Source organism: Budorcas taxicolor, chromosome 9 (genome assembly GCF_023091745.1).
Source record: "Budorcas taxicolor isolate Tak-1 chromosome 9, Takin1.1, whole genome shotgun sequence".
Taxonomy (NCBI): Eukaryota; Metazoa; Chordata; class Mammalia; order Artiodactyla; family Bovidae; genus Budorcas; species Budorcas taxicolor.
Window position 1 is genome coordinate 24,916,546 of NC_068918.1, and position 288,358 is coordinate 25,204,903.

The 288,358-nt window shown below is 40.6% G+C and overlaps 2 protein-coding genes and 1 long non-coding RNA gene across 5 annotated transcripts; 1 reads left to right on the plus strand and 2 right to left on the minus strand.

The window, feature by feature from the left end:
• The first annotated feature begins 36,769 nt into the window (after positions 1 to 36,769).
• Positions 36,770 to 160,839, plus strand: ROS1 (ROS proto-oncogene 1, receptor tyrosine kinase). Its single transcript, XM_052645576.1, has 44 exons — positions 36,770 to 36,892; positions 50,644 to 50,688; positions 53,099 to 53,158; positions 55,877 to 55,903; positions 60,735 to 60,795; positions 64,889 to 65,037; positions 65,988 to 66,126; positions 69,028 to 69,229; positions 69,895 to 69,971; positions 71,728 to 71,850; positions 72,008 to 72,192; positions 73,691 to 73,788; positions 75,387 to 75,883; positions 77,305 to 77,517; positions 78,218 to 78,328; positions 79,307 to 79,485; positions 81,611 to 81,802; positions 85,460 to 85,560; positions 96,728 to 96,945; positions 97,280 to 97,440; positions 97,812 to 97,956; positions 100,677 to 100,939; positions 103,084 to 103,147; positions 103,914 to 104,116; positions 105,883 to 106,088; positions 107,178 to 107,461; positions 114,660 to 114,839; positions 116,432 to 116,634; positions 118,170 to 118,314; positions 119,182 to 119,414; positions 119,503 to 119,679; positions 123,881 to 124,049; positions 124,742 to 124,859; positions 127,851 to 128,041; positions 129,972 to 130,055; positions 133,648 to 133,780; positions 135,059 to 135,221; positions 136,525 to 136,589; positions 137,520 to 137,649; positions 144,187 to 144,284; positions 144,500 to 144,703; positions 146,067 to 146,201; positions 153,944 to 154,107; positions 159,729 to 160,839. The coding sequence occupies exons 1-44, from the start codon at positions 36,770 to 36,772 to the stop codon at positions 160,064 to 160,066; spliced, it is 7,056 nt and encodes a 2,351-aa protein (XP_052501536.1). The 3' UTR covers positions 160,067 to 160,839.
• Positions 71,206 to 176,031, minus strand: LOC128053109 (uncharacterized). Of its 2 annotated transcripts, XR_008199903.1 has the most exons (5): positions 175,918 to 176,031; positions 173,051 to 173,127; positions 81,659 to 81,791; positions 80,021 to 80,214; positions 71,206 to 71,297 (listed from the first exon to the last, which is right to left on the minus strand). It is a non-coding gene; the product is annotated as an uncharacterized LOC128053109 (long non-coding RNA). The 2 variants fall into 2 exon arrangements; XR_008199904.1 differs by lacking the exons at positions 173,051 to 173,127; positions 175,918 to 176,031 and adding an exon at positions 137,622 to 137,737.
• A 2,001-nt stretch (positions 176,032 to 178,032) lies between these two features.
• On the minus strand, positions 178,033 to 186,575 carry VGLL2 (vestigial like family member 2). Of its 2 annotated transcripts, XM_052645633.1 has the most exons (4): positions 186,299 to 186,575; positions 183,418 to 183,730; positions 180,967 to 181,497; positions 178,033 to 179,723 (listed from the first exon to the last, which is right to left on the minus strand). In XM_052645633.1, the coding sequence occupies exons 1-4, from the start codon at positions 186,377 to 186,379 to the stop codon at positions 179,683 to 179,685; spliced, it is 966 nt and encodes a 321-aa protein (XP_052501593.1). In that variant the 5' UTR covers positions 186,380 to 186,575; the 3' UTR covers positions 178,033 to 179,682. The 2 variants fall into 2 exon arrangements, with proteins under 2 accessions (XP_052501593.1, XP_052501592.1); XM_052645632.1 differs by lacking the exon at positions 178,033 to 179,723 and having other exon boundaries at positions 179,904 to 181,497.
• Between the last annotated feature and the right edge of the window lie 101,783 nt (positions 186,576 to 288,358).

Sequence of the window (288,358 nt, forward strand, 5' to 3'; positions counted from 1 at the left end):
ATGTATAAGAAGTTCTAGCATACTTCCCCGGAGAAGGCAATGGCAACCCACTCCAGTATTCTTGCCTGGAAAATCCCATGGAAGGAGGAGCCTGGTAGGCTGCAGTCCATGGGGTCGCTAAGAGTCAGACACAACTGAGCGACTTCACTTTCACTTTTCACTTTCATGCATTGGAGAAGGAAATGGCAACCCACTCCAGTGTTCTTGCCTGGAGAAGCCCAGGGACGGGGGAGCCTGGTGGACTGCCTCTATGGGGTCGCACAGAGTTGGACACGACTAAAGCGACTTAGCAGCAGCAGCAGCATACTTCCCTGGTGGTCCAGTGGTTAAGAATCCACCTGCCAATGCAGGGGACATGAGTTGACTCCCTGGTCCGGGAAGATTCCACATGCCATGGGGCAACTAAGCCCGGGGGCCACAACTACAGAAGCCCTTGTGATGTGCTGTGCTTAGTCGCTCAGTCGTGTCCAACCCTTTGAGACCTGGTGGACTGTGGCCCGCCAGGCTCCTCTGTCCATGGGATTCTCCAGGCAAGAATCCTGGAGTGGGTGGCCATGCTCTCCTCCAGGGGATCTTCCCAACTCAGGGATCAAACCCAGGTCTTCCGCAATGAAGGCTGATTCTTTACCATCTGAGCCACCAGGGAAGCCCAGGAATACTTGAGTGGGTAGCCTACCCCTTCTCCAGGAGATCTTGCGGGACCCAGGAATCAAACTAGGGTCTCCTGCATTTCAGGCAGGTTCTTTACCAGCTGAGCTACCAGGGAAGCCCCACAGAAGCCCTTGGGCAGCCACAAATAAAGAAGTGAAAAGGGAGGTTTTTTTTTTTTTTAAGTTCTAGCATGTAAGTAATCAGTAAATAATAGGTTTAGCATATTTGTATTGAAAGCAAATTCACACCCATGAAAATATTATATATTCTTGCGCACAAAACACAAAAAGATACTTTGATACACTGAATCATTTTCTAACTCCATTTTTTTCCTTTTTTTTTTTTTTCTTTCATTCTTTCTAAGAAGGTGGGTATGGGCAACTTCTGGCTTCTACCAGGTGTGGCTCTGAGAGTAATGAATGAAGATAAACAATGGGAGCATTGTTCACCCTGAGGAATTCATAGGGTGGGGCAGGTGGGCTCCCTTGGGGATCTTTTCTGTCTAAGACAGTACCTTGATGGGAATCCAGTAGTTTATTTTACACTGGAATCCTGAGCCAGATCAGGAATTTGTTGATCAGGTAATGAGAAAACTAAAAGTCCAGGTGGATCCTAGTACTTTCACATGCCATTCTTTCCTTAAAAAAGTCTCTAGTCAAAAAAAAAAAAAAAGCATAGTGAAAGAAAAACATGAAAATGCAACAGATTATTGATCATACTTTTGTATATAATACAATAAATAAGCCTCCTTGAAACTGATATACTTCAGCCACACAGACTTTTATGTTAGGCATGTGCACCTGTTTTATTCTTGAGTTCATACCATTTTGATTTTTCTTTTATAATGCATCCCTGAAGTTCATGTAAAGTTCCAAGATGCTACTGAAGATTATAATTGTTAGAATCCATCTACAACATCTCACAAACTAAGATCTAAAAATTACTTGTCATGTGAAACATTTTTCAAAAGGGTCTCTCACAGGCTATCTAACCCCTACTCCTATGTACTATCTAATCTTTCTCTATTTTGCATATCTAACTATAATTTATGCTTATATTTGCTAGCCCTTCTGTGAAAATTGAGAACAGCTGGTCAGGGCTCCTTTGTTTTGTGTATAAAAAATGTATTCTGTATTGCTTAGATAAGACAGAATTTAAACAGAACTGCAAGCCTGTTTTATTCTAGTTTTATTCTAAAGTAGTTACAGTTCTTCAGATTGTCAGTTTGACGACCTAATCAGTTTTGTCCTTAATATTTAGTAACCCTGATTGTGACTCTCTGGAGTAGACCAAATGAGGTATTAGTCTGAAACCTTTACAGGCTACTGCTTCCTTCACACTCTTCCTTTTCTGATTCAACTCAATAAATAAATATATTTTGAATATTTTCTATATGTGAAACAATGTGACAGAGATTCAATTAAAACAAATACAGGTACCTCTCTCCCTCATTCACGATCTATTGATAGAAATTTGAGACAAGTAATTATATAGGTTGAGAAGTACAATAAAAGGAAGAGATCAGAGAGGAGAGAAAGGTTCATAACTTGGGAGGACACGAGAGGGGTGAAGATGGGAAACAGGAGAAATAATGTGTGTCAGATGAGAAGAACTTGTGAGAAAGCAGAAAAGTCTACTTGACAGGTGCTTACAGGAATGGAGTCTGATTCATGGGGGCTGGAAGAGTGAGCCTGAGACAGGAGTGGGTGCCTGAAGGCCAGGAACGAGACAGCAGCAGGCTCTGAGGCTCTGAGGGTTATGGGAAGTGGAAAAACTGGCAGAACTCGTTTAGATTTGCATTTTTGAAAGACCACACTGGCTGCGGCATGGGAAATGGATTGGAAAAAGAGGCAGGGAGACCAGTTAGGAGTTTATACCAATACTCTAGACCAGAGGCGATGACACCTCCCCTCTTATACTCTAAGTGCCCCAAACCAACAGCATCTGCAACACTTGGGAGCTTTCCAGAAACACAGACTCCTGTCTCCACCCCCACCAGGACCTCTGAACCAGATTCTGCATTATAATTATATTTCCAAGTCAGGATAGAGCCATGGGCAAATCTGAGCGATAAAGGGTGACAATACAAAATGTATATTGAGTCTTAGAATGTAAACAGTGTGGAAAAAAAATTAAATTTTGCATGCAATGGCCAAAATAATTTGTATTATCCACATTATTTCCTCATCTCTAACGGCCTATTGACTTTTCAAAAACTGGTTGCTGGTGTTCACTGGTAGCTCCAGCAGTAATTCTTAATGCTGTAGCTCACCGTGGCCAGGTCTCACCTTCTGGGCCTCTCTTTTGTGGGCCCAGAAACTTGTCTTCTGTCAGTGTGCTTGCCGTGGGTATACTGCTCCATGATTAAGTTAGTCACAGAAGTATACAAACCAGCACCAATGCCAGTATATTAAATATCAGTGAGAACTATAAGATGGTGAGGTACAGTCTCTTCAGCAGAAAACAACTTTGGGAGCCAAACTCCATCAGAGGTTGTTAGATAAACATAAAGAAAAGCAAAGTTGACTGAGGGATTCTGATGTTAGAAGCAACAAAGTAAAGATGCTTGTCCTTCCCACCTCTCAGTCCTATTAAAGTACAATCTTGTTCTGACTCTTATTAAAACTGTAAGGAAGACTTTGTTCAGGACTATTGCAATAGGGGTCAAGACTATGGCAACAGTGGAAAGAGATCAAGGTTCACCTCTGAATATGGCAAAGACAGCTGGGGATTTCCAGGCAAGGAGCAGAATGACAAGGAGTCGATGGGACAGTACTAGGAGGAGACATTAATGCAAGGGGGATGCTTGTTGAACCCACTTAACAGGATTCCTGCTGACGGCAGGTCAAGGATTTATACATCAAAGGTGGAGAATGAGGAACTTGATCAGATATCAGGGGTAATCAGATATTAAGGATGGGGGATTCTCTCTAAACTGACTTAGCAGAAATCTTCCTAAAACTGGACTAAGCAGGCGAGAGAGGACTCAAGGATGAGGCTTAATCAGGAAGGGGGCTTGGCGGAGTCTGACGTTAGTTTGATCAAGGAGAGAGTCTTTGTCATCACCGTCTGTGCAGTTCTGCCACCAGCGCTGAGTCAGTGAGTGAGTAAAAGTCACTCAGTTGTATCTGACTCTTTGCGACCCCATGGACTATACAGTCCACAGAATTCTCCAGGCCAGAATACTGAAGTGGGCAGCCTGTTCCTCCTCCAGGGGATCTTCCCAACCCAGGGATTGAACCCAAGTCTCCCACATTGCAGGCAGATTCTTTATCAGCTGAGCCACAAGGGCAGCCACCAGTGCCACACAGCTAGAATAAGCTGACCAAATCCTCTCCCAGCACAGAGCTTGACAGAGCACTGTCTAGCTTGCCTCCTAAGCTGGCCTTTCTCTAATTTCTATTTCTTCTTTGGATGTTAATGAGAGAGTCGGGCTTTCTCCTGCTGAGACTTTTTCCCATGTTCCCTTCATTATCTGTTGATTTACAGTGTTAACTTTCAAGGAATATCCCTGCTTTCAAGTTCTAGCTGCCTGCAATACATTTGTGTAGTTTAAAAAAATAGTTCTGGAAGAACATTCATATACTTGATCTGAATGGGTTCTTAGTTTACCTACTCTCAGAGAGCCCTTGAGGCTGGAAAAGTTGTGAAGCCAAGAAAATGGTTTATTGAAACTATTGTTTCCCAAATGGATTTGAAATTTCATTTCTGTTTCCTGCAGTGTGTTGGGAGAGATTTAGGGTAACTTCACAGTTTCTTTCTTTTTTTTTTTTTCCAAACACCTTCAGAAGAGGCACTGGGGGGCAGCTTCCCCCTCCAGGCTTAAAAGAGGCCATGACTAAGCAGCGGCCTGTTTCCACTCTCTTGGGGGAGATTGAGATGGAGGGGAAGATCAGTGTGGATTTCTGGAGGAGAGTTCTAGGTTCTGCTGTCATCACAGTTGCCACCTGCAGTCCAAAGACCTGAGCTGTTTGCCTGGCTGAGAGGCAGGGAGGGGAATTTTGAGGCTGGATCATTTCCGCAAACAGGTTGAGCCAGGGTCCTCTTACTTCTCCTGGAACCACATGTCTTTAACAGCTGCCATGCAGACACCCCACTCATAACAGTCACAAACCCTTAACTTGAGTGTTGAAATTTGTCCTGGGCGTTGAATGTCAGGCTTAGCTTATGGTGCTAAGATCATTAGGGCTCTACCCTCATGACCGGAGAAGGTAATGGCAACCCACTCCAGTACTCTTGCCTGGAAAACCCCATGGACAGAGGAGCCTTGTAGGCTGCAGTCCATGGGGTCGCAAGTATCAATATTTTGGTTTTTTGCATCACCAATAAAAAAGCACACATTTAAATATAAAAAAATAAAAAATATTGTAATTTCAAAAGTGAAATCATAGAAGGTAAGATGTAACCCAATGGAGAGATAAGAGTGTTCTCATAGAATGGGGGCCAATATCTGGGAAGAGTTAGTGTGGTCAGCAGACTAGTGCTAGTAACATATGCTCTAGTAGCCTGCATCCGAGCCACACCCATCCCAGCCCCTCACTAACCCTGACACAAGTGTGATATGGGCAGTTATGTTATAGAGCTTCCCTGGTGGCTCAGCCAGTAAAGAATCTGCCTGCAATGTGGGAGACTGCCTGAAATACACGAGACCTGGGTTCAATCCCTGGGTCAGGAAAATCCCCTGGAGCAGGAAATGGTAACCCACACCAATATTCTTGCCTGGGAAATCCCTCGTACAAGAGGAGCCTGGCAGTCTTGGGTTCACAAGAGTTGGACATGACTTAGCAACTAAACCACTTTATGTTTTAGAACTCTGAAATGGCTCAGTGTCAAATCAACTCATGCTGATTATCATGTGTCCCTGCTGCTAACTAGCTGTGTGACTCTGACTAAGTCACTTAACCTCTCTGGTACTAGTTCCTCTTTCAAAACTGGGAACATTGGAATGGATAATCACGCATTCGTTTCTAGAGCTAACTCTCTAGGGTTTCAAAGTGTACTTTCAAAATTTCCAAGGGCTCTCAGGATGACTGAGATCCCCAGAAGGATCACCAGCACGTGGTCTGCAGAGCCACCATCCCACACACCAGCTCTTCCTGCCCACTTCCATCTTCTCACCCCACATTCCACACCTCCTCTCTCCTCTGCCCATCCTTCCTCTCTCCCAGTCCTCCCCACACCCCACACTGGAATCAATCAGAAAAAAATTTTAGATATGTATTTTTCTTAACTCACAAACATTGACTGATTACTAACAGTGTTTGTCAAAACCAAGAAAAAGGCTCTATGCCCCTGAAAATGTGTTTGTGCTTCATTGAGGCACCTTATATATGACTTACCTTAGAACTGTATAACACTTTGGAGTTGCAAAGGTTCTTATGTATAGTATCATATTCCTGATGAGCTTGAAAGGTAGGTTTTATTATCTATCTGTTACAGATGAGGAATCCAGTAAAGAAAAATAAAACTATTTGAACAAGAGCTCACAGTTAGTAAATGACAGATCCAGACCTCCTAAATCAAGATCTTCTAGGGTGGGGCTTTGAAAGTATACATTTTTACCTCTAATTTTAGTTTCTTAGAAAATTCCCTTCAGATACATATAAATCAATATTATGATTTTTTAAAAGAGAAACACTACCCCCAAAAAATCCACTTCAAGAATTATATCCAGAGCATTGTTGTTTAGCCTCTGGGGATAACTTAGATGTTTTATGGGATGTTTTTGTTTGCTTTTTTATTCTCCTAGTGCCACCTCCAGATAAGGTGTTCCACAAAGTACTTTTTGAGAAGATAGATGGATAAAAAGAAAGATAGATGCATAGATGGCTGGGTATATTAACCAAACAACAAATGAGTGACTGAATTAATGAATGGTCTCAGACTATTTAGCTTTTCAATTATTAATGAGAAAATATTGACACATCTTTGTTAAAGCCATGTATTTAACCATTAATTTAAAAGCACATCTATCCACTTATTTAGTAAGCATTTGTCGCTTTAATTAAGCGTTATTAATTGGAAACATAAGATTGAGAATTACTCTCCTACTTTTATTCATCCACTTAATGTGCCAAGAATTTCCGTTGCAAATCAACAGAGATCAATTACCTACCTCTTTAATGGACTGGAAAGTATAAAATGACAAATTGCTAAGCTTTTTCATCTATCTAGAATACAAAGAGGGCTTCCCTGGAGACTCAGACAGTAAAGAATCCACCTGCAATGCGGGAGACCTGGGTCCAGTCCCTGGGTTGGGAAGACCCCCCTGGAGGAGGGCATGGCAACCCACTCCAGTATTCTTGCCTGGAGAATCCCATGGACAGAGGACTTGGTGGGCTGGAGTCCATAGGATTGCAAAGAGTCAGACACGACTGAGCGACTAAGCACGGCACAGGATACAAAGAACTTGGTATTGTCCCAGAAGCTTTTCTTGCTTTGGCAGAGGCTTTCATCAAAGTTTAAGCTGCTGGTACTTACACCAGCAGACTTTTTTCATACAAAGAAAAGAAGCAAAAAAAGCAATTTATCCAAGAACTATTAAAAGTAAAAATATATCAATAACGTGAAAGCAAGTTTTACTGGGTGTGTAACGATTTGAAGTAAAGTTGGATTGGGTCACAAAAAGACTGTGGGAACCAAGAGAAACAGGCCTAACCAGCTCTTCTTGTTCCAAAGAATAGAATCTAAAATGAGTCACGTCTAACACTGGGAAGTGATTCCTTAAAGTCCCTATGATAACTTTACAGATAATGAACCAAATTTCATCTGCTTTAAAAAATTTTATCTATGTGATGGGCAATATAATCACAAAATATTAGTTACACGTAAATAGTGATGTTCTTGAGGCAAAATCAAAACTCAATTTTGCAAATTCTTGAGGAATTCACACAAAAACCCAACAGTGTTTTTCTGGTGTGGGTGAGGAAAAGGAATGAAGAAGAAATAAATCCTAATTCTGTCCTATACTTCTGGAATGTTTTACCTTTTTACAACAATCACATACTATATTTTAAGCAGAAAAATAATTTAAAACATTATGTTCAGCTTCTGGAGTTTGCATGATCAATAAATAATTCCCACAAATTTCTACTCTGCATTATAAAGATGTTTTCTCATTCATATTGATTGCTTGTAATTCAGTGCACACAGAGATTTAAGCAACTGAGTGAATACGAGGGCTGCAAAAATCAAAGTACAGTCACTGCAAAATGTGTGTTTCTAGTCCTATTAGAGGGGCTTCCCAGGTGGCACAGTGGTGAAGAATCCGCCTACTGATGCAGGAGACATTAGTTTGATTCCTGGTCAGGGAGATCCCCTGGAGTAGCAAATGGCAACCCACTCCAGTATTCCATGGAATCATGGACAGCGAGGCCAGTTGGACTACAGTCCATGGGGTTGCAAAGAATTGGACATGACTAAGTGACTGGACATGTACACACAGTCCTACTAGAAACATTACTGCTGGCCCAGGTTTTCAAACACAGTTTCCTCAAACTTGAACTAAACTTGAACTAAAGAAATTAAAAGTTATTATCATTCTAAGTTGGACAAAAAATTTGCAAACCTAGCTACATATGTAATATAAATTTATTACAGGTTACCATTTAACTGTGTGTTTCTGATCAAAGTGTACAACTACATAACGCAAGCTATATATGTTGCAAATTCACAACATTCCCTAAAGCAATAGAAAACTTGAAATAAATAATGACAAACTACAGATACCTCTTTTGTTTAAAATTCTTACACGTTTCATTGGCTTTAGGAAAGGACTTGGAACTCATAATAATGAACTTGGATTTATTACTTTGACAACTGTGGAGAAGAATAAGACATACATTTTTAGAAAAGTACCAAGAGTAGACTCTGTAAATATAATAACTATTTTAAAATAGTACTATCAAGTCATAAGTCTTTAACAAACAAGTTTGGGAAATTAGATGTGGTACATGAGCAATTTTTAAGATAGCTGAAGTCAGCTGTATTAAATAGCCTCTTAGTTTTAATGGCAATCTGTTAAAGCTGTAGCAGACATTTTCTCGCCTAACTGAACAGAATATATGGAGAAACACTTCACCTTTGTGCTAAGGTTCAGGGACATCAGGGGCTGTGCTGCGGGAGGCACGCCACGATGACTAAGGGTTTTACACGCTGTCGGGCTCCCTTGTTGCCTCCTTCACTGCCTGTTTTTCCCAGCATGCCACAGCCCCCATCTCAGGTTTCCTCCTCGTATACCACACCCTAAGAACACAGTAATAATTGGAAGTAGCCAGCAAAAAGACTGATAAGCAAGCTCATGTAATTTTACTCACAAACCTGAGTCAACAAGCTCTGATATTGAGGTGGGAGATATCCAGGCCCCAGTCTGAGCAGCTGCACCTGGTCCCCTGCCAACGCTTTGAGATGGCTTACCAGCAGTGGACCCTGACTGGGTGCATTCCTGTGCATTTCCCTGACACACGCACAGAGAAGGCCCTCGGTCCAGGGGAAGGACAAAAGGAGGGAGAGGCTGGAATCCATCTGGACTGAGAGATCCATGCCCACCTGCCTGCCTGCTCAGTCACTTCAGTTGTGCAGGCGCATGGACTGTAGCCCACCAGGCTCCTCTGTCCATGGAGATTCTCTAGGCTGGAGTCCGTTGCCATGCCCTTCTCCAGGGGATCTTCCCGACCCAGGGATCGGACCCACGTCTCATATTTCCTGAACTGGCAGGCGGGCTCTTTACCACTAGCGCCATCTGGGAAGCCCCTCCATGCTCACACCAGGACCAAATTATAGAGGTGACTGGCCAGACACAACCCAGAAAACTGCTCCTATATTAGCAACCTAAGCCGCCCTTATTGTGGGCAACTCACTCTGAGCTCATCTGCATGCTCTTCCACGCACTTTGCTTCTTCCAGACGTACTTTGCTTCTAATACATGCTTTCGTCTTTTTCACAGTCTTGGCCGAATTCTTTCTTCAAAGAAGACAAGAACTGAGGTCCGTCTTTCGGTGCTTCACCACTGGAATCAATGTCAAGCTCTGTTAACGGCTTCATTCCTCTCCAGTGGTGAGATCATGACCTTTCCGACTCAACTCAGTACTCCACAGCTTTTTGCCAAGTCCATGCTGTATCTTGATCCAGGTTGGTAAGATGGTAGAAAAAATTAGTTGCCAAATAATAAAAGCAATGTAGTTCAGGTTAGTGAGAGCCTATGACAGTCAATCTCTGGGTCAGCTCCCAATAAATAGTAGCCCTCTTCCCTATCCCATTTTAAACAATTTTGGAGAAGGCAATGGCAACCCACTGCAGTACTCTTGCCTGGAGAATCCCATAGACGGAGGAGCCTGGTAGGCTGCAATCCATGGGGTCGCACAGAGTCGGACACGACTGAACGACTTCACTTTCACTTTTCACTTTTATGCATTGGAGAAGGAAATGGCAACTCACTCCAGTGTTCTTGCCTGGAGAATTGCAGGGGCGGTGGAGCCTGGTGGGCTGCTGTCTCTGGGGTTACGGAGAGTTGGACATGACTGAAATGACTTAGCAGCAGCAGCAGCAGCAGCCCCTGTCCCATTTTAAACAATTTAAGTAATAAATTAAAAATGGAAGCCATTACCAATAGTCCTTGGTTGCAAATGTGAGATCCAACTAGGCCTGCTGACTAAACTACAAAATTAGGAAAATTTTCCCACCCAATCCTAGACAGCCCAGGACGGAAGCAGGCTTACATGATGGAGGCCTCCCTCTCAAGAAAACAGGAAACAGCTGAGCTGTGAATGCCTAATGTGACTTTCTGATTTATCAACTCCACTTAGATGATGTTACATGAAATCATCTCAGCTTTCACTCTTCTATACAACCAGCCTTCCGTTACTCCTTCATCTTTTCTTCGTTAATTACCTTAGATTCAGAGGATTGAGCTAAGATACTCATTGCAAGTCACAGTGTCATCAAGAGTCTATACAAAGCCCCTTTATGCTTAGTTATTTATACACCACCCCTGTTTTCTTCCCCACTACAGGCAACAAAACTAATGTAGTTTATATGTTTTCTTGAATTCACATGCAGCTTTATAAAAAGCATTGTTGTTTGAATGTGTGTTTTAAAACTTTATACAAATTTGCACACACAAAGTCCTATTCTGGGTCTTTTCTGTTTTTAATATCTGTCTATGTTGTTATATGCATATCCAGTTTATTTATTCTAAATGTTGCATGGTGCTCCAAGGTGTACAAACACCACATTTCACTTTGCTCAATCCCTCGAGTGATGGACGTCCTGATTCCTCTACATCCTCATGCCTGTCCCATTTTGTTCCCAGCTGGGTCACAGAGTTGTGGGTACCTGACCTGATCTGATTGAGCACTGCCAAATTACTGTCCAGAATGGCTGTGCCTGTCTACACTCCTTTCAGCGGTGCACGAGGGTCCCTGTTATCCATTGTCCCCACCAAATTTTATATTATCTAACTTTCTATTTTTGCCATTCTCACAGAGTATAAGCTGGTGTTTCTCAGCATTTAAAATTCATTACTGAGGCAGACATAGAGAACAGACTTATGGACACAGGGAGATGGGATAGATAGGAGAGGGTGAGACTACTGGAGAGAGTAGCATGGAAACATATACACTAATATATGCAAAATAGATAGCCAGTGGGAATTTTTTGTATGACTCAAGGAACTCCAGCCGGGGCTCTGTGACAACCTAGAGGGGTGGAACGGGGTGGGAGGTGGGAGGAAGGCTTCAGAGGGAGGGAACATATGTATGCCTATCACTGATTCATGTTGATGTTTGGCCGGAACCAGTACAATATTGTAAAACAAACATCTTGCAATAAAAACTTTTTAAAAATTCATTATTAAGTTTGGACAGCTGTTGATACACATGGTAGGCATTTAGGTTTCTGTAAATGATATGTCATACAATTTGCCTGTTTTCTGAAACAACTCCTAGATTTTTCAGGGTGATATATATATATATATATATATATATATATATGAATGTATTCCAAATGTTGGTTCCTTGTCTGTGTGGGAGTCACAAATATCTTCCCCCAGTCTCATCTACCAGTATGTCCAGTATGTCCATCTACCAGATTTTGTCCAGTATGTCCTTTGCAAAACAGACATCCTATTTTTGCTTCAAACTCCTAAATCATTTTTGCTTTATGACTGTGCTTTAGTTCTTTCTGATGAGTCCATATTTGTTCTTATGACAGTTTAGTCTAGGCTACCTATCTGTGCTGTTCCTTACACAATCAAGGTGAAAAGATTTATATGACCTGTTTTAGCTATATAAAAATAGTAGCTTTTTGCTTTCAATAAAAAAGCTGTTTTGTTTTAGTATTGGGGTAGTGTGGGCAGACAGACTTGATAAATACAGAATATGAGTTGAATGAAATATCCCCCAAATCCTACAGTGAATACAAACCGAATTACTCCCGCCAGTAGATTAATAAGTGGGAAGAGAGAGAGGACTGTCTGGACCCGCCCAAAAACTTACAAATCAAGCCATTCCTAGCTAAACTCACCTTTGTGTTCTAGGAAGTTTTGGTAGATTCCTGGGGTCTTCCCTATGTGGACAAATCATGTTTTCAGCAAACCACTATAATATCATAAAGTAATTAGGCTCCAATTAAAATAAATTAACTAATTTTAAAAGAGAAGTTTTATTTATTTTTTTTTTCTGATCTTATGCCCTTTCTTTTCTTTTTTCTTTTTTGTCTTACTGAACTGACTAGAGCTTCTAATGGTGAGAACAGATATCCTTACCTTGTTCCCAATCTTCGTGGGAAGGCATAAGACTTTCACATTAAATATGATGTTAGCTGTAGGGGTTCTGATAGATTTTCTTTATGAAGTTGAGGGATTTCCTTTCTATTTCTATTTTTCTGAGTTTTTTGGTGAGTGAGTGAATACCGAATTAACAAATATTTTCCCAGCTTCAATTGATATGAGCATGTACGTTTTCTTTTTTAGCTTTCTAGTATGGTGATGACAGTGATTTATTTTCAAATATTAAATCAGCCTTGTAAATCTGGCATAAGCCTCACTTGGCTATGGAATATAATTCTTTTTATACATTGCTAATTCTATATTGTTAGGGATTTAGAATATGTACTATTGAGGAATATTGGTCTGTATGTTTCTGGGATGTTTTTTCTTTGTATGCTGTCCATTTTGGAGTCAGGGTAAAATTAGCTTTATAAAATAAATTGAAATTATTCTCTCCTTTTCTGTTTTCTGGGAAGTTTGTATATATTGATATTAATTTTTTAAATATTTGGTAGATATCTCCAGTGAAAGCATCTGGGCCTGCAGATTTGTTTTTTGGAGGATTTTTACTTATGAAATGAATTTCCTTAATAGTTACAGGGATCTACAAAGTATTTCATATGGAGTGAAATAGACAGTAGTCCACATCTTTCAAAAAAAGAGGTTTATTTCATCTAAGTTGTCAAATATATGTGTGTAGAGTTTTTTGTACTGTAAATGTTCCCTTGTGATTCTTTTGATGTCTGCAGAATCTGTGCTCCTATATTTATTTTCATTCCTAATATTGGTAATTTGTATCTTCTCTCTGTTTTATCAGTTTTGCCAGAGATTTGTCAAATTTTGTTTTTTTCCCCAAAGATCCAACTCTCTATTTTATTGATTTTCTGTAATTAAAAAAAAATTTTGCTATCATTGATTCCTGTTTTCACCTCTATTATTTCCTTGCTTCTTCTTGCTATGGGTTCAGTTTGTATTTACCTGTATTTTTGATTTCTGTGTTCTTCCTTCCCTCCTTATATTCCAGGGTTTGTCCCATTAAAGTTCCCTTTCTGTTTAAGGGATTCTTCAGCCATTCTTTAAGTACATCTACTGGAGATAAGTTCTTGTTTTTCCTTCCTTGGAGAATGCGTTGCTTTCATTTTCATTCTTAAAAGACGTTTTCTCTGGGTGCAAGATCCTGGTTGACTTCTTTCAGTACTTGAAAATAGTGTTCAACTTCCTTCTAGTCGCCATGATTTCTGATGAGAAATCTGCTGTCATTCTGATATTTTCCCCCATCATAGTAAAGTATTATTTTCTCTATTTTCTAAATTTTTTAATTTGTCTTTAGTTTTTAGAAGTTTAATTGTGACATGCCATTCTGTAGATTTCTTTGGATTTATAGTGTTTGAGATCCATTCACCTTCTTGAATCCTTTTTTTTGTTGTTTTGTTTTTAAAGATTTATTTATTTATTTTATGGCTGCTCTGGGTCTTCATTGCTGTGCACGGGCTTTCTACAGTTGTGGAGAGTGGGGGCTACTCCCTAGCTGCGGTGAACGGGAGCGTCTCATTGCAGTGATCTCTATTGTTTTGGAGCATGGGCTCCAGGGTGCCTGGGCTTCAGTAGTTGCAGGTCCTGGGCCCAGCTGTCCCACGGCATGTGGAATATTCCCAGACCAGGGATTGAACCTGCTTCTTTTTAAATAACACATTTTGGTAACACAGCACACAGTACATTCTAGAGCAGATTTTCTGCAGAGTAAATGAAGAGGCTTATAGAGTTTCTATAATATCTGAACGTAACATGCAAAAGAACAGGAAGAAATAAGCCTTACTGTCATCAAAGCCAGGCAGGTGAAAAAGAGACAGTCTTCTCCAGGGTAATAATCTGATCAAGCTTGTACACTAATAGAAGTGAGCCACTGACCCAGTATACTGTGCAGAAGCAAGCAGCTGAGACCTCAACAAAATCTTCAGTTCCTCAGCTTGTCATTTCTACTGTTATACTTCTATTCTTTGAGCATCAAAGCTGTTTTTCACATCTCAGTCAGATGGGCATGAACAGCATGATGAGAACTTTCTGTCCTTCATAAGTAGACCTTGTCCTCAAATCAGGTTGGTTTGTTGACTTGGCTCTGAGACCCTCATCCTGATAGTACTTCTGGCTTTAGTCTTGACTTTTTACTTTGTCTCAGTGATTCTAACATTGCTGTCTTTTGTCTTTGATACTTCCCTGTCATGTCTCCAGCTGGAAATCAGGTCTATTTGCTCCCTTCCAATGAAAAGTAAAAGCAACCTCACTTCCCATGGAAAATTTGGTGACTGCAAGCTGGTGCATTGAATCTCAAATACATTCAATAGAGGAGAAAACTTAAGAATATGGGTGTAAAGATGTGATCAGTCACCCGTCCCTAAATTTGATAAATAGTACATAATATCAAGTCCCACTGTTGAGTGTGTCCTAGTCCTCAAGAGATGCCTTAGGAATAAAGCCAACTGGCTTCACCTTCAAGCAGGGCCAGAAAACATTGGCCCAGGAAGTTGAATTTAATACCGTTGTTTTCAGTGGCTCCTATGCTATAGACTGAATTGCTGTGTCTTCCCCAGAATTCCTTTGTTGAAGCTCTAATCCCCAGTGTGATGTTATTAAAAGGTGGAACCTTTAGGAGGTAATCAGGTCGTGAGGGTGCTGCTGCTGCTGCTAAGTCACTTCATTCGTGTCCAACTCTGTGCAACCCGATAGACGGCAGCCCACCCCCATCCCTGGGATTCTCCAGGCAAGAACACTGGAGTGGGTTGCCATTTCCTTCTCCAAGGCATGAAAGTGAAAAGTGAAAGTGAAGTCACTCAGTCATGTCCGACTCCTAGGGACCCCATGGACTGCAGCCCACCAGGCTCCTCCGTCCATGGGATTTTCCAGGCAAGCGTACTGGAGTGGGGTGCCATTGCTTTCTCCAATGCGTGAAAGTGAAAAGTGAAAGTGAAGTCGCTCAGTTGTGTAATATTTACATAGAGGGCTATAGTGAGTACTGAAGGAGAAAAAAGTATGGGAAATAGTCTGTCATAAATAATAGGTCCTCAGTGCATACCACTTTCTTCATGGAATTTTATCATTTTATCATTTTGTCTCAGCAAATGGTCTTTAATTTTATGAGATAAGGTTCTAGTATATTTGAATTCTACCTCTCTAAGCAACTTGATTATAGATTTATGCAGAAGTGTAAATTGGCAGGAGAGCACAATGTTTATTTTTATTTATTTTAAATTAATAAATATATTTGTCTGCATAACAAATGAAATGGCTTTTCACTTGACAGTCTAGGACATGCCTTAGCTGATGATAGTTTTTCTAACAATGCTAATCTTACTTGAGTGGGTACAGAGAAGACAAGGGATGATGGAGAGGTATTTGGATCATAGTATGATCTCCTAGCCTCAGTTCCACACTGTTCAGAAAAATCTACAATTCAATTTTATCATTTCTCTCAGTACTCAGTAACACATATGCTATACTCAAAGTTATCAAATGCCTAAATAATGTTGGTTTTGGCCAACCTTTCTGCAACTTAAAAATGTATCTTCACTGCCTTAAAGATTATAGAAGTAACAGATGTATAAAAAATTCAGACAAACATAAATAAAGTGGAAAGAACCTTGAAATGGGGCAAGGTTAGGGAAAGATAAAAGTCAGAGACATACATAATAAAAAATAATGTTGCCACTATTTAAAAAAACAGCAAATAACAAGTTTTGGTGAGGATGTGGAAAAATTGGGACCCTTTTGCATTGTTAGTAGGAATGCAAAATGGTGCAGCTGCTACGAAAAGCAGTACAGAGTTTCTTCAAAAAATAAAAGAAAACCCAGAATTACCATATGTTCTGGCAATCCCACTTCTGGGTATATATCCAAAACTGCTGAAAATAGGATCTGGAAGAGTTATTTGAACATCCATGTTCATTACAGCGTTACTTACACTAGCTGAGAGATGGAAGCAACCCGTGTCCACCCACAGATAAATAAACTGTGGTATGATGCAGGTATTAATGCTACAGCGAAAGCCATATGCAACATATAAATGTGTCAGTCAAACCAACACGTTGTATACCTTAAGCTCACACACTGGTTTTTGTCAATTATATCTCTTTTTAAAAAAAGGGGAAATGTGGTCTATACATATAACAAAGCATTATTTAGCCCTTAAAAAGGAGGGGATTCTGTCATATGCTACAAAAGTGGATGAAACTTGAGTACATTGTGCTTAGTAGAGGAAGCCAGTCACAAAAAGACAAATACGGCATGATTTCGCTTACATGAGGGATCTAAAATAGTCAGACTCTGAGACGCACAGTGTGGAAGGCTTGTTGAAGGGATTGGGGGAAGCAAAAAAGGAGAGTTGTTGTTTTGTGGTGTTTGAGTTTTGTAAGATGAAAAAATTGTGAGCTCTGTTGCACAGCAATGTGCATATAGTTCAGTTCAGTTCAGTTCAGTAGCTCAGTCGTATCTGACTCTTTGCGACCCCATGAATCACAGCACGCCAGGCCTCCCTGTCCATCACCAACTCCCAGAGTTCACTCAGACTCACGTCCATCGAGTCTGTGATGCCATTCAGCCATCTCATCCTTGGTCGTCCCCTTCTCCTCCTGCCCCCAATCCCTCCCAGCATCAGAGTCTTTTCCAATGAGTCAACTCTTCGCATGAGGTGGCCAAAGTACTGGAGTTTCAGCTTTAGCATCAGTCCTTCCAAAGAAATCCCAGGGTTGATCTCCTTCAGAATGGACTGGTTGGATCTCTTTGCAGTCCAAGGGACTCTCAAGAGTCTTCTCCAACACCACAGTTCAAAAGCATCAATTCTTTGGCGCTCAGCCTTCTTCACAGTCCAACTCTCACATCCGTATATGACCACAGGAAAAACCATAGCCTTGACTAGACAGACCTTAGTCGGCAAAGTAATGTCTCTGCTTTTGCATATAGTTAGCACTAAGAAATGGTTAAGATGGTAAATTTTATGTTATGTGTTGTTTTTTTTCAAAGCACAATAAAAAAATAGAACCCACATGTTCCTCAAACAAACCCCAGTGATTCTATTTTGATGGAGGGCAAATGTTCTGTCTGAGTAGTTCTGGGGCTGGAGCTAGAGTTCTCCAGCTTTCTAATTTGTGAGATGGAACCTGTGTCCCTCTGCTATGTTGTCTCTTAGGCTAGAGATACAGATGTTTCCCAGGGAAGCCCTGTCATCCGTGGGGAAGGAGCCCCTGGACAGCAGAGTGCTGCTGGAGAATCAGCCCCAGCTTCAGAGTACTCTGCACTGAGTACATCTCTGCCTCTCTCAGCCTCAATTTCCTGGTCTGTACCTGTGGATACTATTTACTTTGCTCTGTTGTGAGGATTAGACCTTGAGCCTTCCCAAGTGGCTCGGTGGAAAAGAGCCTGCCTGCCAGTGCAGGAGATGAGGGTTCGATCCCTGGGTCTAGAAGATACCCCTGGAGGAAGAAATGGCAACCCACGCCGCTATCCTCATCTGGGAAATCCCATGAACAGAGGAGCCTGGTGGGCTACAGTCTGTGGGCTTGCAAGAGTTGGACAGGACTTAGTGACTAAACAACAAGAACTTGTCAGGAAAGCATTGTAGCTATTTTGATTGCTACCCCTAGGCTGTTCTAGTTTGATTTTCAGGGTCCCTCTGTCAGCAAATCACATTCTCAGTGATCCAAGCAGGCAATTCCAGGGGAAGCTCTTGGGCACAAACCTTAATGAGCTCGGAAGGGGGGCATTGCTTTCCAGAGCAACCAACAATAGGCAAGTTATCTGAATGGGTCTTTGAAATCTGTTATAAAGGTGAGCAACCATCCCTAAAAGAAACATCAAAGACACAGCTCTCAAAAGCATCATTCATAGCAAACCAGTGCTTATACTGCCTATTTTATCAAACAGGAAGTTGTTATGTCAACTTCAGGATCTATTGAGAAACTGTAAGTGGGAAGGGCCTGGCTTCCTGTGGAAGAGAGTGATGGAATTAACTAATTAGTGGCTGAGCCCCCTACACGGATCAGGCAATGCGATTTAGAGAAAGTATTATTAACTCAGGACTTCCCTGGTGGCTCAGGTGGTAAAGCGTCTGCCTACAATGCGGGAGACCCGGGCTCAGCAATACAATCCATTTTTGAGGAAAGTAGCTCTCACAGCCTAGATATGTACTTTAGGCCGCCAAGATCCTCTGCCACAGAGGATTGCCATCCTGGAGGGCACTTCTTAATAATAAAAACAAGATTGAAAACAAAAAATGACTCTATTCAATCTAATTATAGCTGTTCAGTGTCCATTTTTACATGAGCTGTTAAAGTGGGCATTGAGAATTTCCAAACAGAAGTTCATGGACAGAGTAGGACAAGCATTTAGACATTTGCTACCTTCTCTCTTAGAGAACTCGATAGAATTAGAGAAAATTAGACAGTCACTGTCTACCTGTTCAGATTTCAGCAATGTCGTGATAGATATCTGAGTCAAACATGGGCAAACAAGAGACAAGTAAAATTAGGACTGAAGACTCCTAGAAGAAAACAGATTGCATCACGGGGCGCCCTTAGAGATCAGATTGCTTTTTATGCCATGAACATTGGGACCTGACATTAAAAAGTGAGAGTATATGTCTCTAGATTCATGTTTAGTCTGTGGCTTTTTTTTTTTTTCCTCCTTTAGTTTTACTCAGTTGTTGAATCTATTAATGCTGCTTTATTAACAAGAGGTGAACGCTGGCCTGGTGCGTGACTTAGAAACTGTAACAGGGAAATGGCATTTCTCAGTAATTTCAGTGTTGTCTTTTCATCTTGTAAAACAGAGCCCATACCTTCCTTTACCCCTACCTTTAATGATGTGAACAAAGTTTCCAAACTCCAAGTCTGCTGTCATTTGCAGTAAAATGTATACATTTCCTTCTGGACTCCTTTTTTAAAAGTAAATACAAAAATTTGTGAATATCATGTCTGCACCATTGGATTTATGCTAATAGAGCCAATTCAAACTAAAGGTAATTGTTTTTGTGCTCATTTCCCAGATAACTTTGAGAATGTTCAAGAAAGGGTTTCAAGAATGTTCAAGAAAGGTTGGACTAGAATTATGTTTTCTCAGTTTAAGAATTTTAACACACCCATGTGTTGAGATTTGGTGTTAAGCACGTAAAAGTAATTTATTTCTAAGAAGCAAGTATTGAAGCTAGTGAATGAGTAAATTAAAAACCAAACAAGATTCAAGATTATCCTTATATCCCTGTCATTTACCTGAATTTCAAAATTCTTCCTTAAATTGAGGGAAAGGAGTGAAGTTATAATTCATGAAATGTCAGGGGCATGTGTAGTGTCTGAAAATGTGTTTTGTATTTTTTTGTGGTAAAAGGGTAGAAAACACTGAGTTTTTTGATTTTTAAGTCCCTAAGATTCTAAGATTTTGTCAAAAGAAATTTTTAAGAAAGCTTTAACAAAGGCGTGCAATGTTAGCCTTTGAACTGTTTAAGTTTGTATTTCTTCTGCCATATGACCCAGCAATCCCACCACTGGGCATACACACCAAGGAAACCAGAATTGAAAGAGACACGTGTACCCCAGTGTTCATCGCAGCACTGTTTATAATAGCCAGGACATGGAAGCAACCCAGATGTCTATCGGCAGATGAATGGATAAGAAAGCTGTGGTACATATACACAATGGAGTATTACTCAGCTGTTAAAAAGAATGCATTTGAATCAGTTCTAATGAGGTGGATGAAACTAGGGCCTATTATACAGTGTGAAGTAAGTCAGAAAGAAAAACACCAGTACATATTAATGTATATATTGCATATAGTATATTAATGCATATATATTGAATTTAGAAAGATGGTAACGATGACCCTATATGCAAGACAGCAAAAGAGACACAGATGTAAAGAACAGACTTTTGGACTCTGTGGGAGAAGATGAGGGTGGGATGATTTGAGAAAACAGCATTGAAACATGTATATTATCATATGTGAAATAGATCGCCAGTCCAGGTTCAATGCATGAGACAGGGTGCTCAGGGCTGATGCACTGGGATGACCCAGAGGGATGGGACGGGGTGGGGGAGAGGTGGGAAGGGGGTTCAGGATGGGGAACACATGTACACCATGGCTGATTCATGTCAATGTATGGCAAAACCCATCACAATATTGTAAAGTAATTAGCCTCCAATTAAAATTAATTTTTAAAAAAGTTTGTATTTCTTGTTAGGGCTCCAGGGTGGTTTGGAAACATCAATCCTTAACCATCTGGGTCCATTTACCAGCCACACACAAAAAAAAGCCACTGATCTCAGAAGGAGTTGATTGGCCTTTGCCATTTCCCTGTAAAGATAAAGATTAGGTTTTGTTAACACAGGTGCTGCTTAAATTCTGTTTGGGTTCATGGAGTGTTACACTGCCACCCTGTGGACATGAGGCTTTTCAGCTTTTGGGGTAGTGGTGCTCCGTCATGTCTGACTCTCAGTGACCCTTTGGACTGTAACTGGCCAGGCTCCTCTGTCTGTGGCATTTTCCAGGCAAGAATACTGGAACAGGTTGCCATTTCCTACTCCAGGGGATCTTCCCCACTTAGGGATTGAACTCATGTCTCTTGCATCTCATGCATTGGCAGGCGGTGGATTCTTTACCAATGTGTCTCCTGGGAAGCCTGTTTCAGCTTTTAGGGAGATCTTTTAATTACTAACTAGTACCCAGCCTAAAAATATTCAGGGCAAGCAATTGTAACAAACATACCACTTTACTGGGAGACTTTGATTATGGAGGAGGCAATGTATGTGTAGGAGCTGGGGGGTATATAGGAAATCTCTATACCTTCCACTTTATTTTACTGTGAACCTGCTCCCAAAGGTAAAGTCTTAAAAAATATCAAACAAGAAAAATAAAAATGCAGGGCAAATAGTATCTATCTACCCACCAGATAAATAGATAAGTAGATAAATATGTATAACTTTAAAATAGTATATGTGAAATTGTGAAAATTTGGGGCATTGTTCACCATGCAGAAATTAAAAGAATAATGGTTTTCTACTCCAATGAAATTATGTAAAACAATAATTACTCCATAAGCCAGTTAAAAAAATACAACTATAACATCACCAGAAATATGTAAAATGATAGGTACCGCAAAAGCCAGTTTAAAAAAAATTAACAATACTACCACCAGAAACCACAAAACTCATTCTGGGAAAGTGGGTTTCTTTTCTGAGCTAAGTGCCAGTTGAGATTGGCCAACCATTCTGGTTTGTCCGAAACAAAAAGTTTTCCTAGGATGCAGAAATTTCCATGTTAAAACTGGAGAAGTTCTGGGCAAACCAGACTTCCCTGGTAACACAGACAGTAAAGAATCTGCCTGCAATGCAGGAGACCTGGGTTCGATCCCTGGGTCGGGAAGATCCCCTGGAGAAGGGAATGGCAACCACTTTAGCATTCTTGCCTGGAGAATTCCAGGGTAGACCATGGAGTTGCAAAGAGTTGGACACGACTGATTGACTAACGCTTTCACTTCACTTTCTGGACAAACCAGAAAGACTTGATCACCCAGAGTGTAACCCACATATTGCTATCTTGCCCAGGAATTTTAGCCTTCTTTCTAGTAATCTGTCACAGACATAGGGGAGCTCATTGTAATCAGCATAGAGTAAAAGGGGAGTATGGTGAGCTGAAAGCAGATGGAACTAGCGTCATTAACAGCATTATTCATAATCATCCCAAAATGGAAGCAGTCCAAAAGTTTGTCATCTGTTGAACGGACAAATAAAATGTGGTTTATTCATACAATGGAATATTATTGAGCAATAAAAATAAATTAAATACTGATACATGCTACAACCCCAGATAACTCTTGAAGACACCATGCTGAGTAAAAGCAGTGGACCTAAAAGGCCACAATTGCGATTCCATTTATATGAAATGTCCAGAGTAGGCAAATCCATAGAGACAGAAGGTAAATTAGTGGTTGCCAGGGGGTGGAGGGAGGGGAATGAAGAATGTTAATGGGTGCGGGTTTCTTTTTTGGATGATGAAATGTTCTTAGATTAGATAGTGGTAATGATTTCACAACTCTGTAAATAGACTAAAAGCCATGGAATATCACACTTTAAATGGGCGAATTGTCTGGTATGTGAATTATATTTCAATAAAGTTGTTTACAAAAGAGAATAGATCCTCAGTGTCATGCTTCCACTGTAGCAGAGTGTCAGGAAACAGAATGATGAGTAATATGGAAAAACATGAAAAATTAACGTATATGTAAAAGTTTCCATGATTAACCCCTTTCAGATCTATAAGCTATGGAATCAATTAACTTGCAAATGACTTGAGAGAGTAAGGAAGCCATCAATTTCAGATGCAACTTTGTCTGAGAGATTCAGAGATATATGTATCTGGGTTTGACTCCTCACTGCTCAGGCCTCAGTTTCCTCACCTGTAAAATGGGTTTGATAACGTGTTCACTGAGTTGAGTTGCTGTAAGGCCTGAAGGCAGGTGGGTCTTGGGCAATCTGGTTGGCCTTTTGAGGCACAATTGTCGTGACCGTTGTTCATGCATATTCTATTTTCTTGTTGTCGTTGTCAGCCCAGAAACTGACCAAGTGCTGGGTTGGGTGAACTGTCATTCTGGGTAAACTATTCCGTATACTCAGTGTAAAAGTTAGGGGAGTTTTGGCAAGGCATCCCTGGAGAGGAGCTCCTGACTGAGAGAACCAGTCATGGTTTTAAACAATTAAATTCAGTTTAGGAAGGGAAAATGAAGAAGGGCGTCTGAAGCAGGTGTGTGGCAGTGCAAAATCTAGACCCGGTCCTGGTTCCTCCTTCCACAGGTAGGAGGGAAATCCTGCGGAATTCACCAGTAGGGGCTCCCGGGAGCTCCAGGTATGATTATTTCAGCCAAATCTACGGAAGAATGAAGAAAACTCACGTGAACAGAAAACTGGCCTAAGATCAAAGCAGTAGAGGGAAACTGCTGATGTATTTCAGGTAGGACCCGTTCTTCAGAATTCATTATTTTGTATTTTGTATAACTTTGAAAGAAGTTATACATTATGTATAACTTTGAAAAAAGTTGTACGTTATGTATAACTTTGAAAAAAATTTGTGTGAAACCCAATTAAAATTTTAAAATTAGCATAATTTGAGATTTTTAAAATAACATTTAACTCTTTTAATAAAAGTTAAAATTAGCATAATTTGAAATTCTTTTAATAACAGCTAACAATTGCTGAACACAAACACCCTCAGAAATCCTAAAACCATGGTGACTGTTTTTTAATGTGTTTGCTTAATAAGTATTTGTCGAACAGGTGTTAGGTTGAATCATGTGAAACTGATGTTTGGATATCAGCCCATTTCACATGCTTGAGCCTACTGGCTAAATTTTAGTTCAAGGAGTCAGCAGTGAGAACACTGCTACTCTCAACTGATGGATGATCTAGGAAGGAATACAGCCTTAATACAAATAACTGAAGAGTAATTAGTTGGCAAATAATTACAGGTGTGCCAGCTACGAGCAGAAAGAGGGGTCCAGGGGACCATGGACTGAGGGAGCCAACCTAGTCTCGGGAGGGCACCTGGGAACGTGGTGGGAGGGATGGGCGAGAGGAGTCAGAGGCAGAAGGGGGAGGGTCTTCTAGGTGCTGGAGAATGACCAGGGAAGGCCCGCTGGGGAAGAAAAGACCCAGAAAGCGCTCTGGCCAGTTGGAGGCTGATGTAAGGAGGGGATCAGAGGGAGAGGAGCCGAGCGGGTAGGCTGAGGAGGCCCTTGTAAACCATATTCGTTTTAGGGACTTCTAGATGTTGAACTGTTAAAAGGGTAAACTGCGGCACATTAATAATTTTAAGAGTTTATGTGAGCAAATATGGATTCTAATGGGGCAGCGCCAAATCAGAATTCGTTAGGAGGGAAGTGGGTAGAAGAGCTCTGTGGACAGGAGCTAGGGGAGAGACTCACACAGCTAAGTGAAGAGGCAAAGCAAGGAAATTATTTATCTGTTTTATTTGGACGTGCCGCTTGACGTGTGTGATCTTATTTCCCTGACCAGGAATGGAACCCCAACCCGGGCCCCGTGCATTGGCAGCCAGGGAAGTCCCAAGGAAATTATTTGATTAAGCAGTTGCCTCATTTGGGAAAATCCCAGTTGGCTGTTCGCGATGGATTATTTTCAGGTTTTAATTTCTCAACCTCGAGGCATTTACAGGTAGGCTTAAGTTTTGGTTTGCTTACCTCAACCACCAGAACATTAGAACCAACTCAGACTAATGGCCTCCCTGTTTAATTAATTAAACAGTCTAAAGGGAAATGGGAAGCCACAAAGTGCTTTAGATAGGGGAGCAGTTGATTTTTATTAATGCATTGTGTATTGGTATCGAATTAGTCTCAGAGACCGTCTAGTTGTCATTTCCAAGTCTGAACAGAATGAAGCATCCGAAGTCTGAATTGCTGCCCAGTCTGAGGAGTGCAGGCTGTGCATCTGTGCCTCTAGAAGGAGTGTCCATTCGTGATGAGGGCAGTGCTTATCCTGATGGGCAGGGAGGCAGTGATCACACCACAGCCCTCACAGCCGGGTCCCTTGAGATTCATTTACAGGCTCTCTTGTTCCTGTGAGAAACTGTGACTATTCCGTTTCCAGCAGGACAGATGGAAGTTGAGATTCAGAAAGGAGGTGGCATATGGAAGACATCATACTTCTCTTTTACACTTGAAATAAATGGCTTGGGGTGGATTAGCTGCTGAGAAGTCCCTTCAGAACAATTGAGCCAGGGTTTTAAAGTGGCTATTTCGGTGAAAATTCAAGGTAGGTATAAAAGCAACGGAAAGAATGCAACATTGGTTACAGAAGTTGATCTGCTTTATACAATCACACTACACATAATATTGAAACACACAGCCATGTTGACTGTAGGTAGTGCACCGAGTTGGTTGTTCTTTTTCAGGCACTAAGTCATGTCCGGCTCTTTGTAACCCCATGGGCTGTAGCATGTCAAGCTTCCTTGTCCTTCACTGTCTTCCAGAGTTTGCTCAAACTCATGTCCGTTGAATCAATGATGCCATCCAATCATCTCATTCTCTGTCACCCTCTTCTCCTCCTGCCTTCAATCTTTCCCAGTATCAGAGTGTTTTCCAACGAGTCAACTCTTCGCATCAGGTGGCCAAAGTATTGGAGTTTCAGCTTCAGCATCAGTCCTTCCAATGAATATTCAGGATTGATTTCCATTAGGATGGACTCGTTTAATCTCCTTGCAGTCTAAGGGACTCTCGAATCTTCTCCAGCACCACAGTTCAGAAGATCAATTCTTCGGTGCTCAGTCATCTTTATGGTCCAAGTCTCATATCTGTACATGAAATGTTAAAAAAAAAACTGTATGCTGAAAAAACAGCTTTGACTATAGGGACCTTTGTCAGCAAAGTAATGTCTCTGCTTTTTACTATGATGTCTGGGTTTGTCATAGCTTTTCTTCCAAGGAGCAAGCATCTTTTAATTTCATGGCTATAAGACTGTTTAATACCTGGAATAAACCTTACTAGTAAATAACAGCTCTGTGCTCCTGAAGCTTAATTAGGATCCATTCTTTCCATGTAATTAGGATAAGCTACCAGAAAAAGAAAAATAGAGTTATTGTGAATTTTTAACAGTAAATCTTTTCATGTTTGATACCAATATTATCACCCACAAACATTTTTGTATGACCTGCAAGATGTTAGGCTTCATTTTTATCTGTTATCATTTCATATTCTTTTTGTTTTTCTTATAGTGTATCACTTTCAGAGAAGGTAATGGCAACCCATTACAGTACTCTTGCCTGGAAAATCCTGTGGACGGAGGAGCCTGGTAGGCTGCAGTCCATGGGGTTGCTAAGAGTCAGACATGACTGAGTGACTTTACTTTCACTTTTCACTTTCATGCATTGAAGGAAATGGCAACCCGCTCCAGTGCTCTTGCCTGGAGAATACCAAGGATGGGGGAGCCTGGTGGGCTGCTGTCTGTGGGGTTGCACAGAGTTGGACACAACTGAAGGGACTTAGCAGCAGCACAGTGTATCACTTTAGAAACTCTTGAGTAAGAATCACAGTAACAAATTGAAAATATCTTAAACAACGTCTGAAAGTAGGTGGGCCCAGTGTTAATTCAATAACCTGCTAAATTTGTATGAATTTTAAAGTCAAAACTAGAGATAGAAAGAAAATTTGAGCTCATTAATGACTCAAAGCCCAAAACACAAACCCAAGTCCGGAGATGGCCATCATCCCCACTTAACTCATAAATTCTCCTTTGCTGTCAGAGTTCTCCGAGGGAGAGGAATCAAAAGCACAGAACATTATGATCTTGTGAACATAGTGGTGTTGGTGATTAGAACAGGCCAATGAAGTGTAGTTATCTCACACATGTCAGAGGGATTTAGTGGATCAGCTTTTCACAGTTCTAGAGATCAGGAAACAATCTGATTGACATATTCATAAGGACATTTTTAGTTCCCAGTAAGCCAGAATTTTGGCCTCTGTGGTGGCTCAGGCAGTAAAGAATCTGCCTGCAGTGCAGGAGACCTGGGTTTGATCTCTGAGTCGGGAAGATCGCTTTGAGAAGGGTATGGCTACCCTCTCCAGTATTCCTGCCTTGAGAATTCCATGGACAGAGGAGCCTGGTGAACTGTTACAGTTCATGGAGTCACAAAGAATTGAACATGACTGAGTGACTAATACTCACTTACTTAAGCCAAAATTTAGTCTCTTGTCCAAAGCCTATTTAGTCTTAGATCTTTGTCTTGGTAACTCTTTTGAGAAATAGGTAGTATATTTCATATATTCTGAGAAACATCTAGCATAATGTGAGTCTTGTATAAAGAATGTTACTATTACAAATGATAATAATATACCTAAAATGTTGCCATTCCTCCAAGAGCTTTATTCAAATCTAAAACTTGAGAAATGATGAGTTATAGCAACAATCAGAATGTAATATAATTCAGGGATTGTTTTTCTCCTGTTATGATTATCATTGTTTTAAATTTGGGAGTGAAGGTGGGGAGTGGAAACTATTCTAAACTTTAAATTGATAGTGCTAAATAAAATGCATTTCTATCTTAAAAGGAGCAGGACCATTCTATAAATTAGATAGTCCACTTCAGAAAGATGAAAAGATTGCTGATGAGCCACTGAAAACATTATCTGGCTAAAGAAAGTTTAATGTCAAGGTTAATGTTAAGATTAAGGTTATGGACTTTCAGTTCAGTTCAGTTGCTCAGTCGTGTCCAACTCTTTGCGACCCCATGAATTGCAGCAGGCCAGGCCTCCCTGTCCATCACCAACTCCCGGAGTTCACTCAGACTCGCGTCCATCGAGTCAGTGATGCCGTCCAGCCATCTCATCCTCTGTCATCCCCTTCTCCTCCTGCCCCCAATCCCTCCCAGCATCAGAGTCTTTTCCAATGAGTCAACTCTTCGCATGAGGTGGCCAAAGTACTGGAGTTTCAGCTTTAGCATCAGTCCTTCCAAAGAAATCCCAGGGCTGATCTCCTTCAGAATGGACTGGTTGGATCTCCTTGCAGTCCAAGGGAGTCTCAAGAGTCTTCTCCAACACCACAGTTCAAAAGCATCAATTCTTCGGTGCTCAGCCTTCTTCACAGTCCAACTTTCACATCCATACATGACTACTGGAAAAACCATAGCCTTGACCAAACAGACCTTAGTTGGCAAAGTAATATCTCTGCTTTAGAATATGCACTTTAGGGTTAGATAAATATGGGTTTCATTCACAAATTCTGCTACCTTTCATCTATCTGAACCTAAGAAAGTTTTTTAACCTTTCAGGCCTCAGTTTTCCCAACTGCAAAGTGGATATGCTAATAGTTATTTTTTTGAGTCTTAGACTATAACAAGATAACCCACATAAGCCCTTTCTCAGTGTGTAGTACACAGACATTGCTCATTCTGTGTGAATAATCACAACAACTGTCTTTGTGTGTTGATACCAAACTCATGATAGAAGAAAACCACAAGAACCACCCTGAATTATGTGTGTATATCCAAACAGGGAAATTAAACTCTGACACATAAACAAAAACATTCAAATAGCATATTTTCAAAACTCCAATTGCAGACTTTTCCCCTTAGCGATTGCCTTTTAAATGGGAACTCTGATTGAGGCCCACAAAGCAATTTACCGTGCTCTTGCCAGGCAGAAAATGGACACTCACGCCTCCTTGATGATATGGCAGCTTGGCTCTGATCGCCATATTAGGCTGTTGGCTATTAATGTCCAGATGCCTGTGGTTTGAACTAACCTCCTTCTCCAAGCCCAGTCTTTGAAATAAAAAAGTAAATATTATAGTATTTTAAGTTACATTGTTAAATATATTTTAGTAATATTAAACTACATTGTTTAATGATATTAATCATATTTTATTATAGCTAATAGTATATCATATAATTACTTATATTTAAAATATTTGATTAAATTTTAAAATTTAAAATATTTAATGGTACAAATCTGTTAATAAGACTTCAATAATAAAATAAATATTAATTATTTAAAACACAAAATTATATAATTATAAACAATTTTAGAGGGGCTTTGCAATCATTTTGTGTTGCAAAATTTCTTTCTAGTGAAAGACTCAATTGGAACGTTTGTCTGAGGTATATGTTGCAATATTTGCAAATGCAGATCCGGTGATGTGATAAACAAACAACTTGCTAAGTCTGAAGTCATGGTTTCCTAGTTCATCATCTCTGAATTTAAACAGTGTGTCTGTTGTCCACAATAGCAATAAGAGCTTTTGAAAGAAAGTACTTTGCTCTTGGCTCTAATCTTTGCTTGTAAGTGGTTGAAATATTTTTGTTGAAAAATATGTGAGGGGGATGGAGGCGTCTTTTTACTAAACACAAATAGCTAAAGAAAATAATGTTTGTGCAAATGTTTTTAATTTGTGAGCAGATAACCTTGTTACATGGAACTAGTTCATATAATGGAACTAGTTCACTGTTCCAGTTAAAATCACAATCTTATATATCTTTAAATAATAAACAAAATTATATAGAGTTTCAGTTCAGTTCAGCTCAGTTCAGTAGCTCAGTTGTGTCCGACTCTTTGCGACCCCATGAATTGCAGCATGCCAGGCCTCCCTGTCCATCACCAACTCCCGGAGTTTACCCAAACTCATGTCCATTAAGTCGGTGATGCCATCCAGCCATCTCATCCTCTATTGTCCCCTTCTCCTCCTGCCCCCAATCCCTTCCAGCATCAGGGTCTTTTCCAATAGAGTTTACTCAGTGCTATAATATCTAATATAGCAACCTGCAAACTCAGCCCTCTATCCCCCCAAATGTGTCCTTTTTCCTGTTTAGAACTTATTAGCATATAATAACTTAGTGTGTGTTTTACCTGTACCCGAGTGACAACGGGGATTTTGATCTGTTTGGTCCACTGGTGTTTTCATAGTTCTCTGCGTGGTGTTTGGCACATAATAGTGCCAAATAACTGTTCAAAGAGTCAATTCAGTGACTGTCAAAGAGTCAACGAAGAAGTCATTAGAGCTAATTTAACCTCAACTGGAACAACCTGGGTACCTAGAGGGACAAAATTCTTAAACGTGAAGAAATTGACCAAGATCATACCAAGTGGCAGGTACTAATACACTGTGATTGAATCTGTTATAATCTCCACCTACAGATGAGGAAGTTGAGTCAGACAGAACTGAAGTAACTCCAAAGCCCATAGGCGGAGCCAAGATCGGACACAGGCTAATATAGGAGTCCGTGTTCTAACTACTGTGCTATTTCCAGAACAGGAAAGGTGAGGGCTCTGACGTCAGAGACATGTTGGAGGTGGGGGACATAAGAGAAATAAAGTGCTTTGAAATCTAATACCATGTCTACCGTGATGGTAGTAATAGATCTTTCCATACACGCTAAGGGTGAAGAACTGTTTTCCGACATACCAAGAGCCTCTCTTTACCACTGCAGTGATTTCTGAAGCAAAGGAAAACCTGAAAGATTCCTTTTCTTCTCTTTCCTAGGTGAACTTCGGTGGTATTCTTGGAAAGACATTGGTATTTAAAGTTAATTGGTTTTGTGCTCAGACTAGGTCATAAATAGTAAACAGCAATAAATGGTGTAATAGAAATAGGAAGGAAGGGGGCAGGGCACAACCATTAAAAGACTGACACAGCTGTTGAGGACAGAAGGAAAACTGGTTAGAATCTACCAGGCGCAAGATGGTGGAAGATTGGACTCGCAGTAGACCCTGAGCCTCGTTACACAGTCACTGCAATGCATTAGCAGGCTGAATGCCACACGACCAGGCACCGTGGCGGTTCTGAGGCTGAGCAGAAGAGGCCAAAAAATGGGCAGTGCCCCTGTTCCTGGAAATCTCTGCCCATTCTCAGAGATAGAATATTCCTCCCGCTCAGTAGCCTAAGAAATTACCCAGCCCATAAAAACTATTAACAACCACTCCGGCACCCCGGGGCTGCTCTCCCTTTCTGAGATGGACCTTATCTGACTCGGGAATGTGTATTCTCTCTAAATAAGCTTGCTTTCACTTTTCTGTGGATCGCTCTTGAATTCTTTCCTGTATGAAGCCAGGGACCCTCACTTGGTGGCCCGTCCCAGGAACTCGCCTAAGACATGGGACAGGACCATCCTCTTGATCCCCATTTTCCTGCAACATAATTAGATATTGGGTAAGTTTTCCTGTTTTTCCCCCTCTTTTATTTGTTTCTCAATATCTGTATTAAGGACGATGTTGAAGTTTTTCCCACATCAGTTTAGTTCAGTACAGTCCAGTCGCTCAGTTGTGTCTGACTCTTTGTGACCCCATGAATTGCAGCATGCCAGGCCTCCCTGTCCATCACCAACTCCCGGAGTTCACTCAGACTCACGTCCATCGAGTCAGTGATGCCGTCCAGCCATCTCATCCTCTGTCGTCCCCTTCTCCTCCTGCCCCCAATCCCTCCCAGCATCAGAGTCTTTTCCAATGAGTCAACTCTTTGCATGAAGTGGCCAAAGTATTGGAGTTTCAGCTTTGGCATCATTCCTTCCAAAGAAATCCCAGGGCTGATCTCCTTGAGAATGGACTGGTTGGATCTCCCTGCAGTCCAAGGGACTCTCAAGAGTCTTCTCCAACACCACACTTCAAAAGCATCAATTCTTCAGTGCTCAGCTTTCTTCACAGTCCAACTCTCACATCCACACATGACCACAGGAAAAACCATAGCCTTGACTGGACGGACCTTAGTCGGCAAAGTAATGTCTTTGCTTTTCAATATGCTATCTAGGTTGGTCATAACTTTCCTTCCAACACTCACAGCTTAATAATTACAGTTATAATCCCACATTTCTTACAGCATGCAACTTCATTACAAGATAAAAGTCCTGGGGCTTGGTTCTCATGGGTCAGAGTCGCTGCCTCCCTTACCTGCTCCCGTGTCCCACCGAGGTTCCCTGGCTCAGTGAGCTGCATCTGTGCTTTCCTGTCCTGTGCCCAGCTTCTGTCCTTTAGCAGTTGCTTCCTTTGCTCTGTTCATGTATTTCATGCCTGGAGTAGGGTTTCAAACAGCAGCGGTTCTGTTCCAGTGGGGTGCTGGTGGTGTGCATGGCAGTCTGCAAGGTGGTGCTGTGTGACACTGAGGGGTTCCTGGGCCCCAGTGCCACGCTGGTTGGAGAAGCTTCATTAAGAACAAAGGTTGGGACTTCCCTGGCAGTCCAGTGGTTAAGACACTGCCCCTCCACTGCAGAGAGCACAGGTTCTATCCCTGGTAGAGGAACTGGGATCCTGCATGCTGTGGGGTGTGGTCAAAAAGCAGAAAAAAGAAAACAAGAGTTGGGGGCACTCTTGTTGGAGAGGAACCATGAGAACCCTGCTGTGGATTCTGACTCCTCTGATCTGGAGGCTGGGAGAGGAGGGCCTGATTTGGCATTGGAAAACCTCTCAACTTTATTACAAAAGCAGTTTTCACTTCGGGGCTGGCTGTGGGTAAAATATTAAGTGGTCATCCAGTGTCTGGATTCAATCTCTGAAAATATTTTCCATGAAAACACAAGGCCTTTTAGTCTCAATTAGATTGAAAAGGCTCGAAAAGTGCAAATACTTTCAAAATAAAACAAAAAAAAAAATTGGTAGAAATATATCAGAATATTTTTTCTCTGAGTGGTGAAGAAAGAAAGAAAGGAGAAAGGAGGGAGGGAGAGAGGGAGCGGGTTTTACTTTACATACTTGAGACCAGTCTCAGAATACATATATAATTTTCTACACTCCTTTCTACCTAATATTACGGCATTAATTTCCTCAAGCCATTAAGAACTCCTCCTGAGGCAGATTTTTAAGAACCATTAAGTACCTCATACAAAGAGCAACTGCTTAAAAACTAGCCTCCTAGAACTTTATGAATCTGAGAAAGCTCCAAACTTGGAAGCAGCAGGGAAACAGGCTCTGAACAACAACAACAATAATAAAATCCCCTGAGCACTCAGAGGTAAATAAACATACGAGAAGAGCCGGAAAAAAAAAAAAAATGATGCCTTTATATTGTGATTTTTATCTTTTGTTGTTCCGTGCAAAAGGTGTGGCATAACTGATCCCATCTCCACCTTCAAGTCTCAGGGAAGGAGTGTGGAGGACATGAGTGTCTAATAACTCCTCACTTGTGCATTTCAGCCACTGAGGTCCCAGGCTAAAATAGAACTTAAATTTGATAATAATGTAGCAAATCCAAATTGCAGACCAGAAACTGAAATGTGTGTTTCTGGCCTCTGTTCCTCCTGGCCAGGGTATTGGCTGTTGAACCTGAAAAGCTAATAATTTAATATTTTCCTCCTTGACATGCTGCAGCATCACCCCTTTCTTGAGGGATAGAGAGGAGATGCACTGGCTCTGATGAATGTCAGTGGGGGACCATACCCCCTCAATTGATAGCCACCATAGGAATAATTGTTGCCTTGGTGATGGCTAGTGTATCTGTCTTTTTAGCCAATTTCAAGGTTCAGCATATGTGCTATGGCAGAGCGTGATCAGGCTTCTAGTGGATCTGATAAAGTAGTAACGTAGGATGGCAAGGCCGTGTGCTGGAGTAAGAATTTGCTTGCATGGCAAACTCTTAGGCCATGAATGTTGACATGGCCCTTCTCAAGCCCGGTAGTGTAAAAGGTCCTTCTCTGAGGCTCCTTTTGATGATTGTACAATTTTATTTCCCTGTAAAATTTCATTCCCCATGTGGTACTGATAGACTGCAACTGAGTTAGAGGATGTCCATTGTATATTTTCAACATACATACTTTCAAAACTCAGATGTATTTGATCACATCAAATCTGTTGTTAACCATCTGTAAAGCTTATTCTAACAACATAGGATTAGAATAAAGGTACATTTTATCAATTTCTCCTTTCCTATTGATTCAGCTATGAACCAGGCCATTGTTTCAGAATGTGATCTGTTCATTGCAGAATTGACCCCATGGGAAAGTCTTATTCTAAGGGATTTGTGGGAGTCTAAGTCTTATTTGCTAGGATAACATTTTTAACGCATTTACAAAAATTTTGTTCAAAGCCATCTTGGAGGAACTTGTTTGGTGTGAACTCTAGTCACGTGTTTCAAGTACCCTATTCTAACTTTGAGATGAATTTGGAGGCTCAAGTAAGTCCTATGCTTTCAAATTCTCATTTAGAATATGTTAAAAAGTTATTATTTAAACATTAATTTTTTGAAGCTGTAATATGTACACATGGTACAAAACTCAGACATTACAAATAAATATTAACCTCTTGTCAGATATGTGATTTGCAAATATTTTCTCTCATTCTGTAGGTTGATTTTTCATTTTGTTGATGAGTTCCTTAGCTATGCAGAAGCTTCTTAGTTTGCTCTAAGTTCTCTTTGTTTATTTTTGCTTTTGTTGCCTTTGTTTTTGGTATCAAATCCTTCATTTACATTTGATTCAAATATCACTTCTAGTTTTATCCGTTTTTATTTCTCTGCTGCAATTTTATCTTTGTCAGCCAATTCCTTTTTTCAATTATCCATTTTTCTAAACATCATTTTGCAAAATGTCCTGTGGGTTTATCACTGGGAGGCAAGGAGGCAACACGCTGGCTTGCTTTGCTGTCTGTGTAAGAACGGAATAACAGATATGCAGTGAGTGGCCAATCACTGATAACTCTGAAAGAAGCGACATGACTGATATCTGATCTTAATGCGCATCTGTTGTATACATCTGATTTGTGGACTGCAGAGATAGCAGAGAAGTTTGTATTTAATGCACAATACTCACAGGTAATATTTTGTGCTAACTGAAGTTTGAACTGTATTATTAGTTGACTAAACTGTGGTAACTGAAACTCCTATATTCCAGTCATGACTGCCTACACGGTGGCAGATTTTATTCCAAAGATGGTGCAATAGTCTCTCCCATCCTACATGTTCTTCTAAGATTTTGCCTTTCCCATCTCAAAAGGTAGGGTCTAATTCCCCTTTCCTTGAATCAAGGCAGTTTTGTGCCTTTCTGGTAACCAATAAAATGGGGAAAATAGCCTCATTAAAAAAAAATAGCTGAATGATTTCTAAAGATGAATCATGAAAGTCAATACACTTAATACTGGCACACTTTTATCAAAGCTCTAAGTCACCATATAAGCTACCCAACTGCTTGGTGACTATTGTGCTGTGAAGAAGTCCAAAGAAGTCTATTTGGAGAAATCACCTGGACAAGTTGTGTGAATTCATGGTTAATCCACTATTAGATTATTGAAATTTTAGGTGAAGTCTTTTGCTAATATAATTAATTTTATAACAAGCATCTTGGAACTTACTTCATTTTTCACAAGTGCGAATCTATGTGCCAGTTAAATTCCTCAAATCAGAATAAGCACAAATCCTGATACTGAAAGGATACACCAAAGAATTAGATTAAGTGACAGTAAAGATTATATTTAGGTTTTCAAGGAAGTACTTAGTGGTCCACTTAGTGAAGTAACAGTTACAAATATTACTTGTGCAAATAAGACAGAAAGGACTAGTGGCACCAGGAAAAGATACATTTCTTTGGGAAGAGAAAATTCCATAGTTTATTCTCTGATTTAAACATACTTTTGTAGAAAAATGGCCATATCCTCTGACCAAGAAATTGCAGAGTTGCATATTCTTTGATCTATGTTCTTTCAAATGCAGACCATGAACAAAAAATAAGCAGAGGGTGGGGAATTTTTTTAAGTGACCAGGTTTTAGGGGTCAATATGGAGTCAATGCCATTCTTCTTCATGTTGTTCACCAGTTTGGTTAGGATTTACTAAAGGATGCTCAGCTCGAAACAAACCCTCAGGTGGGTGTTCCTCACAATGAGAACTTCACGTCATTAGCACAAGGGTAAGTTACAACAGTATAATTTATTTAAGAAGACAAGGAAGTTGATTTGAAACTATAGATTGTCATGAGAAAAAAATACCAACATGACAATATCTGGCCTTAAGGAGTTAATCCTCAGCAATCTAAAAAGTAACTATCCAGAATGACTCACTTCTGTACGTTGCAAACTTTTCAAATTCTTTGTTTCAGGCTTGAACTTTTATCTCCATGCTGAGCAGATTGAAATTTGTACAATATTTCCTTTTCAAGACAGTTGCCCTCAGACGTATCTTAGGTCTCTGTGGTGGCTAGTTTCAGTTCTCTGTCTCGATAGACTTGATGAGGCAGTGTTTTAGTTAATATGTAGTGAAGTTCTGACAGTGCCTAACAAACCTTCTTGTCTTTAGCTGACCCTCAGAGTACCTATTAATTTCAGGTTTGTTTGCTTTTTCATTTTAAAGTGTGTATGTTTGGTTTCAAAGGGTTAAGTTTTTTCCTCTCTGCTGCATCATCTGATTTGGGCCCTTTGATTTTTTTTTTTTTAATATTCTTTATTAGAATAGTGTTACTGTTTGCTAAACATGCTTAAAACCCAGTTTCCTGCATAGCTGAGCAAACCTCAAAGAAGTGAAGTGGTGGGGGGTCCACTGAGTCTGATCCCCTCTCAGACTGTGCGCCTGTCACGTGCTGGCTGAAATGTAATTTGCCTTCTCTGCTTTGTTTACTTTCCTTGTGAAGCGCTCTCCTAAGACCTAACCTTTACTCGGTGGGTGACTTTCTTTATGGGAGTAAAAGGAAGCCTCCTTATGAAATAGCTGTTATGGGAATGATACAAACTATCTAGGACTCAAAGTTCTAAATATTATTTAAAAGGCAAAGAGATCCCGACACATCAGAACAAGACCAAAAAGTCCACCCGCCACTCTTTCAACTGCAGTGATGAAACCCAAAGAATTCAGATAGTGAAATGGAGAAAATGAGAAGAAAGTTCATGTGAAAATCCGCCATTAGTGAAGTGATGAAGAACCTTTACTGGCTTAGTCTGAAACTTGTCAATTTTGCAACTCTTGGCTGCATATGGATTTCTGTGGGCCAGTGTACAGTTTTAAACAGCTGTTTAAAGTCATGTGTAACTAACCTGGTAAGTTTTCCTGGTCTAATATTTGTCTTTATAGGAAGCAGAACAGATAGAATTCAGCTTGTTATATTGGTTGAATTATTTTCTCTTTATGAGAAGTTTTCTCACGAGAAATGATGGCAAGGCAAGAGTCTTTTTCCAAAATAAGTTAGGAACGTTAGTGATTATAGTAAGTAGGGGAGAGCTGCTTCATTTCTTTCAAGTTGTCTGTTCATAGATTATTATTATTATTTTTGCAACAGGGGACATGGGATTCGGGCAAAGGAGGCATAAATGAAATCAATTTGCACACCTTAAAAAATATCAGTTAAACTCATTTATTACAAAATCATTTATATTTGTCTTGAAGCATGAAATAGGTTCGGCCACAGGGCAATGCCTTGTCATTGCAGGCAAAAGTACTGTTTATATTGTGGATAGATGATTATATCGGGAGGGGGATGATGAGGGAAGCAGATGTGGATGCCATGTATAACACTTCATCTCATTATTAATCATTATATATTTACATGTTATTTTATGTATTATATACTTATATATGATTATCATTATTAAATGACAGAATTGTTTGTAAATTCCTATCTGTGCATTTATAATATTTTTGGTGAGTTTTTCTGGACATTTATAATTTTCTTCTCCTTTCTGGTTGTCATTCCTCCTAAATAGTGTTTCACATCTTTAGAGTTATTGTGACTTATTTGTGCTTAAAACAGTTGCTGAGTCAACTTTAAAAGCCAAATACATTCTAGTCAGGGAAAGATGTACTCTCCTTATCTAAAGACAATGTGACAATACTTACAGTCATATTTTTAAAATAAAAAAATACCAAATACTATTCATTATTAGGCTAAAGTATTAGAGATAGAAGTCTGTGATAGAGTGAAAAAGGAAAGGCATTTGTGTTATACTCTCAGTTTAATTTAAACTATCATTTTAAACACTGCTTAAGCTTACTATTGTTTCAGCACTTTTTAAAAATATGGTTGAAAAAAATAATAAAAATATGGTTCGTATTTTATAAAATTCTTTGCTGAAGACGTCACTACCATGAATGTAGAAATATGTGCTTTAGGGTTTTTATAAACCTAAATATCCAAACTTAAAAATGGAAAACTGGGACTATTAAATATTTTCTTTTTTATTAAATTTTTTTCTCTGATTATAGAAACAATACATATTCATTGTAAAATGTTTATGATAGAGAAGAATAAAAGAAAAAATCCTGTAATTCCACAACTATTGACCTATAATTGTATTTTTCTTTCAATGATTTTTTTCCTCAAGTATGTATATAATTTTTCACACACTGTGCACCCAGCTCTTTCATTGAACATTACTTTGTGGATTTTCCTGTACACAGGAAAACAGTTTATTGCACTGTTTGAATGTTTGATGCTTTTATGGAAATACAGTCCTTAATATATTTTAAATATTCCATCATATGAATGTGCCACTATACTTTGTTTATTAATTTCCCAACTATCAAAACTGATGTTGGCTGTTTCTATTATTGGAGTCTCCATTTTAATTTTTAGCTAAACTTAGTCTTATCTTATTTTTGTGTGTGGGCTCCTTGATTTCAGGGTTTGGCAGAAGGAGTAGACAGTCTGTTCCTTTGCTGAGTTGCCTTCCGTTCACCTCCTACAGAGAAAGGCACAGCTGATACGGTGGCAACTGCAGAAGACACGGTCTGCCAGTTTGACTAGTGATTGTAATCATGTTCTCCATCTGTTCCTCCCACATCAGGGGCAGGGGAGACAAAAGCTAGGTGAAAGAACAATGAACAGAGCCACAGATCAGAGGAACGATATGAAAACTGCCAGAGTTTATTGCACTGTTTGAATTTTTTTTTCTATGCTACTGTTTTTAGCTTGGACTCTGCTATGCAGGTCATCTTTGATTTTATTGGGTAGTTCTTTGTGTTAATTAATTTTTTGTTATCATGCTTGGTAAATAACATATAACATACTTACTATAACTGCCAATTCATGTATCTCAACATTTTTAGAAAATTATTAGTCATTATTTCTCAAAAGGTTGCCTCTTCTATATCCTTTTTTTGCCTACTGATACTCTGTGCATGTTCAGTCACTCAGTTGCATCTGTCTCTTTGGGCCCACGGATTGTAACCTGCCAGGCTCCTCTGGAATTTCCCAGGCAAGGATACTAGAGTGGGTTGCCATCTCCTCCAGCGATCTTCCCTACCCAGGGATCAAAACTGTGTCCCTGCATCTTTTGTATTGGCGGGCAGATTATTTACCACTGAACCACCTCGGAAGCCCTGAGACTCAAATTAGATGTATATTATATTATCATTCTCACTGGGTGATTCTTGATATTGAGGCATCTTTGCCTTTTAAAAAGAAACAGAAGTGTCTTGGAGAAAGGAATGTTAAAACTGCTGTCCCCAAATGCACAAATCATAGTTCTCTATTTGAGCGTGGGCTTTACACTAATGGAGGAATCTGTATGTTTTAGTTGAGTGTATTAACTGACCTGATATTTTAAGGTTGCATATGCCATGTGCTGCAGAGAGCAAAAAAATAATTATTTTTCAGAACACTAGCACTGTGAGATCCTTTATGAAAAAAAAAAAACAAAAGAGATTCATGGCCAAATAATTTATGGAAATGCTTTTTGCCCATACCCTCTTATTGTAGATTCAACAGGATACAACTTCATATTGATGGCTTTGTTTATTCATGATTTTGTGATCTTTGGCAATAAAACTTTTTTTTTTTAAGTAACAGATCCCAACAGTTGAGGACCTAGTGCTTAGAAGTACTCTTTTAGAAGCCTCAAGTCAATTCAATAAGATTGTCAGAAATAATAAGTTTCAGAAGGTTGTCCTGTTTAAAAAAGTATATATATATATATGTGTGTGTATACAATACCTTTCTTATATATCAATATACAACTTTATAACACACATGCTAAGTTGCTTCAGTTGTGTCCAACTTTTTGTGATCCTATGGACTGTAGCCCTCCAGGCTGCCCTGTCCATGGGGATTCTCCAGGCAAGATGCTGGAGTGGGTTGCCATGTCCTCCTCCAGGGGATCTTCCCAACCCAGGGATCCAACCTGCATCTCTTATGTCTCCTGCATTGACAAGTGGGTTCTTTACCACCAGTGCCACCAAACCATAATTCCAAAATTCCATAAAATTTCCAGAAATTAGTACAATATGTACCAATACAGGAATAGGCAAGCCAGTAAAACAGAATATGCTCCAGAAATTATACTGTGTACATAAGGGAGTGTGGACTATGACAAAGATGAAAATTAAAGCCAAAGTGAGGCTATCCATTTAGAATGAAAAGTAATTCCTTCCCTCAGTAGGTGAAAGAATCAGTAAACTGACAGTTCAGGTAAGGAAATATTGTTCAAAGCTATGATAAAAAGAAATGAGCTATCAAGCCGCGAAAGACATGGAGGAAGCCGAAATGCCTGTTACTAAGTGGAAGAAGCAACCTGAAAAGGCTGTGTGACTCCAGCTGTATGATGTTCTGGAGAGGGCAGAGCTGCAGAGATACCGGAAAGGTCTGTGGTTCAGAGCGATGGCGTTGGGCTGTGGGGAGACGGATGGGCGGAACACAGAGGATTGTCACAGCAGTGAAAGTACTCTGTATGGCATTATATTATTATACTTTTGTCCAAATACCAAGACTGAACCCTAAGGTAAATTGTGGGCTTTGGGTGGTTGTGATTATCCCACTGTAGGCTCGTGCTTACTAAAAATGTGCTATTCTGGTGAATGGTGTTGATAATGGGAGAAGCTATGCATGTGTGGGAGCAGGGAGCTGATGGGAAATCTCTGTACCTTAAACTCAGTTCTGTCATACACCTTAAGCTAATCTAAACAAAATAAAGTAAAAAATAAAGTACTCCTTTCTTTGAAAAGAAAAGTGAAAAAAAAAGATTCAAAAAATTTCAACTCCTATTAACATATTACTACCAGATTAAAATAATATATATAATTTAAATACAAACAGACAACAAAAACAGAACAAGACCTCATCCTATAAAATATTTTGTTACGTTAGGGAAGACTATTTGTATAATCTTGGAGTGGGAAAGAAGTTGGTTTCAAAAACGTAGATTCACTAAAAGAAACTATTAATAAATTCAACTGCTTAGAAATTAAATATATGACAATAAACAATAAAAACAAAGCCAAAGAATGGAAAACGTTTTACATATGATAAACACAATTTTACCAACTCTTAGGAGAGTATTTAAATATTGTTCAGAACAAGAAGGCCTGCTTTTTTAATAAAGAAGCATTAATGACTAAAAAATGTGATAGATGTTCAACCTCACAGCAACATAGAATTGCATAGGAAAACCCGTGGTGGATTCATGTTGGTGTATGGCAAAACCAATACAATATTGTAAAGTTAAAAAAAAAAAAAAAGAATTGCATAGGAAAAGTGAATTATCAGTTTTTATTCTATCAGATTGGCAGAGATAAAGACATCTTATAATTGGCCAAGTTTGGATAAGCTGGAACTTCCATGTGCTTTTCATTAGGATGTAACTTGATAGCATTCTAGAAAATACTGGGTAAATAAATATCAAAATTAAAAGAGAATGCATACTTTTAACCCTGAACATCAAGAAATTTATCTGAAGAGATTATTTCATCACTACCAAGGGAACATTTCATGCAAAAATGGGCTCGATAAAGGACAGAAATGGTATGGACCTAATGGATGCAGAATATATTTAGAAGAGGTGGCAAGAATATACCGAAGAACTGTACAAAAAAGATCTTCATGACCCAGATAATCATGACAGTATGATCACTCACCTACAGCCAGACATCCTGGAATGTGAAGTCAAGTGGGCCTTAGAAAGCATCACTACGAACAAAGCTGGTGGAGGTGATGGAATTCCAGTAGGTCTATTTCAAATCCTGAAAGATGATGCTGTGAGAGTGCTGCACTCAATATGCCAGCAAATGTGGAAAACTCAGCAGTGGCCACAGGACTGGAAAAGGTCAGTTTTCATTCCAATCCCAAAAAAGGCAATGCCAAAGAATGCTCAAACTACCGCACAATTGCACTCATCTCACACGCTAGTAAAGTAATGCTCAAAATTCTCCAAGCCAGGCTTCGGCAATACATGAACCGTGAACTTCCAGATGTTCAAGCTGGTTTTAGAAAAGGCAGAGGAACCAGAGATTAAATTGCCAACATCTGCTGGATCATGGAAAAAGCAAGAGAGTTCCAGAAAAACATCTATTTCTGCTTTATTGACTATGCCAAAGTCTTTGACTGTATGGATCACAATAAACTGGGGAAAATTCTTCAAGAGATGGGAATACCAGACCACCTGAACTGCCTCTTTATATGCAGGTCAGGAAGCAACAGTTAGAACTGGACATGGAACAACAGACTGGTTCCAAATAAGAAAAGGAGTACGTCAAGGCTGTATATTGTCACCTTGTTTATTTAACTTATATGCAGAGTACATCATGAGAAACTCCGGGCTGGAAGAAGCACAAGCTTCAATGAAGATTGCCAGGAGAAATATCAATAACCTCAAATATGCAGATGACACTACCCTTAGGGCAGAAAGTGAAGAAATAAAGAGCCTCTTGATGAAAGTGAAAGTGGAGAGTGAAAAAGTTGGCTTAAAGCTCAACATTCAGAAAACGAAGATCATGGCATCTGGTCCCATCACTTCATGGGAAATAGATGGGGAAACAGCAGAAACAGTGTCAGACTTTATTTTTTGGGCTCCAAAATCACTGCAGATGGTGATTGCAGCCATGAAATTAAAAGACGCTTACTCCTTGGAAGAAAAGTTATGACCAACCTAGATAGCATATTCAAAAGCAGAGACATGACTTTGCCAACAAAGTCCGTCTAGTCAAGGCTATGGCTTTTTCCAGTGGTCATGTATGGATGCGAGAGTTGGACTGCGAAGAAGGCTGAGCGCTGAAGAATTGATGCTTTTGAACTGTGGTGTTGGAGAAGACTCTTGAGAGTCTCTTGGACTGCAAGGAGATCCAACCAATGTATTCTGAAGGAGATCAGCCCTGGGATTTCTTTGGAAGGACTGATGCTAAAGCTGAAACTCCAGTACTTTGGCCACCTCATGGGAAGAGTTGACTCATTGGAAAAGACTCTGATGCTGGGAGGGACTGTGGGCAGGAGGAAAAGGAGATGACAGAGGGTGAGATGGCTGGATGGAATCACCGACTCGGATGTGAGTCTGAGTGAACTCCGGGAGATGGTGATGGACAGGGAGGCCTGGTGTGCTGCGATTCACGGGGTCACAAAGAGTCGGACACGACTGAGTGACTGAACTAAACTGAACTGAACTGAACTGAATGATATGTCTGCAAAAGGCTGTTTATAGCAAATTTGCACATAATATTAATAATAGATTTCTAAGTGCCTGGCAGTGTACTATAATAATGAATATATAATTTAATTTAATCTTCACAGAACTTTGAGTGAGTGAGTAAAGTCGCTCAGTCATGTCCGACTCTGCGACCCCGTGGACTGTAGCCCACCAGGCTCCTCTGTCCATGGGATTCTCCAGGCAAGAATACTGGAGTGGGTTGCCATTTCCTTCTCCAGGGGATCTTTCCAACCCAGGGATCGAACCCAGGTCTCCCGCATTGCAGGCAGACGCGTTAACCTCTGAGCCACCAGGGAAGCCCCACAGAACTTTAAGCACTAATTATTATCCTACTTATGTTTCAGATGAGAATACGAAGTTTAAACAACACAGCTAACTTTTAAAATGATCACATCAGGAGCAAATATCACATGTGGGATTAAAATGCAGATCGTTCTGCTCTGTTTCACTAATAATAGGAAGTAAAGAGTGAAGTTAGTTCTGCCTGAGGTGGGCAATATGGGGACGCTTGTGCCAAGAAGTAGGAGTTGGGTTGAGGATTTAAGTTTCTGGGACTGGGACAGTGTCTTTCAAGCAGGTAATTGGAAGAGGTGAGCTCAGGTAAATGAGAACTCTCACTCCAATGTGAGGAATTCGGGACAGATTAGAGGCAGCATCTGTGCTTTGGTTAAGGGCACTGGCTCTGGAGGCAACTAGTGCCCCATTAAAATCCTAACTCTTGGACAACTTACTAGACCTCCCTGTCTCTCAGCCACAAAATGAAGTTAATGAAAGTATCTCCCGAATAGGGTTGTTGGGACGTTGAATGAGATTCAGTGTAGAACACCAAGAAGAGTGCCTGGAACTTGAGACTCACTCACTAATGTTAGCTATGATTATGGGGAGGAGGGGGATGGAGAGAGAGTTGGAAATTAGGGAAGAGTGTTGACAAAATCATCTTCCTCTGAACCCCCTAGACCTGACTCATGAGGCTACCTTGCCCAAGACTGTTTGATGGGCACGCCATTCGGTTTATTAAACTTAATTTTGAGAGCTGCCAACAGAAAAACTCAATACTATTACGGTGTGACTTAAAGGTCACCAAGAAATGTCTCTGTTGTTTCATTGTTTAAAAACTACCCAGGTATTCACTCTTTTGCTTTTATGAGCTAACATTGATTTTTGAAGGGATAGGAAAAATTTCAATTGCAAATTCGCCGTCTTACATGTCATTGTATTTGATTGTGTTTCAATCACATATGGGGGAATCAAAAGCTTCATTTTGAACAAAATTATGAACACAAAGAACTATGAGGCATTTGGTTGCACAATTAACCTAAAAGATACAGTTCCTACTCTCTATGTACTTAATTATCTAAAAACAAAAAATATTAAGCTTTCTTCTCCTTTCTCTAAAAATATAAATAGTTAGGGAATGGAGATCAGAGGAATCTTTATTCACACACCAAATGAGAGGAAAAGAAGTCAACATTTGTCCTTTGGTTCCTATGTCTGATTACTTCTCAAGAAAGGAGAGTAATCCCTCATGATCTTAGGCTACTGGGTGATGCTTCCAAGGCACTTCTGGGCCCTTCCTGAATAGTAGGCCACCTTGAATTCTTGGATTTATTCCTTCAGCATATAGTTATGGAACACCATTATCCTTTTGGCATTGTTCTAGAGGCTGGAGAGAGTGAGCCGCAAAGTGGATGGTGCTTGCATGGAATGGAAAGAGAAGGCTCCAGTGACGGTCATCTTTTTGCTATCTTCTGAAAAGCACAGGCTCTTCCAAAGGCCACAACAGATGCTTAAGCCACCTTCCAGGCCCTTTTAGATTTTCTGTTGTCTCTTGAAACGTATCTTGCTTATAGTGCTGGGTCACCCCAGGACAGATGGTGTGCTCCTTGCTAAACTAATCACCTCTCCAATTCAATGGCTCAGATTCAGCAACTTTTGAGGAGAGGTTCTGGTCAGTACTGGACCTTCTAAGTGACTCATTGGGAAAAGAATTTGCCTGCCAAGGCAGGAGTCACAGGAGGCACTGGTTCCATTCCTGGGTCAGGAAGATCCCCTGGAGGAGGAAATGGCTATCCACTCCAGTATTCTTGCCTGGAAAAGCCCGTGGACAGAGGAGTCTGGCGGGCTACAGTCCATAGAGTCCTAAAGAGTCGGACACGGCTGAGCACAGGCTGGTGCTGGTTAGTGCCAGTTAGAGTTACTAAAAATATTCACTTAGTTCTCCTCTGCCTATAATTCTAAGTCAATGAGTAGGGCGGGTTGACAATGATATCATACCTATGTAAGGTTATTTGGGTGCATACCAGGTTATCATAGACTCAGCATTGCCATCTTTGGTAAGCCTTTCTTCTCAAGAAGGACTCTGCTCAAAAATGACTAGAGAGAGGATGGACAATTTATAGACTCTTCCTTCTTAGTTTTCATTTATTTTCCTTCAGTCAAAAAAAAGATCTTAAAATTTGTGAAAATGTGAGAAATAAACAGAGGAATCTGTTGTTTCACTGTATGCAATATTCTGAATTTGTATATTTCCCTTTGCTCTTAATAAGACTGCTTTAAAAAAAAAATGCCGTGTGCCATGAGGTTAGAAGATCTGACCCCTAATTTGTCACGTAGCAGCTGTTGCACTTGCTTGCACACATTTATGCAGACACAGTGCCTCTGTGTAAAGTCTTGAATGTGTTTGCAAACTGGGCTTTTAAGAATTAATATCAATCTCGTATCTATCTGTGAGACAAATGAGACTTTAGTTTTTGTTTGTTTTAAGAAAAGAACCCTGGGCTTCAATGAACCATCAGCCAAAAATGTTGAAGCCATGACTATATAAATGAAAATAGGATGGTCTTCAATTAAAATACTGTTAAACCTGCACCAAGCTTGACCTATTGTACTACTCGTGAACAATTTAGAAATTTCTGGGTTGTGATTATATGCTAACTTGATGATTCATGGGAAATCCAGATGGGAATCTAATAATTCTTTTTGCCCAGCATGCGGGATCTTAGTTCCCACACCAGGGATTGAACCCATGCCCTCTACAGCAGAAGGGCGGGGTCCCAGGGGAGTCTGGTGGGAATGTAATAACTCTTGACGACAATGGGTGGTATTCTGTTTCATTTTACAGTAACAGGCTCTAGTAGTCACGTACAAGTTGTTTTGTCTGTGAGATTTAAGCAATGCGAAAGGAAGATGGATACAGATACTCAAAAGCTTATATACTAAACAAGGTTGATGGCCCTTATGTTTATGAGAAGCTGAGAAAGATGGAAAAAATGTTTAATTTTTTTTTAAGATTGGCATCCAAGTTATAGAGACATGAGTAGAGAAATCTTTTAAATAGGAGCACAGTTTTAGACTGTGCCTTAAGTCTTCATGCAACTAATTGAAAATGTAGCTCTGCTCTTCATTTAACCATGGATAGTTGACATTTTAGAGGACTGGGTGGCAGAAAATTATGCTTATATAAAAATTGCTTCATCAAATGTGAACACTTTGCTAAGTGGCTTATCATGAAATTTGCCAAATCTCTGAAAAAGCAACAGTTCAAAATGAGGTTGAGAGTGTAATTTGAAACAGGATGTCCTATTTTGCTGGTTTGGCCGCTTTGATTAAAACCTTCTGTGAGGCAACTTTCGTGATCAGCTGAGATGCAAGTTAACATGACAATATGTTGACCTAGTAAACAAAAAGCACAATGGCTCTGAAACCAAGAACAGATACAGTCACTTCACTGCTTAGTGAAAACAGCACAGCCTAACCCCTTAACCACTGCTCCCTGTCCCTCTGCCCCAAGGGGGAGAAAACCAGTTTCAGCAGTGGCTTCTTTTGGACATATGTAAATCCCTTCATGGAAAAGTTACGAAACCCCAGGAAATCCCACTTGTGAATCATTGTAGTTTTTGACCCAGAAGTTAGTTCCTATAATGCTCATTTCATGAAAAACTTCCCCCAACCCCCATTTCTAGTGGTTAGTTCGCATAAAAAAAGCTCAAGACTATAAACCTGACAAACCATAATTTTCCCAAACAGGCAGGATTTTTAGCAATTAACAGGTTAAGCTCATTATTCAGACAAAGTCAAAGTCTCTGAGTATGATTGTGTGTGTGTACGTGCCTGCTTAGTCCCTTAGTCTTGTCTGACTCTTTGTGACCCCATGCACTGTAGCCGGGCAGGCTCCTCTCTCCATGGAATTTTCCAGGCAAGTATACTGGAGAGAGTTGCCAGGTCCGACTACAGAGGATCTTCCCGACCCAGGGAGCAAATCCATGTCTCTTGCATCTCCTTCATTGGCAGGAAGATTCTTTACCACTGAGCCACCTGGGAAGCCCCATGATGGTATAAGCCACAGATTAATGATTATGCTAATCACCATGCTAATCACATATGTGATTATATGTTGTTGTTGTCCAGTTGCTCAGTCGTGTCTCATTCTTTGCGACCCCATGGACTGTAGCACTCTAGGCTTCCCTGTCCTTTGCCAACTCCAGGAGGTTGCTCAAACTCAAGTCCATTGAGTCAGTGATGCCATCCAACCATCTCATTCTCTGTCGTCCCCTTCTCCTCCTGCCGTCAGTCTTTCCCAGCATCAGTGTCTTTTCAAATGAGTCAGTTCTTCACATCAGGTGGCCAAAGCATTGGAGTTTCAGCTTCAGCATCAATCCTTCCAATGAATATTCAGGACTGATTTCCTTTAGGATGGACTGAATTGATTTCTTTGCAGTCCAAGGGACTCTCCAGAGTCTTCTCCAACACCACAGTTCAAAAGCATCAATTCTTCAGTGTTCAGCTTTCTTTAGGGTCCAATTCTCACATCCATATGTGACTACTAGAAAAACTAAAACTTTGACTATACGGACCTTTGTTGGCAAAGTAATGTCTCTGCTTTTTAACATGCTGTCTAGGTTGGTCATAGCTTTTCTTCCAAGGAGCAAGTGTGTTTTAATTTCACGGCTGCAGTCACTATCAGCACTGATTTTGGAGCCCAAGAAAATAAAGTTTGTCACTGTTTCCATTGTTTCCCCATCTATTTGCCATGAAGTAGTGGGACTGGATGCCATAATCTTCATTTTTTGAATGTTGAGTTTTAAGCCAGCTTTTTCACTCTCCTCTTTCACCTTCATCAAGAAGCTCTTTAGTTCCTCTTCATTTTCTGCCTTAAGGGTGGTGTCATCTGCATATCTGAGGTTATTGATATTTCTCCCAGCAATCTTGACTCCAGCTTGTACTTCATCCAGCCTGGCATTTTGCATGATATACTCCGCATATAAGTTAAATAAACTGGGTGACAACATACAGCCTTGATGTACTCCTTTCCCCATTTAAACCTATGATTATATGTGTCCTGTGGGAAAAATCATTCAAAGGACCCCAAGGTGATGATGGAACAGGCCTCCGAAACCTTGGGGTGCTTTGAGGTTTTGCATGACACATGTAATTGTATGTCTGATTAGCACAGTCATTAATCTATTTCCGGCATGCATACTCTACACAGGTTTCCCGATACCACCTTCGTCTCTGTATAAGACAATTTAACTGACTTGTGTTATAAGGGCATTGTGGCATTCTCCAAGTCATGTGCTTGGCAATTTACTCAAGTAAAGTGGAATACAGTGTTTTTTCATTATCCCTATTTTGGGGGGCTTCCAGGGCTTCCCAGGTGGCACTAGTGATAAAGAACCCACCTGCCAATACAGGAGACTTAAGAGCTGTGGGTTCGATCCCTGGGTCAGGAAGATTCCCTGGAGAAGGAAATGGTCACCCACTCCAGTGTTTTTGCCTGGAAAATCCCATGGACAGAGGAGCTTGACAGGATATGGTCCATAGGGTCACAAACAGCCCAGCATGACTGAAGTGACTTTGCACACAAACACTAATTTTTACACCATGGCTTTATACAAAACTGTTTAATCTGTCTTCTGGTGGTATAGTATTTACAACAGAAATGTTGTATGTTAAATGGTGTACTTTTCAAGCAACCCAAACACCTGGTTAGCATAAATCTTTTAGTGGTAATGCCATTCCATTAGCTCCTTTGTTTCCAGAACTTCTGAAAATCCCTTTGCTAAAGAGTTGGAGAGTGACCAGTCATATAAACCTCAAATATTGCATAGCCCACTGGCTCAGCTGGTAAAGCACCTGCCTGCTAATGCAGGAGATGCAAAAGACGTGGGTGTGATCCCTGGGTTCAGAAGATGCCCTGGAGAAGGAAATGGCAACCCACTCCAGTATTCTTGCCTGGAGAATCCCATGGACAGAGGGGCCCAGCAGGCTACAGTCTGTGGGGTCGCAAAGAGTCAGACATGACTGAGCATGCATGCATAGACATACACATTGCATAGCCATGAGAACTGAGAAACACTGTTCATATTAGTACATGAGACTTTATGAGGAACAAAATCAAGTTGTTTCTGGGCTTCAGGTTATTAACCTCCTGGTCAAATAGTCTGCGTAGCTTATGATTTTATTTTTCCATTTTTAAATTCTGGATCTAAGGGCACTAATGATATTTATATAGGAAGTACTTTTCTTGGATGGAGGAAAATAGCTTTTCACATTATAAAAACAAATCCAAAATAATAAGCATAGAAACACGAGGAAGAAATACACCTTGAAAAAATCTTGCCTAGGGCAGCTGTTATTCACACTTTCACCTTGTGTGTCATGAACAAAAACATATACAGATTTAGGTTAGAATATGAATGCATTTTTTGTATGGTTTGTTATATAATATTAATTAAATGCAGTCAATTGTTGTTTTAGTCTCTTTAAAAAAATGAAAAATGCAAATGTAGTTCATCTCTAGTCTGGGAGTCCTTGATTGGCTAATGTCACAGGCTTATTTAATACTTATTTAATTGTTCTTAACCACTTTTTTTGGCTACATCCTGACTCCCACTTTTATCATTTCTGCAGAATCCTTAGGCATTGCAGCTTATCCAGGCACACTTTGTTTTATTGCACTCTTCATATATTGTGGTTTTTTACAAATTGAAGATTTGTGATAACCTTGTATTGTTTCATGATGGTTAGCATTTGTTAGCAATAAAACATCTTAAATTAAAGCATGTACTTTTTAAAAAACAGTGCTATTGTACACTTGATAGATTATAGTATAGTGTGAACATACTTGTACATGCACTGGGAAGCCCCCAGATTTGCTGATTTCCTTTATTTCAGTAGTCTGGAACCAAACTCGTGGGATCTCCAAGGTATTCCTGTTAACTTGCAGAGGCATCTTGTCTGGTTTTGTGACTGATTTAATGACTTTAAAACATTTGGCTCCTTAATTTACATTTAGAAAACACTGGAGAGGCAAAAAAAGGAAGCTCTTTTTTTCTTTTTTTTAATGTTGTGGTAGTTACACCGTCCCTCTTTCTTCATTTCAGGGCAGACAGCTTGATGTTGGCACGCCTCACAATCTGAGTGAACCGGTGAGTAATTGCTTCCACTGCCTGGGATTTTACAGTGTTTACATTGATAAAAAAGGGACAAAAGTCAGGTTTGATTACCATAATAATAATTCCTAAGTAAAAGCTCATTTAATTGTGCCCGATGGAGGAAGCTGGATGGAAAATAGAGAGAAGTCTGCATCACAGATTATTCAAACATGAGTTCAGGGACAGCGCGTTGAAGTGGAAAGAACATAGGACTAAGCCAAGACCATGATTTTGATTATACCCAGCTGTGTTCAGTTCAGTTCAGTTGCTCATCCTGTCTGACTCTGTGAGACCCCATGGACTGCAGAAAGCCAGGCTTCCCTGTCCATCACCAACTCCCAGAGCTTGCTCAAACTCATGTTCATCAAGTCAGCGATGTCATCCAACCATCTCATCCTCTGTAGTCCCCTTCTCCTGCCTTCAATCTTTCCCAGCATCAGGGTCTTTTCTAATGAGTCAGTTCTTTGCATGAAGCAGCCAAAATATTGGAGCTTCAGCTTTAGCATCAGTCCTTCCAATGAATGTGGCTTTGGCCAAATTACTTAAAATTTCTGAGATGTAGTTAAAACTACTAAAATACAGGTATTCTGAGAGGGTTGGATTAGACAGTGTCTGCTCTTTGCTCTATCAGTTACACTTATAGTCTTCTTTCTTTCCTGCACCTGTATCTATTTACACAACACGTGTTTGGTGACTTCAAGTATAGGTATAAACCAGGCGCTGTGCTGGGTAGTAGAGACTTAAGAATGAGTAAAATAGGGTCTCTGTTCCAAAGGACTCACAGTCTTGTAAGAGAGAGAGACATGTACCTAAAATCATAGCCAGACAGCATTGTGAGAGTCAGAACAGCGGTGGGTGGGAAGAGAAAGAAGAATACACAGGAGGAAAAGCAGCTTGCTTGCCTGCAGGTCTTGCATGGCTAAAACTAGAAAGACGAAGAGTTTTCTAGAAGGACTAGAGGAGAAAGGTACACTAATCAGAGGGAGCCCTTTGTATCCAGACCCAAAAGTTTGAGACAGCTGAGTTGTGCAGAGAAGGAGGGGTACTTCAGCTTGCTTGGGGGAGGGTGTGTGTGCAGAGACAGGAAGTAGAAGACTGGGCTGGCAAGCTAGGTGGGGCCAGATGGTGGAGAGCTCGGTATCCCATGTTGGGAATATTTGGTTTCAATGACACACAGGGTTTTAGATAGGATAAGGATATGATTAGGTTTTGTTGTCCCCCATGAAGCTGTTCGCAAGTGGTGGTGGGCCCAGAAAAACAAGGACATGAGTGAGCAAGGAACCAAGACAGAGTGCAGGCAATAAAGAAGTGAATCCGTAGAACCTGGTGATGGATTATCTATAAGGATGGGGTGGGAGGGCAGTGAAAGAAGGAGAAGGTGCCCTGACTCCTGGTTCAGGCAGCTCAGAAGACGGAAGCGTATTAATAGCAAACAGGAGAGAGAGCAAATTCGAGGGTACAAAGGGAGGAATCTGATGTTTCATATGCGGGATTTGGTGCTTCCCAGGTGGCCCTAGGGGGAAAGAACCTGCTTGAGATGCAGGAGATGTAAGAGACACGAGTTCGATCCCTGGGTAGAGAAGATCCCCTGCAGGAGGAAATGGCAACTCACTCCATTACCGGAGGTGTTTGTCGGGACTCAAATGGAGCTATTTAACAAACAGTTGAAATCTGGGTCTGGCGCTCAGGAAGGGAAGTTCAAATTCGGATGGTTGATACTGACAAGGGAGATGAGCTCAGTTTTGGAGAACCTGAAGAGTGAGAAGAGAAAGAATTGAGGATAGGACATAGACACGAAAGGAAAAAGGAGAAAAAAAAAAGAGATGGCAGAGCAGAAGGAACTGAGGGAAAGCGGAAGGCGATTTAGGTGTTATTGCGGCCTGGGCACTGAATGGTCCATGCAATCACAGGCGCAGACAAACCAGGCAAGGAGGCACAAGCTGAATCTGTCCAGTGGGAGGTCAGGGCAACCGACTTCCCAAACTATTCACCTACCTCGGTTTTGATGTGCTGCCTCTGCTTGAGTCTCCAGCTTTAGGTTTGGCTTGTTGCGTGATACACCCCAAGGACCTATATGATGTGCTTGACACCATGCTGTCCTGGACTTCCCCTGCACCAAGCACCCAGTGGACAGTGTGTTCCCAGACATTCCGTTGCTCCCTGGGGTCTAGGCCTGCGCGCCCCAGGCTAGACTCCACTCAGCAACCCCGAGCCACTCCAAGCCCTCCTCTGTCTGTGAATACGACAGCTCTGCTTACACTCTCAAAAGTCCTGATTGCTGCGAGGCCGCAGATTCCTTGGCAGATAGATTTCTACTTCGGGAACACTGTTAATAGCTGCACTTTCAGGAGACTAGAAGAATCACACTTCTTCAGTCATCACTGTCTCTTAGTCTCTCTTATAGTGTACCCAAGGATGCCATTTCTGGAATTCGGCAGATCAGGAAAACTGTGCCTTAAAGTGTGTAAGTATTAAGTATGTTTCTGTTTTGATATTAATGTGTCCCTCAAGAGAAACATTCTCCATGAGGATTCCCATGTGATTTTCCATTGGCTTTTAATTAGCTGGCTTGACTCTAAGGCAAAAGTATGAGTAATACATAATGGAAATGGAGTAATGGAGAAAATGAGATCAGTTTTTTTTTTTTTAATCAATTAATTTGGCTTTGTGGGGTCTTAGTTGCGGCACGGGGAAGGCAATGGGACCCCACTCCAGTGCTCTTGCCTGGAAAATCCCATGGATGGAGGAGCCTGGTAGGCTGCAGTCCATGGGGTCGCTGAGGGTCAGACACGACTGAAACGACTTAGCAGCAGCAGCTGCAGTTGCGGCACACGGAATCTTTGTTTGCATCACGGGAGAGCTTTCTCTGTGGTGCATAGACTCTTTAGTTGTGGAGTGAGCTCCGCAGTTGCAGTGTGAGGGCTTAGTTGCTCTGTGGCATGCGAGATCTTAATTCCCCAACCAGGGATTGAACCTGCATCCTCTGCATTGCAAAGTGGATTTTAACCCCTGGACCATCAGCGAAGTCCCAAAATCAACATTATTAATGCAGCTGGTAAACTGGAAACCAAAAGAAGTTAATGCAAACCATGGAAGCCAGAAATGACCAATTGCTCCAAACTGTAGCGACCTTTTAGTAAAATGTTAAGTATTTGGTAAATGTCCTAGTCCTGTACTTCTCAAATTTTAATATGCAAATAACTGGGATCTCGCTAAAATGCAGATTCTGATTCACTAGGTTTTGTGTGGGGACTAGAAATTCTGTGCTTGCAACACGCTCCTAGGTGATGCAATGCTGGGTGTTTCCAGACCACACTTTGAAGAGACCTAGATCACGTTCAGGGTTTCTCTGTGGGGAAGATGGAGGCAGTCTAACCCAGAGGGCACACACACCTAGGTTTACTTCACTTCGTGTAGGAAATACATTCCCTAATACTTTTTTATTTTTCATTTATCCTGGCTTTGCCAATTAGTGTGTGACTTCGTTAAGGTACTTGGTACTTTACTTTCCTAATAGGTAAATTAAGATAATAAGCGAATCTCTGCTAAGGATAGTGCTTGTTACACTATAATTAATTACTTCAATCTCATGGATAAGAGTTTTATAATTTAAAAATGGGTTGCTTTGTTCAGTTCAGAGATTAAATTAGTTAGGATCATGATAACTGTAGGTAATATCACTTTCTTGAACTTCCTTGGTGGCTGAGATGGTAAAGAATCCACTTGCGATGAGGGAGACCTGGGTTCAGTCCCTGACTTGGGAAGATCCCCTGGAGGGGTGTATGGCAACCCACTCCAGTATTTTTGCCTGGAGAATCCTCATGGACAGTGGAGCTTGATGGGGTAGAGTCCATGGGGTCGCAAAAGAGTTGGACACGACTGAGCGACTAAGCACACAGAATATCATTTTCTATTAATGACTCAAATTACAGCATGGGGATTTAAATAAGGATATTAACGTCTTCGTATGTATAGTCAGTCCTCACAGCTTTTCTTGTACAAGTGTCCTCACAGATCTCAGCTCTAGGAGTCACTTACACCCACTCTCCTGCTTGTGACGGTGTGCTTCATAGACTGGAAGTTACCAAAAGATGGAGCAGGTGCTGTTTGGACTTGTGAACAATCACACACTCTAAATACATTTTTCCAGGGACTTCCTGGGTGGCCTGGTGGCTAAGACTCCACACTCCCAGGGCAGAGGGCTGTCGTTTGATCCCTGGTTGGGAAACTAGATCCCACATGCTGCAACTAAGACCCAGTGCAGCCAAGTGAATACACAAGCGAAAAAATAAAAACACTTTTCCTTGCCCTTGGTAGCACATTGTCCAGATGGTAGTCTGAGTCATTATTTGCCGAGTCACGTGTTTAATATCCTTTGCCGACATGTAGGGCTATCAGGGGAGGACGCTTTCTGTCTTGTTCACACTGTCCCCTCCTCCGAACACAGTGAGGGGCTCGTAGCTAGTCCTCAGACTGCACTGAGCGAGTGAAGGAATAAGTACCATTTGTTGGGGGAATCAGTCCGGCAAGCAGAGTGGATGCTGGAGTGGCCGGTTTGGGCAGAAGAATCTGCTGGCCTTTCCTAACCAGACCTATTGGTGGCTTTTCATTTCCGATTCTGTCTCCCTCGGCACCTACCAACATCCCTTCATTCTCTAACCTGGTCTATCGTGGATTACTGCTTAGCTGAGATTTTCTAGGAGACATCGTGTGTCCTTGTTTTTCCAATAATGCAAAGAACATACTTTTTACAGCAGTTTGTACAGTGGCCTTCCTGGACGGAAGGCCCAGCTCTGGAATCTTTTGCTCCGATTATTCTTTATCGATTGTTTCATCATGTGTTCATGCTCATGCCCCATTGCTCAGCCTTATCCAACTCTTTGTGACCCTTTGGACCATAGTCCACCAGACTCCTCTGTCCATGGGGTTTTCCAGGCAAGAATATTGGAGTGGGTTGCCATATCCTTCTCCAGGTGATCTTCCTAACTCAGGGATTGAAGCTGAGTCTCCTGTGTCCCCTGCATTGAAGGTGGATTCTTTTGCCTGCTGAACCACAGGGGAAGCATTTTGTCGATGGTGGGGCATAAATTAATTTGGCAGAAATGCCTAGCTAAGTGTCATTAAAATTATTTACAACTCTAAAGATTTTGAGTAATTTTTCTTTCCTTTTTCCTCCATGCAGAATGAAACCTATGCTGCAGTTTGTGAGGTGAGTGCCAGTCACTTGCAAAAAAGGTGTCATTAAACCTCACGTCTTTCTCTCTTATCCTTAAAACACTATTAAAATAAGGATAAAGAAGGCTGAGTCATTCTTGGTGCACAGAAATGTTCTTGCTAGGAGTGCTCTAACTCTGGGTGTAAAAATGACTGTGTTTCTATCTTTGACTCAAGTATTTGCTGAACTCTACATATCTATGTGCATATATAAAATGCATATATGAACGTACATAGATGTATGTATGCACTCATACACATTCACACGTGTACATGTGTACTACTCTAATCTGGTTTGAAAGGTTCTTCTGCTTCCTGAAGCCTGGGTGGTGGGAAGAGAGGAAAAGGCACAGTGAGGATACCCTCATCTCTGCTGATTTCACCTCTTCCCCCTAAAGCCTATGGGTTATCATTAAATACAGTGCATTCAAAGATAACCTTTTATTTATTTGTTTATTTATTTTCTCTTTTGGCCACATTCCACAGCAGGGATTGAACCCATGCTCTCTGCATAGGAAGTGCAGGATCTTAACCACTGAAAACTACCAGGAAAGTCGCAGAAGAGTACTCTTAGGTTGCAGTCTTCTTCCTTATTCAGCAAACTCCTTTGGCAACACAGCTTTTTAAAATTTAAATTTCTGTTAATTTACTTCTTGCTATGATAATAAGGGACCTCATACTGACTCTGGCCGACCAGGTGTCTTCCAGTTACCCTCTCCTCTAGCCCCACGGGAGGTCTCTCCCCTGCACTTGACCTTCTTCTCCTTCAGTCTTCTTCAATTAAAATTTCCTGTCCAGGATTCTATATCCTGCAGAATTTATTAGTTTATTTGACAATAGGTACTTATGATGAAGCTGCATTATCTCTCAGTTTCACATCTATGCTGTATTCTATTTAAAATTTCCTTGAAACCAGAGAACAGAACTATCCTATCTTGCCTGAGGAAGAGATACAGATGATTAGTAAAACAGAAAAAATTCCTTCGAATAGAAAATAAAAGCAAAAACTTAAATTGGAATAGTCCTCAATAGTCTGTGGTGACCCTGTATCTGAGTGATTTTTCCTTGGGAATGAATGGTGATTGAGTTAGGTAAGAAGAAATAAAACAAAGGAAAAATTGCTCCTTATGTAAATGGACAATTAAAGCTCATTCCTGGATGAGATTAAAACAAAAACAAAAAGACAACTGCCTGAGAACTCTTTTATGTGACCAAAACAAAAGCAGCAGCCAAAATAACAGTCCCTGAGAGGATTGTGTTTAGAAGCCAGAGAGCGAAAGTGCCTGAAGCATCCAAGCAGTTCAGGACTGGGTTTCTTTCTCTTTTTTAAACTTTGTTAATTTAAAGCCTTTTTTTTTTTTTAGTTGGAGGATAATTGCTTTATACTGTTGTGTTAATTTTTGCTGTACAACAACGTGAATCTGAAGTATGTATGCATATATCCCCTTCCTCTTAAGCCTCCCTCCCACTCCCTGCATCCCGCCGGTCTAGGTCATCACAGCGCACAGAGCTGAGCTCCCCGCGTTATACAGCAGCTTCCCACTAGCTGTTTATGTTACATGTGGCAGCGTATACTCATCAATGCTGTTTCTCAGTTCGTCCCACCCCCTTCCCGCCTTGTGTCCACATGCCCATTCTCTGCATGGGCATCTCTGTTCCTCGAGGACTGGGTCTCTAGCGCGATAGTTCACTGTTCATCACTGTGCTGCCCAGTCCTGCTTACGTAACACGTACCTTTGCTCTCTGTTGTAACATGTAATTATTCTATTCTTTCCTATTATATTTTGCTACTTTATACATTAAATAATGTAGACCTGAACAGTCATACATGCTCGATAGAGGTGGGGGTAAAGAGAGAGATACAGAGATAGATATTTTTAACTCAGCTGCTCACACCTTTAGGAAATTTGAACTCCTCGACCATCAACGCTTCCACCTAGAAAGCTTGGGATTTGCCCACACGTTTCTTGGAGGGAATAGTTTTAGAAGTGGTAGCTTGCAAGGTGTAATTTGGAAAATGATGTGAGCAAGTAAGATGGCTTATCCCTGATAATTTAGAACACAAATTAGATTATCCTAATCTAGAAGGTTCTAAAAACTTATGACTTCTCATTGCCATTTAAGAAAAAGTACAAACTACCAGTGTTTGCTGGCTCATCCACCTCATCTTGCCTCCTGTTCCTTGTTCTCTGCACCAGCCATACTGGCCTTTCCCTCATCTCCGAGTCTATGTGGCATATTCCTACCTCAAGGCATTTGCCCTTGTCCAGATTTTTGCAAGGCCAGCTCCTTCTGATCACTCAGGTCTTGTCTTGAAGGTCACCTCTGCATGGTTCTTCCTGACCACCCTAACTAAAGTTAGTCCCCTTCCTGTCTGGTCATGCCTTATGTCTTTGACTTTTATCTAAGTCTCCTCATTCATGTCCAACTCTTTGTGACCTTTTGGGTCATAGCCCACCAGGCCCCTCTGTCCATGGGATTCCCCAGGCAAGAATACATTATCCAAGCATACTTTATTTTTTGAGTTAGTTACTTTGTTATTGTGTATTTTCTTCTAAAAGAATATAAATTCCATGAAGTTAGGGAACTTACTGGTCTTATACACTGCCATAGCCTTAAAATCTAAAACAGTGCTTGGCATGTAAAAGGTATCAGTAAATATTTTTTGAATGAATGACTTTTTAGGAGATGAAGCCACAATTCATATGGAGACTCTGCAATAGAGGCATCCAGGGAGGGTGGTGGGGCCTATCCTCCTTGAGCTGCAGGAATAGCAAAAGACAGCAGATGTGACAGTCAGGGAAACACAGGAGTGGAGCCAGAGGGTGATGATGAAAGTCATCTTACTGCCAGGAGAACAGAGGCAGCAGATGGGTGTAGCCCCTGGGAAGGATGAACTTGGCTTTCGCAGTGGCAATGGCAGCTCAGTCGCCTGGAATATGTTGTATAAATGCCACACCCAGGGCTTTTGGCTCAGATTCTGTGAACTTCACAAATCCAAATTCCTTTAAGTTCTCTCCAGGGCAACTTGAGTTTGAGAAACACTGGATAACTTCACTTGAAGTCTAATGTTAGATGAGAGAGAGAGAGAGAGCAAGCGAGATAGAGGGAGGAAGGCACACAGAGAAAGAGAGGGAGAGACAAAAGAAGGAAATCCTATTCAATAGCTTTGCCTCCACTCGAGATAACACTTAAACTCTTTGGAGTACAAACTTCTAGTTATAAGATTAACAAGTTCTGGGAATCCAACATACAACATGGTGATTATAGCTAATAACACTGTATTATGTTCTTGAATGCTGCTAAAGAGTTGACCTTAAATATCCTCACCACAAAGCAGAAATGCTAATTCTATGATGGAGTGAAGGTGTTAGCTTATGGTGGTAATCATTTATCTTAATAAAGCTGGGGAAAAAAGGCAAGCTTCATCGAAGTAAACAAAACATTTAAGCTCCTGGATAGGTCAGAACTAGCTGTGTTACCACATACTCATTATTCCATTTCCTTCCTTCTTCCTCAGTTTTCTTTCTTGAAAAGAAATCCCAGGTTAATGATAATTTTGCTGCCACTTGGTACATTTATTCTCTGCAGTTAATGAATGTGCTGAGTGTATTTTACTGAAGCCACAAAGAAGATGTGAAAAATATACTAGACCTTTAAGTTAAATAATCCTGAGCCCAGACTGAGGTATTTAATCCCTAACTAAGCAAACCTGGGCTTATCAGGCTCCACTTCCTTGGAGAGCACAGATCAAATATGGGATGGTTGAGTATTTGCAAATTAAACAGCCCTTCTCTACCTGGACATGCAGAGGAAATGCACTGAGTCATGGTTTCCCTTATTATCATGAGAAACAATAGAATGTTGTCCCAGGAGTTATAATTGTAAACTGAATGAGAGTGGGAAGATTGACCGTGGTTGTGTTGTAGTTTTATGCTGCATGCCTTTTCTCCTTGCTTTTTCTCCTCCTAACTATTGTTAATGTTAAAAGTCGCAAGAAATTTGTGTCTCAGCCCCCAAAATGTTTACTCTTTTTCAGTTAATGAGATGAGATGTTAAGCACCATTAGGTTTTTGTAGACCTTAAAATTTAACTTTGGCCCTTAGCATTCATTGAAATGTTCAGTTGCTCCAAAGTTTATAGTCCACTTTCAATTTTTCAAGGAAGGCACGGATACATAAAATAAATAGGCTTCATTTTAGGCTAGAGTTTTAAGTAACTCACTAAACCTTTGACTAAGATGCAAACATATAATTGCACTGTTGAGCTCAGTATTTTGTCACTTTGTGGGGTGTCACCCATTAGAAGGTCATGAAATTAACTTACTGGATTAAAGAGTCACAATAAATAAAATGACATAGGATAGAACGTATAAGATTGCATCACGGCTCAGGATTCCTTTCGGAGACGAAAATGTTCTAAATTCAGATTGTGATGATGATTTTACAATTCTTTGAAGATTCTAAAAACCACTGAGTTATGTGCTTTAAATGGGTAGATTTTATGGTATGTAAAATATATTTCAATAAAACTGTTTAAAAAAAAGGGAAAAAAACGACCATTTCAGCAATCTTTTTTCCCCAACTTGTATGTGTGTAAAAAGTTGTTTTGTTAAATGTATTTTGGGATTCGGGACATGGTCAAAAAAGATTGAAAGCTGTTGTTCTAATCCCACTAGCAAATGGGAACTTGAGTATTACAGCTCAAATTCTTGATATACAGGTATAGTTAAATATCAGGCATTTCTATTTCAAAATTTGGTTGAAGCTTGTGAGCGAAAGCAGTACAAAGGCTGCACTGACTGGCATGCTACCTGTCTTCCATAGCGAGAATCCTGTGAAGTCGGCTGCAGCAGCGGGGAAGGCGCATATGAAGAGGAAGTGCTAGGTAAGCAGACTCACACAATTGTTGTTGAAAATAATCTGCACCACTCCAGGGACCTGTCCTAATGTAGGGGCAATGAGCCATCTCCTAAAATATCTAGACTTCTATGTCTCAGTATGACACATATATACATACATTTATATAATCAAATATATATATATTTTATCAGCTTCAAATGTGTAATCCATATTTAGAGACTCAGCAAAAGTCTTCTTTCAGAGGAAAACAGGGGAAACAACATATGACATGTTTAGAATTTGAGATTTTGCCCTCAGTTCAGTGGTTGCAATCACTTCTCTCTTAATATAAGGGACAAATGTGAATCCTGAGCAACTAGCTTATCAGGAAATGCCACTGTTTTAATGAACTGAACGTGTAGAAATATTTTATTTAATGTGAATTTCATTTCTCAGCTAACAGTTATTCAATTCACTGAGTGCCTTCTGTAGTTATGGCTCCTTATAACATATTGGGAAATTTGCAGAATGTATAGAAGTTAGGCTTCTCAGTGTTAGATCTGGAGTAAGTAAGGAACTTGACTGTATATGTCTCCAGTTCCCTCTGACTTATTTCAGAGCAGGTTGGGTGTCTTTAAGAGACTTTGCCCGAGTGTTTTAATTCTCTAGTCATTTCTGAAGAATCAACACTTTGATAAACTATAGCCTATGTTAGCAGCTAGCTTTTCCAGAATTCCCCAGTTTTTCCTCCCCCTGGAAGATAAACAGTTCCTTCCAGAACAAGAGATGATTGGCTTTTCCATAAGCTGCAGTCCTTGTTTCAATGGTTGATGAAAATTGGCAGGTGGATCTTTCCTTGCTATCCTGATTTGCTTCTGAATCAGAGTGGTGAAGAAACCTTATCCTGTAAGTTCAGGAAAAGATGCCTGCTTTTGCCACTTCTATAATACTGGATGTCCTAGCCAAAGCAAGTAGGCAAGAAAAAGGCATTCAAATTTGAAAGGTGGAAGTAAAATGATTTTTGTTTGCAGATGATATAATCTTATATGCAGAAAACCCCAAAGATACCACAAAATACCCTGTTAGAACTAATAAACAAATTTGGCAAAGTAGCAAGAAACAAAGTTAAAACTAGAAAATCAATTGCATTACTATGCACAAATAATGAACCATCCAAAAAGGAAATTATGATGAAAATTTCATTTACAATAGCATCAATAAAATACTTAGAAATTAACCAAGGAGGTGAATGATTTGTAAAGTGAAATGTTCACCAAACATTTCCAAAACAAATTAAAGAAGGCAAGTAAACGGAAAGACATTCCACATCCATGAATTAAAAAACTTGGTATATTGTCAAGATGTCAATATTATCAGAGCAATCTACAGATTTAATGCAATCCCTATCAAAATTCCAAATACATTTTTGCAGATGTTTTACATGGGATCGAAAGACCGATTTTGCAATTTATATGGAATCTCAAGTGACCCCAAATTCTGAAAAGAACAGAGTTGGAGAATTCATACTTCCTGATTTCAAACTTATTGCAAACCTATAATAATCAAAACAGTATGGTTCTGGCATTCAGAATTCTAACACTTATACAGTGTCTGGGAAGTAGCACCAATAACTGTGTGTACCAATTGTAATGTTGCTAATGCTTAAAAGTCATGAAATATTTCATAATAAAAAAGAGAAGAATATAGGATCCTTTGGAGCTCAGTTACTTGCACATATAAAAATAATGTGTTTGACACAATGGGCTATAGATATGCCAGGGTCCAGCCCCGGTGGATCCAGGGTGATTCGAAGGTGGGGACGGAGTCGGCGTCCTTGGAAATAACTTATTTAATTACAGATAGAGAAGGATTAGAAAACTAGCAGAGAAAAAGAGGCTGAATAACTTGGTTCACATGGAATACCAATCACCACCTACGTAGGCCGCAGGTGTCTTCCCGTTCTCCCAAAGGAGAGGAGGCACTGAGGCCCCCCGGTCGGATCTTAGAAGCCCAGGCAAAATTAGCAGGCTTGGTGGGTACCCATGCACCAAATGGGAATTCAGCCGGAAAAACGGAGAGCAAGAAAGAAGTGACATGGGGGAATCAGTCTTTCCGGAAACTGATCCCATTTCTTTATTTTTGGGTTTGCTTATATACCTTTTGTTACACATAGGGATGAATACAGAGTCACGTGGGGGTCAGCAGTCCTGACCTTTATCAAAATCAGGTGCTTCACATAATGTATAAAATGTATAAATGTATAAAAATGTATAAAAAAAAAGGTCTTAGGGGTTTTACATCATCTTCTGGCCATGAGACCTGCTGACATTTTACAACCCTTTCTTTCTGATAACCAAAAGACTTATTTTTTCCAAGGGTGTTTTTTCTTAAACCAGGCACCACCCTCCAAATAAAGTTACATTCCTATAGGGTGAGGGTGTAGTGAGTTACAATCAAGAAAGTAATTTATTTAACCCAAGGTTAACATGATTAATCTTAAAGGTTAATACTTATTTTTCCTATATGCTTAAATGTTAATACTTATTTATCCTATATGCTAGTTATATTCATTATAAGGGCAGGGAATATGGAGATTTAGCAGCAAACTTCAGCCCAACAAATGAAAATCCTTTCCCCAATGTTCCCCTTAAGATCTATTTAGTCTTAAGATAGTGATAAAGTTACATTTTTACATAGCAAGGACACAGTGATTTATAACAAAGTACAGTGATCTATTACAAAAGAGAAAATTCATTAACTCAAAAAGTCTAGTATTGCTAACCTTAAAAACTACTATATTTCCTTTTCTATATTCCAAATATATTGATTAATATATTCCCAGGTGCCTAAGGATATGGAGGCCTGATGGCAATCATTGACTCAACAATGAGAAAAGCCCTATGCTAATTCAGACTTTCAAAATACTCCAAAACTCTCTGTGCTGTTTATGGTTAAGAGGTAGAAAACAATCATGTGCGTAGTGGCAGGAGTATGGATAATCCTGTCACACAAGCTAGTCTGTCAGCAGAGAGGTTTGACCTGAGACACCCTTGTCACACCCAGGGCAGGGAATCAGCAGCAATTATTGGCACAACAAATGAAAAAACCCTTCACCAATATAATTCCTAACCAACCCACTATACTGACAATTTCCAACTCCTCAAAAGAATTTGCCTTTAGTAAGCCTAAAACATCTTGTGCCTCTCAGGTTGGGAGGCTGTAAACAATCACATGTGGCCAGACGAACCTATACAGGCGGGCTAGATAACCTTCAGAGGAGTTCATAAGTTGAAACACTCTTGTCATGCCCAGGAATTTTTATTGACTTGGAGCCGCACGTTTACTCCTTCTCCGAGAGAACCGGTGGGGAACAGCCCCCCATAAAGTCAGAGGTGTAGGCGAGAGCATGAAACAGTAAAGTAGATAGACTCTGGTTTTGGGGGTAGATGCTCGGGAACAGGGGGTTTCCTGAGGCTTGATCACGCCTTTGCCTATGCCAAGCCTCCTTCCTCATGACCTGTGCCATGGGCAGAGTTCCTCACGCTGGCCCCCGGCATCGATACATAGTGTAAAATTTAAAAGTATCTTGAGATATGTGCCCTGGGTTAGTGGATGGTTCTGTTGCCCTGCACGTACCCTTGGCATCCACCCCTCTAACCTATATAGAAGTGGTATGACAAGAGAAAACCAGTCTCAGAACACTCCATTTTGCTTGCCTGTAAGAAAAACTATCTTCAAAGATTAGATGGGTCAGTGGGTAAAGAATCTGCCTGCAATGCTAGAGACATAGGATATGCAGGTTCAATCCCTGGGTCAAAAAGATCCCCTGGAGAAGGAAATGGCAACCCACTCCAATATTTTTCTTGGAAAACTGCATGGACAGAGGAGCCTGGTGGGCTACATCCAAAGGGTCACAGAGTTGGACACAACTAAGCAGGTAGGCAGGATGAGGGGAAAAAAGCTGCCAGACCAACTGGCTGATTTAAAGAAATAAACCACCTGAATTATAGGCATCAGTTACTGTTCAGATGAATAATTGTGGCAAGATGTAGCAGGAGCGTGCTGAGATGAAGCAGGGACATGCTGTCCTGTGTCAACAGACATGGGATGTGGTGAATGAAATCTTGCTTTCTCCCCAGAAAATGCAGACCTCCCCACTGCACCCTTTGCTTCTTCCATTGGAAGCCATGGTATGACATTACGATGGAAATCGGCCAACATCTCTGGAGTAAAATACATCATTCAGTGGAAATACACACAACTTCCTGGAAGCTGGACTTACACTGAGGTATGAACCACTGCCTGTGTACCTGCATGCCCATTCAGTCATGCGACCCCATGGATTGTAGCCCTCCTGGCTCCTCTGCCCATGGGATTCTCCAGGCAAGAATACTGGAGTGGGTTGCCGCTTCCTACTCCAGGCGATCCCAATCCATGGATCTAACTTGTGTCTCTTGTGTCTCCTGCGTTGGCAGGTGGATGCTTTACCACCGCTGAACTTCAGTCTTTGCTACTCTTCATGCTAAACCTTTTATTTTTGAGGAAAATATATTATTGGATATAGATATTATTCCTTCAGCTCAGCATCACATAACCAACTACTCATATCATTGGTCATTATCTGTCCATCCCATTGAAAATGATGCCAACTAGGGTGGAGGTCAGGGAGGTCATCCAGGCGGGTCCCTATTAAGACAGCAAAAGCAGGTTCAGAGAACCGTCCCAAGACACCGAGTGTTTTAACACAGAAAATTAAAGGAAAGCCTTGAGGTAAATGCCAAATAATTGAATCCATAATTCTGCAGGTTTGAAGATGGAAGGAATTTCGGTGTGAATTGTGTGGACTGAGATGGGGATATCTCAGCTCTGAGCTCCAGGCCTCCTTTTCAGCTGGCCTGGCAGGCCCTGTGCTGTGTGTGCTTAGTTGCTCAGTCCTGTCTGACTCTTTGTGACCCGCATGGACTGTAGCCCTCAAGGCTCCTCTGTCCATGGAATTCTCCAGGGAAGAATACTAGAGTGGGAAGCCATTCCCTTCTCCAGGGGATCTTCCCGACCTAGGGATTGAACCCGGGTCTCCAGCGCTGCAGGTGGATTCTTTACTGTCTGAGCCACCAGGGAAGCCCTGGATCACTTCATATCCAGAAGGCCATGCATCATCTACAAATGAATCTGTGCTCTTGAGTTACAATATCCGGAAGTGATTCCATGAATACTGATGTTTGATCTCTCATTGATTAGGCCGTGTCCAAGCTCTCCTATGTGGTAGAGCCCCTGCATCCCTTCACTGAATATGTTTTTCGAGTGGTTTGGATCTTCACAGCCCAGCTGCATCTGTATTCCCCTCCAAGTCCCAGTTACAGGACTCATCCTTATGGAGGTATGGCATGCATACCTTGCTCGAGAAATCAGGGGTCATTCCAAAGCTTTGGTTTAGTTTGCTTTTATTTTAAATAGTGAAATAGATTTATTCCTTTGTTAATCAATCCATCTAACAATGGGGTATGTAACTAGGTGTCAAGTCGTCTTCTAGGTGCTCACCATGAAAAGTGAAAGTGTTCAGTCCTGTCCAACTTTTTGTGACCCCATGGACTGTAGCTTACCAGGCTCCTCTCTCCATGGGATTTTCCAGGCAAGAACACTGGAGTGGGCTGCCATTTCCATCTCCAAGGGATCTTCTTGACCCAGGGATTGAACCCAGGTCTCCCACATTGCAGGCAGATTCTTTACCATCTGAGCCACCAGGGAAGTCCAGGTGCCCACCGTACCTCTGATCAAAACAAAAATTTCTGCTCTAGTGAAGCTCTCCTTTTGGTGGAAAGGAAATTCCCTCGACAGTAAATCTAATAAAAAAGGAAAGTATACTGTGAGTAGGAAGACATGGGTTGCTATAGTAAGAAAAATGCTTTGAGCAGGGTCTGTCCATGAAAAATGGGGAGTGCATTAAAGCAGTTGGTCAGAATAAGCCTCATTATATGATTAGGAGTTATGGAAGGTTTTAAAGGAGTAATTGCTTCAAATGCTCCTTAAAAAAGATAATTGGCAAATACACACAGACTGCATTGAATGATATTGAGTGATAGGGACTGAGAAGTACAGAAGTAGCAAGACCAACTGGGAGGTTATTATTATACTTCAACTTTTGGTTAGAGATGATTTTAAAAAATAGTCAATATGTTGGAACATTTTCTGATATATTCTTTCAAAGATTTGACTTCCATACTGGGAAAAGGATTCAAGCCTAGAGCCTTTCAGGGAGATAAATGCCAGGGGAAGACATTCAGGGAGAGTTTCTGGTGTTCTCAACATCTGAGTTAGCCGAGGGGACTTGGAAGGGCTTATTCCAAGCCAGATGTTGGATGTCGCTACCCCTCAGTTCTGGAGAATCAGCTGCGTGCAGAGACCCTCACACTGAACTAGGCCTTGGACCAAACCTCAGCAGGACAGCTGATGAAGCTGGCTGGGGCATTTTCCCTCCCCCCTGGTTAGTGCCTTCTTTTTGCTTATCAGACTTTAGGTACATGTGGTCCCTCTGATGATCATTCCCTGACCATCCTCAGGACCTCAGATTAGCCATGGGTCTGGGGCAATATTTGAAATGTTCCAGGTCAGAGTAGAATACATAGATCCTTTTTGTTCAGAGCAGTGCCTCACGGACTCCAACAGTGTGGGAACATTTTCCAGTACTGGAGACATACGGTGGTCCAGGGCAGATGATTAGTTAAATCAAAGTAGCGAAGAAAGCAAATGTTGCTTTCCATTTCTGAGTCTTTCTCTGGATATGCAAGCCTCCAAACCCTCCATATGTTTCAGTTCTTGTACTGGGTATCCTTTCCATGGATAACATCTCATGCTTCAATTCTGTCTCACTTTTTTAGCCACATCAAAACTTACAGAGTTATCCATTTTGTGTTCCGTCATCTTGTGGCCCTTTTCTCTTTCAGCTATGGGAAATATATGACTTCTTTAGATGGTTATTATTGCCTTTTAATTGGGGCCCTTATGAAGATAATTTCTTAATCAGGTGGAATAATCACCTTGCCTAACCTGACCAGCCTTTTCAGCCTTTTCAGAGAGATTTGGACTACTCACAACTTGCCCGGGAGGTGGCATGGAATGTACTTGCAGCGGGGTAGATCATGCCTGTCTGGGTGTGGACTAAAGAGTTAGGTTTTCTGACATCCTAATTCCGATTCGCTAGCAGATGATTCCTACTTCCCCGCCCACCTGAGTCACTTAGTGCGTGGAGCTGAGGAGTGAGGCAATGATATCTGTGTTTGCTCAAGCTCCGTCTGAGGGTTGGGGAGGAACCGTATCAGAGATCAGTTGAAGGGCCTTTTTAAAACACAGCCAGTGGGAGGGCTGCTCTGGCTTCTCTCTCCCCACTCTAAGGGGACAGGGGTGATGCAGTGCACCTCCCAAAAACTGTTCAGAGGGAGAGAGCCTGCTGAAGAGCAAAGTGCTATCAGTCTGCCTTTCTATGAAAAGAGGAAATAAATGGGTGGGGTTGCAGGGCATAGGAGGTATGGAAAGCAGGTGCGGACTGGGCTGTTAGGTCATTTGTTTTCCTTTCTGTTCTTTGCCACTGGGGTAGGTCCTACAGTCTGTGGGTGAATGCTCGGTTAGCAAATGCATGCTCATTTTTGTCCTTCATGAGGGAAGCGATGCTGCTAAGGCACAGAAAACCTGGATTTGGGGGACCTTGAGAGCTGGGGGGAGGAGAGTACTGTCTGGGTCAGCAGAGCTGATGCCAGCAAAAGGGAAGCAGGCTGTTCTAATTCAGGCTTATCTAAATTCCTATCTTTAGCTAGAACTGGTCCAGCCACAGGACCCTAATGAGGGAAAAGGCCCCAGGCCTTACTTCTTTCAACTCATGTTAATCATTGACTTCAGTTTTGTTACAGAGTCTCTTCTCCTTCCTAACCTGGTTCCATCCTGTGTTTCAACTCAGTCAGGTACCTGGAGATTTTTAACAGTTTTTTTTTTCCCCCTACAGCATTATCCTATTTGTACACTTCCACATTTAATTTTATTGCATAAATTAGAAGTGAGGAAAATAACACTTTCTTTAAAGAATCCCTTAGAAGAGTAGCTAACTGATATTGTTTAGGGATCAAGAATTGCAGTTCATAGATATATTACCTCCTCCTACCACTTATTGTGACTATTAAAGAAAATATTTCATTTATGCTAAGTTTTCAAAAAACAAGACTTTATCCTACCCTATTTACGTTTTTCTCTGTATATTTTCTGCTCACGGTGTTACCATTATCTCTTCTAGTTCCTGAAACTGCTCCTTTCATTAGGAATATTGAAAGCTCAAGTCCCGACACGGTGGAAGTCAGTTGGGCTCCACCTCAATTCCCAGGTGGACCTATTTTGGGATATAACTTAAGGCTGATCAGCAAAAATCAGAAATTAGATTCAGGGACACAGAGAACCAGTTTCCAGTTTTACTCCACTCTACCAAATACCACCTACAGGTAAGAATTTAGTGGTGCATGAAGAATGTAACCAGCATGGGTGCATGCATGATAATTATCTAAGAAATATGGCTACAAAATAATTTAAAATGTATTTTGAGATGTCTAACTGACTTTGTGCTGCTGGTTTGAAGTTGTGTTTTCCCTCAAGTTTGTATGCTTACTAGATTACACCATCCTAAGCAAAAACATTTTCAAGCATTTCTATTATATTCAGAGAAAAATACAAATGTGAGCTCATAAATATGGGCTAAAAAAGACAACATAAGCACCATCAATATCATTTCTTCATTTAATCCAACATGAAGAAAGTAAAGAGGTAGAATTCTGTTAATGGTATTTTTACATTAACTGTTAAGGGAATTATTTTATTATTGTTAGCTTTTCTAGCATTTACTAAGACCTCCATAAATTAGGGCATGGATGAGGGTCATGCAGATAGCAGAGTTCAGTTTTTGACCTCTGTGACCCTGAACTGTTCTGTGGGGAATGCAAACAAGGACATGATTGATGGTCATTTCAGTGCTGAGCAGCGGCACCAAGTAACTAGATACACACATTGCCACCTTGTCCTTTAAATAGAAATGTTATTGCTCCTTCTATTTTTATCTTATGTTCACGCCATGCCATGTAAAACACATCTCTCCAAATTGTTTTTGGAATAGGTTTTCTATTGCAGCAGTAAATGAAGTTGGTGAGGGGCCAGAAGCAGAATCTAGTATTACCACTCCATCTCCAGCAGGTATAGACTGGGGGTGTGCCTCCTGCTACTGGGGAGTTGAGGGGTGGAAGGGTGGATTCAGATCTGACAGGTCCTGTGTCATCTGGTGTTCCTTAAGCCCCTACTCGTCTGCCAAATAACACTGTCTTGTGAATACTTGATAAGTTTCCATTTTAAATGAGAAATCAGTCCCATCTGACAAACAGGAGTAAGTTGTCGGAGCAAAGTTTTCACATTGAAATTTAAAAATTGAAAAAAGAAAAAAAAAGGAATTAAAAAAATGGCCCCAAGCAAACTCTTGGTTTCAGTTAAAGTCTCTAGTGATTATGGGAGAAGGCAATGGCACCCCACTCCAGTACTCTTGCCTGGAAAATCCCATGGACGAAGGAGCCTGGTAGGCTGTAGTCCATGGGGTCGCTAAGAGTCCGTACGACTGAGCGACTTCACTTTCCCTTTTCACTTTCATGCGTTGGAGAAGGAAATGGCAACCCACTCCAGTGTTCTTGCCTGGAGAATCCCAGGGACGGGGGAGCCTGGTGGGGTGCTGTCTATGGGGTCGCACAGAGTCGGACACGACTGAAGCGACTTAGCAGCAGCAGTGATTATGACTTTCATTTACATACTTAGGGAATACATATATCCTACTCTAACCTCTGCTTTATGGGTCATCATTTAATAAAGATCAGATATCTTTTTCTTCCAGTTTCCATTAGGTTTTCAAATCTATCTGGACTTAGTAAGTTACATTTTACTATTCTGAATATTCGAACTACGAAATTAGCTCTTGTTATTAATTGGCAAGTACCTATTTTTTTTTTTTTCGGCTTCAGCATTTTAACATTTGCCTTAGGAGACTAAATATTTACTGCACGATTCCCATGTAAGCAAAACCTTAATAAAAGAAAATGCTCTCTAAGAAGCTCCAGAAATATTTTAGGGAAAGTTAGTTCAAAACATTTGGAATAACACGCGAAAACTCAAAATACCAGGAGTGTGTTTTCTGTCTTTGTGGCAACCCTGTTTGCTGACTTGACCTCCCATTCCCCAAATCTGCCCCCAGATATGCCAGTGGGTATTTATTGAATGTCATCCATTACTAACCTTTAGTTTCTTTGGCTGTTACTAGACTCTAGGAGAGGAGAGGTATTTTTGTTATACAAGAAGCATCCCAAGGACGAGTTAAATACAGAGCAGGTTTAAGGTTGTTATTACTGTGATTACTGCATAACATTTATTAATTACCCTAAAAGTGTTGATCAAGGCACAATGCATCAGTCTCCAGTCGAATAGGACGTCACGCAGAGTTCTGCAGTCCTCAGATTTCATTACTACAGGCTTTTCTCCTGCCTAAAAGGGAGAGATAATTGAAGACAAAACAGAGGCAACCAAAGTCTGCCCATAGGTGTGTGTTATGCAACCAGCCCCTCCAGCCTGCTGGTCTACCTTCACCAAGCAATCAGATTCCCAGGGTGGAGGATAATGAGCTGAGCTCCTGTTTGGGCAAGGCTGTTAAGAACAGTGATACTGCATGTGATGTTATTTTGAGGGCATTCAGGGGCACATACCCAGAAATCCTACTTGGTTGACACAGTACTTCCCGCCCCAACCATAGAATGTGATTTATACCACAGTTGAAATACCCCAGTATCTTCAGAGAATATCTGGCAAAGCTCTTCCGTGTGCCAGCCCCCTTGTTTTAAAGGGTGGTATTGATCTGTTTTGCGTCAATATGTACATGATTGGTCTGTCTGTCTATAAAGTCGTGTTGTTGTTTTAGTTCAAGAAGAGGAACAGTGGCTGTTTTTATCCAGGAAAACTTCTCTAAGAAAGAGGTCTTTAAAGCATTTAGTAGATGAAGCACATTGCCTTCAGTCAGATGCCACACACCATAATATTACAGGTCAGTGTAATAGAGAAAAATGTTTCCTTAGTGTGTAAGGAAAGATCCAGGTTGACTTTAATGCCTTTGTTAAAGATTAAATAAATGAGTTCTCTTTAGTGTCACTGTTTTGTCTGGTTGTTACATAGTAACACATGTATTTGCATCACTTTTCCAGGAATATCAGTTCATGTCCACCAGCAGGTTGTTTATTTCTCTGAAGGAACTCTCATATGGGTGAAGGACGCTGCCAACATGTCTGATGTGTCTGGCCTGAGAATTTTTTACAGAGGCTCAGGATTAATTTCTTCCATCTCCATAGACTGGCTTTATCAGAAAATGTATTTCATCATGGATGAACTGGTTAGTCTGGGAATTTAAAGTGAACAACTAGATATTGAAAATCTAATGCATATCTTGACATATTAATATTTATAAGTAAACATAATTCTTTCACTCAATAATTAATCATTGAGTGTTTACTATGTTTTAGATACTGGGTTAGCAATGAATCATACATAGAGTCTTATAGGAGGGTCTAGATTTTACCTAGTACTAAGTACTTTACGAAGAACTGATGCTTTTGAACTGTGGTGTTGGAGAAGACTCTTGAGAGTCCCTTGGACTGCAAGGAGATCCAACCAATCCATTCTGAAGGAGATCAGCCCTGGGATTTCTTTGGAAGGAATGATGCTAAAGCTGAAACTCCAGTACTTTGGCCACCTCATGCGAAGAGTTGACTCATTGGAAAAGACTCTGATGCTGAGAGAGATTGGGGACAGGAGGAAAAGGGGATGACAGAGGATGAGATGGCTGGATGGCATCACCTACTCGATGGATGTGAGTCTGAGTGAACTCCGGGAGTTGGTGATGGACAGGGAGGCCTGGTGTGCTGCGATTCATGGGATTGCAAAGAGTCGGACTTGACTGAGCGACTGAACTGAACTGAACTATTTTACTTAGTCCTGATATACCATTAAATCATCTTTCTTGTGATTTTTCAGAGCTGTAATTTTTCACTAATGATAATTTGACTTCCATGAGACAGTGGTACCTGAATTATCACTGGATAACAACTGCCAATCATGATTAAAATCAGCTGTGAGCATTTTAAATTATGTAATATTGGTATTATCAAATCAAGTTTCCTTTTTTGAAAGAGAGGCTGATCTCAGTCACTGTGGCTGGAAGCCCATAAGCTTCAGTTCAGTTCTGTTGCTCACTTGTGTCCGACTCTTTGCCACCCCATGGACTGCAGAGCGCCAGGCTTTCCTGTCCATCACCAACTCCCAGAGTTTACTCATACTCATGTCCATGAGCTGGTGATGCCATCCAACCATCTCCTCCTCTGTCGTCCCCTTCTCCTCCCGCCTTCAATCTTTCCCAGCATCAGGATCTTTTCAAATGAGTCTGCTCTTCACCTCAGGTGGCCAAACTATTGGAGTTTCAGCTTCAACATCAGTCCTTCCAATGAATATTCAGGACTGATTTCCTTTAGGATGGACTGGTTGGATCTCCTTGCAGTCCAAGGGACTCTCAAGAGTCTTCTCCAACACCACAGTTCAAAAGCATCAATTCTTCAGTGCTTAGATAGGCCCATAAGCTTAGATATAGCTAAAATATTAATAAAAGTAGTTGAGTATCTCCACAAATATGAAAAATATGTACTTGTATTTCATGGATACCAAGAGAATATGAACTCATTAGGATATAGGATGTAAAACTATCTTTTAAGGGCTTTTTCATGTTTTCAAAAAGTGCCTGTGACTTGTGGAATTCTAAGCACAGAACAGTTGCTCCAGGAATATTTGTTGGCCAAACAGACTAGAGACACTAATGCTACTGATGTACTTTTCTCTAGGTGTGTGTCTGTGATTTAGAGAACTGCTCAAACTTGGAGACAATTACACCTCCCTCAATCATTGCACCTCAAAAAATTGTGGCTGATTCATACAATGGGTAAGTGTTGGCCTTGCAAATGTGAATTCTCTTCCTTTGGTAAGAATCTTAGGGAAACTTGCTTGCTAATAATATCGTAGTGCCAGATGAGCCAATCTGATTTCATATTTAATTAAATCAGGCAAAGTTTTCATTCTTATAGAGCTAAGAGGAAATTTCTTTAAAACTTCACCCACAACTTTTCTAGGTAAGTAGGTTTTCCTTTCTCCTTTGCAGTAGATTATGGGCATATGGGAAAAATCTCTTCTCTGGGACTCGGGGACCTGGCTTCTCTTCTTGGGTTTGTCATGATTTTATGCATGACTCAGAGTTTTATTCCCCTTCAGCTCTTCCAATGAGAAGCCCTTCCTGCCTATCTTTCCTCTCTTCATTACACCATTTTCTCTTGCTGAGCAGTTCAGTGCCTGTTTGCTTTTCTGGTCTGGTTATCATGTCTGTTGGGAGACAGGTTTAGCATTCTTCCACTGACTCCTTTCTGCTGATTTTGGGTGGTCCTTCCCAGCTGTTTTTACTCAATTGTGGGGTATTTCATCATGATTTTGTAAAATGCTGACACTATTGCCTCACTCATTTGTGAATATTTTTAAAAGCTTGTTACTGTTGTTCAGTTACTAAGTTGTGTCTGACTCCTTGTGACCCCATGAACTGCAGCATGCCAGGCTTCCTTGTCCTTCACTTTCTCCAGGAGTTTGCTCAAACTCAAGTCTACTGAGTCAGTGATGCCATCCAACCATCTCATCCTCAGTTGCCCCCTTCTTCTCCTGCCCTTAATGTTCCCCAGCATCAGGGTCTTTTCCAATGAGTTGGCTTTTCGCATCAAGTGTCTGAAGTATTGGAGCTGCAGCTTCAGCACCAGTTCTTCCAATGAATATTTAATGTTGATGTCCTATAGGATTGGCCTGTTTAATCTCCTTGCAGTCCAAGGAGTCTTCTCCAACACCACAGTTTGAAGGCATCAATTCTTCGGGACTCAGCCTTCTTTATGGTCCAGCTCTCACATCCATACTACTGGATAAACTGTAGCTATGACTATATGGACCTTTGTCAGCAATAAAGCTTAGTCTAATACAAATGCAGGGTTAGTATTGCTGGTAGCAACTGTGCAAAATAATACCATAAAGTTTTAAAAAATGGCTTAAATGTTTGTTTTCTTCCGTTTTGTCGTTCACAATGCATGGGAATATTTATTGACAGATTTTGACTAAGAATTTCTGTGTATTGGAGAAAAATGTTTCATAATAAATGACAGGTTCAGTCATGTAAGTTTTATATAATATGATTTTAAGAGTAGACTTCACTAGAAAACCTGTAAAGACCCCTGTTATTCTTAAATTCTGATTCCTTAAGAAGTCACATGTAATAATTAGGAGATTAAGCCTTATAAGAGAGGCTGACATTTTCCAGGATTCCAACTTCTAACTTAAATGAATAGAGCATATTTGTAATAAATGCCTTTACCAGTTTGCATCTTGGGAAACCCTGTACTTATCCACTCTGGAGATACTTGGTTCTGATTGCCCAACAGGATAAGACAATGGTGTTGTTCCTTCTTCACCCTTGCACTGACTCACACCAGGCTTCTTCCGCCCCTGTGTCAGGTACGTCTTTTATCTCCTGAGAGACGGCATTTATAGAGTCAATCTTCCTGTGCCTTCTGGTGGGGGCTCAGAAGCCATGCGTATTGTGCAGAGTGGCACTTTAAAGGACTTTGCGATCAAGCCACAGTCCAAGCGGATCATTTATTTCAACGACACTGCCCAAGTCTTCATGTCAACCTTTCTCGACGGCTCCGCATCCCACATCATCCTACCTCATGTCCCCTTTACTAATGTGAAGAGCTTTGCTTGTGAAAACAACGACTTCCTGGTCACAGATGGCAAGGCTGTTTTCCAACAGGATTCTCTGTCTTTTAATGAATTCATCGTGGGATGTGACCTGAGTCACATAGAAGAATTTGGCTTTGGCAACTTGGTCATCTTTGGCTCATACACCCAGCCACACCCGCTGCCGGGCCGCCCGCAGCAGCTCTCCGTGCTGTTCGGCTCCCACCAGGCCCTGGTTCAGTGGAAGCCCCCCACGCTTGCCATCGGCGCTAGTGAGTTCCCTGTCCCCTGGCTGGAAGCTGGCCTTGTCAGAAGGAGAGGAAAACTTAATAGGCTTGGCATGGCAACTCAGCTTTGAGAGCCCTTATGTGATTATTTAGCCAGTAACCCAAAGCACTAATTAACACTCTCTTTGTCTCCTCTCTCTCACACATACACACAGTGTTATTACATTTGTTCTACATTTACCAGTTTTGATAAAGAGAATTTCTATATTTTATCATGTACATCCAAACAAAAGGGTTGGAACATTTATTGAGAGTCTTCTTGGAGCCAGGCACTGACATTCTAGTTGGAGGGAATGCATTAGCCAGGGGGATGGAACACTTGGGTTGAGATTTTGTATCTGGGAGACCTTGCATGAATTTGAGCCTAAAACTCTCGGGGCTTGAATTTTCATCTCTGGAGAGGCAGCATGTGTGGTGGGTTTGCAGGTGGGCTCTAGGGCCCGCCTGCATGGATTCAAAGGCTAGTCTCAGCAGACTAGCCTTTTAGCATAATGACCTGGGCAAGTTACTTAACCATTTCATGCATGTTTCCACTACTGGAAATAAAAATATTAAGTAAATCCTTCTAAGGGACTGTCATATAGACCGAATTAAGATGCATAGGTAGAACCCAGAACAGTATCTAGCAAAGCAGTTGGCAGTTTTTTGTTTTTTTTTTTAATAAAAGAAGGACCAGATAATAAAGATTTTCCATTTGTGGGTCATACAGTTTCTGGGATAGCTACTCAACTCTGTCTTTGTGGTATGTAAGCAGCCATAGATAATATGTAAATAAGTCACTATGACTATGTTCCATTACAACTTTATTTATAAAAACAGGCAGTGGGCCAGATTTGGCCTGTGGGCTGCAGTTTGCCAACCTCTGGTACCCTAGCAAACATTGGCTGCTGCTGCTAAGTCACTTCAGTCGTGTCCGACTCTATGTGGCCCCATCGATGGCAGCCCTACTTTTACTTTAAGACCAAGTTAATTATGCCTGTTTGATGTATACCTCAAAGATGGCTGAAAATGAATTAGCAAAATTTTTTAATTTTTATTTTTTGGGCTTCTAGGAGAGTGATATTCTGCTGACAATGGAATAATATTAGAGATTCATTGTTAAGCGTTTATTAGGAGCTTGTATAGTAGACCCTTCTGATGGTTCTATGCAGTCAGTCACACAGCACAGAGAGGGGAACAGTGGCCTCCCATTTGTTGGCAAGATGTCTCTTTGATGAGACAAAATGAGTGAGTAGAATGGCCACTGTCCTAATCATGTCATCAAGTTAACCCTGGCAATTAAGGGGTAACAGGCTCAATTATCCTTCCACTCAAGCTGAAGCTCTGGATAAGTTGACTGAAAATCCTTTGTTGGCCCTTTGCTGATATCATTCTGGTCAGTAATATTGTTTAACTCTTCCGCATAGGTCCTTCTGCCTGGCAGGACTGGACTTATGAGGTGAAAGTATCAACCCAAGACCTTCCTGAAACCACTCACATGTTCTCTAATATAAGTGGGACCATCCTTAATGTACATGACCTTCAGAGTGCTACAAAATATGAGGTTTCTGTGAGAGCAAGTTCTCCCAAGGGGCCGGGCCCTTGGTCAGAGCCCTCAGTGGGAACTACTCTGGTACCAGGTGAGAGAATGCTCTTGATTTAGGGAGTGATTCTGACAAAAGAGGCTTTCTCCCTGTCTTCTTTAAAATTTCTCACCTTAGATGTTGGAAAGAAATGAGAATGAGGGTGCATTGACCCCTTGAGCATGTTTATTGTCTGAGGTTAGGAAAGCAAGTAAAGCACAGTGTGATATGAATGTTTCTAACGTTCTATTTTATACTGTCCAAGATATTTTTGAACAAACAATATAATTTTGTTCTTCTTCATGGTTTTCTCCTTTCTCATGGCTTATTAAGCTGTAGCACTGCTTGGATGCTGAAAGTCTCGACAAGAGAAGTTGAGGGGCTGTGAAATATGTTGAATTTTGTCCTCTTGGTTGAAAGAAAATGGAAAGAACTGAACCATTTATACTACTGTTGCTTCTGAATATCACCAATAGCTAAAGCAAAACAACAAAAGGATTTGCCATGATGTGACATTGCTATAGTGGCAGCATCAATGCACATTTCTCTTCACATTCAATTACAAATATTTACATAAAAATAAAAGTGTGTTTAATATGATAGAGTATTCTTTTAAGCAGATACAATTATTCATATACTTCCAGTGTATTTTTCAAAATGCTGATTTACTTTATAAAAGAAATCTAACAAACAAGATGTGTACCTAAAAATGCGTGTTTTCTGTGATATTTCTTTCAATTGTTTTTAAACCAAACAGCTGCAGAACCACCGTTTATCATGGCTGTGAAAGAAGATGGACTTTGGAGTAAGCCATTAAATAGCTTTGGCCCAGGAGAATTCCTATCCTCTGATATAGGAAATGTGTCAGGTAAACACCAAGTTCCCTGTACACTTGGATGGCAGGTTTCTACTTGTTAGACTTCCTGAGATATTTGACCAATCAGAAGAATTGAGTGTTTTAATATTAGGTCAATAATGAAAGGAAAAACTATTGACTGAATTATACTGCCAGTGACATGATGGAGAAAATGTCTGTTCTCAAGGAGGAGGGCCATTTATTACTCCACAAAATGTGAGGTTATTTAATGATGTATGCCCATTTCAGGAAGGCTTTGATATACTTCTCGTGTATTTTAATCTCTCAGTGTCATCTCAAAGTAACCACCTATCTTGTTCCATGAAGATAGCTATAGTTAAGTAATTTTTTATGAGTTTGCTATAAGACCAGAGCACAAAACAGCTATATGACGTTCTAAATAAAGCATAGGAAAGAATTTCATGGCAAAGAAGATTATGTAATAAATGCCTAAGGCAAAACTACCTACCCATTTATTACTTAATGGCATCTTCTATAATTATCTAATTATTTGATTTCTTTATTTGGTCATTAAAAATTACCAGAGCACTTCTGACCAAAATGAGTTGGACTTAGGAGGTAGGGTGGTACTAATGGAAAGAATGATACTTTGAAGTTGGTTCAAGTCTGGGTTCCTCCTCTTTTCATCTGTGAGACTTCGGGCAAAATAGGTAATTTTAACTAGTCTTGGGTTTGCCATGTCAAAAAATGGAAATGATTTCTACTTTAGAGCTTTAAGAATTGAGTGAGATATATAAAAGTGCCCAGGACAATGTTGGCAAAGAGGAGATGCTCAATGAATATTAGTTCCTGTGTCTAGTTCCAGGGCTTACGATTTTAAAGTAATATTATTGAAACATTCTTGACACATCTCTGAAGCTCTAGTGAATATCCATGTTATTGTTGAGGTGCATGTGTGATTTGCTGATGTGCTGTGTTTACACTGGCATACATGAGAAAGTAACTGCTACCAATTCACTTTGTTTTGAGACATGGATTGGTATAACAACAGCCTCTACTACAGCGACATGAAAGGTGATGTTTATGTATGGCTGCTGAATGGGACAGACATCTCAGAGAATTATCAGATACCCAACATTGCAGGAGCAGGGGCTTTAGCTTTTGAGTGGCTGGGTCACTTTCTCTACTGGGCTGGAAAGACCTATGTGGTAAGTTAAAGCCTGATGTCCTACGTGCTGTCAAACAATGCCTATCCACTTCAGTGACTGGCGTGTCATCTTCATGATTTTTTTCATACTTGTGTTTCATCTATGTTATTATTTACTAAATATTTGTCTCTAAACCTACTCACCTTTTAATTAAAATATTCATGTAGAAAGGAAATTCTATATCAGTATTTGATTAATCAGTATTATATTTTCAATAATATCTTGAAATAAATATATTAAAATGTTCACTGGTGGAATAGCGTCCTGGGGAAGATGGCACACCCCAAAGGCATAATGAAAAGAAACTAAGCGAGGGGACTATTTTCAACAGTATGGACAGGGCTAAGGAAAATGAGCATGGGACGGTGAGGCATGCTCTTGGCTAGCAAGTGTGCGAGGATATTACTGCCTCTAGGCATTAAGGACAAGGGAAAGAATGGTGAGGGATGTAGCTTTAGCAGAGTTGCCAACATGAAAATCAGCCATTGTCCAAAGGTATAGTCCAGTAAGGAGTGATACGATAGCACATATGTACCTCCATCCCTCTTTTCTTCTGCCCTCTGATCTTCGGCCGCTGCTTCCATTGGCTGAACCTCCCTGGAAGCCAGAGAACAGGGAGCTAGGTTGATGCAGTCCATCAGTGTCGGGCTCAGGGGCCACTGAGGAGGGCGGACAGGGTGGGATTTGGGGGCAAGATGAAGACACCCTGTGCACTGTGCACTGTGCCCGCTGAAGAAAAGAACGGTTGATGAGATCAACGGTCTAACAGATCAAGAAAGAAATTGTTTCAGTTTTATGATACAAAAAAGTCATTTTGGTTTTATGGTACAAAAATTGTTTCCTAATCAGGAGGGCACATGTCCATTTGTTTATTTATTCATTTTCTGTTACCAGTATGTTTAGAGCCTTGAAAATTGGCATTGTAGAGAATATGAGGAAAATAGTAGTCATGTCTCTGCCTTTGAAAAAAATACATCAGCTTTCTTGAGATACAATTTATGTACCATAAAATTCACCCTTCGATTATATAAAATGCAGTGGTTTTTAGTGTGTTTTGTGCTGTGCAACCATCACCACTTGCCCCTGCTCTTTTCATGACATCAAAATAAATTCATGGGGATTTCCTTGGTGGTCCAGTGGCTAAGACTCCACATTCCCAATTCCTGGGGGGCCTGGGTTCGATTCCTAGTCAGGAGACTAGATCCCACATGCCACAACTAAGACCAGTGCCAAAAAAAGAAAACATCGTGAATCATCAGAAGCACACAGAGCGTTGCTGTTGCGTGTGCTCAGTCGTGTCCGACTCTTTGCGACTCCATAGGCTGTAGCCCACCGGGCTCCTCTGTCCGTGGGATTTTCCAGGCAGGCATACTGGAGTGGGTTGCCATTTCCTTCTCCAGGGACAGAGCACTGTATTTAGAAGCAAAGTAATATGGTATAGTCTGAATTCATAAGTGCCAATGACTTGTAGGCAGAATGGAGCTGAGTGGGGTTAATCAGAGAATGATTCCCAAAATGGATTAGTTTGAAAATAGTTTTGAAGGAGGAAGTGGTAGATAGTATAAAAACTGGTTTCAAGTGTTTGCTCTGTTTCTTATAAAACGATTTAACTTCTTGAAAAATCACTTCACCTTTTTAAATCCAGCTTACTTTACAGGCTTAATGTGAGGGTTATAATAACTAATATTTTAAAGATAAAAAAGAAGTACAGTGCCTGGCATATAATCGGTACTTAATAATTACAGTAATTAATATTAGGGAGATTAAACAGACAGAGAGGAGCAAGTAGAGACATCACTATTTGGAGTATACATCTTTGGGAGTCTAACCAAATACATTCTTATGTTTTGATTATGTGTTGATTGTCTAGGTGTATGATTAGAAAGAGCAAGTATTAACTCAAAGTAAGTGTATCTCCTTTCTCTTTGGAGACATGAAAAGGAGTAAGCTTCCTTGTAATTACATTCCCGAAGCTAGGTGCATGACACAGCACAGTGCCAGTAAATATTTATGGTTGGAGAAATGAATGGATGAATGTAGTAATTTACTAACAATTGCAATAAACTATTCAGAATTAATGATGCCATTTAAAAATCACTAAAACTGAATTATGATTATTTTATAGATTCAAAGGCAGTCTGTGTTGACAGGACGCACAGATATTGTGACTCACGTGAAGTTGCTGGTAAACGATATGGTGGTGGACTCGGTTGGTGGATATCTCTACTGGACCACGTTATATTCAGTTGAAAGTACCAGGCTAAATGGAGAAAATCCACTTGTATTACAGGCGCAGCCTTGGTTTTCTGGGAAAAAGGTGAAAGTTAAAAAAATAAGATCTGATCATTTAACTATGCTACATAATGCTGTTGTATAGTTATAATAATACTATTTCCACTTGTTGTGAATACTTCAGGTAGAATCTGAAAGGAAATACTATTATGGTAAGATCTTGGTATAACCAAATTTCTCTAAGTCTTATTTGATTGTCATGGTTGATTAAATAAAATATAATATGGAGATTTTTATATTTTGCTTTATCTTGAAGCTCATACTTTAAGAGCATCTTAATTTGTCCATTTTTATAGTCTTTAGGAATTCTATTGGATATTTTAGAACTTCTTCTTGGGTGATTATTAGGTGTTTTATTATTTTTAGTCAATTTCTGGTACTGACTGCTCTGATAACTATGCAGCTCCTAGGAAAGTTATTTGACTTTTCTGTGACTGTTTCATTAACTGAAAAATGGGAGTATTAACAATTGTCCTCCCTCTTAGGGTTGTTGTGATGATTAAATGAGATAATTCATGGGAAGTAGTGAGAACAACCACTCAATAGTTAAGTTATATTTTGTAACTCAATCTAAAAAATGCAATAATATATTAACAGAAATGATTCTAAGGCAATTTTTTTTTACTTCCTCAAGTTCTAGAAGCAATATCTATTTTTATTGATCCTGTTTAGCTTCCCTCTAGCTATCCATCTATATTTTGAAATTTTATTTTTTCTGATGATCTTAAGAATATGTCTACTGTAGAAATTTTAGAAATTACTGAAAAGTGTGAGGAAGAAATAAATCATTCATACTATTTCTATCTATTTAATATTTCTTAAAATTTTTTATCCATTTTTGTTGTCAGTAGAGATAAAACATACATAGTACAGGTATACCAGATCATTTATAAACAAACAAACAAATTGTTGAGTCATTTGATCCTCAATTCCAAAAGACGTGCTGGTTATAATTCCTAAGATTTTCATATACAGATTATAACACAAATATTTAAAAGAAATAGACGTTTACACACCATATCCAGAGATTATTCATTTCTGTCAAACAATGAAAAGATCCCTTAATTGTATTTTAGGGCCACTTGAGTCTGAATACAAAGTATATTTTTTATGTTTTAATAAAAAAATGTTAGGGGAAAAACTCTTTTTTAAAAAGCATATTAAAGATAATAGTATCTCAAGAGTAACTTTCTATTCATCCCCTTGACTTCGTCTGTAATCACCCTGCTGTCCTGATCTCGTCCTTTGGGATACATCGTCTCAGGATAGCCCTGGAGTGGCCTTGGGGACTTTTCTATAAATGAGTGAATTTTTAGAGTTCTCAGCATGTTTGAGGAAATACGTTTTTATTTAAAATCCACTCCACACTCTCTCACAGGCTGGCTAATTGTGCTGCTGCTTGTGCCGATACGTGTTCTGGCTCCGCTGTTTGGCGTTTTATTCAGCTATCTCTGTTAATGCTAGGGAGTGTGTTGAAGGTAATATGTTTTGCACTGAGTGAAGCTTTCCCTCTCACTGTCATTCCTTTGCATGTTACTCGCAAATTTGTCATGGAGTCATAAGATACTTTGAAATCAACAGGTATAACAAAATAGTCATTTATAGAAAGACTCATTTGTATGATGAAAAGGGAAAATGAAATGAGATATTCCTTTAAAGTGAAAAGGCCTAGGACTCATAATATATAGTACATTTACCACAGGATTAAACTTCAAGGTTTTAATTTAGATCAAAGGGATTACTTCCAAGGGATGGGCTTTATTAGACATAATGATGGTTACCAAAGGTTTATGGAACACCCTCTGACACTGTTTAACCATGGGCTCCAATGGTGGTGTAAAGGAATGGGGTAATGACCCATCCCCTGAATTTGACTTATGGCTGGCATAGTTTGTCCTATTTCAGCAAGGGGAGTTGTAGAATTTTCTTTTTTAAGAGATAAAGCAGAGTTAATCTGTAATTTATAAAACTCTAGGGCATCTCATTATAGATAAAAAGCAATATTAACTTGGTTTCACTTTAACTGGAAAAATTATCAATAAATCTCTTTTAGCCTGAAGCAAGGACATAACTCAATCCCCCAAAGGCTCGGAATTGCTAGAATAGTTTTCTACCTTTTGGAAAAAGAGTAGGTTGACTTTTCTTAAAGATAGAAGGCTGTGATTCATATGATGACTGAAGGTTCTGGCAGCCATAACACGAGATTCTTTCTTTTTTTTTTAATGTATAATCTCACATTTTATTTTTTTAATTTAAATTTATTTATTTTAATTGGAGGTTAATTACTTTACAATATTGTATTGGTTTTGCCATACATCAACATGAATCCAACACGGGTGTACACGTGTTCCCCATTCTGAACCTCCCTCCCACCTCCCTCCCCATACCATCCCTCTGGGTCATCCCAGTGCACTAGCCCCAAGCATCCTGTATCCTGCATTGAACATGGACTGGCAATTCATTTCTTATATGATATTATACATGTTTCAATGCTTCTTCCAAATCATCCCACCCTCTCCCTTCTTTATAGCACGTCTTGGGTAACCAAGTACTTTTAGTTCTTGGATACTTCATTGCATTCTTTTTATATTTTTCACTGGTTGATGCTTTTGTTTATATGCTGTTATATCTTGCTAAAGATATTGTCATCAACTTTATTTTATCTGATACCTCTTAGCCTCCAGGTCTGCTCTAGAAAGACTCCACTACTCTGAGGTCAGACTCCTTGTAATCTCAATACCTATAAAGCCAAAGAAAGCAAAAAAGATCCCTTGGATTGTAAATTCTATCTCTTGCACTCTATTTCATAGGAGACTCAGTCTTTCCACAGGTCTCACCTAATCAACTGGACTTAAAATTAAGACACAAATTGTAACAAGAAGACAAAGAGTAATAAAAAGTGGTTGTAAGATGTCAGCTGGAAATGGGACTAAAGTTCCATATGTACACGACTCTATCCAATTGTATCACATGAAAACCATGTCTATATTGTATTTTAGAAAACTATCAGCATGTTTTCAGTTGTAATTAACAGATATTAATATAATTTAAAATGGCTTGAATGGTTGGTTCTCAAACTTGGTGATGCATTGGAATTATCTGGGGAATTTGAAGACATACTGGAGACTGGGTACCATCTCCAGAGATTAAAATTTAACAGGATGCCAGACTGGAAATTGATATATTTAAAGAATCATAGGTAATTCTAATCTGCAGCAATGTTTGAGAACAACTGATTTAAACAACGATCAGATTCATTGACTTATGTGGCTGAAGAGTCCAAAGTTGTGCTAGCTTTAGATAAGGCTTGGCACAGTGGTTCAAAGTTCCTCATTCAGTAGGACCTGGAGTGTGGTTGAAAATTTGTATTTGTAACAAGTTCCCGGGTGATGCTGATCCTGGTAGTCCAAAAATCAAACTTTGAGAACCACTAGAGATAAGTATATAGAAGTGAATAATAGATAGTTCCTGCCATTTGAGGATTTTTAGGAAACTAGTGCTTATATCCAAACTACATAGTAACAAGCATATTTACATGATATTTATATTCAGTAAAAGGTAGAAATCACCAAGTTTATTATTCCAAAGAGGATGCTAAAGAGAAATCTGTAGCTTAAGCATGATGTAATCACAAAGATTAAATATGTATTTGATTTGTTTTCTTTCCTTATTTTCTATTTAGGTAATTGCTTTAACTTTAGACCTTAGTGATGGGTTCCTATATTGGTTGGTTCAAGATAGTCAGTGTATTCACCTGTATACAGCTGTTCTTCGGGGTCAAAGGTGAGTAATACTGAAGGCAACTGGCAAATGAAGGCAAATGATAGTGCTTAAGAATTCATTTTTCTTTCAATAAACATTTACTAATTATCCACTGTGTTTGCAGACATTGTGCTTGCAAGGAAAGATGAGTTTGTAAACAACTAATTAGTGTAGAACATGGTGAATATTCTATGGCTTTCCTCTTAGCTCAGTTGGTAAAGAATCTACCTGCAATGACAAAGACTTGGGTTCAGTTCCTGGGTTGGGAAGATCTCCTAGAGAAGGAAATGGCACCCTACTCCAGTATTCTTGCCTGGAGAATCCTATGGACAGAGGAACCTGGCGGGCTACAGTCCATGAGATCGCAAGAGTCAGACATGACTTAGCCGAATAAACCGCCACTATGGTGAATATGGCAATGTGGTATAAGGAGAGTCCAGCAGAGACACTGAGAAGAATGCCCCTCAAGAGCCTAGGAAATGAGTGGATAGGTTTCTACGCTTCTTAACACAGTCTCTAACTATGATTATGACAGGCCAGTAGACCTCTTTAGTTGATCTATCTGGATGCTTTGTGTTTAGTATTCTTATCTATATATTTGATTATATTTCCTTTTGTCACTATAAAATATTCTCATTCATCTATGGTAATACTCTTAATCTTAAAGACTATTTTGATATTCAGTTCAGTTCAGTTCAGTCACTCAGTCATGTCCGACTCTTTGCGATCCCATGAACTGCAGCATGCCAGGTGTCCCTGTCCATCACCAGCTTCCGGAGTCCACCCAAACCCACATCCATCGAGTTGGTGATGTCATCCAACCATTTCATCCTCTGTCGTCCCCTTCTCCTCCTGCCCTCAATCTTTTCCAGGATCATGGTCTTTTGCATTGAGTCAGCTCTTCTCACGATGTGGCCAAAGTATAGGAGTTTTAGCTACAACATCAGTCCTTCCAATGAACAACCAGGACTGATCTCCTTTAGGTTGGATCTCCTTGCAGTCCAAGGGTCTCTCAACAGTCTTCTCCAACACCACAGTTGAAAAGCATCAATGTTTCTCTGCTCAGCCCTCTTTATAGTCCAACTCTCACATCCATACATGACCACAGGAAAAACCATAGCTTTGACTAGATGGACCTTTGTTGGCAAAGTAATGTCTCTGCTTTTTAATATGCTATCCAGGTTGGTCATAACTTTCCTTCCAAGGAGCAAGTGTCTTTTAATTTCATGGCTGCAATCACTATCTGCAGTGATTTTGGAGCCCAGAAAAATAAAGTCAGCCACTGTTTTCACTGTTTCCCCATCTATTTCCCATGAAGTGATGGGACCGGATGCCATGACTTTAGTTTTCTGAATGTTGAGCTTTAAGCCAACTTTTTCACTCTCCTCTCTCACTTTCATCAAGAGGCTCTTTAGTTCCTCTTCACTTTCTGCCATAAGGGTGTCATCTGCATATGACACCTGTCATCTGCATATCTGAGGTTATTGATATTTCTCCCAACAATCTTGATTCCAGCTTGTGCTTCCTCTAGCCCAGCATTTCTCATGATGTACTCTGCATATAAGTTAAATAAGTAGGGTGACAATATACAGACTTGATGTACTCCTTTTCCTATTTGGAACCAGTCTGTTGTTCCATGTCCAGTTCTAACTGTTGCTTCCTGACCTGCATACAGATTTCTCAGGAGGCAGGTCAGGTGTTCTGATATTCCTATCCCTTTCAGAATTTTCCACAGTTTATTGTGATCCACACAGTCAAAGACTTTGGCATAGTCAATAAAGCAGAAATAGATGTTTTTCTGTAACTCTCTGGCTTTTACCATGATCCAGCAGATGTTGGCAATTTGATCTCTGGTTCCTCTGCCTTTTCTAAAACCAGCTTGAACATCTGGAAGTTTACAGTTCACATATTGCTGAAGCCTGGCTTGGAGAATTTTGAGCATTACTATACTAGTGTGTGAGATGAGTGCAACTGTGTGGTAGTTTGAGCATTCTTTGACATCGCTTTCTCTGGGATTGGAATGAAAACTGACCTTTTCCCGTCCTGTGGCCACTGCTGAGTTTTCCAAACTTGCCGGCATATTGAGTGCAGCACTTTCACAGCATCATCTTTCAGGATTTGAAATAGTTCTACCAGAATTCCATCACCTCCACTAGCTTTGTTCATAGTGATGCTTTCTAAGGCCCACTTGACTTCACATTCCAGGATGTCTGGCTCTAGGCGAGTGATCACACCATCGTGATTATCTTGGTCATGAAGATCGTTTTTGTGCAGTTCTTCTGTGTATTCTTGCCACCTCTTCTTAATATCTTCTGCTTCTGTTAGGTCCCTACCATTTCTGTCCTTTATTGAGCCCATCTTTGCACAAAATGTTCCCTTGGTATCTCTAATTTTCTTGAAGAGATCTCTAGTCTTTCCCATTCTGTTGTTTTCCTCTACTTCTTTGCATTGATCTCTGAGGAAGGCTTTCTTATCTCTCCTTGTTATTCTTTGGAACTCTGCATTCAAATGGGTATATCTTTCCTTTTCCCTTTTGCTTTTCACTTCCCTTCTTTTCACAGCTATTTGCAAGGCCTCCTTAGACAGCCATTTTGCTTTTTTGCATTTCTTTTTCTGCAGGATGGTCTTGATTCCTGTCTCCTGTACAATGTCATGAACCTCCGTCCATAGTTCATCAGGCACTCTGTCTATCAGATCTAGGCCCTTAAATCTATTTCTCACTTCCACTGGATAGTCATAAGGGATTTCATTTAGGTCATACCTGAATGGTCTAGTGGTTTTCTCCACTTTCTTCAATTTCAGTCTAAATTTGGCAGTAAGGAGTTCATGATCTGAGCCACAGTCAGCTCCTGGTCTTGTTTTTGCTGACTGTATAGAGTTTCTCCATCTTTGGCTGCAAAGAATATAATCATTCTGATTTCAGTGTTGACCATCTGGTGATGTCCATGTGTAGAGTCTTCTCTTGTGTTGTTGGAAGAGGGTGTTTGCTATGACCAGTGCGTTCTCTTGGCAAAGCCTTTGCCCTGCTTCATTCTGTACTCCAAGGCCAAATTTGCCTGTTACTCCAGGTGTTTCTTGACTTCCTACTTTTGCATTCCAGTCCCCTATAATGAAAAGGACATCTTTTTTGGGTATTAGTTCTTGAAGGTTTTGTAGGTCTTCATATAACTGTTCAGCTTCAGCTTCTTCAGCATTACTGGTTGGGGCATAGACTTGGATAACTGTAATACTGAACGGTTTGCCTTGGAAATACAGAGATCATTCTGTAGTTTTTGAGATTGCATCCAAAAGATGCATTTGAGTACTGCATTTCAGACTCTTTTGTTGACCATGATGGCTACTCCATTTCTTCTGAGGGATTCCTGTCCACAGTAGTAGATATAATGGTCATCTGAGTTAAATTCACCCATTCCAGTCCATCTTAGTTCGCTGCTTCCTAGAATGTCGATGTTCACTCTTGCCATCTCCTGTTTGACCACTTCCAATTTGCCTTGATTCATGGACCTGACATTCCAGGTTCCCATGCAATATTGCTCTTTATAGCATTGAACCTTGCTTCTATCGCCAGTCCCATCCACAACTGGGTGTTGTTTTTGTTTTGGCCCCATCCCTTCATTCTTTCTGGAGATATTTCTGGACTGATCTCCAGTAGCATATTGGGCACCTACCGACCCAGGGGGTCCATCTTTCAGTGTCCTGTCTTTTTGCCTTTTCATACTGTTCATGGGGTTCTCAAGGCAAGAATCCTGAAGTGGTTTGCCATTCCCTTCTCCAGTGGACCACATTCTGTCAGACCTCTCCACCGTGACCTGTCTGCCGTGGGTGGCCCCACACGGCATGGCTTAGTTTCACTGAGTTAGACAAGGCTGTGGTCCGTGTGATCAGATTGACTAGCTGTCTGTGGTTGTGGTTTCTATCTGTTGCCCTCTGATGCCCGCTCTCAGTGCCTATCGTATTACTTGGGTTTCTCTTCCCTTGGTCATGGGGTATCTCTTCACGGCTGCTCCAGGAAAGCACAGCCGCTGCTCCTTACCTTGGAAGTTAATATTTGTGATATTAGGATATTAAGAAAGTCATAGCAGCATTCTTATGCTTAGTTTGCAGGGCACAGCTCTTCATCTCTTTACTTTCAATTTGTCTTTACCCTTAAAGTGTGTTCCTTGTAAACAGCATACAAGTTTTTGCTTTTTATGCAGTCTGACAGTTTCTGCCTTTTAATTGGGGTGTTTGGTTCATTTACATCTAGTATAATTATTTATGATATGTTTGGATTTAAGTCTACCATCTTGGTGTTTGACTTCCATTAATCTCATCAGCCATTTATTCCTCTATTCTACTTTACACATTTTTGACAGTGAATAAAATACTATTTTGGTATTCCATTTTATCTCCTCTTATGACATTTAAATTATGTGTATTTATAATTTTCTTTAGATTGCTTTAGAGAGTAAAATAAGCACTTTTAACAGTAAACATCTTCAACTTACCATTGTCATATTCAAAGTGTTCTTATTTCATAAATGCTTTTAAAACTTTATAATGATATGTTTCCAATTTTGCAATGGCAACCCACTCCAGTGTTCTTGCCTGGAGAATCCCAGGGATGGGGGAGCCTGGTGGGCTGCCGACTATGGCGTCACACAGAGTCAGACACGACTGCAGTGACTTAGCATGCATGCATGCATTGGAGAAGGAAATGGCAACCCACTCCAGTGTTCTTGCCTGGAGAATCCCAGGGACGGGGGAGCCTGGTAGGCTGCAGTCCATGGGATCGCGAAGAGTCGGACACAACTGAGTGACTTCACTTTCACTTTTCACTTTCATGTATTGGAGAAGGAAATGGCGACCCACTCCAGTGTTCTTGCCTGGAGAATCCCAGGGACGGGGGAGCCTGGTGGGCTGCCGTCTATGGGGTCGCACAGAGTCAGACACGACTGCAGCGACTTAGCATCAGCACTCTTTGTGCTCTTGTTGTCATATATTTCACTTTTAACTATACTATAAAATCCATGTTTATTACTATTTTTAGTTTAAACAGCCAATAGTTTTTAACTTCAAGGAAACAGTTCAGTTCAGTTCAGTTGCTCAGTCATGTCTGACTCTTTGCGACCTCATGAATGGCAGCACGCCAGGCCTCCCTGTCCATCACCAACTCCCAGAGTTCACTCAAACTCACGTCCATCGAGTCGGTGATGCCATCCAGCCATCTCATCCTCTGTCGTCCCCTTTTCCTCCTGCCCCCAAAATCTCAAATTAAAATAAGGACGAAAAGTCATTAGAGAACAGCAGTCAGAGGGATAATTTAGAGGTCATGTTATTTCATAGAAGAGGACATTGGAGCAGAGATGTGTATAAATTTGCCGACTGTTACACAGTAAATTGGGGAGATAGTCAGGAAAAGGTTAAAGTAAAGCAAAAGGTCCTGCTCTAGGGCAGAGATTTCTAATGCTGGGTTCTTGGACCCCCTAGGGAGTTCATGGCTGGCTTTAGGATGTGTGTGAGTGCTTGGAAGCTGAGCATCCATCATTTCATCAAAGTGTCAAAAGAGTCTAATCTTATAAATGCCAAAAGTTCCTGTTCTATGAATACAATTTCAAGATTACTTTTAGATTAAAAATACTTTTGTTTGGTTTATGGAAAAATTCTTAATCATAGAGAATATGAAAAAGGAATATGTATACATATATAATGGAGAAGGCAATGGCACCCCACTCCAGTACTCTTGCCTGGAAAATCCCGTGGATGGAGGCGCCTGGTGGGCTGTAGTCCATGGGATCACGAAGAGTCGGACACAACTGAGCGACTTCACTTTCACTTTTCACTTTCATGTATTGGAGAAGGAAATGGCAACCCACTCCAGTGTTCTTGCCTGGAGAATCCCAGGGATGGGGGAGCCTGGTGGGCTGCTGTCTATGGGGTCGCACAGAGTCAGACACGACTGAAGCAACTTAGCAGCAGTAGCAGCATACATATATAAACATATAATAGAGTGAATATGTGTATATATATATATATATATAAAGGTGTATGTGCATGCATCCTCAGTCACTCATGGGGTCAACTCTTTGTGACCCTATGAACTATAGCCTGCCAGGCTCTCTGTCCTGGAATTCTCTAGGCAAGAATATTGGAGTGGGTAGCCATTCCCTTCTCCAGGCGATATTCCCAACCCAGGAATTGAACCCAGATATATAAAATGCATACAAGCATATACACAGCAATCTGATTAATCATTTATTTTATAGCGGCTGTAACATAAAGCTCTAGCTAGTTTCCCAGTTGTGAACCATAGAAAATTGGCTGTTCCTTTTCCTAGAAATGTGAAGTACTGGCAGTCTGATTGTCAAAAGAATCTGTCTGTGTGATATAGACAGTGCTCACAGTGACAGTGTCCTGAAGGATCATGATTCTCTGTATGCGTCTGCACACCTCAGAGGACAGTCTAACTGGCGTTGTTTGAGAGTCCTGCTCTCAAGTGTCCAGAAAATCAATACTATTGGATTCAGCAGATAACAGAAGGAAGTTTCCCCTTTAAAAATGCATTTCTTTATCTCAAGGTTAATTTTCCTCGTATGTATGCCCAATGGAGTGCAACAGATCCGGACAAGGTTATACAAATGACAGGCATTTTGCCCTCCAAGTAAGTCTTGCCTCTTCATCACACCAGAAAAAAACAGTGGTAGATAAAGATAGGAATTCCAGAACCATCTTGCAAGCAGAAAATTTTCCCTAATTTAAAACCCAAATTCCTTCTTCAGCATTTCAAGTTCCTTACCTCTAGTCTAGATCATCACCCCCCAATACAAATAATGTGAGCTACATACATAATTGTAAACTTCCTAGTTAAATTATTAATGAGATATTTGCATTTTCATATTAATTCTAATTAATAGCCTGGGTGTATTTTACATACATAGCACATCTCAATTTGCACACTAAGTTTTTATAGGAAATATTTGATCTGTAGTTAGATTTTATAAAATTTACAGTTGAAAAAGTTGATTTATGTACCCAAGTTTTTCCGAAATACTTGAGAAGTTTTCTAGAAAATCATATATATGATTTATAATGTATAAGTAAAATATTAGCTTAAAATTCTAACCTAAGTTAACTAAGATTAAATAATATAAAAATTCAGTTCCTTAATTTTGGTAGCTAAGGGCTCAGTAGTCACCTGTAGCCTACCTTATTGGACAGTGTAATTCTAGGATACAGTAGAGATGAGATTGGGCTTCCCTGGTGGCTCAGTGGTAAAGACTCCACCTGCCAATTCAGGAGACGCAAGCTCGGTCTCTGGGTCAGAAAGATTGCCTGGAAAAGGAAATGGCAACCCACTCCAATATTCTTGCCTGGAGAAATCCCACGGACAGAGAAGCCTGGTAGGCTGCAATCCATGGAGTCACAAAGCGTCGGATGTGACTTAGTGACTAAACAGCAATAGAGATGAGATTAGCTGTTTACTGTCTTTCAGCATACCCGGAACTTGATGACAGCTGTGAGTGGCTGTTCAAGCTGTTCCCTCTGCTATGTACAACCATTCCCTTCGGTTTATTAAATAATGAATCTATTACAGTATAACACCACATCTGTCTTGGAGGTTAAAACAGGTTGCATCTGCAGTAAAAGTTCAGGCATATTCAGTCATGTCAGAACTGAGCACATTGCTCTAAAGGTGCCGACACCCTGCTGTTCTCTCTGAATAAACGGGTCCCCAAACCTGCTGCTCTTGCTTACTTTGTGTTCAGACGGCGTGGCTCAGCTTAAACATGGTTTTCTCTAAGAGAGGCTTTCTCTGACCAGACCAGCCCATTCTACCTTTCCATTTAAAGTGTCATTCAATGATGTAGTTATTTGCTTCTTACCTGCCTATTCTACTAGGCTGCATATTCTAGGAGGGCAGGAACTTCATTTGTCTTATTTACCACTGTATTCCTAGTGGCCACCACAGAACTAGGCACCCAGCATTTGCTGAATAAATGACTAAACCTCCAGTAGAGTAACCTCAGCTGACCTCTATACCTATCTTATGCTTCATGGAAGGAGTTACCTTTTAGTGCATTTTTTGTTGAGCTTCGATTTAAATCGAGCTTTGGCACGATAAAGGACAGAAATGGTCTGGACCTAACAGAAGCAGAAGATATTAAGAAGGGGTGGCAAGAATACACAGAAGAACTGTACAAAAAGGATCTTCAAGACCCCAACAATCACGATGGTGTGATCACTCATCTAGAGCCAGACATCTTGGAATGTGAAGTCAAGTGGGCCTTAGACACCATCACTACGAACAAAGCTAGTGGAGGTGATGGAATTCCAGTTGAGCTATTTCAAATCCTGAAAGATGATGCTGTGAAACTGCTGCACTCAATATGCCAGCAAATGTGGAAAACTCAGCAGTGGCCACAGGACTGGAAAAGGTCAGTTTTCATTCCAATCCCAAAGAAAGGCAATGCCAAAGAATGCTCAAACTACCACACAATTGCACTCATCTCACATGCTAGTAAAGTAATGCTCAAAATTCTCCAAGCCAGCCTTCAGCAATACATGAACCATGAACTTCCAGATGTTCAAGCTGGTTTTCGAAAAGGCAGAGGAACCAGAGATCAAATTGCCAACGTCTACTGGATTATTGAAAAAGCAAGAGAGTTCCAGAAAAACATCTATTTCTGCTTTATTGACTATGCCAAAGCCTTTGACTGTGTGGATCACAATAAACTGGGGAAAATTCTGAAAGAGATGGGAATACCAGACCACCCGACCTGCCTCTTGAGAAATCTGTATGCAGGCCAGGAAGCAACAGTTAGAACTGGACATGGAACAACAGACTGGTTCCAAATAGGAAAAGGAGTACGTCAAGGCTATATATTGTCACCCTTCTTATTTAACTTCTATGCAGAGTGCATCATCATGAGAAACACTGGACTGGAAGAAGCACAAGCTGGAATCAAGATTGTTGGGAGAAATATCAATAACCTCAGATATGCAGCTGACACCACCCTTATGGCAGAAAGTGAAGAGGAACTAAAAAGCCTCTTGATGAAAGTAAAAGAGGAGAGCGAAAAAGTTGGCTTAAAGCTCAACATTCAGAAAATGAAGATCATGGCATCTGGTCCCATCACTTCATGGGAAATAGATGGGGAAACAGTGGAAACAGTGTCAGACTTTATTTTGGGGGGGCTCCAAAATCACTGCAGATGGTGATTGCAGCCATGAAATTAAAAGACGCTTACTCCTTGGAAGAAAAGTTATGACCAACCTGGATAGCATATTCAAAAGCAGAGACATTACTTGCCGACTAAGGTCCGTCTAGTCAAGGCTATCGTTTTTCCAGTGGTCATGTATGGATGTGAGAGTTGGACTGTGAAGAAGGCTGAGCGCCGAAGAATTGATGCTTTTGAACTGTGGTGTTGGAGAAGACTCTTGAGAGTCCCTTGGACTGTGGGGAGATCCAACCAGTCCATTCTGAAGGAGATCAGCCCTGGGATTTCTTTGGAAGGAATGATGCTAAAGTTGAAACTCCAGTACTTTGGCCACCTCATGCGAAGAGTTGACTCATTGGAGAAAACTTTGATGCTGGGAGGGATTGGGGGCAGGAGAAGAAGGGGACGACCGAGGATGAGATGGCTGGATGACATCACTGACTCGATGAACATGAGTCTGAGTGAACTCCGGGAGTTGGTGATGGACAGGGAGGCCTGGCATGCTGTGATTCATGGGGTCGCAAAGAGTCGGACACGACTGAGCGACTGAACTGAACTGAACTTACCTGTTGCTGTGGACTGAAGGGTTTGAGGTGCTGACTTCCTGCAAGTGAGGAGGTTGTGCTGAATTTGTGATGAATACCAGATGTCAAGAATTTTTGGATCGGCCCAGAAGATCTTCACAGAATAAAAGTCTTCAGCTGGGCATGAAGGGCAATCCCAGCCAATGACAATTAAGGGATTTCCAGTCTCAGCCTGCAGGGAGGTCTCTGTCTTGGAGACTGTTTGGGGAATGCTGAATAAACCACTTGTGAACAAGGCTAACAGGAACCTATCTGTAGGATCTAGGCTGCAGCAGCCCTGTGCATGGTCCAGAAGTGCCAGCCTTCTCAGGTCAAGTGCATCCTGCTTGGTGAGCTTCCTTCCATATGGAATTTGGTTTTATATATCTCACCAAGAGATATACTGGAAAGGTCTCATGAGAAGTGGAAACAAGAAAGTGTAAAATTAGAAAAGGTGAAAGTCCAAAAGGCAAGCCAGGTGCTGTCTTCACATCTGAATAGGTATGAATAAAGAATCTTTTACAAAAAAAAGGACTACGGGAATAGTACGTGTGAATGTCGTTTTTCTTTATAAGGCTCACAACTTCCAGATCGTCTGAGGTAATTTTGGTTTTCTCAAGGAGGTATTATGAAACTCTCAAAACAAAACTTTTTTGTGCCATATTTTTCTATAAAGGGGAATGTCAACACTTTAAAAGATTTAGAGAAATCACTTTTTTTTTAATGAAATGACTACTCCAAAAGGCTGAGAATCACTTGAGATAGTTATTATTGAGTACTAGAAAACCAGAGTAATTAGTACTAGAAAACCGGAGTAATTAGTACTAGAAAACCGGAGTAAACCAAGCAGATTTTTAAAGTAAAAATCATTATAAAATTCCTCATCATTGAGAAAAAACTTTAAAAGCAATTTTAAATGACATTCTGTTTATTTGAATTCCTTGGTCTGAAACAGAGCATTTGGACTAAACTGTGGAAATTGGTAAGTATCAATGAAGCAACCGACAGTTGTGAATAGTATAAAGTGAAGGATCAAACAGCTTAGAATAAAGATTGGTGAGTAAACAGTATGACTAACCAGGAACAAGAGGAAGGCAGTGAGGGAGAAACCAATCAGTGGGTTGTGCCTTCCATGTGGGGTTGTTACGAAAAATCACGAGGATTGATTAAGATCTGTGTAACACTTGCTATTGCAATATCACGTTCATAAGAAAAGCCCTGGAAAATCTACTTTAGGAATACTTCCTGGAAAAAATGCAAAAAGTCAACTTTACATAGAATTAAGAATAATGAGAATTATTGTCTCAAAGTTTGTTCTCAAACACACACACTAAACAAACACACATTCTCTCCCCTTGAATTCGCTACTTGAATGTACCAACCCTTACCCCACTCCAGACACACACGCTAACTGGTGTCCTGTTTCAGCAGTGCTGGGGATACCACCATCACAGAATTCGCAGCCTGGAGCACCTCCGACATTTCCCAGAATGCACTGATGTACTACAGTGGTCGGCTCTTCTGGATCAATGGTTTTCGGATTATCACAGCTCAGGAAATTGGTCAGAGGACCAGCGTCTCTGTTTTGGAACCAGCCAAATTTAATCAGTTCACAATTGTTCAGACATCCCTCAAGCCTCTGCCAGGTACTATATTTTATTCCTGCTTACCCTCTCTTCTCCGTATGTTCTGTTAAATAAATTTTAAGGTTGGGGTATTATTTTTTTTTCCTTTAAAATTATGTTTTAAGAGGGAAAGATGGCTTTAGTAGTTTCTGTTGATTTGCTTGCAATCCTTTTAACTCTTAACCCAAATTTTCAGCCTGAAACAGTCAGAAAAAGATGATTTTCAGAATATATTAAAGGAAAGAAAATTTTCATTTTGGTTCTAATTATCAGCAATTTCTATTAATATTCCATGTGTCCACGATAATTGATAATCCCCATTTTTTCTCTCTCTATTCTTTCTTTCATCCCTTAGGGAACTTTTCCTTTACCCCTAAGGTTATTCCAGATGCCATTCCAGAGTCTTCATTTATGATTGAAGGAAATGCTTCGAGATTTCACATCCTCTGGAATGCTCCCCCAGCAGTGGATTGGGGCGTAATTTTCTACAGTGTGGAATTTAGTGCTCATTCTAAGGTATGGCATTGGTTCTAGTAACTTCTAGTTTTCAAACAGACTGTACCATCTTCATCAGGCCTGCCTATACTGATTTGTACTTTCCTTACTTAGCTGAGTCCATCTCCGTCACTGTTCCTGTAGCATTCGGTTATAAAGATTATTCCTGAGAATTCTGTTTTACAGCTAGTCTCTGATTGCTTTATGGTTAGTGTTAACCATTCGTGTGTTACATACACTAGTGTTGTGGAACAACGTGAAACTTACCAACATTAGCATTTCCAAAATTGCAAGGTTAACTTTCATGTGGACCAAAGTTTTAAGATTGTAATTTGAAAAAAAATGTTATGATTCTCTTCCTAAGAAAATAATATTTTGTGCTTATATTTTAGTTCCTGGCTAGTGAACAACAGTCTAAACCTGTATTTACTGTGGAAGGGCTGGAGCCCTATGCCTTATTTAATCTTTCTGTCATTCCTTATACCTACTGGGGAAAGGGTCCCAAAACATCTCTATCACTCCGAACACCTGAAACAGGTACAGGGGCTAAAATCTCTTTTTAAAAAAGGCAAAATCTCGCTTTCCATGATCTAGAACGGATAATTAATCATTTTTAACAATAGTATTTAGTTTTGTGTAGATGTATTTAGATTCAATACTCTTTCAGTGACTTTTTGGGGAATAGAATAGCACAATTAAATCTGCATAATTCATTTCAAAACAGTATTTCAGATTCCTTAAAGACTGTTTCACTTGACTGTGATGATGTATGTATATAATGCAGAAATATGTTTCAGGTTATTTGTGAAATGCTTCATAAGGACAAAGGGGATTTAAGAACGTAAAAATTTCCTGGAAGGCAGGTTTACCAGGAAGTGTTCTTACAGATGGTAACTCAGAATCTTCTGTAGGTGAACAACGGATGTCTAAACTTTAAAAAAAATGTTTTTCTTTGGAATATATTTTTAAAAAGAAAATTAGCCACACCTTTACATGTGTATATCACTTAAAAATGTACAAAGTACATTTATATGTATCATTTCTTTATTAAACATTTATTACATCCATATCGTGTCAGAAACATCATTGTATCATTTATTTGATCCTTACCTAGCTCTGCTGTAGGTAGAACAGGTGTTATTATCTCCGTTATGCTAAGAGATAACAATCTCTTAGCAGGTTATTACGTTATGGTAAGCCTAGGAGTTGCCCCATGTAGGACAGTTAGTAAGTGGCTGGGCTGGGGCTTACTCTGAACTTTTCACTTTAGTTTCTTCAAATCTCCACTCAGTTATTTTTGTAAACATTGGCAAATGATCATATCATGTTAATTTAATTTATATAAACTTCCCAGCATGGGACCTGGCAGGCAGTAAGAGCTCAATAAACATAGAAATCCATTTGCCATTGCATTTTTTTAACTGTTAAGATTTTATCAGCAGTATTTATTCGTGAGTCTCATAACAGGAACATAGTGGAACCTGGGCAGGTTCTGGAGCAGTTAGCGTTTGGATCCAGGTGTGCACTCTTTGAGATTGTCTTGGGATGTTAGCTTTGGTAGAATTCTTCTGTGGAAACGGACTTGACTGCACCCATCAGGGGATGCACTGAGAGCAAGGGATCTTCAGTACTCAGCAGTAAGGAAGGATGGTACGATTTGGCACTTGCCTTGGGGGAAATTTATAATATAGTTGGAAATTATTCAAATTGACAAATATTTATTAAGCACTTACTGTGTGCCAGTCCTCTCCTAGATTTGGGGGGATTTAATAAGGATCAAGAAAAGGTGCTTTCTCTCTTTCTCTGATGAAGCTCATAAAACAGTTATGAGTTCTGGGGATCAATGTACATCATGGTAACTGTAGTCAACAATACTGTATTATATACCTGAAAGTTGCTAAGAGAGTAGATAGTAAATATTACCACCACATCAAACAATTATAATTATGTAAGTTGATGTGTTAATTGACCTTAATCATTTTGCAATATATATGTGTGTATCACACCATCACACTGTACACCGTAAACCTAAACGTTATATGTCTATTGAAAGTATTAGTCACTCAGTAGTATATAACTCTTTGCAACCCCATGGACTCTAGCCTGCCAGGCTCTTCTGTCCATGTAATTCTCCAGGCAAGAATACTGCAGCGGGTGCCATTCCCTTCTCCAGGGCATTTTCCTGACTCAGGGATTGAATCTGGGTCTCCTGTATTGCAGGAGATTCTTTACCGTCTGAGCCACCAGGGAAGCCCGTATATCAATTATATCTTAATAAAGCCGGGGGGAAAAGTTTAAAAAATGCAGACAGAAAAACACAGAAAGTGCTAATAATAATAGAAATGAGACAGTGACAGTTGACTAGCAGTAGCAGAGAGTGAATGAACAAGCCGTGAAAACTTCGCCTCTATCAGGTGAAGCATTCTTAAGAGAGGGCCATGCTTGGGGACTGGTGTGACCAGGGAAAGCCTTCCTTCGGGGAGTGGAAACTTTAGCTGGGCTCTAAGGGATGAAGCAAGAAGAGGTTTATCCGATGTACGTACAATGTAAGAAGGCCTGGGGATTGGATATCCAGCCTGGGGATTGGATAATGATGTGAGGGCTGAACATTAAGGAGCGATGGGATTGGAGTGACAGACTGGGAGAAGACCTTGTGGGGGAATCCTGAGAAAGAAGAGGGACGTCTTGGATGGCACAACTTGGAAAACAGGCGGAATAGCTTCTCTTGATTGACATGCACACAGAGAGAGAAATTAATTAAAGGACTGTGAGAGGCTCAGTTGCTTGGTTTGGCTCTAGAATAGATGGCAACAGTCAAGCCATACTCACAGAGAGGGTTCTAGATGAGATGACCCGGACCCTGGATATGCTTTATTTTATACCCTGAACTGGCTAAAATCTAGATAGAGACAGTGTCTTCCTTCCAGTGGTGACTGCCATTTCCGCCTCCAGAATGAGAGTAAATACTGTATTTTATAAGGAGAACTAGCTAGCTTCCATGTATACAAACAGACTAGAAAGATAGCCTCAATAGTAGTAAGCAGGATTTGGGTTGGAGAAAAGGAAAACTAGCAGAAATATCAGGATAGGTTCCTGAAGAAATCGATGGCATATTCTCTCCAGAAGATCTTTAAGGACAAGATAGATACACCTTAACTGGAATGAGAAATATTTATTACTACGTTGCTCTGTACCCTCATCGTGAGTGATAGAAGTCGACCTAATATTCTTTTCTGCCCTGTGTCTCTGCTTTTCAGTTCCATCAGCACCAGAGAATCCCAGAATATTTATATTACCAAGTGAAAAACACCATAACAAGAATGAAGTTGTGGTGGAATTTAGGTGGAATAAGCCTCAGCATGAAAATGGTGTGTTAACAAGATTCGAAATTTTCTACCAAATATCCAACCAAAATGACACCAACAGAACAGTTGAAGACTGGCTTGCTGTCAGTGTCACTCCCTCAGTGATGTCTTTTCAACTTGAGGGCGTGAGTCCCGGGTACAGTGTTGCCTTCCAGGTACGAGAGTGAAAATGGGGATACGGGGGTCTTAGTGTAGACAGTGGATTAAAGGACCTGGTTAAGAAGTCTGCTCTGTTAATAATCTGATGTATGCTGTAATCACAGAGGTCAAGTGGGCAGCAAATATACAGCAGGGAGAGGGTACAGCTAGGATAAAGGACATCTTGACACTTTCTTGCTTCCAGATTCAGAACAAATCATTATTTTTGGCCCCATCACTAAAGGCCATGTATCACGGTAGGTGCTTTTATATTGATTATCTCATTTGATCTTCACATTGTGAAGAAAAAGCCATGTCCCTGGGTGCATCGGTGAGGTACCAAAGCTGTGTGGTTGGGAAGTAGTGTGCTGTTTGGTCTGGCTTCTAGAATCCTTTCCATCATATCACATCAAATGCTGGGAGGCATCCAACAAGTGGGGATGCCCTTACTTCCAGTTATCGAAGGATATAAAAGCTGAGGGTCTAAGTAGTTGACATCTCACATTTTTCACCTGGCTGCTGAGAGAGAAGAAAGTGAAAGAGAGTAGAAGTCAAAAGGAAAAAGCTACTGCCACTTGTTTGGGCATTTTAAATTTAGTATGACAAAGCTTTCCCCTTATGGTAGATGGCTTGATGATTTTTACATCTTCATTATATATCAGGCTAGTGACAAGGCTGTGCACATTTAGAGTTATTTTCCATCCTTTTTGGGAAACATATGGTTTTGGGGAGAGTTTTAAAGATTTGTGGTTTCCAGAAGATCTATTTTATTTTTGTAAAATTTTAATTCAACAATTATTTTTATAATATATTAGGTTAACATATACTAATAAAAATTATACATAAAAGTGAAATATAATGCACATTCCTATTTGTTAAGAATTATGTGTGTGCTAATCAAACAAATATACTGGTTAGGTGTGCTTGCCTCTATGGTTTGTTGATGTTGTTTAGTCTCACGGTTGTGTCCGACTCGCTTGTGACCCTGTGAACTGTATCTCACCAGGCTTCTCTGTCCATGGGATATCCCAGGCAAGAATATTGGAATGGCTTGCCATTTCCTCCTCCAGGGGCTCTTCCCATGTCTCCTGCACTGGCAGACAGATTCTATACTGCTGAGCCTATATGGTTATAGTGGTTCAAATCTCAGTCAGCACAGAACTTTGCAAAGTGACACACATGCAAAGGCATGAGTTTTACTTGAATAGTCCAGTGCAAAAGTGAAGACTGCTTGATATATATAAAATATATGTGTATATATGTATGCACCATGCTACACACAGACATACACACACACCAGAGACAGATAGTAATAAATAGAATACAGTAGAATTGATTTAATAGAAGTATAATAAAAATGAACCAATATTTTGTTGATTGAGAGAACACTTGAGGATCTGTTTTTCAAGGTCATCATTATGGACGGCAATTTTCTTGTAGGCTATAGTACACAGGCAAGGTTTGGAAGTGGAAATAATTATTATATAATAAAAGACATTTAATAAAAATTGTTTAAAAATGTTGCTATTGGAATGCAGTGTGGCACAGTGGGAAGAAAAGCATACAGACCTCAGAAGACTTAGTTCTCATGCCAGGCCCTACATGTGTCCTTTTGGCTGGACACCCTAATGATGATCTTTGTCCAGTTTCTGCTCTCAGTAGCTGTGGAGATAATCTATGTAAAAGTGGTTTGAAACAGACTATTCATTTTCAAACATAAGGGTTAATTACTATTTTCTTTGTATAAATTTCCTTTTTAAAAAGTACAGTAAATTTAGTTATTTGAAACTTCATGTGGATTTCATGATAAGTGGAAGTTTACCATAATCGATATAGTTTTGTTTCTGTTAAATATTCCATGTAACTTAATTTTGGAAATAGCTAAAGACCTTTTTTTAAAAACGTTTGATCTTTTGCAATAGGGATTTGTGCCATTACTTTGTACTTTTCTGGATGAAAAAAGCCCTAGCAATAGCAGTTTAGGGCAATATTTTTCCCTATAATTTATTGCTGTATACTTAGATGTGACTAACTGAAACTATTCATAATGTATCTCATAACTCTGAAATGAAGCATTCAATAATTTATCAGTCTCAGCACTTAATTATTGTCACTCAGGACACTTCTGAAAGCACTTCTTTACATCCTTTTCTTTCTTTAGGTTCGAGTCTTCACATCAAAAGGACCTGGACCATTTTCTGACATAGTAAAGTCCAAAACATCAGGTATTTATGATCTGAAACCTGTACAAATGTTAATTACAGTTGGTGATTTAATTATAAAATATTAATATTATTTCAGTTTTATAGAAATATTAATATTATATTAAGTTTATATAATATAAATTTGATTTGATTATAAAATATTAATAACAATTAGTGATTTAATTATCAGGAACTTCCTTGATAGCTCAGTTGGTAAAGAATCTGCCTGCATTACAGGAGACCCTGGTTTGATTCCTGGGTTGGGAGGATCCCATGGAGAAGGGATAGGCTACCCATTCCAGTGTTTTTGGGCTTCCCTTGTGGCTGAGCTGGTAAAAGTCTGCCTGCAATGTGGGAGACCTGGGTTTGATCCCTAGGGTTGGGAAGATCGCCTGGAGAAGGGAACGGTTACCCACTCCAGTATTCTGGCCTGGAGAATTCCATGGACAGTCCATGGGGTCGCAAAGAGTTGGGCATGACTGAGCAATTTTCACTTCACTCTCTCTCTAGTGATTTAAAAACATTTTGACCCTTAGTATTCTCAGGGATACCCAAGTACTATCTCTGAGCTGAAATTAAAGTCAAACAAAGTAATCAATTTTTATCACCGCCTAACCTGGTTATATAAACCTAGGCTTAGAGTGCCTGGGCAGTCTCCATTGAGACAGGTATAGGTATAGTCCATGAGCCCAGAGACTCATGGGTTTCAAAATGGTCTGATACTGAATCAAGGGGTTTTGCTAAAGTTCTTTTTCTCATACATATTATCTATGGGTTTTGTTTTTAGAAATTAACCCAATTCCATACCTCATAACTCTCGTTGACAACAAGATAACTTTGTTAGATATGGATCGAAATCAGGTCGCATGGACGTTTTCAGCAGAAGGCGATGTCGCTGCCATGGGCTACACAGCTGATGATGCAGTGGGGTACTGTGCTCAGGGAGACTCCCTCTTCCTCCTCAGAATGGACAACCGGTCCAGCACTAAGGTATTTTGCCATGTAATTCCTTTAAACGAAAGTGGAATATTTGCCTATCACACAAGCCTGTGATTAAAATGACTGGCCAGTGGTTGAGACATTAAGATTAGAATGGCTGAAAAAGACAGGTGTTGTACGGTTACTTAGTTCCAAATGAATTCAGGTTAGATTTGCGGCAAATGTGATTCAGGCTTAATTTAGCAAACAGTGGGTTTAAGGCACTGTGTTACCTGAGATAGAGGTAAAAAAAAAAAAAGTCACTGTCTTTGAACAAATCCACTCTTGTATCAGTCTAAGATAAGGAAGACAGGCTTGCATAGTGGTTAAGAGGGTGAGCTTTGAAATCTGATAAGCTAGAGTTTAATTCTAACTCTGTTACATGCTAGATCTGTGACCGTCAGCAGTTTCTTTAACCACTGTGGTTGCATAGTCCCTCATCTTAGGGTGAAGATGAATGAGCTAAGCCTTGGAAGGCACTTAGCACAATGCCTGGCATGTGGTAGGCATTCACTGAATTTAGCTAGTGGAGGGGATAGGCAGAAGACTGTAAGTGCTGTGCCGAGGGCAGGATGCAATGGGACTGCAGAGAACGGATACTTAACCCAGGGTGGAATGGCGGTGATAGTGGTAGAGTGGAGAGACATCTTGGGTACAAAGATGATGAACCAGGTGAAAGTGGGGCATGGCTGAGAGATCAGCAAAGTCTGGGAAACCAGAGAGTCACAGCCTGTTTGGGGAGCTGTAAATAGAAGGAGGTCTTCCCTGGTGGCTCAGCAGTAAAGAATCCGCCTGCAATGCAGGAAACGTGGGTTTCATCCCTGGGTTGGGAAGATCCCCTGGAGAAGGAAATGGCAGCCCACTCCTGTATTCTTGCCTGAGAAATCCCACAGACAGAGGAGCCTGGCTATAGTCCTTGGGGTGTCAAAAGAATTGAACATGATTTGGTGACTACACAACAGCAAGTAGAAGGAACTTGGAATGGAGATGGAGGTGAGGGGGCAGAGTGAAAGGCAGGTGTTAAAGCTGAAGAGGTGGGCAGGCCCCTGAATGGAGTGGGCCTTCTTTACTGTGCTAAGGAGTTGAGTGTCAATTTAAAAGCCAACATTAAGCCATTCAAGACATTTAGTTGATTATTAATGCAATCAACTAGTGTTTCAGGAAGACCTCTCTGTTACCTGTCTGAATAACCTTAGAGAAGGTTAAGTCAGAGGCAGTCAGGAGGCTATCACAGAAATCCAGATGGGAAATGTTAAGCAGGAAACGAGAGCCAGTGAGTGAAAGAGGAGAGGATAAACTTGGAAGATATTTAAAATAGGACTAATTCACTACGGGTAGTAATGGGAGGAAGAAGTCAAGGGTGAATGACAATTGTCAAGATTGTTCCTCGGGTGAGTGTTGGAAATCCATAATAATATCAAATGCAGGAGAAAAGGAGATTTGGGGGTGGAGTGATGCATTCTGTTTTCTGGGATCTTTCATTTGGAGATTTTCAGTAGGTCGTTTGGTATTTGAATCAGTAACTCAATGAGCTGTCTTGCCTGAAAATGTAGATTTGTAGCACTGTCTATGGATTACAGTTGAAGCCATGGTGATTGAAATTAACCGCGTGTGAAAAGAGGTCCCGTGTTACAATGGTACACAATCCAGAGTTATCAAGGTTTGATATCACAAAAGAGAAGTGCAGTTAATAAGTAATCTGAATGTTTTAAAAAAGTCATCAGATTTGAGAAAAATGACCACTATCTTCTTGATTGTGCTTTCTACCTGTTGTTAAGATTTTTAGAGATGCACTGGTTTTTGATATCACATTTATTACAATTGACTGGATTTCAAGGCACCTCTACTTTGTGCTGAAAGAATCACAAAGCAGAATGCAAATATTTGATATGGATCTTGAAAACAAGGTGAAATATCCCAGGAAGCTGAAAGTTTGCAACAGAAATTCAACAATAACTTCTTTTTCTGTGTATCCTTTTTTAAGGTATGTGAAGTATATCTGTTTCTATTGTGATGAAATAGATATAAACATATTTAATGTGATATCTTTGGTTTAATATCAGAGTCAATGATGGGACAATAAGATGCTTAATGTTCTTGATGTTAACTTACAGTAAGTAATCCTATGTATGAATAATGAGCCCATAACCACCAATATATAAAATTCATCCATACTGAGAACTCCTTTAACCTAAAGTTAGATTAATTACCAGCAGGAAACTGAAGTGTATTTTTAATCCAGTGAATTTAATAAATACCCCCAGTTGGTAAGGACAGGAAGGGGACTGAGACAGTGGTGGGAAATGAGCAGGAGATAGGCAGTTTGTTTTGCACAGTAAATGATATTCTGGGCTCATTTGTCTTTAATTCATTCATTCATTCATTAGATGAATTGTAAGACCTCCATTCAGACCTGAAGGGAAGTTTTTCAGGCTGCTTGTGTTTGTGCCATTAGCATGGTTATAGTCTATCTTGAAACTAGATTGGTGACTAGTATTAAGTAGAAACAAACTTAAGAAGAGAGGAATGGCGATGGTGTTGACGGAAAGTTGGCAAGTGTGTTTCATATTTAGAGCCTTTAATGAGCCATTTAATACAATACCTAAGATCATGAAGGCTTCCCTGGTGACTCAGACGGTGGAGAATTCGCCTGCAATTCAGGAGACACGGGTTTGATCCCTGGGTTGGGAAGATGCCCTGGACAAGGGAATGGCTATTCACTGCAGTATTGTTGCCTGGAGAATTCCATGGATGGAGGAGCCGTCATGATGGGCTACAGTCCATGGGGCCACAAAGAGTCAGACACAAATGAGTGACTAACACACACTTACAAGGTCATTATAGTCCAAGGCTTTTGTTGGAAACACATTTCTTGAGAAATTGTTGGAAAATGCTACATACTGGACTTGACGTGACCTTTTCCATCAGAAGGTTTTTGAGCACTGAGACATGTCCTCTCTAAAGGTGGCATTTGTTCCCACAGTCATTAGAAATGATTTCTCTTCATTAGAAAGTGATATGTGTGATGGTAGGTTTAACTGATTAAATTGGAGGATCTTTTTCCCCCCAATAGTCGCCTATATTGGGCAGAAGTTTTTGATTCTGGATCTCAGATGTTCTACTACGGTATTATGAACCAGACTGTGCACCGAATTCTGCAACCTCCAGTCATAAACCATCCAAACGGAAGCCAATGTTCTTGCAACGTGACTGAATCTGAGTTGAGTGGAGCAATGACTATTGACACCTCTGATCTAAAGAAACCACAGATATACTTTGTCAAAGGTCAAGAGATCTGGGCAACAGATCTAGAAGCATGTCAGTGTTGGCAAGTTATCATCCTGCCTGCTCCACTCGGTAAGACACCTGTGTGTATGCAGATCTTCGCTGGCGATGGGAGACCTTCCCATCCCATTTAAAAGGGGTTACATTCAACACATACTCAAATGGATATATATATGTATATACATACAAATAATATACGTGTATGGTATTTACTCCAAACCATGCCAGATGTTTTAGTGGATTTCAAGTTGTACTCAGGCAAATCGTACATAGGTATTCGCATAATTTTCTGGACTGGTAGGAAACTTTTTTCTTCTTGTCATTTTACAGTTAACAGAACTATTAATACAACTTATTGAGCTCGATTACATATTCTAAACAGGTTACTAAATGCCTTATTGCATTTGATCTTCAAAACACCTCAGTGAAGTAGATAGTAATACATGCGTTTCACAGATAAGGAAACTGAGGCTGAGAAAGGTGACGTCACATGTCTGTAGGGTTACAGTTAATGCAGGAGCTGGAGTTTGAAACTGGGCCTAACTCCAGCATCCCTGCTCTTCCTATCAGTGCTTCACTCCCATGAGATCATCAGATCTCATTGCCTCCACATTTAGTGGGACTTGGTCAATATTTGACAGATCTAGTTGCTGAAATTCACAAGCTTATGGAGGAAATGTTTTAAAGTCATTTGGTAGTCTCCTAATTAGCAGTACTTGTAAAATTTTAAAAAATACCCTAAACATCCACATATATTCTTAAGGCTCTAGTCCTCACCATCCAATATAGTAATCGCTCATCACATCTGGTGATTTAAGTTTAAATTAATTAAAATGAAATTCTAAATTTAATTCCTCGGCCATACTAGTCACATTTTAAATGGTCAAAACCCATTAAGTGGCTAATGGTTACTGTATTGGGCAGTATAGATATAAAATATTTCTATCACTAAAAGTGCTATTGGGCATTTTGAAACTGCAAATGTGTATGTGTGTCAGTGTGGTATAACTGAATATATGGTTTTGTTGACACATCCCAGAGCATTCTAGAAATAATTGCAATGTACTTTCAGTGGGCTTCAGATTAGAGGTAATGTTTTGAACTTCTCTTACTGGGAGAATAACTTGCTTCTATTGAGTCTCTGACAAAAGATTCACAAAGACACTCACAAAGACTCACAAAGATAAAGACTCCCTGGTCAAACTTTAATTCCTTTTTTCTTTGTCTGTGCCTTGTGACCTGCTGGATCTTAGTTCCTGGACCAGGAATCCAACTGGTGCTTCATGCTGTAGAAGCATGGAGTCCAGGGTCTTAACCACTGGACCGCCAGGGAAGTCCCTGATTAAACTTTAGTTACACTCTTGTGAGGAGTGTAAATAAACTAGGCCTCATACTTGACCTTGCACGTCCATCCTTGCTGAGTCCGGTTTTAGCAAGAATCTTGCCAAATCAGCTTAGAGAGAATCCCTCCCACTCAGTATCTGACCGAGTTCTTTATCCCTCACTGTTGATGTTCTTGGCTTGCCTTTAGCAAAAATCCTATTGGACCAGTTTAGCAGGAGTTCCCCGCTCCTGCCCCTTGATGTCTCCTCTCCTTGTTGGCTACAGCTCCCAGCTGTTGTTGTTGTATTTGAGTTGTGCACGTTTCCCTCCACTATTGCAATATTAAACAGCCTTGATTAAAGTCTTCCACGGGTCATGGTGGGTTGGTCTGACAGAATGTGGTCCACTGGAGAAGGGAATGCAAACCACTTCAGGATTCTTGCCTTGAGAACCCCATGAACAGTATGAAAAGACAAAATGATAGGATACTGAAAGAGGAACTCCCCAGGTCAGTAGGTGCCCAATATGCTACTGGAGATCAGTGGAGAAATAACTCCAGAAAGAATGAAGGGATGGAACCAAAGCAAAAACAATACCCAGCTGTGGATGTGACTGGTGATAGAAGCAGGATCCAATGCTGTAAAGAGCAATATTGCATAGGAACCTGGAATGTCAGGTCCATGAATCAAGGCAAATTGGAAGTGGTCAAACAGGAGATGGCAAGAGTGAATGTCGACATTCTAGGAATCAGCGAACTAAAATGGACTGGAATGGGTGAATTTAACTCAGATAACTATTATATCTACTACTGTGGACAGGAATCCCTCAGAAGAAATGGAGTAGCCATCGTGGTCAACAAAAAGGTCCGAAATGCAGTACTTGGATGCAATCTCAAAAACGACAGAATGATCTCTGTTCGTTTCCAAGGCAAACCATTCAATATCACAGTAATCCAAGTCTATGCCCCAACCAGTAACACTGAAGAAGCTGAAGTTGAATGGTTTTATGAAGACCTACAAGACCTTTTAGAACTAACACCCAAAAAAGGTGTCCTCTTCATTATAGGGGACTGGAATGCAAAAGTAGGAAGTCAAGAAACACCTGGAGTAACAGGCAAATTTGGCCTTGGAATACGGAATGAAGCAGGGCAAAGGCTAATAGAGTTTTGCCAAGAGAACGTACTGGTCATAGCAAACACCCTCTTCCAACAACACAAGAGAAGACTCTACACATGGACATCACCAGATGGTCAACACCGAAATCAGATTGATTATATTCTTTGCAGCCAAAGATGGAGAAGCTCTATACAGTCAGCAAAAACAAGACCAGGAGCTGACTGTGGCTCAGATCATGAACTCCTTATTGCCAAATTCAGACTGAAATTGAAGAAAGTGGAGAAAACCACTAGACCATTCAGGTATGACCTAAATGAAATCCCTTATGACTATCCAGTGGAAGTGAGAAATAGATTTAAGGGCCTAGATCTGATAGATAGAGTGCCTGATGAACTATGGACGGAGGTTCATGACATTGTAGAGGAGATAGGGATCAAGACCATCCCCATGGAAAAGAAATGCAAAAAAGCAAAATGGCTGTCTGGGGAGGCCTTACAAATAGCTGTGAAAAGAAGGGAAGTGAAGAGCAAAGGAGAAAAAGAAAGATATAAGCAGCTGAATGCAGAGTTCCAAAGAATGGCAAGAAGAGATAAGAAAGCCTTGCTCAGTGATCAATGCAAAGAAATAGAGGAAAACAACAGAATGGGAAAGACTAGAGATCTCTTTAAGAAAATTAGAGCTACCAAGGGAACATTTCATGCAAAGATGGGCTCAATAAAGTACAGAAATGGTAGGGACCTAACAGAAGCAGAAGATATTAAGAAGAGGTGGCAAGAATACACAGAACTGTACAAGAAAGATCTTCATGACCCAGATAATCACGATGATGTGATCACTCACCCAGAGCCAGACATCCTGGAATGTGAAGTCAGATGGGCCTTAGAAAGCATCACTACGAACAAAGCTAGTGGAGGTGATGGAATTCCAGTTGAGCTATTTCAAATCCTGAAAGATGATGCTGTGAAAGTGCTGCACTCAATATGCCAGCAAATGTGGAAAACTCAGCAGTGGCCACAGGACTGGACAAGGTCAGTTTTCATTCCAAAGAAAGGCAATGCCAAAGAATGCTCAAACTACCACACAATTGCACTCATCTCACATGCTAGTAAAGTAATGCTCAAAATTCTCCAAGCCAGGCTTCAGCAATACGTGAACCGTGAACTTCCTGATGTTTAAGCTGGTTTTAGAAAAGGCAGAGGAACCAGAGATCAAATTGCCAACATCTGCTGGATCATTGAAAAAGCAAGAGAGTTCCAGAAAAACATCTATTTCTGCTTTATTGACTATGCCAAAGCCTTTGCCTGTGTGGATCACAACAAAGTGTGGAAAATTCTGAAAGAGATGAGAATATCAGACCACCTGACCTGCCTCTTGAGAAACCTATATGCAGGTCAGGAAGCAACAGTTAGAACTGGACATGGAACAACAGACTGGTCCCAAATAGGAAAAGGAGTACATCAAGGCTGTATATTGTCAGCCTGCTTATTTAACTTCTATGCAGACTACATCATGAGAAACGCTGGACTGGAAGAAGCACAAGCTGGAATCAAGACTGCTGGGAGAAATATCAATCACCTCAGATATGCAGATGACACCACCCTTATGGCAGAAAGTGAAGAGGAACTAAAGAGCCTCTTGATGAAAGTGAAAGAGGAGAGTGAAAAAGTTGGCTTAAAGCTCAACATTCAGAAAACGAAGATCATGACATCTGGTCCCATCACTTCATGGGAAATAGATGGGGAAACAGTGTCAGACTTTATTTTGGGGGGGCTCCAAAATCACTGCAGATGGTGATTGCAGCCATGAAATTAAGACACTTACTCCTTGGAAGGAAAGTTATGACCAACCTAGATAGCATATTCAAAAGAAGAGACATACTTTGCCAACAAAGGTCCGTCTAGTCAAAGCTATGGTTTTTCCAGTGGTCATGTATGGATCTGAGAGTTTGACTGTGAAGAAAGCTGAGCGCCGAAGTATCAATGCTTTTGAACTGTGGTGTTGGAGAAGACTCTTGAGAGTCCCTTGGACTGCAAGGAGATCCAACCATTCCATCCTAAAGGAGATCAGTCCTGGGTGTTCATTGGATGGAATGATGCTAAAGCTGAAGCTCCAGTACTTTGGCCACCTCATGCGAAGAGTTGACTCATTGGAAAAGACTCTGATGCTGGGAGGGATTGGGGGCAGGAGGAGAAGGGGACGACCGAGGATGAGATGGTGGATGGCATCACCGACTCGATGGATGTAAGTCTGAGTGAACTCCAGGAGATGGTGATGGACAGGGAGGCCTGGCGTGCTGCGATTCATGGGGTTGCAGAGTCGGACACGACTGAGCAACTGAACTGAACTGAACTGAACTAACCATTTAGACAAGTGTCAGAACAACTTTCCTTACCATCTGATACACAAGGATTATCTAATGGGCCCTTATCTTATAGAACCAGTCAGTCTTTCTTGAAGCCACAATTGAAATCCATAATCCCAAAATTGGAAGATTAGAATGACTTTAAAGATCATTTAGCTGACATAATATTAGAAGAAATCTTTATAAAAACAGCCTTGAGCTCTTGTTTATAAAACATTTACTACCTTATAAAGAGGTCTGTTTAATTTTTGTGCAATTCTAAATATTATATATTTTTCTTATGTTTAACCAAAGTTTTCTCCCATTCCTGTAGTCATTGACCTGAATTCTGACTTTTAAATTTATGAAGAATAAGTCAATCACTTTCCACATGATAGGCACTTAACTGTAGAAACAGCTGTCATAGCCCATGCTAAACACTTTCTTTAGAGGAAAAATTCAAGTATCTATAAATACTCCTTAGGCAATGTGGCTTCTAGATCTTTCTTTGCCCTGGTCAGCCTCCTGAGATTTTACCCTAGCTGCTTAATCCTCTTAAATGTTGCCCCGTAATAACTCACTGAACACTGAATGTGTTTTGGTCAGCGCAGAGGACCTCTGACTACCCAGGTCTTCTTTTGCTGTAGCTGAAAGTGACATCAGGCCCTTGAGCGGCCTACCATTTGAAGAACTCATGGTCTTCTTTATGTTTTAATGATTATTAAGCCAGATTTCTTTCATTCCTAATTTACAGACTTAATTTTAACCTTGAATTGAGGATGTTATATTTGTTATTAACTTAAATGCTGTTAAATTTCCTTCCATTTCCTGATTCTGCTGTGATATTTTTGAATGGTAAGCCGAACTGAAAGCACTAGCGACAGTAAGATTCATGCACTGTCTGCAAACTTGATAATATGTTTGTTCTGCATTCATTCTCAATTACTGATAAAAGTATTGAGCAAGGCAGTGAGCCCTGAGCCCCATCTCTTGCCTCCCTTCAGTCAGTGTTGTTTGATGTGAAATCACTCAGTTCAGTCGCTCAGTCGTGTCCGACTCTTTGCGACCCCATGAATCGCAGCACGCCAGGCCTCCCTGTCCATCACCAACTCCCAGAGTTCACTCAGATTCACGTCCATCGAGTCAGTGATGCCATCCACCATCTCATCCTCTGTCGTCCCCTTCTCCTCCTGCCCCTAATCCCTCCCAGCATCAGAGTCTTTTCCAATGAGTCAACTCTTCGCATGAGGTGGCCAAAGTATTGGAGTTTCAGCTTCAATATCAGTCCTTCCAATGAACACCCAGGACTGATCTCCTTCAGAATGGACTGGTTGGATCTCCTTGCAGTCCAAGAGACTCTCAAAGAGTCTCTTCCAACACCACAGTTTAAAAGCATCAATTCTTCGGCGCTCAGCTTTCTTCACAGTCCAGCTCTCACATCCATACATGACCACAGGAAAAACCATAGCTTTGACTAGACGGACCTTTGTTGGCAAAGTAATGTCTCTGCTTTTCAATATGCTATCTAGGTTGGTCATAACTTTCCTTCCAAGGAGTAAGTGTCTTTTAATTTCATGGCTGCAGTCACCATCTGCAGTGATTTTTGAGCCCCCAAAATAAAGTCTGACACTGTTTCCACTGTTTCCCCATCTATTTCCCATGACGTGATGGGACCAGATGCCATGATCTTTGTTTTCTGAATGTTGAGCTTTAAGCCAACTTTTTCACTCTCCTCTCTCACTTTCATCAAGATGCTCTTTAGTTCCTCTTCACTTTCTGCCATAAGGGTGGTGTCATCTGCATATCTGAGGTTATTGATATTTCTCCCAGTAATCTTGATTCCAGCTTGTGCTTCTTCCAGCCCAGCATTTCTCATGATGTACTCTGCATATAAGTTAGATAAGCAGATGACAATATACAGCCTTGACGTACTCCTTTTCCTATTTGGAACCAGTCTGTTGTTCCATGTCCAGTTCTAACTGTTGCTTCCTGACCTGCATAGAGATATCTCAAGAGGCAGGTCAGGTGGTCTGGTATTCCCATCTCTTTCAGAATTTTCCAGTTTCTTGTGATCCACACAGGCAAAGGCTTTGGCATAGTTAATAAAGCAGAAATAGATGTTTTTCTGGAACTCTCTTGCTTTTTCGATGATCCACAAGTAAATTTTAAATACTGGTCTTCCCTTGGATAACTTTGTAGCCTTGAGGGGATTATTTCACCCCTCCAATCTTCAGTTTCTTAATTACAAAATTAGACTAATAATAATAGTATTTGCTTTGATATGGCTTGATATGGCAAGTTGGGTTGATATGGCACTTAAATGAGAAAATATCTGGAAAATGCTTAGGCTAAAAACTCAAAATTATTTTTTCATACTGAAATAATACTTTCAAAATTGAAATCAAAAGATTTCACATATTGCTTAGAGCAGAAAATGTTAGCTATGTATTTTGTTCTTTACGTTCTTTCTTTCATTTATGCTTTTCATCAGCAGGAAAAATGCTTGTTAGCTTGACAGTGGATGGAGAATTTCTATACTGGATCTCCAAAGTAGAGGACAGCACACAGATTTATCAAGCTAAGAAAAGCAATGGGGCCATCCTCTCCCAGGTAGAAGCCCCAAGGAGTAAGCATATTTTGGTTTACAGTTCAGTTCTACAGCCTTTTCCAGGTAGGAAAGTCACAGTTTTTATAAGCTTGTTCCCCCAGTTTAGGGTCAGGGAAATCTCATCATGTCTCCTCCTCCAGGGCAGTCCTTCCAGCTCATCATTGTGCTCTCAGCATTGCTCCAAAGGGCAGGGTTTGGTGCACACTGCAATTGCTATTTGCCCTGGGTCACAGTTTATCTCTATGTGTACTCGTGGCTTGGGCTGTGGCAGGCCACTTTAGATGTGGGAAATCCTTGTCCTGTCAGTCTCTCTGTTCTCTTTCTCTTCTCAGTCATATAACTTCCCTTCTTTTTGTCTTGTGTCTCCCCTGTTGATATTTTAGACTTCCCAGTGGTGTCAAAAAGCTTTGCATTTAATTTCGGGTCTTTTTCAAGGTGAAATGACTTATGTATTATAGTATTATATATGTCAACTATTTAACATGTGTACATGTGTGCTACTATTTTTATTGTTCCTATCTTGCTTATTTCATGTGTCACTCATGAAGTTTTCTAGCGTTGTGCTCCTAAATCTATTTTTCCCACAAACCTTCTGGATTTTGTTTAATGCAATGACTTTTAGAAATGTATGTATCATATTATGGTGGAACTGACTGTATTTCTTGCTGAGAGTCATAATAAAAAATGTTTGAAATATGAAAACCAACCAACCAAAAACGAAAACAGCATCACATAGCCTTATGGGTGACATTCAAACCTAAAGTGGTTTTCTCAAGTTCTCTCTTCCATTAATGTCACAATGTCATTCTAAATTCAGTATAATTCCCTCTTAGAGATGGACAGAAATGAATAAAAGAAACTCTCTTTGCTTAAATGTATTCAGTTATAAAATATGTAAGTTATACAGTATGAAAAATGGGAGAATTTATAAATGAGCTGAATGTATATTTTGGTAAATAATTCATTAAGAGATTCAAAAGGCATGTGCAATATCTGGCTGAGGCTGAGCACACAGGCGTATTTGTAGAATGAAAGTCCTAAAGGTGACATCAGGTTTCATCATAGGAGTTTATTGAAAAATGTGATTGATAGAATACTCTCATTACTTTCTTCAAATAAAAAAGGGTCCGTTTTGCTACTGTCTAGGTACATAATTAGGGCTTCCCTGGTGGCTCAGTGGTAAAGAATCCACCTGCAATGCAGGTGACCCAGGTTCGATCCCTGGGTTGGGAAGATCCCCTGGAGGAGGGCATGGCAACCCACTCCAGTCCTCTTGCGTGGAGAATCCCATGGACAGAGGAGTCTGGCGAGCTACAAGCCATAGGGTCGCACAGTCACAACTTGGTCACAGCTGAGTGACTAAGCAGCTGCAGGTACATAATTAGGCGTACTTTAGCTCCATCTGCTGGAAATTGTAAGCAATTACAGGTTACTTTGATCTCTTTTTCCCCAGGCATTTATCATCTTCAAAAATACATGAAAAACAAAAAAAAGTGTCTTCCTGTCCAGAATAACATTTCCAACACTCCAATATATCATACCTTATCAGTTACATAAAAATGAAATGCGACATTACCCTTGATGTTAGATAAATCTGCTATTTCTCTCTTATCCATATGTGTGTATATATTTAATAATTTTTATTATTATTTTAGATAGAGCATTTCTGTCTCTAGCTTCTGATATTGCAGAGCCAACTATACTTAACACTACTAACACCAGCCTCACAATCAGATTACCACCCGCCCGGACAAAACTCACATGGGATGGCATCACGCGTCCCACTCCCACATACCTGGTTCATTATAAAGAAGTAATTGACATGAAGAACAGCTCTGAACTGAGAGATAAAATGCTGGTAAGGCTGAAGCCAGTTGTCTTGTCTTTTTCCAAGATGCCCTATTTTGATATAAAATCCTCAGCCGAAGTATTTTCTGTATAATGTTCTGAAATATGCTATTCCTCTGATTTTTAGAGCTGAATCATCAAACCATTCTGGATTCTAGTCTCTTGCCTAGCAGTAAGTTAAGCTCTAAGGAAGTACATTAACTCTAACCAATGGTAGATTGCCTTATAGTAACTGTCCCCTGAGTGTCCTAAAAGAGCTGTGTTTGTTGCCTCTCTAATTTTATCTAATTATACCCAGAAAGTGATAGAGACCTGTTTTTGTAGCCATCCCAACAGATTGAAGGGTAAGAAGTAAATTGGACAGAAAGAGCATTATTGTGTACCTCTCTTCCATCGTATATAGCTAATATACAAATTGTACATTATATATTTATTTTCTATATGTTGTGAAAAGTGCGCTTAGGCAGGGACTACCTTTTTATCCATCACTGTATTCCTAGCACCTAGCATAATACTTGCCATTGTATAGGCATTTACTAGGTATTTCTTGAATGAATGAATGGACACAATTCATTCCATCACTGATCCATGGTGGAATCCAGGGATTCCATCACTGATGTTCCAATTCCATGTGATGGAATCATGTGTTTCTAGTATTTTTCTTTGTACTTATCTTTTGATCAAGTCAAAAGGTGAAATTGGCCATCATCTATGGGAGGTAACAAGCATTGTACACTTTGACAGAAAGTACATCTGGCTCTTGTTACTTCATTTGTCTATTTGTTAAAAATATAGTATTTATTTTTGAATTTTGTCTGTTTTAATCTTCCTTTACACATTTCTGAAAGTTGTTGTTTCAGAGACAGATTAGATCGTTTGGCTAAGACTGGGCCTCTGGCATTGGCATTTCTCTTATTAGAGCTAATCTATCATTTTGGCTTCCTAGTGATTAACATGGATCCAAGGCAGTGAGTGGCTCTCAGCCTTGATGGTTCATTGGAGTTTTTAAAGTCTCTGAGCACGTGCGTCACCTAAGACTAACTCGATCAGATCTCTAGGGGTCGGACCCAGGCCTCAGTGTTTTTTTAGAGTTCCCCAGATGATTACAAAGTATAACCAAAATTGAGAACCGTTGGTCTAAGGAAAGCCTTTTCAGTTTCTTAAGCTTTATTTCTGAGAATGATTAGGTAATGTAGCTTACTGTATTCACTTATGTGTCCCATCCGCATAATACCTTCCTGCTGAAGGTATTTCTAATGCAAGGCTGATAAGACAGTTTTGTCCTCTGGGAATTCAACATCCTACATGAAATAATTAAGTCTCAATTGACTGAGGGCTGCCAGTCATTTGGCATTTATTCCTGGAAACATTAAACAACTCAAGTCTGGGCCGACTAAGACAATGAAGACCGTCAGTCATGATCCAAGATTTAAAAATAAATTTAAAAATTTGAGTCTTTTCCTTTTTATCTCTTTGATTAAATAATGTCTCCACATTTGTACAAAAAATAAGAATAAGATATTGATTTTTTAAAATTAATTACAGGAATTTCAGGAGAGTATAGCCTTTATTGAAGGTTTACAACCATTTTCAACATATATGATACAGATAGCTGTAAAGAATTATTATTCAGATCCTTTGGAACAAATACCTCTGGGAAAAGAGATTTGGGGAAAAACTAAAAGTGGAGGTGAGTTATGGGCATGGTGTGGGTTTCTAGAGTGGGATTTTGCCATTAATGTGATGTGTGAGCCTATATTCGGTTTTTATCTGGATGTTAAGAAATCTTTCTTATGTGAGTTTTTTTAAGCTTAGTAAGAAAATGTGTTTTAGAAGAATATTCTGATGACATCCTTACTCTAACACCAGAAGATGATGGATAATATTCCATCAAAATGAAAAGCAACTGTATAGCAAAACATCACAACCAATTCTGTGTTACTGGAAACACATTCTTTGGTCTCACCACACAGTGTCACTCTCTTCCTGTATATTTATAGATCTCTGTACACGTGGTAAGACCCAGGAAAGTCAAACTTTTTCTCTATGTGAATTTTTAAAATTTTGTTTATTTTTTAATTGAAGTTTTAATTTAGTTGCTTTACAGAATTTTGTTGTTTTCTGTCAAACCTCAACATGAATCAGCCATAGGTCTATGTGAATTTTACTGAGGGCTGCTGAGATGCAAAGTTATGTAACCTCATTGCCTTAAAGAAAATGGATTTAGAGCCTGAAAATGTGTTGTAAGAGGTGACGATTATTATGAGGAAATGCCATTTCTTGCACCTGTCTCAGATGGCTTTCACAAAACTCACCAGAATTGGCCAGATCCTCAGGCTGGAGTCAGAGAATGATTTAGTCATTAGTCAAAAATAAGCGGGAGCCTTTCAGGCAGCCTGGTAACCTACCGTTATATAAGAGGCTGGCTTTCCCTTGGAACATCTGTCATTCATTCTGCTCACATGATATGCTTATTCTTCAACCAAGACCCTATGACTTCTTTCCGTCTTTCAGTGATGTTGCAACATCCCTTATTGTGCGCTGCTATTTATTTCAGTACCAGAGGCAGTTTGGCTCATTAACACAACCGTGCAGTCAGACACCAGCCTCGTTATATCCTGGAGGGAATCTCACAAGCCAAATGGACCGAGAGAGTCCGTCCGCTATCAGGTGGCAATCTCTCATCTGGCTCCCATTCCAGAGATTCCACTAAGGCAAAGTGAATATCCAGATGGAAGTCTCTCTCTCCTCGTTACTAGACTGTCTGGTGGAAAACTCTATGTCTTAAAGGTACGGCCAGTGGATTGGGTACTTTAATTACCACTCTCGAGAGCCAAGATTCAAGGAAGGTTAAGCAATTGTTCTTTTTTACTAAAAGGTTCTGGCCTGCCATGCCGAGGAAATGTGGTGTGCGGAGAGTCACCCTGTCACTGTGGAAACATTTGACTCGCCAGAGAAACCTTATGCCTTTCTTCCAGAGAACACTAGTTTGCAGTTACATTGGAATGCTCCATCAAATGTTCACCTCATCAGATTTTGGTTTGAACTCCAAAAGGTACATTTCAGTGTACACTTTTAATGCAAATCTTTGTTTTATGCTATAGAATAAGTCAAAAGGCTTTTTCCAAAACATATCTTGAGGGCATTCACTTGTATTAAATGAGTGAAATATTTGACAACATTCATTGATTCAGATTTTCCGGGTAGACGTGGTAAGCTATCTAGACTGATTTCTGATGGAAAAAATTCCCAGAGAGATTAATTTGCTCTTAAAAGGCTCCACATAAAAGGGTATAAATTACAGTTTACTGGTTTCATAATGTTTTACTTACTTTAGATGTTATCAGCATGGTTCTCTGGTTTGAACTCCATAGCAGTTTGTTTTATGTGGCTCAGAGGTTAAAGCGTCTGCCTGCAATACGAGAGACCTGAGTTCGATCCCGGGGTTGGGAAGATCCCCTGGAAAAGGAAATGGCAACCCACTCCAGTATTCCTGCCTGGAGAATCCCATGGACAGAGGGGCCTGGTGGGCTACAGTCCACGGGTCGCAAAGAGTCGGACATGACTGAGCGACTTCACTTTCACTTTCACTTATGGAAAAAAAATGAACAAACATAAACCTAAAACCTGTGTATAAATGTTCTTTCAAACATTTAAGGACTGTATAGCAACAGGAAAGAAGTAAATGATAAACTAGTTTATTCTAAAGTAGTTGGACCTTGGCTTGTAAACTTTAAATAGTTCCTTATTCAAAAATCTTCATGCATTAACCAATGTAAAGATATCCATGAATTTAAGCATCAGTTAATCTAATTAGTTCACTTCTAAGGAAAATCTATATTGATTTTTATACTGATACACTTAATAGATTATTAAGTTTTTATAATTGTGACATTTCATTTTTCACTACTATATATTTGTGTGTCCATATTTGTAAAGACTGGTTAGGAGTGTTTTGTAAAAACAAATCAGTATGGTCATGACCTCACTTTTCTTTAAAAATGAAGTTGCTTCTCAGAGGTTTTAAAATTTTACTATATAAAATATTTTTCAGAATCTTGTACTTTTAGATAAAAACTATGAAAAATAAGCAACAGCAGTGATAAGTTGCTCTAAGTATTGAGTTGATAAGATCAAAGACCATAGTTTAATTGGATTTTTTCCATTGAGCATGTTTATGATGATTTGTTACCTATTTAGAAAGTAGTAATTTCATAAAAATTCAGTTTTAAATTGGAGAAATTGAAGGATCATCTTTTGGAGGGACATCTATTTAAGTAAGAGACATTACTTTGCCAACAAAGGTCCGTCTAGTCAAGGCTGTGGTTTTTCCAGTGGTCGCTGAGTGCCGAAGAACTGATGCTTTTGAACTGTGGTGTTGGAGAAGACTCTTGAGAGTCCCTTGGACTGCAAAGAGATCCAACCAGTCCATTCTGAAGGAGATCAGCCCTGGGATTTCTTTGGAAGGATTGATGCTAAAGCTGAAACTCCAATACTTTGGCCACCTCATGCGAAGAGTTGACTCATTGGAAAAGACCCTGATGCTGGGAGGGATTGGGGGCAGGAGGAGAAGGGGACAACAGAGGATGAGATGGCTGGATGGCATCACTGACTCGATGGACATGAGTTTGAGTGAACTCCGGGAGTTGGTGATGGACAGGGAGGCCTGGCGTGCTGCGATTCATGGGGTCACAGAGTTAGACACGACTGAGCAACTGAACTGAAGAGAACTGAATGCGTTCAGCTTGAAGTCAAGAGGAGGGATGTAAAATTCATTGCCCATATCAAAGGTGTGAACTGAGGAAGGATCTTAGAGGTGATTCCAGCCTCTCGTGTTACTCATGAGAGGCTAGAGACTCAGGCAGGTGGCCCAATGAGTCAGAATCACGGCTGGGCAGGGGAGGACTCTCTGCCTCATCGCTGACTCATCGCTACAGAGGCTTTCCTTAGTCCATCTGCAGAAGGAACATGAGTCATCATCACCCACCCCACTTCTTAAAGTTTAGGAGAGGGGCAGCAGACAGAGGCCATCTCGTTCTGTCCTCATGAGTTTCATATGATGCTTTTGTTTCAAGACTTCCTCTACCCTTGCTCAGAACAGGTTTTTAGATAGACCACTTGAGAAATCATGAAGCTGAAAATGTAATATGGTAATTTCTACATGCATGATCACCTACAAGTACTAATGCAGAAGGTACAAATGTAGAAGGCTGTGTTCTGAGAGGGTTGGTGATGACATCTAGTTGGAAAGGTCTATTTCTTTTGAGCAAGTTGAACCTACCTCATCACAATAGGAAGTTAGGAATAATCTTGTAACTCCACACCGGAACTCTAAGGGGTGAGTGACAAAGGTGAATATACATATTTTAATTAGTTTTTTTTTTTCCTTTCCTCCTCTGCCCTTCTCCTCTCTGAAAAAGGAGAAAAAGATAAACTTCCAGTCTTCATCTTTTCCTTACATGGAAAAATGAGAGTCTCAGAGCACAAGGGCTAAATTTTTATCTTGGTCTTTAGATTTCATAAATTCTGTATTATAATAATGCATAGAAAAAGAACATATTCAATTTAAGATTGAGGAGAAATAAATAATTTTGCTTTGGTAAATTTTTTTCATGAAATTCATTAAAATTGTCTTTTTCTCAGCTGTCCAGGGGAATCCCTACCAGAAATGGACATTTCTGAAATTTCTGTCTCTGAGACATCATAGTCTGCACCATTTCCCCCACACCCTTGCTCAATAATTTGGAGATCCTCTCTGATAGCCTTCCCCCCTGCACTTGTTGGCCTCTGATGAATGAAGATCCCAACTCCCTTGTGATTTACTGGGGTAGCCCATGGCATCTCTACAAGTTAGCGGTCCACCCAGAACATTCATTGCTGTGGTGAGGTCAATACTCTACAGTTTTCCAGCAAAACCCTTGGCCAAATATCTCCCTGACATTCCAAGGAGTGCTTATGATTTTTGAGTGGTGTGGGATGTTGGGCCATCTAGACTACTCACTGAAGAAGGCATTAAGGAGGCAGGACCAAAAAGGGCTAAAATTTTTCAGCCAGGACTCAACATCTCCCTTCTTCCTTCCCCCTCACCCCCCTCAGAAGGTTCAGAATAAATATTATTTTGCATATCTGCATCTATTTCATTAGGCTATATGAATCAGTGGGACTGAGACATTTATGAGTTTAACAGGCAATGTCTCTGACATCAGCATTTCTGGTTTTTCTTTCCATTCCTTCTGTTCCTCTTTCTGTAATAACGTGATCTACTTCCTGAAGGTGCTATAGTGAATTATTTCTAACTGAATAGAAAACTAATATAAGGTGCCCATCCAATGAAATGGCATGACCTTGTGAATGCTAAATGAAAAAGGAGATGTAAAGTAAGGTTTATTTATGGAAACTGATCTTCTTAGGAAACTGTACTGGGGAAAATACATGAAGAACCCTTGACAGAATGCCATATCCTCTGTCTTCTCCTATTTGTATGTTGAAAAAAGTCATCATTTTCGTATAAGATATTAAGGATCTTGTATCTTATTTAAAATACACAGATATTTAAAAATACACAGATTCTTTAAAAGCAGTGTTTCAGAGAAAGAATTTCAATATAGCTCTAATTATAGACCCAGTGAAATGAAAGTAACATTTCCTATATGTAACTTCTAACCTTGCTACTTAGTGATTGAGTGACAATAGGCAAAGATTTCCCTCTTTTAGGGAACTAGGCTTCCTATGTAGAAAAATAAGGAATGTTGCTTAGATGCCTGAAGAGGGTTAGGGGAGGAAAAACTGAATGTTTTCATTTATAAGTCATTGTGGACTTCTTCAGTATGTGAAATATCATGAAAATATTACTACTTTGAAATCAGCAAATGTGTGGAATTGAAAATATCACAGTTTTAATCCATCATTTCCCTTCAGCTATGAATTTGCATCCTCAGCCATCCTGATTTGATAAAGAGGCCTATGATTAGGGATACCAAGAAGCCAAACAATCCTCCCAAAGATAAATAGTCAGAGGTGCATGTCTCACCTTGGACTTATCCTCGGGACCGTCATTCAAGTAACTTACAGCTTGTCATAAAAAATAAAATTGCTGTTGATGGAAGGGGATACTATCTGGGACCCAGCACTCATAAAGAAGCTCTTATTTTAGTATAAACTTCAAGCTTTAATGCTTGCTACAGGCTTTTGAATTTCTATGTTTAAGAAGTTTTTCTTAAAGAAACAAAAATGTTAATTGAGACGTCTTTTCCTAGTGGAAGCACAATGAGTTTTACCATGTTAAAGCTTCGTGCAGCCGAGGTCCTGCTTATGTCTGCAACGTCACAGACCTCCAGCCTTATGCTTCCTATAATGTCCGAGCAGTGGTGGTGTACAGGACAGGAGCAAACAGCACCTCGCTTCCGGGAAGTTTTAAGACTAAAGGTGAGGACTAACATATTCAACACTCAGGAAACTCTGGACATTTCTCAATTCTTTTCTCATCGCTTACTTCACTAATCCTAGAGGTTGAGATTTTTCTTAAATTACTATCCTTAGAGCCTGACTGAAGAAGTTGAAAAGAGGTAGGGGTTTCTTACAGGCAGTAATGAGATAATAATCCTCTGGTTTTGCAGGATCCTAGACTGGGAAAACTTATTTCACCTTTCATTATTCTGATTTTCTGTCTAGCTATGATATTTTGTAGTAAGAAGTAAATGAAAACAGTGTCAATGGGTGTTCAAATATTAAAGTATAGACTACTACAACCAGATGTTAAAAATAAAAAATCTAACAAGTATATAAAATTAACCAGTGTTTTAACAGCTATACCGTAACTCCAAGTTGATCCCTGTAAGAATCAGTGAAAAACGCTCCAAATCTTACAATCATCTTTTTTACTTGCATCACTTATTTTGTGTCAGGCTAAGGTCTATTGTTACTCCTATCATAAATCTATCTAATCCATCACTAATAAAAACTGCAGGTACTCGCTTAAACATATGCACTCATATGAACGCATTTCTGAACATTTCTTTAATGTATTTGACTTTCAGTAAATGTTGTCTATAGAAAGATGGTATGCAGAATATTTTATACTTCTAACATATCAATCAAATTTTCTTTTGTTTCCAAAGCTGGAGTCCCAAGTAAACCAGGGATTCCAAAATTATTAGAAGGGAGTAAAAATTCAATACAGTGGGAAAAAGCTGATGATAATGGAAGCAGACTTATGTACTATATCCTTGAAATCAGGTATGTCTGTTTACAAAAGAGCTTTGTAAATTACAAAGACCTAAGCAGTTGATTGTAAGGTATTCTTGGATCAAAATTAACAGTATTTATGAATGTGTATTTATAAGTAAACATAAGGGATCTTTAGTTTAAGGGCCTTACATGCCTTATTACATTCTTTGCACAATTCCTAGTGGTCAGCCTTGGCATTCAGTTACAAGGCAGATAGTCATTCTTCTCAGAAATCTGCAACAGCTTGTCAGTGGAAACAACTCAGTCTTTTGAGCATGCACCTAATATTTACTTGATATCGATTCTGTTTAAGAAGCTAAATTGATGTTTGATGTTAGATGATGGTATGTATGCAAATTTCTGAGACTGATTTGTTTTAGAAAGATGAATAAGATCTAGTGAGAACTGACAATGAGCTGGTATATTTCAGAAGGTAAAGTCAAGTCAAGATCTGAAATGGTCTGTTGTGTATAGGCAACCCAGGATTCTCTCTCCATTTTCAAGGTTACAGTTTGTAGTGTGTTCCCAGGGACTAAAATTGTGCCTTCGATGAAAACCTGATGAACATACGCAACCTCAGATCCGGCCAGTATGGGGAGCTCTGTGAATCATAACTGGCTCAGATGAGCTGATTTCGTGCCAGCTTGAGGAGAGAATTCCAAATTCCACAGACACTCCCCTCACGGGACTATGAAGCCATCTTTTAAGAAGCTCCAAGGACAAAAGTCACTTCCATAATTATAGTCCTGGCAACTTGAGCTTTAGATCTATTTTTGCTTCATCTTGCTCTGGCATTCCCATAACCTTAAAAAAATTTCCTGCTCACACTAGAGAATTATGTTCGCTTATTTCTAACTGAAAACTTCTTGAAATTTCTGGTACTTTTTTTTTTTTTAATGCAGAGTGAAGAGCATTCTGACCTGTAGAACTGTCTTGGTGGTCTATGACTGCAGTTATGTTCACCAACCAGGCCGCACCATAGTCTTATAGCCTTGCTAGGAGCGCTGTAGTGTATTGCCCTCAGTAACATGTTTAGTGCCTAGCTCCATAAATACTCTGCATTTCTTTGCCCCGAAGTCTCCACTCTCAGGAGAGGGACTGTAGAATAATATAAAGTGTCATCTATCTCAGAGGACCTCACAGTATCTCAGAGTAACTTCTTCGGTCGAGACATTTGTGTGTATTTGCTCATGGTGTGCTGGTGATCTTTGTGCCAAGTGCGTGCACTTGGGAGCTGAGTAAATTGCATGAGTTTCCCAAGGCAGTTTCCCAGGGCAGCCAGAACAAAGTGCCACCAACTGGGTGGCTTAAAACAACAGATATATATTCTCCCACAGTCCTGGAGACTGGAAGTCTGAAGTCAAGGTCTTGGCAGGACGGATCCAGGGACGCATCCTTCCTTGCCTCTTCTCGGCTTTTGGTGATGGGCCACAGTCCTTGGCTCTCCTTCGTTTGCACACGCATCTCTCCAGTCTCTGGCTCTCTCGTCCCATGATGTTCTAGTGTGTGTCTCTTCTTAAGACAGCACTGTCATTGGGTTTAGGGCCCACCCTAAACTAGGACCATCTCATCCTGGCTTAATTACATCTGAAAAGACTCTGTTTCCAAGCAAGGTCACATTCACAAGGTTTGGGAAGCATGAATTTTGAGGGGGATTAGCCAACCCAGTCCATAGACTATTTAAAATCCTTGCTCTGTTTCTTTTTTGAACTTAAGCTTTCTCATCTGTAAAATGAGATGATGCTATCTACCTCTTCAGGTTGTTGTGAAGATTCAGTGAAATGATACAGCATATGAAAAGCCCCAGTTGTAAACAGAAGGTGCACAACCAACATAAAAAGCCTTCCTTCTCTTCCTTAGTGGCCAGTGTCTGTGAAGAGCCACTTTATACATTTTAAGATTTATTTATTTTTAACTGAAGGATAATTGTTTTACCACTTTATACATGTTTAAAGGTCTCTTTCTTTTGGATCAGAGCTGTTTGGGTTGAAAATTGAAATTGCTGGTTCCCAACATGAGGCTTCACACGATGCAGGAGAGACACCGTCCCACAGCTTTACTTAGGATGGTCCCAAGGACACTTAGCTGCTGGTCACAGTTGTAACCATCGCTGCTGTCTTGGTCCTCCTGATGTCCCAGCTCATCCTCTGTCCCCTGGAGGCTCAGCCCTTGCTGTCCTTGGTGCTCTTTCAGGACAGTCGTTCAGTTAGTGGGAGCAGAACTGGCTTCCATTATTTATCTGCAAGCTGACTGTGGGTTGGTACCATGCCCTAAAACTGCTGTGGTCTGGAAAGTTTCAGACCTTTTCAGACTTGAAAAGGTCATTGTCAGAAAAGACATATGGTAAGGCCTTGAGCTTACCTTCAGTCTATGATTCTGTTAAAAGTCATTTTAGCATGTCTTTTGCACCCAGCTCTTGTTCTCTTCCGATGTTTCATTAGGAAGGGTAGTGAGGACTGATACTGAGGTAGAGTGTAGGCTGATTGGAAGCAACGAGGCTCAGAATCTCAGATACAATGATAATTTTGGTAGCCGAACTATTTTATTTTCTTTTTCAATTTTATGTTCTGTGTTTTATCCAGATATGGTATCAGTAAATGACAGATAGCATAAGAGACTGAAAATTAAGAAAAATTTAAAAATTCCCAGTTAAAAAGTATGAAATCATTGTCTTATGTGTTTGGAATTCTGAAGAAAGTTTGCACACTCCAATAGTAAGAAGAGGCTCTTCAGCTGTCTCTCAGCCATTGATTCTCCGTCATTTTCCAGATGGGCTGAGTTGGTTGGCTCCAGGCATTGCTGGGATGACTTTATAAGACTCTGCTATGTTCTGTAGCCAAACCATGTGAGAGGAATGAGATCAAGGGCAAAGTGTGCAACAGGAGACGCTCTGGAGTTCTGTCATTAAAATGATAAATGAGTATCTAGAAATAACACATATATTGTCTTGTATATTTCCTATATTTATGATTCTGCTCTTTTTTTTTTTTTTTTTTGCAGAAAGACCACTTCAAATGATTCACGGAACCAGAATTTAACATGGAAAATGGCATTTAATGGCTCATGCAATAGCATTTGCACATGGAAGTCCAAAAACCTGAAGGGAACATTTCAGTTCAGAGTAGTAGCTGTAAATAATCTGGGGTTTGGTGAATATAGTGGAATCAGTGAGGGTATTATATTAGTTGGAGGTATGTTAACCATGTCTGTCTACATACTAACTTATTACACAAGGATTCAGAGATAAAGATAAATGTATTCTCAGCATTAGCAGTAATTGAGTGACTACATAACTTCACCAAACTACCATAGAAACTATTGAACTATTCATTTTATGTGATGAGAGCTTCCTGAAACATCAATATCAACATGTCCTTTTTCTCCTCAGTAACCATCAGCTGATCTTTAATGACTACCGCATTAAATCCATGCTCCTAGATGGAGTTCCAAGGTTGTTCGCAGTCTGGTTTTTATCCAGCCTTATTTTTCTGTTCCTGGTTCTCTCATCTGCTACACAACACACTTGAAACTCAACTTTGTCTCTTCCCCAATATCTACATCTTCCACTGGGTAGCCTATTTTTGTTTATAATACATCGTCTTTCTGATCACATAGGCTAGAAATCTCAGTACCATGTTTGATTTTTCCGTCTATTCAGTCACCAAGTTCTGTTGACTTTATCATCTTGATTTCTATCTACTAAGTTCCCTTCTTCCTGTTTCTACTGTGGCTTTCCTAACTTAAGCTACCACTTCTTGCCCATGCTCTTGGCTTAACCCCACTGCTGACAGCTAATCCAGCTGAAGCATAAGCTGGATCACTGCACCACTCTGAAAATCTTGAAGTGGCTCTCCATTCACTGCTTTCAGAATCAAGTACAAACTTCTCTGTGGCTTTAAGGCCTTCCATGACTTGCCCTCCAGTCGTGGTTCCTCTTTCCCAATATTTATCCTTACGGCTATAGCCATACCAAACTGGTAAACAAACAAACAAACTTCCATGACACCATGTTCCCTCAGCCTCAGATGCAGGCTTGCACCACCTACCACTTGCCCCTAACTGGGATTTTCTTTCTCTCACTTTGTCAACTGAAATTCTTCTCATCCATCAGTACCCATTGTGATGCTTAACTGACGCTCCTTACAGACACACAGCACACTACTCTATGCAAAACTGAAGTCATTCTTATTTGTATTAGTTACCTGGAGAAGAGCTCCACAAACCTTTTCTGAAAGAACCGAGTAGTAAATATTTTAGGCTTTTCAGGCTACATTCGGTCTCTGTAGCATCTTCTTTTTTTTCTGATAATATTTTTAAAATGTAAAAATTATTCTTGGTTCACGAGTAGTACAAAATCAGGTTACTGTGGCCAGATGTGGCCCGCATGCCATAGTCTACCAAGCTCTGGTCCCCAAGTCTCTTCTCAGTGAAACTAAGAGCAGGTACAAGCAGGTACCATGTTTTCACCAGGTGGCGATAGTGCCAAAGAACCCGCCTGCCAGTGCAGGAGATGTAAGAGATGAGGGTTTGATCCCTGGCTCGGGAAGATCCCTTGGAGGAGGGCACGTCAACCCACTCCAGTATTCTTGCCTCAAGAATCCCATGGACAGAGGAGCCTGGCAGTCTGCAGTACATAGGGTCCCACAAAGTCAGACATGAGACAAAAGTGACTTAGCAAGCACACACACAGATCATGTTTTCATGTTTATATTCCTCAGTTCAATACTCATGGAATTAAATGTATATGAAGACGTTACAGAGGAAATAATGCTCCCAACATTATGATAAATGAAAGTTGAGACTTCTTTGTCCCAAATTCATTAAAAAGATTATTCGTGTTTTATCAACCATTTTAAAGTAGAAGATAGGGTGGGTATACCCCAATGATATATTGGAAACCAGATCATTGGAAATGAAAAAAGAGAAAAAAAAAAAACCCCTTGACTTTGATTACTCACAGTGTAAATATACTCTCTCCATGGATAATTTCAAGCTACTGATGGTTTAACTATTGGCTTCCAAAAATTCAGTAGGGGCTAACTTTGGCATATTCAGGCATAATACTGAGACAGTCGAGTTTTACTCTTTGAATTATGTTCTTTTTCTCATTTATTTTATTAGATGGTTTTTGGATACCAGAAACAAGCTTTATACTTACTATTATAATTGGAATATTTCTGGTTATTTCAATCCCATTAATCTTTGGTGAGTATAATAGATTTAAAAATACATCAATAGGTAATAAACTGCTTACTTGATCATATTAATTGATTTATCTGAGTTTAATTTATATCTGATTAATTTTCTACATGAAATAGATTCATGAAATTCACAATGTTGCCTTTGGCTATGCTTCAATAACCACTAAACCCTGTGAATTTTTTTTTTCTAATCTGGGGTAACCATTTTATGAAAAATATATCCATATTTATACTTCACAGTATTCTTTAGGTAAAACCACTTGCTAAGGCACCAACTTCTAGTTACTAAAAGCCTTAAAAAAAAGGCTTCTAGCCTTTTTTAAAACAGTATTACAGATTGGCTATATGACAAGTGTTTGTAACTTATAGTTTGAAAAAAGTAGAAGAAAAATAACTCTGGGTATAAAAAAAGTGTAGGATTAAAGGGAGACCAGTGAAACCCTTGTTCAGGATAGTCTGGGTCTCCAGGCAGACAGCCTAGTTTAAAATGAACAGGGCCTCTTGCAGAAGATCCATTTCTGGCTTGTAGCATTCACTCTCACTTTTGTATGTCTGGTCTATTTGTTTCAAATCTCTGCTCATTTGTAAATAACCAGGAAAGTAGAGCAGTTTGGCTACATTGATAGAAAGCTAGCTATTTCTCACCACTAATTTTATTCTAATGTGTTAGTCTTAGAAGTCTTTCTTTAAACATTTAATAATGAGAAAATACAGGGACAAGCCCCCAAAAGGTGATTAAACATTAGACCTATCAGTTTATCATACATCAGGGCTTCCCTTGTGGCTCAGTTGGTAAAGGATCCGCCTGCAATGCAGGACACCTGGGTTTGATCCCTGGGTTGGGAAGATCCCCTGTAGAAGGAAAATGCTATCCAGGATTCTGGCCTGAAGTATTCCATGGACTATATAGTCCACGGGGTCATAAAGAGTTGGACATGACCGAGAGACTTTCACTCTCAGGTTATCATAGTGGATCATACATCCTGCTTTATCCCCATCATTCCATTATAGTCATTACTATTACTTTCTTTCAGTCTCCTAAAATGTCCTGATTTGGATTATAAAATACACAGTCACTCTGTCATTAACATATGAGCCTCTGACATGCGGAAGCATTACAAAAAAGACATGATATTTACCAGAAACCAACATTCAAGCATATAGTCAGGAAATTGAGGCTTCTTTTTTTTTTAATAAATAGGGGAAAGTTTAAGGAAAAGTTACAAACATAAAGTTGAACTCTCCGGATAAAGAAAGGCAATATTTCACTCCATGTCCTAAATCTGTATTCTTTCCACAAACTGATTAGAGGCATAGCTATTAGCATGTTGAAACTTGAATTGAGGTTTCTTTTCAAACATTCCACACCAGACAATATATGGAATATATGATTTCTTCAGCTAACTTGGAAAGCTAAAAATTTCAACTGACCCTGCCAGGATTTTAACCTGTGGTTCCAGGGAGTCTAAGTACTGCACAGCTGATGTTTGTGCCACTAAGCCAGCCCCTCCAGAGTTACGCATATGACTGTAGTATATTTGGCAGTTGGCATATAGGCTTGACTATTTGTCTGCTTTCCTACTGGGAAGGAGTGTTACGTGAAGGATCCTTCATCTGACCTTTGCCTGCCTACTTGTACATCACCATTGTCTAAACTCATGACTCTAGTGGATGAACATGAGATAATTTCAGACAACCTGTTGTGCTTTCAAGACCCTTCATGGATATCTGACTTTCTCAGGACTTAAAAGTCTTTGTTCTACGTGGAACTCATGCGTTTTTGAGTAGAGCTAAGCCAATTTGGTTCTTTTGCTTTTAGTAGTAGTGCATGTGGTTTTACTGGTAGGATTGTGTGAGTGCGTGAGGAAAGATTGAGTTATTCAAATAATGAAAATACCAATTGTCTAAAAATTTGAATTGTGCTGAGGGCTCTCATCAGTCATACTTTTAAATACAAAATTGAAACAAAGATTTTAAAATAAGCATCGACAGCCTACTCTTTGGTGAGTGGTTATATCTACTGTGCAACTTGAGCCTTACACTGGGAGCAGAGGGAAATAAACTGTAATGGTGCTCTGCGACGACCTAGAGAAGTGTGATGGGGAGTGGGAGGAGAGTTCAAGAGGGAGGGGATATATGTGTATTTATGGCTGGTTCATGTTGTTGAATGACAGAAACCAACACGACATTATAAAGCAAGTATCCTCCAATTAAAAATAAATTTAAAAATATAATTGCTGACCTCAGGAGCTTGTCGTTTAATGGGGGAGGTAAGACGTATTGCTTTCCCTTGTGGCTCAGCTGGTAAAGAATCCACCTGCAATGTGGGAGACCTGGGTTCGATCCCTGGTTGGGAAGATCCCCTGGAGAAGGGAAAGGCTACCCACTCCAGTATTCTGGCCTAGAGAATTCTGTGGACTGTATAGTCCATGGGGTCATAACGAGTTGTACACGACTGAGTGCCTTTCACTTTCAAGACATATCCTGTGCAAAAAGTAAAATAATGAGAGATGTGTTAAACAGCAATAAAAGGAAGTAGTAAATGGAGTGTAGAAGACAGTGTCACAGCTATGCTGACTGATAGCCACAATTGGTCTTAGAAGTTCAGAGATGAGATGTCAACAGAGGTAGCAGAGGTCTTGGATAGCATCCCTGAGGATATGGAGTCTTGAGCTGGGTCTTTAAAAATGAAGGACTGGTGGTAAGAGCATTTCAGGTTTAGAAAAATTGCATTAGCATGGGTACTTAAGATCTTTTCCTGTGCGGGCCCTCAGATGGAATTTCGCTTGCGTAAAACTCTCACCTGTTGGGTGCAGAAGCTACTGCGGAATAAAGTTCAAATTTTAATCATCGTCTCGCAAAGCATCCTTACTGTTTTCAACTTTTGTGTCAATATTCTAGTGTAGATGGGCAATGTTAATGACATAAATGTATTTTAATCTTTGAAAAATATAACACGTTTTATGGTTATAAAAATAATATTTGCCCATTGTATGAAAAAACAATACAAATCACCCATGATTCCACAACTAAGGAGGACCACTGCTAACACTTGGTAGATTTCATTCTAATAATCTTTCTATATATGTGAGTATGTGTATTATGAAAAAGAATGAATATACACTCTGTACTCTGCATTTTAAAATAAAGCATGCTGTTATATAGAAAGCATCCTTTAGGTCTGCTTAGGAGACTAACCTGGATGTATCTGGATTCAAAAAGGAATTTATTCACTAACAACTATAATGCAAATTTGTTTTGGTTTATTTTGATTCTAGACAATAGTAATTTTGTGAAATAAATTCTGATAGTAAGATACTTCCACATGTTTATAACAGCAATTGGAAATATATAAAGATTTACACAGAGAAGTGAGATAAAATGTGATGTGGTATAAATTATACATTTTCATATGACTTTTTACCTGGATTTAGTTAGTTTTTCTATTATGGACCTATTTTTTTCAATCAAATTTGGTTATTCTATCAATAGTGTTGTTCAGTATAAACTTTAAAAATGTATTGTTAGCAGCATTTTCTAAAGAAAAAGAAAGCAATATTTTATTTGGTAAATTATGCTTTGTTTTTTCTTGATAGTCTGGCATAGATTAAAGAATCAAAGCACTCCCAAGGAAGGGCTGACGGGTCTCATAAACGAAGACAAAGAATTGGCTGAACTTCGAAGTCTGGCCACTGGAGTAGGGCTGGCAAACGCCTGCTATGCAATACAGTATGTAACCTGGGCTGGCATTACGGGACACCTAGATGAAAAGCGTGTGCGTGCTAAGTCGCTTCAGTCGTGTTGGACTCTGTGATCCTATTGTGGGCAACTCTAAAAAGAGTGTCCATGAGTGCCACATTGTCCAGGACTGTCCTGGTTTATGCTCATTTTTCTGGCATATTAAAAAATAACATCCCCTTTCATTCTCAAATGTGACCTGGGATGGATGGCAAATTATGTTGTTATCCTATCCTAAGAAACATGAACAAAAATCAAATGTTTTCTAGTGTTTTAGCACATACTTTAAAAATAAGTAAAACAAAGAGATAAATACTACGTGGAAGGGAGTAGATGGTAATATGGTTGATTCACCAAGAAGAGAAGGATTCTCTTGTGTGTGCTATAAGTCAATGTTTTTCTGTTTTCAGAAATTGTATGGGGATTGTCTATAAAACTTCTCTAAAATATATGCGGTTTTAACTTCCATTGTCATCATAATTTAAGACAATATTTAAATGTCTCATTTAAAAGACAGACACTATATTATGCTCCATGCAAAAAGGATTATATATAGTCATACGCCTTGTTTCTAGAAATTTATTTAAAGACATAAGAACACAGGACTTGGAATAGACACAGAGGTGACCTAAATATGCTTTTCAGAGATGTCTTTTCCCTGAGAAGATATGCAGCGTATCTGATTTCCAAGATTCTCTTTTAAAAGCTCAAAGCATTTTTAATGTTGATGAATTTTCTCCTCCTCATAATATTCCAAATGGGAAACTTGACTTTCTAAAAGTTAATCTGGTAGACAAGAAATGATGTTGCGGTCATAGTAAATTTTGTATTACATGAGAGATTAAGTGTATGAAGTAAAGTAAAACTTTGAGCTCATAAGCTCAGCTGTTTATTACTAATTTGCAATAGCTTTTTATACAAATAGGTGACCTGAAGAGAATACGAACTGATAATTTTAACAAAACAAACTACAGTGAAAAATTTTGAGGCAATGCACTCACAGGCATGTTATCAAAAGGAAGCTGCCTAGAAGTGAAGTAACCTACTCTGTCTGGGTTTCAGAAGACAGAAGGAATATTCTAGAAGGTGGAATAGGACTGGAATAGGAATGCAGACACAACACCATGTCACATTGAAGGCACTACAGTGTTTCCAAGCCATGAGATTTCTCTTTCCTTTCTCCTCCTTTTTTATTCTCAAACACTAACACCCACATCCACTTATAAACCATATGCATTTTGGGAGACCGAAAATAACGTTATTTTCCAGTACTCTTCCGACCCAAGAGGAGATTGAAAGTCTTCCTGCCTTCCCTCGGGAAAAGCTGACTCTGCGTCTCTTGCTGGGAAGCGGGGCCTTTGGAGAAGTGTATGAAGGGACAGCGATAGACATCTTAGGAGCTGGAAGTGGAGAAACCGAAGTAGCTGTGAAGGTAATGCGGCTCTTTTAACTCCCCGGCTTGTTATGTCTGCATTATTGACAGGGACTTATTTAAATATAACAATGAGAAAAAGGGAGTGATCTTGACTGAAAAGATGACTAGGAGAAGGCAGAAGCCTGTCCATGGCTACGGAAATCACAGTACTTTTTCCATTTCCTGCATGAGTTCTGTTATTAACAGTTACCTCTGAGGTTACTAATTCGCTAAGACCAGCAGAGAGTTTTTCCCTTCACATATACTCTAAGAGCACTGCAGTGCTTGGTGCTAGAGCAGAGAGTAAATATTTTAGACCTGCTAGCCAGATGGTGTCCGTTCTAGCTATGCAGCTCTGTCACTGCAGTGTGAGATCGGCCACAGTCAGTATGTGAATGAATGAGTGTGGTTGTGTCCCAATAAAACTTTATTTATAAAAATGGAAATTTTCATTTCACATGATTTTCATGTGTTATGCAGTCCTCTTATTTTTTTATAACTTTTTTCAACCATTTCAAAATGTAAGTTAATTATACCTCAATAAAACTGGAAAAATAAAAATGTAACACCTATTTTCAGATTATAACTGTACAAAAATAGATGATAGGCTAGAATTGGTCCACAGGTTGTAGTTTGCTGACCCCTGTACCACAAAATTATTCATCATAGTGTATTCAAAAGGAAGTTAAAAGGAAGCACTGAATATACTCTTGTATTTTTGTAAAACTTTCTTATGATTAACAGATGATGTATCTTTTATGTAATTGAGTAATATACTGATTATTGTTTGTTAACAATTTATTGCTTTGAGAAATTGTCAGAGAAGTTGCAAAATTCTCTCCATTTCCAGTTGATAGCATTTTAACATACTTTAATCTCAAGTGGTTTAAACAAGTGTTTCTTTTTCTTACATAACAAGATGACTTCTGGCTTTGGTATAGTACTATGTCAAGCCAGAGCTTGTATATCTGAAATTCTCTCGACTTTGAACGTGTGTGGTGCCTCACGGTTCCAAGATGGCTGTCAAAGAATCAAGCATCACATCTTCATTCAGGATATGGAAAGGGGGAAGGATAGTGTTAGATGTATATGTTCAGGAAAGTAAAAAATTTCCACACACCTCCTCAACAATTTACCCCTTACATTTCATTGATCAGGACTGAGTCATATGACCACCCTTGCTTGCAAGAAAGGCTGGGGAATTGGAGAACATAGCTGAGGATAAAGGTGGCTATTACAAAACAAAGCTTGTCTACATTAACCTAGTTAGCTCACAGAAATGTCTGCTATACTGATTCTTGGCTTGTTTTATGTTGTGTAGACTTTGAAGAAAGGCTCCACAGACCGGGAGAAGATTGAATTCCTGAAGGAGGCACATTTGATGAGGTATTAGGCAGTTCTGAAATAATTTTCCCTTGGTATGGGTAGGAAGATTTTACATATGGTTAGTGGATTTTTAACTTTCAAAATCAGCTGACATCACAGATTATGTTCAAAATAAGCATGGCTGAAATTTAAAAGGAAGTATGTCTGGAGTGACAAGTATTCTGTAGAATAGGTTTTTATGATAGATTCTCTGAGTCTGGGCACAGGCAGTCCTTGGACAATAGGTCTTTTCTTTTACCTCCAATAAGAAGCATGTTTTGCAAGGGATTTCTGAGGCTGATAAGCTTTAAATATCCTTATGTTCTTCTAGATGTATAATCATAAGTCAAGTAGACCAAGTAAGGGAGAGTTCTCTTAAGCACAGTGACATCAATGAAACTATCGTTGGTCTTGATAAACTTGTCTTCAAGTTTGAGTTAGTTGATAGTGATGAAAACGACTCAGGTACATTTTAATAGCCCTGAGGCGGTGGTCAACAAGGTCCCAGGTTGCAGGTTCTGGCCATTAGACTGAGGCTTATTTGCTTTGACCTCTTGAGAAAACAGGTGTAGCCAAAACTGTGTGTCTGAATTGTTTCTCTAAACGGGAGAGAATTATTTCATATTTGTCATGACCAAAAATGTAGTGTTTTTTAAAATGTCTTCTGAAGAAAGGTATGTTAAAGTTACTTCTTTTTCCCCCAAACATAAAATACTTGATATAAATGCCACTTCTGAAACTACCCCTATTCTATCCACATGCCTTGGCCACTAGGGGCTGCAATATTACCTCTGTAAGGCAGGCATGAAAAGGAGCCTTTCATTTATTAGAGGGAGAAAAAAGATTAGGGGTTGAAAGGAAACCAGAGATAAAGATTTGCTGTTTCACAAAGGCCTTCACAAGACTTCTGTCGCTGACATGTCAACCTGCCTGTCTGTTTCCACCTTTTAGCAAGTTTAATCATCCCAACATTCTGAAGCAGCTTGGAGTATGTCTGCTGAACGAACCCCAGTACATTATCCTGGAATTGATGGAAGGAGGAGACCTTCTTACCTATTTGCGTAAAGCCCGGATGACGCCGGTAGGAAATGGTCTCCACGCTATTGGTTTGGTAACGCAGATGACCTTTAAGTTCCTTCTTAATCTTCTTTTAAATTCAATAGACTGCAGTTTTGCCTGATGGTAGAAATTTAGAAGACTTCCATCAGAAAAATTCTTGTATTTCCTTCATGTTGGATTACTCAAACTAGAACCCTGGGCTAATGTCTGGCCTTTTCTGGTTGATTGAGCCTGTTTTTAGTATCTAATGGAAAAATAGGTTCCCCACCACCACCACGCTGCCAGAATCGTGTTCTCTCAAGAACAGAGAGTGTGTGGAGTTTCTCTGTACTTAATTTACCTGCCTTTATGTCACAAATTAAAATTTCCAGCCCTCATGTCTTTACCAAGTGCTAGGTTATATGCCCTCCCAGCTGACATTTTCCATATGGATTTTCACAGGCATCTCAAAAACAGAACTCTTGATGTCATGCATCCTCCTTCATGCCCCCCATCCAGTTCCTTACTTTCTCTTTTCCTACCATCACGCTAATCGGTCCTGTCTGCTCTGGGGCTCCTCTTACAACATGCAGCCCCAGTCCATCCTCTGCATCTCCCCCGAGCCGAGAGCCGCACCCTTCACAGGTCATCACTGGAAATCCTGTGGCCTGCATGTTGAATCAGGCTCAGCGAGAAGGGCAGTGTCTCAGCTCCTATGGAATTTGCTTTAGGTCTCAGATGAGAAACACCTGAGACAAAACAAGTAACTAAAATTTAAATCTATAGTTTTAAAAATTCTGTTTTTTATTTCTCTCAAATACATGTGCGTGCATGCATGCTAAGTTGCTTCAGTTGTGTCTGACTCTTGACACCCTATGGACTGTAGCCCGCCAGGCTCCTCTGTCCATGGCATTCTCCAGGCAAGAATACTGCAGTGGGTAGCCATTACCTTCTCAGGGGATCTTTCCAACCCAGGGATCGAACCCAGATCTCCTGCATTGCAGGCAGATTCTTTACCGTCTGAGCCACTAGGGAAACCCATCAAAGTACACATTATATGCCTAAAAAACTAAACTATATGACAAGGTTTATGATGAAAAATAGGTGTCTGCTCATTCCTTCTGGTGTTTACCTCTATGTTCCTAGGTGCTCTGTGTATATGGTACACAGTGAGTTTTCAGCCTTGGGGGAAATCTATTGACTGTCTACCATGAGAGGCAAAGATTTAACCTCTTAGTCATGTACCAGCCCAGCCCCATCAGCTCTACACACAGAAAAACTTCGTTTTCCCCGTTCTTTGACAGTCACCCCAATTTGCAGATAAATCACCTTTGCAGGTCTACATTGCTATGCCTATTTAATTATTATTTGCTAGATACTCAAATACTATGGCTGTGATTTTTCTCTTGAGTAGTTTAATAAATGCCTCTTTCCCCCCATTTGTTTAGCTTTCTATATACCTAAACTTTATGGCAGAATTATAATCCTTTCTCAACATGGTTAAATGTATCAGATAATCCAGCTTCTCACAGTTTTTACCCTAGACACTTCCCTCATGGAGTTGATATGGGCACTTTGTCTTCTGGTCTCTACAGTGCTATTATCTAGGGGTTTCCTTCACGTTTACCCTGGTAATTTCCATGTTGGGCCCTTATTTCCTAAATTCCATGACTTTATTCTGTTTTAGAAAAGAGAAAGTACAGGAGGCAAAAATCTCCTCCTCCCCGCCCCCCCCCCCCCCCACTTTGAGGAAATGTTCTTTTTCATTCCCTCACACTGGATTAATGATTTGCTGTGTTCTAGGTTGAGAATCCCTTTTCCTCAAAACTAAATCCTCTTTGTCTTTGTTTTCTAGCTTCTACAATTGTCTTTAAAACCTTTTATGCCATTCTGATTCCTGGACAATGATCAGTGACCTGCTTTTTTGCCCTTCTCTTTGGAAAATTTTAGGAACTTCTCCTTATCTGTGGTGCTTTTTACTCATCTGGATGCTCAGCCTGGAAAATCATGCCTTTCAGTTCTGGGATTTTTTTCATATCATTTCTTTGGCAACTAACTCTTTGTTTTCTTCATTTCTTTGTTCTAAAAATCCTATTATTTGGATAATAGTCATCTTTGTTTTATCCTTTTATTAACTATTTTCTCCTATTTTCTACTCTGCATTTTTGCTCTCAATTTTGGTATATTTTCATAACTTTGAAATAGAATTCCACAGACTCATTCTTATATTTTGACTGCCTCTTAAAATAGTATTCTGATTTTTCCATACATGCAAAATCTTCTTTTATCTTTCCTAGGATACTAATAATAGTTTTTTTTTTTTTAAGTGTTAACTTGCTTCCTACATTGTCTTGACTTCCTTTTTGCCTCTTTGTTCTGGGATCTGTTTGTAATGTGAGAAGCTTTTCTCAAATGTGTGGTAATTTGTGGCCAGTCTGCATATTTAATAGTGAGCCCTAAGAAGCTGATTGGAGCCTATGTGTCCGAGCAGCTTCCTTTTGTTGTCAGGTGGGACTGTCCCCTAATGACAGCATCTGGATGTCTTCCCTGGCATATGCCAGTTTCCCCCCAGAGAGGAGTCTGCTGGTCTCCTGCTTGGGCAATAAATACATGAGCCTCAGTTCAGGGGGTCAAGCAGGGAAGAGAGCTGGGGGGTCTCAAGGCTCGGAATGAAGATGCTTGTTTAATTCCCTTCTCCATTTTCAGGACAGAGACTCAGCATGACTGGTATCTTTGAACCTGGAGTTGTTTTGGTTCTGTGTGTGTGTGTAGCGGGTGGTGGTGGGGGTGCGGTTTGCGGAGAAAAGCCTCCTGATACAGTGAGGGGCTCTAGTTAGCCCATAAACAAGCTTTTAAGTATTCACCTTGCTCTTCACCATACTCCTCACCCCTGCATTCAGAGATAGTTGCTGCCTTCAATTCTACAGTACTTATAGGGTTCTATAGTGAAAAAAATCTCTCAATTCTTGCTGTCTTGTCTGCAGGCAGGTAGCTTTCATTTCTATGGGCTCTGCTAAATGACCATGCCTCCATCTGCTTTCCTTCCTCTAAAACGTTGGCCCGTGCTCTATCTCTTCTCATCTGTTCATCCTCATGAGATTGTAACATTCCCTCTCTAAGGTCACTTTAGTAAGGTTTGGGAAGAGACTTTAATAAGAAAGTTTCTCGGTAGCTTTCTTCTTTTAGTTTTTTGTTGGAGAGAGAAGAGACAATGAAGATGGGCTGAAAGAACTCACAGCACTGCTTTTCTCTAATGAATCCCATTCAGCTAGTGTCCGAGTGGCTCTGATGATCAGTTTTCAAGTGCACATCAGTCCTTCTGTTGTCTTTCCTGCTGGCTACCCAGGCAGCTTCCATGCTTGTCTCCCTTGCCAGGACCCTATAGGACAGGGTGCCCTTAGGTGCTCAGTGCTAGAATTAAGGTCTGGGGTCCGCAGCAGAGCACTACAGGCTCTAAGCTCTCCTCAGGCTAAGTTCATGTGGGGCCAGCCGTCTCTCCACAGAGGGTACTCAGAGGCACCTTTCTAGATTTTCCACAAGCATCCTCCTCCCCATCCCTGCTCTGAGACTGTTTTGTTGAGTTGAATGCCTAGGGATTGACTGCAACTGGGTTTATAAACCTTAGGCTAGTCCTTCATTTTCAGGATACTCAGTTTCTGCATCTGTAACATGGAATATTGAATCCAAAAAGTTCTCAGCTCCTTTTAACTTTGACATTGTAAGATAGAACTAACATTCTAAAATGTACTAAGATAGAAAAAGTGAAAAAACAAAAAGAGTGAAAAAAGAAAATAAAAACCAAAAAAGCTCTATCAAAAAAAGCTCTACAGAATACAAATCCATAGCCAGATACAATTCAGTTCATGAAATTTCTGCTGCATATTTATTTCATTTAATGCAGCAGTGGGGGATGTGGCCGTTGCTTTCAAAGACCTCGCCAGTATGGTAGGGTGGGTAAGCCACATGGGAATAACTCATTTAAGGTAGAATGTAAGGTAGAAAGAGGGAAGGTTCATTAGAATGGAGTAGAGAATATACTGCTGAAGCTCAGCTAAGAGAGAGAGATGTTACCTACTGGGAAGATGCCAAAAGGTTGCATGATGGAGGTCTTCTGTTTGGGACACAACCAAGGTGCGAGATAGAACAGTTTCTGAAACTACACCCACATGAGTTATAAAAGGCTTTGACTAGGGATAGACTGAGAGAGAGATTTGATACATCTGGAGAGTTGGCAAGAGAAGACAGATGCCCAGGGTAGCATCTGGAGTTAAAGAGGCCTGACATGGGGTGATGAGGTGTCCCAATAGGTTGTCACAGGGGCTAATAGGTGTAAGTTATAGTTAGAGATCCAGGCAGGCAAGGAGCATCTGAAAATCTGTCAGCAGAGAACAAGGCACCAGCCATCAGACTGTCATTCAGGAGGAGGATTCTCTGGGAAGAATGTCTTCAAGAATAGAGTAGCTTTTGCCAGGAGTAAAGCAGGGTTCTGTTCGTTGAGGGACCAGTGAACCTGAGAGGAGACCCAGCAGGGACTCAGACACAAGGCTGTGAGACAGGCATCTGGTCGACCATGAGGGGCTGCAGGGGACAGATTCTTGGGAGTAAAATTGGGTTGAGTTATAACATGTAGGTGTGGTTGAGTGGGATCATGGCAATACTGAGTCCCAGATCATCAGGATTCTTCCTACTCTGAGGACAAGACATGAGCTTGTCAGAGCAGGCAGAGGGAACAATATTTAAGAGCACCCGTTGAGGAATCAAGGGGTTTCAAGGTTGTGAATCCTTTGAGATGCTCAATGAAGGATGTTGATGGAAATGAAGCATAGGGAAGGCCTTCCAGGAATGAGAGCAGGGATAATGTACAGAGGCTGAGAAATGCAGAGCAGATGTAAGGAGCTGCAAATGGCCCAGTGTGACCGAAGCACAGACTGTGGGATGAGAATCTATGGAAAATAAATAGATGTGAGGAGAGGCTGGTGCAGCCTGGGGCTTCCATGGAGGCTTACTCAAGGATCTCTAATAGACCCTGCAGGCAGTGGGTCACAACAAAGTGAGCTTATTAAAGCACAGGGGGCTGGAGACATGGGAAGTTTGGGATGCGTCAGATAGGGATGATAAAGACTTGAAATAGGGTAATTTCAGGGAAATAGTAAGGAACAGACATATGAATATAGCCTCCAGGAAGGAACTTTGAATTTTTTCCATATGGTTCTAATAAAAACTCCAACTGGCTTTTTTCATGTATAAATCATTGCAGCTAGTATAGGCTCAACTATGTGTTTGTGCTGGTTCTCCTAGATGAGAGAGGTAATCTGTGACCTTGAAATAGAGGATCGCTAGCAATTTCTATGGGGCTCATATGGAGAACAAGCCCATTCTCATGATGGACATTATTGCGTGACATTGGGCCAATAGTTCAGTTCAGTTCAGTCACTCAGTTGTGTCTGACTCTTTGCGACCCCATGAATCGCAGCACGCCAGGCCTCCCTGTCCATCACCAACTCCCGGAGTTCACTCAGATTCACGTCCATTGAGTCAGTGATGCCATCCAGCCATCTCATCCTCTGTCATCCCCTTCTCCTCCTGCCCCCAATCCCTCCCAGCATCAGAGTCTTTTCCAATGAGTCAACTCTTCACATGAGGTGGCCAAAGTATTGGAGTTTCAGCTTTAGCATCATTCCTTCCAAAGAAATCCCAGGGCTGATCTCTTTCAGATTGGACTGGTTGGATCTCCTTGCAGTCCAAGGGACTCTCAAGAGTCTTCTCCAACACCACAGTTCAAAAGCATCAATTCTTCGGCACTCAGCTTTCTTCAGAGTCCAACTCTCACATCCATACATGACCACAGGAAAAACCATAGCCTTGACTAGAAGGACCTTAGTCGGTAAAGAAATGTCTCTGCTTTTGAATATACTATCATAATTACTACTTATGAGAGCAGCTACTGTTTATTAAGTTCCTGGTATGTCCCACCAGATTGCATATCTCATCTCAGACCCAACACAGTCTTATTGTTCTCATTTTATACATGAGAAAGTTGTTTAGTGCATTAAGCCCTGTAAGCAAGCTCACACAACTTGTAAGTAGCAGAAATAGGTTTTACTAACATGGTCCATTTGACTAACACCCTGAGAGCTTTCCAATGAAGAGTCTAGATTGCCTCGGCTTATTAAACATAGTCTTATTTAGGTATATTTTGGTGGAAAGCCTATAAATATAGCTCTTTTCCTCTGTTTGAATTCCTTAACCGTAACTAAAAATTCCTTTAAAACATCATATACATGCAGTCATATGTATGCGTGAATGCTAAGTTGCTTCAGTAGTGTCCGACTCTTTGCGATCCTATGGACCCCCCAGGCTCCTCTGTTCATGGGATTCTCCAGGCAAGAATACTGGAGTGGGTTGCCGTGCCCTCTTCCAGGGGATCTTCCTGACCCAGGAATCAACCTGTGTCTCTTAAACCTGTCTCCTGCATTGGCAGGAGGGTTCTTTACCACTAGTGCCACCTGGGAAGCCCAGCCATATTTATATATAGTGCAAACTGGAAAAGTGCCTGTAATTTTTCTTTTGTTTCCTACAGTTTCATGGTCCTTTACTCACCTTGGTTGACCTCGTAGACCTATGTGTAGAAATTTCAAAAGGCTGCGTCTACTTGGAGCAGATGCACTTCATTCACAGGTGTAGTGACTTTCTGGATACTGGGTTCTTATGAATATTGATAGAATAATCACCTTAGTTTGGGTGAAACTTACAAGATAATTAACATTTTCATTCCTTCGAGATAGCAATACTTTCTGTTAAAATCTCTCTTCTCTCCAGACCGACTAGTGTTGCTTGTCTGATCTCTGGAACTTCATTGTTATTATTATTATTAAATATAGCTTCTGCTGTAGGGATCTGGCAGCTCGGAATTGCCTTGTCTCCATGAAAGACTATACCAGTCCATCACGGACAGTGAAAATTGGTGACTTTGGACTTGCGAGGGACATCTATAAAAACGATTACTATAGGAAGAGAGGAGAAGGTCTGCTCCCTGTTCGGTGGATGGCTCCAGAAAGTTTGATGGATGGAGTCTTCACTACTCAGTCTGATGTATGGTGAGCTTACAAGGCACAGGGAAACGTGGGCAGCACCGTCAAATATCAGAGCCAGAAGGGACCTTACAAGGTCATCTTGTTTCGTATATGAGAAAACACAAGAACACAGAGGTTGAGTGGTTTTCCTCAAGCTAAAGTGAAAGCTAGAGGGCAAGAAGGGGTTATTGCTCGGTCTCAGCAGTTTATACCAATTCTTTTTGATCCTTTAGCTTACTGGTGTATGTTCAAGAGATCCATCTACTTCAGCTATCTTATTACTCTTCAAAAATGTAGAGGCTATGACTAATAGGAATTGGCACCTATGAATTAATGTCCAAGTTTGTGTCCAAATGCCTACTATTTTGGGATGTTTGGTCATTAATTTACAAACAGAATTTAAATCTTAGATCTCAGAAAGATTAGGACATGAGGGAGGTTTGGACAGCTCTTTATTGTGTGAATAGAACCCCTCATTTTTGCTTGTTGACCCCAAACTTTTGATTAGAGCTGCTCAAAATGTAAAGATATATCCAGTAACTTAAAAAGTAATTTAATGTATTTATTTCTTTGGCTATGCTGGGCCTTCATTAACGCTTGGGCTCTTCTCTAGATGCAGTGAGTGGGGGCTACTGGAACGGGGCTGCTACCTAATTGTGGTGTGCATGGTTTCTCTTGTTGCGGAGCACAGGCTCTAGGGCACTTGGGCTTCCGTAGTTGTGGCTTGTGGGCTCAGTACTTGTGGCTCCCGGACTCAAGGGGGTCACAGAGTCAGTAGTTGTGGCACACAGGCTTAGTTACCCTGAGGCATGTGGGGTCTTTCCGGACCAGGAATCAAACCCATGCAAATCACTTGCATTGGCAGACAGATTTTTCACCAGGGAAGCCCTCCAATAACTTTTAAGCTGGACTGGACCTCTGCAAAATTGGGGATAAGATAAAGTTGGCCCTCAGTTTGCCAGTTTTTATGCATGCCTTCCCTCTCCACTTTTGCTAGCACTCAGACTCAAGTAGATGAAAAGCTTTCTTGCTCACCCCTAGTGTGTTTACATAATGAAGCTATGAAAGCCATAGGTATTGCGGGTCTGCAGTGCAGGTTCAGCTGGGAAGGAGGAGCAAAGTGTGTGTGTGTGTGTGTGTGTGTGTGTGTGTGTGCCCCTACTAAGCCTTCCTATCACCTTTAAAGTGTTGCTAGTAGGCAGTTGTTTGTTCTACTTTTTCTTGAGGTTGACTTGCTTTTAAGTCTCCCATTTGCCTTTTATGGGGCCAATAATGCCAGTCACAAAGTAGAGTCTTGATAGCCCCAGGAATAATTATGTTGGAAAAACTACTGTAAACATGATGTTTGTAATAAGTATAATTAAAGCAAACTGTTTCATATCCTTAGGTCTTTCGGAATTCTGATTTGGGAAATTTTAACTCTTGGTCATCAGCCTTACCCAGCTCATTCCAACCTTGATGTTTTAAACTATGTACAAACAGGAGGGAGACTAGAGCCACCAAGAAATTGTCCTGATGATCTGTAAGTTTATTATGTTCCCATAAGCATCTCAAAAACAAAAACACATGTACATGCCTTCTTATGCTTCATTGGTATGGTATTTTTAAATAAAAACTGGAGTTCGTATATTTGTATATCCTATTTAAAATATAAATTGATTGTGACATTTAACTCACTAAATATATGATGATTTCTTTTTATTTATATATATATATATACATAATACTTTACTTCAGAAGCAAAATCTAGAACAACAGAATATGTTTACTCTTGGTTAAGTGAATTCTAATAAGTAAACAAAAGCTCTTTGTGTGTTTGTGTGTGTATCACACACACCCACTCATTTTATTTTGGAACATCTGATTTGACTAACATCTTAACCTGCATATTTAAAGGTTCTCTTAAATAGGAATATATTGTTTAAAAGCTGAATTGCTTTTGTTAATAAAGCTGATATTGGGATATACTACTACTAAAAATATATAACAATCTATATAGGTTGTTACCTATTTATGAACTTAACACAGAGTAAGTATTAGACTCTATCAAATTGGTCCTGGCAACTACTGAATCCTAATAGATTTGTGATCCTTGGAACAGTTGGTGATTTTGATCTAATTATAAAGGGAAAACACACCAGGTTATTTTGCTGTGTACTAATCTACCTTCTTGTGAACAATGTTTTAGCAGAAATAGGAAGTCTTGACACTTTTTCTAAAAGATGTCTTACCCAAGATGTTTCTGAAAGAACATAGATTCAACAAGTATAGACTCCTCTGTTATATGTACACCATGCTACAGACCGTGGAATACAGAGGCGTTTAAACCAGAGCCACGGCTCTTCCGCATCTCCAAATGTATTTTGAAAGAACAGACACACACATGGAGCAGTTGGATAACAAGCCAACATGTAATAAAGTGCTAAACTGTGTGGTACAGACAAGTGCAAGAGGAATTAGCAGTATGCGGATACACACCATGGCTGTACTGCCTTGACTGTGCTGTGTTATTTACAGGATTATTCAGACTGGAGCCAAAAGGTGATTAAGAACTGGGCACCTTGGTTGGATGTCCTGTGGGTGAATGTTTTTGAATTATTTAAATCTTCCAGCTCAAAGAAGATTGGAATCACTGTCTGTTTCTGATTTAGCTTTTATAGCCTCTGGGATATTTACAGAAGGATCTGAACAAGTTTGGTGGCAGTGCCTAAAAATATGATTCATGATCCTTTTGGGGCAGATGGAAAAACTTCTGTAAGTTAGGGGTAAGAAATTTATATAAAATTTTTAAAAAGTTAGTCTAGGGCTTGAGGAAAACCAACAAACAAACAAACCTAGCATTCCTAAGTATGAAATACATTTGTATCAAGTAGTTAGCAAACTAATCACTGTTTTGCACCTCTTATACATCTACTGAATACTCAGAAAATTTCCCCCAAATTTCAGTTGCACAAAATTTTCTTTGTGCTGTTAGCATTCTATTTGGCATATGTTCCCCTCTAGGGGGTAATGTATCTCATCATAATTATGCATTTCTTTTTTTTGATAGGTACTCTAGGAATCACTGAATTATACATTTTGATTAATGTGTTCATTTGTTCTGTTCGGGGAGGAAGAAGGTAGATTATTAATTGTCCTATTGTAAGGAAGAAAAATGCAGTTATGTTGAACTTTGCCCTCTCCAAAGGTATCCAGAAACTTAACTAGAAGGAGGAGGAAGAAGGAGTGCTAGAAAAGTTCTAGAAAAATATTCCTGATTATAAATGAGAAAAGATAATGTTCTATATGATTTTATCTTGAGTAATTATTCATTTGGATATATTATTGCTCTAATTTTATGAAAGTATGGTTTCCTTGAAGCCAAAATTTCCATTGCTGATTTTGAAGTTCATTTGAACATCAGTAAAAAGCAAACAATGCTCCACACCCTCCAAAGGCTGCCTGCTTCAGAGCCCCAGTAAGGGTTAATGATCCATGGCCGACTAGGAAGACAAGCCCTGCTAAGGAAATGGAGCTCTCAGCGATGCCATTCATCTGGCCACGGCCTTAAGTTGTCATGATAAAGATTAACTACTCTCCTTAGAGTACAGAGGAAACTGATTTTTATTTGAAGCCTTTCTCTGAGATCACAGGCCCAGCTTAGAGGGTTGAAAGTCTGCGCTGAGCCGGTCTACACCTTCTATTCACTGCTTAAATACTCAGCACCTGGATGCACTCTGGGTCAGGTGAGCCCATAGATGGCTATGCTGTGCTTAGCTATTAATGGAATGTGAAAGTTCAGAGCATTCCCACCCTTCTTTCCATAGTCTGGGATGTATGGTGCAAAGCCCAGTCCTCAGTGTTCTCTTCAGCTTTCAGTTTGCACAACAACCTTAACACTCTCAGAAATAAACGGGATCAAAGGGCAATCTACATTAAGTGAGAGCTCTTTGGGGTTCTCAGCCACAGGTATCACAGGGGAAACTGACATTACTGGAGAGTCTTTCCAATGCCTGAGGTCACAATAGAGAACATGGAGCCTCACCATCTTATTTTTACCCTTTAAGAATATGTATAAGTGTTAGTTGCTCCACCATGTCTGATTCTTTGGGACCCCAGGGACTGTAGCCTGCCAGGCTCCTCTGTCCATGGAATTCTCCAGGCAAGAATACTGGACTGGGTGGCCTTTTCCTTCTGCAGGGGATCTTCCTGACCCAGGGATCGAACCTGGGTCTCTTGCATTGCAGGCAGATTCTTTACCATCTGAACCACCAGGGAAGCCCAAGAATATGTATATCTGGATGTTAACTGCATCTTTCCAGGATTGCATATAGTGAGTAAGGGAGTTTTTCAAATCTGAATTTTATGTGATTTGCTTAAATGCGTATTAATTAACCTCCCCTTAATTCTGAAAGATGCCGTGGAGTTTTCATCTGTTCAATTTCAATTGCTTTATGAATCCAAAACTTTACTCATAAAAACTATTAATGAACATGGTTAATGAGTTTTGTGCTATTTTGGAAGAAATTGAAGCAAAGAGGAGTAAAAGGATTGGTATGGTGAATGGAAGAATTTGAACTGAAACACTTAGCTAAATGAGATAGTTCAAGTATCGGAGTATCTGTTTAGAGGTAGAACCAGCCCAGGTAAATTTTAACAAAATTGAAGGACCTGTCACTTTATTTAGACTAATATGATTGACTATTTGTAACTATAACTTGGTAAAAGTATTTAATGCATGATATCGAATTGCGACAAGTAAGGAAAGACCCCTTTTTGTAAGGAAATACCCCTATACCAAAGAAATAGTTGTTAATTTACAAGATGCAAGAAATGCATTTTTGGGGGTTTGATAATATTTAAAAGCCTCGTCATTTATTCCACTGCCATTTTAATATTGTTTAAGAGCACAAGTTGTGTGTGTGCTCAGTTGTGCCTGACTCTCGGCGACCCCATGGACTGTACCCTGCCCTGCTCCTTGGTCTATAGGATTTCCCAGGCAAGAATCCTGGAATGGGTTGCTGTTTCCTTCTCCAGGGGATCTTCTGGACCAAGGGATCGAACCCATGTCTCTTGTGTCTCCTCCATTGGCAGGCAGGTTCTTTATCACTGCACCACCTGGGAAGCCTGAACAAGTTTACTCTTTACTTTTAAATGACTATTGCTTTATAGAGTGTGCCTCTTTTCTTAATCTAGGGCAATCCGGTACTCATTTGACCCTGGACAGTGGGAGAAAAGGTTTTATATATTTATCAGGTCACTTCTTTTTGTCATTAGAGAGTTAAGAAGAAGAATGTAAATTAAAGCCTCCATAGATAAAAATTAGGAATATCTGCTTAAATAACTTACATAAATTAAACTTTTGCAGCAAAGTGGGAGTGGGTGAGGTGCAGAGTGGAGAAGGGGCAATTGTCTGGGTGCTTTCTCTCCTCTCTCCCTCCTTCCTTCTCACTCTATCATCTTCATTAAGTGTCTTGAATACTTTGTAGAATGAAGTGGATTATAAATAAAAACTTCATAATTGAAATATGACAAGTCTTGAGAGAGTCAACATATCCTTTGATAATATCTCAGAATTACAACTTTGTTTTTAGAAGAGGTTAGGTTTCCTATGGCAAGTTACGCTTTACTTTCTCCTTTCACCTGTGTGCTGGTCATTCAGTTGTGTCCGACTCTCTTTGGCCCCACAGACTGTAGCCCACCAGTCCTTGGAATTTTTTCAGGCAAGAGTACTGGAGGGGGTTGTCATTTCCTACTGCACAGAACCTTCCCGACCCAGGAATCGAACCTGCATCTCTTGCGCCTCCTACATTGGCAGCTGGATTCTTTACTGGTAGCACCACCTTAGAAGTCCACACTTAGGTTTGTCATTAAGATTCTGTTTTAAAATTGGTTTAAATTCCATGATCGGGTATCAGTTACGTGATATTATTTCAGAGTTGAATTGTCCTTCTTTGAGTTATTTGTTTCATTCCTGTTGCTAAATGCCAAAGATTATCAAGCAATATGTAAAGGATTAGGTTCTTAGTGATGATTCTAATCTATAAAAAATACAGGCATGCTCAGTACTCTATATCCAGAATGTAAATTGTAATATAAATGAAAAGTCATCAGATCAATACCGAAAAAGATCAATATTAGGTTTCTCTATAATACTCTGATATTAACACTGACATGAGGTGCTTGTCAAGAAATAAAAGAGATGGAAGTGGAAATTTTGTGCCACATACAGATATTACTATTCAATCAATACCTATGATGGTTTCTGGGTCATGTCACCTAGAGATTGAATGTATTTTCACTTCATTGTCATTGCTTTAGTCCAAACTACCATCGTCTCTCACCTGCTGCTGCTGCTGCTGCTAAGTCGCTTCAGTTGTGTCTGACTCTGTGCGACCCCATAGACGGCAGCCCACCAGGCTCCTCCATCCCTGGGATTCTCCAGGCAAGAACGCTGGAGTGGGTTGCCATTTCCTTCTCCAATGCATGAAAGTGAAAAGTGAAAGTGAAGTCACTCGGTCATGTCCGACTCTTCGCAGCATGGACTGCAGCCTACCAGGCTCCTCCATCCATGGGATTTTCCACCTAGTCTTCTCTAATAAATTCCTTGCTTCCAACTTGCCCCTCTACAATCAATTCTCTGTGTATATCAGCTAGAGTCATCCTTTAAAAATGTAAAGACCATGCTCCCTTAAAAATCTTTGACAGCTTCCATTGTGTTGCATCAAATCCAGCGCCTAGGCTGACCTTTGACTTGTGATCTTGCCTTCCACTCTGGCCTCATCTCTTATACTCTCCCCCTCAGGGACTGCTCTACAGCTATACTGGCCATCCTTCACATTTTAAAATGTGCCAAGTTCTTTCCAAAGGTAGGAATTTACACATGCTTTTGCCGCCTCTAGGTGTGTTCCCTGACTTTCATCCCCACCCAGTTCCCATGGCTAGCATCTTATTTTTCTATAGAGTTCATTGGCTTAAACGCCACCTCTGCAGAAGTTCTTCTGTAAGCAACTTGCCAAAAATGTTCCATCTCTAATTAGCGTTCACATTTGTTTTCTCTAGTACCATTTTTAGAACTTATAATTTTTAATTATATATTTATCTGCTGATATGGTAGTACTAAAATTTTTAAACACTTCCCAGTTTATGTTTCTTTATTAGTCTTTCTCTCTCTGTCCCCAGTCAGCCTTCTAACTCCAGAGAGTGAAAGAGGAGAGCAGGTACTTGACATTTTAGTGAGTCAGCAGACTTGGAGCAGTCTCTCTGCTTAGAGCAGAGAGAGGCTTATGTAGAATCCTTCAGCTCCTTGTTAGTTTGCTAAATGGCAACTTTGAGCTACTAAACCTATAATTCTATATAATCTAATAAGCAAGAAGAAGAGAAACTCCACTGCTTCTAAGCCCTGGACAAGGGTAGGAAGATAAAACCTTGACAAGGTAAGAGGGTGAAGATTTTGGATATTTAGGTCCTGAAACCTCTGTAGGCTTCAGTTAGATGAGGTGTCACCAAACACAGGGAGCAACTGCCCACTCCTCCCAGTATGGCAGGATGGCAAGGAGATCCCTGAGCATGGGACCCCCTGCATTGACAGGGACACTCAGCATCCTGAATAGGGACTGCATGTCCAGACAGAGAACATGTCGCTTGTACTTCCAAGCCTCCTTTGTTTCCCTGTGTAAAGTGAACATTTTGTTGAAAGCTAGAACTTTGGCTAGGGAGCATGCTGTAGGCATGCTGGAGAAACAGGAAAGGGTTCCCTGAGCCTTGTCAGCAGATGTAGGATGTGATGCAGTCTCAGAGAGGCCTGCAGCTATAAAGAGAAACAGGAGGCCCAGTTCCCTGAGAAGGACCAAAAGAGCAGGTAAAGAGATCATGGATTGCAGATAGCAGTCGATGTCTGCAGGAGGGACCAGACCAGTTGCTCCTTAGGGAATTCCTCATCATTCCACTCTGAGACTAGAGAAGGGCTGCAGGGCACAGTGGGGCCCAAAGCATCCTTCACGGGGCCAATACAGCTCATGCAAATCCTGACACCACCTTGGAGAGGAAGACAGAGGGAGTAGGAATGGCCTGAAGATAAGAGACAGCGCGTTATTAGCCATAAAAGACCAAGGATTACCAAAACAGGGTGGTTTTCAGAACAGACTAGTTTATAACTGGCATTGTTCTAAATGAAGTTAATTTTCTTCTGCTGTTGTGGGGCTTTGCGAATCAGTTACAAAGCCATCAAAGAGCTACGTTTCCCCCCTGTTCCTGTGAGTTGTAGTGGGTACATTTTGCCACCCTAATGGCAACCCACTCCAGTACTCTTGCTTGGAAAATTCCATGGACTGAGGAGCCTGATAGGCTGCAGTCCATGGGGTCGCAAAGAGTCGGACACGACTGAGCAACTTCACTTTCACTTATATGTGCTTCGTATATCATATGAGGACAGGAACCACACTGCCACATCTCTTGCTCCTGATATCCTGCTCGTATATAATGTGTCCAGCAGATTTTTGCTGAATGAATGAATGAACACTCATTGAGAGTTCTGCACAGACATGTCTTAGACAATCATTAAGGAAAAGGTAATATTGAACAACCGGCTATTTATGGCCAGGGGAACTGAGCATCTTAATTAACCTGACAGTGAAGAACTGGATCTGATTTCTGCCTCTGGTTCTGCCACTAAATATCCGTGTGGCTTGGAGTACATCTTAGATTTTGTTTCAGATATCAATGTATAAATGTAAAATTTAATCTCAGCTTCTTCACTAATTTGTAAAGCTGTTGGTTTTCTTATTGGTTCAGTAAACATTTTCTAACCCTTTGTTTATCTATTTATTTGATTAATAACTGTTAAATGTTGGCCTTTCAGAAGGAAGATGTTTTCTAATAAAGGTGGTTATATTGTCAGCAACTGTTATCTTCCTGACCTGTGGCTCAGCGGTTAAAGAATCCGCCTGCAGTATAGGAGACATGGGTTTGACTCCTGGGTCAGGAAGATCCCCTGGAGGAGGAAATGTATTCCTGCTTGGGAAATCCTACGGACAGAGGCACCTGGCGGGCCACAGTCTGTGGGGCTGTAAAAGAGTCAGACTCAACTGAGCAACTAAACAACGACAACAAATTAAATAAATAAGAAATAAAAGCTTTTGTTTTGGCTCAGTTATATTAATTGTGGAAAACTGGCAATAACTCAAATTCTTTTCTGTCTGAAATGACCTTACCCAGGTTATCAGCAATGGCTACCTAATGACATCCAGTCACCATTTACTTTCATGTCTTTACTCATATATCCAGGTGGAATTTAATGACCCAGTGCTGGGCTCAAGAACCTGACCAAAGACCCACCTTCCACAAAGTTCAAGAACAGCTTCAGTTATTCAGAAATTTTTCCTTAAATAGTATTTCTCAATGCAGAGGAGAAGCAAACCCCAGTGGGGTCATAAATGGAGGCTTTGAAGGTAAGTTTGATTCTTCTTCAGAATTTCTGGGTTTTCTCTCCAGTGTTAACTGAACAAGGTCAAAATGGGATGTACCTGGAAGACATCTTACAGTGCACGGGAGGAATAATATACCAGCACCATCCTCATGATTAAGTATTTATTATCCTCCTCTTTGAAAGTAATTTTGGTTTGTTCGTTACATTAAAAAAAAAAAAAGAGACTAATGATATGGCCCCTGGATTTATAACCTAAGATAGTAAGAAAGAGAATTAACATGTGAGACTGTGTTTTCATGAGGCCTGTTCTCTTCATTCTCCACTTCTCATGCCAATTTGGACCTCAATGGCAGAACTGAGTTAATTACAGTTGATGGTACTTTATTGTGATTGATCTCTGCAGGGTTTCTCTTTCATTTGTTTGTTTAGCCCCTTATTTCCATATCCCTCTTCTGTTCTAGTTCTCTCTCTACCTGCCAGGGAGCCATTTAACGTGTCTCTGTTAATTTGTATGTTTTCTACAAAATGTGTATTGTATGCATGGATACTTTAGTGCTATACAATGCTTCTTTTCTTCCTTTTTGCATTAATACTGTGTTTTTAAAAGCCATCCATGTGCATATATCTAATCTAGTACTTCAAATTGCCTAGTTAGTTTGCTGGGATTATTGTAGTGGGTCATACTCATAGTGTAATTCTACTTCAGTATTTTGGTATTAAACACAATAATCACTTAATTCATTTCCAGATTTATAATACATTTGCCTAATTGGCTGCAGAAAAGTAAATTTTAAAATGATCCTTTCCAGCTGTTCTTAAACTCCATCCCATAGTTAAAAGTTCACAGGACTTTTTTCTTCTTTTTTCAAATGCAAACATTCTTGCTGAGAAACAAACCTGGCAAGATGGACCATGACTCAGAATGCCTCAGAAATTAAGCCTCTTGGCTCAGCACTGATTGATTATACAATGGCTGATTGTTGCCCTGGAGGCATCTCTCTACAGTGAGACCTTCACCTTGAGGATGCACTTGACTAATAATAGCAGGGAAAAATAAGAAGCCCAGGACGATTATCTGCTTGTCTTGTTTGCAGTGTTTCTAACTACACATTTTGAGTAAATTTTGATCCATGACATGAATGCAGGTGAGACTCTTCTGCAGATGACACTTCTTTAACATGAACAGCTAAGCAAAAATTTGGAAAGAGATGTGCTTTGAGCATACATCCCGATCCTCCTCAGAATAAGCCTTGCTAATAATCTCACATTGGCGCTACCTGCTATCTCGTCATGAGGCTGAGCTGATGATTCTGAGTGTCAGTGGTAGAAGACAGAAGACTGACTGACTGTTCTTGGTGGGCACTGGGAGAAGTCAGAATGGGAAGGGAAGGTTGTCATGGAAATCGAAAAGAGACTCACAGAGTCAGGAGTGGTCAAATGCTGCAGAGAAAGAGTTCTGTGGGGATATGAGGAATTTACAGCTGACTTGTGTTACATTTCAAAATTCAACTTTGCTCACAGAAGCCTTTCCTTCTAATATGTACAGACATTTGTAAAAAAAAAAAAAAAAAGCCAAGGCTGCCATAATGGGTGTTAGAAGACCTGAGAGCTTAGCTTTACCTTAGGGTCTACCAGATGTCTCCATGAACCCTTACAGAAATCTTTTTACCAGGTAGCATTACCTAGTTCATCTATGAAGCTGTAAGTACCAAACTGCTCACGGTATTTATAAAGGACAATCCCCTTTTAATGAATGGCTTTTAATTGCAATATTATATAACTTTATTTCAGCACTTTTGAATATACCACTTGTGCTATTTAACTCATTAAATCCTTAAAGTAGCCCCATGAAGTAAGCATTATAATATTACCATTTTACAGATGAAAAGACTGAGGTTAGTAACTTGCCCATGGTCATCCTGCTGAATAGGGCTGGAGCAGGATTCCATTCTAGAGCCTTTATTCACAGCCTTCACAGAGTGGTAGCAAAGGCAAGGAAACTTTGTTATCTTTAGCGTTCTGCATAGCTAGGGATAGTGAAAGAATTTGCTACTTTTGGCCTGCTAGAAAAGATATAATAATCTTTCCTGGTTATATCTAATTTATTGAGGAGCCAAGTTGTTGACAGACTGCATTAAAATTCTAAAGGATATTTTTTAAAAATAGAGAAGCAGACATAACTAGGCAGAATAAGGAAGAGGTTAACAGGGAATATAATCAAACTCTAATAATTTTTTAGGAACAAGTCTGTGCCATGACAGATATATGATTTTGGTAGCAAGAGAAATTCACATTCTGAAATCAACAACAAATGTAAATCGTGACCATAAGGAATGGACACATATATGGGGATCACCAATGTTTTTTGATAATTGGCATGTGACTAAACAAAAGTGACAGAGAAGCGAGAAGAAATAGACTGAAAAGCAGAGTTTGAATATTTGCAAAGGATAGAAATCATAGAACGGTCACTTTAAGGCAAGCTTAAACTTAATTAACTTTTAAGTAAAAGAATGTGGTTAATAATAGTTTGCTGTTTTGCAGACTGGTGGATGTATTTAACAAAACAGTAAGAAGTCTTTTTTGTTATTGTCAGAGATATATAAGAAGACAAGTAAAGCCACTGGGAGGACTTTTTTGGAAAAAAAAAAAAAGGACAGGGGGCATTAGGATTAAGGGAGCAATAATACCATTCCTATGCTATGGTCCTACTGACCTAATGGGGTGGAGAGGGGATAGAGAGAAGATTAGTAACATATCTGGGCATCTAGTAAAAATATCCCAGTGACTTCATCCAAACATTTGTGTAAACATCACCTCATCAGTCCCAGAGAGTTCTACAGGAAACAAATCTAAATGCTCCTCTGCTGTTCTAAACATAGCCAGTCAGCCGGCATATGTCTCGTCTGTAAATACCCTGTCTTACTTGGAAGCTTTTATTTTAATATTTCCCTCTTAAACCAAGGGTTGCCAAGTGCATGCCACCTTTGCTCAGGATCTTTGCTCTAAGAACCTGCAAGTTTTCTATTCAGTAGTTTTTAAATCAAAATAAACAACCCGCCCCATCTCTCATAAATTCCTTATGCAATAAGAAGATGTACTCATTGCTGAAAGCTTGCCAGGGTCAAGTTACTAAATATTGTCCTAAGTACTATGAAGCGATGAAACAGTGAGCTAATGATTTTTCTTTGACATATTGCACCAGAATTTGTAAAAATAGAATTTATTTGCCTTATGGAAAAGAATTTTTTTCCAATGTAGGCAAAAAAATTAAATCATGTTTCCCAATATGCTATTTAATGAGCCAAAGGTATGGCAGTGAAGCGGCTGATAATGTGAGTACCTAGACCTATGTTATAAGCATATGTTTTTGTTGAAATTTTAAACTCCTTTAGCCTAATTTCTTTAAGCCCTTCAGGAATATCATCCTAATTTCCTCAATAATCTGGGCCACTGGGTAATTTAATCCTATTTCTTCCTATCATTTTTTGATATTTTTATTGCTATTTTCATGCATAACAAGTTATTCTTGTGTATTTCTCAATGGCTATCAGTACATAGTGACAATGATCATAACAGTTGGATTCTTCCATAGATATTCAGCACATAGGCACTAACCAAACTCAACATCTGATAAGCTTATTTTTATGGGGGAGATATTTTAGAAAAACTGACTATTCACATGGTTTGAAATGTACTAGAATGATGTTGGAATAATGAAGAGGAACATGGAATGATACCAAAGAGCCTGCAGCCTGGCCTCTGTGTTATTCAGCAGTAGGGAGGGCCTGAAAAACGAAATAAACACCTACTAAGACAGAGCAAGAACAATGACTCATATGTTTTTATAATAAAATAAGCTTTGTAGTTCAGATTTGGAACTTGGTAATAGGTGTGTGCATGCATGCTAAGTCACTCAGTCATGTCTGACTCTTTGGGACCCAATGGGCTGTTAGCCCGCTAGGCTTCCCTGTCCATGGGGATTCTCCAGGCAAAAATACTGGAGTGGGTTGCCATGCCCTCCTCCAGGGGATCTTCTGACCCAGGGATCAAAACCGTGTCTCCGGTGTCTCCTGCATTGCAGGCAGATTCTTTACCCCTGAAGCACTGGGGAAGCCCTGGTTAATAGGTAGATCCATTAAATTCCATCAGGGAATAAACAGGTGCAATGGTGCTTCCCTTCATCCCTTGAAATTATTTAAAATTTTCCGATATTTCAATTTAAATGCATTCCAAATAAATCCAGCCTGGGGTGTACACAGAAGCTTGGCAGCCAGACTGGTCTCACCCCACATTTGGACACTCTTGTGCTGGAAGTGTCATTAGGAGAAAGGGAGGGACCTTCATCTATTGACTGAAATGTTTCTGATTTGTAAAATGTGATGCTGTATGAAAGGACAGTTCTATTTCTGACTGTAAACTTTTCATCCAGGCAGTAACACTCAGGGATTGGAAAACATGGATAAAAAACAAATAATTCCTACAATATACATTTGTATGTTTATCTCGTAGATTCCCTAGAATTTTGTGGAATGTTTCAGAAGCTCTGCTATTAGGTTTCAATAGAATTCTTATACGTTTCTAAGTAAGATCAGCCTTTAAGTAAAGAAAGACAAAATAATATGAGTATAGTTGTGAAGAAGGTCAGATTTCCCTCTGACTATCCGTTTTTCTGCAGGCACCCCCACCTCACACATGTGTGTCTGGAGTCAGCCCCTCTCAAGGACTCCTGCAGGGCACACTGCCCACCACTGCCTCTGCACCCAGCACGGCAGCTCCTCTCTCTGCTTGGGGAGGTGAACGCGAGGACCGACTAGAGCCAGACAGTTTGGGTTCAATTCTAGTTGTGTGACCTTGGGCAAAGTATTAAGCTCTGTGTCCTCAGTTTCCTCATGTGTTGAATGCAGATAGTGCCAGTACTTACTTAATAGGGGAAGAATGAGTTAATATGTGCATATAGCTTAGAATAGTGCCTGGTATGTAATTAGTACTCTGTAAGTATTAATAACAATTATTATGATTATATTTCATATCAGTGTTTATTGCCACCTGACATAGATTTAGTTGTCCACTAGTTTATTCTCTGTATCCCCCCATTAGAGTGTAAACCCCAAACAGCAACAAATGTGTTTCGTGCACTGCTATATCATCAGTACCTAGGACACAGCCTGGTATGCAGTATGCAGGCAATAAATATTAGCTTAATAAATGATTGAATCCCTTGATCTAAAAAAGTACATCTTTAAAGGTAGATATTTTAGCCAATGTGGCAAGATGAAAGGGTAAGCACTTTATACAAAAAGGGCCATCCTAGGGCCACTTAATTCCTGTCACAAAGACCAGACCTGTGTCAGCTGTTATGCAGAGTTACCTCTTTCTGCTCTGACTGCTTCGTGTATTCCTTTCTTACATAAGCACACATAACCTTCCATCGCATTTTATTACTTCTGCTCTCCTACTAGCCTGAAGTAGTATCAAGGACAGGGAACATGTCTTTTATCTTTGTGTTCCCTCAGCGGTCATCATAAATGTTTACGGAACCAATGAGCAAGGCTGGTGTTTTTCTAGTTTTCACAGAGCCTGGATATTACAAATACAGGAAACCAAATAGATGCTAGAATAATGTTTGTGTTTTTTTCACAGATGAAGATGGTCATCCAATTTGTTTGAATTCAGATGACGTTACGTCAGTTGCTTTAATGGAAACCAAGAACCAAGAAGGGTTAAACTACATGGTACTTGCTGCAGAATGCAGACAAGGTGAAACCAATTCTGAGGGTCCTCTAGGCTCTAAGGAATCTGAATCTTGTGGTCCGAGGAAAGAAGAGAAGGAACCACATGCAGACATAGCTATCTGCCAAGAAAAACAAGTGGCTAACTGCCCTCCTGGCAAGCCTGGAGGCCTCAGCTATGCCTGCCTCACTCCCAGTGGATATGGAGATGGGCTGAGTAATAGCTCTGTGTGGGACATGCAGGGTTGAGATAAACACTCCTCCCATTAAGTGGTCACTGAAAGGAAACCTGGTAGAGTGACAGATGTTGTGGCCTGGTGGTCTGTGACTCCAAATTAACACTGGAAAGTTCCTGTGTTCTAATTTTGGTTCTTAAGAGCCATTTGGTTTAGGCTGAGACAATCTCCATACCAACAGTCTAACCTTGAGCAGAATTCTGTGGTGAACCTCTGAGCATTTGAAAAGCTTAGAAAGACTAATGAGTCTGGAAATGAAACTGTGATTCTTTGCCCTGAGGTTCCTTAGGCCACTTCCCACCCTTCAGTCTGGGCTCTAAGAGAAACATCTTAGGAAAAAAACACGTACATTCAAAGACCTGGAGGAGGAGAGCAAGTATGCTCAGGGGGCAAGTGAATTACAGATTATCCCAAGCAGGATAAAGGAAATGACTAAATAACTGTACATATACAGAAGGAACCAGCACCCAAGACACAAGTCATAAAGAAAGCTATCAATACAATACAATGTTGTCCTTAATGACTACTCTAAAATATTTTGGTTTTTTGGAGTCTTGAAACAGCAGTTTCAATCATATTGCAAAGAGGACCATGAAGATCTCTATGTCCTAAAGTTTAGCATTCCATGATCTTTGGATCATATACAAATGACTCTGTGATTTGTGTGCTATTAATATTATAGAAATTAGCTAATATAGAGATTTTTATTTGCCATATCTATTTTCTACATAAAATACTTAAGATTACATTTACTATGAAATTGTCCTTAAAATTAAATATAAATGATAATATCATGTTAATTCAAGCTATATGATTTTCAGCAACCATACAAAATAATAAGCACCTAAATGAGAACTATTTAAAAATTGCTACAGGGAAACACTGGTTTAAAGCCAGTCATTCTTTGCAGTTACCCATTAAAATCTGAAAGCCTCAAGCGTTCTAACAACAGATCTAATGAAAGTATTCGATGTGTTATTTAGTTGCAGCATACAGAGTGTTCACAAGACACAAAAAACACTTTGATTATACTAATAACATTTGCTAAAATCTATTGTGGAAGCAGAACATGGATCCATTTCCGCTTTGGATCATTTAGTTCATTTTTAAATTTGTCCACTGCCTGAGAACTTGCGGAGATGACAGGCTGTATGGTGAGGTATGCAGGGAGGTCAGTGTGTTTGTTCTGTGGTGAACAGCCCCCAAGTAAAGGTCCAGGATTTATGGCCACTCTATCACACCCTGGGATTTCTTTGGAAGGAATGATGCTAAAGCTGAAACTCCAGTACTGTGGCCACCTCATGCGAAGAGTTGACTCACTGGAAAAGACTCTGATGCTGGGAGGGATTGGGGGCAGGAGCAGAAGGGGACGACAGAGGATGAGATAGCTGGATGGCATCACTGACTTGATGGACGTGAGTCTGAGTGAACTCCAGGAGTTGGTGATGGACAGGGAGGCCTGGCCTGCTGCGATTCATGGGGTTGAGAAGAGTTGGACACGACTGAGCGACTGAACTGAACTGAACTGATCACACCTAGTATCCACTGAACAAGGCAGAATATTTTCCCTCTGATCTTCAGACTCTTTAATGGGCATTGATCATTCTTTTTGTTGGCCCACCATATGATGCCCCTACCCCTGTTGGGGAGTTCCTCTACCTTTGTCTTCAGATGGGGAGCCATGTTCTATTTGCTTCCCTAAGATCTCATGCAATACGAAGGCAGGCAGTGACCCTAGCCCCAGCACTCAGACACACCCACCACAGGCTTCTAATTGAGAGAGAAGGAAGCGAAGAAACAGGGACTCTGTGAGTCATGCCTGGTCATGGTGGCAAGTGGAGTTAGTCTGGCTCCCACAATGCAGCGTCCAGGGCTAGGGGAGCCAGGAGAGCAAGCCTGGAGCCTGGTGCCTCTGGCAGGCAGACCTGGGGCTTGGTTCTGCTGTCTGCCTCTAGCAGGGGTTCCCTGCTCCATAGCCTCTGAGTTCAGTTCTCAAGCCCTCCCAAGGATTCTGTGACTTATGTCCATATCCTTTTAATAAACGTTTTTCTTTTAAGTCAGCCAGAGTCAGCTTCTGTTTTTTCACATCTATGACTTTTGCTCTGCCAAAGTAATACAGAAACTTTATTTTTGGAATGCACAAAGAAATGTATAGAAGAATTGGATTTTCGGTATAATACACTTGCATTACAATCTGGATAATAGAGAAATTAACAGAATATCTGAGGAGAAACAGCCCATAAAGTATCATGCTTTAGCTAGGATATAAGTGCAAATTATTAGACTTAAAAAAATAATTCATAATAAATGATATTGGTAAAAAAAATATTGGCCATCTACAACAGAAAATAGTGGCTGAAATTGCATAGGAAAATTTATTATAGATCAAAGTAATTGATAAAAATATAAATGGCTGATAATATTGAAAACTGTAAATTTATTCTGGAAAAATTAGATTTCGTAATCAAGAGGGAATAATTGGCTATAGCTAAAATCGGCACTAGTTAAAATGTGTTATTCACTAAAAATTAACAGAAGAATAAAATCTCATTGATAAATTTTTTTATCTGCAAAAATGACTTGGGAATATTAGACTTGAGAGAAATTATGGCTCCCAAAGGCAGAAGTTATCATTGGTATAAACAAAACAATACAAAGCCAATCAATAACTCTAACCTTAATTTTAAATTGTTCAAGGAAAAGAAACAGTCTGTAAGAAAAATATTTAAGTTGAAAATGAAAAACATTTTTTTTTAACGTTGCCAGTTGAACAAAGATTTACCTGGATAACATTAATATGTTGCTCTAATTCTGCTGCAAATGCTTTATTCAAAATGTCCTGGAGAAAAGAAACTGTCCTTGATCTCAGATATCCTGTGTTGCTTACCCATCTTGGTTTTCCCTGGCTTATTGGAATGTTCTCACCTATTCTTCTCTGCTTATCTAAATTCCGGACATCCTTTAGGGTCAGCTCATATTCCAACTTGTTGGAAAGGCTTGTCTCTAACTCCCTCCCCTCCTTCTTATCAGAATTACTGCTGCTCTTGTCTTTATGCCTTGTTAACTGGCAATTATGGTATTGTGGTATGGTATTTCTACCTTATTTCTATGTGTTTTATTAACTTGAATAAATTGCAAGCTTTCCAAACTCAGGTGGTATCTTTTAACCCTTTGTATCTTTAATATAAAGTAAGTATTCATATTTAGTGGGTGAATTAGCTTTCTCATCATCTTTTTCTAACATGTTTCACAAGTTTTCACTTTTAGCTCATAAAAGAGATGCCAGAAGACTGGTATATTGCCAAGAGGGACACTTATGAGAATTCTTTTGATTCTGAGTTATCTGAAACCTAGAAATATATCTATAACAGAATAATAATATATAATAATATATAGTAATATATAGTAATATAACAGAAGTTTGTGGACTGCTTTGAGTTTCAGATCAGACTTAGATGAGCCTGAAATGCTGGAAGTCCTTGAAATGATGGTAAAGGATATTAAAGAAGACAAAAAATTATTTTTCTCCCTCATTGTAAACTCAACTTTTATCCTCAGAATGGCCTTATGGATGTGGAATAAATGTTAAGTTGTCCTTGACTTCCCTTTGACTTTCTCTCTTTGGTAAAAAGGAGCCCATTCAGTTTTCTTTTTCACAGCTGATCAAGGCTCTGGGTTGCCCAAACTAGAAGACCTATTGCAATCCTTCTAGGCTTCTTCACAACCAGAAGAAACAAAGGGTCAACATATACAGCCCAAATGCCATTGTATGTAACTCAGAATATTTCTTTTTAGGTTTCTTTTTTTCTTCCTCAATGTGAGCTTATCTTCATGGCTGGGTTAATTTCTCTTTTTTTTCCCCACTGACTTTTTTGCATATGCTTTCTCTCTTATCATTAAAAATTCCTTGTTTTCCTAATAACTGCATACAGCCCCTTAGGATGGATACACTGTAGTTTAGTGTTCCCATGTAGAGTCATTCATTCATAAATATTTATTGAATGTTTATTACACAGAAAGCATAGGTGCTAGGAATAGAACAATAAACAAAGCTAAGTCTCTGCCCTGATGGTGGCTACACTCTAGCATTCTAGATGGGGGAGAAGACATAGTAATTAAAAAATAAAAGTGTGTATGACAATACATTAATTTGACAATACATCATGATCAAGTGGGCTTTATTCCAGGGTGCAAAGATGGTTTAAACATTCACAAATGAGTCAGTGTGATATACTGCATTAACAAAATGACAGATAAACATCATATGATCATCTCAGTAGATGTAGAAAAAGCTTTCGACAAAACTCAGCATCCATTTATGATTAAAACCTCTCAGCAAAGTGGGCATAGAGGGAATGTACCTCAACATAATAAAGACAGTATATGACAAACTTAGTTAACATCATAATCAACAGTGAAAAGTTGAAACCTTTTCCTCTAAGGTCAGAAACAAGATAGGGATGACCACTCTCTCCACTTTTATTCAGAATAGTATTGGAGTCCTAGCTATAGTAATTAGGCAAGAAAAATAAATAAAAAACATCGAAATTGAGAAAGAAGTAAAACTGTCATTAGTTGCAGATATTACTATATATAGAAAACTCTGAAGACTCCATAAAAAGACTATTAGAACTAATAAATTCAGTAAAGTTACAGGATACAAAATTAATGCACTAAAGTCTGCCACCTTACTTTACATTAAGAATGAACTATCAGAAAGAGAAATTAAGAAAACAATCCCATTTATGACTGCAACAAAAAGAATAAATCTAATCAAGGAAGTGAAAGAGCTATATTTTGAAAACTATAAGACATTAACTAAAAAAAAAACCGAAGAAGACAAAAAGACCTTGATTAGCCAAAGCAATCTTGAGAAAGGAGAAGGAAGCTAGAAACATGTTTCCTGATTTCATACTATATTACAAAGCTATAGAATTAAAATAGTAGTGGTATTGATATAAAACAGAAACATAGATCAATGGAAGATACTAGGGAAGCCAGAAATAAACACAGGCATATATGGTCAATTAATTTATGACAAAAAATGGAGGCCAAAATGCACAACAGGGAAAGGATTGTCCCTTCAATAAATGGCATTGGGAAAATTGGACAGTCATATGCAAAAGAACGAAACTGGATTGTTGTCTTAGATACAACTCCCTTCAGTTCACAAAAGTTAACTTAAAATGGATTAAAGGCTTAAATATAAGACCTGAAACCTTAAAGCTTCTAGAAGAAAATAGGTGATAAATTCCTTGACATATGTCTTAGCAACGATGTTTTGAATCTGACACCAAAAACAAAAGCAAAATTGAACAAGTGGAACTACATCAAACTAAAAAGCTAACACCATATACAAAAATAAACTCAAAATGGATTAAAGATCTAAACGCAAGACCAGAAACTATAAAACTCCTAGAGGAGAACATAGGCAAAACACTCTCTGACATAAATCACAGCAGGATCCTCTATGACCCATCTCCCAGAATACTGGAAATAAAAGCAAAAATAAACAAATGGGACCTAATTAAAATTAAAAGCTTCTGCACAACAAAGGAAAATATAAGCAAGGTGAAAAGACAGCCTTCGGAATGGGAGAAAATAATAGCAAATGAAGCAACTGACAAACAACCAATCTCAAAAATATACAAGCAACTCCTGCAGCTCAATTCCAGAAAAATAAACGACCCAATCAAAAAATGGGCCAAAGAACTAAATAGACATTTCTCCAAAAAAGACATACAGATGGCTAACAAACACACGAAAAGATGTTCAACATCACTCATTATCAGAGAAATGCAAATCAAAACCACAATGAGGTACCATTTCACGCCAGTCAGAATGGCTGCGATCCAAAAGTCTACAAGCAATAAATGCTGGAGAGGGTGTGGAGAAAAGGGAACCCTCTTACACTGTTGGTGGGAATGCAAACTAGTACAGTCACTATGGAGAACAGTGTGGAGATTCCTTAAAAAACTGGAACTAGAACTGCCTTATGACCCAGCAATCACACTGCTGGGCATACACACCGAGGAAACCAGAATAGAAAGAGACACATGTACTCCAGTGTTCATCGCAGCACTGTTTATAATAGCCAGGACATGGAAGCAACCTAGATGTCCATCAGCAGATGAATAGATAAGAAAGCTGTGGTACATATACACAATGGAGTATTACTCAGCCATTAAAAAGAATACATTTGAATCAGTTCTAATGAGACGGATGAAACTGGAGCCGATTATACAGAGTGAAGTAAGCCAGAAAGAAAAACACCAATATAGTATACTAACACATATATATGGAATTTAGAAAGATAGTAATGATAACCCTGTATGTGAGATAGCAAAAGAGACACAGATGTATAGAACAGCCTTTTGGATTCTGTGGGAGAGGGCGAGGGTGGGATGATTTGGGAGAATGGCATTGAAACATGTATAATATCATATAAGAAATGAATCGCCAGTCTAGGTTCGATGCAGGATACAGGATGCTTGGGGCTGGTGTACTGGGATGACCCAGAGGGATGGTATGGGGAGGGAGGTGGGAGGGGGGTTCAGGATTGGGAACACGTGTACACCCGTGGAGGATTCATGTTGATGTATGGCAAAACCAATACAATATTGTAAAGTAAAAAAAATAATAATAATAAAATAAATAAAAAATAAAAATAAAAAGCTTTTGCACATTAAAAAAAAAAACAACAACAAAATTAAAAAGCAATCTACTGGATGTGAGAAAATAATTGGAATTATAAATGCAATAAAGGGCTAATACCCCAAACCTAGGCTTCCCTGATGGCTCAGACAGTAAAGAATCTGCCTGCAATGCAGGGGACCCAGGTTTGATCCTGGGTCGGAAAATCCCCTGGAGAAGGGAAAGGCTACCCACTCCCTACTCCAGCATTCTTGCCTGGAGATTTCCATGGACAGAGGCGCCTGGTGGGCTAAATATACAAAGAATTCATATAACTCAACAGCAAGTAAAACAATAGAAAGGACGGAAAGGAGAGTGCTAGTGGGGGTTAGATCCTGCAGGCCACTGTATGGACTTTGGCTTTTTACCTAATAGGAAGACACTGGGGGGTTCTGAACATACAAAATGCATGATTTGACTTTGGTTTTAAAAGACTCTTTCAGAGCCTGTGTGAAGAAGGGACTGAGAGTAGGGTGGGACAGAGAGGTAAAAATAGGTAAATCAGTTAGAAAGTTATGATGATTAACCATGAGGTGATGATGGCTTGGCAGGGAAGGAGACGAAACAGCAGTAAAAGTGAAGAAAGTGGTTGATTCTATGTTTCTTCTGAAGGTTCTGCTGATGGATTAGATATGGAGTACCAGAGAAGAAAAGGTTAAGGTTTTAACCTGAGCAGTGGGAGGAACGTTAAGTTACCGCTTATCAGATGGGGAAGACTGAAGGAGAGAAGATTCATTTTGAGAGGTGAGGTGGCAATTAGAGGTTCAGTTTAGGATGTGTTCGTATTGAGAGGATTCTTAGAGACCTAAGGGGAGAGGCTGAATACGCAGTGGGAGACGGGATTAAGGAGCGGGTGCTGGCTGCAGAGTTGTCTCATTGATTAGCCACGAGACTGGCCCAGTTCCACCAGCAGTGAGGATAAATAAGAAGGAAGGGCTGAAGGCAGAGGCCAAAGTCTTTCCATGTTTAGACATTCAGGAGCTGAGGAGCGACTAGCAAAGAAGACTGAGAAGGAGGTGTCAGAAAAGCAGCATGAAAATCAAGAGCCCATGGAATCGTGGAAGTCAAACAAACACAGTGTTTGAAGAAGGATGGAATTATGAACTGTGTCAAATATTATTGACAGTGACGGTGACCATATGTCTTAGTTTGCCTGGATACTCCCAGCTTACACCTTTGTCCCGGATTATTACCCATGTTCATTTCACACTTAGAAATGATCTTGTTCAGACCATAAATTACATGGTCCCCTGTGGTCCCCGGAGGTGTGCTGTTTAGATCATCTTTCAAGAGAACCTGCCTTGCAGAGCATGGCTAATTGACACGTCCAGCTGCTGTACCTTCAGATCTGCTGTGACATTCATGCCAGGTCATGCTTCCCGTGGGCCATTTCCAGCCACTGACTAAACACAGGGGCATACCAGAAATGGGCCATTCTTGCCTGATCTGGACATTATTTGGCCACTGTCAGGCCATTCTGACTTGGGGACTGACACCTGCTCAGTCTGGCTGACACCTACCCGGAACAACACTGTAGTTCCAGGCTCTCCTCATCCATCCCTCCTGACTCTCTGTTCTTAACAGGTTTCAGGCCTGAATTGCAATCTGAAGGTCTTTTTTTTTTTAACCTACTCTTTCTCTCCCTCCCTTTATCTTTCCCAAACATTTATCCCAACAAATCATTTGCATATCTATTCCTCTTGACATCTGTTTCTTTGAGGCCCTTGACTAATATAGATAGTAGCAAGATGCGGTTTGGGGTCTGGCTCACTCATCACTCAAGGGGCTAAGAGGACCTCATCATGAAGGATATGTGGGGCGTGGACAGTCCTGGGCACAAAGTGGGGGCCCCAAGGGCTAAGGACTTCACCAGTGGTGAATAAGAAAAATGTTCCATGGAGGGTGCGATGATTCAGGCCTTTGAAAGACACAGAGGTGATAATGTCTATGAGAACACTGGATCTGGCTGGCTCTTATTAAGATGCCCTGATTCCCTGAAGAAGGATCATGAGAAATCAAGGTTATGTAACAAATAAAGGCTAAGTGTGAGAGCTAGAGGACGTCTCTGATAGGTTAAAAAGAGACGTTTATAAACTGTCAAGTAAGAGCAAACACAAGTAAGGGGCAGTCCTTGCATGTGAGTGTTACAGAGCTCCAGAGAGGTGGGACTGATCAGTCAAGGTAGGTCTATTGAGAAAACCTAAGACCCTGAAACTCCGGACTGGGGAAAAAGACTGGATGGATGCCCCCAAGGAATTTGGCTCAGCAGACCCCTCTTACCCCTCCCTGCTTGTCGAGATGGCTCACAGCTCTAATGTCAGAGCCAGCACACTGTACAGGAAGATACTTCTATGGCCTCTCTACAGCAAGAAGCATGGGCCCCCTCAGGAGCTGCACACACCTCCCCTGAACACTACCAACTTGATAACCAGGTTAAATTCCAGACTAGCCTGGCTTGGGATACACTGGATCTGATAGAGGAGGAAGAGACTACGTCTCAAAGGAACTACACGAATCAGCTAATACCTAATGGTGGGAGCCATCTAGTCAAGACTATGGTTTTTCCTGTGGTCATGTATGGATGTGAGAAGTGGACTGTGAAGAAGGCTGAGCGCCGAAGAATTGATGCTTTTGAACTGTGGTGTTGGAGAAGACTCTTGAGAGTCCCTTGGACTGCAAGGGGATCCAACCCAATCCATTCTGAAGGAGATCAGCCCTGGGATTTCTTTGGAAGGAATGATGCTGAAGCTGAAACTCCAGTACTTTGGCCACCTCATGTGAAGAGTTGACTCATTGGAAAAGACTCTGATGCCGGGAGGGATTGGGGGCAGGAGGAGAAGGGGACGACAGAGGATGAGATGGCTGGATGGCATCACTGACTCGATGGACGTGAGTCTGAGTGAACTCCGGGAGATGGTGATGGACAGGGAGGCCTGGCATGCTGCAATTCATGGGGTCGCAAAGAGTCGGACACGACTGAGCAACTGAACTGAACTGAACTGAATGGTGGGAGCCAGGCATCCCTGGTGGCTTAGTGGTGAAGAATCTGGCTGTCAATGCAGGGGACACAGGTTTGATGCCTGGTCAGGCAAGATCCCATATACCTGCCACAGGGCAACTAAGCCCATGTGCCACAATTAATGAAGCCCGTGTGTTGAGAGCCCGTGCTCCACAATGAGAAGCCACCGCAGTGAGAAACCTGAGCACTGCAATGTAGAGCAGCCCCTACTCCCAGAAACTAGAGAAAACCCATACAAAGCAATGAAGACCCAGTGCAGCCAAATAGATAAATATTTTTTTTAAATGTGTACTAGGGATTGACATACTTGGTGGCTGGCTCACTGCATCTTTGACCTGTGGGGTGAAATGCATCATGGTGTGTGGAAGGCCAGACAACTCTGGAACTGTGCCTGTCCTCTCTTCCCTCCCTTGGCTGATACAGTAAGTTAAAAATACAATAGGATCCCAGGGAATTACAATGATTAGCACCAGCATTTATGTTAGAAGGTCATAGTGTTCATGGCTTCTGTCTTATTTCCTTGTATTTCACCAGAGCTCCTGAAAAAACCACATGGACTCTGGAGAATAGCTATAGTGTAGCATGAGTCAATCAAATACTACCTCTGATTGCAGCTGCCATGCCAGGTGCAGTATCTTTGTTGTGTAATGTGGTTAGTTGCTCAGTCGTGTCCAACTCTTTGCAACCCCATGGACTGTAGCCTGCCAGACTCCTCTGTCCATGGGATACTCCAGGCAAGAATACTGGAGTAGGTTGCCATGCCTTCCTCCAGGGGATCTTCCCAACCTGGGGATTGAACCCAGCTCTCCTGCATTACAGGATTCTTCATCATCTGAGCCACTATCTTTGCTAGAATATCTTAATAATGCCTCAAGTACATGGTATGTGTCCTGACATCTGCTTATTAGAGGATCTTAACTGATGCATCACCCTATTGCTGAGAGAAATAAAAGATTATTGAGAGCTGATCTTCAGGTTTATATAGAACTAGCTGATGACCTTGACAAGTGTGTGTAGTAGAATCTATGCTAGAGTTGGTACAAGAGAAGATGTAAAAGTTAGTGGAGAGAGAAAGAAGATGACTCATTTAAGGCCTGTTGCTGTTTAAAGGTAGCAGAGAAATGAGTTACTAGGTAAAAAGTGCTGTGCTAAGTCACTCAGTTGTGTTGGATTCTTTGTGACCCCATGGACTATAGTCCTCCAGGCTGCTCTGTCCATGGGGATTCTCCAGGCACAAATCCTGGAGTGGGTTGCCATGCCTCCTCCAGGGTAACTTCCCAACCCAGGGATCGAACTGGGTCTCTGGCATTGAAGCTGTATTCTTTACCAGCTGAGCTACCAGGGAAGCCCAGTAACTAAAAGGAGATGGGGTCAGAGAAGGTTGCTTTTTTCTAAGGCAGGAAATATTGCAGCCTGTTTTTATACTAATGGAAATGATCCAGTAGAGGGGGAGAAATGATGGTGCAGGAAGAGAAAGGACAACTGTTGAAGGGATGTCCTTGAGCAGAAGACCCAGACTGAGGATCCGGATAGAAGCACAGAAAAAGGATGTGTGCACGCGTGCATGCTCAGCCGTTCAGTTGTGTCTCACTCTTGTGGCCCCATAGACTGTGGCCCACCAGGTTCCTCTGTCCATGGCGTTTTCCAGGCAAGAATACTGGAGTGGGTTGCCATTTCCTACTGCAGGGGATCTTCTTGACCCAGGAATCGAACCTGCCTCTCCTGCATTAGCAGGCAGATTCTTTACCACCGAGCCACTTGGGACACTAATTGCCTCCTAAAAGTGACAGAACCTCTCCCTACTCCTTTTATTAAGAGGATTTTTTTTTTTTTAACTGAAGCAGGCTTTTAGACTACTTTTTTTCAACTTGTATGTTAAACCTTAGATGAACCTATATTTTAAAATCGCTTTGCACATAATAAAATAAAACAATTAATGCAATAATCTGTGTATTTTTCTCACAAGAGTTGGTGGTACCTGCTCAATGTACTTAATATCTAGTTGCTGCTGCAGCTAAGTCGCTTCAGTCGTGTTCGACTCTGTGTGACCCCATAGATGGCAGCCCACCAGGCTCCCCCGTCCCTGGGATTCTCCAGGCAGGAACACTGGAGTGGGTTGCCATTTCCTTCTCCAACGCATGAAAGTGAAAAGTCAAAGTGAGGTCACTCAGTCGTGTTCGACTCTTCATGACTCCATGGACTGCAACCTACCAGTCTCCTCTGCCCATGGGACTCTCCAAGGCAAGACTATTGGAGTGGGTTGCCATTGCCTTCTCCGAATATCTAGTTGAGGAGGTAAAGAACATTAAAGTCAAGAGAGAATGAGATAATCTTTAGGGTTATTGCAACCTTTTAAATCCTGAACTCATGTCACAAGATATTAAATAATAAATGGAAAATACATGGCATAGACATTAGGTAGCAAGAGTTCTGATACAGGTGAGACCACTCACTGCGTCTAGTGTGGAGACAAGGCTTTGTGTAAGAGGGAGAACTTTAGTGCGATGTCAAAGAATTGATAGCATTTGGATGAGAGGGTAGTTAGGTTGAAGGTTTCCTAATAGCACACGAGGGAGGAATTTACCAGGAAGCGTCTGTAGAATATAAGAAAGACATTGCTGAGTATGCTAAACCAGAGGAGCAGTCTAGTAGAATTGTTATGATGATGTACCCTTGAGCTGAAAGTATCTGATGGTGAGCTGGGTGTCCTCCTGGGAACTGTGACAAGACAGATCTAACCTCATTATGAGCATCCATATGGACATGAGAGCTAGGAAGCATAGAAACTAGATCAGGAAATGAGCAGACAACATGGAAAGCGTTTTTTATAATGTCACTTTTAGAACTTTTCTGTTTACAGTAAGTAAGAAGAAGGAGAATAAAGCTTGTGTAATTGAGTTCAAATTAGAAAGTGCTCTAATAAAGAAGTGACAAAAATTAAATTTGCACTCTAAAGTAGCAGTGAAAATGTAGTCAGAAACTTTCATGATCTAAAGAACATACATTATTAAGTGGTATAAATTTAACTTAATGTCTTGCCCTCGTTGTTGTTCTGTGACACATGGAGTCAGTGGAATCTGTACTTTCTACCTCAGTCTCCTGAGACCCAAAGCCTGTATTAGCCTGCAGCCTGGTATTTTATGGTAATGAAGCTTTATTTGTTTTTCAAGTTTTTATACATTTTATTTTTTATCTTTTTATTGGAGTATAGTTGATTTAAAATAGTTTCAATACAATTTATATCACAAACATACAAACCAAGAAAAGGAGATGGTAGTAACTTACCGGTGGATTTAAAATTTTTTCAGTCCTTAAACATCAAATACCCAGATGTCCCAAACTTCAGTGAAAGATGACGGAGCCTATAATTTTTAAAATTTATTAGAGAGTTTGAAACAGTTAAGTGTACAATTGTGAATAAAAATTTCCTTCTCATCAACCCCCAGTGAATATGACTGTATCATGGTTTTCCCTTAGGATACAAGTCTGACACTTCCCTAGACTCTTTTCTTATTCCTTTCAAAAAGTACAAGAATGTGTTTTTAGAAGAAGCCTTTGAACAAGGAGGAACAAATATCATAAGCCCTGTTCTTTGTGTTTCTTACCAAATCTGTCAACGCCCTCTGTCAGTTTCTGAGTGTGGAGGAGAAACTGCCTGAGGTAAAAACAGGATTTCACACTTCACAAAGCAAGGTGGAAGAATACAAGTAATACAGAACCTTTAGATATATGGAAATGACCTTCCAGATATGTCAAGAAATTCCCCCCAAAAGTTGCTACAATAAAAAAAGTGCTGTTACCAAATGAGAAAACATCCCATTGTTTTCTGAGATGTATTACACAGTGGGTAAAATGCGCTAGAAGGAAAAAAAAATAGGATTGTGTCTAGTAAAAATAAAAAGCAGTAACAGAAAGTTTTACTTTTTGTTTGGTTTCCACCCTGTTTCTTGATAATACCATGACTGGCCCAGGGCCAATAATGTCGTTGCCAAAAATAAGCGCAAAGCAGTAATAATGAGAATTAGCAGAAAAATAAATAAGTTCTGACATTCTCATCAGTTATAATGCATGTTCTAGGCAATTGTATGTTTATATTTTTAAGATACTTGATTTGTTCTTCCTAAGTGAAAGCTATTTTTATGTGAAGTGCTCTAAAGAAGCTTCCAAATTATGAGGTAAATAGAGTGTTTTACTAAATACATATATAGACTATAAATACATATATTATTTGTACATCTATAAGCTATAAATACATATATGATGTATACCTATAAATACACATATAGACTAAACTATGTACTCGTTAAATAAATGTTGGTAAAAATCTCTAAGTGGTAACTAGATCATTAGTCATGCAACTATTGATTAGAAATAAAAAGTTGATATTTTAGTTTTGTTTTTCAAATTTTAGCCTACCTTTCACCTAAACTTCTTATAGGTAATAACAATTGTATACTTATTATACAATTTTGATAGGAAATGGAAATGATAATGACAGAGGAGGATAGTTTGAACAAAATCACTCTTTAATGAACTAGAAATTTTGGGAGAAAAGTAGGACTACGGCTTACTAGGAGATTCTAAGGACAAAACAAAGGAACAGAAAATATGCTGCTGTTGTTTTTCTAGATGAAACAAATGAATTCAATATGATAAAGGAAAGTTGCTTCTGTTTTAGAGGAGCTTAGTTCCATAAGAGTTCACTGGTAGATGCCTGGAAACACTGTATTTGAGATAGAACATGACACCATATGTGGAGAACTTTAGATTTTTCTCTTGCTGAGTTAAGTTATAAAGTGAAAAAATCCAAAAAGAGGATGATGTTTTACCAAAGTATTAATTATTCCAGTAAATTCACTATATATATTGCGCTGAACAATGTTTCCCTAAACATTAATTCTTCAGTCAAATATTTACTTCTTTTCCCCCAAAGGGGATTTGTCTATTTTCTTAAAGTGAGTTTGGATTAGCAGAATCACCTCTGCTGACTCTCATCAGCCGCTCTGCCTGGATGCAGTGTCTCCACTGGGGCGGAGGTCAAGGCTGGAGACAACTGCGCGCTCCTCCTGAAGGCTGCCTTGCCTTTTTAGGGTATGAGGGTCTCTCTGTGTTTAGGATAACATGATTGACAGCTCTGTTCCAGCTCCAATTAGCACCCTATAATTTATTAGCTTCTGCTTTCAGATTATGCGTTAACTTTACAAATATTCCAACCATGGAAACAGCAGCTATCAAGTGTCTCTTTCCTGATCCAGCCCTCTGGGGCTGGAGTGAAATACAAGGAAAGAGTGATACAGTTGGTCTGTCAAGTGAGAATAATCATTTGTGTCTGTGTCTGAGGGCATGGGGTCTCTGATTTCTCTTTAGGCCTGCATTAGTGATGGGTGTATTGGTAGATAAATAGATTTTATCATGTGTGCGTATGTGGTATTTGTAGATAAACAGATTCTATCGTGTGAGTGTTGTGTATGTGGTATTTATAGATAAACAGATTCTATCGTGTGGATCCTGTATTTGTATTATGAATTTCATTTATTTATGGGACAGCAAGTAGAACTGGTAATGAGGAAATATGAAATTTATGTTTGCTTTACCCTGTTGTTTAAACGTCAAAACATCAGTTACGTGCAGAGAGCAACTGTAGTAGTGATCGTGCCTTTAGGATGCTTTTCCCTTAACTCCAGATTTTAGAAATAGGCAACAAATGATGAATAAGTCCTAAAACTCTTGCAAGGAAGAAGGGAATATAGACAGCAAAGACTTTCACAGATATAAAATGATCCACAGACTGTTAAAGCAATTTTATAAAGAAATCTTATGTTTTCTGGTTTCGTTTAAAGTCTTTTCAAATATCTTTCCATTTTTCCTCCATGCTTTGATACCTGGTGAGTTATGTTTAAAAATGCAGCTTATGGACATGGCATTCATATGGAAAGCAGCTTAAGTTTTATTTTTTAAAATCTCCTCCAACTCTGAAGTAACCAATCACTAAGTGTTTAAAAAAAAAAAGCTTGTTTATTTTGACAGAAGGGATATGGGTGCCTGCATATAAGTACAGGATTTATGATTCTAAGTATTAATAAATGGGAGGTTAAAATTACCTTATGAGTTGTTTCCCCCCGTCTGAAAGGGCACAGAAATGCAGTACTTACCCAGGAAGAGTGGCAAGGGAAGCTTCCAGTCAGGCAGTCTGCGTTCCCAACACCCACTATCTCTGCCCTCCCTCCCATCCAGGCCTGAATCAATCTTAAGTCATTGCTAGAATTTGCCACGCATTGAAATAGAACTTCAAAGGGGAAATGAGACAAGACGGCAACTCCTATTAAACCAGAGGAGTAGAACAGATAGAGTTCCCTGCAGTTGGATGACTGAGTTCTCAGCCAGAGGGCATTCGGCAACAGGATTACTTGGTAGCAGAGAGCTGTCTCTCCCCTTTTCGTCACCTCTCCCTCAGCGGAGGCCAAGTGCAAAGGGAAAACCGGGGGTAAGGACGACACCGGTGCCAACTGGGATGATTAGAGGAGAATCTCATGTCCTTGAGACCCCCAACTGGGTATAATATATGCAGACACATCATGGTTACTTTTCTCCTGTCATCCCTCCTTTCCTTCAATGTCTTTTTTTCAACTACTAGGGCCTCCTCTAGTCTGCACGGTTTCACGAATACTAGCAAGACAAGCATGAGAATTCATCCTTTGCATGACCTGGTAGGCCTAAAAGAATGTTGAAAAAATGTCAGTTAGGGCTACGAATTCACCAAAGTTCCCTCTGAAACTATTACGCAGATCTGAACGATGGGAGTCCCAGGGCTTCTTGCATTTCTACTTCGGGAACGTAAAACATGGAGGGAAGCACTCTGCTCTGCTTGTTCCATGCGCCAGGTCACTGGAGCCCTGCTCGTCAGTCTGGAAGGTCTGTGCAGGACTGCCCTGAAGGCCAGTTCCAGTGAATGAGTCTTCTCACCAGCAACCTGATATTCAGGTCAGATGCAGCTCAGGAGAGAGGCTTCAGTGATCAGAACCTCGTGGCTGGGAAAAGGCTCCCTGTGGGTTCTGATCAGAGATCTTGAGTGCTAACATAGGTGGAGCTCAGGGAAAGCTTCTGAGAGAGGGAAGAGACTACTAGGAAAAGATGTCCAGCAGAGAACACACTTGCTGTCTTCATCTGTACACTCACTGGCAAGTTTTTAAAAGTGCACTGAAAGGGAATGCATTTTATTTATGCTTGTATACACTGGGGATCCATGCCAATGGAACATGGATTTTAAAAATCACAGAGAAGTCCAAAGTTAATTTTAGTTATTGCTTCAGTGTCCAAACCTCAGACTAACATGCTTAACACGACTTGGTTAGGTTGGGTGTGAAGAGCTTCAGAGCAAAGAAGGCTAAAAATACTGAAATGAATTACTAAGAGATGCAATAATAAGTCCTTCCTAGAGATGAATGGACCTCTGCATCTCGTTGCATGGTCTGCAGGTGGGAGTCTGGACAATGTCCTGTGATATTTCCTTTGAGACCTGGGATTCTATACATTCTAGAATGCCAGTCTTTGCTGCCCTGCCTCTTCATCTTCTGTGGAGGAGAAAGTAAGCCCAAAGTTGAGCATCTCAAGACAAGTCAGAAGTGGATCAACAGTTACTGTTGTGGGTAACAGTGCAGTCTCTGCCCCCTGGATGCCTGGGTTGGCTTCCTGGCTCTGCCACTTACTAGCTATGTGACTGGGCAGATTACTCCTCCTCTGTGAGCCTCTGTGGTAATAAGTACCACACAGAAATGTTGTGAGGTTGAGTTAACCTATATATAAAGCCCTCAGACCAGTGCCTGGAAAAATGATAAACAATATTTGTTATTGTTATATACAATGCAATCATTAACAGTTATTACTGACTGCTATCACATCTGGGGAAATATAATCATCTAGTACGTTCCATCTGAGCAAAACCAGTAGCAGGTTCTTTAATGATCACAGTCTACTTAACAGGTACCAAAATGATAGAAGAGATGGGTAACTCTGCTAAGCCATACTCTGAATAAGGTCCCCTAACTGCACCCAACTCTTGAGAATATTATCCAAGATAAATGGTATTTGCCTCTTGTGTTATAATGAAGGAAGAGGAGAATTCCTATGGGCAGAGGAGCCTGGCGGGCTACAGTCCATGGGGTTGCAAAAAATCAGACACGTTATAATGAAGATCAAGATTTGAATTAATATTTTATGCTTTAACAGCCTTCAAGGGCAATTTTGGAACAACATCAACTCTCTCTCTTTAGGGAAAGAACACAAATAACTTTGGCATCAAGGGAACATAAAACCATTAAGTTCTTAATAAATTCTTTTTTTTCTGGCCTAGTTGTATGTTTGGTTTCTTAGCCTAGCTGATCAACGTATAAAACAACCAAGATTTCAAAAACATTTTTAAACTGAGTACTTTACTATCTTAAGAGTGTGGAATCTAAGAAGTAACGATAATTCTCTTTTGGGGAATAATGTGTGTATCTGATCGAATGGTGCACAAGTCGCTTTTCCTATACATCTCTTTTACTTGATGAAAGCTATCAGGTAACCTGGGCTTCCTTGGGCCATGATTTTCTCATTTATGAAACGAAGTGGGAATACCTAACTTCTCCATCTCCAAGGTTGATACAAGGTGGAAAGGAGTTCTCAGATTTCATGGCATGGCAAACACTTTGGAAAACCAAAAATACTTACACAAAGTGATTTTACTTACTGACATCAGGTCATATTACTATAAATTATTTTACTCTATTAGAGAAAAACTAAGACATTTGTTTTCCTTTGAAGAAATAACACAGCAACCTAGTGGTAAACAAACATCTTTAATGTTCGTTTCTTCTTCCTCATCACCTTCAGTTTTGCCCACACATGTACCCCTTCCCCTGTCCCAATACTGAAGGGGTCAAATCATGACCATAGAGACTGAGAAGAATATTTGAGATACCCAAGACTCCATGGACATCTCTTCCCCTTGTGGTGATTCCTAGTTCTTCTTGGGAGACCATTGGGGTCTCTAGAGGCTTAATTTTTTTTTCCTCCCATCCAGAGGAGGATAGAGGGAGGGACAGAACTTGTGGGAGAGAAGGCAGAGAGAGTTTTTTCTTTCATCATAAAATGTCCTTTGTAAAAAATATGATATACACACACATGTATAAAACATATTCAGCGCAATTGCAATTGTTGTGCCAAACACTGGGAAGTGCCACCTTGGTCGATGTATTTCTGGAGTTTTAAACAGTTGTCCTACGACAGCTGCATTTCAGTAAGACTTGGGCAGGTGGCTCCAGATAAGCCACTTGCCACTCACATTCAGGCTGAGGCTTCTATGTTCACAGTCCGAAAGAAAAGGTGTGTCTTTGTGTCTGGAGTGGGTGTTGCAGGGAGGGAGTGGGTGTTGCAGGGAGGGAGTGGGCAGGAAGGGAGCTGGAGGCTACAGGTGAGGAAGAAAGAACTGGCTTCTTTTGACTTCTCTACCATATAGTCTTCGATGCAAATACAAAGACATTTTCAATGTGAGGATATTGACATCAGCAGTGCTGTGATCCCACTACTTAATGAAATGATTCACACCAGCATAAAAAAAATATTCACACCAAAACGTCTCTTTTTCCTTCTTTCCAAGAAAACCATGATATCTTGTCACCTGAGTGATCTCACCACGGATAGTTCCAGTGATTTGTCCAAAAGTCATTGAGCGTCATTCAGAGTCTCTGGGTCTGCTCTTTTGGCAGAAGGCATTCTTTTTAGATGAAAACTCGGTCGCGTGTGTTTTGGTTCTCCCGATACACGGAGCGGTTTGAAGTCTCTGCCTTCCCCCATGTCCTCATCCATGAAGTGAGAGGCACAGATGCTGAGCCTCCAAGGCTGGTCAGAAGGGAAGGGGCAAGGGGAAGGTCAGCAGATCAGCTCAGGAGGGATGCACCACAGAGGGAGTAACGACGAGCTGCAAACCAAGATCAGAAGCTGTTACAAACCCACTTGATTTCAGCTCTGAATGTCACCAATGGCGCTATGCAGAGACCTACAGGGAAGAAGGTGGGCTGTCTAAAACCAGTACAGATCCTTGCTTTTGTCCTGAGGCTGCAAACCTGAAAACAGAGAGAAAATAAAAGGGAGAGAGAGAGGGAGAAGAGACAGAGAGAGGGAGAGAAGGGGGTGGGGGAGGGAAGGCACAAGGTATTTAAAGAAAGAGAAAGACAAACACCACTGTTTTATTGTGAAAGTCACAGAATTCATCTAAAGGGCATGAATGAAAGTAAAAGCAAAGCAAACAAATGTCACATCTGCACCTGAGGGAACAGAAAGCGGGGCAAGGCTACAAGCCAATTTATTTGCAATTTTTTTTTTTTCCATTTTGCCCTAAAAATAAAGCAAACAAAAAAGTAAACCCTTATTTGAATGTACCTTTCAAATTCAACTCTTTAAGCTAGGGATGTAATATTACCACTAACAACGTATTCTTTAAGTTTTCTGTTTTCAAGAGACCTGTTTCATTTGGCAATTAAGTTGTTATCAGTCATGGGTCATATTTGTATGACTTGTAACTACCACTAGGTGACAAGACCCTCTCCGCCCCTCAAGTTGTAGAGGATTTTTAACTACATTCTTAGCAGGCACTCTAGATCAGCGCTGTCCAATAGAAACAATGGAAGCCAATAATTCTAAATTGTCTGGCAGCCACATTGAAAAAAGTAAAAAGAAACAGGTGAGAATTAATTTAGTAATACATTTTATTTAACCTTATATATTTAGTATGCAATGTTGAAACATGCAATCAATATAAAATATAATGAGATGAATTTTACATTCTTTTTGGGGACAAAGTCCTGAAATCCAGTGTGTATTATACACTTACAGCACACCCCAATTCAGCCTGGCCACGTTTCATGTGCTCAGCCGACACACGTGGCTGCTGGCTACGGTACTGAACAGCACAGAGCTAGAACCTCTCCGACAAATTTTATTCTTAAAAAATCCTCTGCAATATTAACCGGCCACTTTCTCATTTTGTCCACACCGATGACAGAGTCATCTGTCTGCTGAAACACAACCCCGCTATGCGCAGACCTTCGCGCCTCAGGGTCACTGGGGTCTCCAAGCAGAACTAAACGGGCTCCCCGGCTCAGCCCAGTTGGGGGCACAGGGCAGGAGGGGCCCGGGGATGCCACATCCCCTCTCCCGCTTACCTGAGTCGACGCTGAGGCCCAGACCCCCGGGCACGTCCCCCGCGGGGCTCGCGAAGGGTCCCCCGGGCGCGGCCCACGCGGCGCTGGCCGGCTCGCCCTTGGCGGAGAGCTCGCAGGGCGGGCTGCCGGGCGCGGGGGCCGGGGCTGGCGCGAGGCGGGCCGGACGCCCGGAGGCGGCGGGCATCAGCAGCGGCCCGTAGCGCGGGTCGAAGTGCGGCGCGTAGACCTCGTGCACGGCGGTGGGCCGCGGGTAGGCGGCGGCCTGGGCTCCGAGGGCGCCGCCCAGCGCGTACGGATGGTGCGGGTGCGCGTGGTGCGGGTGCGCGTGGTGCCAGGGCTCAGCCGTGCCCTGGTGCAGGTGGCCGTGCAGCGCGGCCGGCGAGTAGGGGTCGGCGGCGGCGGCGGCGGCGAAGGGCAGCTCCGAGTGCGCTGCGGCCAGTGGGCTGCCCAGCGGTGCGGGCACCGGCGTCTGGTAAGCGCTGTTCCAGAACGAGGCGGGGAAGCTGCGCTGGCTCATGGGGTAGGAGCCGTCTTCGGGCGAGCGAGGCGGAGGGAAGGGAAGAGAGAGAGAGGAGCGCGTCACCGTCGGGAGCCGGTCGCCAACCGACCCCGCGCGGCCGCCGGAGAGCTGATCGCTCCGGTTGGGCGAAGGGCGGGAAGGGCGCTTGTCTCGCGGGGCTGCGGCCTGGGAACGCGAGGTCTGGGAGGAGTGCCGCGCCCTCGCAAGTGGCGGAGGTATTCCCGCTGCGGGAACCCCGCTAGTGGCGGGGTGAGGAACCGCGGAGCTTCCTTCCGCAGCCCCAGTTTCGGGGAGCGGGGAGCTTCCCTCGGACTCCGAACCGGGCCCCCTCGGGCCAGAAGCGGCCTCGCCTTCCAGGCCTCTTCTCAAGCTAAGGCTACCTCTTCCCGCTCTTGGTTGGTCGCCTAGCGATCTCACTACCCACTACCCCCTCTCGCATTTCAGCCTCCCTTGCTCCAGAAATCGTGCCCCTCCAAGGCCTCTGATAAGTCCATCGACATATTTCGGAGTCTTGCTATTACTGGCCTCCTTTCTAGAAACTTTCTTTCAAAAAGCTTTTTTTTTTCCCCCTAGAAAGTAAACTTGACATGTTAGAAGTGCAGCTGTATTATTTGCACAGAGGGACACTAACGGACAGGTCTTTTCCGTTTTAATTAACAAACTTTATGCATCAAAGTGTGGGTGCCAGGAATAATATAATTATTATTGTCCTTGTCATTGTTGACCCCTAGTGTCTGGAAGCATTTTAAGCGAGCAGCATTTAGATCAAATTTGTTGCCTTTAGTGAGGAGGAAAGGAAGGAAACGCATTTAATGAAAAGGATCTTGGAGAAGGCATCTGCACTTCATAGTCGATAATTTAAAATGCTTCGAAAATGCATTCTAAGTGAACAGTCTATTAAAAACATTTAGGCAACTGGAGAATAAAAGGAATGTTTTGTTTTGGGATCTTGTCTAGGCAAGGCTTGTACGAATGAACAGATTTAAGAAAAAATGGAAGGTCGATGGTTGTCATTTCCCCCAAAAGGTAATACTTGTTTTCCTTTTTACAATAAAGTACTCATTTCTCATCTTGGTACACATCAAAAACTAAGATTAGTGAGAAACTTTACCAAATAGTTACCTCGGTGGAGATTTCAGAATAGAAGAGAGAGCTCCTTGACTTGTCCAAGAAGCCATTGTCCCAGGGTAGCTAAGGCAGGGCTTTGTGAGAATGGTAAAGTAATAGAGAGGGGATGTGTTTGGGGAAAACCTTTAGAGGTGTTTTGGCTACCCTTAAAGTCTTATTTCTTTTTTACTTTACTTGCTTATTGAAAGACATTCTTTGCTTCAAGATTTCCCAATTAATTGAAATCTGGCAAAAGGCATAAGTAGGTTTTAGGAGACATTCTTCAGCAGGTTTTGCTTGTAATGCATTCTCAGACATTTTTCTTTGGAGATATTTTCAGAAAGAGACTAAGGGCCCTGAAAGCTATTGTACTTGAAGATCCACCCTCCCCACCCCTGACTTGGGAAACCTCATATTTCCATAGCACATTTACATATATTTTCTAGTTGCCTTACTGTCATCTCCAGGGGTAGTTAAGAGGGCAAGTGTTATTCTAATTTTAGAGACCAGTAAATAGAGTGACCTCCAAGAGGTTAAGAGACTTGCCCAAGGTCATATTGCTAGGGAGTGGTGGAATCCAATGCACAAACCAAGGGCTACCAATTCAAGGCTATTGATTTTCCTAGGCCACTGCTCTGCTCTGCCTCCTCAAGAAGAGATCTTATGCCTGCCTGTATCTATTCCTCCTCCGATTTCCTTACCCTCCCCCGATGCCCCATCTCACCTCTTCTCTTAACACCTATAGTTCTTTCAGTTGCCCCTGCAGGTGGACCCCAGGCTATGCGAGCTCTCAATCCCCTTTTGTTGGTGAGGCCCGTACTTACCCCGCCAGGGCCCGGAGCTCCGCGTGGCTTTGCTGCTTGTACAGCTTGGGGAATAGCTGCTAGGCTGGCTCAGGGCCCTGCTGAAGTGCTCGTCTACAACGGAGCTGATGTCTCCCTGGAAATAGGTGAAAAGGACGCAGCGGGAGTTGATGTACTCCGCCTCTGGTGGGCGCTCTTTCTCCGGGCTGCCTTCTTCTTCTTTTATACTAGCCGGAGTTTGGCTGGAGAAGGAGGAGCTGCCACTGCCGCTGCTGTTGCTGGGGCTGGCGTTGCACTCCTGGGCTTCTTGCATTTTGGAATAATAGGCTAGTTTCTGCTCAAAGGAGAAATAATAGAGAAGTCAATTTCAAAAGACATAACAAGTTGGGTTCCGACTGCACTCCCTCATCCGGATCCCTAAGGTAACCAGGAGCAACTGCCTTCTGTGAGTGCCTATGCCGGTCCTCAATAACCTCAATAATGTGGGCCGCAGTCCGCAGGCCTTTCAACCTGCAGCTGAACAAAGGTGGGGTTCCTGAGAGGTGGGGTCCTTCTTGGAGCTTATCTCCCAGAATTGTTGCTAGGCTACAGAGAAAACTGTCTGAAGGTGTCAGGGTGAAGGTCCTGGAAGAAGCCTAAGCAGTTTGACCGCAGAGGCAGGCACAAGGCAGATATATTTTTAAAATCAGGCTCCAAGGGTAAAGGGCACCCAAGTCCAGTTACAGCCTGACTGTTCCTTGCTGAGAATTCAGGGCAGACATACAAGATGCAGGATTAAGCATCTTCGTGATAGAACATGAAGGTAACAAAATCCACTCCACACAACCAGGATGTAAAGGAAGAACTGCTGTGGGGTAAAAACATGGAATAACAACATGATATGGATCATTTTAATAAACGGAAGTTGGTATGTGGTCATCCATGAGCTGGCTATTTTAAAAGTCTCAGCTTATAGAGAGACCTTCTTTTGAGAAAGGAAAAGCCAGTGGGTTATTTCTACCCTCACCATCAGTGTGTATTGAGGAAAAAAGGAATGAAAAGAAGCAGAGGATGATCTTGGCTGTGAGGTTGGGTAAATGATGACTGTCTGATAGTGATTTACAAAACCAAGTGTAGTTGCTGAAACGTTTTCTTAGCAATAAGCAATGGACAGTGCAATGCTAAAGCAGTATGCAGACAGAAGTGTCCTTTGGGAGACCCTGATCATACAAAACTGAACAGAGATCTTGGTGATATAGATTGGTCGAGGGTCAGGGAGGAGAAAGGACCAAACAGATAGAAAACGAACCCACCTTTTTCTCTTTGTAATACTCCCAGCCTGGGAAGAAGCTCATCTTAGACACTGAAGCTAAAAGACTGAAGTTATTTAGCTACATCACCATTTCTACCATATTCCCACTTGGCTTAAAATGAGAGACTCTGGTGATTCCTAAAGTTAACACTGAGACTAAATAAACTCCTAGTTGCAAAGTTTTACAAAGGAGAGGAGGAAGGGAAAAAGCAAAAACCAAAAATGCAAAATCTACCCATTCCATCATTAATTTATCAGGAAATTTTCAAATATATATTTTGCAAGCAAAATTTGGCAAAAAATGGTCTCAGGCACTGGGGTGTATTTCAGTTTTCCCAAAACAGGAGTCCAGGCTCTCACTTTGGAACCCGCTCAGGACTCCCAGCGGAGAAGGCTATGGCACCCCACTCCACTACTCTTCCCTGGAAAATCCCATGGACAGAGGAGCCTGGTAGGCTGCAGTCCATGGGGTCGTGAAGAGTCAGACAGGACTGAGCAACTTCCCTTTCACTTTTCATTTTCATGCATTGGAGAAGGAAATGGCAACCCACTCCAGTGTTCTTGCCTGGAGAATCCCAGGGTCTGGGGAGCCTGGTGGGCTGCTGTCTCTGGGGTCACACACAGTCGGACACGACTGAAGTGACTTAGCAGCAGCAGCAGCAGCAGCAGCAGCAGCAGCAGCAGGACTCCCAAAGGATCCCCCCTCCACCCACTGGAGTGTGTGATCTTATTCTTTTCCTTGACTACTGTCACCAGTTTCAACTACATCAGCTGAGGACTGAAAGAAAAATGTTCAATCAGAAAATTCCCAGAGAATAAAAATTGGAATAATTAAACAAAACGAAGAGTTTGCAGAACCGGGGCCAGTGGTCCTCTCGAAAGTGAATTTGTTGATGGCAGGGCAGCCGGATTCAGCTACTCAGGCTAGCGAAAGGCTAAGTATTAATATTATCTATTAAACTGGCCCCTACCGGGTCAATCGTACCCAGAACGTTGGGTCAATAATATTCCCCAGAACTTTGCAAAGTAAAGATTATAAAGTCAGCGAGTTTCGCGCGGTTCTCTTTATAATGAATTCGCTGGTTCTGAAATTAACTGGCCCGATCGTTTAAGAATTGAAACGGGGATAAAAAAAGGCTTTGATAAGCTTGCATGGATGAGAACGCGAGTCTTTGCATCTCAGAAAGACAGAGGCAGACCCTTGCCTTTGTTTCGTCGTCACTCTCACCTTTGGGACCAAAGTTTGGTTTTCTCTGCGTGAGCTTTGCCGGCATCTCCGCGAGCAGGCACGGGGCTCGAAACAATCTGGAGTCCAACAGACTCCAAAGAAACAACGCGGTCCGCGAGATCCTGGTCTGATTATTCCTAGGAAATCCGGGGCGCGCATTAGCAGGGCTTAGCTGCCTTCCCGAGAGAGCAAACGGGCAAGCTAAAGGGGTTAGCTCAACCTGTTAGGTGGCAGCGCGGGCAGTCCCCGCATCCGAGGCGCCCGCGGCTGGTCGGCCTCCCTTGGACCGGCGCGGAGGTACCGGGAACCTCGGAGCACTGGCAGTACTGGGGCAGTCGGGGCGCGCCACCTGCTACACGGGCCGGACGAGAGGAGACACGTACCTGGTGGTAGGGGGTGTAGGCGGCTGCGAAGTAAGGCTGGGGAGGACCATAGACTTGGTACATAACATCCAGACAGCTCATGGCTTCCCGCAGCGGAGACTTTTAAGTGTTTTATCGTCAACTCTCCTCGGACGGCTGAGGGCAGGGATGCTGCCTGGGCGCCACTTGGACCCGAGCTCCCGAGTCATCCGCGGCGGAGAGAGAGGCAGCGCGCTCCGCGGCTCGGGATCCCGCTCGCACGCTGCCTTCCCACCCCTGCAGTTCCAGCCGCCACCGCGCTCCGAGCTGGAAGCGCCCGGGCTCCTGCTAGTGGGCATTTAAACCCCACGCGGGGCCGGCGTGCTGACGCCACTCCTGGGCCGCAGAGGCGGGGGGGGGGGGCGTCGGGGGCGGGGACCGGGGGGCCAATGGACTGAGAGGGACTAGGGACCGAGGGGCTGCCGGTGCGTTTTCCCGGGACACCCTATGCCCAGCGGTGAGGCGACCTGCGCAGCCCGGAACTTGAGCGCTGAGGCTTCGCACCGTGAGGAGTAGGGATTTTCCAGGCTAACGCCGGAGGGGCAGGAGGACGGGGAGGAGAGGGGGGAACTGGGGATCTTAGGTTTGGAGAGAGGAAGTTGTGGCATGGTGGGGAAAAGTCTTTGGGGAGAGCCCCGACCTCACAGTGGAGAATTGAGCGTGTGCGTCCGGGGTGACGAGGTGAGAGAGAGTCTCTGCGCTCGGCTCCTGGGGGGAGGAACGGCGCCATCCCCAGGAATCCCCTAGGAGATCCGGATCTTCGCAGATAGGATGTCAGAGTCCGGGAACTCCTCTCCGCGTAGAGGAGCTCCCTCGGCGGGGAAATGGCTGCGGCCGAAGCCTGTGTAACCATTGCCCTACGGCACCTCCTTTGCGCCCCCTCGGAGCCGATCCACTCGCCGTCAGCTCCCACACCTCTCAATTCCATTCACTGAGGCGGGCCCCTACTATCCCTCTAGAGTAAGATCCCCGCCCCTTTCTCCTGGATGTCCTGCATCCGAACCCGCTGGGTCCGCGCTCTTCGCGCCCCGCCTCCGGCTCCTCTCTGTACACGCTGCTTTCGAGGAGTCCAGGAGGCCTTACCCAGCCCCCGGCCGCCCCGAGTCTCCTCGGCCGGCATCCTTTTAAGTTTCAGTAACTTTTTGGAACAAGGACTCGTTGGCTGCAAGAGGAATTATCTTAGGCACTGCAGGGAGGTCAGAGAGGGCTTTTGCTGAGTCTTCAGTCGGCAATACAGCAGCTGTGAAAGAGGATACACTCCAATTGTGAAACTCGCCTTGCGCATCGCCGTTCTTTCCAGAGAGCTTTCCCGGCTCGGACCGGCTTTCTGCGACGCCCCATCCTTTCCAAGCACCCCTCCCCCAGCTCTGGTGTGCTCGGTCCTTAAAATTTAGGAACGTATTGAGACAAGGCTTTTTATACATCCGGTCAGGCTGGGAAAGCACGTTACGGAAATACCTGTGGGGCGTACTTGGAGAGTAGAGAGGGTAGCGTTTGCGAGCTTTGAGAGCCCAGACCCATGGAAGTGACAGCGTGGATTACTGATAGAAATGCACTCTAGTGAATAACTAGGGTTTAAATACAGTTTAAATACAACAGAAAGTCCCACAGTGATTCACAGGCTATTAAAAACTGCGAACAAATACACCTTTAAAGATACATTTGTCTTTACAACCTAAGTATTTTAAGCCAAATAGTTTTGGGGTTGAATTTTGGTTTTGCCCGATTTATAAGTTGACTTCATATCTCCAGTTCGGTTTATAAATGGTGAGAAGTCCTCAGTGACTGAAATTTTTTTTTAATTAACTACAATGCAGTTTATTAAAGAAAATTAAAATAAAATAAAGACACCTCCGTGGTACAGTTTCAGGCAAGTCTGCTCTTAGCGGCCGGGCTGTCTTGTGGCTCAGCTCTGCGGTTTCTGCAGCCTACCGCGGCCCGGGCGCACAGGTGAGGCGGAAAGAACATCCCTCCCCACGTTACACCAGCCCTCCCTCCTCAGGAGTTTCGGAGGAGGGCAACAACCGCTTTATCCGTTTCTCTTCTGGGGACAAAAAAACAAACACTCCAGGGAGGACCACCCTCGTTGCTGGGACCACTCCGCTTCGCACCGCCCTAGGCCCAGGGTGGGCTCGACCCGCAAGCCCAGGGTCAAGTGTAAGGGCAGCGCAGCGCTGCGCGCGGGAACGGATCACTGCCAGCCGGCGCAGCCTCCGTGAGTCACACTCCCCGCTTTCGCTGAGGTCCCGCTGTCCATCCTTGAACATAAGACTTTCGACTCTGGCTTCCTTGGGTTAGGGCATCTCTAGGCCCGAGCATTCGTCGCCTGAGCGCTTTCCTTGCCTCTCAGCCTGGGCTCTGCAGCGTGGCCAGAGGCTGGCAGTACAGAGCTGGGAAAACCGGTAGGAGGCAGGCACCGAATCGCAGGTCTAGCCAGTGCCAGGAAGCTGGAAACCTGTCCCTGATTACTTCCTAGTAACCACCTCCTATCCCCCGTACCTCCTCAGGTTGACATTTTAATTCTACTTTGGCCATGAACTTTACCTTTCCCACAAATGCAGGGAAAAAAAAAAACAACTTTCAGATTCAGCAAGGCCCAACGAATTGTTATTTTTCACAAGCATTATAGGAGCAACGATTTCCCACATTTTGAAGGAAGGAAGAAAAGAGAATGTGAGGCCAGTTGCCCCAGGCTGCTTTCTGTTCACATTTCTCAATCCTCTCTTATGGGAAACAGGTTTTAAAAACATCACTGAACCTAACTAATGGTCCAACGGAGTCTTCTCCAGCACCACAGTTAGAAAGCCGTGCTTTGGTGCTCAGCTTTCTTTATGGTCCAACTGTCACATCCATACATGACTGCTGGAAAAAACACAGCTTTGACTACATGGACCTTTGTCAGCAAAGTAATGTCTGTGCTTTTTAATATGCTGTCCAGATTTGTCATAGCTTTTCTTCCAAGGAGCAAGCGTCTTTTAATTTCATGGCTACAGTCACCATCTGCAGTGATTTTGGAGCCCAAGAAAATGAAGTCTGTCAGTGTTTGCGTTGTTTCACCATCTATTTGCCATGAAGTGATTGGACCAGATGCCATGATCTTTGTTTTTTGAATGTTGAGTTTTAAGCCAGCTTTTTCACTCTCCTCCTTCACTTTCATCAGGAGGCTCTTTAGTTCTTTGCTTTCTGCCAAAAGAGTGGTGTTATCTGCATATCTGAGGTTATTAACATTTCTCCTGGCAATCTTGATTCAGGCTTGTACTTCATCCAGCCTGCCATTTTTGCATGATGTACTCTACATATAAGTTAAATAAGCAGGGTGACAATATACAGCCTTGACGTACTCCTTTTCCAATTTGGAACCACTTCATTGTTTCATCTCCTGTTCTGACTGTTGCTTCTTGACCTGCATACAGATTTCTAAGGAGGCAGGTAAGGTGGTCTGGTATTCCCATCTCTTTAATAATTTTTCACAGTTGGACTGCAAGGAGATCAAACCAGTCAATCCTAAAGGAAGTCAGTCCTGAATATTCATTGGAAGTACTGAGGCTGAAGCTGAACCTCCAGTACTTTGGCCACCTGATCCATCCGAAGAACTGACTTATTGTAAAAGACCCTGATGCTGGCAAAGATTGAAGGCAGGAGGAGAAGGGGACAACACGGGATGAGATGGTTGGATGGCATCACTGACTCGATGGACATGAGTTTGAGCAAGCTCTGCGAGTTGGTGATGGACAGGGAAGCCTGGTGTGCTGCAGTCCACGGGTTCTCAAAGAGTCCGACCCGACTGAACTGAAGTGAACTAAGGGTACTGACTGCACAGAAGCTTAAAGGAATGTGGAGAATTGGGCCAGTGAGCATCAGTCCTGAATTTAGGCAGGCAAAAATCTTCCTCCAAATCCAAAGTCGAGAGAGGAAAGCGAAAAGTCAGCAGTACATCCAAAGCATATTCAGTCTTTTCTGTATGTCGGAAAAGCTGTCATTTACATGTGGGTGGTATTTATCAATCTGATGAGGTCGCTTCTTGTTTCTGTGTTGAGGTAGAAAGTAAAACAAGTAAATTTAACTCCTCTACTCTCCCAGCCATTCAAACTGCCCAAACATTAGCAGGGTCAAAAGAGTCAGGTTTTGACTCAGAACCTTGGGGATAGGTTTCAGGTTGAAGGAGAAAACTGGGAGAAAAGTTTCTCTCCTCTTCTCTCTCTCTCTCTCTCTCTCTCTCTCTCTCTCTCTCTCTCGATTCCTCTTTCACAGTTATTTTAGGAGAAGAGACTACAAACCAAATAGTTGAATGTCTCAGAACTTGGATCCTGAGGAAAAAATGTACTAATATCCCCAGAAAAATCAGCTGTTTTGAATTGCATCTAATCTAATTGTCTCTTAATTTCCTAATTGGGCTGAGGGAATATAAAACTACTTTAAAAAAGGAATTCTACTTTATGATAGCTTCATGGCAATTTATTGAGCTGCCAAGGTTGGGGGTGGGGAAGTTGCTATGTGAAAATTAAATTAATTCCATCAAAATTCCCTTTGAGTACCCTAGTTCTCATGAACAATTCTAACAATATTTATAACTGTGAAAATAAAAGGTATCTTTACTCTCAAAGTTAATAAATGAAGCCAAGTTACCTTTGAGTGAATACATTTCAAGGTAGCATCACAATGAAATTTCCTCTTCAGAAGACCTGCCTTTCATTTTTTAATAAGCAAACTGACTTCATTACCTTCGGAATTTTTTCTGTCCACCTGTATTATCTCTTATTCTGAAAACTGCAAAGAAGCTGCTTTAAAGGAAAGATGTATGGAATAGAACTAATTTGGAGCACTGACCTGCAGCTAGCCCAACCCCCTCTTGGCCATGGTTTATTTGAATCATTGAGTGTTGACATTTTATGCTGCCTTATTCTGCCAGCCAAAGAGGATGAACACATGGTCATCTCACAGGCTGTCCATTCCCGCCCCCCCCCGCCCCCCCCCACCACAGCCCCCACTAAACCCATCATTGCCTGTTTCACAGAGCAGAGATGTGTTTGGAATTTGGAGAGTAGCTGACAAGATTTTGTGGATTCAACTTATTATAGTATTAGTTGAAAACATGTCTGCAGAAGCCAGCATTTTCGGTGTTACTTAGTAGTGATACTGTAGTGATTAATGGAGACTCTGAATGGTGATTTTATTTTAAAGAAATAAAAGAACATGTGTCTCTTTCAATTCTGGTTTCCTCGGTGTGTATGCCCAGCAGTGGGATTGCTGGGTCATAAGGCAGTTCTATTTCCAGTTTTTTAAGGAATCTCCACACTGTTCTCCATAGTGGCTGTACTAGTTTGCATTCCCACCAACAGTGTAGGAGGGTTCCCTTTTCTCCACACCCTCTCCAGCATTTATTGCTTGCAGATTTTTGGATCGCAGCCATTCTGACTGGTGTGAAGTGGTACCTCATTGTGGTTTTGATTTGCATTTCTCTAATAATGAGTGATGTTGAGCATCTTTTCATGTGTTTGTTAGCCATCTGTATGTCTTCTTTGGAGAAATGTCTATTTAGTTCTTTGGCCCATTTTTTGATTGGGTCGTTTATTTTTCTGGAATTGAGCTGCATAAGTTGCTTGTATATTTTTGAGATTAGTTGTTTGTCAGTTGCTTCATTTGCTATTATTTTCTCCCATTCAGAAGGCTGTCTTTTCACCTTGCTTATATTTTCCTTTGTTGTGCAGAAGCTTTTAATTTTAATTAGATCCCATTTGTTTATTTTTGCTTTTATTTCCAGAATTCTGGGAGGTGGATCATAGAGGATCCTGCTGTGATTTATGTCTGAGAGTGTTTTGCCTATGTTCTCCTCTAGGAGTTTTATAGTTTCTGGTCTTACATTTAGATCTTTAATCCATTTTGAGTTTATTTTTGTGTGTGGTGTTAGAAAGTGATCTAGTTTCATTCTTTTACAAGTGGTTGACCAGTTTTCCCAGCACCACTTGTTAAAGAGATTGTCTTTACTCCATTGTATATTCTTGCCTCCTTTGTCAAAGATAAGGTGTCCATATGTGTGTGGATTTATCTCTGGGCTTTCTATTTTGTTCCATTGATCTATATGTCTGTGTATTACTCAGCCGTTAAAAAGAATTCATTTGAATCAGTTCTGATGAGATGGATGAAACTGGAGCCGATTATACAGAGTGAAGTAAGCCAGAAAGAAAAACACCAATACAGTATACTAACATATATATATATGGAATTTAGAAAGATGGCAATGACGACCCTGTATGCAAGACAGGAAAAAAGACACAGCTGTGTATAACGGACTTTTGGACTCAGACGGAGAGGGAGAGGGTGGGATGATTTGGGAGAATGGCATTCTATCATGTATACTATTATGTAAGAATTGAATCGCCAGTCTATGTCTGACGCAGGATACAGCATGCTTGGGGCTGGTGCATGGGGATGACCCAGAGAGATGTTATGGGGAGGGAGGTGGGAGGGGGGTTCATGTTTGGGAACACATGTAAGAATTAAAGATTTTAAAATTAAAAAAATAAAAAACTATTTAAAAAAAAAGAAATAAAAGAAAAAGAAATTCCTGTTCTCTGAAATCTCACTAAAATGCTAAGTGGAGGAATTCCAGTTTGCCTAGTGAAAAACCAAGAGAAAGAGTGTTCAATTATTTTCATATAAATTAAAGTTGCTCTTAATAGTGTTTTCAAGTAAAAATCCTCTATGGTCTATCCTGATGAATAGATGAGGCTACTTTGTAATGATTAACATATATTTGATTATTATAAGAATGTTAAACTTTTCCTTCTTTATATTTTAGTGACTATTTTCATGTTAGGTGTAAAAACTTTAGCTTAGGCTGAATAATTACAACTTTCTGAGTTTTTTGTCTTGAATTCATGTTGACAATAATCAACAGTTCTAGGACTTTAAGACCAAATTTATCTTTCAGAAATGAGCTCTTTTTCCTGGGTCTCTATGAGATACTTAGTATAAAGGTATTATTATACAAATATAGTTGACAAGACCCAAACCTTTAAAATGATAACAAATGACAAAAAGGTAGATTTGGAATAGCTGTGTGTAAAATATTTTGACTTGTTAGATTTTTACAAGAGGATAAATATTAGAAGGAAATTTACATCCTCTGATTGTTGTTTGGAGACAAAGAGTTAATTTAGAGAATGTGTATAAATTATTTCTTAATGGGAAGAATTTGTTTTTCATCTTTTACTTAACTGGAAAAGTCACCTTACTTTCTTTTATTTCTGACCATAGTCTCTGACTCACTCATAGGAATTTTTTTTTTTCTTTAAAGACACACAGTCTGAAGATAGCAGCCTAGATACAAACATAGGCTGGAAACTAACATGTGTGTGAAGCCTCTTTTGTAAGATGCAGAGACACAGAGGATTTTGCACATGCTGAAGGTGTAAGTAGATTGAAGGATTTAAATTGTTGACTTAGATATTTGACAGTATTGGTGTTGATCCATCCCCAAACTTCTGTTTATAAACTTCATTTCAGCAGGATGCTAAAGGGATTAAAAGGAGACCACAGAAATAACAGACAGAAGGTGAAGATACCCATCTGAGTGTGATGTCCTGTCACATGCCTCAAGAGGTCTTGAAACAGCTTCTTAGAAACTCACTCATAGCAAGTTTCTCTTGGCATGTGTGGGAGAAATTTTAGCACTGAATCCCAGGCTGGCAATTTTCTGTTTTTAACTTCTTTGGTTATCATGATTGATTTTTAAGTATATTTCATCGTGGTATAAATAAGTTGGCTTAACTATGTTTTAAGTATAACATGTAGAAAGAAGACTGATAGTGCACATAGCCTAGCAGAACTCAAGGCAGACTTCACATTTAATTTTGTTCTTAACTTTATGCTGTAAATACTGGGCATCATATTTGAAAGTAAAACTTTAGCTATTGACCATGACTTTTTAATCTTTCTTTATGAGAGGAATGAATCAATTTGTAAAATGACCTAACCCATGACATTACCTGAAAAAAATTGAAGTTTTAAAAATGTGAAAGGTACACTTTAAGAACCAACAGTACATCCTATTCAATTTATATGCCTCATGCAAGATGTTGCCACACAGTGAATCGAAGTGAAAATTTGGGGCTTCCCTGGTGGCTCATTGGTAAGGAATCCCCCTGCCAGTGCAGGAGACACGGGTTTGATCCCCAGTCTGGAAAGATGTCACATTCTGTGGAGCAACTAAGCCCGGGTGCCACAATTATTCAACCTTTGCTCTAGAGCCTGGGAGCTGCAGTCACCAAAGCTCACACACCTAGAGCCTGAACTCCGCAACAGGAGAAGCCACCTCAATGAAAAGCTCGCACACCACAGCTAGAGAGTAGACCCCTGCTCACCACAGCCAGAGGAAAGCCCCCGCAGCAGCCAAAAATAATGAATAAATAAGAGTGTATAAAAAGGGAAAATGTGGCAGTCACCCAGCTAGTTTGGAGTGTAAACCAGCTAAATATGACCATGTCAGAAATCAAAGTGAGAAATTCAAATCTCAAAGTGGGCTTCACCAAGGAAGTCTCTTATTCTTCTGAGTGCTTATACTCTTGAGCACAGCTAATTCTCCGAAGAAATCATGTACTCAGAATGTGGCCATGACCTTGGGAGTGTCTGTTGGTGTTTGCAAATATTTTAAGATGATGATTCTGAAATGGTTCAAAATGAGCATGTATTTTTATCTTTCAGCTTTCTTTTTCTCTGCAAGAATTCAGTGGTTAAAATAAGTTTGAATCTCCGACCTGCATCAATGTGTATAGCTTTGTTTCTGGGCATATGAGGGAGTAGCGAAAAAGCAAGGCACTGTGTTATTTTTGTAATGGATGTGGTTAGACAGCTTTTCGGAAGTGGTGTAGGATAACTCTGTTAGTAAACAACTGTTGGAGTGGTAAAGAATCTGCCTGCTAATGCAGGAGATGCAAGAGACATAGGTTCAATCACTGGATCAGGGCAAAGACCCCTGGGAGAAGGAAATGGCAACCCACTCCAGTGTTCTTGCCTGGAAAATCCTATGGGCAGAGGAGCCAGTGGGCTACAGTCCATGGGGCTGCAAAGAGTCAGGCATGACTGAGCGACTGAGCATACTCACAGGCACTTGCTATTAGAAAAATAGGCTGCAGCTGTACATTTAAAACAAAGGACTGTCAATAAATTAGGGACTTCCCTGGCAGTCCAGTGGTTAAGGCTCTGTACTTCCAATGCGGAGAGCATGGGTTCCATCCCTGGTTGGAGAACTGAAATCCCATATGCCAGCATGCAGCTGAAAAGTTAAAACATGAAATAAAACCAAATGCTAAATTAAAGAAATTCTCCCAACAGGATAAAGAGAAACCAAGATCCTTTCCTCCCATTTTTTACCCTGGATAATAGACCTGAAAACTACAGAGTTATTTCAGTAGAAAGAAAATTCCAATAGCTGATGTTAAAAAAAAAAAGACAGTGGGCTTCCCTGGTGGCTCAGTGGTAAGAATCCACCTGCCAGCGCAGGAGACATGGGTCTAATCCCGATCCCCCATGCCCTGGAGCAACTAAGCCCTTGCCTCATAACTATTGAACCTGTGCTCAATAGAACCTGTGCTCCTAGAACCCAGGAATCACAACTGTTGAGCATGCGTGTTACAGCTGCTGAAGCCTGTGCCCCGAGAGCCTGTGCTCCTCAACAAGAGAAGCCACCGCAATAAGAAGGCCTCCCACTGCAATGAAGAGCTGCAACTAGAGTTGCAACTTGCAGTGAAGAGTTGTCCTGCTCATCAACACTAGAGCAAAGCCACTGCAGCTGTGAAGACCCGGCACAGCCAAAAATAAAATAAAGAAGTGAACACTTAAATTAGAAAAAGAAGGCATTTCAGGGCACATGTTGTCAAATAGTTATGTGAACAAGCAGTTGAAGAGCTGGAGAGACCCCTTAGCTCTTAAAAGAAGAGGGGAAAGGTGGAAGGGCATGCTGCTGATTGCCACCTTTGAAGCACGGAAGGCTGCAGGCTTAATCCCTGGGTGCCTGTAGCTGCAGAGGTCACATACTTTGGGATCTTGGCCCAGCGGCTGCATTTCATGGGACATTGCCCTGTCTTCTCTCTGAAAGTAATACACCCTCAACCTGATGACACTGTCTTAGTTACTTTCCTAAGAATGGAGGAGGCTAATGAGTAGCATGGAAGGAGTGATGGACTGGGTATCAAGACACTGGATACTGACCTGTGGTGTGAAATGTTGTCACCTCTTAAGCCCTCAGTTTGCTCATGTCTACAAAGTAGAAACTGGACTAGGTGATCTCTATAGAAGGATGTTTATGATTCCAAACTCTGAAATGGGAACAAACTCACATTTGATTTGAAAATAGTGTATAGTAGTTTTAAAAAATTTCTACTATGAGTGTTACTTCCAACCGAATTTCCTATTTGAAGATGTAAAGATCAACTTTACTTGAAAATGTCCTGTGTTTCCCAAATCTCACCAAGCACAGGCCTGTTCTTAAATGTTGGACAGAATTAGTTAGCCAGGGATCCTTTAGAATTCCACGGAAATGTAATACAAAAGGGAACTGTGTCTTCCAAGCATCAGATGAGTAAAGCTGAGATCTCTGGCATGCAGTATTGGAAGCAAACCTCTCATTACATTTGCTTTCTGTGGGCCTGAGTACATGTATGTATATACAGTGTCTGTTTCTTGGGAAATAAGAGTACAGCCTTTCTGAACTTGAGACGAGGAGCAGAAGATAACCATGTTTTTTTAATCTGGTAAAACTGAGACTTTGAAACTAGAACTTTTTCAGTAATATGTAATTACCTTAATTTTAATGTGCAGTAATATATAGCTAACAGAAGCAGAATATATTAAGAAGAGGTGGCAAGAATACACAGAAGAACTGTACAAAAAAGATCTTCACAACCAAGATAATCATGATGGTGTGGTCACTCACCTAGAGCCAGACATCCTGGAATGTGAAGTCAAGTGGGCCTTAGAAAGCATCACTACGAACAAAGGTAGTGGAGGTGATAGAATCCCAGTTGAGCTATTTCAAATCCTGAAAGATGATGCTGTGAAAGTGCTGCACTCAATATGCCAGCAAATTTGAAAAATTCAGCAGTGGCCACAGGACCGGACAAGGTCAGTTTTCATTCCAATCCCAAAGAAAGCCAATGCCAAAGAATGCTCAAACTACTGCACAATTGCACTCATCTCACACGCTAGTAAAGGCATGCTCAAAATTCTCCAAGTCAGGCTTCAGCAATACATGAACCATGAACTTCCAGATGTTCAAGCTGGTTTTAGAAAAGGCAGAGGAACCAGAGATCAAATTGCCAACATCTGGTAGATCATGGAAAAAGCAAGAGAGTTCCATAAAAACATCTATTTCTGCTTTATTGACTATGCCACAGCCTTTGACTGTGTGGATCACAACAAAGTGTGGAAAATTCTGAGAGAGATGGGAATACCAGACCACCTGACCTGCCTCTTGAGAAACCTATATGCAGGTAAGGAAGCAACAGTTAGAACTGCACATGGAACAACAGACTAGTTTCAAATAGGAAAAGGAGTACGTCAAGGCTGTATATTGTCACCCTGCTTATTTAACTTCTATGCAGAGTACATCATGAGAAACACTGGGCTGGAAGAAGCACAAGCTGGAATCAAGATTGCCGGGAGAAATATCAATAACCTCAGAAATATCAATAACCTATGCAGATGACACCACCCTTAGGGCAGAAAGTGAAGTGAAAGTGAAGTCGCTCAGTCCTGTCTGACTCTTTGCGACCCCATGGACTGTAGCCTACCAGGCTCCTCCCTCCATGGGATTCTCCAGGCAAGAGTACTGGAGTGGGTTGCCATTTCCTTTTCCAGGGGATCTTCCCAACCCAGAGATCGAACCCGGGTCTCCCACATTCCAGGCAGATGCTTTAACCTCTAAGCCACCAGAAAGTGAAGAGGAACTAAAAAGCCTCTTGATGAAAGTGAAAGAGGAGAGTGAAAAAGTTGGCTTAAAGCTCAACATTCAGAAAACGAAGATCATGGCATCTGGTCCCATCACTTCATGGGAAATAGATGGGGAAACGGTGGAAACAGTGTCAGACTTTATTTTGCGGGGCTCCAAAATCACTGCAGATGGTGATTGCAGCCATGAAATTAAGACACTTACTCCTTGGAAGGAAAGTTATGACCAACCTAGATAGCATATTGAAAAGCAGAGACATTACTTTGCCAACAAAGGTCTGTCTAGTCAAGGCTGTGGTTTTTCCAGTGGTCATGTATGGATGTGAGAGTTGGACTGTGAAGAAAGCTGAGCACCGAAGAATTGATGCTTTTGAACTGTGGTGTTGGAGAAGACTCTTGAGAGTCCCTTGGACTGCAAGGAGATCCAACCAGTCCATTCTAAAGGAGATCAGCCCTGAGTGTTCTTTGGAAGGAATGATGCTGAAGCTGAAACTCCAGTACTTTGGCCACCTCATGTGACGAGTTGACTCATTGGAAAGGACTCTGATGCTAGGAGGGATTGGGGGCAGGAGGAGAAGGGGACGACCGAGGATGAGATGGCTGCATGGCATCACGGACTCGATGGACGTGAGTTTGAGTGAATTCCAGGAGATGGTGATGGACAGGGAAGCTTGGCTTCCTGCGATTCATGGGGTCGCAAAGAGTCAGACACGACTGAGCGACTGAACTGAACTGAATATATAGCTTACTTAATGGAGGAAACAAATTACTAGAATTATTAGCTGTAATATCCAGCTTAATGAGGACCCATGAATGCCCTCTCTCAGGACAGGTGAAATGATGAAATGGTAGATTACTGGAAGAAAACAGTATGTTAGGAGTCTTAGTTTAGATAGAAATTGTGTTATTCGGTTTTTCTTAAAGCATACATGAAAATCACTTTCTGGAGAGATGAGAGTGAATTAACCATTAGATCCACTCCTTTTGCTTCAACCATATACAGATAATAAAGAAAATGTAAAAAGAGGTAACCAGAAAACACAACAGGACCCCAAAACGCATTCTAAGCTAAAAATTAAGAAAACTCAAGGCTGTGAGCTAGGCGGATGCCATGGGTGCCTCCTAGTCCGCAACCTGGTCTTCAGTGTGTTTTTCAGAGCTCCTGCTGCTCTTGGGTAACAAAAACAGTGTGGATCTAGGCACTGGGTAAAAAGCCATCTGGCCCAGTCCTTGTTCATGAGGCTATTGCCTGTCTCTCCCTTCCCCTGCCCAGCCAGGATGAGAGCTTTAATAAAGATATAGCCAGTTCCCCTTTCAGCTTCTTTGTGGGTATGAAAGCCCTAGACCAAGCCTTGGTTTAGGTAGTGAGGCCAGCTCAGAACTTTTCATCTGGTTTCCCCTCAGGAATCAAGCACCTGATTGCCAGCTTCCAGCCCAGAGCCCGGCAAGCCTATGGCTGTACATTTTGATGGGTAGGTAAGTAGTACAATTGTCCCTCAGAGCCTTTGGGGGATTGCTTCCAGGATACCCATGGATACAAAAATACATGGTGCTCAAGTCCCTTATCTAAAATGGTGTATTTTATAACCTCTTGTATACTTTAAATCATCTCTTTGGTGTTATTCACTCCCTAAGTAGTGTCCCACTCTTTGCAACCCCGTAGAGTATAGCCCACCAGTTTTCTCTCTCTGTGGGATTCTCCAGTTAAGAATACTGGAGTAGGTTGCCATGCCCTCCTCTAGGGTATCTTCCTGACCCAGGGATTAAACCAGCATCTCTTGCAGCTCCTGCATTGCAGGAGAATTCTTTGCCACTGAGCTACCAGGGAAGCCCTTATAATATATAATATGATGGAATTGCTATGTAAATAGTTGTAAATATAATGTAAACGGTTGCCATCATATGAAAAATTCAAATTTTTGCTTTCGGAATGTTCTGAAATTTTAAAACATTTTTATTGAAATAGTTGATTACAATATTATTTTAGTTTTAGAGGAACTACATAATTATTTGACATTGCATATTCTGAAATGATCATGAAGATAAGGATGGTAACCATCTGTCTCCATACAAAGTTATCACAATATTATTGACCATAGTCCTTAGGCTGTATATTACATTCCCGTGATTTAGAATGTACCTCTTAATCCCCTTAACCATCCCCTCTCTTGTAACTGTTCCTTTGCTTTCTGCATCTATGAGTCTGTTTTCATTTTGTTTTGTTTTCAGATTCTACATATAAATTAGGTCCTATAGTATTTATTTTTCTGTTTCACTTATTTCACTTAGAATAATGCCCTCTAGATCCATTCATGTTGTCACAAAGGACAAGATTTTATTTTATTTTTCATGGCTGAGTAATACTTCAGTGTGTGTGTGTGTGTGTGTGTGTGTGTGTGTGTGTGTGTAGAAATTAGTGTTTTTGTTTGCTTCAGCCAAATACTCAGAACTGAAATTGATGGATCATATATCAGTTCTTTTAAAAAAATTTTTGAGGAAAGTCTGTACTGTTTAATCATAGTGACAGTACCAATTCACAATCCCACCAACAGTCTATGAGGGTTCCCTTTTCTCCACATCCTTTCAAAAACTTGGTATTTGTTGCTTTTTGATAATAGCCGTTCTAACACATGTGAGGTGGCATCTAATTGTGGCTTTGAATTGCACTTCCCTGATAATTACTGATATTGAGCATCTTTTCATGTGTCTTTTGGTCATCTGTATGTCTTTTTATTTGTTTATTTTTTCATCTGCATGTCTTAAGAAAAATGTTCAGGTCATCTGACTATTTTAAAATCAGGTTGTTTGCTTTTTTTGATGTTAAGTTATATGAGTTCTTTGCATATTTTTTGTATTAACTTATTATATATATAGTTTGGAAATGTCTTCTCTCATTTGAGATAGGCTGCCTTTTCATTTTGTTGGTAGTTGCCTTTGCTGTGCAAAAGCATCTTTGTTGTAGTCCCATCTGTTTATTTTTGCTTTTGTTTCCCTTTGCTGAAGTCACATATCCAAAAAAATATTGCTAAAACTAAAGTCAAAGTACATACTACCTCTGCTTTCCTCTAGGAGTTTTATGATTTTCGCTCTTACATTTAAGTCTTGAATCCATTTTGAGTTGTGTATGGACGACAGAGGATGAGATGGTTGGGTGGCATCACTGACTCAATGGACATGAGTTTGAGCAAGCTCCAGGAGCTCATGATGGACAGGGAAGCCTGGGGTGTGGCAGTCTGTGGGGTTGCAAAGAGTCAGACATGACTGAGCAACTAAACTGAACTGAGATTGTTGTCCTGCTTGATTTATTTGCGTGCAGCTCTCCAATTTCCCTGCACAATTTACTGAAGAGGGTGTGTTTTTCCCACAGTATTGGGTTGGCCAAAAAGTTGTTTGGATTTTTCCATAAGATAGAAAAACCCAAATGAACTTTTTGGCCAATCCAATATATTCTTGCTTCCTTTGCTGGAGGTTAATTGACCATATAAGTGTGAATTAACTTCTGGGCTCTATTCTGTTCCATTGCTCTATGCATCTGTTTTTGTAATTCATACTGTTTTGATTTCTGTAGCTTTGTCCTATAGTTTGAAATCAGGATGCTTCCATTTAAATGAGATAATTTTTCTCTTAACTATTAAATAAGATTTGAAATGCGTCTTTCTGAGAGATGGCCAAAAGATCTCTGTCCCTTGGAGTTTCTGAAAACTTATCCCCTACCACTTCAGGATACACCTGCACATATCATTTTTTTAGGAAGCAAAAGAAACAGTTGGATTTTCCAGCTAATGAATATATTGATTTAGACCTCTATTTTCTTTACATAAGGAATCTTTAGGTCAATGAACTTACTTAAGAAAAACTTTCATAACTCAAACAATAACAGAAATATCTTGTGAACATTCTAAATTGTCAGGGCCCCAGATTGACATAGTTGTTACTGATGTAATATTTTAATAATTGCATTAATAATAGATAACATTTTGAATACTTAATAGGCACTTTGCTTATATTTTATTTAAGTTTTCTAGCAGTCCTCTGATTTAATTTTACTTATTAGGGAGCTTATTTTTAGGAGTTCAGTAATCCTTCTGAAGTCACAGAGTAAACAGATGGGAGAGCCAGAATTCATATTTGCATTTTACTGATTCCATGACCTTTCCTCTGAAAGATGATTAGCATAGTTTTTCCTGCTGAGTCACAAGAAGGATTTATATAGATTTAAGTTTTATTTAGGGAAATTCTCTGTAAATGCTCAGTTAAGATCTTAATGGTTCTATAATTATTCAATATTTACTTAGCAGGGCCTCAAATGTAAACATCTATTAATATCTTCCCTCATAGCTCAGTGGGTAAAGAATCTGCCTACAGTGCAGGAGACCCAGGCTCGATTCGTGGGTCAGGCCATAAGACTTAGGGCTTCCTCGGTGGCTTAGACGGTAAACCGTCTGCCTGCAGACGCTTCTACGCTTGTAGAAGACCTGGGTTTGATCCCTGGGTCAGGATGATCCCCTGGAGAAGCGATGGCAACCCACTCCAGTACTCTTGCCTGGAAAATCCCACGGAGGGAGGAACCTGGTAGGCTACAGTCCCTGGGGTTGCGAAGAGTCAGACACGACTGAGTGACTTCACTAGCGATCAAACCACCACCATTAATATCTTCTATCTTGATAAACATTGAACTGTATGAACAACTTAAGGTATAACTAGATTTCAACAGGTTTATCATAGCAATCTTCTTTGTATTTATTTTCTTTTTGTGTTTGACAAATATTGTTTAGTCGCTAAGTCGTCTTTGACTCTTTGTGACCCCACGGACTATAGCCCACTAGGCTTCTCTATCCATGGAATTCCCCAGTCAAGAATACTGAAATGGCAATCTGCCATTTCCTTCTGCAGGGGATCTTCCTGACCCAGGGATTGAACCCTCGTCTCCTGCACTGGCAAGCATATTTTTACCACTGAACCACCAGGGAAGCTCCTAACAATTATGTCCTCATTATAAGTTTATAAATTATCTCTACTACGTGAAGTTAGAGGCTACTGGCTATTCTTCTTAAGCTTCTTTTGAGATAAATATTCTTGTATTTTGTAAACAATAATATGGATCAGAGTCCTGTGGTCTTAGTGTACAATTCATAACTAAAGTCCTGTCCACTAAGGAAACGAAGACGTGATCTCTAAAAATTAAATATTCAACTGAGTGAGAAAAGGATTTAATTTGGGTTTAAATAAAGCATTTTCTTGTTTTTTACCCCAATTTTACCATCTGTGATGGACGTGGTTAAACAATGCAGCATTTAGTTTTGTCTCTTTATGAACTTCATGTAAATTGGCTCATACTGCATGTATATACGCTGCTTTCACTTAGATTTGTGTTTTTACTATTTAATCAGGTTGATATATAAAGCTGTAGTCCATTTTCTTCCTGTTGTGTGTACTGCTATATGTAGTCTGTTGTAGAGAATACAACTATACTTTTATTCATTCTATCCTTAAGGGGCATTTCAGGCGTTCACAGTTTGTTGTCTGTCTTTTGGCCATGCCATCTGGCTTGCAGGATCCTAGTTCCCTGACCAGGAATTGAACCCAGGCCCTGGGCAGTGAAAGTGTGGAGTTCTAACCACTGGGCATCCAGAGAATTCCCAGTGTCCACAGTTCTTTGATAGTGAAAAAAAGGCAACTATGGACATGTCTCCTGGTACATACAAGTACAAGGATTTCTCTAAAGTGTATCATACTTGGGAGGAAAATGGCTAATCATAGGGTTTTTGCATGTTTAACTCTACTAAGTAATGCCAACATGTATTTCTAATTGATTGTAGCTGTCGTTGTTGTTCAGTCACCCAGTCATGTCCGACTCTTTATGACCCCATGGACTGTAGCACGCCAGGCCTCTCTGTCCCTCACCGTCTCCCAGAGTTTGCCCAAGTTCACGTCCATTGCATCAGTAATGCCTTCCAGCCATCTCATCCTCTGATGTCCTCTTCTCCTTCTGTCCTCCATCTTTCCCAACATCATATTTTCCAATGAGTCAGCTGTTTGCATCAGATGACCACAATACTGGAGTTTCAGCTTCAGCATCAGTCCTTCCAACGAGTATTCAGGGTTGATTTCCCTTAAGATTCTGTTTTGATAGCTTCATTGAGTTACACAAGCCCCTTTGCCACGACAAGGCAGTGATCCGTGAAGCAGGTACCTGTTATACTCCCACAAATAAGGCATGAGAGAGTTTCCATTCCTAAACATTTTCACCAGCACATGGTCTTGATTATTAAATTGGCCAATATGTTGTGTGTGTATCGGAGTCATATCCATTTTCTTTTTCTTGATTACTTATGACAACTAGCTGTTAATGTTTTGTCTTTCATGAAATGTTATGTATTCTGCACACTTTTCCTATTTGGTTGCTTATTTTTTCTTTTAGATTCATAGAAGTTTCACATATATATTGAACACTAATCCTTTGTACTATGCAATGTAAATACCTTCTCCCATTTGTGGCTTGCCTTTCCACTCGTTTATGGTAGGGTGTATTCACATACCTTGTGGATTCTCTTTAGAGCATCCTGGGTATATTTCTGTTTTGAATCACCATATAAAATTTTAAATTAGCTTGCTAGGTTCCATGAAAAATCTTCTAGATCTATTTGGGGGATCATTGATATCTTTTTGCCATTGGATATATTCTGTGCGAATACACAAAATAGCTCTCTATTTATTTAGGTCTTTAAAAATGTCTTTCAAGATGTATTCCTAGGCATTCTCCATTTTTTGTTCCTCTTATTAATGATATCTTTTTAAAATTAAAATTTCTAATTTATTGTTGATGGTAAAGACAGATAGTTGTGCATTGATTTTTTTTTTAATCCAGCCAACTGGTAAATTTGTTTATTAATACCAATAATTTACTTATAGATTTTCCAGTATATTTTTTGTGGATACTAATATCGTCTATAAATGGTGATGACTTTACTTCTCACATTGAATTAATTGAAATGACCAAACTTTCTCCTTAATCTGTTAATGTGGAGAATTTCATCAGTTGATTTTCAGTTGATAATATTAACCAACCATGGTGATGATGTCTTGTTATTTTTTCATAATTTTTTGGATTTGGTTGTGAATATCTTGTTTAGGAATTTGTATATATATTCATGACTGAAGTTGTATCTTTTCTCTTTTGTAGTATGTTTAGCTGACTTTGTTATCAAGACTATGCTAACTTTATGGAAAGAGTTGGGGATGTTCCCTCGTTATTTTCTAAAATAATTTGCTAATGATGGAACACACGTGCAAATATTGCTTGCAAAGATCAACACGAAAGCATCTGAACATGTTCCTGAAGTCTCGTTTTTAAATGAGATTGTGTGTGACTATTTAAAGAAAATTTAAATCCTTTCAACTTTAAAAGATTTTAGTTTGGGAAAATTATAGCAGTAGAGAAAGTATATCCTGTTGCGTCTAGTACTGCCTCTCTTTGTTTCTGTCGTCTAAATTCTTCTTTATGATGAGAAGAATTCACATCTATGCTATGAGGTAATTTATACTGGTGTATGAAATCTAATAAAAGTTAGATACAGGAAAAAGAGGAGATACTAATTCACCATCTCGTAACTGGTCAGTAGTCTTGAAAAGTATCCAGCAATTTGAGAAAAAAAGTTGCTTGTTAAAATTGGGGGATTTCCTTGCGGAGGAGGGTGGGTAGACTGACAAACTGGAAAAGTGGCCTGGGAAAGTCACAATAACACTTCAAGCCTTCAGACTGCCAGCTTCTTGAAAAGGAAGGCGATCTACTTTAGTTTATGTAATCAAATACACTTTACTCTGAAAGAGAGCAGAGTATAATTATCTTCAGGAACATGTGTTCTTTGTTTAATTATTGCATGGTTGAAGCCCATGTTTGTTAAATTGGGTCACCATACCAGTTGATTCCAAAGGATTATCTTGGCAACCGATTCCAGACGATTTTCTCCTAAACCTTTATTGTAAAAGTTCAGCTCCTTTATAACTGCCAGAAGATTGGGTTACTGCTTATAGTAACTGCTCATTTATGTTCTTCAGTCTCAAAACACGGACTTTCAAAACATTTTACTTAACGCATTCCATTTCTACATAAAAAGGCTTCAAGTGAGATACCTTTTTAGTCTGGGTTACATCTGAGACATAAGTATGTCAGAATTTAAATCGAGTGGAATAAATAAGTGCATTGTGCATTTTTATCTCCAATCTAATTGCCGAGGTTTGTCAAGACAGTCTGAAGATACATCAGTAACTTATAGATACTCTTGACTTCCAACTAGCAGTTATGATCCAAGATTCACAGGTAGTGAGTGGAGTGTCAAAAACTGAAGATGCAAGAAGTTGGAGAAAAATGGCCAACCAAATTATAGCATTGTAACATTTTAACATTTCCTTATATTTTTCTTGCCTTTTGTATTCAAGAATCAGTCACAAGAACAATCTATCATTATACTTTAAGAAATACCTTAATACTTTTTTGTTTTAGTTTATTTATTTACTTTACTTTTTTGGTGTGTGTGAACATTTTTTGCATTCATTTTATTTGTTTACATTAAATTTTTTTATGATTGTTGTGTTAGTTTTTGCCATACAATGCAAATCAGCCATCATTGTACATACATCCCCTCCCTCCGCAGCCTTCCTCCCCTTCCCCTCCCATCTCTCCAGGTCATCACAGAGAGCCAGACTGGGCTCCCTGTGGCACACAGCAACTTCTCACCAGCTGTCCACCTGGTAGTGTATATATGTTGATGCTACTTTCTCTATTCGTCCCACTCTCTCCCTCCCCAACTGTGTCCACAAGTTCATTCTTCATCTCTACATCTCCTTTCCTTCCATGCAAATAGATTCATCAATATAATGTCTCTAGATTTCACACATTTGTGTTAATACACTATATTTGTTTTTCTCTTTCTGACTTACTTCACTATGTATAACAGGCTCTAGGTTCATCCACCTCCCTAGAACTGACTCAGATTTGTTCTTTTTTATTGCTGAGTAACATTCCATCGTATGTATGTACCACATCTTTGTCCATTTATCAGTTGATGGGCATCTAGGTTGCTTCCATGTCCTGGCTACTGTAAACAGGGCGGCCAAGAACATTGAGGTACATGTGTCCTTTTCAATCATGGTTTTCTTGGAGTACCTGCCCAGCAGTGGAGTTCCTGGGTCATATAGTAGATTTATTCCTAGTTTTTTTTTTTTTTTTTTACGGAATCACCATACTGTTCTCCATAATGGCTATATCAGTTTACATTTCCACCAACAATGCAGGAGGGTTCCCTTTTCTCCGCATCCTCTCCAGCGTTTATTGTTTGTAGATTTTATGATGATGGCCATTCTGGCTGGTGTGAGGGAATACCGTATTATAGCTCTGATTTGCATTTCTCTAATAATCAGTGATGGTGAGCATCTTTCCACGTGTTCATTGACCATGTGTGTCTTCTTTCGAGAAATGTCTGTTCAGGTCTTCTGCCCATTTTTTGACTGGTCTCTTTACACCTTAGTATTATAATCCCATTTGTTCCTTTAGTTCAGTTCAGTTCAGTTCAGTCGCTCAGTCGGGTCCGACTCTTTGCGACCCCATGAATTGCAGCACGCCAGGCCTCCCTGTCCATCACCATCTCCTGGAGTTCACTCAGACTCACATCCATCGAGTCCATGATGCCATCCAGCCATCTCATCCTCGGTCGTCCCCTTCTCCTCCTGCCCCCAATCCCTCCCAGCATCAGAGTCTTTTCCAATGAGTCAACTCTTCGCATGAGGTGGCCAAAGTACTGGAGTTTCAGCTTTAGCATCATTCCTTCCAAAGAAATCCCAGGGCTGATCTCCTTCAGAATGGACTGGATGGATCTCCTTGCAGTCCAGGGGACTCTCAAGAGTCTTCTCCAACACCACAGTTCAAAAGCATCAATTCTTCGGCGCTCAGCCTTCTTCACAGTCCAACTCTCACATCCATACATGACCACAGGAAAAACCATAGCCTTGACTAGACGGACCTTTGTTGGCAAAGTAATGTCTCTGCTTTTTAATATGCTATCTAGGTTGGTCATAACTTTTCTTCCAAGGAGTAAGCGTCTTTTAATTTCATGGCTGCAGTCACCATCTGCAGTGATTTTGGAGCCCGAAAAAATAAAGTCTGACACCGTTTCCACTGTTTCTCCATCTATTTCCCATGGAGTGATGGGACCGGATGCCATGATTTTCGTTTTCTGAATGTTGAGCTTTAAGCCAACTTTTTTGCTCTCCTCTTTTACTTTCCTCAAGAGGCTTTTTAGTTCCTCTTCACTTTCTGCCATAAGGGTGGTGTCATCTGCATTAGTTCAATACATTTTATAGTTTATCTGTGCTTGCAGGAGATGATTAATTGCTTGAAGGCTATAGTTTTTAACTTTACCTTTTTTTTTTTTCCTATTCTTTCTTCTTTTTTTTTTTGTTTCAGTTCCTAAAGCTTAAGAGCTAGTGGATTTGAGGGAGGAAGACATGTCTGTCTTGATATCACATTTGGGAAAGATGGAAGATTTCACTGCTCTGTGAGTAGAGAGAGTAATTAGGATCTTAGGGAAATTTCCATTTTTATACATTCAGAATGATTTTATCCCGTATTCCTAATCTTTCTGACATCATCTGATGTTAGCTAAAAAACATCAAGAATTGTTATTCTTCTTTCTTAACTGATGTTCTTTGTGGATGGTTTTTGATTGGTATCATGGTTTTTCCAGTAGTCATGTACAGATATGAGAATTGATCCATAAAAAAGGCTGAGCACCAAAGAATTGATGGTTTCACACTGTAATGCTGGAGAAGACTGTTGAGAGTCCCTTGGACAGCAAGGAGATCAAACCAGTCAATGTAAATAAATCAACCCTAAATATTCATTGGAAGGACTGATACTGAAGCTGACGCTCCAATACTTTGGCCACCTGATGAGAAGAGCCAACATTGGAAAATACCCTGATGCTGGAAAAGATTGAGGGCTGGAGGAGAAGGGGATTACAGAGGATGAGATGGTTGGATGGCATCATCAACTCAATGAACATGAGTTTGAACAAACTGTGGGAAATAGTGAAGGACAGGGAAGCCTGCTGTGCTGCAGTCCATGGGGTCGCAAAGAGTCAGAACCATGTGCGACAGAACTGAGCGACAGAACAATGTATACTCTAGGGTTTATGAATTAAAGTTTGCTAAGAGTTACTGTGAAAGTTTCTAGGCTTCATCGTCTAATCCAAATCACTTAATTTGGTGTGGAAAGTCAAAACACAGAAAAGATTGTCTTCAGAAAAATGAGATACTGCTTGGTCATGCTGTTTTACTTGTTTGGTTTAAGCTAGCAGTAGAATCTTTCTTTTCATTTCATTTTCTGAGAAGGTAAGGAAAAATATTTTATTGTCATTTTTATGAAAAGAGGAAAAGGAAAGGGACATTTAAAAATATTGATCCTAATGAAGGGAAAATGAAGCGTGTCATTTATTGGAAGTTGACAATTATTTGAGGACAGCTTATTTTCTGCACTGTGTATGCACCATATCTAAATGTTTTCCTGCATGAATTCTACCCTTAAATGTTAAGAATTGTTTTCTGTAAGTCAAAAAGGCGAATCACACTGCTTTCTAAAATACCCACACACATAAGCACACACACATAGAACTTTACCTTTCAGATTTCAGTATAAATCAACGGACTTTGTCAATTAATCTGTCCCTTTTTTCAGTTCCCAAAGAGCTAAGAAAATGACACCAAATCCCAAATGAAACGGGATAAAAGAGTTCATAAAAGAACTGAGATTACTCAGTGACTCCGTTTCAGCTGTCACTGATCTGGTGAGTGAAATGATTATAATTTTATAACATATGCATGTGTGTGCGTGCACACACACACACACACACACCGGTGGCATGGATGTAAGTTCCTTCAGGGAAATGACATCACAGGAGAAGCATACTTCAGATGAACTTCCAGGTGCCCCTACTTCTGGATCACAGCTGACTAGTGTTACTTGAGTTGTGGACAGGGCTGATGTAATATAAGCCATGAGTGTGGAAAGAAACATGGACTTGGAAATGTAACGTCTGAGGTCAAGTTCCACACTGACCTCAGCTTTTTTACCTGGGATTGCTTACACCTTTTCTGACCTTTCTGGCTTTTGCCTCTAAAAGGGGCACTATACCACATATCTTTCTTTCCTAGGATTTCAGATGAAATCATGACAGTGAACAATCTTTGTAAATGCTGTGCATAATTCAAGAGGAAGCCAGTACTATTATTCTTCTATTACTATTGACAACTATAAAACTTTTGAGAATCAGGATGTGAAAACAGTGATGAAGGGCAACCACGGAAGACCTACACATCCTGAGTACGGAGAGAATCATATCACACTGAGAACATTTGAAGAAGCACTGAATGATTGCTTATCTTGTTTGTTTCTCCCTTTCTCTGAATGACTTTCATGGCTCCTAGGAACCCACGTCTCCTCATGGAACTTCCTGAATTAATCTCAAAATACTGAGAAAACTTTAAATCTCTTTTTGGGTTGCCCCGATAGCTCAGTTTGTAAAGAATCCACCTGCAATGCAGGAGACCCTGGTTCAATCTCTGGGTCAGGAAGATCTACTGGAGAAGGGATAGGCTACCCACTCTAGGATTCTTGGGCTTCTCAGCTGGTAGAGAATCTGCCTGTAATGTGGGAGACCTGGATTCAATCCCTGGGTGGGGAAGATCCCTTGGAGAAGGGAAAGGCTACCCACTCCAGTATTCTGGCTTAGAGAATTCCATGGACTGTGTCCAAAGAGTTGGACAAGACTAAGCGACTTTTCACTTTTCGCAGTGCTTTCCCTCTCTTAAAGACTGAGTTATGCTGGGATATTAAAACCTTGAGCTGCACCCCCACCCCCAGTGAAGGGATGGAGAACGTGGCTGCACACTGAAAAATGCAAGGCATCTGGAAAGAGTGCCCAAAGGCTGTAATGTGCCCTGATGACCAACTGGCTGCCTGTATCCTGTTCTCTCATTCTTTTATTCCCTCCAGACATCCTTGGTTTCTTTTCCAGCCCTGAGTAGTAATGACTTCTTCATCTGGCACAGCCACTGGAGAGGGAGAATGAGGGCCTTCCCAGGCCTTGGGGACCATGTCCCGCTTCTATTGGCTGGAAGAGATGATGGACGAGCAGCAGATGCTGCTGTCAGCTCATCCCCATTGCTTTGCCTCCGGAGATTATTGATACACAGTAGAGGCTGGTCAGCTGTTTGGTGAAGGAGACCCAGGGTCAATATGGGTCCCCAATCCAGGAATATTGGAGTTCTCAGAAAGCAACTGCTTCTCAGCCGTACATATAGAAAGGCAGTGTCCAGAAAAATGAAGTGAAAGTCACTCAGTCATGTCCGACCCTTGGCAACCCCATGGTCTGTAGCCTGCCAGGCTCCTTTGTCTGTGGAATTTTCCAGGCCAGAATACTGGAGTGGGTAGCCGTTCCCTTCTTCAGGGGATCTTCCCAACCCAGGGATCGAACCCAGGTCCCTTGCATTGCAGGCAGATTGTTCACCATCTGAGCCACCAGGGAAGCCTGATGGCATCACCTCAAAACTTGACACTGAAGTGTACTCCCCAAATATCCACTTGCAAAAAAGCAGCTGTGGAAAATTCACTGATCTCTCCATTCCAGGGTCCCAGAGAGGTCCTAGCACTTGTTGGATGTTGCCTCTTTCTTGTCCCACTTCCTCCTTACCACCTTACTCTATTTCCAGATTTAGTGACAGTGGCGTTGCTAAGCCACACCGGACAGTGCTGCAAACCCCAGTCTGTAAAACACTATCCGCCGATTAGTGCTGACCCAGTATTAGACTTCGAATGCCTGTTCAAATCCCTTTGCTTTTACCTCGCTTTCTCTCAGGAACTAAGGTTGGCCTGTTAATTGCCCATTTGCACCTAAATCTTTGATATACCTACAGCCCGAGTCCCTAGTTTGTACTGTGTAAAGAGAAAAGGGGATGGAGACACTGGTTTTTCTATGACCCAGACCTCTTAGATTCAGGTGAAAGTGCACAAGTTGCTGGCCCTCTACCTGGTCTCCATAGAGAACAGCTGAGTGGTCTCTTGATGTATTTCAGTCTGCGATCGCTGTAGGGTGGAGGTGAAGCCTGGGACTGGCTGAGGCAACAGCTGCTGCCGTCCATCACTCTCTGTCTGGCCAATAGGCAGAGGGAAGGACCTGCCTATAGGCAGGATGGGCTGAGTGCTAACTGACAAATGAAGGATCATTACTCAGGGTTGTAAGAGAAAGCTGGCATGATGGGATGTAAGTCTTTGCTAGTAGACCTTTGCTCCAGTGCTCCTTTGATAGGTCAAATACTTCTCAGATTCAGAAATGTCTGTTGACAATGTGTCACTGATAGTAATTCCTTATGACCGGATTGCATGGTTTAGGGGCAGGATGTTATTTTGGGAAAAATGACATGGCTCATAAGGCTACCTAAATATATCCTTAATGTTGAAGACTTGAAAATATGAAACATAAATTGTTACAAAGTTAGGCTGACTGGCAAAAGCAGTGCAGAATTAACTTACACTTCAATGCATAACAAATAGGTTAAAGCAAATATTTTTTTAAATGGCAGAGAAATAAATAAAGCATTTAATTTTTTCTTTCTTGCAGTGACCTTTCTGGTATTCTTGCCTAGAATAAACTCATATTCTGGGTATAGTTTCTTTGCCTGCCCGGGGGACCTCAGCTAGCACCACTATCCAAGGCCGCAGCACCCCCTCTTTGGGACAGCCTGAAGTCCAGGACTTATCAATGGGATGTGTAGTACCTCATGTCTTTGCCAAGTAAGGTCTTTTTGTGAATGCATCACAGTTCAACGTCCCCCTCTGCCCGATCCTGCTTCCTTCTCTTCACTTCTCTTTCTCTCAGCAGGTATTGATCTAATGAACACTCTTCAGTGAACTTCCTGCATACAAATCTGATAATCAGTCTGCTTTTTACTGAGAAACCCAATAAATGACAAGGAAAGAGTTTTTTTTTAAATTACTTATTTTAATTGGAGGATAATTACTTTACAATATTGTGGTGGCTTTCTCATACATCAACATGAATCAGCCATAGGTATACATGTGTCCCCCCATCCTGAACCCCCAATCCACCTCCCTCCCCACCCTGTCCCTCTGGGTTGTCCCAGAGTACTGGCTTTCAGTGCCCTGCTTCATATATCGAACTTGCGCTGGTCATTTATTTTACATATGGTAATGTACATGTTCCGATGCTATTCTCTCAAATCATCCCACGCTTGCCTTCTCCCACAGAGTCCAAAAGTCTGTTCTTTACATATGTGTCTCTTTTGCTGCCTTGCATATAGGATTGTCGTTGCTAAATTCCATATATATGCATTAATATACAATATTAGTGTTTCTGTTTCTGGCTTACTTCACTCTGTATAATAGTCTCCAGTTTCATCCACCTCATTAGAAGACAAGGAAAGAGTTTTTAAAAGTTAAAATATTAAATTCCTGAAGTGTAAAGAATTAAATAGAAAGACTGGTCGATGATGTCAAGAAAATCTCCCAGAACTTAGAATAACTAAGTGAGATGTGAGAAAAAATCTGATGTTCCTCCAAAAGGAGTTTTGAAGAAGGAGGGAACGAGGAAAAAAAAAGAATAATTAAAAAGATAGAAAAGAATCCCCAGACTTAAAAGGACACAAGTCTTCAGATCGAAAGCATTCACAGAGTATTCAGCTAGATGGATGGAATGAAGATTCACCTTTATTTATTTATTTTTAATTATTTGGCTGTGAGGCACGGCATGTGGGGTCTTAAGTTCCCTGATAGGGGTTGAACCTGTACTCCCTTCAGTGGAAGCACAGAGTCTTAACCGCTGGGCCACCAGGGAAGTCCCAAGATTCACCTTTAGACACATCATCATTCCATTTTAGAACACTGACAATAAAGAGAAGGAAGAAGAAGGAAGGTTTAGCTGCCACTTTTAGGGAGTAGATCTGGGGAGGAGGCAGGGAGGGTGTAGGAGTTTTTTATTTTTCATTTAATACCACTCATACTGCTTGTAAGAATTACTTTGTAACAAACATACAGAGAGTAAATAAAATCATCCATCTTTGATTCCATGTAATTTAATTGTCTAGGAAGTTACAGGGCTTCCCTGGTGGCTCAGACATTAAAGAATCTGCCTGTAATGCAGGAGACCTGGGTTTGATCCCTGGGTCAGGAAGATCCTCTGGGGAAAGACATGGCAACCCACTGCAGTATTCTTGCCTAGAGAATTCCATGGACAGAGAAGCCTGGAGTGACTAACATACAGGACGTTATAGAAGATTTTGAGTTCAGGCTCTGGAGTAAAACTCTGCATTGGAACCCTGACTTTGCTGTGTTCTTCTTGTGTGGACTTGGACAGTTTCCTTAACCTCTCTATGTCATCCATCCCCAGTAATGGGGATACTAACAGAACCTATTCATAGACTGTGAAGCTTAAAGGAGGTAATATATGCATTTAGCTCAGAGACAGGTGCATAGTAAGAAAAGCAATCAATGTTAACTGTTACTACTTTCTGAACATAAACATAATAAAGGTACAAATAAATTTATAGACAAGATATTTATTCCAGTATAATGTGATAATAAAAACCTGAAACAATTTAAATGTTTAACAATAGGCAAATGTTTAAATGGTATGTGGTATTTATAAGACAGCAGTCAGCTGTTAAGAAAAATCTCATTTTCTAAGAGTGTTTATCAACATGAAAAAAGACAAGTATAAATTACCTATATCTGCATACAATACACATATATATAATGTATGTAGATGTACATTCTAATTTTGTCAAGGAAAAATTCTAGGTATATATCGATAATAAAGCCTGAAAGAACATACCTAAAGTGTTAATGGTGATGGTCTCTAGGTGATGGGGTTACAGGTAATGTTTACTGTCTTCCTCATGGAGCTCCTATGGAAGGGGAGTCTTTTGTCTCCTTTGAAGAGAGTACCTCCCTAAAGTGGAGGCTGTCCACGCGGCCTGTGGTTGCCTCTCAGATGCTGCTGGAGTTCTGCTGCTGTCGGCTTTGTCTGTTTCTCACGGAAGCACTGGACGAAGGAGAGAAGAGGGAGGAAGCGGAGGGGCAGAGTGGGAAGGCTGGCAACTGACTGTCTTCAGGGCTGTGATAGATCAGCAGGGTCAACTATGACGCCATGTGGGATCCGAGATGGGAGGAAATGCTCTCTGTCGAGACCCACAAGGCTTGGTGAGCAATGAGGAGTTAGGAAAAGTGAGTAGAGGCCGTGCATCCAGATGTGTGGCTTAGAGGACGTTTAAAGAAACACCTGTCCAGGTTCTTTGCCCATTTTTAAATTGAGTTGTTTGCTTTTTTGCTTTTGAATTATTAGTGTCTTGGATATTAGCCCCGTCCCAGGTATGTGCTCTGCTAATGTTGCTTCCCATTCCATGAGTTGTGTTTTCATGTTGTTCGCTTCGCTGCTTCTCACTACTTTCTGATCTCATTGCCCACGTTTCCTTAGTAGGACTCACCTTTCCTGCCAGCCTGGCTGGTGTGCAGACAGACCTGTCATTTCCCATGCCCCCTTCCCTGGGTCGTTCCACTGCCTGGAGGCTTCCTGGTGGCTCAGATAGTAACGAATCTGCCTGCAGTGTGGGACACCTGGGTCCGATCCCTGGGTTGGGACTATCCCTGGGAGAAGGGAATGGCTACCCACTCCAGTATTCTTGCCTGGAGAATCCCAGGGACAGAGGAGTCTGGTGGGCTACCGTCCATGGGGTTGCAAAGATTTAGACATGACTGAGCAACTAACCCACACACTCCACTGCCTGCAGTGCCCTCTCCTCCTTCACCTGATGAAACACTAGGCTGTAAACATTTGTTGGTGGAAAACCATGTCTTCATCACTTTCATCTACCCTAAGCCTTATATAGTGTTTGCACTTCATGAATATTCAATAGATATGCACAGCCTCCCGTCCTCTTTGTGAAGGATCCACCAGGTTTCCTTTGGCTCGCTTTCACCCTTCAGGTCCTTGGTGGCCCAGCACTTATCCCTGCACAGGACACACACATGTCTTTCAGTGCTGCCCTCTCCTTCCAGCCCATGCTTGCCAGCCCTCCTGTAATCTCCTGCCTTCCAGCAGCCTGCACACCCAGCGCTCCACGCATTCCACCGGGTCAGGACTCGGCTCCCAGGGCTCTGTCATCATTGGAAGACCGGACGGTTGTTGCTAAGCAGAGTATACAGGGCACAACTGGAGCCAACTGTTTAACTCAGGCTAATTCATGGTATTTCTCAGTTTGCCTGGATTATCATTGGGGGAAGCCATGATTTCCCAGTTTACTGCAAAGTTGATACACCTCGATGACCTGTTATGAAAATGATAGTTATGTCCTATGGCTTTAATCTTACTTAGACCCCAGGAAGCAAACATTTATTCAGTTTACATTATTTGTGGCCTAGTGGTTAGCTCTGCAGGAAAATAAGAAGTCACAGAAGAAATAGGTGACATTGAACCTGTGTTAGACAGTAAGACCTCATTTTTGAATCGGAACAGATTGGCATTTGTGTGGTTGCTTTTTCTTCGGTTTTTTAAAATTGAAATACAGTTGAATTGCAATTTTGTGCTTGCATTTTGTTCCATTTAGCCAAGTGATAGAGTAAACTGTGTATGCCTGCACAAGTTCTGAACTCTGACACACGGAGATCGCTTGAAATTAAGAACTAAAATCAAATTCTGGTTCTACCTTGCACGAGTGTTATGATAGGTGGCCAATTGTCTCACTTCTCTGAGTCTCAGGGCTTCTCTGGTGGCTCAGATGGTAAAGAATCCGCCTGCAATGTAGGAGACTGGGGTTCGATCCCTGGGTCAGGAAGATCCCCTGGAGAAGGGAATGGCTACTTACTCCAGTATTCTTGCCTGGCAAATTCCATGGACAGAGGGGCCTGGTGGGCTACAGTCCATGGGGTTGCAAAGAGCTACTAGACAGGGCTGTGTCCAGTTGCTCCAGACACGGAGTGAGTAATACTTTAACTTTTTCTGAGTCTGTGAAGAGGAGGTGATAATGGTCAGTGTGAAAGTAAACAAATAGTCAGTGTGAAAGTAGCCATGTGTGTAAAGGGGCTTCTCTGTGTGCACCTACAAGGTCATTGTGCAGCAATGAGGGCCCCTCTCCCACCAACAGTGTCTGTTATATGGGCTTCAGTGTAAAGTTGCACTTTGTTTTAATCCTGAAAAACTGCTAAAGTAGTCCATATTTATTTATTAAGGAATAATAGATACTATGAGGATTGGTACAGTGGGAAACCGAATGATCATTTGAAACTTTCTGTCCTGACATAATTTCTGACTTAATTCAAACTGAATGTCATTGGTTGTGGAGAGCTGGCTGGAGACCTGATGAAATAACTCCATGGGTCTCATTCTCCTAGTTTTTACATATATGATAAAATATCATATAGCCCAGCATTATCAGATTCCAAGGTCTTAACGGTTAAATGGATGGGAAATATCAAGACTGATGTCTTTATCAACATAGACGAACATTTTTCTGTTGTTGTTGTATGATGAAGGCGTAGTGATTTTCAGGCTGGAGGCTGTGACTGATTCCGTGTGTGGAGTCCAGGGATGTTCATTGTGGGAGAGCTCTCACCTGCTCTGGAGTAGGTAATAGAACATCCTCCTCCTGTGACTGACAGGCTGTTGACATTTATTGGATGCTGCCGGGGTGCTAATCACCTCACTCATTTACATCCTTACCTCTCTCATTTCTCCCAACCGTGCCTTCCCATGGACTATTACTGAACCAAATCAGAGCAGTGTCTCTACAGCTTGGAAAATTCACATATTTTCCAGAGCCCTCTGGGCAAATTTATAGTCATCGACACATAGAGGACAGTTAGGTGGGGGTACCAGCTTAGGGGAAGAAAGCTAAACCAAACCAAATTAAACTCGAGCATAGTGAGAGCATGACTCTCAGAGAAGTAGTAAGGAAAGGAAAGGAATATTTGTGTAGTGCCAACTATGTATTTGGCACTATGCATACCTGACCTTGAAAGAATCTGCTGCAATGTCTTCCCTTTTAGATCCCAGCCCTCTTTATTGCATAGGATCTTTGAAATACACATGAAACAAATAAACATGGACAAGCTGGAGAACTTTGTAGGGTGTAGGATAGAGAGGAGAAAATGTTAAGGGAAACTTTGCCTCTTTCCTGTCCCTAAAGCTTTGCATAAATCTGTCACCATACTCTGGGGTGTCCTTCTTGAGCTTAGAAGTGATGCCTGATGGGGAGAGCATGATCTCGGGGCTTAATTCTGGCTCTGCTCTCCTTACTCTATGACTTTGGGAAGCTAGACTCTGACAGTTTCAGCAGCCTCATGTGCAAAACGGGGATAATATGTACCTCAGAGGGTTATTTGAGAATTAGAAACAATGTCGGTAAAGTGCTTAGCACATATTTAGCACTCGAAATGCTATGGTTATTACTTGAATCTATCCCTATATCCAGTGCCTTATAATCACTTGCTGAAATTATATAAAATTTTGATCCACTAGTTGATCCACTAGTTGATCCACTAGTATTGTTACCTGATTGAGCATCAGAGTGATCTTTTCAAAATACAAATTTAGAAAAAAAAAAAAAAATACAAATTTAGTGTTCTTTTTCCACTTCAGAATCTTAAGTGCCTCAATCTTTAGTGTTCTTTCTTAAGGCATTTAAAGAGCTTTAAAACTTGTCCCCATACTATTTCCAAAAGCTTTCTTTGTATCCTCCATCCCCAAGACAGGCTTCTCAAGCACGCATTTGTACAGTCACACAGGGCCCTGCTTTCAAAAGGGACCCCATCCTTGGTCAAATGCTCTGCTATGCACTTCTTGAAATTCTTGATGATTTTATCTTTGAAGTTCTACTCTGTGAGCTACCACACGAGTATCAATAACAATAGAGTATGGGCATAAGCAGTGCAGACATGTTAGGCTGTAGTTTACTCATGCATGAGCTCAGCCCTGCTGCAGCTAATGTCTGCATTGCCTGGCCTCCTGGCATGTACCTCGGACAGTCTGGGATGACTTGGGTTCCCCAGGGGGCATCCAGATTTAGAACCTGAACCGAGATTGGCAGTGTCCATGGTGGCGCTGGAATCCGAAGCTGTAGCAGTGGAGGCAGTTTTGTCTCTGGGAGAGAGGAGGGCTTTTGTATGGGGTGAGCACCTGCACTGTGGTGGGAGACAGGCTTCTAGTCTATCTCTGGAGCCCATCCTTGTGCATTTGCACAAATATGAGCTGGATCTCCAGCCTGAGTGCAGGGTCAGGAACTCTGGAGATGGGGCAGTAAACTTCGTTTGTAAATAATTACAAAGTCAAGGCATACACACAGATATTGCAATAAAGCATATCAGGAAGTTATCAGAATTTTTCAAAGAGTTTTGAATTTCTGATTTTGAAAACTGCTGCAGCATTATAAAGCAAATATCCACCGGCTTAGAAGCAGAAATTAAATTTAAGAATGATCACATTTGACAGAAAAGAATGCTATTTTCATGTGACACTTTACATGAATCATTATAAGGAGACAATTACAAAATCAAGTTTTCCTTGTAATTGAAGATACAGAGATGGATTGCATAAACAGGTATTTTGAATTATATGCAAATCATGAAGCTACTTTTAGCTTCTTATACAACCTCCACTAGTTTTAGGAAATGTCAGAGGAAACATTAAAATGTCATTGTATAAATTGACATTTAAAATTAAATTGAGATCTACATGAAATTGATTCACAGGAAAAGTCAAATCTTTAAAAAAATTGTTCTGGAATTATTGGCTCTAGATGTACTAAAATTCATATTATGAAATAATTTATCAGAAATGTATCTCAATGTAGCCACTCCATATGGAATACCCTTAACAATTTAAGTAAATTTGTGTCAGCAGAAAGACCATTAGGAATTATCAAAAAATATTTGTGATCTATTTGTGTTAGCAGCTGACATTGCTTTTAATTATATTGTTTGAAAACTAAGTTCCTAAGAGTATATATTCTTTTTTCTTTGTAAATGAATTTGTAGAAAAATGAGTTAGAAACCAAGATACCACATTAATAAATATTATTATTCATTGTGTTACATAAAATTATGACACAAAATATTATCTTTTTGCAATTTACAAGTATATATTCATATATCACTATTATGAGCCTATTTTTTTTTTTTTTTTTTTTTTAAGGAAAAAGCACTTTTCCTCCTGGTTTTTGAAGTAAGGCCTCACAAATATATAGCTGCCCACCCCCCCTACCATTGTAGGTGTGGTAGTTGCTCAGTTGTGTCTGATTGTTTGCAACCCGATGAATTGTAGCCTCCAGGCCCTTCTGTCCACAGGAATTCTCCAGGCAAGAGTACCGAAGTGGGTAGCCATTCCCTTCTCCAGGGGATCTTCCCTGGCCCAGGGATTGAACCGGGTCTCCTGCATTGCAGGCAGATTCTTTACTTTCTGAGCCACCTGGGAAGCCCCCTTCTCTGTTGCTCCTACCATTGCTCACCTCCTATCTGGCACTGAACAAACTTCTTTCTAACATTTGAATCTATAGTATTCTTTCATATTGGCATTTCTTTGGTTATGATGTTTCTCCTGCTGAGAATGTCCTCCATGCCCTCTTCCCTGTACAAGTCCTACGTATCCTTTAATTCTCAGTTCCACCTATAGACATATTCTTATAGCTCTTTTTACATACATTAGCTATAGCCTTACTATATTGTGGTATCATTAGTTGTTTGTATGTTTCTTACTTTTGCTAGATTCTGATCTCCTTGAGGGCAAAGACTCTACTTCTTTAGTGGATACTGTTTCTTAGTACCTAATAACTGTGCTATTCATATTTTGGGACTTTAATGAATATGATTAAACAGAGTACTGAGCAGAACAGCAGTCAGCATCATTAATAATAAGGAGGTACTGATCATTTTGCTGAAGCATTGATGTGAGTTTGTCCACCTTATCAACAAATATCCTTGGATTTTCGATGCTATATTCTTGGAGAAGTGGCATAGAATCCAAAGTCTGACAAAGGGAGGAGGTGAGAAGAAGGCAGCCTCAAAGCAGAAGGGATACCAGATGTACAGACCCAGAGAACATGGTGAGTCCCAGGAACTGAAGATGCTTTCTTCCTCAGGATACATCCTTGTCCTGAGAAGGTGGCCTTCATGAAGAGAGAAGGAATGTTTTTTGACCAAAACTTCTAGAAATATTTTTGTCCCTCTCCAGGACCCCCAAATAAACTTTTAGAATTCATCTCTAGGTTCAAGATGATGGCAGTCAAAATATTTAACAAAATATTTAATGTAATGGGTATGTGCTCAGACGCTCAGTCGTGTCCCGCTCTTTGCAACCCCAGGGCTTGCACGAGACTCCTCTGTCCATGGGATTTTCCAAGCAAGAATACTGGAGTGGGTTGCCATTTTCCTCTCCAGGGAATCTTCCTGACCCAGGGATCAAACCTGGGTCTCTTATGTCTCCTGTATTGGCAGGTGGATTCCTTACCACTAGTACCACCTGGGAAGCCCAATGTAATGGGTAGAACTTTCTTTATCCCTAAAGTTTGGGCTTCCCTGGTGGCTCAGATGGTAAAGAATCTGCCAGCAATGTGGAAGACCTAAGTTCAGTCCCTGGGTTGGGAAGATTCCCTGGAGGAGAAAATGGCAATCCACTCCAGTATTCTTGCCTGGAAAATCCCATGGACAGAGGAGCCTGGCAGGCTGTAGTCCATGGGGTCGCAAAGAGTTGGACACGACTGAGTGACTAAGTACAGCACAAAGTTTGAATCATTAGGTGTGTCCCTGGACCCGTTCCATCTACCAGCTCATTAGCTAATCAGTGATGTTATTGATCCAATTGGATGGTCTCCTGAATTAATTAGCCTTTGTCACAGAGGTTCACTTCTGGGTATGGGATGGATAAGGATGACTTAGGTCTGTAGTTAGATATGGTGTCCCTACCTTCTGTGTCCAAGTCACAGTAGGAAACAGGTAAGAAGAAAGGTTGATGGTAAACACAATCAGCACAAGAAAAAAAAAAGCTTCTTAAAAGTCTTTGCATACAAAGGGGAACTGAGTCTGGTTTCCTAAATCCAGTGTGAAGGTCATATGTCTCCCTGAGTGGGACACATACTTTAAGAGTTTCCCTAGGGTAAAATGCTTTTCTTTCTTTCTTTTTTAGTTCAGAACTTTAATTACATCTTAAAATATTGTAGATGGTTGTATTATTTGTTGATTCCTTGATTTTGCAGCTATAGGTAACTAACAAGAAGAAGAAGTCTGAAAAAAACCTAAAGATTTCATGCTGATTAAGGTCACAGGCCTTTTTTGTCTTTTCTGATCCTTGAGACTTGTTTTTATGTGTCTTTCTTAAGTAGTCTAAGGAATCAGTCCTAGAAAAAGAATTTATAAATACGATATTTTTGCCTTTTTCCTATAATGTCTTAACATATGGTAAAAGTTTCTGTAAAAAGAGTATGAAAGCCCTCAAAAGTAAAGGAGACATGAGCATACAACTAAATTTCAGTTCAGTTTGGTAATTATAAATACAAGTTATGTTTATAGGCTTATAAATAATTTTCTTATTAAATATGCTTCAGCTACTGCTGATAATCAGCAGAAGGAAAGATAAGAGTGAGAATTCATATTTCACTTACAAAAACAAGTCCAAATGGAAGGCAGTGAGTGAAAGAGGAAGAATGAGTTTGTTTTGTATAGTAAAAGATGTTAAGAGTATATGTTATAAGCTGAGGATGTCTTAGGACTTTAAAGATGCACCCTGTGAAATTTTAGAAGTTATTGATGAAATAGTATACCAAGGTGAACTATATTAAAATACTTTTGCCAGCCATTCCAGAAATCGTGGTCCAAGTTGGCACGGCAGTCAAGGCTGGTAGGTCGTGCACTTTTGACTGTCGCTTGGATTGCTGGGAGACACATCTTCCTCATTAGTTTCAGGTGACAGCTCAGTTCACTGTACAGGAGAGAGCCACTTGTAGAGAAAGAGAGAAGAGGGAGAGAAAGATTTAGCACTACATTTTCACAGGGCAAGAAATTCCACCCCAGCTCCAATGTGTGTTGGCCCATTGCCTGGGATCTCGTTAAGCACATGACCATCCCTCTTCTGCCTATTTCTGGCCTGGATTTGGAGCTTGGTGGCTAAGCAAACTCTAGTCGGAGCTAAAATTAGGCAGCCACATTGTGACAAGACATACTTGTCTTCAACAAAGAGGAGAAATCTATTTAAGAAAAAGTGAGCACTTCCCTGGTGGTGCAGTGGATGAGAGTCTGCCTCTCAATGCAGAGGACATGGGTTCGATCTCTGGCTTGGGAAGATCCCACGTGTGACGGATTAGCTCAGCCCATGTGCCACAACTGCTGAGCCCACGTGCTGCAACTGCTGAAGCCTAGGCACCTAGAGGCCATGCTCTGCCAAAAAGAGAATCCACCACAGGAAGAAGCCGTACTCTGCAGTCAAGAGTAGCCCCTACTCACCACAACTAGAGCAAAGGAGCAGCAATGAAGACCCAAGGCAGCCAAAAATGGATAAATAAATATTTTTTTAAAAAAGAGAATAATTGGATCTATCCTTGGGTCAATGTCAGTTGCATGCATCTTAGGAGTCTGTCTGTATTGTGCAAAATCTGAACTAAAATAAACCAATTAACTAGACTGCATTCTGATTTCCAGCCCTCTAGTACTACCACAGTAGCCCAGTTGTGTTATAAACAGTCTGGTTTAGCTGGAGAAGAGTTTAAGGAGTGCAGCAATGTAACGAACTGTTGACATAGATGGTGAAAAACTGTAGGAATAGTTACAACCCTATCCTTTGGATTAAGGTAATTTTGTGATTTCAAAGATGTCAAAAATTTGAAGTCATTTGCATCATAGGAGGAATGTATTTAAAGTCTGAGAGTTACAGCCTTCTCTTTCACTTGATGAGTATCTAATAGACGAGGGATTGTCATCAAAACTAAAGCAAAGTATAGTAATACCATGCCTTATTTAAAACATCTTTTTACATATACTCTTCTAAACATCTCAGCCAAGATCTTTTGATCATCCACTTTATGACTGACTGACCGAGATGAATGACTAAGATGAATGAGATGAATGACTGAGATGAATCAGAGATTTTTCTGGCTTTCTGGGAGCATAGGCTATATATTTAGAGGCAAGAAATAAACACGGAAAATAAAACAGCAATAAAGAATTCAGTAGCAGCTTGAAATAATATAGAGGCAATAGTTGTTATTCTACAAGAGGTACAGAGGTGTACACTTACTTGAAAGATAAAGCCATTGTAAGTCCAGAGGAAGTCTAAAGACAGCTCTTTAGCTGTTTTGTGCAAGGTCTCAAGCTCGAGGAACCAGACAATTAGATTGTTACTCTTTACACTACTTGTAATACTAGGGCCAAAATACAAACATCAGCAACAAAAAATGAGCCAAACTGAATCACCCTCTTCTCTCCTCCAAATATAACCACGTTAGGGCCCCTGGTAATGCTAGTTTGATACCTCCTTTTCTGTCATCGAAGTGATTCATCCCATTTCTCTTAAGACAGCTCATGTGTACTACGTCATTACGATCACACTCCCATCTCTGTTCTTGCAGAGTATCTTAGCTCTGTGAATTGTATTACTCTCCATCCAGTCTCCTAAACCTTTGTATCAGGATTGAGCTTTTGTCTTATTGACTCCTTGTCATGTCTAGTCCTTCTGTCTAGTGGGGAGGCAGAGATTTAGCAGAATAACACCAAAGTTATACTCTAGTGGGAGGGGGATCAAATTAGGAAGGGAGAGTGTGCTTGTATTACGGGTGCTGTATTCTGAGAAATACCAGGATCCCCTACTGCTTTCCCAGAGTAGAGGCAGAACTGAGTTTTGCCAGCTTGAGACAAAAAGGGTTGGAATCTTGCTGGCCTCAGCCACAAGGGACATGCAGTTGCAGGCTGGAGCCTGGATTGTCAGGGTAGTAAGATAAAGGAAGGAGGTTCTAGGCATCTTTATGAGGCCAACTTTTTGAACTGAAATAGCAAAAAATTGTTTTATACCCTGCCTTGAATCATAACCTGATAACTAACTCAGTAAAGGTAGTTTCTGTTTGGTGACACATTAAGTCTTCCCAAACACCATGGAGCATGTAAGAGCAAGGTTACATTGGAAACCTCTGGGTCATCATTGATCCATTGGATTGCCTCGAAAAAGTTCATGACATTTCACTTCTTCCTTATTTCAGGTATCCAATTGCCTTCTAAAATCTATAAATTCTTTCTCTTGAAGATTTTTGGATCAGTCCAACTCTTTGCAGTACAACTAACAATCTCTTAACATCAGCTCCCACTTGGATTCCCATCATGACATATTAAATGGCTTCACTACCTTTAGCTTTGATCTCTTGAAACCTTCCTCCAAGCAGTGGCCAGCATTTCTGGTCAGGCCATTCCCTTGCTTAAAATTCATCTGTGGTTTTCCACTGCCCTCTGGGTCAAGGCATGTTAACTCCTTTTAGGTTGTCAAACTTACTCTACCTCTTTTCAGAAACTTTCAACGTTTTCTCTTTCTAGCCTAGAAGACTGTTCCCTCTGTTTTCACTTCACGAATTCCAGCTCCTCTGTCAGGTCTTTCCTAATGCCTCCCACTTCTGCCCCATCTTAGGTTATATGTTCTTGTTTCTACAGCATCTTGTACTCACCCTCCCCCACAACACAGCACCCATGATGTTTTTTATAGTTGGTTTTTAATTTAATTTTTAAAGTAGTCTTCCCCACAAACCTATAAGCTTTGTGAAGTCAGGGACCATGATATCTTGCTCATTGCAGTATGACCTGACTCATAGTTAATCAATCAAAGCTTAATTAAAATTAAATGTGCATTAATTTTTTAAACACCATCCTTGTAGAGAAGGGGGACAAAAAGAAGCAAATGTAGAAAAATATGGGAAACCTATTGAAAATATGTCCATTTCCCCAGTACCCCTCTACTCCCCCATCCTGCAACAAAAAATTAGTGCAGCTCACATTTTCATCAAAATTCCACTGTAACTCAAAAAGCAATATGGCTGGAAGTCTCCTGGTCCCTACATGGGAGTGTAGTTTTTATAGATATTAAACAAAAATCTCTAAATTAAATTTGCCTTTATATATTCTTTTAAAATATAAAAGCCACAGGCCCCCCAGGCAGCCACCCTCCAAGGCCTCCAGTGTTGGTAATGTGACAGTCTACTTTTGGTTCAAGTTTTAACAAAAATAAAACTCGAGTTTTAATAAATCCAAGAGAGACCCCTCTTATTATACTATCAACCAAATATAAAGCATTTTGCTTGAGGTGAGATAACTTTATAATGACTTCTATAAGGTATTTTAAGCAGCTGCACAATAATTAAAATAATCAAATCAAAGCATCCAAGGAAAGTATAAACTTCTACTGATCTTGCTTATTTCATGTCACAGTGAAGAGTTGTATTCATTTAATCCAGATTCTCTCATGAGCACCTATGTATGCCAGGTTTTGTTCTAGGTATTAGGAAACAAAAGTGACCTCAACAAGATTTTTCAGATGGCTCTTATCTGTGCTTTCATGGGGTTTCCATTCTAGTGGGGATAGACAGACAATAAAGTAATAAATATCAGTGAGATAATTTTACTTATAAAGTGTTAAAGCAGACAGTGGGAATTGGAAGGCAATTACTCATGGAGATGGTATTGGAGTTGAGACATGAATGAAGACCAAATATATATATATGTATTGGAAATACATATATATATATTCCTTATTCTATGATACAATATCATAGAACCCCAAATAACTTCTGCTTATATAGTTATATCTATTGAGATTTATATTAGAAAGTAAAACTGAGAATTAACTAATATTTGCTTATTAATTTACTAAAAGTAATAAATCTATTACATGTTAACATATTTTTTATAAAATATAGCTATATTTTCCAAAACAAAATAATTTTGGTTAGAATAGAGGCACTGTTGTATAGTTTTTCGAGTCTCTAATATCTAGCTTAACAAGAGTTGGATTCTCATATCTGCTTCTGTATTTAATCTGTTGCAATATCACATGTCCTATACCCTCTAGAAAACTCCACTGTTTACTCATACAAGAGAGAAAAAGACAAATAGCATCTTAGTAATATTATGAAAATAGTTTATGGATTTTCCCTGAAATGGTTTGAGAGCCCTAGGGTTCCCTGAAACACATCTTGAAAACCATTTCTTTATACTTCTCTTATTTTTTCCCAGAGTGTGGGGCCTGAAGTAGATGTTCAGTATATATCAATATTTATTTACACATAGAAATTGAAATGTGGTTTAACTCTTTTTCTGCTTGCAGTTTTGTTTATTATCCTTGCATATGAAAAGATACAGAAATTGGCCAGTTTTCAGCCAATGCAGAATTCAGTTCAGTTCAGTCACTCAGTCGTGTCCGACTCTTTGCAACCCCATGAATCGCAGCACGCCAGGCCTCCCTGTCCATCACCAACTCCCAGAGTTCACTCAGACTCACGTCCATCGAGTCAGTGATGCCATCCAGCCATCTCACCCTCTGTCGTCCCCTTCTCCTCCTGCCCCCAATCCCTCCTTGCATCAGAGTCTTTTCCAATGAGTCAACTCTTCACATGAGGTGGCCAAAGTACTGGAGTTTCAGCTTTAGCATCATTCCTTCCAAAGGAATCCCAGGGTTGATCTCCTTCAGAATGGACTGGTTGGATCTCCTTGCAGTCCAAGGGACTCTCAAGAGTCTTCTCCAACACCACAGTTCAAAAGCATCAATTCTTTGGTGCTTAGCTTTCTTCACAGTCCAACTCTCACATCCACACATGACCACAGGAAAAACAATAGCCTTGACTAGACGGACCTTAGTCGGCAAAGTAATGTCTCTGCTTTTGAATATGCTATCTAGGTTGGTCATAACTTTCCTTCCAAGGAGTAAGCATCTTTTAATTTCATGGCTGCAGTCACCATCTGCAGTGATTTTGGAGCCCCCCAAAATAAAGTCTGACACTGTTTCCACTAACTATTTATTTGGGGAAGTGATGCAATGTAAGCATGCAGAGGGGTGGGGAAGATATGTAATGTACACACTGCCTTGTGTCACCTAGAAATGGCAGTGCACACATGGGCAAGAGAAAGCTGGGACTGCAGGAGTTTTAGGAACCTGAGAGAGTACAGGGAGAGATGGATATGGAGCCAGTACTTGGTGTATTAATACAAGAGGTGCTTAGTCAGTGTGATTTTAATGCTCAAGAGAATGGAGTAGGAGTTGGTGAGGTCTCATGGGTCATGAAAGATCCACTTGCCAGGCTAGGGTGAAACCTTGTGGAAACAAATTCTAACCATTCATAAATCTCAAATGGCTTGTATGTGTGCGTGGTAAGTCGCTTTAGTCATGTCCGACTCTTTGCAACCCCATGGATTGCAGCCTGCCAGGATTCTCTTTCTATGGGGATTCTCCAGGCAAAACTACTGTAGTGGGTTACCCTTCCCTCCTCCAGGGGATCTTCCCGAACTAGGGATTGAACCTGTGTCTCTTATGTCTTCTGCACTGGCAGGCAGGTTCTTCAGGTTCTTTACCACTAGCACCACTTGGAAAGCCCTCAAATGACTTGACTTGTTATTAATATTAAAATACTATCAGACTTTGTATGGCACTGACTGTAGCATCTAATAAAGTTTAATAAAACACATAAAGATGCCGAGACATGGGCACCCTCAACCTACTTACAAATGATCTTTGCAGAAGAGCTTACCAGTAAGGTTTGCAAATGCGAGCACCAAGTAACCAGGGGGTAATGATGGTTCTGACAGAGGAAGCCTCTCAGCATGGACATCTAACAAGCCAAATGACAGATTACTAACTGAGTAGATTGTTTTGAGGGCCTTTTCTCTAAATTCCTGGGCTTCCCTGGTGGCTCAGATGGGAAAGAATTTGCCCATACTGTGGGAGACCCAGGTTCAATCTCTGGGTTGGGAGAATCCCCTGGAGAAAGTAATGGCTGCTCAGTTAAGTATTCTTGCTTGGAGAACCCTAGGGACAGAGCAGCCTGGCCGGCTACAATCCATGGAGTCGCAAAGAGTTGTATATAACTGAGTGAGTTACACTTTCACTTTCTCTAAATTCCTCTAGGAACGAAAAGCTCCATAATATTTCATGGAGTATGTGATATTTCTAAGTCATGGAGGGTTTTAGTTACACTGTACAGAGGACACGTGAAAACAAAGACCCTTCTGAAGCTTTTAAAAAATGTATGAAAGTACCAATTTACTCCCCAGAAATCTAGTACTGTTACTTTAGAAAAACATCAGAGAAGAACAGAGGAAAAACTAAGGCACCAGTGATATTTCTAGTGAAATTGGTGGCCAGCCTTTGTGCAGAGTCACAGTAGTGATAATAATTCTTGGGTTAAAATTCAGACATCAGAAGTTGGAACAGGAAGAGTGTGAGACACTGAAGGAATCTCTTAAGGATTTATGTATCAAGTATTTTCTAATAAGGATGCATGTTTGGCCTTTTATAAGTGAACTAGAATGCAAGTGAACTTTTCCCCTGAAGTACCTCTTGTGTTGCTCAATTCAGGCATGACCTTGACACTTGAGAAGCCAGGCCATTCTGTTTCTTTCCTGAAGTTATCTGTTAATACCAGAAGTGTCCAGGCTGAGGGGAAATGAGATTTATGGTGGGCCAAGAAGATGGAGAAAGAGATGAAAAGTTTTATGAACATCTTATGACTTAATTTTATATTGCTTTCCTTAAACTGGAAGTTCAATTAGAAAATAAAGGATGTTTAATTGACTCTAAGACACTGTTGAAAAGTGCAAAATTTATGAATCATACAGTCATTCTAATGTGACTGATTTTTTTCATGTTGACTTTCCCCCTCTTCATTGTATTAACCAAACTATGTGAATTAGCTTGGAGGTAACCTTAAGATATTCAGTATGCTAGCTGGTTTTTACAGAATATCTTAAAAGAATTTAAATCCAGTACTTCATAGCAGGATGAGGGCCAATATTTTACAGGCATTGTGCTAAATAGAAATTTCACTGTTGTTCATGAACAAGATAAGACTCCTTCCTGATTTGCGATTTTAAGGAATTCCTTCGATGTGTTCCTTGAGTCATCAACAAATTGAAAATATAGAAAATATCTGTAGAAAATGAAACAACATTCCATCCCCCCCAAAACCAAACAATGAAGGACAGCTGCTGATAGGGAGATTGGATTAACAAAGGAGCAAGTGTATGAAATGCAGTGGTATTTGCCCAGACACTGAGTTTCTTTCAGCCTCCCGGGCTGGCAGCGGTGACAGCCATCTGTCCTATCGTCTTGCCCTTTGCAGTCAGCCATCAATTTTCCACAAGGGCTCTCAGTGACAGTTCCCTCATAGTGGCCATACTTGGACACGGGGTGTATGATACGTTTTATGAGAGTAGCTTCAAAGATTCAGGACTTAAGATACTGAATCTGTGGAGAAGGAGGAGTAGAAACATTTGTAGACAAGTCAAAGGCAGATGAAAACTTAGACATTTACTTATTTGAGGAAGCCGCTATATTTCTTTGTTATGTTTGATGTTAAAATCCCATGCTGTATGGGTCTGACTCTTGGTTCATGTATGGTGGGGCTTGTTGTCTGAGTAAATCTAGAAAGATGCTAATAGGTTGTTCCTGAAAGTCCGAGAAAAGGAAAAACACAAACTTTCCTACATCTCACTTTGAGATGATTTTCGTTTTTTGTTTTAATAGCAAGGTCCACAAAATTCTCCTCTGCTTCCCAGTTCTCTCTCTCTCTCTCTCTCTCTCTCTCTCTCTCTCGCAGCTGTTCTGCCCTCACTAGAAATAATATGCATAAAAGAGTATTCTACAAATATGCATCAAAATTGGCATGCTATTTTCCTCCTGCTTGCACTGATGCTAGAGAGCACTCAGGCTTGGGTTTTAGAGCTCTAGGTTTCATGAAGAAAGATTTCAAGGATACATTTAAAATAATCTCCTTGAAATATTATGCTGATAAAAGAGCATGAGGTCATTGTGAATAGCCCTGGAAAACCAACATTTCATTTCAGGGAGAATTCAATAACTACTCGGAATTGCTTTTGGTTGTTCTGAAGTTTTATCATCTCCAGTGCTGTTCATAATAAGTGAACTCCTTTTCCGGGTTTTTGTGGTTTGAGGAGATACAAAATGTAGGAATTTGGGCTAGGAATTCTATTTTTTCTCTGTGTGTGTGCTGTAGAGGACAGAACTTTATATGTCTGAGATCATTTGCAAAATGTCTTAAGACTCAGGCTAGAAATTAGCTTAAGCTCTAATCTAGAGAAGAAGTTTACTAATCAATATGCTTGATTCTAGTTGGTAAGAAACAAATTTTAGGACAAAGAGTTTTGGATGACTATTTAATATAGTATCAGCAAATGTCAGAGAGGTCAGAGAGGAGAAGATTAAAAGGCACATAGAAATTAAGAAGTTACCGAAACAAAGAGCAGATTAGGAGAAAATGCAATGCAACAAAATATGAAGTTCTCTGAATATAAGGAGCTCCTACAAAAATGTAAGATGATGTAAACACAAAAATGAGCCAAGAATATAGTCAAGTAATTCACAAAAAGAATAGTAAAGGCTGAATAAATAAATGAAAATATGTTCAACCCAATCAGTAATTGGAGAAATACCAATAGAAAAAAGAAAGATAATTTTGCCTATTTTTTGGAAGGTAATAAATATATTGGCCTTGCCTGGTGGCTCAGACGGTAAAGCGTCTGCCTACAATGCGGGAGACCTGGGTTCGATCCCTGGGTCAGGAAGATCCCCTGGAGAAGGAAATCACAACCCACTCCAGTATTCTTGCCTGGAAAATCCCATGGACGGAGGAACTTGGTTGGCTACTGTCCATGGGGTTGCAAAGAGTTGGACACGACTGAGCGACTTCACTTCAATAAATATATGTCCAGTGTTGGAAAGCGGGTAGAAAGAGAACAAAATGTATTAAGAGGAACTTTGATCTAACTTTACAAAGACACACAGCTATACTGAGACAACTGGGGAAACTTTGAATATGGGTTGGGTATTAGAAGACACGAGGGGATTGTGGTTGAAAAATCAACCACAATCAATCACACAATTGGTGTGATATAGCTTATAAACATGTAAAAAGGTCTTATTAAGATGCAAAGTAAAATACTTATAGGTGAAACTGTATGATGGTCTAAGATTTGCATTAAAAACACTCCAGAATAAAAAATACGTGGATGTGGGGTAGATGAAATCAGACTGACAACATGTTGGTAATTTTTAGAGCTGAGTGTATTAGTTTACTACAGTTGTAGTAACAAATACCACAGACAGAGTTGTTTAAATAACAGAAATCTATTTTCCACAGTTCCGGAGCCTGGAAGTCCGAGAGCAGTGTGTCAGCAGGTTTGGTTTCTTCTGAACCCTCTCTCCTGAGCTTGTAGCTGATGCATTGTTGCTGTGTCATCCAATGGCCTTTCCTCTGAACTCACACATCCCTGGTGTTTCTTCTGTGTGTCCAAATTTCCTCTTCTTATAAGGACTCTAGACAGATTGGATTAGGGTTTACCCCAATGACTTCATTTTAACACAATCACCTCTTTAAAAGCACTATCTCTAAATACAGTCATATCCTGAGATACTGGGGGTTAGGGCTTCCACATGTGAATTTGGGAGGGATAGAATTCAGTCCATAACAACAGTAGAAAATGAGTTTATATGGATTTATTATGCTCTTCTCTCTACTTTTGGTACTCAGTGGGCGAACATTTCCATAACATATGTTTTAAAAGCACATTTGCTTGCTCAGTTCAGTTCAGTTCAGTTGCTCAGTCGTGTCCGACTCTTTGCGACCCCATGAATCGCAGCACGCCAGGCCTCCCTGTCCATCACCAACCCCCAGAGTTCATTCAGACTCACATCCATCAAGTCAGTGATGCCATCCAGCCATCTCATCCTTGGTCGTCCCCTTCTCCTCCTGCCCCCATCCCTCCCAGCATCAGAGTCTTTTCCAATGAGTCAACTCTTCGCATGAGGTGGCCAAAGTACTGGAGCTTCAGCTTTAGCATCATTCCTTCCAAAGGAATCCCAGGGTTGATCTCCTTCAGAATGGACTGGTTGGATCTCCTTGCAGTTTAAGGGACTCTCAAAGAGGCTTCTCCAACACCACAGTTCAAAACCATCATTTCTTCAGCGCTCAGCCTTCTTCACAGTCCAACTCTCACATCCATACATGACCACAGGAAAAACCATAGCCTTGACTAGACGGACCTTAGTTGGCAAAGTAATGTCTCTGCTTTTGAATATGCTATCTAGGTTGGTGAAAACTTTTCTTCCAAGGAGTAAGCATCTTTTAATTTCATGGCTGCAGTCACCATCTGCAGTGATTTTGGAGCCCCCCAAAATAAAATCTGACACTGTTTCCACTGTTTCCCCATCTATTTGCCGTGAAGTGATGGGACCAGATGCCGTGATCCTCGTTTTCTGAATGTTGAGCTTTAAGCCAACTTTTTCGCTCTCCTCTTTCACTTTCCTCAAGAGGCTATTTAGCTCCTGTTCACTTTCTGCCATAAGGGTGGTGTCATCTGCATATCTGAGGTTATTGGTATTTCTCCCGGCAATCTTGATTCCAACTTGTGTTCCTTCCAGTCCAGCGTTTCTTATGATGTACTCTGCATAGAAGTTAAATAAGCAGGGTGACAATATACAGCCTTGACGTACTCCTTTTCCTATTTGGAACCAGTCTGTTGTTCCATGTCCAGTTCTAACTGTTGCTTCCTGACCTGCATACAGATTTCTCAAGAGGCAGGTCAGGTGGTCTGGTATTCCCATCTCTTTCAGAATTTTCCACAGTTTATTGTGATCCACACAGTCAAAGGCTTTGGCATAGCCAATAAAGCAGAAATAGATGTTTTTTCTGGAACTCTCTTGCTTTTTCCACGATCCAGCGGATGTTGGCAATTTGATCTCTGGTTCCTCTGCCTTTTCTAAAACCAGCTTGAACATCAGGGAGTTCATGGTTCATGTATTGCTGAAGCCTGGCTTGGAGAATTTTGAGCATTACTTTGCTAGCGTGTGAGATGAGTGCAATTGTGTTAGTTGAGCATTCTTTGGCATTGCCTTTCTTTGGGATTGGAATGAAAACTGACCTTGTCCAGTCCTGTGGCCACTGTTGAGTTTTCCAAATTTGCTGGCATATTGAGTGCAGCACTTTCACAGCATCATCTTTCAGGATTTGAAACAGCTCAACTGGAATTCCCTCACCTCCACTAGCTTTGTTTGTAGTGATGCTTTCTAAGGCTTCACATTCCAAGATGTCTGGCTCTAGATTAGTGATCACATCATCATGATTATGTGGGTTGTGAAGATGTTTTTTGTACAGTTCTTCTGTGTATTCTTGCCACCTCTTCTTAATATCTTCTGCTTCTGTTAGGTCCCTACCATTTCTGTCCTTTATCGAGCCCATCTTTGCATGAAATATTCCCTTGGTATCTCTAATTTTCTTGAAGAGATCTCTAGTCTTTCCCATTCTGTTCTTTTCCTCTATTTCTTTGCATTGATCGCTGAAGAAGGCTTTCTTATCTCTTCTTGCTATTCTTTGGAACTCTGCATTCAGATGCTTATATCTTTCCTTTTCTCCTTTGCTTTTCACCTCTCTTCTTTTCACAGTTATTTGTAAGGCCTCCTCAGACAGCCATTTTGCTTTTTTGCATTTCTTTTCCATGGGGATGGTCTTGATCCCTGTCTCTTGTACAATGTCACGAACCTCATTCCATAGTTCTTCAGGCCCTCTATCTATCAGATCTAGTCCCTTAAATCTATTTCTCACTTCCACTCTATAATCATAAGGGATTTGATTTAGGTCATACCTGAATGGTCTAGCGGTTTTCCCTATTTTCTTCAATTTGAGTCTGAATTTGGTAATAAGGAATTCATGATCTGAGCCACAGTCAGCTCCTGGTCTTGTTTCTGTTGACTGTATAGAGTTTCTCCATCTTTGGCTGCAAAGAATATAATCAATCTGATTTTGGTGTTGACCATCTGGTGATGTCCATGTGTAGAGTCTTCTCTTGTGTTGTTGGAAGAGGGTGTTTGCTATGACAAGTGCATTCTCTTGGCAAAACTCTATTAGTCTTTGCCCTGCTTCATTCCGCATTCCAAGGCCAAATTTGCCTGTTACTCCAGGTGTTTCTTGACTTCCTACTTTTACATTCCAGTCCCCTATAATGAAAAGGACATCTTTTTTGGGTGTTAGTTCTGAAAGGTCTTGTAGGTCTTCATAAAACCGTTCAACTTCAGTTTCTTCAGCGTTACTGGTTGGGGCATAGACTTGGATAACTGTGATACTGAATGGTTTGCCTTGGAGACGAACAGAGATCATTCTGTCATTTTTGAGATTGCATCCAAGTACTGCATTTTGGACTCTTTTGTTGACCATGATGGCTACTCCATTTCTTCTGAGGGATTCCTGCCCTCACTAGTAGATATAATGGTCATCTGAGTTAAATTCACCCATTCCAGTCCATTTTAGTTCGCTGATTCCTGGAATGTCGATGTTCACCCTTGCCATCTCTTGTTTGACCACTTCCAATTTGCCTTGATTTATGGACCTGACATTCCAGGTTCCTATGCAATATTGCTCTTTACAGCATCGGATCTTGCTTCTATCACCAGTCACATCCACAACTGGGTATTGTTTTTGCTTTGGCTCCATCCCTTCATTCTTTCTGGAGTTATTTCTCCACTGATCTCCAGTAGCATATTGGGCACCTAACGACCTGGGGACTTCCTCTTTCAGTATCCTATCATTTTGCCTTTTCATACTGTTCATGGGGTTCTCAAGGCAAGAATCCTGAAGTGGTTTGCCATTCCCTTCTCCAGTGGACCACGCTCTGTCAGATCTCTCCACCATGACCCGTCCGTCTTGTGTTGCCCCGCAGGCATGGCTTGGTTTCATTGAGTTAGACAAGGATGTGGTCCTAGTGTGATTCGATTGACTAGTTTTCTGTGAGTATGGTTTGTGTGTCTGCCCTCTGATGCCCTCTTGCAACACCTACCATCTTACTTGGGTTTCTCTTACCTTGGGCGTGGGGTGTCTCTTCATGGCTGCTCCAGCAAAGCACAGCTGCTGCTCCTTACCTTGGACGAGGGGTATCTCCTTACCGTCACCGTTCCTGACCTTCAACGTGGGATAGCTCCTCTAGGCCCTCCTGCGCCTGCTCAGCCACCACTCCTTGGGTTGCTCCTCCCGGCTGTGGGCCCTGGCCTCGGGCGTGGGTGGCTCCTCCCGGCCTGCCATTCCTGCGCTGTCGCAGCCTGGCACTCTGGGCTGTTGTCCCTGACTTTGGACGTGGGGTAGCTCTCAGCCGCGCTTAGTGCACCAGCACATTTGCTTGTACTATTTAGAAAAAAGAGGTAAAGAAAAAAGTGAAGTAAAACCTATTCCCTATCTATCTTCTAATCTGTCTACGTAACTGCAGAAAGGGCTTCCCAGGCGACACTTAGTGGTAAAGAACCAATCTACCAATGCAAGAGACATAAAAGATGCAAGTTTGACCCCTAGGTCAGGAAGATCCCCGGGAGGAGGGCATGGCAACCCACTCCAGTATTCCTGCCTAGAGAATTGCGTGGACAGAGGAGCCTGGTGGGCTATGGTCCATAGGGTTGCAAAGAGTCAGACATGACTGAAATGACTTAGCACACACAATTGCAGAAAAAATGGGTGGCAGTACACAAACCAAACTGCTAACAGCTGTTACTTCTGGAGAGGGTAGTGGAATAAGGGGAGGTAAAGGGGTCTTTTATATTTACTTTATATTCTTCTATACATTCACCATGGTTTTTGTTCTTTGCGCTCTCTGTTGAATTGACAGTTTGCTTCTTTTTTAAACAAAAAGAAACATTTAATCTTTTATTATAATTTGGTAGCTTGAAAGTGATTTTTAAAAAATACATACTCACTTAGGTAAATATATTGAAGTCTTCCAAACAATGAAAGTTATATTACTTTATTATTTCACTTACTACTGTATAATTTTTAAAAATATATGTTACTTTTTATATTAGTTTTAGGGCTTCCCTAGCAGTCCAGTGTCTAAGACTCTGTGCTTCCAATGCAAGGGGTGGGAGTTCAGTCCTTGGTCAGGGAACTAAGATCCCACACGCCATGTGGTGTGGCCAAAATTTTTTAAAATTAAAGTAGTTTTCGGTTCATGGCAAAATTGAGCAGAAGGCAAAGAGATTTCCCATATGCTAAAGCTGAAACTCCAGTACTTTGGCCACCTCATGTGAAGAGTTGACTCATTGGAAAAGACTCTGATGCTGGGAGGGATTAGGGGCAGGAGGAGAAGGGGACGACAGAGGATGAGATGGCTGGATGGCATCACCGACTTGATGCATATGAGTTTGGGTAAACTCCGGGAGTTGGTGATGGACAGGGAGGCCTGGCGTGCTGCGATTCACGGGGTCGCAAAGAGTCGGACACGACTGAGCGACTGAACTGACTGAACTGAACCAGCTCCCATATGTACACAGTTCACTCCAGTATCAAAATCCTACACCAGACTGGTACATTGGTTACAACTGACAAACTTACACTGGCTCGTCATTATCACTTAGAGTCCTTAGTTTATGTTAGAGTTTCCATTCTGTGGGTTTTGACAAATGAATGATGCAATGTATCTACCATTAGAGTATCGTACAGAGTAGTTTCACTGCCCTAAACATTCTCTGTGCTTCACCTATTTATCCTTCGTTCTTCACCAACCTCTGATGAGTGCTGATTCTTTTCCTGTCTGAATAATTCCTTTTTCAGAATGTATTATAGCTGAAATCACACGGTATATAATCTTTTCATTTTGTAATATGCGGTTAAAGTTCCTTTGTGTCTTTTCTTGGCTTGATAGCTCCTTTCTTTTTAGTGCTAATAATCTATTGTCTGGAAGTAGGACAGTTTGCTTATCATTTTCACCTGCTGAAGAACACCCTGGTTACTTCTAAGTTTTGTTAATTATAAAATAATGCTGCTATAAACATTCTTGTGCACGTTTTTGTATAGACATAGGTTTTCAGCTTCTTTGTGAAATATCAAGGAATGCAGTTGCTGATCATGTGATAAGAAGAGTGTGTTTAGTTTTGTAAAAAACTGCCAACTGTCTTTCAAAGTGTGTTCACCAATTTGCATTCCCACCGTTGTGATTGAGAATTCCTGGTCCTCTGCATTCTTGTCAGCCTTTAGTGTTGTCAGTGGTCTCGATTTTGGCCATTCTATTAAGTGTATAGTGGCATCTCCCTGTTATCTTGTTTTGGATTTTCCTGATGATATATGATGTGGAGCATCTTTCCAAGTACTTATTTGCCATCTGTATAGCTTCTTTAGTGTGGTGTCTATTCAGGTCTTTAGTCCATATTTTAATGGTTGTTCAGGTTGTGAATTTTCTTATAGTAGAGTTTCATTTCTGCTTCTTCTTTCTTTCTCTGGTGTTATGGATCTTATTATCCTCTATTTTAGATTTTTTTTGCTCTTTTAATGATTACCCTTAGTATTTTAATATGTCTTTTAAAAGCTGATGTCTGAGAATAATCTGAATCTGTATTTTCTCAATGAACAAACAAAATGTTTTAGTATAGTTTTACTTGTCTATATACATCACTGTTTTTGTCTCACATTTTGCAACCATTTGGATTTTTTAGATTCGGTTTGTTAATGGTTTTATTAAATATTGTTAATCAGCCATTGTTTAGACTTGATCATGTGATTGACTTATGTCTGGCTCACTAGTTTCTTTAATCCTATATCATTCCTTCTCTGTTTTTTTTTTTTTTTCTCTCCAGAAGAAGATTTGCAATAAATAAGTATTCTCAATTCTTACATGTCAGAAATGACTTTTGCCCTGGAACTTAATGCTAGCTTGGCTGGGTATAGAATAGTAGGTCAAAATATTTTCCTTCAGGTCTTCAAAGTATTGCTGTATTGTGTTCTAGATTCCACTGTTGCTTGTTTAGAAGTCTTATACCAATTGGAATCTTTATCCTATTAAAATAGCTTTCTCCTTCTTTCTGGAAACTTCAAAAAATTTTCTGTTTATCTTATGTATTTTGAAATTTCACAATGTTTTTCTCATCTATAAATCTTTTTTTATTTATTATGACTAGCATTGACGGAAACTTCAAAATGAAGGCTAATACTTTTCTAAAGTTCTAGGAACTTTTCTTTGATTAACTATATTTTCTTTTCTTTATAAAACTCCTATTAATATGTGTACAGAGAATGGAACTTCTAGATTTACCCTTGTATCTCTTAATTTTATTCCAAATTGTGGGGTTTTTTTTTCCCCCTGCATAATGTTCTGGAGTAATTATGTGATTTGGTGGGACAGCTTACTGATTTGTTTTACTTTTTGATTGTTGTGCTAGTTAGTTCATGCATTGAGTTTTAAAAAGCAACAGATTTAAAATTTCCAAGCTCTTTAGTAGTTTCTTTTTCAAGGGGAAATGCACTACCATTTCAGATCTCTCTAAGGATGTCAGTAATACTTACTTACAATTATTGTTGTTTGTCCTGTTTTTTAAAAGTGTATTTATCTTTTCCCTTGAGTATTAGTCATTTCTGATTTCATTAGACACTTGGTACTTCCTGGCTGTGCACTCTGCTTTGTATTTGATAATTCTTATTCATGTGTTCATAGAGCCTCAGTCAGTTCAGTAGTTCAGTCGTGTCCGACTCTTTGCAACCCCGTGAATCACAGCACACCAGGCCTCCCTGTCCATCACCAACTCCCGGAATTCACTCAAACTCACGTCCATCGAGTCCGTGATGCCATCCAGCCATCTCATCCTCTGTCGTCCCCTTCTCCTCCTGCCCCCAATCCCTCCCAGCATCAGAGTCTTTTCCAATGAGTCAACTCTTCACATGAGGTGGCCAAAGTACTGGAGCTTCAGCTTTAGCATCATTCCTTCCAAAGAACACTCAGGACTGATCTCCTCTAGAATGGACTGGTTGGATCTCCTTGCAGTCCAAGGGACTCTCAAGAGTCTTCTCCAACACCACAGTTCAAAAGCATCAATTCTTCGGCACTCAGCCTTCTGCACAGTCCAAATTTCACATCCATACATGACCACTGGAAAAACTATAGCCTTGACTAGATGGACCTTAGTTGGCAAAGTAATGTCTCTGCTTTTGAATATGCTATCTAGGTTGGTCATAACTTTCCTTCCAAGGAGTAAGTGTCTTTTAATTTCATGGCTGCAAAAACCATCTGCAGTGATTTTGGAGCCCCCCAAAATAAAGTCTGACACTGTTTCCACTGTTTCCCCATCTATTTGCCATGAAGTGATGGGACCAGATGCCATGATCTTTGTTTTCTGAATGTTGAGCTTTAAGCCAACTTTTTCGCTCTCCTCTTTCACTTTCCTCAAGAGGCTATTTAGCTCCTGTTCACTTTCTGCCATAAGGGTGGTGTCATCTGCATATCTGAGGTTATTGATATTTCTCCCGGCAATCTTGATTCCAACTTGTGCTTCTTCCAGCCCAGCGTTTCTCATGATGTACTCTGCATAGAAGTTAAATAAGCAGGGTGACAATATACAGCCTTGACGTACTCCTTTTCCTATTTGAAACCAGTCGGTTGTTCCATGTTCAGTTCTAATTGTTGCTTCCTGACCTGCATATAGGTTTTTCAAGAGGCAGGTCAGGTGCCTAGTTCCGTGTAAAAAAAAAAAAATAAACAATTTGTGGATTTGGCTAGATGTGCTATCAAATGTTCATATCTTTCTTGAGTGATGGTTCCCTATTCTTCTGGTTGTATCTGTTAGTTGGAGCTTCACCTATCTAGGCTAAGTTCCCATACTTACTTTTACTTGACAATGGATCTATATTACTTAGTAACTTTAAAAGCAATAAAAATAATTTTTAAAGCATTAAAATATTTAAAAGATGTAATATCAGTATTTTACTTCACTGCCTGAATTTCTCACTGCCTGATGCTAAAGCTGAAACTCCAGTACTTTGGCCACCTCATGCGAAGAGTTGACTCATTGGAAAAGACTTTGATGCTGGGAGGGATTGAGGGCAGGAGGAGAAGGGACAACAGAGGATGAGATGGCTGGATAGCATCACCGACTCAATGGACACGAGTCTGAGTGAACTCCAGGAGTTGGTGATGGATGGGGAAGCCTGGAGTCCTGCGATTCATGGGGTCGCAAAGAGTTGGATACGACTGAGCGACTGAACTGAACTGAGCTGAACTGAATCTAGCCAGTGTACCTTTAAGTTCACATTTCAAAAAAATGGTTAGGGTGTGATTACCTCTTAATAAACAGTGTGACAGTTGAGAATCTTTACCTTCTAATAAAACCTTTTAGTAAGAAATAAATGTATATGATATTAAATATATATATATATTATAATAGTTTGCATATATTAAAAAGTGAATGTTTGCATATGCCAGAAAAAAGCAAGCAGGTTTGTGTTAGTATTGTTGTTTCTTACCATTCTTTGATGTTGTCCTAGGGAAAATTCTTACTAAATTGAGTTTTATTTGTCAGGGCAGGAACTAAATCTACTCTATTATTTGAACAAGCACAACTCTGAAAGGTTAACCACTCAAGGGTTATTAAAAGTAAGTCACTCAGAATATTTGTAAGCATAATTTTGGGTGGAAGGTAATGAGACAAAGATAGAAACTGAAATTATTTTCCTTACCCAAAATCAGTAATATATGTATAATCATTTCTATATCATTTCTGTAATGGCAGTTTTAAATAGTGACAGTCAGGAACAAATATAAACTCCCAACCTTTGCAAACATAGATTGTCCTTAATACCATTTATTCCAGTTAGTTTGAAGATTATCTGAAATATGTCACTATTGATATCCTTAACTGATAACTACTACAGCAGAGATGGTCAAAGTCATTTTACAACTAAAAGACGTAAGGCTCAGACTTAACTAACCTTGTCAAAAACACACACAATCAATTAAAAATGTCTGAAAAGTAATTTGGATTCTAGATGAATAGTTTTTTTTATTCTCTACACTAGATTGATTGATTTATTTTTTATTCATATAACCACACTCCACTCAACTGACTATCTCATATTTGACAATAAATACTCACTAAACAATGTAGTTCTGCATGTGTCTGTTGGCTGTCCCAAGGTGTTTATAATGTTTTGAATAAATTTTGAAAACCTACTAGAATTGATAGCTTTGATTCAGCATGTGCTAAAATGAGTTATGTCAGTCAGTACTTTCATGGCAGTTTCCTTTTAAAGAGTAATGTTAAGTGGAAAAGAGGTAAACAGGTTTTTTACTAAAGGACTTTTTCAGAGCTTTGACTAAGCTAATGGTCACTGTTCATATCCTAGATGGAATAGTATACCAAGTTTTTCAAACTTATCTTACCAAGAAGTACTTTTTTCTTCTCCTCAAAACATCTTGTTCATTGATGTTCTGTGGGATACACTTAGTGTTACTGGGTTGAGAGTTACTTTCTTCTTTTTGTCTTGTGTAACATGCTTTGCTTTTTGCTTCTTAGATATTCTAATAATATTGTGAGAGGAATCAAGAATTTTCACTTTAATTCTTTTTCTGTAAATATGCCATTCTATGACCTATCAAGTAAATGCAGAATGATACTGATATATAGGAATCCTGGTGTAGATACTGCTGTGAAGGTGATTTATCTCTAATTGAAAACAATACTTGTCTTTTTCCTTGGTGGCCACATGAGGGAGCTAAAAAGAATTAAAGTTTTACTTTTTTTCTTTAATAAGAAATTTTAAATCAGCTTTAAAATACCTATTGATGTGAGTGACTTAATATCAGATTTTACTTTCTTCAAGTTCATTTTTTAAAAGCCTGTTAACAATATTATCTCAGGGAAAAGAAAAGTATCAACAGAGGAGCAGTACTCTATATTGCCACAAAAATTCAGGTGAGTATGTATGTGTGTGTGTTTGTGTGATTCTCTCTCAGTGGACCAGAGGCTAAGGTGGTATAAACTTTCAGAAGGAAATCTGTACGTTTATACATCTAAGAATTAAGATTGTATTTTAATATGATACATATTTTGTTTTAAATTACTTACAGTTAGTCTTCTGAGTATTTTTTCCACAATATAATATTATATCTAAAATTCATCCAAGTTGTGCATGGGAGTGTATTTCACTTGTTTTCACTGGTATATTAACATTCCATGTCCCCGCCACAAACTGTTCACTGGTTTTATGTATGTTTTATGTATGTTTCTTGGATTTTATTTTTAATTTTGTTTGAATGGAGGTTACATTTTCATATTATGTCTCATGGTGCAAATTCAAAGTAATTTTCCAAGGATAGTCTGAATTCCTTGGAATAGAGTTGTGCACATATTTGTATTAAAAAGATAATTCTAGTTTTATTTCCAAGTTTGTTCTAGAAGTGAATAAGAATTCCTATTGCTCTATATCTTTGCCAACACTTGTTTTTTTCTCAATTAAAAATTTTACTAATTGAGTATATTTCAAGTGTTACATTATTGAGGTCTTACGAACATAGCTTTAATCTCTATTGAGATTTTTAATATGTATATATATTTCAGTTTTATTTATTTATTTTACTTTACAATATTGTATTGGTTTTGCCATACATTGACATGAATCTGCCACGGGTGTACATGTGTTCTCCATCCTGAACCCCCCTCCCACCTCCCTCCCCATCCCATCCCTCTGGGTCATCCCAGTGCACCAGCCCCGAGCACCCTGTGTCATGCATCGAACCTGGACTGGCGGTTCGTTTCCCATGTGATAATTTACATGTTTCAGTGCTATTCTCCCATATCATCCTGCTCTCGCCCTCTCCCACAGAGTCCAAAAGACTGTTCTATACATCTGTGTCTCTTTTGCTGTCTTGCATACAGGGTTATTGTTACCATCTTTCTAAATTCCATATATATGCGTTAGTATACTGTATTGGTGTTTTTCTTTCTGGCTTACTTAACTCTGTATAATCCGCTCCAGTTTCATCCACCTCATTAGAACTGATTCAAAGATATTCTTTTTAATGGCTGAGTAATACTCCACTGTGTATATGTATCACACCTTTCTTATCCATTCGTCTGCTGATAGACGTCTAGGTTGCTTCCATGTCCTGGATATTATAAACAGTGCTGCGATGAACACTGGGGTACACGTGTCTCTTTCACTTCTGGTTTCCTCGGTGTGTATGCTCAGCAGTGGGATTGCTGGGTATATATATTTATTTATTTATGACTGTGCTGGGTCTTTGTTGCTTTACATGGGCTTTCTCTAGTTCTCGAGACCTATTCTTTGTTGTGGTATGCAGACTTCTCAGTTGTGGTGGCTTCACCTGTTGCAGAGCAACTAAGCCCACGTGCCACAACTACTGAGACTGGGCTCTAGAGCCCAGGAGGTGCAACTACAAAAGCCTGCATATCCTGAGCCCGTGCTCTGCAACAAAAGAGGAAACACAAATGCCCAACAAGCCTATTAAAAAAATCTCAATAGGGACTTCCCTGGTAGGGCATGTGGAATCTTCCTGGATCAAACTTTTGTTTTCTGCATTGGCAGGTGGATTCTTATCCACTGCCCTACCAGGGAAGTCCCTGTTGAGGTTTTTTTAATAGGTTTGTTGGGCATTTGTGTTTCCTCTTTTGTGAAATGCCGATTTATGACCTTGGTCTGTTTTCCTTTTGGAGTGTTTGTGTTCGCATTGTTTTATGCAGTTTTTATCTTCTACATATAAATCTTTTATGGTTATATGTATGTTTTGCCTTCTTATTCTCCTTATGGTATCTTTTGATAAAAAGATCTTAATTTTAATTTTTGAATATATCAGTTTTTCTTTATGGTTTGTACTTTTTTTGTGCTCTTTTAAAAAATATTTTTTAAAAGATTTTTTGATGTGGACCATTTTTAAAGTCTTTATTGAGTTTGTAACAATATTGCTACTGTTTCATGTTTTTGTTTTTTGGGCCCAAGACCTGTGGATCTTAGCTCCTCGGCCAGGGATTGAACCCACATCTCCTGCAGTGGAAGGTTAAAAATCTTTCTCTATATGTGTGGGGGTGGTCATTAAGATAAGGTATTCTTCTAAATGTTTACATATTTTGATTTTCACATCTTCACTTTTTAAAAAACCTGAATTGATTTTTTGTGTATAAGATGCTGCTGCTGCTGCGGCTGCTAAGTCTCTTCAGTCGTGTCCGACTCTGTGCGACCCCAGAGAATTGCTGCTGCTGCTAAGTCGCTTCAGTCGTGTCCGACTCCGTGTGACCCCAGAGATGGCAGCCCACCAGGCTCCCCTGTCCCTGGGATTCTCCAGGCAAGAACACTGGAGTGGGTTGCCATTTCCTTCTCCAATGCATGAAAGTGAACAGTAAAAGTGAAGTCGCTCAGTCGTGTCTGACTCTTAGCGACCCCGTGGACTGCAGCCCACCAGGCTCCTCCATCCATGGGATTTTCCAGGCAAGAGTACTGGAGTGGGGTGGCCATTGCCTTCTCCGTATAAGATAAAGGGATGCAATTTGATTGTTAATCAATTTTAACAGCTTCACTAGTTAATAGTTTATCCTTTCTTATAACTAGCCTCCTACATTAAACTCTCATTAATTCTAATAATTTTAGGTTATTTTGGAGTTTTCTATGTTAATCTGAATATTATGATATTTCTGTTTCTTTCTTTCCCAATAATTGTACCTTTCGGTTCTTCTTATCTTTACATATTTATCAAGTATCTTGTCTCATTCCTTATTTTAAAAAGTATATTTCCAATATTTCACCATTAAAATAATTTGATTTTTGGAGGTTAACCCTTTGCCAGCTTAAAATATTTCCTTTTTATCCCCAGCTTGGCTAGAGTATTTACTAAAAATGGGTGCTGAATTTTATGAAATCTATCCTCTACATTTATTGGGATTGTCATAGGTTTTTTCCCTAAACAGTTAACATGATAAATGACATCAGTGGATTTGCTAGATTTTATTTACAAATATTCTAAATATTTTATTAAGGATTTTGTGTTCATGTTTATGAATGTCCTAGGAAAGTAATTTTCTTTTCTTTTTTTTTTTTTGGTATCAAGCTGTATTAGCAACTTAGAATTAGTTGGGATGTATTTCCTCTTTTGCTCTTTCTGATAGAGACTGCATAAGGTCGGAGTGGTCTGTTCCTTGAAAGCTTGACAAAACTTGTCTGTAACTTGCTTAAAAGTTTGATAGAATCAGATGCTTCCTTTGTAGAATAACTTTCAAGTGTGATACAATTTATTTAGTAGGTCTTTCTTCTGAAGACTATACAAGCTTTCTATTTCTTTTGCAGTTGATTTTGGTAAGTTTTAAAAATAAGAGTTTAGCTATTTCCTCTTAGTTTTCCAATTACATGAAAGAATTTATAGTAGTAGTTTCTTAACTTTTTAATTACTACTGTATCTGTGACTATATCTTTTCTTTTAACTAGTATTTTATATACTAGTATTTTGATTTTTTTCCCCCTTTGTTCAAACTTGCTAGAGATTTGTCAATTTTATTAGTATGTTTAAACATTCAAAATTTGGCTTTATTGGGCCTCTCATAGTTTTATTTCCTTCCTTTAAAAATAAAATTTTGATTTATCAAAATTTTCTGAGCACACAACTTAAGCAGTAAAGTAATTTTAAAAATTAGTTTGCAGAAAATCATAGGCTTCTGACTTTTTTCTCCCATTCCTTCCTTCTTGGACACATCACTTTCATTTCTCTTAGCTGATTATTTTGATATTTATTGCCAAGACTCTAAATGACATGTTTTTACTGTTACTTCCTATTTTTTAAGGTCAGTGTTAACAGTGATAAATCTCATTCTGGTCTCTCATCCTTGTTTATTTGTAAGTTTCTAGTCCAAGAGTAAGAAATCTGGCTCTTATTTATTTAGTTAATTGCTTAATTCTTATATATATACATGTATGTATATGTTGGTAGAAATATCAGAATTGTTAATTTGTACCTTTATGGAAAATGACTTTATTAACTAGAGAATACTGTTTATGTGCTGTTTCTTTTGCCTTTAGATTCACAGACTCCACTAATTTTTAAGTTACTGAGGGCAACATACCCCGCTACTCCCCAACTTCAGGGGATTGTTTCATACATTTGTAATAGGTCGTGTCACATTCTGCCTTCCATTCTGTGATTCTCCTCAACCTTCTAAATAATTTCCAGAAATGTGCCTTCATTCAAGTTATTCTTTGTGCTGTAAAGTTCTATAATAGTAGTTGCTCAGTTGTGTCTGGCTCTTTGAGACCCCATGGACGGTAGCTCTCCAGGCAGGAATATTGGAGTGGGTTGCCATTTTCTTCTTCAGGGGACCAAACCCAGGTCTCCTGCATTGCAGGTAGAGACTTTACCGTTTGAGCTACACGAGAAGCCCAAAAAGTTCTGTGAATTTTGACAAATACATACTATTTTGTATCTTTAATTACAGTATCATATGGAACAGATATCATACAGTATCATATAAAAGTCATCTGTGCTTCTCCTTCTCCCTATCCTGAAACCTCTGACAACCACTAGTGTTTTTACTTTTGCGTTTTTCAGAATGTCATAGAGTTGGAATCATACAGTCTGTAGCCTTTTAGATGCTCCGTTTAACTTAGCAACATGCATTTAAGGTTCAGGTATGCTTTTTGTGGCTTGATACCTAATTTCTTTTTTAAAGAAATATTTATTTGGTGTGCTGTGTCTTATTTGTGGCATGTGGAATCTTTAGTTGTGGCTTACCAGATCTTTTCTTTTAGATGGGCATGTGAACTCTTAGTGGCCATGTGGGATCTAATTCCCTGACCAGGGATCAAACCTGGGCCCCCTGCACTGGGAACACAGGGTCTTAGCCACTGGACCACCAGGGAAGTCTTGCTAACTTCCTTTTAACATAGAATAATGGTCCATTGTATGAATGTGACATAGTTTTTTTTAATCCTTTCACCCATTGAAGGACTTCTTCATTGCCTTTAGTTTTGGGAGATTATGAGTAAAACTATTTTAAATGTTTGTGTGCAAGATTTATGAAAACATGTTTTTAAATCAATTGGGTAAATACCCAGAAGTGTTGTTGCTGGATTGTATGGTAAAACTGTGTTTAGTTTTGTAATAAACTATCAAACTGCCTTCCAAAATGGCTATGTCATTTTGCATTCCCAGCAGCACTGAAAGAAAATTCCTGTTGCTTTTCACCATTGCTAGCACTTGGCATTGTCGGTTTTTTGTACGTCAGTCATTCTAAGAAGTGTGTAGTGGTATTCCATTATTGTCCTAAAATAGTTTTAAATAGTGAATTAAATCAAAATTGTTTGTATTAATTAGTGATTTGGATTAGCTAATATATCTGATTAACTTTTGTTTTTAAAAATAACTTGATTGCATTGATATTACTTATTTCATTTTTAAGATCTGTACATATACCTCAGATATTTAATGGAATGTAAACACTTGTGAGAACTAGAGAAAAAGACATGATTCTTCTATATAAATATATTGAGATCATTTGCCTCCTTATAAAATGTAAGATTAATACAAAGATTGATTTTTAAATTTTCTTTTATGGTATATTGATAATTCAATTTATTTAAGAACCATTTAAATTATTATATTTCAATTTTATATTAAAAAGTTTAATGTTTTAAAAAGACCAGACTAATGGGGGAAGAGACCAAGGTATTGGCAAATCCCCACAAAAGGAAAATCCTATAGAAGTGAAATTGCACAATAATAAGAGAACAGAAGGAAACAGAAGAATGATAGAGCCTGTGTACTGTATTATTTGTTAAATGTTTGCTGAATTATGAATGAATTCATTCATTCAATTCAACTATTTTTTGAGCCTTTCCTATATAGCAGACAGCTGGGAACACAGCAGTGAATAAAAACAGGCAAGATCCCTACTCTTATGCAACTTCTAGGCTAGTAAATGAATTTGGAGGAGGAATGAATGAGTAAATACTACAACATTCTTTTATGGTCATGTCATAAGCTCTTGCAGTCTTAAATAATTTGAATGAAATATTTGAAATTTCATCTCACCAGATGCTACTTGTGCTGTGACTGCTTCTCTCTTTGCCCATTTTTAGGTTAATTTTGCTCTAGAAATCCCCAGGCTTGGTCATGTGCATGGCTGCTGTCTGCAAGGTAACATCCAGAGAGCTTATTACATCCTACGCTGGGGGGATAGGGAACATGCTTCTGGGATGGGTGAATGACTTTTCACTTCTGTCAGAGAGATCAAATTATCAGCAGGGCTGCTAATCTGCCTATCTGCAAAAATAGCCAGAAATATGCACAAATGTAAACATAAAAGGAGACACTCATAATTTGCATAGCTCTCGTGTTTGTCCATCAGTCACCCTAAGTGCTTGTAAGCTGTGAGGTTGGACACAAATGTGCTGTAGCTTGAGGAATTGTCGTTTTATCTTCCGATGAGATTCTTTATTATCGCCATTAATTGATCAAACATTTTCAACACTCTCGTAGTAAACCCGTCACGCCGTCTATTTCTACCTTGGGCTCCTGTTGATGGTCAGAGTGTGCCAAACATCCAGACTAAATGAAAATATACCCTCCAGGAACCACGCGCGGCATCCTCATAACAAGCTACAGCACCTCTGTGAAGCACGGCTGCTATGTCGTGGAGAATCCCGGGAATCTTCAGCTTAACTCACGGCGCTAGGAGGACCGGAGCGTGAGTGGCGCTGGAGGCTTCATGCGTGCGGATGATTGGCATACTTAGGTCCCTCATTTTGAGGGCAAAGGAGTAGTGTCAAGCACAGATTAGGTACCCTGGGATAACTGGGATTTGTGACGATCCCTCAATTAACAATGTGAGTTCCAGCCAGATCTCCGAAGCTGTCCCAGGGCTGAGCTTCTGTGGTTTGGTGGATCAAGGGAGGGTGCTGATTTCCCTGCTGCTCGTGCCTTTCCCGTTTAAAATTCTCTATCAAATCCAAGTAAAGAGAGAAATGATCCCCCGCTTGCTGCTCCATCTGCAAGATGGTTCTAAAGCCTGGGAAAGAGAGTGGGGGTGGGGAAAGGGAAAAGCTTGGCTAAATGGAAAGTGTTGAGATGATTCAAAGGGCTTGTGCTGACAGAGCAGGGGTGGCTTGACCTTCTGTGGGGGCCGCCGAGGCAGCTTCCTACTGGTGGTTATTTTGGGTGCTGGAAAGCCTGCCTGCCCTGAAATATCTCTCCGTGCCATCTTGCCAGGTTCTGAAATTCCCACAAGAGTCAGCCACCACTTAAAGGCATTGTGTCTCCAGGAGGCCGGGCCAGGAGTGCAGCCACGCATAGCACCACCGCACACAATTAACCCGTAGTCGCCCGTAAACCCGGAACCTGGCTGCGGAGAACAGCTCCCAGCTGTTGGTAACACAACACTGCCTTGCTAAGAGAAGCTTTTCGACAGCCTCTTCACATAAGTGGGGGAAATGGGTGCCGCAAAGCTCTCGATCGGGAGCGTAATGGCTTCCACGGGAGCAGCCAGATCGCCACAGTGATGGTGTCTCCATTCCATCCTCCCTGGGTAGGGAAGGCTGGACTGCAGCTACTGAGAGGAATATGGAAATGCAAACAGCATCCAGGCAGTGCACATATGTTCATGCGTGATGGATCCTATGTGGAATCAGGGAGCGCTTGGGTCACACCCTTAGCTGGTTAACTGAGGGAAGAAGACCGCTGTCTACTGTGATTTGGTGTTCATCCGCCCGCCCCACCCCCCAATATCCTGTCATTGGTCAGTAAGTATGTCTGAAAGTTTCACCGTGGTTATTTCTTTGGAGGTTATTTCTAGGAGGCACCTGTTAAAAAGTAAACATGTTCTCAGAGAGGGATAACCTGGCATTTTTCAGAATTGAAAGCATTCACGAAAATTAAATCATCTCATAGGATAGTCAGAAAGAAAGCTTGGAAGCTTGGTATGCTGCTGCTATGCATGAGAAAAACATTCTTCACAAAGTACGAGAACCGCCAGGCAGCTAGCGGGGGAGGGACCCCCTTCCTACTAGGGTAGTTAGAGGGTCACGTGCTCTCTTCCTAAAATTAAGTTCTTAGGATGGTTATTTAGGGCTGCCTTTCTCTTCTGGCTTTGCGTCTCTTCTTTCTTTGTCTCGGTGTCTCTTTTTGAATTCCCTCCAGGGGATGGAAAGTTGCACCCGCATATCCACCTCTACTTTCCTCATTTTCTTTTGGGAGCTCTTTGCACCACCCATCAGCTGGTTGGACAGAAGAGTGTCACCGCAGGAGCAGGCAGGCCACCCTTCCTTAGAACGTGCTTCTGGAAGCTGGCTATGTACCTGTGCCTCGCAGGCAGCCTACCTACAGTGTGGCAGTTTAGGAGCAGATTCCCTGAAGGGGCCCTGCTGGCGAATCTTCCCTAAAAGCAACAACTATGGGTCCCAACAGAGAAAGAATAGCGAGCACGCTCCCCCAGGGGACAGACAGGAGCCTGTAAAAGAGCATGGAAACAATAGGGGCTTCAAAGTCAAGGAGTCTAGGAGTGCCAAAGAGAGAGCAAGTAGAATTGGATGTGAGAAGAAGTCAGATGGACTTGGGTTTAAAACTCAGCAACATTTTAAAGTGTGCCTCCTTGAAGTTACTTAATGTCTCTGAGCCTTAATTTTCTTTTACAAATGATAGATGAATAGTAATATCTGCTTCATGAGGTGTAATTAAAAGCACATGGTTGATCGGCACTGTGATTCTGGCTCAAATAGATGTTTAAAATATTCACTGTCATGCTGATTGTTAACAGCATTTTCAGTAGAGTTGTGGACTGAGTGTGAATAGGAAGTTAGGAAGTGAAGTCCAGTTGGAAAGGCAGATAGAGTTACAGGATTAACTTTTGGCTCAGGTGGGGTTGAAATAATGATTTTTTCAGGATGAAGGAAACTTGAGCATGGGTGTATATTCAAACAGAAGTTAGTGATGTGATTTTCAAGAGAAAAGGATAGTTTATAAATCAATAATAACTAAATAATGCTGAATAACTTAATAGGAAGTAGATGTTATCTCAAGACAAGGATTATTATCCTAAAGGAGCAGGGGACACATTTTACTGTGAAAGAAAGGGAAGCTTTGTAAGGATGGATAAATATTTCATGAGTTTTGAAGTGGTGGAAACAAAGGGAGTTTGAGAGATTCGAGCCTCATGGATTCGAATCTGTAGAAAGCATTGGTAGTAACTATAGGATCATGGCCTTTGGAAGAATAATAAAGCCTTGCAAAACCACAAATTTATAAGCCAATACTCTTCACAATCCAGGGGCTGTTACTGGACTTCAATATGAAACATCATAAGGGGATTATACCAGAATGTAAATCAGTTGTATGGCTAAGGGCATTAGTTAATTCAGCTTTTTTTTTTTTCCTTAGGAAGACTTTCTCAATGGTGGAAATAGTGTTTTCTTTTACATTCTGGTGCTAGCTTCTTGCCTTGTCGTAGAATGGTAACACATCATTACACATAGCCATGTAGTCTGGCTACATAGAGTTGCATTGCTATAAGCCCCTGAATTTTGGAGGGTTGTTTGTTGTTGCAGCTGAGACTGACCCAGTCAATTGCTATGGTCTGAATATTTGTGTCCTCCCAAAATTCAGACTTTGAAATCTTAACCCCAAAGATGATGATATTAGGAGGCAAGATCTGTGGGAGGTGCTTAAGTCATGAGAGTGGAGCCCTCAGTGAGTGTGTGTATGTGTGTGTATGTGTGTGCTAAGTTGCTTCAGTCATGTCTGACTCTCTGCAGCCGTATGGACTGCAGCCTGCCAGGCTCCTCTGTCCATGGGGTTTCCCAGGCAGAAATACTGGAGTGGGTTGCCAGGCCCTCCTCCAGGGCATCTTCCTGACCCTGGGATCGAATCCATGTCTCCTGCATTGGCAGGTGGATTCCTTACCTCTAGCGCCACATAGGAAGTTCTAAGTGAGTATAATTCAGTTCAGTTCAGTCGCTCAGTCGTGTCCAACTCTTTTTGTGACCCCATGAATTGCAGCACACCAGGCCTCCCTGTCCATCACCAACTCTCGGAGTTCACTCAAGCTCACGTCTATTGAGAATAATTAGTGCCTTATAAAAGAAGGTCCAGAGAGAGACTGCCAGCCCCTTCTGCCATTTGAGAACACATGGTGAGTAGGCTCTGGTCTGACCAGAACACCACCATGGTGGTGCCTTGATCATGGAATTTGTAGCCTCCAGAACTGTGAGCAAAAGCCACCCAGCCTATGGTATTTCATTGTAACAGCCCTAACAGACTAGAACAGCTAACACAGCAGGTTTGGGGAAATAGAAGAAAAGGCAAGGATAAGTAGATTGTAGTCAGAGAAGGAACATCCAGGATTGCAGATGCCAGGGGACTTGTGAAATGCTCTGTGTGCCTTAGGTGTAGGGAGGCAGAAAGATGGGTGCTAAAGAGAAGGCCTATAAATGGAATGTAATGGCTTTAGAATTCCAGTTGGAATTTGGTGTAGCATTCTGTCATCATTTAAACATTCTTTTTCCATGTATGGTGAGGACAGTTGTCTATGTCTATGGAGATTTTGGAGTTAAAATTGCCTCGACCTGTATCTCAGCTCCATCACTGTCTGGTTGTTGTCCTTAAGCAAGACACTTTGCTAAAATTCAGTTTCCTCATCTGTGATCTTATGGACAACCCTGTGTACTCTACACTGTGGAGTACAGTCCATGATAACCTGGGATAAGACATGTAAAGCAAATGGTACCTGATTGAGCTCTTATTGAGCCTCCAATGCAAATGACTTTCTCTTGCTTCTGTCATAGCCAGAGTGGAGGCCTTCCTGATCTTGCTACATGGCCACTCTCCAATACAACTTTTTTGCAGTTATAGGGATGCCTATAATCTACACCTTCCAATGTGGTAGATATTACCTCTATGTGGCTGAATACTTGAAATGTTTGCTAGTGCAGCTGAAGACTGATAGTTTAATTCTGTATCATTTCAATTAATTTTAAATTTAACTTAAATAGCTACATGTGACTAGTGCGTACCATATTGGATGGCATGGCCTATAGGCATTATTGTTCTAATCTGTTCCAGTCTGTCTTTTTCTGATCCATCTTCTGTACTGCTGTCTGAGTTAACTTACTGAAATACCTCTCTTGTCATATGATTCTTTCATCTCAAACATCTTTAGTAGTTCTGTGTTTTCTAGAAAACAAAATGAGTCTGAGCAAGGAAGGAAGAGGCCAAGAAAAGAGAAGTGAGAGTCAATCTTCTTTGGAGAAACAGAAGCAACAGAATATGTACATATATGTATGCGTAGATATATAGATAGGGATTTATCTTAGAGAATTGGCTCGTGTGGCTGTGGAAGCTGGCAAGTCTGTAATCTGCTGGGTAGGGCACAGGCTGGAGACCTGGTAGAGAGAGGATTTTGTGGTCCAAAGACTGACTCCTAACAGAATTCCCTCTTCTGTGAAAGATCAGTCGTTTTCTAGAAGGCCTTTAACTGATTGGGTGAGGTCCATCCACATTATGAAGAGTAATCTATGTTACTGATTTAAATGTCAATCTCAATGAGAAAAGTAACCTTCAAAGTAATATCTAGAATGATGTTTGACCAAATATCTGAGTACCATGGCCTACTCAAGTTAACACAGGACACTGGCCATCATACCTAATAATTCCTCTGTCTAGACAGTCATCACTCATCCTTGGTATCAAAGTAAAAACAAGTCGGGCTTTACACATGGGGACAGCATTCTTTCTGCCATACCTTCAGTTCAGTTCAGTCGCTCAGTCGTGTCTGACTCTTTGCGAGCCCATGAATCGCAGCACGCCAGGCCTCTCTGTCCATCACCAACTCCTGGAGTTCATTCAGACTTATGTCCATCGAGTCAGTGATGCCATCCAGCCATCTCATCCTCTGTTGTCCCCTGCTTCTCCTGCCCCCAATCCCTCCCAGCATCAGAGTCTTTTCCAATGAGTCAACTCTTCGCATGAGGTGGCCAAAGTACTGGAGTTTCAGCTTTAGCATCATTCCTTCCAAAGAATACCCAGGGCTGATCTCCTTCAGAATGGACTGGTTGGATCTCCTTGCAGTCCATGGGACTCTCAAGAGTCTTCTCCAACACCACAGTTCAAAGGATCAATTCTTCAGTGCTCAGCCTTCTTCACAGTCCAACTCTCACATCCATTCATGACCACTGGAAAAACCATAGCCTTGACTAGACGGACCTTAGTCGGCAAAGTAATGTCTCTGCTTTTGAATATGCTATCTAGGTTGGTCATAACTTTTCTTCCAAGGAGTAAGCGTCTTTTAATTTCATGGCTGCAATCACCATGTACAGTGATTTTGGAGCCCCCCAAAATGAAGTATGACACTGTTTCCACTGTTTCCCCATCTATTTCCCATGAAGTGATGGGACCAGATGCCATGATCTTCAGTTCAGTTCAGTTCAGTCACTCAGTCGTGTCCGACTCTTTGCGACCCCATGAATGGCAGCATGCCAGGCCTCCCTGTCCATCACCATCTCCCGGAGTTCACTCAGACTCGCGTCCATCGAGTCAGTGATGCCATCCAGCCATCTCATCCTCTGTTGTCCCCTGCTTCTCCTGCCCCCAATCCCTCCCAGCATCAGAGTCTTTTCCAATGAGTCAACTCTTCGCATGAGGTGGCCAAAGTACTGGAGTTTCAGCTTTAGCATCATTCCTTCCAAAGAATACCCAGGGCTGATCTCCTTCAGAATGGACTGGTTGGATCTCCTTACAGTCCAAGGGACTCTCAAGAGTCTTCTCCAACACCACAGTTCAAAGGATCAATTCTTCAGTGCTCAGCCTTCTTCACAGTCCAACTCTCACATCCATTCATGACCACTGGAAAAACCATAGCCTTGACTAGACGGACCTTAGTCGGCAAAGTAATGTCTCTGCTTTTCAATATGCTATCTAGGTTGGTCATAACTTTTCTTCCAAGGAGTAAGCGTCTTTTAATTTCATGGCTGCAATCACCATCTGCAGTGATTTTGGAGCCCAAAAAAATAAAGTCTGACACTGTTTCTGCTGTTTCCCCATCTATTTCCCATGAAGTGATGGGACCAGATGTCATGATCTTCATTTTCTGAATGTTGAGCTTTAAGCCAACTTTTTCAGTCTCCTCTTTCACTTTCCTCAAGAGGCTTTTTAGTTCCTCTTCACTTTCTGCCATAAGGGTGGTGTCATCTGCATATCTGAGGTTATTGACATTTCTCTCGGCAATCTTGATTCCAGCTTGTGTTTCTTCCAGTCCAGCGTTTCTCATGATGTGCTCTGCATATAAGTTAAATAAGCAGGATGACAATATACAGCCTTGACATACTCCTTTTCCTATTTGAAACTAGTCTGTTGTTCCATGTTCCATGTCCAGTTCTAACTGTTGCTTCCTGACCTGCATACAGGTTTCTCAAGAGGCAGGTGGTCTGGTATTCCCATCTCTTTCAGGATTTTCCACAATTTATTGTGATCCACACAGTTCAAGGCTTTGGCATAGTCAATAAAGCAGAAATATATGTTTTTCTGGAACTCTCTTGCTTTTTCCATGATCCAGCGGATGTTGGCAATTTGATCTCTGGTTCCTCTGCCTTTTCGAAAACCAGCTTGAACATCAGGAAGTTCATGGTTTACGTATTGCTGAAGCCTGGCTTGGAGAATTTTGAGCATTACTTTACTAGCATGTGAGATGAGTGCAATTGTGCGGTAGTTTGAGCATTCTTTGGCACTGCCTTTCTTTGGAATTGGAATGAAAACTGACCTTTTCCAGTCCTGTGGCCACTGCTGAGTTTTCCAAATTTGCTGGCATATTGAGTGCAGCACTTTCACAGCATCATCTTCCAGGATTTGAAATAGCTCAACTGGAATTCCATCACCTCCACTAGTTTTGTTTGTAGTGATGCTTTCTAAGGCCCACTTGACTTCACATTCTAGGATGTCTGGCTCTAGGTGAGTGATCAACCATTGTGATTATCTGGGTCATGAAGATCTAGGGCAGGCATTTTAAAGCTTTGTTTTTCTTTCAAAACCTTTATCCCCTGTCTTGTTGACCATCTCTGTGGACCACACCCAGGTCTTTGGCCCTTTTCTTGTTTGCAAAAACCCAGCACTTAGCTCTGCTTTCTCCATGTAGGTTCTTATCAGACGGATTCTGGAAATGACCCTTGACACTGGGTCTGCAGGGTCTTGGCCAGCAGCTTGTGCACTTTGGTCTCTTCTGCACTGGGCTTGGCCTGATTAAAAACAGGAACTTGGAGGGGAAAAATCTTGATATCTTGTTATCAGTTCACTGAATATTTAGCCTCTGCCTGACTATAAATGTGATGGTGTTACTAACAGCTTGAGCCCAATTTGATTTATTGGTGAAATTAAATTCTATACTTCCACAATGATGTCAGTACTTCCTGGGTCTTAAACACACACACACACACAAGGCAAAGCAGCAACTGCAAGCTTAACTGGTTAATCCATAAGTTGTCCAGGCCAGTTGCTCTCTAGATGTCAGGAGAGCAGTGCACTGCCCATTTGGCTCTGGGGAACACAAAAAGAAACCTCATCTTCAAATGTCCAGGGCAGTCAAGCTGTTAAAATAAAATACTAAGCCCTCTCAAAATATTTTGGGGAAAGATTGTAATTTGCACTTCTGACTTTTAATGACGTCTTTTAATGATGGGATTATTATGAAAGCCAGTTTTCTTCCTCACAGTATGTAACAAGATTTTTCAAGGAGATAAATATGTGAAGCACAATTTATTATTATTATCGAAATTAAGCTGGCAAATGTGGTCTACTTGACAATATGAAGATGACAATCTGTTATAACTATGAAAATCAGTTAATTATGTGAGCATTTCTATACTCTGCAAAATTATTTCTGTCATTCTCACACTATGCTTTAGGAAAACCCAGCTGTGGAAAAAGCCGTTATGCAGTTAAATAAAACACAATTGATGCAATTGCTATGTTCATCTCAAAAATACTGACACTGGGGAAAGAATTTGGATAGTCCATTTTAATAGATGACACAGCCCACCCGCCTGGTAAGTGTAACTAATGGGGAGAGACAGGATGGTGAAATCTGAGCTCCCAGCATCTCCAAAAAACAGGTTTTTACTCATGAAAGTAAAACGGGGCTTATAAAAAGTAAACCTTCATGTAAATCTATTATTTCTTTGTGGATGTGTAGAGTGTGACTCTATTAGTCAGCCCCATGTTTGTTTGAATTGGAATTGAGCAGCCTGTTTGGATTAAGGGATTTTGGGGGGTTCTAGAAGATGGGGGTAAATTGACTTCAATCTTGTATAGATACCATTGTTAAAAAAATGCAATTTCAGTGTTATAAAATGATTTTGTATAAAGTGTCTGGTTGCAATTTGGAAAATATTACATGGACCATGAGCACACAATAAAGATGAACAAATCCAATTAGTGCTGTATATTCATACATGACTGCTTCTGATGAGGAGCTGAATACCACTCATGGGGTTCTTGGCTGCCTGTTGCCCAGATCTCTAGAGAGAGGCATTTGAGATACAGGAAGACACTTCAGACCATCAGTGTTTGACCTGAGATGCTGTCAGTCCTGCTAGCCATGTCAAGCATGTTCTTCAATTCCAGGAGACTATAATTATGATCAAGTGATTTAAACCAGTGTATCATAGACCAGTGCTCTATGATACAAAGGAAATCCATTCTTAAGAAATCTGATGGGAATGGTGTAAATGTGAGCATGCAAAAAGTGAGGCAGAAGTTGAAGCCAGAATAAGTGGGATAAAATATTGGATTGGATTCAGATGTGCATTTGTTTGAGGAAATCTGTCCTGTCTGGGTGGTCTGGGCCTTTTGTCCTTCTCCAAGCCTTTGCTATGGAACAACAACCACTCTTTGAGGTCAGAGTCAACTTTTTATTTTGCTTTCATGACATTCAGGCGATTGTACATGTTGTTGTTACTGTTCAGTCGTTAAATTGTGTTCAACTCTTTGTGACCCCATGGACTGTAGCACGCCAGGCTCCTCTGTCCTGCAGTATCTCCTGGCATTTGCTCAGATTCATGTCCATTGAGTCAGTGATGCTATCTAACCATTTCATCCTCTGCCATACCCTTCTCCTTTTGCCTTCGGTCTTTCCCAGCATCAGGGTCTTTTCCAAGAAAACCATTTCCCTGGGTGTTATGTTGTTGAACTGAGTTGCCTTGTTTATGGTATTTAGAGCTCCCTCAGGCTTGATTGTTGGAAATCTCCAGTAGTGTTTGAATTAGAATTTAAAACTAGAAGCTTAGCATTTTAGGAAAGAAATAAAGAGAATGTAGTATACATGTGTCTGCAAAACTGCAGATGGTGAGGCCACACATTATACGTGAGCTCTATGCATATGTGTGTATAGCACTGAGCATCTGTTTATATTCTGTGAAGTAGTTATTTTGGAATCTGGGTCCAAGTCCATAGATTTTCTCAAGGCACATCTGTTGGGCTACTTTAAATATAGTCATAAATTAAAGGAACTTAAGATAAATTTTTCTTTATTCTATTTCCTTGCATACATTTTCCCCTAATATTTTCTTTCTAGATGGTAGAAGCTTTGTACTATATCAGTTCAGACCAAGTTTGGATACAAGTAATGTAATACTTGAGAGATTTTTTGCCGTAGCATGAGGATTCTTGAAGTTAATGGTGCAGGCAGGCATGCATTCAGCTTCTCAATGATGTTATGAAGCCATATGTTTATCCACATAATTACATTCTAATTTTTTTCTCCTTTATGATAGCATATTATTTTGAAATGTTGCTTGGTATTTACTTTTCCTTTTTGGAAATTCCTTTTTCTTTTCTTTTTTTTAAACAAACAACTCTGTAGCTCTTCCACCACTACCATAGATAATGATTAAGCATTTTTGGTTTCAGGGAGGGAATTCCTGAAAGCAGCAAAGAGCCAAATTATTGGCTTTTGAGCAATTAAGTAGACTTATCTAAATTTGCACCAGAGCCAATATACTTGAAAGATATGACTTTCAAATGGAAGAGTCAGTTGGGCCCTAGATAAGGTTATTTTGGAATTCACTTAAAACTATTCATTGAGTACTTACAATGTGCTGAGTGCTGTAAATATTAATAAATAAAATAGCCTACTCTCATAACACTTATATTCTAGCCAAGAGAAGAAGATAAGAAATACAATAGAACATAAGCAAATTATTAGGAGTTATGGTGGATACAGTGATGTTCCACTGGAAAACTCCTTCTAGAATGAAGGACTTACTTCTCTTGGCTACTGATAGAACCTGACCTTCAACTGTCGGTCTCCTCTTGGGATTGCCTTTAAACAAAACTCCTCACTCAAGATTGGGTCTCTTTCCAGAGGTTGCCCACATCCAGATACAAAGGCCCAACCTTTCATCCTAACTTGGAATATCTGAGCTCCATAACTCCCGGAAGGTCAGCTGAGACCTCTTCACTGGGACCATATTACTGTTCCGCCTTCCCCCTCTCTGCCCAACCCTGTTTCCCTGCCCTCACTTTCACAGGTACCTGGTCATAGGTACTCTCTAATGAACATTCTGCTTGCTTTTCAACATCTGAGAATCTGCAGCTCAAGGAAACTACCTGAGATAGCAGACGATAAACACAATGTTAAGAGGGGGAATAAAAGAAGGTGGGCAATTCATTTGAGGTGGGGCAAGGTTGTAACATGAATCGAAGTGTTCAGAGTAGGCAGCATGGAGAAAGTGGGATTTGAGCAGAGATAGGAAGGTGTTGAGGGAGTTATTGAGGAGATTTTGGGGAGCAGAACATTCCAGGAAGAAAGAACAGTTAGAGCAAAGGCCATCAGGCATAAGGTGCATGCCTGGTGTGTTCAGGGAGCATTAGGAAGGTTAGGAGGGCTGGAGTTAGGGAGGTCAGAGTTAAGAGGGTTGAAGTCATGTGGGGCCTTGGTGGCTATGGTAAGGCCTTCAGCTTTCACTGAGTGAAATAAAGAGCAAGTGCTAGGTTAGAATAGTGTATCAGAATCTGACATGTTTTAGGCAGATTACTCCTGCTTCTTTGTGGAGAACAGATTTTGAGAAAATAAGAGTAGAAGCAAGGAGTCCAGAAGGAGACTTAACCCATTTGAGCTGCTATAATGGAGTGGAAACAGTGTCAGACTTTATTTTTGGGGGCTCCAAAATCACTGTAGATGGTGACTGCAGCCATGAAATTAAAAGACGCTTACTCCTTGGAAGAGAAGTTATGACCAACCTAGATAGCATATTCAAAAGCAGAGACATTACTTTGCCGACTAAGGTCCATCTAGTCAAGGCTATGGTTTTTCCAGTGGTCATGTATGGATGTGAGAGTAGGACTCTGAAGAAGGCTGAGTGCCAAAGAATTGATGCTTTTGAACTGTGGTGTTGGAGAAGACTGTTGAGAGTCCCTTGGACTGCAAGGATATCCAACCAGTCCATTCTGAAGGAGATCAGCCCTGGGATTTCTTTGGAAGGAATGATGCTAAAGCTGAAACTCCAGTACTTTGGCCACCTCATGCGAAGAGTTGACTCATTGGAAAAGACTCTGATGCTGGGAGGGATTGGGGCAGGAGGAGAAGGGGACGACCAAGGATGAGATAGCTGGATGGCATCATGGACTCGAAGGACACGAGTCTGAGTGAACTCCGGGAGATGGTGATGAACAGGGAGGCCTGGCGTGCTGCGACTCATGGGGTCACAAAGAGTCAGACACGACTGAGTGACTGAACTGAACTGAATGGAGTATCATCAGTTGGGTAGCTTACAAAGAACAGACATTTATTTCTCACAGTTCCAGAGACTGGAAGTCCAAGGTCAGGGCATGTGGCAGTAGGCCAGGTGAGAGGTGATAATGACTTGGAGTAGAATGGCAGTAGAAGAGACAGTATGAAGTTGGCTTCTGAATGCATGGTGAAAGGCCTCAGAGCCAATAGGGTTTCTTGATGATTTGGAAAGGAGAGATGGCTTACAATTTAAAATAATCTGGCCTGAAAGATCAAGTGTCAAAAATGGAATGAAGATGCCATGGAGTTTATTTCTAAATAATGCACTATGAGAAGAATATACCATGAACTCTGAAAGAAATGAAAAGGCTGACCAACTCATGGCAAGGAGGAGATCTGGAGAGGATGTAATCAATTTGCACTCTGTCTTTGAGAAATGCCCAGTATCCTCACCCTTCCTGCTCTGAAACCCTGGGGGTTAACTGGGCAGTGAACACTCTGGCCAGGCTGAGGGGAAGGTGAGGACCATTGCCAGGCTTCCCATATGGCCTGGAAGGTGGAAAGAGTAAGGGAGAAGATCCTCACCCAACCCAGTGTTTGAGCAATGGTTTATCTGTGAGTGAGGGAGGCGTCTGGGTAGATGGGCCTGAGAGGAGGCTTAGTGTCCTCTGCCTCAGAGTGGTGTGGGGGAGTGTCTGAATAGAGAGAGCCATAGGCAGGGTTGCAAATAGCAGGGACCTATATGAATGAAGGAGGGAACCCCAGTGCCCAGTGAGCCCCAGTGAGGAGAGGCTGTGGTGAGACCAAGAGCATCAGTGATGGACACCAGTACATGACAAGATAAGCTGAGGCAAGCTGTCCCTCAGAGGTTCGTAGAGATGGAGGAGAGCGGTGGGATCATAGACTCTACCTGGGTGCCACAACAACGCACGAGGCAGAGGTTGATGCTGGGAGAGAGTGGTCTACTTTGTGTTGTCCACTTTGAGTTTTCTATTGTAAAACCTTCAATGGACATGAGATCGCAAGAGCTAAATTAATTCCAGTTAATATAAAAGGAAGAAGAGCGCATCTTGACACCCTGAACTTTTATGACTTGAAAATTCATACCTAGTAGATATTTATTCGTTACCCAAAATTACAGTGTAAACCTAAACCTTTGGCATTTTTAGTGTCTAGAGATGTTTCTATGGCCACCTGATATGAAGAGCCAACTGTTTGGAAAAAACCCTGATGCTGGGAAAGATTGAGGGCAGGAGGAGAAGGGGGTGACAGAGGATGAGATGCTTGGATGGCACCACTGACTCAATGGACATGAGTTTGAGCAAGCTCTGGGAGATGGTGAAGAACGCGGAAGCCTGATGTGCTGCAGTCTATGGGGTTGCAAAGAATTGGACATGACTTAGCAACTGAACAACAACAACAACAAATATTTCTGAATTAATTTAGTGCTAACAGTTTTGTATGTATAACATCCTGATGACATGCTATTTTTCACAATCTACACTGATTATCCTAATCTCTTTAGCATCTTCAGGGTTGACACTATAAATTAGAAGTATATCAAAGAATACTGTTTTTTTGGTCCCCATTTCTTCATTAGTTAAATCTATAGTTACCCCCAACCCCCTACTTCATTAGGGGTTTCCCAGGTGGTGCTAGTGGTGAAGAACCCACATGCCAGTGCAGGAGATGTAAGCGATATTGGTTTGATTCCTGGGTTGGGAAGTTCCCTGAAGGAGGACATGGCAACGTGGAAAATCCCATGGACAGGGGAACCTTGTGGGCTACAATCCATAGGGTCGCAAAGACTCTGACGTGACTGAAGCGACTTAGCACCACTTAATTAAATTCCCTGTAGCTAAAACTTAGACTCATTCATTTGAAAAGAAGCCCAAATTCTTTTTTTTTTAATTGAGGTATAATTTACATCTAATGAAGTATACACATTAAAGTGAATATTTGAAGTGTTTAGATGAGCCCCTGGTGGCTCAGAGGGTAAAGAATCTGCCTGTAAGGCAAGAGACCTGGGTTAGATTCCTGGGTTGGGAAGATTCCCTGGAGGAGAAAATGGCAACCCACTCCAATATTCTTGCCTGGAGAATCCCATGGACAGAGGAGCCTGGCAAGCTACAGTCCGAGGGATTGAAAAGAGTCAGACACCACTGAGCAACTCACACACACACATGCACGAAACCAAAAACCATCGCCACAATCAAGATGGTGGCCATTTCCATCATCTCCAAAAGATTCCTCATGATTCTTTGCTCTCTCCCTCAGCTGCTAAATCCAGGCAGTCACTGATCTGATTTCTTTCACTACATATTCACATTTTCTAGAATTTTACATAAATAAAGTCATCAGTATAGACTTTTTTTGGGTCTAGCTTTTTTCACTTGGCATCACAGTTTTGAGATTCCTCCATGTTGCTACCTAGGTGGAATTCCGTTGTACTGATATAACACTTGTTACTCATTCACCTGTTTTTGTACATCCCCACCTACCATGTGAAAATGAAAGTGTAAGTCGCTTAGTCGTGTCTGACTCTATGTGACCCCATGGACTGTAGCCCACCAGGCTCCTATGTCAGTGGAATTCTCCAGTCAACAATACTGGAGTGGGTAGCAATTTCCTTCTCTAGAGGCTCTTCTTGACCACACCAGGTAGTGGGTTAAATTGTGTTCCCTAATCCCATGTGTTCAAATCCTAAGCTTTAGTACCTGAATATGTGACCTTATTTGAAAATAGGGTCTTTGCAGATATAATTGGCTGACGTGAGGTCATCCTGGATTAAGGTGAACCTTGAATCTGTTCACGGGTGGCCTTATAAGAAAAGAACAGACACATAGAGACACAAAGGGAAGAAAGCTATATGATAACAGAGGAAGAGCTCAGAGAGATGCAGCTGCAATCCCAGGAATGCCAGGGATTGCCCAGCAACCCCCAGAAGCTAGGAGAGAGGCATGGAACAGATTCCTCCCTGGAGCCTCTAGAAGCAATGCATCTGCTGACACCTGGTCTCCTGAACTGTGAGAGAAATCAGTTTCTGTTGTTTCAGCCACTCGGTTGGTGGTAGTTTGTTACAGCAGCTCTAGGAAACGAATATATCCAGTTTTCAGCAATTTGACTTAGACTGCTATGAATATTCACAAATCATGGTGTGGATGTATGCTCTCATTTCTTTGGGATAAATATCTAGAAGAGGAATGACTGGAACATAGGTTTAACTGGCATTTTATTTCCTCAAACAGGGATTGAACCCATGTCCTCTGCATTGGAAGGCAGATTCTTAACCACTGGACCACCAGGGAAGCCTCAGGTTTAACTTTTAAAGAAACTGCCAAGTAGTTTTCCAAAGTGATTGTACCGCTTTACATTTGCACCAGCGAGGTATGAGGCTTCCAGGTGCCTACCTCTTTGAGCAATTGTATTACAGCATTGCCAGTATTTTTAATTTGTCATTCTAACATGTATGCAGTAGTAGTCTGTGTGCTTTAACATTTCTGTTTTGTTTATATATTTATGAACTTTAATTGACTCACAATTACTATATTAGATTCAGGTGTACAATATAGTGATTCATTATTTTTACACATTATAAAATGATCACCCCAATAAGTCTGGTTATCACTTGTCACCATAGAAAGATATTACAGTATCATTGACTATAGTCCATATGCTGTACATTGCATCCCTGTGGCTTATTTTAAAACTGGAAGTTTGAACATCTTAACCTTTTTAACCTATTTCACTCATTCCCCCTCCCCGTTCCCTCTCGTCTGGTAACCACCAGTTCATTCCCTGGACCCACAAGTCTGAATCAGTTTTGTTATATTTGTTTGTTTTGTTTTGTAGGTTCCCAAAGAAGGGAAATCATACAATATGTGTCTTTTTCTATATGACTTATTTCACTTGGCAAAATATCCTCTAAGTCCATCCACGTAACAAGTGGCAAGATTTTAGTCTTTCTATGGCTGAGTCATATTCCATTGTACCACATCTTCTTTATCCGTTCATCTATTGATGGACACTTAGGTTGCTGCTATATCTCGGTCACTCAGTTGTGTCTGACTCTTTGTGACCTATAGCCCGTGAACCGTAGTCCACCAGGCTCCTGTGTCCATGGGATTTTCCAGGCAAGAATACTGGAGTGGGTTGCCATTTCCTTCTCCAGTGGATCTTCCTGACCCAGGGACTAAACAAGCAACTCCTATAATGGTGGCAGGTTCTTTACCATTGAGCCTCCTGGGAGCCCTCCTTTATGTTACTGACTTTCAATGCTGCTACCAGAAAAGCTGTGTTCTGCTTCACATCTCCTTGCTTCTGTGATTGTTCCTTGTTGTCAGATACTTTAAAAGCAACATCTACTAATTGAGAAGGATTCATTTCAAATACAACATCTGATCTCTATAATTTTTAATCTCTGGGGCCCTTTGCCTGATGAAGGTCATATCTATCATCCTTATGTTCTCAGGGGCCTCAGGGTCTATATCTGTGTAACACCTATAAATTTGATAAATCCTTTCTAGAAACTCTGATGGATTCTCAGTTCGATTTTATCTCCTAAATTTTGTTTAACCTCTTTTATCTAGGTTTCCTGTTGAGTTTTTCCTCAGACCTCCACACGATATGGTGATAGTCGTCTGACTCTTTTTTCTCCTGATGCAGTGTTATAAATGCTTCCACATATGGTATCTCATCTCTTTTCCCTGACCTTTTACAAAACACTTCTAGCTATGAGATGGCATAATAGTTGAGTGAGCCTTTCAGAGGCCCTTGCTCTTCTGTTCCTAACATATATATGGGTTAGGCCATTGCTCTAACTGTGAGATGGCATAATAGTTGAGTGAGCCTTTCAGAGGCCATTGCTCTTCTGTTCCTAACATATGTTGGGTCCACACCCTATTATAGTAGTGTAGTCATAGGCTTACAATTATATTTTGCCCATTTATCCAATATATGCCCAAAAGGGCTCTCTTTCGAGATAGATGGAGCAATCCCCATTTATAGGTGGAATACTTCCCATTTTTAGAAGTATGATCATACCACAACATGTATAGCAACTCCTATATAAAGAATTCCACAAAAGAATTGCAGCATCAAAACACCCACAAATTGGCTCTCAGCTCCCAAACTTACTCTGCAAGCCAAAGGATAATTTCAATTAGGGTAGACTTACCCCCACAAGACCTAGTTCCCCAATAAACTGGTTCCAACTGAACATGTTCCCAACTCAGGTAAATAAACTTCAGTTCAGTTCAGTTCAGTCACTCAGTTGTGTCCGACTCTTTGCGACCCCATGAATCACAGTGCGCCAGGCCTCCTTGTCTATCACCAACTGCCAGAGTTCACTCAGATTCGTGTCCATCGAGTCAGTGATGCCATCCAGCCATCTCATCCTCTGTCGTCCCCTTTTTCTCCTGCCCCCAATCCCTCCCAGCATCAAAGTCTTTTCCGATGAGTCAACTCTTCTCATGAGGTGGCCAAAGTACTGGAGTTTCAGCTTTAGCATCATTCCTTCCAAAGAAATCCCAGGGTTGATCTCCTTCAGAATGGACTGGTTGGATCTCCTTGCAGTCCAAGGGACTCTCAAGAGTCTTCTCCAACACCACAGTTCAAAAACATCAATTCTTCGGTGCTCAGCCTTCTTCACAGTCCAACTCTCACATCCATACATGACCACTGGAAAAACCATAGCCTTGACTAGATGGACCTTAGTCGGCAAAGTAATGTTTCTGCTTTTGAATATGCTATCTAGGTTGGTGAAAACTGTTCTTCCAAGGAGTAAGCGTCTTTTAATTTCATGGCTGCAGTCACCATCTGCAGTGATTTTGGAGCCCCCAAATATAAAGTATGACACTGTTTCCACATCTTTTTCCCATGAAGTGATGGGACCGGATGCCATGATCTTTGTTTTCTGAATGTTAAGCTTTAAGCCACCCTTCTGTATCTTGGCTATTTTAAATAATGCTGCAATGAACATTGGGGTGCATATGTCTTTTTGAATTAGTGTTTTAATTTTCTTCATATAAATACAGAGAAGTGAAATTGCTGGATCATATGCTAGTTCTAGTTTTAATTTTTTGGGAGATCTCTACTTCCCTGGTGGCTCAGATGGTAAAGTATCTGTCTACAATGAGGGATTCCCCGGGTTCAATCCCTGGGTTGGGAAGATCCTCTGGATAAGGAAATGGCAATCCACTCCAGTACTATTGCCTGGAAAATCCCATGGACAGAGGAGCCTGGTAGGCTACAGTCCACAGGGTCACAAAGAGTCGGACACGACTGAGTGACTTCACTTTCTTTCTTTCTTTCTTTATACTATTTTCCATAGTGGATATTATGGTTTTAATTTGCATTTCTCTAGTTCCATTTAGCCTTTTGTATATCTTTTCTCTGTTCAAACCCTTTGGGAGTTTTGTCTTATAATTCTGAATAAAAATGTTTTTATATGGGTGTGTATGTATTATATATATCTATAGCCTCATTATATCCTATGTTCACCCTTTTCTTTTTTAATGGTATCTTTTTAAAAAGTATTTATTTATTTGCCTGAGCTGGGTCATAGTTACGGCACGTGAGGTCTAGTTCCCAGACCAGGGATCGAATCTGGGTTTCCGCATGGCGAGTATGGAGTCTTTGCCACTGGACCACCAGGGAAGTCCTTTAATGGTATCTTTTGGAAAGAAAAAAGTTCTTAATTTTGATTTTGTAGTATCAATATATCTTCTGTGTTTTCTATCTTTTTTGGCCTTTCTAAATTGACGTGCAGTTCACTTACACCCCCACTGACAAATACTTGCTGTGTTTTCCACAAATGTATGTTTCATAGCTCTGCTTCTATGCTTTGGCACGCACAATGCTTTTTGTTTCAGTGTTCTATCATGTCATAATATCTTAAAGATATTTTAAGCACAATTACAAATTAAAGATCCACGTTGAGTTAAATCCAAATAGCTCAACCAAGGTGGCAATTGAATGAACTGACTCATTTGGCAAATCCGTCAGTAAGTTCTCACATGCTTCACATCCTCTTATTGGTGGATGGTACTCGGGAGGTGCTGACATTCATCCACTCACCCATCTTCCTTCACTGCTGATGTGTATGGCCATTGACATGACAGCTCTAGCCTCTGCCTGGGGAAGGAGAGAGGAAGGCAGAGACAAAGAAGGCAGATGAGGAGCAGCAAAGAGTAGTGAAGGACTTTTTGCCGAAACCACAGCCATGGAAAGAGCCAGCTGCAGTTTTAATATAACTTTGCCTGCCGTGGAGAAATATCAATAACCTCAGATATGCAGATGACACCACCCTTACGGCAGAAAGTGAAGAGGAACTAAAAAGCCTCTTGATGAAAGTGAAAGAGTAGAGTGAAAGCTTGGCTTAAAGCTCAACATTCAGAAAACAAAGATCATGGCATCTGGTCCCATCACTTCATGGGAAATAGATGGGGAAACAGTAGAAACAGTGTCAGACTTTATTTTTTTGGGCTCCAAAATCACTGCAGATGGTGACTGCAGCCATGAAATTAAAAGACGCTTACTCCTTGGAAGGAAAGTTATGACCAACCTAGATAGCATATTCAAAAGCAGAGACATTACTTTGCCGACTAAGGTCCGTCTAGTCAAGGCTATTGTTTTTCCTGTGGTCATGTATGGATGTGAGAGTTGGACTGTGAAGAAAGCTGAGCACCGAAGAATTGATGCTTTTGAACTGTGGTGTTGGAGAAGACTGTTGAGAGTCCCTTGGACTCCAAGGAGATCCAACCAGTCCATTCTGAAGGAGATCAGCCCTGGGATTTCTTTGGAAGGAATGATGCTAAAGCTGAAACTCCAGTACTCTGGCCACGTCATGCGAAGAGTTGACTCATCGGAAAAGACTTTGATGCTGGGAGGGATTGGGGGCAGGAGGAGAAGGGGATGACAGAGGATGAGATGGCTGGATGGCATCACTGACTCAATGGACGTAAGTTTGAGTGAACTCCGGGAGTTGGTAATGGACAGGCAGGTCTGGCGTGCTGCGACTCATGGGGTCACAAAGAGTCAGACACGACTGAGCGACTGAACTGAGCTGAACTGAACTGCCTGCTGTGGTCAAGACAAAGCACTTTCCCTTTAAAGAAACTTGACTGCAACAGTTGCTCTTTTAGAGTGTTAAAAACCGGGTATGAGGAAAACATTAAAAAAAAAAAAACCCAAGTTGTGTGGTGGTGTGAGGACGGAGGGAGGATTTAATTTCATGGGATGGGAGAAAATATAAAGTTAAAAATCTAAAGATGTTTCCAAAAAGTTTTCATCTGACTTATGTTGATGTACAGTTGGATTCTAATTAAGGCATCTTAATTCTGTAATGTGGGCTTCCCGTCGTTCAATGGTAAAGAACCTGCCTGCCAGTGCAGGAGATGCAGGAGATGTGGGTTTGGTCCCTGGTAGGGAAGACCCCCCAGAGGCAGAAATGGCTGCCCACTCCACTCCAGTGTTCTTGCCTGGAAATCCCATGGATAGAAGAGCCTCGCGGGCTACAGTTCGTGGAGTCGCAAAGAGCCGGTCATGACTGTGCACCCACAGATGCAATTCTTTAATGTGGCAAGCCTACAGGAATGATCAATATCTAAAGTGACTGTAAAACTAACTTAAGGACATATAATGTAATTGTCCGTAATAGGTTATATAAGTTTATACCACAAGCACAACACTTTCACTAATTGTTTTACAGTTTCATTTCCGTATGATGCAGCTCATTTCTCTCTCCTTTTCACACTCCTTGGCACCCCCTGAAGCTGGATTGAAGGACTGAGTGACAGAGTGGGAAGAGGTGTTAAGAAGTTTACATTTTGCAGCTATAAAAGACAGCAAATGTGGTAGAGCTGGGAGTTAGGGAACTGCTGCCTTATGGAATTCCAGAAGGATTTAGTCAATTTGATTTTCTGTTTGACTCCCAGTAACGGGAGACATTCCAATCCCACTGCTTGTTGTGGATCAAATGTATTGTTTTTTGGCCACCCAGCTGGGTGACTGGAACTTGGCAAGAGCAAGAAATCGTCTCCTGAAGAGTTGTGAGTGCCTGGAGGAGGGGTGAGTGCTCCCACTGGGGTCTGGGCTATAAAGGCGTTGCAGAGAAACGTTAAAGACGAGCAAAGACACCTGCTCTGCTGTGCTCTGCAGGAGTGTCAGGCTCCAAGTGAGTGTGACTTTGGATTTAAAATGTTCTAGGCAACTGAAATGGGAATCACATTGGAAACCAGGAGGTAACTTGTGTTTCAGTGACACCATAACTCTCAGTCTACAAATGCAACAGCAGCAACCAAGGATAGATACTTGATTGCTCATCTTTTATGGAACCCATGCTCCTTTCCAATTTCTACCCATTCATTCATCCAGTATTCACTGGGAACACGTGGTGCATCTGGGCACTATTGCAGGCACCAGGGGTACAGTTCTGAACCAAACAAAACCTCTCCTCTAGGAGCTAACCTTCCAGGTGGGGGAGATAGGCCACAAACAAACCAGCAGATATTCCATGCCAAATAGTGTGAAATGCTATGGGGAAAAAATACCAGGTTAAAGACAGAGGCAGTTTTAGGGTAATACATTTTGGAATGTGAACAAGCTTTCCTCTTTGTTAAATTGATACTGCTTACAATGTGTGAAGGCCAGGCAAGGTACCTGACAGACACATTTGTTGGACACCATGTTTATGTAACGATATCTGTGAGTATAATTGTGTTTTCACTTGTGTTTCCTTTCTGGCTGTCACAACCACCCCCCACGTGGGAAACAGGATAGGTGTGCTCCTCCTGGGATACTGAGACGTGGAGAGGTTAGTGATCTGCTCACTGATATGCACTTAGTTAAAAGCAGACTCTAGATTTAAGTAATAAGTGACTTATACCATGCTTATATCACACTTAATTTTTCATTCACTCAGCAAATATTTATTTAGTGCCTGGAATTTTGTGGGTCTGGTTTTGATTGCTGTCTCAGTGGCCAAAGACATAGATACTGGTCCAGACTCATGGAGTTGAGAGTGTTGTGGAGAGACGATATTAAGCAAATGATTAGATGTGACATAAAAGTTAGGAAGAAATGTTTTGAGCTGGGGAATCTAGACAAGGGAACCCGACCTTGTCTGGCCTAAGAAATAGTCATCTGAATAATCTAGTTATAGTTAGAAAACCATAATGTAATCTTGTTACATTAAAAATTCCTGAATATGGCATAGTGGAAAAAATGTTCATTGCTCAGTCATGTCCGACTCTTTGTGACCCCATGAACTGTGGCCTGCTAGGTTCCTCTGTCCATAGAATTTTCTAGGCAAGAAGACTGAGTGGGTTGCCATTGCCTTCTCCAGGAAGGAATGACCTAGGGGTCAAACTGGGTCTCCTGCATTGCAAGCATATTCTTTACCAACTGAACCACCAGGGAAGCCCAAATATAGCATATTTAAAGTTAATTGGTTGACCAAAATTGTATATTTTGTGTGCGCCATTAAAAATTGAACTACTGTCATATATTTGTGTATGTATGCAGTTCTCCCTTGGCCATGACTGAATAGCCCTAGCATCACAGCACCTTGGAGATAATATCCAGGTCTTTCCTTGGTGTATCATGAAGAAAGGACCACTGCTTATTTATTAACTTTTTAGTGATGGTAATTGCCCTTTGTGTATGGTTGTAAAATGGTAAAGAGCTACTCATAATATTTTATCATTATTCTGACTTATGCAAAATTTAGAATACTTGAAATTTACCCATTTATCCATCATGTCTTCTCAAATAAATAGTAATGATTAGCTTCAGTGGAGCCCTTTACTATGTCCCGGTCACTGAGTGAGACAGTATTTATGTAGTATTCACCTATGAGGCAGGTTCTATTAAAGCCCGTGTTTACTTGTGGTTAAATGGAAGCACTAAGGAGTTAATAAAGCTGCTCAAGGTCATATGGCTGGTAAGTGGGGAAGCCGGAATTTGAATGCTCAACTTTTATGCTATGATGAATGAGCAAGAGCAAAGCTGTGAGTATAAATGAAGTTTGATAGTAGCCACAGCTGAAGCGACTTAGCAGCAGCAGCACAACTCCTTTTGTAGAAGCAGGTCCCAACCAATCTGTGCTCACTGTGGGACTGAAACATATGCTGAGCTTATGTGGACATCACTAGGGGACATTCACTGAGAGACTGAGTTGGCAATGGAGGAGGAGGTCACCCAAAGGGAAGCAAGCTTCAGGAAGCAGCGGTTTGGTTCAGGGACAGCGGTCAGCGTTGGAAGGCAGTCGTAATCTCAGCCAGCCCCACGACTGTCATCTGAGTGCTATCTGACCCTCTGGCCTGGCCCTGTGCTTTCATGCATGAATTCTGGGGCAGGAGAGAGGATGCTGGGGGGCTGTGGGGAGAAGGACCAGTGTGTGTCAGGGGGAGCAGAATAAGAGTGTAAGAACTCTAGAATTTCTGTGGGAAGCACAGGTTGAAACAAGAGCGTCAGTATCTGTGTTATTAGGGATGGAGAATGACATTTTAATGTTAGGAGAAACACGGAAACACTGACTGCGATAATGTGCGGAAGAGACTTTTCTACACTTACCCAACTCTAAGCCTCAACTCCTCTCCAATCCTACCCCAGTAGGCTCGGAGTTGGGATAAAAAACCCTCTCTTGTTTTGTGTCATAAACTTGTAAGGATGTATGACATATGTGCAGAAGAATGCACTGATTATAAATGGACAGCATAGTGAGTTTTCATGAAGTGGACACCATATGAAGACCAAGAGGCAAAACTTAAATGTATCCCCACAGCCCCCTCACTCTCCACCTCACTGTCTTGACTTCTCATAGCGTATGTTAGTGGAAGATACTGCGTTTTTAATATTTTTAATAAAATTAGTTCAAAGACCAATGAAAGTCTCCCAACTGCAAGCCTCTTTTTTTCTAGTTGATAAAAGAATTTTCAGCAACCAAATTACTTAATGATGAAAACTTTTCCAAAATATTCTTTTAGAAGCATGAGTGTCTTTCAAAAAGCAAGTACTTTCCCCCCTCATCTCCCTTATAAGAAACCCATTTCTGAGTTTCTGACTCAGGAAGCCTGGGGGCCCTAGAATTGGTATTTTTAAGAAGGTCCCAGGTGAACTGATGCTGCTAGTCTGCCTTGAGAGCCTTGAACATGACTGCTTGAAGCTAAGAGCTAATGGGGAAAAGATGAATAGATTTGCAAGACTCCAGGCTGGAAGCCAGAATTTATTTTAGCTGATGGGTAAGGAGTCACCTCGCCCTTTCTGGGCGAGGAGTATGGAGGCCTGCCTATGCCAAAGATCGCATACTTGGCAGTCTCCTTCCAGAAGCTTGAAGTGTCTATGAGCAGTGCCTCCGTCACACTTCCCTTTGAGACCAACAAATATGTCAGGTGCACATCTTGAGAAACTGTTTAGAGGGTCTCTTTTATTCCTCATCTCCTAAGTGCAGATGATAATAGTTTATGCTGAATTGTTCTAATTTTCTTACTTTATATCTGAGATATATATGATTTATGTAAATATCACATTGATCAAAAATTAAAAAAATTCTATTTATCTATTTATTTTTGGCTGTGCTGGATATTTGTTGCTGCATGGATTTTCTCTAGTTGCAGCGAGTAGGGACTATTCTTTAGTTGCAGTGCATGGGCTTCCCATTGTGGGAGCTTCTCTTGTTGCAGGGCTCTAGGGCTTGGAGGGGAGAAGGCAATGGCTAACCCACTCCAGTACTCTTGCCTGGAAAATCCCACGGATGGAGGAGCCTCGTATGCTGCAGTTCATGGGGTTGCTGAGAGTCGGACACGACTGAGTGACTTCACTCTCACTTTTCACTTTTCTGCATTGGAGAAGGAAATGGCAGCTCACTCCAATGTTCTTGCCTGGAGAATCCCAGGGACGGGGGAGCCTCACTGGCTGCTGTCTGTGGGATCACACAGAGTTGGACACGACTGAAGTGACTTAGCAGCAGCAGCAGGGCTTGCAGGCTTCAGTAGTTGTGGACCTGGGGTCAGTGCAGCTTCCAGGTTTTAGAACACAGGCTTAATAGTTGTGATGCATGGGCTTAGTTGTTCTGAGACATGTGGGATCTTCCCAGATCAGGATCAAATCCATGTAACCTGCATTGGCTGGCATATTCTTTACCACTGAGCCACCAGGGAAGCCCTTAATTTTTAACATATATAAAATATCCTATATTTTCCTATTTATTCTTATTCCTAAAATTACTTCCTATTTATGTTGTAAATCTCATTAGGAGACAAGACCATTATGCTTGAATTTTAAAAACTATATTGCCATAACTCCCCACAGTATTTTAGAGCTCTTATCATTTGCTTTTTCTAGGCACTTGTTTTCATCAGAGTTCTGATTGATTAAATACTGCAGGGTGTTGTTTGCTTATGATAGATCCACAATGAAGATACAAGTAATAGATCTGTAATTAAAGGGAGCAGACATTTGAAATGAAACATCAGTATTGGTAAAAGAGAATTATATGATGCTGATTAGGTTGTGTGTGTGTGTGTGTTTTTATCGCTCAATCATGTCCAGCTCTTTGTGATCCCATGGACTGTAGCCCGCCAGGCTTCTATGTCCATGGAATTCTCTGGACAAGAATACCAGAGTGGGGTGTTATTCCCTTCTCCAAGATTGCTTATATACTACATCTAATATTTGGGCTGAGTCAGAACTAGGGTCAGCCCCTTTTATCCTGTCACCTCAGTGACTTGCAGTATAGAAGAGGCTCTCTTTCAAATGTCACCCAAAGTTGACTTATTGCAAATGAGCTATAAGCAGTTAGAATTCAATCTTGGAAGCAAAGTTTTTTCTCAATGATAGGGTTATATGGAAAAACGCTGTGTGGAGCACCGCAACCTCTGTTGTAAATATTCTTTCAGTTTTAACGATAGGTGTTACTCTGGCCATGAAATCCTACCCATTATTTACAGCTGTTCCTCTTGTTCTCACCTGGTGTGACAAAACAGTCACTGGAAACACAAGGCAAACTACTTTGATGCTCTCGGAGGGGTAAATACTGCTTATCGACATCTGCTGGGATCTTATGCTAGACTTTACTGCAGGCTCCGGTTCCTTCCACTATGGAATTTACTCCTGCTGGCACTCACGCTTTTTGGCATGTAGCTTTCAGTGACCTTTAACTATGGGAGGAGGGTCTCTCTCTACACCCTGGCTTTTGGTTTAACAGGTGCCTTGTTTAGGCTAATAGGATGGTCAGAAGTAATGATGTGCTTCTTCCGAACCTAGGCCTCAGGAGGTCTTACGTGTTTCCTGTCTGTTCTCTTGCGCCTCCCATCACCATGAAAGAACATCTGGGATAGCCTATAGATCCCAGCATTAGAATAAGAGACACATGGATCTTAATTGCCCTTTCCAAGTTGTACTGGCCAAACCCAGCTTAAAGCTGCTGCTGCTAAGTCACTTCAGTCGTGTCCGACTCTGTGCGACCCCAGAGACGGCAGCCCACCAGGCTCCCCCGTCCCTGGGATTCTCCAGGCAAGAACACTGGAGTGGGTTGCCATTTCCTTCTCCAATGCATGAAAGTGAAAAGTCAAAGTGAAGTCACTCAGTCGTGTCCGACCCTCAGCGACCCCATGGACTGCAGCCTACCAGGCTTCTCCATCCATGGGATTTTCCAGGCAAGAGTACTGGAGTGGGGTGCCACTGCCTTCTCCGAGCTTAAAGCAGAGCCACCATTCAATCCTCAGATACATGAGCAAGCTAAGCCTACTTCACTTGATCCCCCGCTGACTGTAGATGTATGAGCAAGCCTCGCTGCAATCAGCAGAATCATACAGCTGAGCCAAGCCTAGATCAGCCAATCTGTGGCCAGCTCACAGATGGCATAAGCTATAAAAGATGATGGTTGTTCTAAGCCACCGAGTCTTGAGGTGCTTTGTTATGCAGCTGTAGCTGATTGATATGTTTTCTGATGCCAAAGAGATCACCAAAATGTGACAAAAAAGGAAATAGAAATTGATTGTGTGGAGAACTGAAAGCTAATGTCATACATTTCTGTGTAAAAAATACATCAGTAGTAAAAAGAACGGGATTTCAAAATAGGAAGAAAAGCAAAATGAACAAAGTGTTTAGAGACAAGGATTAGCCAAAGGTAAGATTAGATATATCATTGAACAAAAGCATATAGAATAAATGCACAGTGGATGGTAAAAAAAAATGCTGTCTGAGGATTCTGGAAAATCTTCAGGCTTCCCAATTAAATGACCAAACTGTATACTTTCTGGAAAAAAGATCTACTTGAGGAGACAGAAGGCAAAAATGTTGAAAATTTTACTTAAATAGTAACTCATTTATTCAGCCCAATGACTGCTAATTTCTAGGCATGAAATGTTCATAAAATGGCTGTAATTGAAGGTATTTTGCTCCAATAGAGTAAAATTTAATCTTAAATCCATGGCTTTTAAACTTATTTGTATGAGATTCTGGTAAATGCTTTTTGGACAACGTCAATCCTTAGAAATGTGTGAGCTTTTGTTTGTTTTTGCTCAATATGGATACCATGAGGGAAAACATGAGCTCATTGGATCAGTATGACTGAAACAGCTTATATTTTTGTAGTCAATTCCTAATTTGCAGTGTATTTTCTTATTGACAATGTTGTTGATATTATTATCATCCTTAATTTATAAGTAAAGTAAATTACTTGAGGCTCAGAGAACTTAAGGGGCTTGGGATTCAGCTACTTCTGGCTCTGGTTTCAGGTACTGACGTGTCCCTCAGCATTGCTCTTTTTACAGATTTATTATTTATTCACTTATTTCTGGTGGTGCTGGGTCTTCGTTGTTGCATGGGCTTTTCCTGGTTGCAGCGAGCGGGGGCTCCTCTCTAGCTGCCGTGCATGAGCTTCCCATTTCCGTGGCCCCTCTTGTTGCAGAGCACAGGCTGTAGGGCCCGTGGGCTTCAGCAGCTGCAGCATGTGGGCTCAGTGCTGGGGCTCTTGGGCTCCAGAGCGCAGGCACAGTAGTTGTGGTGCACAGGTTTAGTTGCCCGGCAGCACGTGGGATCTTCCCAGACCGGGGATTGAACCCTTGCCTCCTGTGCTGGCAGGCAGATTCTTCACCACTTAGGCTCCAGCGAAGCTCAGCATTGCTCTTTTTAACGTAAATGCTGGAGACAAGCTTGAAGCAGTTCTCCAGTCTGAATTGCAGGAGTTAAGATGGAAATATTACCATTCTGACACAATTCTTTTTTTTAAAAAAATTATTTATTTTAGTTGGAGGCTAATTGCTTCACAATATTGTAGTGGTTTTTGCCATACATTGACATGAATCAGCCATGAGTGTACATGTATCTCCCATCCTGAACCCTCCTCCCACCTCCCTCCCCATCCCATCCCTCAGGGTTGTCCCAGGACACCGGCTTTGGGTGCCCTGTTTCATGCATCGAACCTGGACTGGTGATCTGTTTCGCATATGGTAATATACATGTTTCAGTGCTATGCTCTCAAATCATCCCACCCTTGCCTTTTCCCACAGAGTCCAAAAGTCTGTTCTTTACGTCTGTGTCTCTTTTGCTGTCTCACATATAGGGTCATCGTTACCATCTTTCTAAATTCCATATATATGCGTTAATACACTGTATTGGTGTTTTTCTTTCTGACTTACTTCACTCTGGGCTCCAGTTTATCCACCTCATTAGAACTGATTTAAATGCAGTCTTTTTAATAGCTGAGTAATATTTCATTGTGTATATGTACCACAACTTGCTTATCCATTTGTCTGCTGATGGACATCTAGGTTGCTTCCATGTCCTGGCTATTGTAAACAGTGCTGCGATGAACATTGGGTTACACGTGTCTCTTTCAGTTCTGGTGTCCTCGGTGTGTATGCCCAGCAGTGGGATTGCTGGGTCATAAGGCAGTTCTATTTCCAGTTTTTTAAGGAATCTCCAACTGTTCTCCATAGTGGCTGTACTAGTTTGCATTCTCACCAACAGGGTAAGAGTGCTCCTTTTTCTCCACACCCTCTCTAGCATTTACTGTTTGTAGACTTTTTTGAGCAGCCATTCTGACTGGCATGAGATGGGACCTCATTGTGGTTTTGATTTGCATTTCTCTGATAATGAGTGATGTTGAGCATCTTTTCCTGTGTTAGCCATCTATATGTCTTCTTTGGAGAAATGTCTGTTTAGTTCTTTGGCCCATTTTTGATTGGGTCATTTATTTTTCTCATATTGAGCTGCATGAGCTGCTTGTATATTTTGGGGATTAATTCTTTGCATTCTGACATAATTCTGAGAGAACTCTTTAAGCTCTGAAATAACATACATTAGAAATGGTTAAGGGTGGAAGGAGGCTCAAGAGGAAGGGGATGTATGTGTGTATATATAAAAAACTGATTCACATTGTTGTACAGAAGAAACTAACACAATAAGACAATTATACTTCCATTAAAAAATAAAAAAAAAGAAATGGTTAGGAATTCTGGGGAAATATTCAATATAGACTATTCTGAAAGAGCTAAAAACTTGTCATATATTTAGAGTGCTAGATTGAATAACACTCAGCATTTAAATTGTTTGGTTTTGGCACTTGGGTGCACACTGCTTTCTTCAGTATATTTTATGGATATGTCTTATCTACCCATATGATTATTCTGCTCATATATTTCCCCAGTTTCTTAGAAGGAGCCAGAAATTCTCTTGGGGCGTTTCACTAATGTTAGTTTTCTTTATCCCACAAACTTATTTTGAAGGATGTCTGGCCCACTGCAGGTAGGAAACAAATATTTGTAAAATCAATAAGCATGGCCATGCTAAGGGGCTGCTTGCTGCCAGCAATAATTGTGAATCTGTGTGATAAAAATAGACTGCCATTGTGCTAGTGCCTCACATATGTTATTTCCATTCATCTTTATAACAATACCGTCCAGTACTCATTCTTTCCCCCATTTGCAGATGAGGAAAATGAGGCTCAGAGAGATTAAGCCATTTGCCCAAACTTGCACAGCATTAAGTGGCCAAGGCTAGATTCATATCTGTGTTTGAAAGACCAGAAGCCTAAAATTGTTTGTCTAGAGCTCTTTTCCTGGGTTGGGAAGATCCCTTGGAGAAGGGAAAGGCTACCCACTCCAGTATTCTGGCCTAGAGTATTCCACGGACTGTATGGTTCCATGGGGTCACAAACAGTCGGACATGACTGAGCGACTTTCACTTTCACAGCTCCTTTCCTCAACAAATCAAGAAACCTGAGCTGTTTCCTTATCATTCCTGTAAAAGGGAAGAAAATAATGAGCCGTTAAGTGCAGTTTTTATTGTGTTCCTTTATGTTTAACCTGAAGTAGATCTTGCAGGTGGGCCCCAGAGATCTTAGGTCTTGGTCCAAGCTCAGGGCTTTCCCCAACCATCTTCTACTCTTTCTTTCTTATTTTTTTTTTTTTTAAATTTAGTATAGTTGCTTTATAATGTTGTGTTAGTGTCTGCAGTACAATGCAGTGAATCAGCTATATGTATACATATATCTCCTCTCTCATGAGCCTCCCTCCCACCCCCACCAACCCACCCCTGTAGGTCATCACAGAGCAGTGAGCTGATCTCTCTGTATATACTTGACTCTTTCTTCATGCCCATGAGCTGACACTTCTTGATGATTGCTCACAAACATGCATCTGATGAAACTCAGAGCTTTCTCAGATGCTTGCTTGCCCAAGGCTCTTTAGAGATTTTCTAGCAGCTGAGTGCTCTGGGCAAACCTCCCCTCCTCACTTCCCCCTTAGCATGTCACGCTTCCAGACTTGGCCCGGTTTGTGGGATGGTGTAGCTGGGTGGGAAAGGGGAGCAGCAGTGGAGGAATATAATTTCAGAGGACCTTCCAACAAAGATCTAGACGGTGGGCACAGTAGCTGAGCTGGGATTGGATGTGAAATATTTGGTGACCCCCAGTTATTTTAGTATAACTTTTCTTTAAGCTTGTGAACCCTTTGTCTTCCTATGAGAATATCTTCTGTGATATAGCTGAAGGGGCAAGCTGGAAGTGACTGGGACTTTGCTGATGTGAAACCCAAACTAATATATATATTGTTGATTGCTAGGATTCTGGAAAGAAGGAAAAGGCCAGCTGACAGATAACCCTGGACTTCCACCAAGACTCTATTATCCACTCATTAAAAATAGGAACTAAATTTGGTATAAAACCACCAAACTAAATTCGACTGAAGAATGCAGTGTCCGTGTTTTTATACTGGCATTGCAGTCATCCCACAAGCCAATGATAATAATTTCCCAAGTAGACTTTGGCCAGGCCTGGGCCTTTTGCCTTAAGCATGTTTCCCTCTTGATGTCATACTGTCTCCTCTTTGGCATTTTACTAGATCTTGTGGGTCTCCGCCAAGGGCACCAGACAAGCTTTCTGTCAGGAGTTTTTCCAGGCTAGCAGCCAAAAAAGTGGCTTGGGGTTGTCCAAAACCTCCTTAACTGTTCTTTTCAGCCTCATCAGTTATAACAGAGGTGAGAGGGTGCAGGACACAATGGCTTATGTCATTGAGTGGGTTTGCTGACTGTTTATTAATTGGCAACATATAGAAATCTGTTAGAAGAATGTGACTTGTTACTACCAGCATGCAAGTTATGTCTAGCAGGAAGAAACTAAGAATTGGAAATGGGAAATGTCTTCCAATTCGATCTGTCTTCACCAAAGGAAGGAAAATCTTCTGGTTTCACCAGTGTGAAAGCTCCAGTTGCAACCAACAATCAGCTTGATATTTGAGTCCTGTGTTCATGGTGGTTTTCACGTTGTGTGAAGTCGCCCAGACTTACATTGTAACACAGACATCGCACTGGAGCTTTCAGACCCAAGATGGAAAGTTGAGCTGCCTATCAGTAAGCAATATTTTTAAAATCTTGGAGCCTTTTCATCATGACGTCATTTGGGTTCACAGCTCAGATTGCTTCCTAGCTGATACTCTTTCCATCCAGAATTGCAACGTGCGCCTTGTGGCACTTGGGAAATGCCTTGAGACTTTCACTCTGCTTTTATTTATAAACAGATTTCCACCATTACCGTATAAATCAAGCTAAGATTAAGTCACCTTGTATTAGTATCCAGAATATCACCATAAATTGGAATGTGGCATAAGCTGTAATGAGACCAAACTCAGTTAGTGGACACGAAAATATGAGTAGCTAACATACAGACTCACAGTTTATTCAGTTAAAAATATTGTTTTAATTAAAAATATTTTTTTAAATTCCATTTCATCTAGCTCAAGTTAACTTGCTTAGGTTTCCATTTTGTATCACTTCTTTTAGGGAGATTTGAAAATCATCAATTGCCTCCTGGGGTTATTTAATTTGAATTTTGAATCGCCTGTTTATCTGAAGTTGATAGTTTAGATTGCAAAGCACAGTTCAAAAACAGGCAAGCAGCCTCAGAATAAATACTCCAACTTATTTTTTTCATAGATTGCTTAAATTATGTTATATTCAACTGTGTAGGGACAAACAGAGAGTGCCTTTAGCAAGATGAGCCATCGCTTTATTTTTAAAGCTCGCTTATGTCAACGCTTTCTATCCATGGCTAGGTTAGCCACCATTATTCAGGGGTGAGATCAGAGTCCTTTTCTTTCCTAGAGCTGCTTGCCATTTTCTCCACACCTGCCTTACAAGTGACAGCTCTGTGGGTGTCCTCATAAATTACAAATCATGTGCCTTGGTCCTGATGCCTTGGGACAGGCACAAAGTTAGAAACTGTCCTGTAACTTTAGAACTGTAGCTGCAGGATGGGACAGCTGAGTAGAGAACAGAGATGCGCATCAGCAGGGGCTCTGTTAAGACACTATCAAGCCCCCTGCCTGAGGCTGGTGGACAGTTTGTCCAATTTGTGCTGGAAACTCAGTAGAAGTTGTAAAAGGAAATGGGATGGTCAGTAGGCTAAGGGGATGGGAGGATGCATCTGAAAGGGAGGGTTTTTTCCTTTTAGGGTAATAATCAGGTCTGTGATCATGTGGTAAAAATATACTCCCTTTCAGCATCCTCATTTTGTTTAAAAACTTACTGGATTTGCTGAGACCGATGACATTCTGATTTCTGAATGGAATAAGGATTTAAATTTCCTCCTTTAAAATTTCTCCTCCCATAGATTTCATAATAAAAGCTTGAAGTAGACATAAGAACAGCCAAAAATGTAAATGTATATAATGAATAACTTTCCACATAATTTTTCCTAGATATACCCAGTAACTGATGCACCTATAAGGAAGCATGATATATCAGTTAGCTCCAGCTGTGTAACAAATCACCCCCAAAGCTTACTGACTTAACAAAATCATTTATTGTTTCTCATGGGTCCACTGTTCTGATGGTCAGTTTTCCTAGTCTGAGCTGCAGTCAACTGAACTCATTCAGGAATCCATGATCAGTAGCAGGTCCACTAGACAGCACTCTTAATCTTAGCCAAATGGTCTCATGTATCTAGGGCTTCAGTTAGGACAGCTGAGCAGATCTGACTTTGTTCCACATATTGCAAACTTACCTGAGCATATAATCGTTGTGAAAGTTTAGGAATATAAAGACAGTAGATGTGCAATAAATGTGCAAAAGCTTTATAAAGTCTCTGCTTATGTCAATTTGCTACTGCCCAATTACAAGAAGATCCAACCAGTCCATCCTAAAGGAAATCGGTCCTGAATATTCATTGGAAGGACTGATGCTAAAGCTGAAACTCCAATATTTTGGCCACCTGATATGAAGAACTGACTCATTTGAAAAGACCCTGATGCTGGGAAAGATTGAAGGCAAGAGGAGAAGGGGATGACAGAGGATGAGATGGTTGGATAGCATCACCGACTCAATGGACATGAGTTTGAATAAACTCTGGGAGTTGGTGATGGACAGGGAGGCCTGGTGTGCTGCACTCTGTGGGGTCGCAAAGAGTCAGACACAACTGAGCGACTGAAATGAACTGAACTGAACTGAACTGGCTGAAGCAAATCATATGGCAAATCCCAGAGTTAGTGTGGGAGGAAAAGTGTGGATACATGAACACATCAAAAAACAGATTTTTTTTTTTTTTTTGGTATTCCACACATAGCAAACAGCCTAACTCTTCCAACTGAATTATTAATGTAATAGAATGTTATGATTAGAGCTGTACTGACCAAGAACTATGGAGGCAGTCTGAAAGACCTCTCCACTTCCCCAACCCCCACTGACCTGTCAGGTGTTATTCTTCTACCTAGAATAAGTTTATTTATAATATTAGGACTAAAACATAAAGGTCATGTCTTTGAAATTCCTTAGTTGTATTACAACAGCAAATCTTGGTTATTTTTGCCTTTTTAAATGAAGAAAAAGGTTAGAAGGAGGGTTAAGGGACTTTCTTCCCCACCCCCACCCCGCACCTGAAATATGTGTTTTCCAGGGATGGAAGCTGCAGTTGACCTGCAGTGATATTTAATAGTTCATTCCTAGGATAAATCAGGCGCTTTGCTGATGCTACGCTTAGCAAGGAAAAAATTAATCAAGTTTTCTGACATATGGGTTTTACCAGGTGTCTAGTTTGGTCTTGATGTTAGAGGATTTTCTCTTTTGCCCCCTGCTAGAGTGGAACCAAGGCTTAGGGCCACACAGGCAGACATGCTGTATGTTCTGATTTAGAAGCAGACCTCATCTTCTCCAAGACAGAGCAAAATTGTTCATGGCCTTGATGAGCTCCACCTGCCCTGTTTCTCTAGTGTGGTAGAAGCAATTTCATCTACTGACCACCCAGTGTGTGTGTGTGTGCGCACACTTTTGTGTATGTGTGTTTAAACTAATAATTATATAATGGTCAGTGTTTCTCTCTCTGGGACAACACTCTGTTCTGGGAATCTGAAAGCTGAGTGACAGTTTAGTGCTCTCAGTGTATGGACCAGCAGCCTCAGGATCATCTGCGAACTTGTTTTAAGTGCAAAGTCTGGAACCCTCACCGCCTTCCCACTGAATCTGAAACTCTGAGTGGAGGAAGAGATCAAGCGATCTGATTTGTGTTTTAGCAGACCTTCCAGGGGATTCTGATGCTTGCTAAAGTCCAGGGGATTCTGATGCTTGCTAAAGTCCAGGGGATGCTGATGCTTGCTAAAGTCCAGGGGATGCTGATGCTTGCTAAAGTTGGAAATCACTCATTTGGAGCTTCTGTAGCTGTGCTGTCCAGTATAGTAGCCACTACCCTCCTGTGGCTATTTACATTGACATTACTTAAAACTTAAAATTCAGTTTCTCAGCCACACTAGCTATGTTTCAAGTGCTCAATAACCACGTGTGGCTAGAGGTGACTATATTACATGGTGCAAATCTGGAGGATTTCATCTATCACTGCAGTTCTGTTGCACAGTTCTCTCCTATAGTGTTTCAAGTCTCCAGCTAACACTCTGGGACTCTCGTTCCTTCAAGTACTCCTCTCCAGGGTGCTTCCCTTTTCAACTGGGAGGGTCTTGACTCTTGTAATCTCCGGGGTCTTTTATTATCTTGGGTATCTTGTACATATGATGGCTTCCTTTCCTCCTTGTCTAATGTTCTAATTGGCACACGGTGGCGCTAGCAGTAAAGAACCTGCCTGCCAATGCCGGGGACGTAAAAGAGACATGGGTCTGATCCCAGGATTGGAAAGATCCCCTGGAGGAAGGCATGGCATCCTACTCCAGTATTCTCGCCTGGAGAATCCCATGGATAGAGGCACCGGGTGGGCTACAGTCCATACGTTCCCAAAGAGTTGGACATGTCTGAAGCGACTTAGCAGCAACAGCATGCTTAACAATGGAATTAATTTCCATCACTAAAAATTGGGATTATTTCTTACACAAAAATTTTCATTTATCTCCAAAAAAATTGGAATATCTGGCCACCAGGACTTCTACCTGCCTGTAATCTGCTGGGCTGGGCAGCAGTTTCCCCCTCTAGTTGGGTGTGTGCACTCCAGTTTGCCCCAAGCCTCTACCCAATTCACTCATTTATGGTCCCTGCCTCACCACACTTGAATTTTGGATTGCCTGATATAGGCTTCCCATCTTCTCTTCCTTAGTTCTTCATTTCAGGGGACACTGGATTCTCAAAATCTCTGTAAAAGTCTCTGACAAGTTCTCTGATGACAGGTTGTAGTTCCTCGATGAAATAAGTTTTTTTAAGAGAACTTTTAACAGGCCACCCAAGGTAACTGAAAGAAGCCGATCAGTTAGCTGAGAGAGAGATGTTCACGGACACCATCTCACTTCCGGGGCAGGATCCATGACCGCTGACTTCCGTTTGACTCAAGGCAAGGCTGTCCGGGTTGCACTGAAGAGTCTTTAAGACTTTTTGGGCAGGGCCTGCCTCAGGAAGCAAGAGCACTTTACAAAAACCCTGGAGAAATCTTCATATGTCTTTGTAGAGAGCAGAACAATCTGACAGAAATGTGTATAATGCAAATGGAAATCTTGAATTACAAAAGAGAAGCTGGGGATGTATTTTCAAAAATTGAAGTATAGTTGATGTACAATATGATGTTAGTTCCAAGTGAACAGCTTAATGGTCTGGCAGTCAAATATATTAGGAAATGATCAGCACCACAAGCCTAGTAACCATCTGTTACCAAACAAAATTATGGCAATGTTTTTGCCTGTATTTCTTATGCTATATATTATATTCCTGTGATTTGTTTATTTTATACCTGGAAGTTTGTACTCCTTAAACAGCTCCTCCTATTTTGTTCACCCCCCAACCCATACCTCTTACCAGTGGCAATTACCAGTTTGCTCCTGTCTGTATCTGTAAGTCTGATTCTGTTTTATTTGTTAATTTGTCTTGTTTTCTAGATTATACCTATAAGTCAGATCATACAGTAGTTGTCTTTCTCTGCCTGACTTATTCACTTAGCACAGTACCCTCTAGAGCCATCCATGTTGTCACAAAAAACAAGATTTTCTTCATGTTTATGGCCAAGCAATGTTCCATTGCATGTATTAATATATACCACACCTTCTCTATCTTTTTATCTATCAGTGACCATTTAGGTTGCTTCCATATCTTGCAACTGTATATAATACTGCGATAAGCTTAGAGATACATATATCTTTTCAAATCAGTGTTTTTGTTTTCTTCAGTTAACTACCCAGAAGTGGAATTGCTGGACCATATGGTGCATGAATGCATGTGAAGTCACTTCAGTCATGTCCAACTCTTTGTTGCCTTATGGACTGTAGCCCGCCAGGCTCCTCTGTCCATGGGATTCTCCAGCAAGAATACTGGAGTGGGTTGCCATTTCCTTCTCCAGGGGATCCTCCCGATCCAGGGATCAAACCTGTGTCTCTTAAGTCTCCAGCATTGGCATGCAAGGTGGTTTTATTCTTAATTTTTTGATGAAGCTCCATTTTGTTTTCCTTTTTAGTTGCACCAATTTACATTCCCATTAACAGTTTATGAGGGTTCCCTTTTCTCTACATTCTCACAAGCACTTGCTATTTGTTGTGTTTTTTAATGATGGTTATTCTGATGGGTGTGATGTGGTATCTCACTGTGGTTTTGATTTACATTCCCCTTATGATCAGTGATGTTGAGCACCTTTTCATGCGCCTGCTGGCCGTTTAAATACCTTCTTTGGAAAAAATGTCTGTTTAGGCCTTTGACCATTTTAAAAGTTGAATATTTCATTTTTTGTGGTATTGAATTGTATAAACTCTTTATACAATTTAAATATTAAGCTTTTATCAGATATATCATTGCAAATACTTTCTCCCATTCAGTAGATGGCCTTTTCATTTTGTTGATGATTTCCTTCACTGTGCAAATGCATCTTAGTTTGATGCTGTCCAGTTTTTTATTTTTGCTTTTGATGCCCTTCCTTGAGAAAACAGATTAAAAAAAAATACTGTTAATACTGATGTCAAAGTTTACTACCCATGTTTTTTTTCTATGAGTTTTATGGTTTCAGTTCTTAGATTTAAGTCCTTAATCTATTTTGATTCTAGTTTTACACATGGTGTAAGAAAATGGTCTAGTTTTTTTTTTTGTATATAGCTATCTAATTTTCCCAACAACGTTTATTAAAAGACTGTCTTTTCCCCCTTGTATACTCTTGCCTCCTTTGTAGAGACTGATTGACCACAAAAACATAGGTTTTTTTTTTTTCTGGGTTTTGTATTCTGTACCATTGGTCTATGTTTCAGCCTTTGAGCCAGTTCCATACTGTTTTAATTACAGTATTTTTGCAGTATAGTTTGCAAAAAGGGAGTATGATGTCTTCAACTTTGTTCTTTTTTAAGATCAATTTGGATATTCAAGGTATTCTGTAGCTCCATACAAATTA

Excerpts from the sequence above, each read along its gene's own strand:
- VGLL2 (XM_052645632.1), bottom strand. The coding sequence starts at position 186,379 with ATGAGCTGTCTGGATGTTATGTACCAAGTCTATGGTCCTCCCCAGCCT. Across the intron at positions 183,731-186,298 it reads CCTACACCCCCTACCACCAG|AAACTAGCCTATTATTCCAA; the intron begins GTACGTGTCTCC and ends TCCTTTGAGCAG. Across the intron at positions 181,498-183,417 it reads GAGCTCCGGGCCCTGGCGGG|ACGGCTCCTACCCCATGAGC; the intron begins GTAAGTACGGGC and ends GCTCGCCCGAAG.
- ROS1 (XM_052645576.1), top strand. The coding sequence starts at position 36,770 with ATGAAGAACCTTTACTGGCTTAGTCTGAAACTTGTCAATTTTGCAACT. Across the intron at positions 128,042-129,971 it reads GGGTATTATATTAGTTGGAG|ATGGTTTTTGGATACCAGAA; the intron begins GTATGTTAACCA and ends TTATTTTATTAG. Across the intron at positions 130,056-133,647 it reads TTCAATCCCATTAATCTTTG|TCTGGCATAGATTAAAGAAT; the intron begins GTGAGTATAATA and ends TTTTCTTGATAG.